Here is a 288358-nt window from a genome sequence, read left to right as displayed (position 1 = left end):
GTCAAAGTTGTTGAAAAACTATTTGTCCTTCAATCTTTTCCCTTGTCTTTTGTAATTTTTAAATACATGTTTTAATATTTTTCAAATGTTGGTTCTCTCTTTCACAGATTGAAAGTATAAAAATAAAAAGTGATTAATTTAACGGCAATTATAAGGTAAATAGTTGTACTCTTTTCGTTACATTTCTATCACATTCACCTACTATTAGATCCACTGCTTCACTTCTTTAACCCTCAGTTTCCTGCCTTTGCTACTTTCCTCATTCCTTTCTCTATTACCTACTTACTCAACTCCTTCCACTCTTTTTCTCAGTCCCTCTGTTCTCATAGTTCCTCAGTCTTGTTCACTCACTCCATCTCTATTACTGTTAGTGTCTGTGAATTACTTTCCCACCTTTTTTTTTGGACCGCTTCCCGGGAAGTGGCCCGGTTCGCAAACCAGCAGCGTTACGGGAGTCCACCATTTTGTGTTTCGGTCGAATCAAGATACAAGATGGAGGGCAAATAATGTTCAGAATGGGTAGAAGGGGGCACGGTAGATGTATCTTGACCCCCTTGGTTTTCTGAGGGTGGCTGAGGAGGACCATAGTTCTTCACTCTTGTTCACTCTCTCTGTTTCTATTAATGTCACTGTTTATGACTGATCAAAAAAAATTTTTAAAAAAAAGAACAGTAACTATAAGGGAAGGAAACAGACAGTTATGTTAAAAGAAAGACAGCTATTGGGAGTAAACTAAGGATACTGTTACCCGCAATCCACTGCTGTTGATGTTACTGACCATGTCATGAATGATGTAATATGTGACATCATCAGCAGTGGATTGTAGGTAACAGTATCTCTTGTTTACTCCCTAGAGCTGTCTTTCTTTTCACATAACTGTCTGTTTGCTTACCTTATACTTACTGTTCTTTTTTTTAAAAAATATTTTTTTTGGTTAGCTTCCGGTACGCGTACCGGGTAGCGCTCCGGGGAGCGAACTAAGAGAAATAGAGGTTGGCAGAGTTCCAAATATTCTACCAATTTTTTTATAATGGGGAGGTAGTTCTGAAAAGAACTTTTTTTTTTTATGTTTTTGTTGTTTTATATTTTTTTTAGTATTTTTTGAACATTTTTTTACTTTTTTTGTATTTTCTGAACGTTTTAAAATTTTTTTGGGTTTTTTTGGGGGGGGGGGGAAACAAAAACGATCCATTGTAAAGGGCTCAACAGGAGCAACAAAAAAAAAAGAATTTATTCTTTGGGGCGTCTCGGACAAATATTAACATGATTTTGAATAGCTCTCATAATCAAAATGATGCTACTTTCCCTGTAGCAGATGAAATCGCCACAGTGCACGCACACTTGCTTCACGTGCCCAAACAACATTTGGATGTTTGGGATCATCTCCCTCGCCTCTGGTCCCGACACCTCTGGAACAACCGATCTTCTTGCCATTGGGAGTGGATTTTGTTGCTCATCACGTAGCTGGGCAGCACTATAATTATTTGGGTGCCACCTACTCATATGCCGATGCATAGTGTGATTGCCGTAACTGTATTTTTTTTCAGTTCCCCTTGACAATCTATCACCGCATATACGGCAAAACACGTAGCGTGCATTCACTTTTTTTTGCCCCTCAGGAATTCTATAGAATTGCCAAATGTAATTCTCCTTTCGATTGTACCTCCTGGGCTCCTCTGGCAAAAACCTTGGCTCTTCCTCCTCTTCCTCCTCTTCCTGTTCTTCCTCTTCTTGCAAAATTACTTCAGCAGGTGGTCCTCTCTTTCTTGGATTTGGTGGAGGTGGTGGGTTAGAACCAGCTGAAGCTACTACTGAAGCCATGTCAAACTGTAAATAAAGGGTCTTTCTCTCACCAAGATGAAAGTCAGAGTGAGGAAAGAAGGAGGGGTTTTCATCATTTGGGAAAAGCAAAAGTTGTAAACCAATGAAAAGTGTTCATTTTAGATCACATGACCTAGTATTACATCATTAGGAAACCAAAAGTGAAATGAACCAATGAAAAGTGTTATTATCGAGTCACATGACCTGCTGTGTTTACGTTACGCGGTCGGCGCCGCGCCGCGGATCGCTTCCGGTTCGCGTACCGGTGCGCTTCCGGGTACGCTAACGTAGCACGTAATATGACGTATTACGCGAGAACGCGAAACGTCATGCTGACGCGACGCGTCACGATGTTGTTTTCTAACGCGAGAGGTGCGCAAACGGAACGTTTACCGGTTCGCGGACCGGGTCGCGCCTCCGGATTGAGCTAACGGGAAGCTAACCGGTTCGCGTACCGGGAGCGAAACAAAAAAATTAATAAAAAAAAAATTGTATTAATAAAATGTAAAAAATATTTTTCTATTTAAAGAAGAATACATTGTAAAGGTTTTGATATTAGCTGTTAAAAAACCAATGAAATTCACTGAAAAAACCATAGGTTATAGACCATATATAGTTAGGAATTAGCATTTACAAAACCTTGAAAATTCACTGAAAAAACCATAGGTTATACACCATATATAGTTAGGAATTAGCATTTAAAAAACCTTATTTTACTCACACAAAACCAATGAAATTCCATATATAGTTAGTTGTACTAACTATATATCACGCACCCGCAATCCACTGCTGATGATGTCACATATTACATCATTCATGACATGGTCAGTGACATCACTGATGACATCACTGATGACATCTCAAATGACATCACTGATGACATCACTGATGACATCTCAAATGACATCACTGATGACATCACTGATAAAATCTCATTTGACATTACTGATCACATCACTGATGACATCATTCATGTGATAATACGATGAACATCTTCAGACTCTAATATAACCTTAGATACACTCAGTGTAAACAGACACTCACAGACTGTCACTCATCCATGGAGTTACTTACACACCTAGTCAGTCATGCAAAGAATCAATCACAGCTCCATTTTCACAACTATACAGTTATACACACCTTACTTATTCAAACATATACTAAAACATATTTACTCACTTATACAATCCTGGATACAAGAGCACAATGATCCATACAGCCACTCACACATTCACTGGCTCTTATGCACAGTTATTTATATATGTCAACTCTCACATGTACTGTATTTTACATATGTACTTACTTTGACATGTAGCACTGAGATTTCTATTCACTCACCAATACAGTCATGCACACAGTCAACCGCCCATACAGCTGTTTCCACATGCACTTTTGAACCCATACATCTATGCACAGAGTCATACACCTCCCAGCCACCCACACACACACTCAGTCTCCCATACAAATGCTTGGGCAACCAATCAATAACCCATATAGTTACTCATATAGCTACTGATCAACACATGCAGCAGTTTACAGAACAACAGACATAATGATGCACAAATTAAGACAGTTTAGTCACTAACCCATGCACTCAGTGAGACACATTTAACCACTCACTCATACAGTCAGTCATGCACCTACTAAATCCTTCATCCAGACACTTATACATCCACTCATTCTTAAATATGTAAGACATATTTTAACTTTACAGAAAAATACAGTCACTGGATGTTGTCATCAGTGATGTCATCAGTGATGTCATTTGAGATGTCATCAGTGATGTCATCAGTGATGTCATTTGAGATGTCATCAGTGATGTCATCAGTGATGTCACTGACCATGTCATGAATGATGTAATATGTGACATCATCAGCAGTGGATTGCGGGTGCGTGATATATAGTTAGTACAACTAACTATATATGGAATTTCATTGGTTTTGTGTGAGTAAAATAAGGTTTTTTAAATGCTAATTCCTAACTATATATGGTGTATAACCTATGGTTTTTTCAGTGAATTTTCAAGGTTTTGTAAATGCTAATTCCTAACTATATATGGTCTATAACCTATGGTTTTTTCAGTGAATATATATATATATATATTATACAAGAATGTATATATTTTTTTCTTCATGCTTCTTATTTCAGTGTTACTCTACCCCTCTTTTTCTCCTGTCATATAGATATGCTTTGCCCATATGCTGTGTTAAATTAGCATGAGCTTATTAGGCGTTTAAACGTCATTTTACCTTTCTGCTGCTTCTGCACACGACACATAACTGTTATTTTAGCTTTGAGCCTAGTAGAGTGTTTTGATTCACACGCGAATAATATGTTGTTACTCTGATATCAGCTTTGCTTAGTGAGCTGTGTCTGTACAGTAAGTGCTGAAGCTTTCAAGGATATCTCGACATAGTGGTTGTTGTGAGGTCTGATCTTCGAACGTTCCTAGACATAACATACATGCAGCTGCGGCCAAATTCTGGCTTTAGGCGCGTTTTATATTGCTTTGCACATAGCATACACACACACTTGGTGGTGCTTCGCATGCAGAGAGCTGGTGGAAGATGATGTGATCCCTTACCACTAGGATCTGAGGTATGGGCCCGCCCTGCTAAAACCCAAAGAGACCTTCTTAGATATAATATGATATACTAGCTAGGGAGGGTGAGAATTAGGTGTTGTTTAACCTTCTTAGCTTTAGCATTTTAACATGCTTTCACCTTTTGTATTCTATGGACTAGTAACTATGCTGATTACTGTGTTTCTTATAATATGTTTGTGTGTGTATACTTGTAAAGCGCACTGCCGCCCCATCTCGGGGCATCCTGGCGCTGTATACCACTGTGGAACCCCTCCTGGCTTTTCCCTGTGAGATTCCCCCTCCAGGGCACCCCCAAGGTGAAGCTAGGCATCCCAGCGCTGTTGGGGCCGTTGTGAAGATTAAGCAACCTATGGCACAGAGTTGCAGAGTGGGACCCATGATTAGAGTAGGCACCGAGGCGAGAATTATCGAGTCGGAGGACATTGAGCCCAAGACCCTGCCGCGTAGGGAATTGAACCCTGGTCCTGGGCCTGACCTCTGCTTCAGGGTCTGCCACTTCTAACCAGTGAGCCACACTTCTCCACATGTTTGCTTGTATTAGCTAAGATACTGCGTTTGAGAAAACTGCATTAGAGAATTAACATTTCAAAAGTGCACGCGTCCTCATTTACTCCTTGTTCTGGACTGAAATGATTGTATAACGAAAGAGTGTTCATGCGTTCCAAGTTACCTGAGGTGTACTAAGTCCATGTTCTGGTTTGTCTAAACATTGGGAGTTTGTAATAACCAATGAGACACTGTAGCTAGTCTGGTAGGGGATTTTGGGTACTAAGGTGAGTTTTGGCACACCCTAATTCACTGAGGTTCCAAGTCTCAATGCACAGTTCTGTATGAGAACGGAATCCCTGCGACATGGCACCCAATCGTTGGTGGTCTTATTGCATGACACTTGAGTAGTGCAACATTCAGTCCTTAACCCCTTCACTATTGTTTCCAGTTAATGGTGGTGTCGGACAAACCTACCTATATTTACATAGGTCTTTTTAAGCTTGAATCTTTCTAAACGGTTTCCTTGAATTACTACCCAGTTGTGCTACAAAGTTTACTTTGTATCTCTTTCTTTCTGTGTCACTGTGTCACTATGGCTGCGGTGAACATTTCGCAACATAGTCGCACTGCGGTGCGTAATCATTTGCAGACTTATAATGTTCCCGTGGATGGCATGGAGTCGCAATTAGCGTGATTAGGTCGTTAGTGCAATACATAACACGTAATCTCTCGGGCGGGGCCCCGGGTGGTGCGGCGCTTCCTGCTGGACAAGGCGGCATGAAGCTCAGTCCCGTGATGGTCAACGCTGTGATGGGCAAGCGCTCCCATGATAAAGATGATTTTCCTTTCTGGCTTGCCGAAAAGTTTGACCAGCTGGAAGCAATATTTCCTAACACGACTCCTGGTGAAAAACACAGGATTCTGACAACTAGCATGCCGAAAGACTTGACCCCAGAAATTGGTGACTGTGAGACATGGGGTAAAACATTTGCGGCAGTCTATGCGAGATGTTACGGCACTCCGTCTATGACTGTCCTGCCAACGGTCCTTAACGGTGTTCAGGATGAGCACGGACCTGAGGCTGCTGTTGAATTGGGTATGCGCCTATGTGGCTCCTTTGATGTGGTTTCCGATCTCATACTTGCTAATGTCAAGGGGGATGCGGTTAACTTTCAGGTGTCCAATGCTTTGCTGGCGATTCCCGATGTCGAGAAACCCCGACAGTTAGCAAGGATTATTGTGGCGGCTTATAAAACCGTGGGCTGCAATAGCCTTTTTCTACTAAAGAGAAATAACAACCCCAGGGGCAGAAGTCAGAAACTGACGAACAGCCCAAGACCAAAAAACAAAATTGGCCGAAAAAACAAAAACAGGGAAAACAACAACAGCAGAGACAGGAGTTTCGTCCTGCGTCTCCATTGCCTGTGCCCCAGAACGTATTTATGACTTGCGCAATCGCGCGACGATAAAATCGGATCACTGACATAATATCGAGGGACATAATATCGACTATCAAAAATATAGTTGACAAAATATCGACAGACAGAATATCGACTTTGTATCTACAAACAGGTAAATACAAAAATATCGAGTAAAAAATATCGTTTACAAAAATATAGTTTATAAAAATATCGACTTTATTAAAAACAATGTTAAATTAAATTAATATTAAAAATTAATTACTAAAATATACTTAAAAATACTTAAATTACCTTATAATAATTAAATAATTAATGAAAGTTATAAAAAAAGAATTTTTACAATCATATTTGTTAAAACATATATATATAGTGACATAATATAATTAAATATTCTCCAATATTATTACCGTAGGATAGCGGAAGTGTAAAAATTACTATTCCTACTCCAGAGAGTGCAACAGTAGGGAAAGCGTTGGATAGCGTAGGGGTAAAAATTACTATTCCCACTCCAGTGGGTGCAACAGTAGGGAAAGCGTTGGATAGCGTAGGGGTAAAAATTACTATTCCCACTCCAGTGGGTGCAACAGTAGGGAAAGCATTGGATGGTGTAGAGGTAAAAATGACTATTCCCACTCCAGTGAGTGCAACAGTAGGGAAAGCGTTGGATAGCGTAGGGGTAAAAATTACTATTCCCACTCCAGAGAGTGCAACAGTAGGGAAAGCATTGGATAGCGTAGGGGTAAAAATTACTATTCCCACTCCAAAGAGTGCAGCAGTAGGGAAAGCGTTGGATAGCGTAGGGGTTAAAATTACTATTCCCACTGCAGTGGGTGCAACAGTAGGGAAAGCGTTGGATAGCGTAGGGGTAAAAATTACTATTCCCACTCCAAAGAGTGCAACAGTAGGGAAAGCATTGGATAGCGTAGGGGGAAAAATTACTATTTCCACTCCAAAGAGTGCTACAGTAGGGAAAGCATTGGATAGCGTAGGGGTTAAAATTACTATTCCCACTCCAAAGAGTGCAACAGTAGGGAAAGCGTTGGATAGCGTAGGGGTAAAAATTACTATTCCAACTCCAGTGGGTGCAACAGTAGGGAAAGCGTTGGATAGCGTAGGGGTAAAAATTACTATTCCCACTCCAAAGAGTGCAACAGTAGGGAAAGAGTTGGATAGCGTAGGGGTAAAAATTACTATTCCCACTCCAAAGAGTGCAACAGTAGGGAAAGCGTTGGATAGCGTAGGGGTAAAAATTACTATTCCCACTCCAGTGAGTGCAACAGTAGGGAAAGCATTGGATAGCGTAGGGGTAAAAATTACTATTCCCACTCCAGTGGGTGCAACAGTAGGCAAAGTGTTGGATAGCGTAGGGGTAAAAATAAATGTTCCCACTCCAGTGAGTGCAACAGTAGGGAAAGCGTTGGATAGCGTAGGGGTAAAAATTACTATTCCCACTCCAGTGGGTGCAACAGTAGGGAAAGCGTTGGATAGAGTAGGGGTAAAAATTACTATTCCCACTCCAAAGAGTGCAACAGTAGGGAAAGCGTTGGATAGCGTAGAGGTAATAATTACTATACCCACTCCAGTGGGTGCAACAGTAGGGAAAGCGTTGGATAGCGTAGGGGTAAAAATTACTATTCCCACTCCAGAGAGTGCAACAGTAGGGAAAATAAATACTTCTTATTTTATTTAAAAACAGTATAAATTAATATCTATAAAAAATTAATTAAAAGTAATTACCAATTTAATATAATATAATAATTACTCAATTAAAATTACAAATTACAATTAATTTTTACTATTAGTTACCTATTCAAATTAATTACAAATTAACAATTATTTAATTAACAATTAAAAATTAATTAACAATTAATTCAATTTAAAAACAATTAAATAACTTAAATTATTTAATTAATTATGAATAAATTACTTCCCACCCTATTCCCCTATAAACTCACAACCCGCTACACAAAATAAATTAGTACATTTAACATAATTAGCAATTAATCAATTAAACGTTAATTATTTACCCATAAAAATGTAATTAACAATTAATTCTAAAAAAATACCAATTAATATTTTTACATATTTAATTAATTATAAATAAATGACTTCCCACCCAATTCCCCTATAAACCCACAACCCGCTACAGAAAATCAATCAGTAAAATTAACATAATTAGCAATTAATCAATTAATTACAATGAATTGCGAATTAAAATTTAATTAATTACCAAATATAAATTAATTAACAATTAATTAAAAATGAATACCAATATATACATTTACATATTTAATTAATTATAATTAAATTACTTCCCACCCTATTACCCTATAAACCCACAACCCTCTACAGAATTAAATTACGCAAAAATTAAAAAAACTAAATTCATTAATTAAAATGAATTATAACATAAATACACACTTTTCACACATATAATAACATAACAAACACTATAAAAAATTGATATTTTTAAAAATTTTATATTTTTAATGACCTCTATTATATACTTCGATATTTTAACTTTCTATATTTTTAACATTCAATATTACATTACTTACCTTCAAAACGATATTTTTGATGTCTATATTCTGTCCATTCGATATTTTGTCCAGCCTATATTTTGTACTCGATATTATGTCCATTCGATATTTTGTAGTCGATATTATGTCTGTTTACCGATAAAATCACCTGATAGTTTTCAGGTTTCTGGTCAACGCTCTCCTCGTTCTTTTCAGGACTCATCGGCCTCATCGACCGGTGGTGGAGGAGGCGGCAGGGGTCGGGGTGGCCAGCAAGGACGCGACCAACCCCGTCCGAAAGACGGTAAAGGCAAGCAGGACGATTCTACACCGAAGAGACCCCACTTTCAAAAGAAGAAGGTCGCTGCTTTAACAGCGAGATATGCCACAGATAGTGAGAACGCAGCATCGGAATCCGACATGGGCTCTGACCTTGCTGGACAGCGCGGTGTAGATCACCGTAGTGCGAGAGGCCCTGTGTCCACTACTGAAGGTGACAGCGACTGCTCGTTATGTTGTTGTGGAGACAGATGACACCTGAGTAGCTCCCCCTGATAGACTTTATGAAATAGTCTTGTTCATTGAAGGTGACATACAGCTGACTGGCCCCCACCTTTTGATCTCGCAGCTCCAAGAGGGGAGGAGGTAATCCTCTTTAGTTTCGCGCACAGGGTCTCGAAGGAGCATGCACTGAATTTTGCAGAAGAGTGGGCTAGAGCCCTTGCGCCGGCTCTGTACCGTACACACTGTGGTTGGGATAAATTTTCCCCACACCACGAAATACCTTTGCGGTCTCAGCCACAGCCTCAACCTCAATATCCCATTAGACGTGAAGCTAAGGCTTCCGTTTTGGAAATCCTTGAACAATTGGAATATCAAGGAGTGATTGAAACATGTGTGTCACCAATGAATAACCCTCTTTTTACTGTGACCAAGCCTGACGGATCATATCGTTTGGTATTGGATTACCGTCATTTAAACTCGCATTGCCGTACCTGTGCGGTACAGAATACTCACGGCTCTGCCTTAGTGGATAGTCTTGTGCGTAAGCGGTTTAAGACCACGCTTGACATTTCCAACGGGTTTTATGCCCACCATTTGGATGGTCTAAGTTCCCAATGGACCAGTTTTATATGCGGCGGCGAACAAAAACAGTTCAGGCGTTTACCGATGTGGATGACATTTATCTCACAGACGATGAACTTTGGGAGCTTCTGTGTCGAGTTGCCCGCATAATTTGTAGCTTTGCGGACTTCGGTTACAAATTCAACTTTGCAAAGTCGCACATTGCAGAGTACACAGTGTTGTTCCTGGGCTATGAGCTCAACAATGAAGGTTGAGGTTTATCTCCTCACTTCTTGGAGAAATGCGCACAACTGCGCGCTCCGACAAGCCCAGCGTATCAAGCCTTTGAATGCTTTGATACAACCTACTTTTACCAAATCTTGCTGGCTGCCAGAACACTCAGCTATTCTGCAATCTTTGCAGGCTGATCTGCTCGCTTCTAAATATTTAATGACTCATGATAACCACACCAACCTGGTGATAAGAATCGTCCCTTGGGCGGTGGGTTTCACATACCTTACTTTTAATGAAGGAGACCCAGTACCTATTGCCTACAAGTCACACTTTGGCTGAAATGCAATTTTCCAATGTGGAGAAAGTTTTAACGGCTGTACAGATGGCGATTCTTAAGGAACATGCTCTGTCACAGGGAAAACGAATGTTGGTTGTTACCCCGTGTCCTGCTTTGGAGGCAGTTACGAAAGCCAGTGTACCTAATTCTAAAGCTTTGCACCCTCGGTGGATACAATGGGCTGCTTCATTGACATCTCCAGATGTCACATTTATTTTTGATGCCTCCTTACGGTTGCAGGTGTTTTTGCAATATGAATTCGTTCATCCTGCACCTTTGGCTATGCGGCCTTTGGAGGATTTCCATTGCATCATATACACTGAAGGTTCGGCGCAGGTTGCGCATGGTTCTAAACACGCATACGTTTCCGCCTGCGCCATTGTGGTAGGTGCCATGGTGAATGTTGAGTTCAAGTCCAGAGTCGTGCACACGCAGACTCTAGGGGACTGCACCACACAATTGGCAGAGCTTCGTGCTCTGATGCTTGCATTGGAGTACGCTGATCCTAGTGTGACGACTCTTATTGTAAGTGATTCTTACTACTGTGTCCAGTCTTACAATGAGAACTTGTTCTTTTGGATTCAAAATGATTTTCGTGACTCCAAGGGTAGCACAATAAAACATAAAATGATCTGGGTCTGAGTGGCTGAGGTTAAAGAGCAGTTGCCACTCGTGTTTGTAATTCATACTCTTGGTCATCAGCACGTAGGAGTCCATGCTGTTGGCAACTCGATTGCTGATGAGGCAGCGAAATCAGCAGTATCGACATATTTAGTTGCAGTAGTTACACGGTCCAAAAGTAAGATTGATGATGATATCTTGGCAACTGTTGCTGCCACTGAGAAGGGAGGTAAATATCCTAAGGGGTTCCCTTCAAAGTACTCATACCACTTAAGTCCCGATAAGGTTCCTTATGTGAAAATACCTGACGTTGGGGAGAGATTGATTCCCAACTCGGATCGCAGAAATACATTGATCAGAGCGGCCCATGAAGGTCGTGCGTCTGCGCAGGCGGGCGTTTCTGCCACTATGTCTCAATTGCAACAGCGTTTTTGGTGGCGGGGACTGTAGAAACAGACGCGCAAATATGTCCTTCAATGTGACATTTGCCAGCAGATTAAGCCTTCAACTGCTGCGCGTCCGCTCCAAACACAGTTGTTCATTTCTAATAAACATCTAGGTTGTGTTTATTTAGATCACTGCGGTCCTTTTTCTTCTGATACTGCTTATAAGTATGTCTTAGTCGCAGTTGATTCATGCACACGCTTTGTATGGGTCTTGGCTCACCGCAGCGCTGATTCACGGACTGTCATAAGAGATTTGCGTGTCTTTGTAGGGATTTTTGCCTGTGGTACCTTCCATTTGGATCAGGGTCCTGCTTTCGCCTCTAAGGCATATAAGGATGCCATGGCTTCGTTGGGGGTCCAAGTCAAGTTTTCGTCTCCATACAGACCTGATGGTAATAGTGTAGTGGAACGAATGAACCGTTACTAAAGCAATCATTGACAGCTCGAGTTATAGGCACTGGCAGGAACTGGCTGGCCCATCTCAATGGCGTGCAGCGTGCTCTTAATAATCTCCCTAGAAGGTGTCTGGGTGGGGGGACCCCATACGAAATGCTCTTTGGTATCAAGATGTATGTACTGGACCTTGACGGTCTAGACTCGGTGGCTGTTGCTGCCTCCTTTGACGTAGATGAACATTGCAATGTTTTACAGACTACAAAAGACAAGAGACAGTCTTGCAAAGGAACATTTGCCCTCCACTTCAGATGATGCGTTGCAGATCCCGGTAGTTGGCTGGCTACCCCAAGTTGGAGAATTGGTTCGGGAGAAGATCGAAAACAAGAAAGAATTTGGTCCCTCTTACCAAGCTCCAGTTCCTGTGCTTGGTGTGAAGGGCACGAGAACAGTCATTTTACCACCACTTCCAGGTCGTAAAGAAAACAGGTATATCTCCTTTGACAATGTCAAGATAGAGAGTGGCCGATTCTTCTTAGTATGACACCGGCAGTCTCCTGTCCTTCGATTGTGAGAAATTTTGTATTGGCCACTGCTTCGAATCCTGAGGTGGCCCTCGAGATGCCTACAATTGCTAGTTCTTTATTGAGTACATTGCCTGGTACTCACCTTGATGAAACTGACTACACTTACCCAACTGACTTATCGATGCCTGATTTACAAACTCGTTTAGCCACTGAATCCAGATTTTCATTTGACACTGTTTCACACACATCAGGAAAGCCCTCACGGATTACAGTCTATTCAAGATTATTTAAAAAACATTTTTTGATTCCCCCTTGGACATATATTTGGCTGGTACTTTTTTCAATTTACCTTTTTATGTCAATTGGTTTTGTGTTTTATTTTTTCAGAATCGTCAATGGACACTATGTCGAAGAGAGAACATGCATTCGACATCTAAATGGAACATTGGCACCCCATTCCTCGTCACATACTGCACACAGATTGAAGAGAGACCTGGCTTTTGTTAACATCACTGCTTGGCCTGTCCTGGATGGGATAGTATGGGATGCTGTTAAATTTCAAATCCATGGCCCCACTGAGGTTATACATGTCCCTAATGTGCTTGGAGTTAACACGGGGGATGTAGTTAAACAAACCATACGTTCTGATGATTGGGATGTTCAGGCCGTACAGGCATTGTTTTCTGATTTGAAATATTATGCTGCCTTTGATGCTGAAGATTTATATTTAGAATCTGCTAATTATGGTGATTTATTTTGTTTCCAAAATTTTGGGGACCACTACCTACATAAAACTAATTCCAGGAGGAGTACTGTAAATTATACACAGTGGGAGCATTGCCCAGCTCCTTTGCGAGGCAGTTCGAGTACCTTTTTGAAAAAGTACACTTATTTTACTGACTTTAATCGGTCCAATCCCGTTATTGTACTCGAAGTCCTTTCTAGACCAGCTAGCTGTTGGAGGCTATGAGTTGTGGAAGGAAACAGTTGACCTTAAATCTGTTTGGGGTTCTAAAAGTTGGCAGGTACAAGGCACTGATGCTTTGCACCGTGCATGTCTCATCCCGAATCATATGCTGTTTTTGAATTCTACCATTTCACAGACAACATGCTTTGGATTGGCTACTTCTAAAAAATTAAATACTCCTTCCTTCCCTGATTTGGAAGAATATTCAGGTTGGGGTAATACTACAACATTTTCAATCAGGGAGTTGCAAATTCTATTGCTAAATTCGTCCTTTAACATATCCAGTTTGAATCGCAAAGGTTGGCTGCTGTGGCACAGAAGTGCTGACTCGTGCCAACATCATTTTCTGGGTTTAGCTGATGGCTGTACACAGGTCAGGGTCGATCCCCGTTTTGAGAGTGACCATTCTGTAACCACTTATTCAGTAGGCAAATTATGTCAGAATTGGCTCAATCATTCTACCTTGGCGTCAGTTAAACTGCATTTATCTAAACTAACTGACTATGTTGATTTGAATGATTTCATAAAAGGCCCGGCTAGAGGTAGATCTAGAAGATGGATATATGCAGTTTATAATGAAATCTGGAAAACATCACAGATTGAGGCGGCTAACCGCCTTAGGGCTATTGATCAAGCTAATTTAGAAAAAGTGCTTGTAGTTGTGGATAATAGCATTAACACGCTTTCTTCCCGCATTTACACATTGGATAATATTGTGTCATCTGTTGTTGATATTGTGCAAGATGATGTGTATGTATTATACCATGGTCAAAATCAATTGCGTTCTATTATGCAGTTTGCGTGGACACTGGAGACGCTTAAGTCTGGGAGAGTGCCTTGAAATTACATGAATACCTCTTCTCTTTTTGCCCCGTTTAATTTGACTGATAAGCAGCGTATGCTTTCAATGAGAGATGCATCTTTTTCCATGTTACACATTGAACGATTAGAGTCTTTACCATTCTCTGTGGCAGAGGCCACTACTGCAATGTGGCTTATCCACGGATTAATAACTTTACCATTTGCTCTTTTCGAATTTAAAAATTGTATGAAGTATTTTGCCATTGATAGATACGAGACTTTTGGTAGCTCCTATCTACATGAAGCCTGGTCGCTTCCTTTTACATACAGATGCCTTAGGGAGGGCAAGGAAGTTTATCTATAAGGTGAAGAGTGCACCGAAACACCAGATCACTCATTAATGTGTAGACATATTCAATTACACGGCTCTTGTAATCAAGAACAGCCTAATTTAGCCTGTGTTTTGAAAGGTACACCCATGCCCGCTATCATCCCCACATTCACATTACTGGCAAACGGCAGTTATTTACTTTTAAATAATGAAGATTGCTGTGGGTTAATAAAAGGCATTGCTTATGTCACTACAGTCAGTGAACGTGTGGTTTGCTGTAAAAATGTGTTGTATCCACCCATGCATGGGAACTTGGATGTTTCCATCTGGCCGAGGATTCCGACCTTAAAAGCAGAGTTCAATAAGATGAGTCGCATAAGAGCTCTATTGTCCCAAAAAGAAGTTTCCCTGACATCTGCTCGTAAAACATTTGTCCTTCACGTAGCTAACACCCGCACAGAGGTGCATGCTTTATTAAATACCTACCTACCATTGCATTTCAGTGAGCTGATTCATACAATCTTTAACGCATCCTCTACATCGGGGCTGGCGCACTTTTTTAAAGTAGTTAGCAGTGGTCTTGTGACTTCTTTTCAAAAGATATTTGGAGTCATTCCTGCTTTCTTCCATTCAATATTTTCTAGCCTATTTGGTGGATTTCCCGTTTTACTGGTGCTGGCTGCAGGCGTTCTGGTGCTATTTTGTTTTATTAAAAATGGATGCACATCCTGTGTTCCAAGACGAGCTGTCGCGGCTGGCACTGTTTCGCAACAGGATGCTTGAATACTATGGAACGCTGCCGCTCGCCACCTTAAGTGCAGCATATGGATTATCATTTCGATTTTCCTGTTTCACATGTGTTCAGCCTGTCTTTCATTGCCTGAGCTGCGATTTCGACTGGGCCCTGGATTTGTGTCTTTGCAATATGGTGTCACCTGAAGTGGGTTTAAATCAACTCATGAACCCCTTAGTTGCTCATGAATTGCTTTGTTCTGACAGAGGGATTATAGCCTTTGCAGCGATGCATGGAATACTGGAATATATTCGCAGCGGCGCAAGATTTCTTGGCACACAGCTTCATCGAGAACCCACTGAGTTGTCCTCTGATGGTGCTAGAGGCTCTGGTAATTGAAGAGCATGTATGTTCTTTCCCGTTATTAAATTGGATGGCTGAATTATTTTCGGATAATAACAGTGACTTCCTTTTGGAAGCTGTTGCTGCTTATTTTGCATATTCAGTGCTAAGCTGAGACCTATCGAGGCCTTTGTTGACGTTGAACTTTTAAATTCTTTTTTTTGTAGTTATGAAAAACTTTTTAAGTCCCAGACCTATTGACTTTCATTAAAGCGGACACTAAATTGTCATTATGGTGAGATTTTGGTTTTTTGGGGTGACAGAATTTTTTTCCCCCACTTACTCAAATTTGAACTGAGTGTCGTTCTTGAACTCTGCATTTAAAAAATTAGCCCCTTAACTTATCTTATCTTATCTTATCCGTGCTCGGATCATGGGAGGGTGTCATATAGATATGCTTTGCCTATATGCTGTGTTAAGTTAGCATGAGCTTATTAGGCGTTTAAACGCCATTTTACCTTTCTGCTGCTTCTGCACACGACACATAACTGTTATTTTAGCTTAGAGCCTAGTGGAGTGTTTTGATTCACACGCGAATAATATGTTGTTACTCTGATATCAGCTTTGCTTAGTGAGCTGTGTCTGTACAGTAAGTGCTGAAGCCTTCAAGGATATCTCGACACAGTGGTTGTTGTCAGGTCTGATCTTCGCACGTTCCTAGACATAACATACATGCAGCTGCAGCCAAATTCTGGCTTTAGGCGCGTTTTATATTGCTTTGCACAGAGCATACACACACACTTGATGGTGCTTCGCATGCAGAGAGCTGGTGGAAGATGATGTGATTCCTTACCACTAGGATCTGAGGTATGGGTTCGCCCTGCTAAAACCCAAGAGACCTTCTTAGATATAATATAATATACTAGCTAGGGAGGGTGAGAATTAGGTGTTGTTTAACCTTCTTCCCTTTAGCATTTTAGCATGCTTTCACCTTTTGTATTCTATGAACTAGTAACTATGCTGATTACTTTGTTTCTTATAATATGTTTGCTTGTATTACCTAAGATACTGCGTTTGAGAACAATGCATTAGAGAATAAACATTTCAAAAGTGCACGCGTCCTCATTTACTCCTTGTTCTGGATTGAAATGATTGTATAACGAAAGAGTGTTCATGTGTTTCACGTTACCTGAGGTGTACTAAGTCCATGTTCTAGTTTTTCTAAACATTGGGAGTTTGTAATAACCAATGAGACACTGTAGCTAGTCTGGTAGGGGATTTTGGGTACTAAGGTGAATTTTGGCACACCCTACTTCACTGAGGTTCCAAGACTCTATGCACAGTTCTGTATGAGAACGGGATCCCTGCCACACTCCTCCTAAATTACATATATCGTCTTCTAGGGCTCATATATATATTTGGAGTCCTGATGATGATCCTGTTATCAATAGGGATAGAAATGCTGTCAATTAATTAGGCCTACCCAATGGAATTCATATCTAAACCTGATCTCTGGGTCATCTATTAGGAACGCTATTTCTCTTCATCACAATTCTATCACTCTTCTTAGCACTGAGCACAGACACTTTTGCACCTCACTGTGTATTGTGATTTATTCTTGGCTAAACAATTGTAAATATATACGGTTACCTAATCATAAACAATAATGACCATTTGATATCAATGACATTGTGCAGTTATTAGGGACCGTTGATCACAGAACTCTAGTGATCACAGGGTTTCCCTTGTTTTTTTAGTGTGGGATATTTTTACTTCTAAAATTCATATTGCTGGTTCCCCGATTGTTTTTTTTTCTTTTGGTGTCATTTTGTTCATTACATTATATTCTATTTTTCTAAACTGAAGTGGAATTTTTATTGTGTTGTGTTTTGACTTTTTAGATGTTTTAGTATTCCTAAATGGTTTACATATTTCTCTAAGTTGAGCATGTCTGCTCTGAGCTATAGCTGCCAGTGGTTGAGCTCAGGTTTAAACTGTTAAAACCTTTACCTGGTCCTAACAAGCTTGTGGCATTAATACTTTGGGTGGACAACCATCCACCCCAATTAATAACTCACTTTCTTACACTGCTTTATATTTATACCTGTGTGTAGGCGCAGAGTCAAGTAAGCAGATATGCAAGTCACTTTGCTACTTTGCACAGAGCACTTTTGGGAGGCATTTTTAAAACATTTTAAAATCATATTTTTAACTATTTGATTTACTTTGCCATTTTGCACTGTACCTTTTAGGCTCCTGTCTCGTGCTCACTCCCCGGTCCACCACAGAATTTCCGTTTGTGTGGAAGGAAGCGGCAAGAGGAGGTGGGGCAGGCAGGCTGATTTACAGAGAATATTTAGTTGCATGGCAGTGCGAACGCACAGCAGACGCGTGCAGGGGGCGTGCCGCTGGCTCGCTGAAGGCATGCCATATGCAAGCCCAAGTGCGCCAATCCGGGACCAGGGGCCAGAACCCCTGGCCCTTCCCCCAAAGATCCGTTGAAAATACTCCTCCTCCCAACTTCACCAACTACAGACACCCTATAAAGATACATGCCTGCACTCCATTAGTCTAGCAAATGGCCCGCAATTTGTACTCATTGTTCTTTTTGCCCTTGCAATGTTTCACAACCACATATTATAACAAAGACCCCTAGAGGTTAAAAAATGTTTCTTCTTAGTTGCAGGTCCCTAACTTCTGTAATTAATATATTCCTGGATGGAGAACAACCTGATGTTCTGTCTCTAATAGAAACATGGATCCACAAGGAATCTGACCCGGATTTGGTGCAAACATTGCCCCCTGGCTACTATATTCTGAGGAAAGACAGGGAACTGGAAAAAGGGGGAGGCATTGCAATCATTCTGAAGGATCATTTGAAGGGGCATAATGAGCCTGACATTATACAAGATTGTGAAAATATGTTCTTCACAATCTCATTTTTGCCTACCCGCTCCCTATCAGAAATCCTTATCTATCGCCGCCCCCTGGCCCCTGTGGGTAATTTCTTAAATCCCTTACAGATACCACTGCTACTCTAGCAAGTACTGTCCCCAACATTACCCTATTAGGTGATTTCAACTTGCACTTAAATCTGATGCCTTGGATCTTACCCAAGACTTATTGGCTAATCAACTAATCCAAAAAGTCACTTTGGACCCAGTCTTCTCAAATAATGAACAGATTTCAGTAGGCAATCCCACCCCGGTGCCATGGTCATCGATCCCAATCCAATGGAACAACCCATCACAGTCCTCTAGCATCCAATCCTTTAGGAGCTGGAACGCCCCTGGACAAAACTCTCTCTAGAGGCATGGACCATAGCCCTGACGAATACTAGACCTCGATGGGACGCCAACCCTAACATAGCTACTGACAATTTTCATCATTGGATAGAATCATCCTTGGATGCCACCATACCGCTTAAATGGAGCCAGAAAAGGCCTAAGGAGTAAACAACACCCTGGTACTCACCTAAACTTTGGGAACTTAAACAAAATTGCAAACGATTAGAAAGGGCTTGGAGGAAAGAATATAATACCTTAAAAAAACAGAGAGTCCATCAAAACTTACCAAACAGATATAAAGAGAGCACAAGCATAGAAGTTTTAGGAGAAAAATTACATCCGCTATCAATGCTCCCAGGGAAATTTTCCAAATACCAAAAAACCTCATGAAGTACCCTTCATTTGAGACACCTTCTGCCTCCTCTCAGTTGCGTTGTAATTAACTTGCAGATTTTTTCAACAAGAACATTTAAGTTTTATACAACATTTTCCCCCAGGTCCTCTGTCTTGATAACAGTCCTGGAAGCAGATATTCCACTGAACAGTACTCCACGACTTAAGGAACTTCCATCTATGAACCTGCCCACCCTATCTCAACTCTTTGCCCAGGTCAAATCTGGTTCCCCTCTTGACTCGGCACCTATCCAGATGCTTCGTAAGGTAGAGGAAACCATACTTCCAGACTTACTAGAAGTGTTAAATTTATCTATATCCACCTGTCAAGTTCCCTCATTGCGGAAACATGCCATGATAAGAGCACTGTTAAAAAAACTAATCTTAACCCTGAGGTGTGGGGGAATTATTGCCAGGTCTTACTTCTCCTCGGGACCAGGAAAATATTAGAGAAATTTGTCAATAGAATTCTCTCTTAGTTCTTAGAAACTCACTCCCTACTGTACACCTCTCAGACAGGATTCCAACCACAGCATGGTACGGAAACCGCTCTTTTGGCAACAGTGGAGGAATCAAGGAAAATCCTTGACCAGGGAGGCACGTGGCCATCATCCTACTTCACCTGAGCTCCCCATTTGACACTGTCAATTATAACATTCTTTTTGACAGACTTAAAATGGTTTGAATCTCAGGTGATGTCATGGCCTGGATCAAGTCCTTTTTACTGGATAGATCGTTTCAGGTATTTGAAGGCAATACTTCCAAACGTGGTCCAATTACATGTTGAGTCACCCAGGGTTCCTCACTAAGCCCCACCCTGTTCAATGTCTACCTAAAACCTCTTGCTGAGTTGGTACTTGCATATGGGATCCATATCATTACCTACACTGAGGATATACAGCTAATGGTAGCTTTAAAACATCCGAAGAACCTGCCAGCTAATTTAGCAAAAATGTTTAGAAACCGTGGCCACATGGATGGACCAGTCGTGCCTCAAGCTCAATGGAGACAAGACTGAGTTAATGATCCTGGGTAATTACTCCATCTCCACATTGGGAACTAAGCCTACCCAACTGCCTTGGCACTCCACCAGCCCCTAAATCCAAGATCAAAAGCTTAGGATAGATCCCTTAAAGTCGATCACCAAGCAGTGAAGCTAGCAGCCTCCTGCTTTGGTATGATCAGACTGATTCGGAAAATTCTTCCACTTCTTCCAGTACCCGCTTCAAGAGTCATGGTCTGGGCGTTGGTTCTTTCCCACCTGGACTATAGGAACTCCCCCAACTTTGGTGCCCCAAAATTCACTACAAGTAAACTACAGGTTGTGCAGAACTGTGCAGCCAGGCTGCTACACAATATTCCCAAAACACACTCTGCCAAGCCTGCTATTAAAACATTGCATTGGCTGCCACTAAATGAATACATAATGTTTAAATCATTATGTATAGCTCATAAGACCCTTTGGGGGATCGGTCCCAAAACCAATCACTCCCTTATTACTTTCTATCACCCCCTAAGATGCCTCCGTTCAGCCAATCTGATTCTAGCATCTGTACCTAAAATTAGGAGAGCTCGCTCCAGGGGCCATACTTTCCTTTACACCGCCTCTAGATTATGGAACACCCTTCCTGCTCATCTTTGTTCAACGGCCCATCATCTTTCTTTTCGGAAGCAATTGAAGACCTGGCTTTTCCCGAATATGTCTTAATTCTCCTAACTCTATATGCTCGCTGTCACTAGCGCTTGGATGCCTGCGGGTAGCTATGCACTTAACAAATGTTAATTAATAATAATAATACATAAACATTGTGCCAGAGTTATCAACATAAAATGCAACTTACTGTACCCAGCTCTAGCATCAATCCAGAGGCACTGGTACTGACATGGGTAATTATGCACAGTCTCTTGCCTCCGTTCACCATATATATTGTCTTCATACCTGACCCACTCTCTGAGACACTGACTCAACATTTAACTGGCTCTTCATTTGTATAACTGCTCTTTCCAGGGCCTTTTTTTTCTGAGACACCCTTCACAGATGTGTAACTAACTCTGCCAAAGACCAACTGGTATTTCTAAGATACTCATGATCCAGCGCGGACCCACACATTTGAACCGAGACGAACATCCAATTACTTCATCTACCTTGGCCCACACACAAACACCCAAAGTCCCTGTTGCTCTGGTGTCAAGTTTGCAATATTCGTATCAATTCATATTCAGCTGCTCAATAGTTAGACATTTCTCAATTTATACAATAAACTTTTCCGTTCAAATTTCCACCTTCTTGGTCGATGGACCAATTAGTTGAAAAATTTAAGGCAACTGCTATTCAAGTCATAGACAGACAAAAATAACCACTGACTCTTTGTTTGCAAATTGTTAAACTTTATCTGACTTAACGCATTAATCTTAACAATCAGAATCGATCTCAAAGAAACATATGTTGCATGGAGGGGATAGATGAAGAGAAATCAGACATTTGCAGTCATAAATACTCACTTCGGAAGGATAGATGAAGAGACAAAAGTACAAAGACATAAACTTCGAGCTATCAAAGATACCAACCCAAAGAATAAGAACGAGGAAAACCAAAACCCAGGCCAGGCCTAGGTAGCGGCAAAGGACCCCCAAACAGAAAGTCAGGGATAAAAGAGTCTAATTTCAGGACAAGGATAAGACTGGAACTGCTAGGCCTCTCTGCAACAAGACAATCAGCAGCGCACCCTCTCTCTCCTCATGCCTAAAGCAGTAGCACATCCGCCACCCCCATGTCTCCCTCCGCCCCTAAATCACCTATTCTTTATACCTTACAATACATGTCCATCCCACTAAAGTTACTAAATTCACCCATTCTAGCTAGGGGATTGGTTAAAAATGAGGAGCGGATGGTCATCCTACCATTAGATCATACCCTTTTGACTACCCCATTGTTAAGTTTCCGTTCCGACATATTCAATATACATCCCTGTTACTTCATGAGGTTTTTGTAACAATTTAAGGACACATTTTTGTACATTCAACATTTTGTGGATTCTCACATGAAGGAAGGCACTGGCGTTGGCTGCACGTCAAGCATCATGTCCTTCACCGTGTCAAGCTCTTTTAGCTTGTTCAGCATTCCAGCCACTTAGTCATGTGGTCTGTGCGCCCTACAAGTTTCATTCATTACAGTTCGGCTAACTTGACCCAAAATGGAGACTCATTCATTTACTAAAAGAATATAAAACGGACATTTATTAATAATGTGATAATTAAATTTCCACTGTTAACCTCCCACCTTAACTCTAGTCCATGTTAGCAGTTAACCTAGCAGAGCATAAACTGGAAAATGGCATTAATTATTATGACAAAATTCATGCTTTTTACTGAATTAACATGCAATTTACCAAACAAAACATCCATAACACTTTCTACACACAATAATATTACATTTTCGGTTATTTATGTATTGATAAGATTGATTTCATGCATATTGAAAAGCGAAATTTCCCACATGTGGTATGTGATTGCACGTTAATATACTACTTAAAACTTAAAATTAGTATGTATTATAGGGGTATTCAATACAAGCAGGTTTCTTTTTGCGAATACCCGCTCCATCACTCATCTTAACCCCTTCCATGCGCAGGACGTCCTGGGACATGGTGCTCTTCTGCGCAGAGCAGCTCCCTGGCACCAGAGGGATTTCCTTTTTCTCCCTGACAGCCCCAGCTGCCAAGGCTGTCTCTGTTGTTTCTGTGCAATGAAGGAATCACTGACAGAGGCAAAATATCAATGTCAACAATATCGAAGTACTATCTACAAAATGGTAAGTACAAAAATATCGGCAAAAAATATCGTTGTCAAAAATATTATTTTTAAAATTATCGTTTTTTAAAAAAAGAATGTAAAATAAAGTGAATAATACATATAATTAACATAGTTGAAAATATTTTAAAATGTTTAAAATTATGATGTTCTGAAAAAAAAAAGTTTAAAATTATAACTAATAATTATAATGTAAATATAAATTAAACATATACATATAGAATATAATATAGATATACTTGATATTTATAAAAATATATTGTAATAACTTATAAATTGTTAAAAACATTTTATAAATTATAAATACATACATACACATACAACAATAATATAAATACAAATATAAAAAATATATAGAACAAATACAAAAAAAATGTTTTAATAAATTATACACTACATTAACTTAAACAGTAAATATTGGCTAGCGTAGGTGTAAAAATTACTGTTCCCACTCCAAAGAGGGCAAAAGTAGGGAAAGTGTTGGATAGCGTAGGGGTAAAAATGACTATTCCCACTCCAGAGAGTGCAACAGTAGGGAAAATGTTGGATAGCATAGGGGTAAAAATTACTATTCCAAATCCAGAGAGTGCAACAGTAGGGCAAGTGTTGGATAGCATAGTGGTAAAAATTACTATTTCAACTCCAGAGAGTGGAACAATAGGGAAAATGTTGGTTAGCGTAGGGGGTAAAAATTACTATTCCACCTCCAGAGAGTGCAACAGTAGGGCAAGTGTTGGATAGCATAGTGGTAAAAATTACTATTCCCACTTCAGAGAGTGCAAAAGTAGGGAAAGTGTTGGACAGCATAGGGGTAAAAATTACCATTCCGACTCCAAAGAGTGCAACAGTAGGGAAAGTGTTGGATAGCATAGGGGTAAAAATTACAATTCCAACTCCAGAGTGTGCAACAGTAGGGAACGTGTTGGATAGCTTAGGGGTAAAAAGTACTATTCCAACTCTAGAGAGTGCAACAGTAGGGAAAGTGTTGTATAGCCTAGGGGTGAAAATTACTATTCCCACTCCAGAGAGTGCAACAGTAGAGAAAGTGTTGGATAGCATAGGGGTAAAAATTACTATTCCCACTCCAGAGAGTGCAACAGTAGGGAATGTGTTGGATAGCGTAGGGGTAAAAATTACTATTCCAACTCCAGTGAGTGCAACAGTAGGGAAAGTGTTGGATAGCGTAGAAGTAAAAATTACTATTCCCACTCCAGTGAGTGCTACAGTAGGGAAAGTGTTGGATAGCGTAGAGGTAAAAATAACATATAAATAATTAAAATAATAATTAAAATAATAAGGATTTAATTATTAAATAACAATAACTTAATTGCCACTACCAATAAATACTTAATAAATAAAAATTACCAATGAATAATTACAAATTAATGATACATAGTACCAATAAATACCAAATAAAAATTACCAGATTAATTTTCAATACCAAAAAACAATCATTATTAAAAATAATTTACCAATTAATATTTAATACAAAATACATTATTGATAAATACCAATCAATGATAAATAATGAAAAATATTTGCCAATTAATAATTAATGAACAATACATTAATTTTCAAAAACACAAATATTGATTTAAGATATATTATCAATTATTAAATAAGCAATAAATTATTTTCCAATACCCAATAATAAAATTAATAATTACTTGAATAGAATTACATTACTTCCCACCCTAGTCCCCTATAAACCCACAGCACACTCCAATACTAAATTAATACACTTAACATAATAACCAATGAATCAATTAATAAAAATGAATTACCAATTAATAAAAATTGATTACCAATTATTAATTATTTAACAATAAATTAATTATCAATACCAATAAATACAAATAAATAATTGCTTAATTATAATGAAATTACTTCCCACCCTATTCCCCTACAAACTCACAACCCGCTACAGAATTAAAAAACAAAATGTATTTAAAAATAATTACTAATTCCTACATTTTTTAAAATTAATTTACTATAATTAAATTACTTCCCACCCTAGTCCCTATAATCCCACAACCCGCTAAGGTACTTAAATGCATAATTTACTTAAAAAAACATTACTAACCTAATAAAATACATAAGACTACTAATATAAATATTGATATTAGTAACATTGATATTTTTGCTATCGATATTACTACCTTCGATAATAACAAAAACGATATTTCTTACCTTCAGGTCGATATTTTGGTCGTCGATATTATTGATTTCGATATTCTGTCCCTACGATATTTACAACTCGATATTACTGTAGGTCGATATTTAAAACTCCGTATTTAGACTGCGCACCGCAATGAAGATCACGCGCACGTTGCGCTGACTTAATTGCACAGAAACCAAAACTTAAATGAGCCAATAGGCCCATTTCTGTTTCACTTTCTACATGCTCAAGGGGCTATCTCAACCCGCTGAGCATGTAGAAAGTAAGGAGAGGTATCATTGGATAGGCAATTTGGATATCCCCCCAATACGTTTTGGGCCCTTGCCTGTCGTGGGTACTTGACCCACCCACGTGAGTGAGGTTCCATTTTTATCGAGAGACCTGGCGGAATGCAGGGTAGATGGAATGTTGTGGATCCACACAGATTCCAGAACTTTCCACCACAGAAGAGTGAGAAAAATGTGTTTCTTTTTACAAAGTTTGAGGTTTGCAAGGGATTCTGGGTAACAGAACCTGGTGAGAGCCAAACAAGTCACCCCATCCTGAATTCCACTGGGTGTCTATTTTACAAAAATGTATAGGTTTGCTAGCTTTCCCTATGTGTCAGCAGAACTAGGGTTAGAAATCTACAGCTAGCCAGGTTGCAAAAAAAGGGCAGTTTTCACTGTGATGATGTGGTGCGTCCACGTTGCATTTTGGTCCGTTTCCTGTGATGTGTACTAAGCCTACCCACACTAGTGATGTACCATTTTTCTCTGAACACTTTGGGGAATGCAGGTGAGTGTGATTTTGGGGATCCATGCAGATTCCAGAACTTTCCACCACAGAAAAGTGAGAAAAATGTGTCACTTTTTACAAAGTTTGAGGTTTGCAAGGAATTCTGGGTAACAGTACCTGGTGAGAGCAAGACAAGTCACCCCATCCTATATTCCCCTGGGTGTCTAGTTTACCAAAAATTATAGGTTTGCTAGGGTTCCCTAGGTGCCAGCAGAGCTAGGGTTCGAAACCTACAGCTAGGCAGTTTGCAAAAAAATGGTCAGTTTTCACGGTGAAAATGTGGTGTGTCCACGTTGCATTTTGGTCAGGTTCCTGTTGTGGGCACTAGGCCTACCCACACTAGTGATGTACCATTTTTCTCTGTAGACTTTGGGGAATGCGGGTGGGTGAAATTTTGGGAATCCACGCAGATTCCAGAACTTTCCACCACAAAAAATTGAGGAAAATTAGTTTTTTTACAAAGTTTGAGGTTTGCAAAGAATTCTGGGTAACAGAACCTGGTGAGAGCCAGACAAGCCATCCTATCCTGGATTCAACTGGGTCTCATATTTTCAAAAATGTTTAGGTGTGCCAGGCTTCACTAGGTGCCGGCAGAGCTAGGGTTCAAAATCTACAGCTGGGCAGTTTGCAAAAAAAGGTTGTTTTCACTGTGAAAATGTGGTTTGTCCACGTTGCATTTTGGGCCATTTCCTGTCGCGGTCACTAGGCCTATCCACACAAGTGAGGTACCATTTTTCTTGGAAGACTTTAGGGAATGCAGGGTGGCTAGAATTTTGTGGATCCACACAGATTCCAGATCGTTCCACCACAGAAATGTGAGGAAATTGTGTTTTTCTTTTTACAAAGTTTGAGGTTTGCAAGGGATGCTGGGTAACAGAAACTGGTGAGAGCCAGAAAAGTCACCTCGTCCTGTATTTCCCTGGGTGTATAGTTTTCAAAACTGTATAGGTTTGCTTGGTTTTCTTAGGTGCCGGCAGAGCTATTTTCAACTGTTAGTTTCTATAAAGAAACCGTGAAGTATCTACACAAATGACCCGTTGCTGAATTCAGAATTGTGTCTACTTTTCTGAAATGTATAGCTTTCCAGGACCCATTATTGCTTTCATACCAATTTCTACCAATAACTAGAAGAAGGTTGACAGCACAAATAATAGCAGAAATAGACAATGTCCCAGTAAAATGGCAACACTATGTAAAAAAGTTTGGTTTTCTGACAAAAGTGTGTCAGTCCCTGAAAGCTGGGGAAATGATGATTTCAGCCCCACAAACCTTTTGTTAATACCATTTACAGAGAAAGAAACCAGCTTTCATTTGCAAACTTTTTTCCCATACCCCCCAAAAGGATGCTGGGTCACAAACCCTGGGTACCTTAACAATCTCCATGATGTAGGAAGAAATGCACGCAAATTTGGCGTGGATACATTATGTGATCAAAAGGTTACCGGGTCCTATTCGCAAACTTCCCCGAATAGTAAAAACAAAAGGCTTAGCACAAGGGGGGAAAAAACCTAGCAGCGAAGGGTTTAAATGATCGATTTCACCCTAGCCAGCAAATATTCTGGAAGAAAGACAAAAAACCTGTGTATCTTTGGTACCCAACCCTCCCACCTCATGATCCTGTGTATTCCTCACAGAGTGATCGAGTAGATGACCTAAGTATTCAAAAGTGGTGCTTGTCAATTGCACATGGGGATCAGAGTGATGCTGACACAGAAGACGTACAGTGATGTCATGCGTCGTTATCTCGCACCTCTTTTGTGTGTGACGGAATACATCAAATACATTTCTGTGGCTTACCCAACATGCATAAAGCCCATATTTTTTATGAATTTACAGTTATCTGACACAAAAAAACAATCACAACTTTGGATAGGTTAGTGATCGGTTGCCTCTCCACCTTATGCTCCTTCAGACAGACAACCACACCTTAAAGAATTCAGTCAGCCGAATACTTATTGAGTAAATACAGTAGATCAAGGAACACAATGTTGTCATTTTTCCTTGAAGAGAATATCGTTATCTTATTTGTATAAATATGAGATATGAAGCAGACTCTTTGATAGAAACATCAATGGGGTACATGCTTGAATCTAAATATTGAACTATAATAATTGATACTAATTATAACAGATAGCAGCTTGTGTAAAGAAACACACCTTTCCTTTGATGTGTTGATTATTAAGCTGCAATGAATGTGTGAATAACTAGAAATCTGCATCTGCTCAGATCTTGCCTGCAGCAGAGGCCTGCAGTCCAGGTCCCCCAACAGGGATACTATAGGGAAGTTTTATCTAATAAGGTTAGGGCATGTATTATGGGTTCATCAGTTTTATGTCAGGAAGGCTGAAAGACTAATGCGCAAAAACTGTTACATAGGAACTTATCCTCCAATAACGGTTTAGACTTCTTTCATTCAGGTTGACCCCGAAATGTGTGCAGCCCCTTCACACTTCTCTCTGTTGTTCACAGGGCTTTGGTGAACTCATTTCCATTGTTGGACTCACTTGCCTGGGAGAGAATATTAAAGTATACAAATAAAAAAAAACCTTGTCCCTAGGACATTGCTACTTTAGTATATTATTTCAATAAAACGACCAAATGTCAGTTTCTACTGACGCACCACCAGACCGAATTTTAATCTTTATGTGTGCTCACCTATAACGTCCAAATTCGTTAAAAACTGGAGAAGTTCCTTGTGAAATTTCAAAAAGACAGTCAGTACATCAACAATGAATTGTGCAAAAAAATGTGTGAAGAACAAAATTACCCCTCACGGGCGCACCACCAACGGGGTTACTGGCTGGTACTCACCAGATAAAGCCCCTTTTATCATCATCGGTAGTCATTTGTTCAAAAATAAATGTGTCGAACAAAAAACAAAACAACTGAACAAGAGCAAGGAGTGACCAACATTCACTCCTGTGTGACAACAAGTGGTTAAAACCAACAGCCACACATTACACACAACTTTATTCTAAATTTTTAAGCACGTCGGGCTGAAGACGGCTGGAATGCCAGAAACCGGTCCTCGGAAGCTTGTTTCCGGTCCAGGGAAGATATGGCTTGGCAGTTCGGGCTGGACTGTTCCCATGAGGCACAGGGTCAGACTGATTTGCATATAGCCATGTCTGAACTGGGGTGGCAGAGTGGGCTAAAGAACGGTGATGGATTAAACCCAGATCTTTCGACTGGGTGTGAGTGTTTGATTGATTCAGATGCTCCGTCCATCACCACCCCCTTTTGTACCGCTTTTGGCTGCCATAAGTGTGGCAGGGTATGCTCAGACGTGAGTCCCTTGCTCACTTTGCCACTGGATTCAAGCAAGCCGGGCTGAAGACGGCTGGAATGCCAGAAACCGTTCCTCGGAAGCTTGTTTCCGGTCCAGGGAAAATATGGCTTGGCAGTTCAGGCTGGACTGTTCCCATGAGGCACAGGGTCAGACTGATTTGCATATAGCCATGTCTGAACTGGTGTGGCAGAGTGGGCTAAAGAACGATGATGGATTAAACCCAGATATTTTGACTGGGTGTGAGTGTTTGATTGATTCAGGTGCTCCGTCCATCACCACCCCCTTTTGTACCGCTTTTGGCTGCCATAAGTGTGGCAGGGTATGCTCAGACGTGAGTCCCTTGCTCACTTTGCCACTGGATTCAAGCAAGCCGGGCTGAAGACGGCTGGAATGCCAGAAACCGGTCCTCGGAAGCTTGTTTCCGGTCCAGGGAAGATATGGCTTGGCAGTTCGGGCTGGACTGTTCCCATGAGGCACAGGGTCAGACTGATTTGCATATAGCCATGTCTGAACTGGGGTGGCAGAGTGGGCTAAAGAACGGTGATGGATTAAACCCAGATCTTTTGACTGGGTGTGAGTGTTTGATTGATTCAGATGCTCCGTCCATCACCACCCCCTTTTGTACCGTGTTTCACACTTTATGGCAGATTCATCAGGGCTGACACCTTGTCACTGCACCAGAGTTGGACACCTTGTTCTCTCTGACCTCTACCAGTGTTCCTTTTTCGTACCGGCTGAAGAGGTAAAACTATTGGCTCCCAAAGGTGTGTCTGTGTTTGAGCCCTGCGATTGTTTCATCAATCGTAATGAGCTACTCGGAGCTCAGCGTCTCCTCCTCGAGAGAATATTAAAGGCCTGATTTTGAGTTTGATGGGCAGTACTCTGTCTGTCTGGTTCGGCAGAGTACATTACCTCTACCATCCTGACAGACTACTGTCATCAAATTTAGAGAATGTTGTTGGACAAGCAGCCACCTCTGTTCATTGGTCAGGACGACATCATGGCCAATGTACAAAACATGTGTGGATGTCTGCCATCTGGTTTGAATACCGCCCACCAAACTTAAAAAAAAAATGCTTTTCAAAGACAAGCTCCTAAAGTGAGAGTATGTTTTAAAAAAACTAAAAAACTCATAATCCCTACACCCTGTGATTTTGGATTTATTTCCTGCAGCCATATTACAGAAAGTGTCTTGGGGCACGTGTGCCAAATTTGTGCACTCCTGGGGCACTTTGGTACTACCAAACGCACTGCAGATGTGTGTGCACCCCTTCTGTTATACAGATAACGCTGGTGCACATTAAGTACCGAAGCTAGCTCAAGAGGGTGTTCCCTCATCTACAAGGTGGCGTGTCTCATGCAAATGAGGGAATCTCCTTACAGCTGTGCCCACAATGTATTATGGGTGTGGGCACAAAGCCAAAGAAGCTATCAGGAGGTGCACTGAAAGTGCACCACAAAAAGGTGACCACTATCAGTGCGCCCCTGCTGGCAGCCCTCTGGTGGGGAAAAGGAAGTCCCATGGACCCCCCAGATATCCCCTTACCAGTCACTCATTACACCCGCCTGCAAAGGGATTCTTAAAGTGCAGGCGGTGTGTGCCTGCACAGTAAAACACAGAGCTACTTTGACGCAGCTGCTCCTTATTTCAGTTGAAGCACTGCCACCAAGACAGCATGGGTTCACGGCTGCCCTGGGGGTAGCGCATTCACTGTAATAGGGCACAACTTCCCTGTTTGCGCATGGCGTACCTATTTAAAGGTGCATCGTGGCACAAAGAGAGAAAGTGCCCTGCCCCAGGTGTCAATATGAGGGTAACACCAAAAGATATTACCCATGATAAGAAACCAAGGAGCGTCTCTGAAAAGTTTTATTAAGAGCAAAACACCTGTCAGGAAGTTCAAAAGTAACTCTTTCCATTTTGTAGCCCACTTGTTCCCGATCAAAAGAGTTGTTAATCATGGGTAAGAAGAAAACCAATTCACTCCCAGGAACAAAAGGTCAACACAAGCACAACTGAGTCAAATTCCACTATATTTGACTTCTGTGATGGGAACTATTAACACTGGAATTGGGCTAGTGGTGGGTAGGATAGCCACTGTTGAAAGACAGTTGTCTGAACATCTGTCAAGCAACATGGAGTGCCTGGGGATACCAGAGAACCCAGGCATTGATAAAGGAAATGCCAGGAAGAGTGAAGGGGGAGTAAGGAAAGAGCTCATAAAATTAATAGAAGGAACTCAAGACCCAAGACAGATATTTCAGTAGCGACCAACACACTGCCCAAGTCGCTTCCACTTAAATGGGAAGGAAAATACTCTCCTGGTCTTCCAGCGAAAGAAGGGGCAGTGAGCCAAAACTCAGGAATGTTGAAGGATGCTACCATAAATTGCCAAAAGAAGCAAATTAGCCAATCAGGGAAAATTGCTTCAATGGATTTGGCATCCCTTGGAGTCTAAGATAAAGAAACACTGTTCTAAATGTTTTACAAGTTAGCGGATCCATTAAAGGCTTTTACACAGTAGTCTTACATACATTAAAATTGATGGACGATGAATTAAAATGATTTTAAAATACTAATTCATGATACTAGTAAGCCCCAAGAGAGTATCCTTATGTAGCTCTTGCACTCAGAGAACCAGGCAATAGCTGTGCGAACTGCACTCTAGGCACCTCAAGTTGTTAACATCCTGAATTTCTCATCCCTAGGAAGACATCAACAGATTGTTGTGAAGCCTTGTACTGCCCTTGATCAGTCCTGAAATCATTGCTATGACAAAACAACTAGTCATCCAATTATCTGTATCTATCTCCAGCTCCCCCTAGAATGTACTTCATATGTTATGGTCTTGGAGTATATTCCCATGATGGCACAATCCATTGCAATTAACAAAAAGCCAGCTTCCTGACTCAAAAAGTATTTAGAGTGGGCATATGATCTACCTGTGGAAATATTCTATATTAGAAAGATCCCTTGGATTAGCAATCACGCAAAGGAATCCCCAGGGACATCAAAATATTTTTTTTGTAGGAATTGTACTGCAACATCTGTCTCGGTTAGCCTATAAACCTGGCTTCCTGAAAGCCCAACCATTGAGGTATTTTTACAGCCCATTCGACATGCCCAATGAATCCCATCTTTTTGCTGCTGTTTCTATTGAGCTTAATTCCCTAACTGTGTATAACATTAATACTCTAGACACCTCACTTTTTAAAATTGCTTAAGATGGTGCCTTAAACCTTTTGCCCCGGGACACTTTTTCGAGTCGCTGTGCGCTGTAAAAATTGTTATAACGTACAAGGAACAACTACAAAGTTCTTGCTTCAGTCGAGCACATGGATTGACTGACTGATACTGCTGTAAATATTTCCATTCACCAGAAGAGAAGACAAAGTGTTTTGCCTGCAGAGCCCACCCCACAAGTCCCGATTGTCTAAAGCCTCGCCACCCTCTATTAGCGCTCCTGTGCACCAGGCATTATGGTGTATTTATGGAATGCTGCAGGAACCTACTCAAAACTATCAAATCCAGATTGGTTGTCTTTTGTGAATGATGTGATATCATTTGCTGTCAAGAGACATTGGACATAGATAATTTCTTCCTAAATGGATGCTACTCATTGTGCAGTCCAGCACTTCAATCAATTTCAGGCAGAGCAAAAAGAGATGTGGCCATGTTGAGTTCAGCTAAACTGCCCAAACTCTCTGTCAATCAAGTCCAATGCACGATTTTAATCAAAGGCTGCTCTTCAGGATTCCTGAAACTTCTGATTTTATGTTGATTACATTTCTTTACAATATTTTTGATGTCAGATCCACCCAGGTAATTGATGGTCATGGCTAAATTCCAGAAGTACAGTTTTTTTCTCAGGGTAGAAGATTGTATCATTTGCTTATGCAATGCAGGTAACACCTCGACTTGAGGTTTGTTGGACACTGAAGGATGGAGATGACACATTTCTGGCATATCCCATGTGGGGACATGTCCAATGTTAATCTCCAATAATTTGTTTTTTTCTTTGAGTATAAGCCCCCAAATATGAGAGAACCCCCTACATATAAGGGAAATACTAAGTGCAGTACCATTGATTTCATGTTATTGCCCTTGGACATTGCACCTTTACTGTCAGATTCAACATAGTTTCTAGCTGCACTAGCAACCGCAATCTGATTACCACATTTTTCAGTCTAAATTTAACAGGTGGTAGTACCAAGGCTGAGAGTCTGGAAATAAAATATACATGGAATAAGAGGGTCACAATTAAGTGTAAGTTAACAATGAGCAATTCATGTGTGAGCTTAAAAGAGACAATCAGAACGCAGTCACAGCAAGCACAAGTCAAGATGAAGATCCTTGTACTGTTGTAGAAGCATTTAAATAATTGTGCTCCTCCATTTCCTTGTTATTTTTACACAAACCACTTAAAAGCAAGCAGCTGCATGGCTGGTTTAATCATGCCTGCATAGCTGCCCATAAAAATCTCAAATCAGCTCTTAGTAAATGTTAGATCTCTAAGGACGAAATCCTTACTACCAGATGAGTTTAAAGGAAAATCCTAGCTAAAAGGAAAGCAGAAATTAGATCAAAAGCCTGGGAGGACTTAGAAGCAGCTGGCAAATTAAAGGACAGTAACGCTTTTTGGAAAGCTGTTTAACTTCTTATTTTCTCTGATTAATAAAGGTTGAGCTCCTATCCCAGTGAATGCATGGGTCACGCACCTTACCAAGTTCTTCAAACCAGCTTGTTGAGAAAGAACTTGTAGAAAAGGGTAAAACAACTTATGAATTGGGTTGCTGCTCTCCTTATGAGTGAGTCAATTGTTATTAAGAACACAGGGGCATATTTACAAGGGCTTTATCTCTGCTTTTTTGCCTAAAAAAGCGGAGATAAAACCAGCGCCCTATTTACAAGAGGGTGCTAACATGCATAATCGCATGTTAGCACCCTTTTTCCCAACGCCTCCCTTTGCATCTCCAATGAGATGAAAAGTGGGCGTTACTGGGCGTACCCTTGATGGATTACCTTGCAAATATCGCTGATGTTAACATCGCAATATTTTGACGTTTTCGCCAACATCTAATGGCTGCTAAAATCCTTAGCCATCCCTAACATAGTGAGTGGATTATGCTGATACGACTCTGTGGGTCATATCAGCAAGGTTATCGCCGTTTTGCAGGGAACATCTCTGGAAAACCAGCGATGTTCCCTGCAAAAGGGCGATAACCTCGCTATCTCTGGAATTTTTATCGCCTTGGAGAAACGCGTTGTTAATAATGCGCTACCAGGGCGATAAATACCAGCGATAGCCTGCGATAATATTATTATCTTTAAGCACGGCCAGCGAAAATAATCGTTGGCCGTTGCTAATATGCCCCGTAATTCTTGCAATTAACATGTGCCTCCCCCTTAAAGAGCCCCATAGTCCATACTGAGCCCATTGAACTTTTTTAAAGGTAATATATAATTCTGGACCCCTTTGTTAACACATATCCAAAGAGATGCCATAGTAGGCCCACGAGTACAATCGTGGAAGGAGATAGTTGTTGTATCAGTCTTTAATAAAGAGAATAGGTATCTCCCAAGTTCTTAACGCCCAATCTCACTATTGGATTGAATCATCAAGATCTTAGGCAGAGTATTGCTCTCAGTTTTGGAGGTATGAGCATGGACGTATTTCTAGGAGTCGCAGCCACGACTCCCTGGATTGCCCCTGGCCTCAGAGGTGGCAAAATAAGTGCCTGGACACAGGGACAGCTCTTCCTAATGGACGCTGGTTGGGGCTTCACTTGCCTGGTTTCTCCCACTTGTTTTCATATACAAATAGTGAATATTATTATTCAATGTTAGTGTAATAAACAAAAATAGAGTACATTAGCTGGAATATGACCCTATCTGGAAACTAAGGTTTGTAAAAAATGCTGCTAAATGTATGTGTTTATAGGCGAGAGACTGTGTGAATGTTTTAGTATGTGTAAGAATGTGTGTGTGAGTCATAGTAAAGGTCAGAAGGCCAGGGCCGGACTGACCGTTGCGGGCACCGGGCAATCCCCCGGTGCACCGCAAGGGTGGGGTCGGTTTTGGGCCCCTGGGGGCCGTTTTTGTTATTAGGGAACTATGTCAAGGCCATGGGAAGGGCTATTGACATGGTCGTTATGGAACTCCACTGTGCTTTCGACAAGTTCCATTTTTCCAAACTGTGGGGTATTACAGGGGAGATGGTCATTGGAAAAGCATTGATAGATCTGTTACGTAGAATGCCTTAGGACACATCGGTCAGGATTAATTTTGGAATGAAAGGAGAACTCTCTTCCAAAATGAAATCCACTCTTGGATCCTAATCTTAATAGCACAAACCACAAATGAGCTACGAATTCTTTTAGAGGCTTGCAACACTTTTATGACTAAAGTAGGTCTTAAGACTAATTTTAACCAAATCATTCATGATGAATGTGGGCCCAAAAACTCCAAATCAAAGAGATACTGCACTGGAGAGAGCGAGGTGTCTAAAGTCGAAAATGTACATCCCTGGGCATATCTTTTGATTTTCTTATAAATTGGGATTCTTTACTTAATCTAAGGGCACACCAACTTCAAATGTCTCCATTGAGTCTGTCTTTCGCTTTGTCTCAAGAGAGCACCATAAACCGTTGAGGGAATAATCCACAATGTACCACAGCAAATGTGTTGCAATGGGGAGCTACAGTGCTGGTGTTTGGGGGTACGCAAATGTAGAATTACAGCAAAAGGTGGAAAGCAGCTTTATATGTATGGCTGATAGCCGTCCCACAATCTTCGTCTACTCTCGTGTGCCAGTCTGAGGTAGAACTTGGTTATTTGGAAGGTACCGTCAAATGAAGTCCCTTTTTTCGATGGATGAGGATTTGGGGTAATCCAGAAGCGAACCTTAGGAGCGGAATTATTGCTGATTGTTTATCTTTTAACAATGTGTCTGTCATTTCGTGGCTGGCTTACCCGAAACAAGCTTTTGTTACCTTATGAGTTCTAGAGCTGTTCTCTAATCCAAAGAGTACTGCAAACACATCAGATCCTTGTTAGAAGTTTATTCTTTAATTTTTGCAATAAGACTCGTATGGAGGAAATTCAAAACTCTCAGATTGACAGCCACTATCAGCTTTTATATTTATAATCAGAGTTTTGCATTCCATTATTTCTAATATTCAGCACATGTTTTTTCTCACGTGAATACCATTCAACTCTATTCATTTTAGTGGTGTTCCCAATGCAGGGATCCTGGGTCAAGTTTATCATTGAGTTGCGTCACCCTTGCGCTACGCACGAGGGAACAAGGGCAATGCAACTACTGAGTCAGATTTATCAGTCCGCAAAAGGTCACCTTCCATGTCCTTGTGTGGCTTGACAAATCTAGAGTAATGCAACACAAGGTAAATTGCTGAGTTGTGTAACCCGGCCCCAGGGAGGGGTTCGATAGGTAGAGCGTGGGTGTTCCTACGCATTCACCCATGGATTTTGGTGCATTCCTAGATTTACCATTGCTGGTAGACCTGAGAATGCGTCAAAATACTACACCTCCCCAGGTGCGGCATGAACGAGAAGAAATAGCTTTTATTTCTTCTCACTTTTCCTCTTTCTATGTGTGGTACATTCTGCAGCCACATAGAAAAAGGAAAATGCATCAGATGATTAAATTTGTGACGGGAGGTGTCCCTCCCTAGACAAAAACAATCCTGTCGGGAGGCAGGCATTCTTGCAACACAGCACAAGGGGGCCTTCGTTGGTGCTAGGTAGTACATTGTGCCACAATGTAAGGAAATGCAAAAACAACAATTGATGGACAGAATGTCATACATTCACCCCAGTACAGACATCTGGGCCTAAATCCATTGTTTTTTTGCTCACCATGCCCTTCCAGTTTGAACCCAGCCATATGCAAATCCGTCTTGACCCTGCACCCAATGGGAAGAGTCCAGCCCAAACTGCCAGGCCAGGTCCTCCCTGGACTGGAAACAAGCATCCTAGACCGGTTGTAAGGAAAGGCAAGAAATGCGCCATATGTTGTTAAATACTGTGCATTTCTGCCTTTTCTCTTTCACATAGTGCAGCACAGCAATATGGCTTGCTGCACTATGCCACATGAAATAATGATAAAGCTGCCCCTTGATTTTTAAATCTTCCTAGTTGCCCTTGTGACAGACAATGTATCGAAGAAAAGCACAGTCATGTTATGCTTTTTTGCACTTTGCCTACCTCTCATCGGAATCACTTTTTATCCACATCCCTATGGGACTTCAATATTAGATAGTACAAATTAATTGTAATCTTCCTACAACTGCTATGCTAATTGCGAACATGCCTTCCGGAGAGGTGTGGCTCACTGTGGAGAGGTGTGGCTCACTGGTTAGAGGCGGCAGACCTGTAAGCAGAGAACGGCCCGGGACCAGGGTTCAATTCCTGACGCGGCAGGGTCTTGGACCAGGGTCAACGGACTTGATAATTCTCGCCTCAGTGCCTACTCTAACCAGGGAACACACTCGGTAACTCTGGGCATTAAGCTTGCCTCATCTCTACAACAGCCCCCCACAGACACCGGGGATGCCTGGTTTCACCCTGGAGATACCCAGAAAGGGACCATCTCACAGGGAAAACCAGGACGGGTTCCCCAGCGGGCTACAGCGCCAGGACACTCGGGTAGAGTAACAGTGCGCTTTACCAGTATCCCACATTTACATTTACATTATATTACATGCTCACCAATAGTGACTGCTACCGGACTCCGGTGGTGGGGCAAGGGGGGAGTAGGCGGGGGAAATTTTAAAGATAAAATGAAAAAAAACACTTACCTGGGTACGGCCTGTGTTCCTGCCAACTCTCCTCCAATCCTCTTCATGATATTGCCTTCTTACTGTCTGGGGTCAGGCAGCAGGAAGCACCCGGGCTCCTAAGTTTCCCTAACCAATCACAACGCTGCAGCGTTGTGATTAGTCTGAGTGCCAATTAACATGCTCCTCCCAGGATTGATGCATGTAGGTTAATGTGCTTCGAATGTATTTTAATAATGCCTGGAATTGTTTTTATGTACACTTTATGAGTGTATGTTTGTAGTTTGTCCGCAGGCGCTTTTATAACTACTTTAGCTGAATAAAGATAAATTGACTGAGTGGCTGACTGAACCAAGGGAGTAGCCGGAAAATTGAAATACCCCCTGCTTGAACCATGCATCTAATCACAACAAGCATATGCAATGCCATAGGTCTCGCTTTTGTTAAAGTTAGAGCTGTTGGCTTTGAAAATAACAATATTTTTTACTTTTTTCTTAAAACATATTTTATTGGGTTTTTAAAGTACCTCACAAGCAATTGCCCGACATAAACCAGTTTTAGACAGGATAATGGCATATTACCAAATATGGGAATATGATTGGGTAGATTGTGCATACATAACAAAAGTGAAAAACAAAACTTTAAGCAGACTGTCCCACCCCACCCACACTTGCAAGCATTTGCAGATACAAATATATGTCGAAAAAAGGAAAACACAATGTCAGATAATATGGCTTCTAGCATCATGTGGAAACTGCTGTTTAAGGGGGTTGCGAAGGAAGAGAAGGCCGGTCTGTGCCCCTCTAGGTAGCCCATCGAGACCAGATTGTCTTGTGCTTTTGAGTGCAACCCAGTGCTTGGAAAACAGCTATTTCTGCACCCATGCAGTTTTTTTTGGGGGGGGGGCTTATGCAGATTATATATAGCGCGAACTCGACCTGAAGGTATTGGAGCGCTTTACATGAGCACCGGTTACGTTACCTAAGGACACATTCAGGCACAGGGAGATTACGTGATTTGCCCAGAATCACAGGATGAGGACGCAACCCAGAGGCTCGAACACTGGTTTCCAGCACCAAAGTCGGCAATCTAGCCAACGGACCACATCCTCTCCCCAGTTGTCAAGTTCCTATCACCATTTTCCTATTGTCAATGGGGAAGTTCCTTTCCATAACTAAGCGATATCACGTTTGGCAATTGTGAGCGCGAGGAAGAATAAGTGTTGTTTGTAACAGTTCTCCCCTATATCATCCGTACTATGGAGGAGGAATAGTCTATGGTCAAAGCTGAATTCAACCTGAAACACTGCCTGACCGAAGTATTTCAATGGATGGACAATAACCACCTGAAATGCAATACGAGCAAAACGGAGATCCTCCCGATCGGCACAAATATCTCCTTCTGTCCAGCACTCTGGTGGCCGGATAATTCTGTTGCCCCTCCCCAGACAGTGTCGTCGGCTAGGAATCTCGGCGTCATCTTTGACTCCGAACTCTCCTTTGACCAGCATGCCAGAACCGTCGCAGGTAAATGCTTCGGAACGATCAGATCTCTGAGAAAGTTTTTCGACTTTCTCCCCATCGATGCCAGAAAGACGGTGACAATCGCACTCATAATCTCACGATTGGATTACTGCAACGGCTTGCTCGCAGGAGTTAAAAAGAGCACCATCTTAAAACTGCAGAGCGTACTTCACACAGCCGCCCGTCTCGTCCTAGGCCTACCTCGCAGATCATCTATCTCTGCAGCGCTTCGTTCACTTCACTGGCTCCCCCTTCACAAAAGGATTCTCTTTAAAATCCTGGTCACAGCCTTTCGTGCCTACAACAAGACAGGCCCTAAATACCTCACCAGGCGCTTTCCCCACTACGTGCCCAGCCGTCACCTTCGTTCAACCGCTGACAATCTCATCCTTCTCCCGAAATACAATCTGAAAACGAAGGGTGAGAAGACCCTCAGTTTCCTTGCAACTAAAGCTTGGAACAAACTACCCAAAACCCTTAAACAACAAACCCAGGAAAAACCCTTCAGAAAGCTTATAAAGACATGGATCTTCAATCTCCCGGACAACTACTCCAAAGCTTCCATCTAATCCTCTTGGACTGGTTCATTTAGGTTTCTAAGCGCCAAGATGCTCCCTCCGGAGCGAACGTTGCGCTCTATAAATACCCTACAAATACAAAATACAAAATACAAATACAAAGTGGGAGGTCCCAGGACAACACATCTCTGAGGCAGGTCAAGACTCTGCCCATCACAGCATAGGCATTAAGGAGATGCAATGACTCCCATCCTCCAGAGATGAAGGCGTGTATAATATACGGAATGAACATATTTAAATTGAGTGAGACGGTATCTGGAAGGCACCGTAGCACCTGTAGGACTAGCTATACCCTCTGCCCAATCGTCATCGGTAATTTCTGGGATATCATCTTGCCATGCCTTCCTAGTCTTATGGAGAGTCATGGTGGAGTGCGTTGTCAGTGTTTGGTAAATTTGCCTAATTTTATGTGTGCCCAAATCAGTCATAAGGTACCGGCCCTCTAACGGGTGGAATTCAGGAAGGTCATCTAATTGTTGAAACGTTGGAGTGAGAGCATGTCGTAATTGGAGATATTTATACAACTGGGTTTTATGAAGACAAAACTCTTCCTGTAGTCACTGGAAGGATTTTAAAGTGGTAACCGCATGACATCCCTTAGTGTGGAGATGCCAATCCTATCCCACTGACAGAACCCTTTCAATGTTGTCACCTGGCGTAGGTAGGTACCATGTCAAAGGGGCGTTTTCTGAGTCAAATGCCCATGCCAACCCATTAGCCGGACTGTATATCTCCACAGCCAAAGTTGTTCTGCCGGCATGGGGTAGAGATTCTGTGAGCTTTATAACAGCCGTAGGAGGGGAATCCCTTCCATTGCTTTGTTTTCCAGGGCAAACGCCAGGTCTGTGGGTGTGTTATACCTCAAATCATTAATGACCAGGAGGTGACCGGCCACATAATACGAGTACACATCGGCAGCAGCTATGCTGCGCAATATTTAAATTGTACACAGGTCAGTAGTACCACTCTATCTGCTCCCCAGCCCCATAAGAGTTTATTAAGTATATCGTTAATTTGCACAAACCTTGAACGTGGTATATGACATGGGAACTTTTGAAGTTGATGCCCACTCCACGAGCCGCTCGCAGCAAAAACCATCCCCAAATATGGGAACATGCTCACAGAGTCTAACTTATCGGACCCCACATGTATGGTTTTAAGCTTCCATTTCCCAGGGCCACATGGCATAATAATAGATTTTTTTAAATTCACACGTAAGTCTAGGGCCTCCATATATTGTACAAAGGTTTTAACAAGTAGACGTAATGCGTTTGGGGTGCGGCCCATAAGGACCGCATTGTCTGCATATAGGAGGACCGGTAGTGGTTGCCCCTTAATTATTGGAACAAATGGTGTCTGTTTTAGACAACTGCTTAGTCCGTTAATATAAATAATAAAAAGCAGGGGTGCTAAAACTCACCCCTGTCTGACCCCTCTTCCTACTTTAATTGCACTGGAGACTTCCCCGCCCTTCCCTATTCGAACTTGTGCTTTAAGGTCGGTGTGGAGATAAGCCAAAAAATTTACAAGGGTTTCATCCAATCCATAATTCAAAAGGATGGGCCATAATTTAGCCCTATTGACTAGGTCGAATGCGGATGAAAGATCCATGAATGCGAGGTAAATCGGGGAGGATCGGGCAAGGTTGTACTTGTCGATCACTAATTTCAGATTCAAGCACTGCTCGACCGTGCCCACCCTACTTCTGAACCTCATCTGACAGGGATCCAATAATCCACAGTCTTCTGTCCACTCCAACACCCTGTTATAAAGAACCCGCCCCAGGATCTTTAGGGTATTATCTAAGAGCGAGATTGGTCTGTAATTAATCGGGTCAGCTTTATCGCCCTTTTTGAATATTGGGACGATAGTGCTAGTAGACCAAGTATTAGGCATTGGCACTAGGGGCAGGCTGTTAAAGACGTTAAGAAGAATTGGTGCCCATAAGTCTGGGCTCCACTTAATAACATCGATTGGGAGTCCATCCGGACCTGGGGCCTTATTTCCTAGGCTCTGTCTAATAGCCATTTCTACCTCCTGGAGCCCAATTCCCAGGCGTCGCAGTTCCCCGGGGGCAAAACTTGTTGTGTCCTCAGATGGGGTAGCATATACTTTAGAGAAATGGTTCTCCCAAACACTTCTGGTTATAGTGCAGCTTATTGTGTTCAATGGTTTGCCCAAATCTCGCATTTTTCTGACGGCTGACCAGAAGAGAGCACTACTCTTCTGGGTTGCACATCCTACCAGTTCCTCCCACTGCTCAGTTACTAGTATGGCTGTCCGCACAGCAATTTTGGTTTTATAGATTTTCCTTGCTATCTGAACCTCTGAGGTGCATCTAGGTTTTGCCGTTAATGCTCTGCGTATCGCCCTATTCGCTGCCGAACAGGCACAATCAAACCACCTAGGAGCCTTCTCTTTTTTGGGTTCGGGAACTGATAGGCAGGTTTTTATTACGGAACATAGTTTTACAAAATCCGTAACTACCCTTAGACAGTTCCCGTCAGGTAATGAGCAAGAAGTTATCAGGTGGGAGTGATCCTTTTTCATGGTTTCTAATATGGCACCGCTATCAACTCCCCTCCATTTCAATCGCAAGCCATCTCCTGAGGGGGTGATGTCTCGTGCTCCACAAAAATTAAAATATACGGAACTGGGACCTAATCGTAAGACGACCATAAGAGGGTTATGATCTCCAAATGAGGTTTCTAAGATGTTACTCGTTATTATAAGGTCTATTAGGCGAGGGGACATGAAGATAAAATCAATGGTCGAGGAGCAATCTCTGCCTCTAAAGGCAAGGACGTAGAGTTGGCTATGGGCGTGTCCCGCTTCCATGGCATCACTAAGAATATGCTCGGTTAGCAGGTTATCTAATTCCATCCCCCTTCTTTCAGCTTGATCTGTTTGGGGTTTGTCCTTAACCCAGTGTTTCTTTGGGATTTTCGCATTGAAGTCCCCCCCAATGAGGATCCCTATCTCCTCCTCTGTGACTATATTTAGTTTTACATTTGTTAAGACATTCGAGAGCTCTCTAAAGTTGTTATTTGGGACAGAATGAAAATCGTTATTATAAAAATTTATTAAATAAATCCGAATCTTTCTCTTATACTCTAACGGGCACATGCATCATTGAGACATTTTGCACTTCTTAATTTGCGAAAAATAACGAATTGCAAATTAAGAAATGCAAAATGCTATGCATCATTTTTTTCGGTATTCATTTGTGATTCGGTAAAAATCGCAATTTTTACCGAATCCCAAATAAATACCGAATTCTTAAGTGCATTTTCGCAATTCCCATTGATTCCTATGGGCCAAAAGGCCCATAGGAGTCAATGGGAAGGCATTTACAAATTCGCAATTTGTTGATGCATTCCAAGGGTGCAGGGGGGGGGGTCCAAAGGCATGCATTTGTAAGTGCATGTCCTAAGGACATGTGTGTCTGTAACATGACAGTTTCAAAAATGTTTTGCTTTTTGACAGATTTTCGCAAATTACCACGAGGGTCAACCTCGTGGTAATTTGCACTTCCAATTTCAAAATTCGCTATTTTTTACAAATTGATGCATTGCATTTAAGGAATCGCACAAATGCGATTCCTTAATTGCATTTGCATTTTTAAGAAATGCAAAAAATAGCGAATTGTTTCATGCATCCCAAAAACGTATTTAGGAAGTGCAAACGGCCGAATTTACCGATTCGCACCGTTTGCACTTCCTAAATAGGTTGATGCATGTGGGGGTAAAACCTGTAAGTTTGGGTTCATAATTGACAATTCCCTAATGGACCCCCCGGCAGAAATTCTAATTCCAGTAAATAATCCACCTACTGCACGACCTGAAACAGGCAAATCTGGTTTGCCAATGGACAGTTTTTGATCAGGTACATTCCTTCTTACGCCTTTATCTTTGACTAACTCAGTATTTAACAATTTGGGGTATGCATACCCTTGTGAGACTATTGGGAGGGGTATTGGATCGTGTCCTGCCATGTCATTGGAAGACTTTTTTTGAGTAAATGCTGAATCTTCCCCCATTTTGTTTAACACCTCGGGGTTTATGCCGCCCTTCCTAATTACTGCATTATGACTATCAGCCAAACCGATTGCCCTAGTTTTTATACTAGTAATGGGGCAGTATTTTATAACGTCAGCACCCCCGTTCTTGTCTAACCTACTTGGGAGTCAGTCTACTTCCTCTAAACCTGAAAGAGGTGCAAAGCGCTTATTAGTGGTAAAGGTTTCTAATTGACTCAAGAGTGGTATAGTACGTGGGTATCGTGATCTGTGTGTTCTCTGGGAGTGCCCTACTAGAGCCCTGGGATAAAAATAGCTTAAGTCTCGGGCGGTTATACCGTCATTAATGCCCTCAGTATACCAGTCTCTGATGAAGTTTGTAGCCCTGCAGTCTTTAAAATTGATAATAACAATGTCCCCATGTAGATCTTTAGGTCTCCGACCCACCCAGCCTAGCCGTCTAACATGTAAAATCTTACCATCAATGTTGTAAGGTAAAGGTCTGTTCTTCCCTAACCAATGTACCACCTTGTTCTTCAAGTTCTCGTAGCCTTCCAATTCACCCTAGGTAAGGGCCGGTCCTCCTGTGAGTATTATGACATAGGGTTCCGCCTCGGGTGGGAGATCTATGTGTTGAAGCGGGGCATGTAAGTATTTATCCAAGAGAGGTCTCCCACCTCGTTGTCCCTGTCCTTGCCCGTCCCCCTCCATATTTTCATGTCCTTTTGAACTCACATCCCTAGTTTTTATGTGCTTAGATGCTAAAGTAGTTTCATGGTCAGCCAAGATGTTGTTTTCCCCTCTCATTGGCGGATCCCTCTTTTTTGTATGCCCAGGATCTTAGTTTGGGCGTTGTCTACCTGCATAATTATTATTTAACAGAGGTAGCGATTTTGCACAGTTTATCAAGTTATTTGGATTCTGGGCTGATGTCATGGTAGGGTGGGGTGTGTTAGACTTTTTTCCTACCAGTTCCATTAGTGTGTTCATGTTGGTAGTCCCGATGTCTTGAATGGCCCCCAGTTGCTCCGCCAACCTTTTCACCCTTTCTGTGAGTGGTAACAGTAAAGATTTAACCAGATGTTCTATCTTCCCCATCAAATCTGTGGTTAATTGATTTTGAAGGGAGTTGCTAGCTAAATGGTCTTTAATTATTTTAGGGCTGGTAGCAATTTTGATGGATTTTGACCGATTACCTTTTTGCTTGTTACCACCCCGTTTTCTTTTTGTGGCAGGGACTAAACATGTTGTTTTAGCAGTGGTGGCCTTGCTGGGAGTTTTGCCCAATGTAACTGCTACTGTATTCTCCTCCGTGGAGGAATCGATTTGACAATCTCTGCTAATATCGATGGAGATAGATTCCCCCCTCCTAGCCTGTGACTCTGTCAGGTCCTGTAGCTGCAAGGGAATGCCGATATCAGCTAATAGACCCGTGGCAGAGGCATGGCTTGGTGGTGTAATTATTAGCTGTATAGCACCAAGTGAGGAACGCTTATTTTGCAGTTCAGAGGACAGGCACCGCTCAGCATGGGCAATTTCACGCTCTACAGCACATGCGGCGCTTGTGATGTATTGGTCTAGAGTTCCACGTGCAGTCCCCCCCACCAGAGATGTCCTGCCTGGTTTTGGCCGGGCGTTCATTTTACAACTCGCAAAACAAAAATAAACAGAATACAATGAACGAACAACAGGATTTCCAAACACCTTAGTGACAGTGTGCTAGGTATATGGTTGAAATGTCAAAGTTCTTACTTGGCTGATCAGATTTAGTCCAGGGTGTGAAGTTGCGGGTAAAAAGAGAGGGGGCCCAGCCCAGCCCAGCCCGGAGCAGCCCTGGACGGCCACAGACGGCCCGCCCCTTCCCGGGCTTAGCCCGGCGCCGCCAATGCGTGTCCCGCGCAGCGGTGCAGGCGCAGTTCTTTTGAGCGCCTCCAGGCGCGGAAGTGTGGCGAGTGGGCAGCTCTGTCCTGCTAGGGCTTCTGTGGCATGTAGTCCCCCCGCACTGCGGCCGCTGAGGTGAAGGTTAGTGGCGGCAGGGGGGACCGACAGACGTTGGCGCGCTCTCAGCGCAAGGCAAGGCAGGAGTAGCAAAAGTATGCCTCCCTGGCACACGGGCAGATTAGGCAGCGAGATTCGGCAAAGTTCCCGTTCTCCGGTGCAGGGGCAGTTCTTTTGAGCGCCTCCGGGCGTGGAAGTGTGGCTGGTGGGCGGCTCTGTCCCGCTAGGGCTTCTGGGGCATATAGTCCCCCTGCACTGCGGCAGCTGAGGTGAAGGTTGGCGGCGGCAGGGGGGACCGACAGACGTTGGCGCGCTCTCGGCGCCAGGCAAGGCAGGAGTAGCAAAAGTATGCCTCCCAGGCACACTGGCAGATTAGGCAGCGAGATTCGGCAAAGTTTGTACATATAAAAAATCCATGAGGAAAGGAGTACAATAATTCATATAAAATAGAATAAAATACAAATTCATGAGCATTAAAAAAGCACTAACTTAGAAGTTTAAAATTAATGCGGTAAAAACATAGTAAAAATACAGTGATTACATTGGAAATAAAACTAAATAGAATCACTACACAACTATGGCCTGGCCCGAATGATCCACACCCAACCTAGGAATTTTGCCACAGCAATTACTATTGGTTCGCTCGTGTCGTACCTCAGAATCCTTAAAGCTACAGACCCCACCCTTGTGCCCAAATTTCTACAAATAGGTTTTAGCCATTTAACATGTGGGGCTTCATAAGCCGGACATTAAAAAAATACATGTCCAATGGATTCCCTACGGTCATTGCACCAGCGACAGAAATTTGTCACCTGTCCCCTCCAGTTTTTGGTAAAAGTTCGAATGGGTAGGGAACCAACCCATAGCTGGTGATAGAGTTTCCTGTCGCTGGACCTGGTAATAATGTCCCAGTATTCTTCTAGTGAAGGGTCACTTTTAAACTCCAGGAACATACCAGTAAGCGAGGTAGCTGACGATTCTTTGAAGCGATTCTGGCCTATCAAGGACCAGTATAGACTTTTGTATAGTTTTTTGGAGGGGAAAGGATTATTAGCATGATCAGACCACATTTTACCCAGGCCCATTGACTACAAGAGCAACCCAATTTGCTTAAGCCATTGTAAATTTCCAGAACCCAAAATAGATCTAACGTCAAGTATTGCCTTAGCGTACAGGGCTAGTTCAGGGGTTGTCCAGATCCTCCTCCATAGGGCCACTGGTTTTAATCGTGCAATGTCATCAATAGAGTGACAGCCTAAATCCATTAATAGTGGACCAGTGGGACTAGAACAGGGAAGACCTGTAAGGGTCCTTAAAAATTTGTTTTGAATTTTGACCAGAGAGGATAGGTCCCCAAAACCCCATAGGTCCGCACCGTACAGGATCGCTGAACCTATCCTGGAGTTCCACCACCTAGGCTGACTGTTTTCCAATATATCAGCTGGAACCTAAGGACCTGCTCGATGGTACTGATACAGGATCTAAACCCGGCCTGAAGGGGTGATAGAATATCCTCCAACTCCATCCAACTCTGTATTCGAGCCAGGATCATCCTGGCCACAGTTTTTTTAATACAGTCGATTAGACTAATTGGGCGATAATTCCCCGGGCTAGAACGATCACCCTTCTTATATATTGGCAGTATCTCGGCTCCTCTCCATGTGTCTGGGATAGCGGCCCTCCTGGCAATGGCAGTGGCCAAGAAAGCAATGTAGGGCACCCAGTTGTTTAGATCGGATTTGAAGAGACCCACCGGGATGCAGTCAATACCTGGCGCCTTTCCACTGGGGATCTTATTCAAGGCTTCCTCGACTTCTCTACAGTCAAATACGAGGTTGTGCGTGTTAGCCGTAGGGCAGGAATCTAAAAGAGAGCTTTCAACTTCCAATTGAGGGCCACGAAACTGGGACTCAAAGTAGTCAACCCAAGTCTCCACCGGGACATAGTTTAGGGGAACCTGAGAGTTGGAAGAATTGCCCCATTTAACAATGTGCCAGAACTTGGTCAGGTTTTTTTGTTTGCTGGCAACAAGAAGGTCCTGCCAGTGTTCATTATCCAATTCTTGTTTAGCTCGATTTTTAGCTATACGGTAGTTAAACCTAGCTGGTCTAATATCGGCCATGTTCTTTGATTTAATTGCACAGGCCAGTTTACCATAGAAATCCCGGAACTGTTTGTGGTCCAATGGTTGCGCTTTGGTTGACTGATTTTGTTATTTGGGTTAATGGGTCTGGAAAAGTGTTTTAAGGCCAGAAAATAGATCTTCATGAAGTTTTGTGATCTCTCTATTAATATCTTCCTGGGTTGGGAGAGAGCGCAAAACTACCAGGGCCCGTGTGACTTCCGTACTGATCTCTGCTAGTGCCCCAGGGTCAACAGCGACCCTTGCCCAGCGCACCCTACGTAAGTTGTTAGTAAGTAGGGCTTCAGCGGTAACTAACTCTGTGTGAGCATCACATCTGGGGACTCTGGATAGCTGGAGGCTGACTACAAGCGGGTTGTGGTCACTTTCCGGGTGGTCCAAGATCTCCATATCCCTTAAAGTTGACCAGAATTCAACTTTTAGGAGGGCGTAGTCTATTTGGCTTTTACGTAGGCCGTTATCAAAGGTGTTCCTGACTGTTTTGTCGGAGACAGTACGTCCATTTGCCGCCCTGTAACCGCGCGTTAAACAGAAGCCCATTCACTGTAGGGCCGATTCGGTCCATTTCTTGATGGGTATAAGATCAAGGATGGGGATGTTCCATTGGGCATCCGCTGCTGTCTGCAGTTTCCCCGTCTACACTCAGAGGCTCGAAAGAGCAATTTAGAACCCCTACTAATATTACATTAATATCGGGGCTAACTGAATCCAAGAACCCATCCAGTTTTAGGAAGGTCTCAGTACCACGCCCTCCGGGTTGGCCTCTATTGTATACGTTGACGATGAGGATATCAGGACATTCCTGAAAGTGCAACAGAATAGCTAAGAGATCTAAACTTTCAATGACTAATTCAGTGGGTCTGCAGTTAATACTTTGCCTCACCCATATGCTAAGGCCACCTGAAGGTCTGCCCTTTGCCCCTCTAACTGCTGCTTTATAAAAGTTAAGTTAACCAGGTAGATACAAAGGATCCACTGCCCACGTCTCCTGGAAGGCTAGAATGTTATAATTCTCCACCCAGTTAGACCACTCGGCAATGGGGATTTTACTCCTTAACCCTGCTATGTTCCATGAAACCACAGTGAGCAAATGGGCGTCCCTGTCAACAAGCTCTTGGGGCAGAGACGTAGCGTGATGTGTATTCAAATCGTCGATGTTACCATAATTGGGACTCCCATACTCGCAAGAGCTGGGTTCCTTGGGCGTGCACTCACCCGTTTCCAAGGGGTCCTCACCAACCGGTGGAGCCATAACAGGTTTTAAGGACAAAGAGCTAGATGGGTTCGTGCCCAGAGCGCTCACTGAGGGGATAAAGCTGGATTTAGGTCACAGTCTAAATTTCGACGCAGGGTGTAGGGACGGGGCAATGTTAGGACACTCTTTCCCTACGCACAACTACCTCTCCTTTATGCTGAATACATTTTAATTAAATGATTAATTGATAATTATGTTCTGTAGCGGGTTGTGGGCTTATAGGGGAATAGGGTGGGAAGTAATTTAATTATACTAAATTATTTATTATTTTTTAGGAATTATAAATTAATGTTAATTAACTGGTAATTAATTTTTATTAATTAGTAAAAATGTTTAATTTAATGATTAATTGAAAATTATGTTCTGTAGTGGGTTTTGGGTTTATAGGGGGATAGGGTGGGAAGTAATTTAAATGTAAATGAGTAATAATTTATTTTCATTAATTGTTTTTGCTAATTATATTATTGTGAATTAATAATAATTGGTAATTATTTTTTATTAATTGGTAATTTATTATTATTAAATGATTAATTGATATTTATGCTAAGTGTATTACTGTATTATTGGCGTTTGATGTGTGTTTATAGGGGAATAGTGTGTAAAGTAATTAAGTAGTTATTACATTTATAGTTGTGTATTAATAATTAATTTATTGGATATTAATTATTCATGGTAATTATGTTTTTAATCATTATTGGTATTTATAAATAGTTAAGATTTATTTAAGAATTCATTTATTAAATATTTTTAAATATTAATTTATTTCTAAGTATGTTATTTTTAACTTCTAGGCTATCCAACACTTTCCCTACTGTTGCACTCTCTGGAGTTGGAATAGTAGTTTTTATCCCTACGCTACCCAACACTTTCCCTACTGTTGCACTCTCTGGAGTGGGAATAGTAATTTTTACCTGTACGCTTTCCAACACTTTCTCTACTGTTGCACTCTCTGGAGTTGGAATAGTAATTTTTACCCCTACGCTATCCAACACTTTCCCTGTTGTTGCACTCTCTGGAGTTGGAATAGTAATTTTTACCCCTATGCTATCCAAAACTTTCTCTACTGTTGCACTCTATGGAGTTGGAATAGTAATTTTTACCCCTAGGCTATCCAACATTTTTCTTACTGTTTTTTTTTGGAGTTGTAATAGTATTTTATTCCCTCTGTTATTTAATATGTTTGTATTGTTTTAGTTAATGTAGTATTTGATTAATTTTAAAAATATTAAGAGTAAATTTTTTTTTATTTATTTTGCATAATCATTTAATTTGTATAGTAATATTTTATGTATATAGATGAATTTGTAATTTAAAATATTTATAATTATTTATAAGTTATTAAAATTGATTATTAAGTAAGTATCTATATTACATCTTATGGGGCCGAATCCGATTCGGGAAAAAAATCATCTGTCCGATTCTTATCCGGAGCCCTCTCCGTACGAATCGTACCCATCTGTACGAATCCCGTAGTACGATCCGTATTGCGTCAATCCATCCGAATCGTCATGATCCGTACGTATTTGAAGGCTTTAACCACAAACTGTACGAATCGTGAACATGCCGTACGAACTGACGAGTACGATCCGGACCGGGGGATAAGGACGCGATTCGTACGGTCCACGTCAGGTAAGGGCGATTCGTAAAGAAGAGCACACATTCACATACACACCGTACGGTGCGTACACCCCATGATCGCAGGGGTACGGTGCGTACACCTGCAATAATGGGGTATATGCACCGTACCCCACGATCGCAGGGTGTACACACTGTACACCCAGCAAACATGGGGTACGGTGCGTACACCCTGCGATTGCGGGGTACGGCGCGTACACCCCATGATCGCAGGGGTATGCACCGTACCCCTGAGATCATTGGGCGTACACACCATACCAGGGGGGGGCGTTCCGTACCTGTTTCGAGACGTACTCTGCTTCTCCGGACGTTTTCAGCTCCCATAAAAAAAGCGTTGTACGGTGCGTACCCAACACAATTTGTGCTTGCTGGGTCAGAAAAACCAGCTGCGAACCATACGGATGAGGCGTACAGAGGATTCTGAGGGAGATTCGTTCGGGGATTTGATTCATACGGACTCTCTACGATTCATACGGAGTCCTGCTCCTGGTACTAATCGTACTTCTTTGTACGTACGGGGGACTTTGCAGGGTACGATTCTTATGGGAAAAATGCTCCGTACGGCTATTCGTTTTTTCCCAATTCGGAATCGACCCCTACATTTGTAACTATGTTTATTACATTTTTAAGTATTATTTTCTTTAGTTTACACATTTTTTTAATTTAAAAAACAATATTTAAAAAAAAAAACGATATTTTTGACATTGATTTTTTTTTCAATATTTTTGTACTTACCATGTTGTAGATAGGATGTCGATATTGTTGACATCAATATTTTTGCTACAATATTTTTGTAGGTCGATATTTTGTCTTTCTATATTTTGTCAGACATTCATGGTCAGCACGGGCCAGGCACCGAGTGTCGCCTGTAAAGGGTGGTGGCACCACCGGCCTGCGTAGTTCAGGTTCAGAGGCACCACGTGTTTGGTCACCCCCGAGTTTGTGACCCGGCTTTCATCCGGACTGATCCCCGTCTTCCTCCTACATCTCTCCGTGCGTCCACTGGTGAATTCGTCCATTCGTGAATCGCGACTAGGTGCTGGACGTGAGACCTACTGGTCTGCAGGGTAGTCCTGGTCCCTCATCCACGTGTCGCCAGCTGGCATAGAACAGAGTTTTTGGCAGCACATTTCACTGGCTGATGTTGAACAGTGTTTGTGGCAGCATGTGTCGCCGTCTGACATTGAACAGGGTTTGTGGCACCACGTGTTGCCGGCTGGCATTGAACAGGGTTAGTGGCACCACGTGTCACAAGATGACCATATGGAACTATGCCTCACTGTTCGAGGGGGTCTGGTACTGTGGCCGCTGGCCCAGATTTGGGGTCACTGCTATTCAGGAGCCAGGACACAGTTCCACATATGAGACCCACTGGGCCACGGAGGACACCGGTAGAATATGTCAAGGAGAAAGGAGTAATGTGGGCCAGCGTCCGGGGGACAGCGATAGTCTGAAAGGCTGGCAGGGTCACGGGCCTCAGGCTTGGAGCTTACACAAGCACTTGGTGGGCCCTCCCTGACACACACCGGTGTCGGATGCTGATCAGTGTGGCCTGGCTGCGTAGGGTCGGGCCTGACAGGTTTGTGGTCCAGCGGTCCGGGCTATGGCAGACGCACAGGATCTCAGGCAACTCTGCTAACAAGGACGGTGTGGCTTCATGCAGGGTGGGAGTCGCAGCCCTGGGAGAGACCTTGGGCTTTCCGGAAGAGGACCATGCCCAGTACTACATGCTTATTATTCACAACCCTATGCTGGCCTAGCGTACGCCAGGCTATTCACTTTGCTCACATTTACGGGGGGGGCGTAACAGGCAACATTTCTGTGAGGACCCCCACTGGCTGGGGTGACATGGTTGTGTCCACTGTCCACTGCACTCCATACACACGAGGTGTATGTCGCAGAGGATATGGGTGTATTCTGCATACGGCGGTCTGTCAGCACTTCGCCGCCACACTTGGTATTGTGTACTTTCCCAATCATGGTTCTACTGCATCCTTCACACATGCCTGGTTGCCACCTCTCCCCACATTTGACTATTGTGTGGCTGAGGTGCCATGCCGTTGATTGGTCATGTTCACTGCTTGCCCAGGTTGCCATTTTAAGTTGTTCTATTGTGTCTGGTGGGTGGGTATGTTGTTGTGCATGTTGGTTGTGGATTTGTGACGTGTGCATTGCCAGGGTTGTGGATTACATGGTTGTGGAGTTGAGGTGTGTGGGTGTTCCTTGGGAACTTGCAAAGGGGCTGTGCATTTCCATTGGTGATGAACTGTCAGAGAGTGAAGGGATCTTGCACACTTGCTGTGTATTTGGAGGGGACATTGGTAAAGGTTCCACGGAGTTCTGATGTTGCCTGCACATTGATGTGTGACATCTGCTTCTTGTTGCACTGATTGTGTGCTGTGTCACCAGCGGGCACAGGTGGGATATGTGTGCATTGGATTGCCCCTAACACATGTGTGCATCCGACTATGGCGTATGGTCCTTGCTTGGTCTCCAGCGGTTCCTGCGCATTGTGTTGTACGTATGGGTCATGGGGTGCCAAGGTGATGGTGATGACCAGGACAGGTGAGGGGGACTTGGATGTGGCTGGTTGTGAGACTCCGCTGACTCTGGTGGGTGTTGGTTGGGGTGTGCCAGGGGCCAACAGGTGCAGCACAGCCAGCAGCTTGGTGTGGGGTGGGATGTTGGTTGTCCACTGTGTTGATGCCGTAGGCCTGTTAGGGTGTGATGACCAGGATGCGTAGGGTGGTTGTCCCTTTCACCCTGTAGTGGACAGTGACATTGTCAGATATTGGGCCCGTGAGGCAGGTCCGTTTCCTGGGGGGCCGCTGTCTTTGTCTGTGCTGCCTCTGTGGTGGTCAAGGGGGGGTGCAGGGTGGGTGTTGTGGCCCTCTTGGCTGTTTGGGATGCATGATGAGTGGCTCACTAGCATCTGTTGCCCTTCCGATGACGCACTGGGCTGTGCTCCCTATAAAGGTGCAGGCTGCCGTCCAACTTTACACTAGGTCAGGGCAGGTGTAAATTTCCTGCTTCTAACACGCCTTATCGCATGTTTTGTGTTCTTATCGCCGATCTGGCTGGTTGTTGTGAATGTTGAGGTGTGGTGTTGTTGCAGCTTTTTGCATGGTAATGCCTACTCTGCATCTCATTAGCGATAGTTGCGGGGTCCTCTGTAGCAATGTTTTTTGCAGCTACTATCGCGAGAAAACTGGTGCTCTGGGCTGTTAGCACTGGCTTGTGAATGGTGGGGTAAATTTATCATGACTTTGGCTGTAATAAAGTGCCTTTAATTCAGTGATAGCTCCTTGTGAATATACCCCTTTGAGTGGCAAAAATTCACACACAGAGCGAGAGAGAGAGAGAGAGGGAGAGAGAGAGGGAGAGCGGCGGTTGCCTCAAGGTGTTAGAGCTGGGTCCACAATGGGTCCTTAATCCAAGGAGAATCCAGGGGGGTCTGGACCTATACACTTGCATAAGAGCTATCCCACACTGTAGCCGCCATGATGTAGGTCCTGGGGGGCACTAGAGAAGGTGGTGGGTGGGGCTGAGGATGAGCTCAACAAAAAGGAAAGAGAGAGGCCAGAGAAACAGGTAGGAGTGGGGGAGTAGTGAAGGGGTGTACAGAGGGCAATAAAGGGGTAAGGGAAGAAGAAAGGACAGAAAATGGAGATGGGCACAAAGGTCACCAAAAGAGCGAGAGAGATGGCAAAGGTCAGAAACTGAGCAAGATAATTGGTACAAAACGAGAAAAGGAAAGAGGGTAGAGAGAAAAGGCACAAGTGGGGGAATTGGCACCAAATACACAAAGAGGTAAGCGAAAAGAATAGACGAAGAGCAAGAGGAATTTTTAAAAAAATTAATGGAAAGAATGAGAGAAAAGGTACACAGAGTGAGAAAAGAAGTACACAAGTCACAGAAAGATTGAGAGAAAAAGGCACACAGAAAGAGAAAAAAGGCACACATAAAATAGCACAAAGAGTTAAAGAAAAGCCAAAAAGAGCAAGAGAAAAGGTACACAAGCGAGAGAAGTTCCTCAAAAGTCACAGAAAGAGAGAGAAAAAAGGCACAGAGCAAGAGAAACGGAACAAAGAGTGAGTAAAGTGGCACAAAAGTCAGAGAACAGAGGGAGAGAGAGTGCAAGAGGGATACAGTTGAGACGGGTGCCCAAAGACACTGGAGTCGGGTCCGCAAGGGCCTTGACCGATCCCTAGGACCAGTGGCAGATAAATCCAGGAGGGCTGTGCCTATGAACCTGCTTAATCTTTAAGTATATGAACTAGTGCTACAGGAGAACTATTCCTCATGGTCCTAAATGACTTAGTGAACTAGAACCCTAGTTTTTAATAAAATACCATGCTGATAACTACCATTTTACAAGCCACATAATTTAGCTACTCTTGCTTCACAGTTTACACATGAATAATGCATATTCCTGTGTTTTTCCAATTAGTTCATTTTGTTTTGTGTCACCTCATCTAGGGCCAGATGTAGGAAGACTAATTCCGGTCGGTAACGGCCGAAATTACCGAATTTCGGCCGTTACCGACCGGAATTAGGCTTTTCTGATGTAGGTGGCTACATTTCAGATTCGGTAATTTACCGAATCGGTAATTTAAGGAATCGGTAAATTACTGATTACTTAAAATACCGGATCGGTAAATTACCGAATCTGAAATGTAGGGAGCACTCAAATGAGTGCAGTGTATGGTTAAGGATTCTGTATTTACCACCAAATAAAAGTTGGTGGTAAATATCGAAAACCTTTGAAAAAACAAATTTGTGCTTTTTCAAAAGTGCCATGTGGCAGACATGTGCCACATGTGCACCCATGCACTATTCAGGGGTGTAACAGTGTGTCAATGTGACACCCTGATACCCTTGAATGTGTTCCCCCATTACTGAATCGGTATTTAGGAATGAATGGGAATTACCGTTTCGGTATTCACCGAATCGGTAATAACCGAATATTACCGATTCGGTAAACTTTACCGAATACTTACCTTCATACCATTTACCGATTCTGAAATACCGAATCGGTAAAATTCTGTATTTTAGAATCGGTAAATGGAACTTACCTACATCTGGCCCCTAATCTTTTATCTGATATTCTTTTTCTTCTCGTTTTAAGGACCTTCTCTTACTCTGACTCCTTCTTTATATTTACCTGAGGTGTAATTTCCCTGTCAGCTATATTTCTTCCTGGTGTGACAAACAGATGGTACTTTTGAGACTGTTTGCTCAGAGCAACACTGTTTAGGCATTTAATTCATCAGACTGATTGCCAGGACGAAAAAAAACATTTTATGTAAAGGAGTCATAGCTACATTAAGTTAATCTTGGCAAATTATTTCTAAAGTATTTGTTAATGTTTTACCTTTATTAATAGACAACAGATGGGACATTGGCAAGTCAAATATGATGTCGCACTATGTGGGACACCAAGGAGTATATAAATGAGTGTGCTTAGTGTGTTAGGGTTTAAGGAAGAATAGAAATCAAGGACATCTGCAGAAGATGCGTCTTCTCCATCAATACAGGTAATGACTCCACCCGCTTATTAGTTATTAGACTTTAGTTAGGTGTAAAAAATAATCCACATTTACATACTTTTATTAGTTATCTTGCAAGCCCCAGTAATTGTGTGGGGTTCTTGGAGCAATATGAAGCAGAAATCTCTAATATAATAGTGACATTGGTTTCACTTATGAAAAGAGAGTAGCTCGGAGTGAGAAACGACAATGTTTATTAACAACAAGCTTGGTGCTCATGGACCTAGTGAACTGATTTGGTTTGGGTATTAAATCTGGAGGTAGGTTCGACATTTACTTTTAGGGTGGTAAAATGACAATAACTTCCGGGGTTGCCTTATGGGAAATGGCACACTATCCATGTCTGGGCCAGAAGCACCCACAATTTTCTACAGCCACTGCAGGCAGGAGCAGTGTGCCAAATTACATATAAATGTGCTCTCCCCACTGCAGGCCCACACTTGCCTCTGTTGCGTCCAGCGCTGCAGTGAAAGAGGGTTGGGACTGCCATTCTGTATTTCAATGCAGAGAGACTAGGAGCACATTGAGGATGAGACAGGGACCCTCCTCAAGTGAGTGCAGCTCGTCACTGGACCCAGCACAAGGGAGACTGGGAAGATCCCTGGGACCCCATAAAGTCCTACCGATGGGCTTCTTCAATGGGATGCATTGACTGGGCACCACTTCATTGGTGGCATAAAGTAATGAGCCACCAGATGGACCATTGCTCTTGTGCCTGCATCTGTAATACAACTCAAGGGTAAAGGTGTTTCCACAATTTATGGGGCCCATGCCTCCATGCCAATACGGAGACACCTGCTTGGGATGCATAACACAGAAGGTGGTGTTGCAGGCCCTTCTGCGAAAACTTGCAGAATGCCAACTGTGCCTCAGGACATCTTCTGTAATATGACCTCTGGATATTTCATTTAGCCACACAATTACCACCTGACTTTTGCTGGGAGTAATGGAAAATGTGTTCTTGCCTACTGTGCAATAGGACTCAAGCTACACCTCACTGCTGGGATTTAAGTACTGGTCTGGGATTGTTGGTGTTCCCATCTGGAAGTAACCCGGTCTGTCTGGCCTGTTCCTAATGCAGCAGGTCCAAGACTGATTTAAGTACACCAGATCTCTATCTAGAATAGAACAGCGGGTGAAAAACAATACTCTGGAATGTGGTTTGACTGATCATCAGTGGCGGATATTAACCAAGCCTTCCATCGCCTTGTTTCTTGATTTGCAAACAGGGTTGTATTTTGCAAAGCCACTAATACACTTATCACTCACATCACAACATCTATATTTACAGAACGTCACAAAAGCACCTGCATTATTAATATTGATGAGATAGGATATGATATGTAATCCCTTGTGAGCGTGGGGATGGAGGTCAGCAAGGAACAATAGACCTCCATTCTTGCCTGAAATTTTTTTTTCAAGAAGCTGTGCCTTTAAAGGGATAGTTGCTGAATTAAAAATCGAAATGTTCTAGGCACAGAAGAGATCAAGGAGAGCATGGAATGGTTCACTGAACCACTGTCTGCTCCCCTCAAAGTCAATCAACCTTTTCCCATGGAAATGGTTTGGCAGCCATCTTTGAATAGTTTTAAGCCCATTCAAATATGGGTCATGGTTACAGTTCTTGCACGGTATGTGGCATACTGCAAGCACCAGCAAGGGCCTGGTAGCAGTGTTTGGGGAGCTGCCATGCCCTCACATAATTATTCAACAAAACACAATGAACAAATTACACATATAGGGCCTCCTTTATGAAAAGTGATGCATTGCTCTGTAAGAACAGCGATGCGTCACTTTTCATGGCACCCTCCTTGTGACATGCTGGATGAGTCATATTTACAGTATTCATGTCGCAAGGAGTCACAGATATGTCAGTTTTTCTGACGAATCCGTAGGCGCAAAAATGACGCATTGCTGGAGTGTGTCACGAAAGAGACGCAACTCCATCAATGGGTCATTTCACATGGGCAAGTCCCATTTCAAATGTGCCTATATCAGTCTTATGCCTGCTGTGAGGCAGGCGTAAGATATTGACGCATGTGCCTCCTAGAAGTGACGCAGTGAAATCTCATAGATTTCACTGCATGACTTATATAAGGCTTACTTGCGTCAGAACGCCCCCCACATACATTATACCTGGCACAGGTATAATGCGGTGCAGAGGTTTACAAAGTGACGCATCTATCTAGATGCGTCACTTTGAAAATATGATACAAAATGGCACATTTTTTACCCTGCTGGTGCGTCACTGTGCAAGAGTGAAGCAAGGGCTCATAAATACGCCCCAAATTATTTTTCCAAAGGGACGCATTGATCCACCTGTTCATGACGACACTAAACAGGACAGTTTCCCGTGGGTGGATCTACACTATTCTTGTGCAGAACGCCTTCACTCACACGAGGGAACCAATAGCACAAGTGGGCTGAACCACTGACCCTTGCTGTAGCCTACGGTGGGCAGAAGAAACGTGATTGAGCGTACAACTGAACAATGGATGAAGAGGGCTGCCTGAAAAAGCCCAGTACATATGTATGTTTAGGTTTATATATTTTATCACACCACACCCAATGACTTGTCCTACACTTTTACCTCTACCTAATCCCTTGACCTTACCATAGAAACTCTCTAACTTGACTTAAGACCGGAAGAGCAGGAGTTCAGAAGATGAAGAACCCTTAAAACCTTCGTGTCAAAAAAGATTTTGATATGTAGTTGCAAACCCCAGTGATCTTCCATGTTGACTGTTGACGTTTCCTCCTTACTGGTCTTACAATAGAAGGGAAGTTTGCATTCACTCTGCAGCACGGTTCATTATAAACACAAACACGCATTGGAAAAGCCTTTGGGTCAGGCATTGGATGAAACCTTTTGGCTTTGAGAATATTTTTTTGGTTTGTCATGCTTTTTATAAAACGTTATTGTTGCAGGAGCTGCTGGCTACTCTGAAAGAAAATTGGCTACTGCTAAAAAAAATGTTATGCTAAAGGTAAAACCCTAATAGTCCCTGCAATGAAAAGAACTACTTTGAGGGTGGGTGTCCTCCATGTGAAAGAGCAGAATGCTTGTCTCTCACAATGACATTAGCCAGGACTATAATTTTAGTAAAATGAAAACGTCTTGGCTTACGCTAGGCCTAAAAAGATGGCCATTGCACCTATGTTCTTGCGTCTCTATAATGGCTTCCCTTAGGATCAGGCAGTATATATAACATAACATGTATCACTTAGAGACCTGAAGCTAATACTTCATATACTTATACCAAAAATTAAGCATTGTGGCCGTCCTCGAATTGTGAGAAGCAGGAACTCTGTCTGATGGTAAGCTTATGCATCACCAGGAGTACACCCTACAACAGAGGCGACTAAAACAACTCAAGGACTACTTGTTGACAATGCATTGAAAGACCTGATTAACATAGAAGCACCTTTCTTTCCAAACTCATGAGGAGACACACACCCCTCCGCCAATGGAGATTTACAGGCGCATTTCTACTTTAATCTGCTTTCATCAAATGTAAATAGTTTTTTGTTCTTATAGCTCTGTGTTATCTTGGAACATGCTGATCCTCAAACTCTGCAAATCGTTCTGACTCCTGCAGAGACTAAAAATTGAAAACAAATAAAGTTTCAGGCAACTGAGGCTTATCGAGTGGTTCTCTTATCTTCCCATTCCGCCCTTCAAGTAGCCTCGCCCAAGTCTAAGGTGGCTTCTGCTTGCTATCCAAATGTAATGAAATCGAAATTGTTAAACATGTATTTTTATTTTTGCAGAATGAAAGCTGTGCTTGCAACTGCGTTTGTCTGTACACTGCTGCTTTCCATGGGCTCAGCATTCATAGGTAATGTAAACATCCATTATTTGAAGTTATTACGTTTATTTGCAATGTACGAACCTGCAGTTTCATTTTTATCTTGCAATTTAATGTTCTTTGTTAAGGTGACCATTGTCTAAGCCCTTGAGCACTGCCTTCTACCCCTGCATGGTGAACCCCTCCACAGTGCTCTCCTGAGAAGCAGCTGGTCCTTGTCTTAAACACTGAAAGACCAAATGTATGTTACCTTTCTAAACATAAGATTATTCTTACGGGTGGGCGTAACTTGCGTAATTCAGAGTGGCATAATCAGTCAGAACTAATTTAGAATTCTGCAAGATTAAATTTAACAACTTGTGAAGTGGCAATCTGCGCTTACTGCTATTTTTTAGCACACAAATGCCTTCTCACGCCAAAAATAGAAGTGCAAATACATATTGTGCATACAAATAGTGCTAAATGCAACAGAACACAAATAGCACGTGTGAGCAGTTGCTCGCGCTCACTAAATGTGGTCTAGAGGTAGGATTTGCCCTCAATTTACTCCCAGCATTTATCACTATTTGCTTAGCACAAAATACACCCTTGTATCGAAAATGGATGCGAGGATGCATTTTGCATTAAGAAATAGCACTAAATGCAGTAGTAAACGAATGCCCTCACAGTAGGATTCCGACCCCCCCTCCCCCAAATTACTCATCATTATGCTAGCAGGAGTAATTGCATAATAATCGATAAATCTGCATCAAAGAGTAATGTGGAATTATCAAAATTACTTCTATTACTCCGGTGTAATTAAATTTATGTTTTGGTCTAATTATTATGCAGGTGGTTCTGAAGAGTGTTGTGAAGACATGGGCGCACCATGTTTAAATATACAATGTGGCCTAGGTATGCGCTGGATCTAGGCAATACCCTGAATATTACAGCAATAGCTTAATAATTCAGTATAAAAATGGTGTAAGACACAAAACATTGTTCATCAAAACAAAACTCAGAGCAGAGTTAGAAAACGAGTTGAAAGGCCCATCCTAACAATCTCCAGGGTAGCACTCACAGTGTACTGTACTGCAACTGTTCAATAAAAATCTTTTTATAAAAACACAATACCCAGGCTTATCTGCTCTCTTAATCGACTGCTGGGTTGTTCATGTGTGTAGTGAAGACAGCCATTCCTTCATGGAAGATTAACCAGCTTTTCCACAATCTTTCTGCAGTGTGCCACAATAAGTGGGGCTGTTTCCTGCAGTCTGTCCTTCATGACCTGACATCTCTGAAGCTGGGGATGTCAGTAATAAGAGAGTCCCACCTCATGCTGATTGAAACTGGCAGACCGTAGATGGCACAGATACTTACTCTTTAACACTTCTGTGACAGCAGCAAAGTCTGACCTCACTATTGGTTTCAAATACATTTGAGCACTATTCAGAATGAATATCTAAAATAACTTTAAAATATCAAAGCAGCCAGTTCAAACCAAGGCATACTCACCAAGCTATACAACAATAAACACAGACAACAAGTCACTCAGAATCACTCATTTAAATATAATAACCTACATATCCTAGATAAACACAACAGGCTTTACAAGAACACCCAGGAACAAGAGGCACCCCAGACGTGGCCATTTAAACATAATAAATTAGGGGCCTATTACGATGGCGCAAGGGAGCCAGGGACCGACCGCTGAAGTTGCGGCAGTTCCGCCATTGGCATTAGGATGCACTTGCCAACACAGGTGCTGTAGTGGTCCTAAGGGGAATTGCTTCTGGGTACCTAGTGGCATGGTCCACCACCTCCACCAGGATAAATCTGTGCCCAGGTGCTGTCTGAGGATCCATTAGACCAACAATGTCAATCCCCACTCTCTCAAAGGGAACCCCAACAACAGGTAGTAGTAGTATCAGGGGGGCCTTTGTGGTGCCACCTGCCTTACCAGTGGCTTGGCAGGTGACACAGGAGCGACAAAACTCCTTGGTGAGGGACAATTCTGTCACAAGTCTTGTTTTGGCCCAGGTGTCCTGCTAGAAAAATATCATGGGCTAGTGTCAATAGGAAGCCCCTGAATTGCAAAGGTATAACCAACCTCCTGGCTGCACCAGGCTTGGGGTCTCTACTCTCTCAATACAGGAGGCCATCATCCCAATAAACATTATGGGTGCCATTAGCATTCCCAGCAGCCTCAGCAGCCGCGTGCTTTCTGAGGGGTTCAAGAGAAGGGCAGTTCAGCTGCTCCTGGCTCAGATCTGTCCTGGAAGGGCCCCCTGTCCCTAAGAACTCAAACTGATCAGGCTCAAGCTCATCTGGGACAGTTCCTTCTTCAGGACTGAGATCATCTCCCTCAAGAGACTGACTGATCTTCCTTCTGAGTCAGGGGGGAAGGCACTGCCTTAACCCTATTGCTCCTTTTCTTGGGAGGCACCTGGTCCATTATTCCGGAACCAAGGGCCTGTTCAGTGTTAGACATTTTGGCCTGTGACCTAGTCACAGCAAACACAGGTGCAGAGATCCCTAATATTTCTGCATGGGTCCTTAACTCCACTTCAGACCGAGCTGAAGTTTCTGAATCATTGCCAAGCAAGCATTCTACAGGAAGGTCTGCACTTACCACAACATTATTGAGGCCAGTTACCCCTCCTCAGGAGAAATTAACAATTGCCAGGGCATGGTTTGTCCCGACATTGCTAGCATTGGTCACTTGGTAAAGTTCACCAAGTATGATTTGTCCAGGGTCCACAAGGTCTTGTGTCACCATTGTGACACTTGGCCCTGTATCCCTGTAGGCCATAGCCTCTCTTCCATTTATCAAAGGCTGCTGTCTGTATCTGCCCAGGTTACTGGGATTCAGACAGGAGGTCATATCCATGCCTCCATCAAAGATCAGGACAGCCTGAGTTGGAACTCTGACTAGGCTTGAGCCCTTCTCAGTACCCAGGGTTAATCCTACTACAACCTTCTGCTGAGTACCACTATCTGGAGCTAATCGAGGGGGAACAGTTGCCTTAGGGGCAATGGTGGCTGGACTTGAGTGTTTTGGCCTATTGCATTCACTAGTGTAGTGGGTGTTCTGCTTACAGATTTTACACCATCGTTTCTTTTGGCCTTTCTTTTTGGAAGATTGGCAATCCCTACCATGTAAATGTAAATGTAATGTAAATGTATTGCGACTTATATAGCGCACGTATCACCCGAAGGCATCAAGGCGCTTGCTTAGGGAACCCGTCCTGGTATTCCCCTGTGAGATACCCCGGCAGGGTATCCACAAGGTGAAAGCCAGGCATCCCGCCGCGAGGGGCCGTAGTGGAGATTAAGCAAGCTATTGCCCAGAGTCGCAGAGTGTGACCCCGTGAGTCGAGTAGGCACCGGAGCAAGAATTGTCGAGTCCGTGGAATTTTTGAGCCCGAGTCCCGCCGAGCCGGGGAACCATTAGAAGATTTTTGGGGACCTTGTGAAGACTTCTGGTCTTTACTCTTCTCCCCGCCCTTATTAGGATCTTGCTTCTTCTGGCCAATACCTTGGTTCTGTACCTTCTGCTTCACTCTGGTTCTGACCCATTTGTCTGCCTTCTTTCCCAATTCTTGGGGAGAGGTCAGATCAGAGTCTACCAGGTGCTGATGCAACAGCTGATTCTGACAGTTATTAAGGATCTGCTCCCTCATAATCAAATTGTATAATCTTGTATAATCACACACTTTACTGCCCAGTAACCAGCCCTCCAGAGCCTTAGTAGCACAATCTACAAAGTCAAACCAGTCCTGAGTCTGAGCCTTTTGGGTATCTCTGAACTTTATTCTATATTGCTCAGTGGTTAGGCCAAACCCTTAAATCAAAGCACTCTTCAGGGCTGTATAATCACCAGCATCCTCTTCCAATGAGGAGTGTATCTCTACTTTTGTCTGCAAAGGAGTGCCACAAGTTAGCTGCCCACTACTCCTGGGGGACCTTCTGAACTTGACATGCCCTTTCCAGTGCAGTTATCCATTTGTGGATGTCTTTCCCACTCTGGTAGGGAGGGACAATCTTGTTTACGGATGGACAATCTTGTTTAGGTTCCTGTGGTCATGAGACCTTTCTCTACCACTAGGGAAGTTGCTGCCACCCTGGGACTCTATTCCCATCTTTTTTCCAGCTTTTCCAAGCTCTAGGGACTCCCTTTCTACGGCTACTTGCTGTCTCCTTATTCTCAGTTGAGCCTCTTGTAGTCTCATCTGATTCTCTCTATTCTCCTGGGAGGTGTCCCTCCTTTGAAAAGAGACAGAAGTCCCTATAGATACACTAGAATGGTTAGACTCCTCAGAGGGAGATCTAGGCCTTCTTGTATACCTCCAACTCTTCCTGGGGGGACAAAGAAGGGCCCCACTGGGCCTCCATCTCTAGTAGGAGCTGCTCTATCCAGGTCAAGTTCATTGTCACCTCCCCTGTCAGCATCAGAATCTGATTCCTGTGGTCATTGGACCACTGGGCTCTTCCTCTTCTCCTGCTCCCACCCACTGCCTACCCTTTCAGGCTCTGAAGCCTTTCTCAGGTCATTTAACAGTAATACCTCTCTGAGGCATTGGGTGGTGGCACCTTTGCCTGTCTTCAGTTTCCTCACAGTACACAGTGCCCTTAACTCAGAGAAAGGAAATGTGTCATACTTGGATGTCTGTAAAGTACTGACATCTGGCAGGGACACACTGGTTCCTGGCACTGAAGACATTACTAGTGAGGTGTGGTGTATGCACCTACCTACTCCAGTTGTTGACTACTTAACTCTCTTGAGTTGTAGAAAGGGTGTGCTAAGCCATTGACACACACCTCTATGTTCAGTAGAACTTACTGTTTTTAAGCTTGTATTATATGTACCTTTAGTGGTTTTCAATTGATCAATCACGTGAGATTATCTGGTAAAAAACAATGGCAAGCTGGAACCCCACACGCTGTACACCAATGTGAGAAGTTGGCCTGGCATATGCTGTCCATTTCTTGTGGGCACCTTGCACCAGTCCAAACTACCCTTATTGATGCTAGGTTAAAGACAACCTTATTAGAAAGCTATCCTAGTGGTAGCTGTGGAGAGCAGCCTTCAGGCTAAGTCTTGAAGGAATGTAAAGCAGCTTGTTTTACCACTCTATAATCATGTGAATGACCAAATGAAAAGAGGACCACACCAGGTCTATATATAAAATATATATATATTTATTCTAAATACATCCCTCTAGTCTCTTTATGAGGCTAGAGGCAAAAGTACATGAGGAAAACTAAATAGCACACAGTAAATTAGCACAATATAATTTGAGCCCTAGGGGCGTACCAAACCATATATCAAGAAAGTGGTATAAGAACCATGACTTGCATAGATACAAGGCCTAGAGCCTTTAGAACCGCTGGAGCCACCAGGGACCACCCAAAGTAGTGACACAGGGGCCCCACTCGGGACACGTGCAGTGTCTAAACACATCCGCAAATCACCTTTAACTACTATGGGAAAAATCACGGTTGGAATTTCAAAGATAAAGGACACTTAGAAGAGGACTTGGAGCAAACCCCTTTAGGACTAGGAGTTTCTAGAGTCAACACCCCGGGAGCACCGGAGTACTTGAGTTAACTCACCCAGGGAAGCCGGGTGCATAGGTGTTCTTTCGTGTCGGGTTTCGTCGTCATTTTCAATGGTGATCTGCAGCAAAGCGCTGCTTGTGTCCAAGTGGAAAGTGTCTTGAGGGATCCAAGCCTGAATCGGAGATGTGAAGAACCTGAAAGCAGAGGGGACAGAGTCTGGGTCACTTGCCAGTGACCAGGGGCACGATAGTCGAATGCCCACCGATGTCGGGAGAAGAAGGTGAAGAAGGTGAAGCTAGACTCTTCGGCCATGAGGTCCCGGAGAAGTCCACAATGACCAGGAGCTGCATTCCAGCTGTCCCACAAAGGATGTTGAGTGCTGCGCTGTCGGTGCCCGAATTGGACCCAACAAGCCTTGGCAACAGCAACCCACGCAGAAAGCAGAGGTAGGCTTCGGTGCAGACCAGCAAGGTTTGAGCGACTAACCACTTGGTAGGGAGTCAGGGGCACGTCTGGAGAAACCAGGGAAGCCCAAGGAAAAGTAGTTACCTTCAACGGGACCCACCAGTCAACAGACCAGGGATTTCGGAGGAGCCTCAAGCGGAAATGCAAGAAGCGGGCTCACGGAACACTCATGGAGTGTAGGCCCACACTCTTCGGTGCAGATGATGTTCGGGGCTTGGGCTACAAGTAACCCAAAGCACAACTTCAGAAAAGGTCAAGACATTAATGCACTTAGGAAATGTGCACGGTGTATAGGGTTCTGGTTCCACGTCACTCATGAGGGCTGCGAGAAGTCTGGAAATCCTCTTCCGGGGCTGCAGGTACTTCAGAGTCTGGCGGGAGCTTTGGAGATGCAGACTAGCAAATGCTTTTTTGGTGCCTCTTTGAACAGGGACTCACTCTTTGACCCCAAGGGTGAATCTTCTGTCCTCTAATCCTTAGTAGAGCATCGAAGTTCCAGGATTCTGTTTCAGAGTGGTTTGGAAAGAGGGGTGGTTACTCCCATTTCCTTTGTCCAGTTTCGCGCCAAAGCAGAGGTTGGGTGCCCCTGCAACTGGTTACATGGGTCTGGTCTCCTGCTGCTGACCGAAACTCTGGCAGTGGAGGCCTGGATAATAGGTTTCCTGTCACAGGGAGGTGTACCCACCTCTCAGACATTCTTTAGTGTATTGGGGCTGCGTGGGTGCACTCTGAGAGTGTTTTTATGTCTGCACTGGGGGCACATTTGGTGTCCCTGTGCATAGCCCAGTTCAAACCGGTTGCAGGGGCACTCAGCCCCTGCTCTGGCATGAAACTGGAAAAAGGAAATGGGTGTAACCACCCCTCTCTCCAAACCCTCCCTTAGGTTGGTCCCCAAGGTATGTCCAACCCCTTTCCTTAGTATAAGTAAGGGAACCCTGGCAACATGACTTTAGATTACACCTGGACGAAACTCTGAAACAGAATCCTGGAACTTTGACGTTCTACTAACGATTAGAGGACAGAAGAATCTCCCTGGGGTCAAGGAGTGACACCCCTGTTTAAACAGGCACCAATGAAGCATTTGCCGTTCTGCATCTTCGAAGCTCCAGCCGGACTCCGAAATACATGCAGCCCAGGAAGAGGATTTCCAGACCTCTCTAAGGCCCACCCGAGTCCCCAGCAAAGCTGAGACCCGCAGCCCTCAAGAGTGACGTGGAACCGGAACCCTGGACACCGTGCACATTTGCTAAGTGCATTAACTTCCCGACCTTTCCTAAAGTTGTGCTTTGAGTTACTTGTAGCCCAAGCCCCAAGCATCATCTGCACTGAAGGTTGTTGGCCTCCACTCCACGAGTGTTCCATGAGCTTGCTTCTTGCAATTCCGCTTCAGGCTCCTTCGCGATCATTGGTCCATTGGCTGGTGGGTCCCCTACTTTTCCTTGGGCTTCCCTGGTTGCTCCAGATGTGCCCAGACTCTCTACCAAGTGGTGAGTTGCTCAGACCTTGCTGGTCTGCACCGAAGCCTATCTCTGCTTTCTACGTGGGTTGCTGTTGCAAAGGCTTCTTGGGTCCAATACGGGCACCGACACCACAGCACTCAACATCCTTTGTGGGACAGCTCGAATTCAGCTCCTGGCCTTCGTTGACGTCTCTGGGACGTTGTGGCTGAAGAATCCAGCTTCACCTTCTTCACCTGAAATCACCTGACATCGGTGGGCATTCGACTATAGTGCCCCTGGTCACTGGCAAGTGACCCAGACTCTGTCCCCTCTGCTTTCAGGTTGTTCACATGTCCGATCCAGGCATGGATCCCTCTTGACACTTTCAACTTGGACGCCAGCAGCACTTTTTAGCAGATCGCCATTGAAAACTACGACGAAACCTGACAGGAAAAGACACCTATGCACCCGGCTTCCCTGGGTGAGGTAACTCCAGTACTCCGGTGCTCCTGTGGGTGTTGCCTATAGGACCTGCTAATTCTAAAGGGGTTTGCTCCAAGTCCTCTTCTAAGTGTCCTTTATCTTTGAAATTCCAACTGCGACTTTCCCCTCAGAAGATAATGGTGAATCAAGGCTGTGTTTAGACACTGCACGTGTCCCCAGTGGGTCCCCTGTGTCACTACCTTGGGTGGTTCCTGGTGGCCCCAGCAGCTCTAAAGGATCTAGGCCTTGTATCTTTGCAAGTCGTGTTTCTTATACCACTTTATTGATATATGATTTGGTATGCCCCTAGGGCTCAACGAAAATTGTGCTAATTTGCAGTGTGCTATTAAGTTTTCCTCATGTACTTTTGCCTGTAGCCTCATAAAGAGACTAGAGGGATGTGTTTAGAATAAATATATATATTTTATATATATATACCTGGTGTGGTTCTCTTTTCATTTAGTCATTCACGAGATTATAGACTGGTAAAACAAGCTGCTTTAAATTCCTTCAAGACTAAGCCTGAAGGCTGCTCTCCACAGCTACCACTAGTATAGCTTTCTAATAAGGTTGTCTTTAACCTACAATCAATAAGGGTCGTTTGGACTGGTGCAGGGTGCCCACTAGAATAGTGGACTGCATGCCAGGCCAACTTCTCACAGGAGGGATGAAAGATGGGAACAGTTAAAAGACTGATGGAAGGAATGGCGTAGGAAAGGATGGATGTGTCAAAAAGAGGATGTCAGTGGAGGAAAAGGGGAAAGGATCAATTACTGAGAGGATGGATGGGTGAATCAAAGTATGGGTGCAAAGGTGAACAAATTAATAGGCAGAAGGTTGAAAGGAATAGTTCATCAGAGGACCAATGGGAGAAAGGGTAATTGTGTGGCAGAGTGAAAGGATGGGTGGGTTGGTAGATGGATGGATGTATCAATGGGATCATCAAAGGATGAATGGAATGGATAGTTGATCTTAGAATGGAATGGTGGGTGAAGGAAGTGAAAATAAAAATGAAAGAATGGATTGGTCAATGGTTAGAAGAAATTGCGAAAGACTGAATAGTCCGATTAAAGGGTTCTTGGATAGAAGGCTGAAAAGATATATATATATATATATGCATACAAAATGAATGTTGAAAACGAAAATACACATTTTAAAAGCTTGCTACAACAGTAGCTTTTGAACAACAAGCTCTGGGAAAACGAAAATGTTTTGCCCAGGGCCGGACTGGCCGTAGCGGGCACCGGGCATTTCCCCGGTGGGCTGCTAGGGTGGGGGCCAATTTTGGGCCCCTGGGGTCTGTTTTTGTTACAGGGCCGTTTTTGAGGCACAGCTGCAAAATCGGACCCTGTAACAAAATCGCCTGAAACCGGTCCTGGCAAACAGCTTGGCCGCTCACAGCACTGGCGTAACGAACCTTGAGGGGGCCTCCCTGCAAGGCACGAGGAGGTGTCCCCTCTGAGCTCTGCAGCCAGGGTGCTGTGCTGAGAGGGCCCCCTGGAGCTTCAGCCCCCCCCCACCACGGGGGCTGCGGGGGCCTGTGTGATGCCCATGCCTCCTAGGGGGGCCGGCCGAGCTCTTTGCCAGGACCAGTTTTGGTTCCCAGTCCAGCTCTGGTATTGCCTTTAAAATGTGAAGCCTAAGCTACTGACTATGACAGAGCTTATTTGTAAAGAATAGTGAAAAATATTAAACAAACAAAAAATTCATATGAGGACTCATCCAGGAATGCTTTATCTTTATAAGAAAACCAGTTTCTAGAAGGCTACTGCTATGTCATGACACATGCACCTACATTGGTGGTAATTTTGAAATGGGTTTCCGAAAGAAAAAAAGCTTTCTGAGCTGCCCACCAGCATGTGTGCATGTATTGTGGCATTATAACACGTGTTCATTTCATAACCCATCATAACGAGCAGGGAGAGGGCATGGCACACACCACACATCCACACTCATTCACAGCCATGCATTCCCCCATGGACACACACACATCCAATCACAACACACACTCATGAAATGCACATACATTAATACATGGGCTGGACTGTTCCCATGAGGCACAGGGTCAGACTGATTTGCATATGGCCATGTTTGAACTGGGGTAGCAGAGTGGGCTAAAGAATAGTGATGGATTAAACCCAGATCTGTTGACTGGGTGTGAGTATTTGATTGGTTCAGATGCTCCGTCCATCACCACTCCCTTTTGCACCGCTTTGTTCGCCATAAGTTGGCAGGGTATGCTCAGACGTGAGTCCCTTGCTCACTTTGCCACTGGATTCAAGCAAGCCTGGCTGAAGACAGCTGAAATGCCAAAAACCGGTCCTAGGAAGCTTGTTTCCGGTCCAGAGAAGGCATTGCTAGGCAGTTCGGGCTGGACTGTTCCCATGAGGAACAGGGTCAGACTGATTTGCATATGGCCATGTCTGAACTGGGGTGGCAGAGTGGGCTAAAGAACGGTGATGGATTAAACCCAGATCTGTTGACTGGGTGTGAGTGTTTGATTGGTTCAGATGCTCCGTCCATCACCACCCCCTTTTGCACCACTTTGTTCGCCATAAGTTGGCAGGATATGCTCAGTCGTGAGTCCCTAGCTCACTTTGCCACTGGATTCAAGCAAGCCTGGCTGAGGACGGCTGAAATGCCAGAAACCAGTCCTAGGAAGCTTGTTTCCGGTCCAGGGAAGGCATGGCTTGGCAGTTCCGGCTGGACTGTTCCCATGAGGCACAGGGTCAGATTGATTTGCATGTGGCCATGTCTTAACTGGGGTGGCAGAGTGGGCTAAAGAACGGTGATGGATTAAACCCAGATCTGTTGACTGGGTCTGAGTGTTTGATTGGTTCAGATGCTCCATCCATCACCACCCCCTTTTGCACCACATACATTAACACATACACACATGCATGCACCAAAAATTACAAAACATAAAACTTACTGGCAGCGTCTCTGGTGCCTGGAGGGAAGCCTCTGAGGTTCCAGGATGGTTGGGACTGCCACCTTTTTTTATAGGCTGACCTTCTCCCCCTATTCCCCTCTGTGATGAAGTGTCAGTGATAAACACTCAGTCCTGGGCACTTGGGGTTTAAAACTGAAGCACCTAGATCGGAGGCTATCAGTGACTCTCCCTCTTATCATAAGAGGGGGTCCTACAAGCGCTTTGGCAGGATGAAGAGGTCACATCCACAGAAGCTGTGATATCTTCAGCCAGGCAGCCATTCACCTGGTAATATAGCACGTCTACCACCGGACTGCCTGACCTAAACATAAATAATGTCTGTCAGGCTGGCTGGCTGTGGTATTCCCCTTCACTGTACAATGGAACACTCCTCCAGCGGGTACTATGGACTGTTGTAAAGTGACATTTGACAGGTGGAGCAGCTGAACAGTTGCTGTGGCTAGAGTGTCTATAATAAAGCCTACTTCTGTGGTACTTTGACGGGTAGTTCTCTAACTGACCTTTGCTCAGCTTGAAAGACATGTTTTATGTCTGCAAAAAAGTTGGGTGTGGGGGGCAGGTTCCCTCCCCTCATGAGGATAGGCTACGATTAGTACCAGCACACATTTTGCCATTTTATTTCCAAGTTTAAATTACTGTTCTAAGAAACAAAACAACCAAAAGCATCAGCAGATGAGTGGGAAATCAATGTATGAAGTTGAGAGAAAGCAGCACGCATAGATAGAAGAACTGTGAGGGGCTGGGTGGAAGAGGGATGGAAAGCATTGGCGGAGCAAGGCGGAGTAGAAATGTAATGAAGGATCTCCTGAAAGCTATAAAACAATGGAAGAGAATGGAGTAGGGGTAGCGAAACAGAGGAAGGAGTGGGTGATAAAAAGGAACAGAGGGGTCATGAGCCATGTAGAAAATAGCATGGAAAGCAACACAAACAGTGGAAATAGGGGGGTAACGCAGAGGGCATGCTTCAAGGTAAGTATGTAAAAGCATGTTTATTCAACTAGCAAAGGTGGTGAAAAGTATGTTCAATATCTCAGACACATTTGATACCTTCTAAACCCTCTAAACCCCTCTGTAGACCGACAGACATCCCTATCAATCTGACGGTCTTCATGAGCCCATGAGGAGCACCTATCATCCCAAACCCTCACTGCAGCCTGCCTGAACTCACCCTCAAACATCCTATATTAACTTCCATTTCAAAACCCCACTGTCTGCTCACTCATCTCTAGAGTTTGTGTGGCAACTTCATGGAGTCTTGGCATGGAATCCTGAGTGGAATGTGAGATGGAAAACATGCCAAGATTCCAGGAAGCAAAAAGAACAGATAATGTAGGGAATGCTGACCAAATTAAACATTCACCCCCAGTCACAAATCTCGTGTGAAATCCATCGTATTTTTGCTTGCTTTGCCAGTCCGGTTTGGACCCAGTTTGGACCCAGCCATATGTAAATCAGTCTTGACATTGCTCCCCATAGAAACAGCCAAGCCTGAACTGCCAGCCCCGGTCTTCCCTTGCCCAGAAATAAGCATCCTTGGATCGATTTCAGGGTATCACCCCTCATCAGCCAGAACTTCTTCAATCCGGTGGCATAGCGAGCCCAGGACCCACGTCTGGGCATAACCTTCCACTTAGGGCAACAAATGCAAAAAGAACAGATAATGGACGGAATGCTGAACAAATCAAACATTCATCCCCAGTCACAGATCTGGGTTAAATTCATTGTTTTTTTGCTTGCCATGCCATTCCAGTTTGGACCAAGCCATATGCAAATCAGTCTTGACCCAGCTCCCCATGGGAACAGTCAGTGCGAACTGCCAGATCAGAGCCTCCCTGGACAAGGAATAAGCATCCTGAGATCATTTCCAGAGTATGACTCCTCATCAGCCAGACTAGCTTCAATCCGGTATCATAGTGAGCATTGGACCCACTTCTGGGCATACCCTTCCCACTAAAGGAGGACAAATTCAAAAAGAACAGATGATGGACGGATTGCTGATCAAATCAAACAGTCAATCCTAGTCAACAATTCTAGGTCAAATCCATCGTTTTTTTGCTTGCCATTCCATTCCAGTTTGGACCCAGCCATGTGCAAATCAGTCGTGACCCTGTTCCCCATGGGAACAGTTCAGCCCATACTGCCAGGCCAGGTCCTTCCTGGACCCAAAAAAAGCATCCTGGGACCAGTTTCAGGGTATCACCCCTCATCAGCCAGATTAGCTTCAATCCGGTATTTCAAAAACGCACTATCACCTTGCAGGCATCCTCGCGCTAACATATGTGTACACATCCTGACTAATGCTATAGGGTTTTACCAGAATGACCAGATTATACACTGGGGAAGAGCCAAGTTTTAAATTTCTTCCTAAATGGGAGGAGATCCTCCAATTGTCTCAACTCCAATCGAAGATTGTTCCATAATCGGGCAGTAGAGGTACTAAAGGCTCTACCTACTGATTTTATTTTTTTTAATCTTGGCACCTTCACCATTCTAGCTGAGGAGGAGCGCAGGCTCCTACCTGGGACATACCAGGCAAATTTCCTCTGCATTAGTTTCAGTCCAGACCCATGCAGGGCCTTCAAAACTATGCAGATGGTCTTAAACTGGACTCCTTGCTGTATAGGGAGCCAATGCAGCTCCAGTAAAGCCAAAGAGGTAGATGAGCATCTTGGCCTCCCTAAAGCTAATTTGGCTGCTATTGTTTGTATCTTCTGTAGCCTCTCTATTAGATATTTTTCGGAGATTCCAGCAGCAAGGTATTGCAATAATCCAGTCTACTTAAGATGGTGCTTTGTACAACCAATGCTCGAGCTTGGGCTGGCAGAATCTGAAGAATTTTCCGAAGGGCTCTAATAGTAGCAAAACAACTCCCACAGTTTTATTGACCTGTGAATCAAGCGTCAACATGTTGTTAATCATGATTCCTAGATTTCGTACCTTCTCAACGGGAGTCAATAGGCTGGCTGTAGCTAAAGGACAGAAATTCAAAGGAAGTACAGGGGAAGCCTTCCCTACTGCACAGTATAAAATCTCTGTTTTATCAGCATTGAATTGTAGCGGGTTCTCTTTCAGCCATTGTGCTGTATCTGGCAGACAAGCATGAAACACTTCAAGGGATGTAGACTGTTCTCCCTCTAAGGAAAGAATAAGTTGAGGGTCATTGGCATAATTTATGATGTTAATATTATGTGCTCTTATGACAGCAATCAAAGGTCTCATGTAGATATGGAATAATATCGGGCTGTTCACAGAGCCCTGGGGAACGCCATGCGCGATATCAATAAAGTCAGACTGATAAGGGGGAGGGTCACTGCCTGTCTCCTGTCCAAAAGGAAGGAGTGAAACCAATTCACGGCCATGCTTGCTATTTCCACCTCTTTGAGTCTATTCAGGAGAGTGACATGGTTTGCTGTGTCAAATGCGGCAGAGAGGTCAAGCAGAATTATTACCGTTGATTGACCTCTGTCTGCACGCATACAAAGTTCATCCATCACAGTCACCAGGGCAGTCTCCGTTCCGTGGGCAGAATGGAAACCAAATTGTACATCCTCTAGAATGTTGTTAGTTTACAAGTGTTTTGAGAGTGATCTTCTAACCGGACGTTCTACAATCTTTGCTGGGTATGGCAGCAAAGAAATCGGCCTATAATTTTTTGGGCTTGCTGGATCCAGCGTAGGCTTTTTTGAAGAGGCGTCACTAGTGTCTGTTTCCAGCAGGTCGGTACTGAACCGCTAACAAGAGATTGATTACAAATTGCGGAGTATTGGGACCAATTCTGCTCCCAACTCTTTCCATATGTTATAAGACAAAGGGTCCAAAGGTGAACCGGAGGAAATACCTAGGGCACTTTTATTAAACTCCTACTCCGATGGTTTCTCGAAGTCAGTTAAGGCATCCGTAAACTCTGTCCCAATCTCTCTTGCCTTTTTTCTGTCTTTTAGATCTCTGCCATTATAACCATTAGACACTAAACGTTCTACCTCCTCTTGTGGAATGCCCCTTCCGAGGCCATCAATGATAGTATTAATTTTATTGTTAAAAAACAATGCCAGACTGTTACAGAGGCCCTGGGTAGGAAGCATCAGGTTCTTAGCACAATCAGGGCAAATCACTCTTCCCACTTCTGAACTGGCAACAAGTGGGTCACTGGAGAGAAGCCTGGATCGTGAAGTCGGACAGGCTTCTACTTGACAGTGGTGACGTGCAGGAATGGGGAGCACTGGAGGGCTCTGGAGCGGTGAGATGGATGGCCCAATAGTGTTCTACTCTATCAAACAATGGGGAGTTCACTGCTGATTTGGTCCTGTAGCTGGAGAAGGGAAAGTACCTGGTCGCGGCAAAGAACAAAAGGTTTTGCTTTGGACACGCCTAGCACAGATTCACTGCTAATGGCCACAGATGTTTTTGGGACTTACTCAAGAGATTATGGGGCAGATTTATGTCGGACTTGCGGCACTTTTGCGCCGCCGTTGCGTCACTTCTGTGACGCAGCGGCGGCGTAAACCCTGCGCCACATTGCGACATACTTACATTGTGACGCATCTATGGAGATGCGTCACGGTGTCTGGCCCTGTGCCACATGAAACCTGAGTCAGGTTTCATGTGGCCGTTTCCATACAGGGTGGGCGTTCCGTCACAGGAACGCCCCTGAAAAGTGACTCCGTGAAATCTACAAGATTTCACTGAGTCACTTTCCCAACGCTGATGCGTCAAAACCCTGCGCCTGCTTGGAGCAGGCGTAAGGCTTGACGCACCACGTTAAAGATAGGGCAAGTTGGAATGGTGCTGGAGTTGCGTGCCGCACGCAACACAACTTCAGCACTGTGCCAACTTTACGCCCTAGATGCGACACGCATCTGTTTATTCCTGGGCCATGGTGCGCCGCATTGTAAATGGGGCGCAACATGGGTGGCACAAGGATAAACTTGCGTGCCGTATCTTTCCTGGCGCATTCCTGCCGATTTGCAGAGATGCGTCAGGCAACATAAATCTGCCTCTTTGTAATTGCCAATTGTGCCCCTAGGTTTGTGTGCTTCCCTGATTAAACAGTCCCCTCAGGTGTCCAATAGTGCTCTTCCTGCCAGGAGCAAAGAGAGGTACCGCAAGCCTTGAGCACAGAGTAGCTGCGATCACTCAACATGTAGCTGCCCATGCGCAGAGCCACTGGAGCGCTCACAGGTTAGTGGATTGGCTAGTGTCTACGGGGCATTTGGGTCAACGTGAATGAAGAAGTTCATGACGAATTACGCAGCAGCCATTTTGGTTCGGAGAACAGTGTATATTAAGTACATTCGGCTGTGATTTTCACCACTTCAAACAGCTTTTAACCATGGTGCCTGTATTTTCGTCTCACATTCAATTTAATGCTTGCAACGATTCTTCAAGCACGCAGAGAGCTCTGTTGTTGATGTTTGTGGTTGGCGGCCATATTGCGAGAACAGTTTTGAAAGTCAGCATTTGGAACACCGTCCTTAAAGTCACTGAAGCGACTTAACAGTCAGCTATTCATACATTATCAATTGAATATACAACTGTGGGGTAAGTACTAAACGTATATATGGTATAACGCTGATAATACGGTCATTTGTCCACAACAACAGTTTTCAAACCGTGATTAATATATTTCTTTCAGCGTTATAAGTGCGAATAAAGCTGACAATAATAATACAGTGTTTCACAAACCACAAAAGTTTGAGTGTAAGCATTAAAGACCAGTGATTCGCACATTTTAACGTTTGAAAGAAACTTGCATTTATTTTTATTTTTTGACAAAGAAATAAGGCAACGCAGCACAAGTCGCCAAGTTGCCTTACTCTGCTCTGGGAAGGTATTCCAGGGGCATTGCATGAGAGTTCCCACAAAACCCACCTGGTTTGTGATGCCTTTCCAGATTTACCAGACTTAGCAGATCTGGGAATGAGCCAAAAAATAGTCCTTCGCGGGAGAGGCGTAACAGGGAAAACATCTTTATTTCTCCTCATTACTTTCTCTTTCTATGTGTGCTGCATTCTGCCGCACACATAGGAAGAGAAATATGCCTCTCAGGATTATTTTTGAGCAGGATGGTGTTCCTTCCTACACAAAACTATCCTCCATGCAACACAAGAACTCTTGCACACTGTGCAAGGGGGCCTGCTTTGGTGCTAGGCTGCCAAAAGGGAGCCAGCAGAGGGGAAAAGTCAGGAATGCACATTATTGCCTTATATATGGCACATTGCTGCCCTGAGTCATTAAGCAATTGGTGCTCCAGCTATAGCCAAGGTTTCATCTGTAGATACCTCCTATTAAAGAAAAACATAGATCATAAACATGTAACAGCCAAACTCCAGTGAAGCAATGCAAAACTCATTAAAACATTAAAGTGACATATGCAACAGCCTAAATGTGGTAGTTACCGCTTCCAAGGCCGTCAAATTCCCACGGTTTTGGCTTCAAGCATCTTAGGTGTGCGTGTGCAAATAAAGGCATATTACTTAAGGGTTATACACCATATATGGCATGCCCAATTGAATAAACTTGATGATGCGAAAACGTTTGGTTCTTTTGTATCATATTTGAGTAGATGCAGCCTCAACATAATGTCTGACACCCAAGAGGTGGGAAAAAGGCATAATCCACTGAGACCGTGGTAGGTTGTACCTGGGGTAAACAAATAAAAAGTGTTCTTCTGTTTCTGTATCCCAGTGCAAACAGGAAATTCAGCTCCAGCACCTTCGCTCCTGTTCCATTTGCCTAAAAACACATTAAAAGTTAGCATGCCAATTCTAAAATGAACGTACATGGTTCTGGCTGAAGGAAAAATGATCCTATCCATAAATGTTTTAAACTTGGGATAGCATTAATGGGAAAGAAACTCATCAACTATATCATCAAGGCATGGTTTACGCCACACTTCTGAGAGTATGTCATCCCAATATACACTCTTAATCTGAGTAACAGCATTTTGTCTCAGATTTGCCAGATCTTTCCAAACATTATCTATTTTTAGCTTACCACAAAGATCTTTTACAGCCTTCAGCCAAGGTGTGTGGCAATTTTTGTCTATTGCAATTCCCTCCTTCAAGGCTGTTCTGCAGGGGCTCAGCTTCAGCATTGCCCATATTCTTAATCAGTAATTTAAGACTCTTAGGTGAGCAATGTGGTCTATTCTCAGAATGTTCAAATCTCACCTGAACTGTAGCAAGGGGTGCTATTCTGGAGGTAAATAAAAATCTTAGAAATATGTAGTCAGTGCATGTTATCTGACTGGCATCCGCATAGCTCCATATTATGGCCCCCTCCCTGCATGACCCCACCACAGACAACTGCTTCATAGACCTCCTGAATCGAAAAGACGGTTCTGCCTGATGTTTGTTTGCACTTTTTTAGGAAGGCTGCTGATCTATGCTGCAGGGTGGTTTTGTTTATATCAAGTTTGGGCTTTCAGGATACATTTTCAGAAAGCTTAATTCCTAGGACGATATCATCCAGTAGACAGGAAGGAAAACAACTGTATATTAAAAAACGCTTTCTTGTCTCAATGGTCAAGAGTGCATTGATGACTGTTAATGTTAATAATGTAGTGTAATTCCTATATTCCCAATAGGTTCTGCGCATTGGAATAACATAACGATAGTTTAGACGTAGGACTTAGGTCGACTAGGTCTCTATTGAATATGTTAGACTTAATTATGAATGCCAGCTAGCTCAGAGGTCACTAGAAACTTTCCGAGTAAACAGGAAGGTGTTAACTTTCCTAAATAGACAAGAAGGGATTCGTTTCTGACAACCGCATAAACATGACAACTTTGCTCCCTCCAGAATAAGGAGTATACCTCCAGAGTCGCGGAAAAAATAGATAGCTATTTTACTCAGTCAATCGTGCATGCTTAGTTTCACCAGAAGCTCAGAGAAACAGAGAGACGGGCATTTTCAATAAAAGAGGTTATTTATTGAACAGTCTTCTTTCTCATGCAAGAGAAGTGAGTTGCCACAATTGCAATACTTGTCATAAAGTAAAGTGCGTACAGTAAAAGGAGTATTATAATATAATACTGTAAAGGCATGGTATGGTTTCCAAGCCATACGGTGTCTAAAATAGATAAAATATATACCTAGATAAAATCATGACTAAACATACTCAACTGGTGCTTCTAAGATACGCCTACCCCGGTGTACCTAACCTAAGCTTAGTATGCGGGAAGGAGTAAGAGAGCTGCAGTATAAGTTAGGATAGTTTTTGCCAAGAATCTGAATCAAGAATTCTCTAAGGGTCTAATCAGCTCCGTACCTTGGTTATAGAATGAAGGAGGTCTTGTATCTCTCTCTCAGGACTCGATCTCCCAGCAACCGGCAAGCGTGACAAGGAAACACTGGAGCTGGATTTCTCGGCAGGAGAAAAGACAGCGTCTCTCTCAGTGCGTCAATGGGAGGGTCGGCTTCCTTCGGCACTTGCCACAGCAGGGTGTCGGGCAAGTAGATAGCTGATCTGCTCCAAACAACCGTGTCTTGCTAGGGCAGCTGCTGGTATATTTATACCTGGAAGGTGCCGAGTTTGACGTAAGGTTGGACATAAGACGTCACTAAGAACTCGCAGTTCTTTCAGGACTCCAGGAGTTCTAGGACAAATCAATACAGAAGCAGGGGGAATTCACGGGCTGCTGGAGGCTTGGTTTGTTTAAGAACACGTTGTGCTTTCTAGGAGTCTATGGGAGTAGCCTTGCCGTATTTGGACTGCATTGGCTATGACTTAATATGGATATGATTCTTATGCCTTTATAAGGATATGATTTGTTATAACCACATGAGGGCATAAATCGGGAATATTTAAATAGGGTCCTAGATACGGTTACAACAATAAGACTTGTTGATCGCATGAATACCTGGGGGTGTCTTGGCGCTATTGACTGCAGTAATTCCTCCTAGTTACTCAGCTCTGGAAAAGCCAAGTTTTTAACTCTCTCCTAAAAATGGTGAGGGAAGCCGCACCTCTAAGCTCCGCTGGTAGCGCGTTCCACAGTTGTGCGGTACCACAGGAGATAATCCAACCGCCCCAACCCGTGGTTCATATTCTGGGTACCTTCATCAGTCTTGTGCCTGTGGACCGCAACTGTCTAGCCGGATGGTACCAAACAAATAGCTTTTTGAGCGATAGATGTACTGAATTATTCAAAGCCTCGAATGCTAAACAGAGGGCCTTAAACTCAATTAATTTGGCCACTGGGAGCCAATGGAGTCAGCAAATTTCCTTGGAGATGGAATGGTATTTGGGGATGTTACCCAGCATTCGAGCAGCTGTATTTTGAATGAATAGAAGTTTTTTCAAGAAAACGTTTGCGCATGCCCAAGTAAAGACTACTACAATTGTCCAGTTTAGTCTGGACCAGAGCGGTAACCACCAGATTTCTAGAGTTGGAAGGGATGTAAGACATGATTTTCTTAAGTTTTTTTCATCATAAAATGGGAGGTGGTGACAATAGCATTAGTCTGATGAGATACATTTTTTGCCTTTAGCACAGGTTTAGGTGCTTCACCCATCTCTGCTGGCCACCAAAAATTGTCCCATCTAGGTTTTAACTCACCAAAAATAATAATCTCGGTCTTTTCAGAATTCAGCCTCAGGCAATGCAGCCTCATCCATCTGTTGACTTCTCTCATACAGTTCTGGACCTGTAGAGAAGGAGCTGTTTGGTTATTATATGCTGCCACAACTATCTGGGTGTTGTCCGCGTAGGACATCAAATTGAACCCACACTTCCGGATCAGTGGGGCAAGTTCTGCACATATATATTAAAAGAGTTTAAGGATGATCCCTCGGGGTATTCCAGAGGGCAGAACATAAGGTTTCGATTGGAAACTGTCCATAGCAACAGTTAATCTCCTTTCTTTCAGGAAGGAGGCCAATAAGGTCAGTGCCGTTCCCCAGGCCCCTATTGATTTCAGCCGTTGTTCAGCAAATTTTGATCGACCGTATCAAAAACGTCTGATAGATTATGGTGGATCAGGGCCACTGACCCTTCTCCATCCATCACCGTTCTGATTTCCTCTGTGGCCCCTATGCCTCGTAACACACCCCCTATCAAAATGAAAAGGCACCGCCCCCTCCACAATACCTGTAGGTACCAAGCCACCATAGACACAGCTGGCCGGGCCACCGGTAGGGAGGGCGAGCCGTAATGGAGAGAAGCGAGAGTATGACTAGGAGTAATGTGATTAGGGGTAAATAATAGAAACATTACCTTCACGTCCCTCTCACTTCTCTCCATTGTGCAATGAGACATACCAAGCCAAGAAAAACCAGGCCAACTGTCCAAACCCAGAATATCGGAACAAAGCACCCCAAAGAAGGGCAAACAAACAGGAAAGGCAAGCCAGATGCAACACAGCTGACAAAAACCCAGAGGCAAGCCAAGCCCCCAAACACGGGTGTTGGACTTGGCCCTTCTGGCAGGTTCACCCCTGAGCTTTTTGCCTTTTAATATTACACAAATATAGTGATTTCTGGTCTTTGCTCACTTTGACACTGTGTCCCAATGTAAAGTGTGTGCGCTCTCTGAGTGCGGGTGTGAGATTGGCCTGCCCTCCCATAGGAATGCATGGGGGATATGTGTGTCCATGGTAGTTCCTGATGTGTGGGGAGTGCAGGGTCAAGTTTGGTATGTGCGGACTCGTGTGATTAAATGCTGTGCGATGATGTGCGTGGATTTATTGTGTCTAGTGTGGAAGTGCCACTTCTAGAAGTTGGCCTGTCTGTGCAGTGAATGTGATTTGACTGTCTGGCTTGTGATTGGCTGGAGCTGGTGTGCCTGGCTCCAGGAGTCAGGATGGGTCTGCCCCGGTGGTGAATGGAGAGATCTGCATGTTGATGGGAGGGAGGAGTGCACCTGGGACCTGAATAGGGCTAGGCCTTCCCTCCAAAATGCTGGCTCCACCCCCCTGTGGTGTGTCTGATGTCCCTGACCCATCCTTTGAATAGGCAGAGGGGCTGAGCAAAAGAAAGTGCTCAAGAACCAGTTGAGTCTGGTTCGCCCCTTGCCTGCACCTTTGACAACAAAGGAAATGTGTGTATAAAAAGAGGCTGTGACCTCATGTAAAATGTTCTTGTTTCCTGACTTGAATCTACCAGGGGCGTGCAGCTGCTGGGGCCCGGGGAAAGGCTTGTCTTCCCTGGGCCCTGCCCAACCCCTGGATGCCTGGAGGACTCTTTGGGACCCCTCCGCCTTGCCTGGGATGATTGGGGTACTTTTCCTTGTCCTGGAACTTTATTTTGACATTCTTCCCAGCTCCCAGGACCTTATACAAGATTGGAGCGCCGTGCTGCCTTTCTTTAAATTTCCCCACTGGTGTCTTCAGGAAGAGTAGGGTTACTTGGCACCATGTGTCTGCTCTCCCCTGTTCGTGGCTGTGAAGAGACTGGGGAGGCTTGTGCCCTGATCACCGCCGCTGGGCCGTGGGCCGCAATTGTGTTTCTTTCCGCTTAATTGGCTATTACCTGACAGGTGCCCACCCTGCCTTATGCCCGTAGTCTTTCATGTTTTAACGTGCGCGGGTGTCTACCCCGCGACTTTGCCCAGTCTTTTGATTTAAACTTGCATGGGTGCCCACCACGTGTCTCACCACCGCTGGCCGAGCCGCGAGAGAGCTTCCCCCCGGGCCACTGCCTAGGGCAACCCGGAAGTAGAAGACGGGGCGGGGCCTGGTTATTTCTTCCTTCTGCTACCCCCGGCCTGGGGAAGCGGTGCAGAGCCTCGCCAGTCTCCTGAACCAGGAGAGACGGCGCAAGATCCGACGCTGGCTGCTGCAATGAGGACGGAGCCCCGCATGCTGGACTGGTGACGCCGCATCGCAAAGGGGAGCAGCCCAGTGAGTAAGGGCTGGGTGGGAACGTTCTTGCCGCATTTTTGGAGCGGGCCCGCCGTTGCATGATGCTCCATCACCCGGGGCACCATTCCCTCAGGACCCGTGTGGCTCCATGGGGGCAGGACTATTTTTATTGCCGGTACTTCGCCCAGCTTAGGGCGGCCCCGGTTGGCCGCCGGCCGCCCCCACGATGCCTAAAGTATTTTAGAGCCCTTGTGTGGCTCTCCTAGGGGCACATTATTGATTCACAGAGCAGGAGGGGCTTGGGACCTATGTGATTTAGAGCCCGTGCTGACTCCACCCTGTGTACTGCAAGAGCCTAGATGGCTCCAACGTTCCGCATGTTTGTGTTCTGAGCCTAGATGGTTCCAGCCCTAACCTACCCCATTATTTTAACGCCAGTGCGCTCCACAGTGTTTGGGGGCAATTTACTTAAAGGGCTCCTGGGAGCCCATGGCGCATTTTGCTGATTCCCACCTGCCAAGCAAGTAGTGGGCAGCTGCATCGTTTAGGTTCTTTCTTCCAGGGGACCGGTGCTTGTGAACCCAGGAGTGAGACGCACTCTTTCACCACTACTTTGGCCTTCCTCAGCTGCGCAGCACTTAGTGCCAGCTGCAGCGTTTAGGCCACTGTTCATTGTTCTCAGCTGCCCAGCAAGTAGTGGGCAGCTGCCACGTTTAGGTTTTGGCGCAGTGGTGCAACCTGGACCTTCGCTGCTTAGGCAGCAGCCCTGACTCTGTGGACATAGGGCATTTGAGCCCCTTCCTAGATGGCCAGTTGGCCAGGGGGTTGTTACATTTATAGGGTGCAGGCCCTAATGTGATTTATGTGCTAGATGTGATATATGTGCTAATGCTTTGGGTGTTAGGAAATGTACTGTGTGTAATATGTTTTGCGCACCCTTTGTTTGATGCCTCTAGATATGATGTATGCATAGGAGGTTGTTCTACCTGTTTAGGTATGTTAGGGAGATTGTACTTCCCTGTGTGATTTACGCCCCTAGTGTAAGGTTTTATTTAGTTGGTGAGGGTATAATGTAGTTAGACTGGTGGGATACTGTATATGATGGATTTTAATGGCATAGACTGTTGCAAGTGCAGTGATTATCAGTGTTTACTGACTGTACGTTCTATGACCTATTTTTACTTGTATGTTTTAGTTCACCTTTACCAAGTTCACTTTGTGATGATCCTGACAGTGGTCCATATGGCCCTGTCAGGTGTACATAATCCCTTGTAAATATTGCCCGTGCCAGTTGGCACAATGTATATGGTGTGATACTATCTGATGTGTTTTGATAATACAAAGGCTATTTTTGATATAATCTTGTGTGGAGTTCCTTTTGTGGGGGGCCTAGGATGTTGTTGCTGGTGGGTGCATGCGCAAATGCTTTACACATTGCCTCCGGGATAAGCCTTACTGCTCATGCCAAGATACCAAGGGGGTGAGCAGCGGTTATCTTTGGCGTGTAACTCCCTTGCCCTGACTAGATTGGTGGTTTCTGCCTGGCTTTGGCGCAAGCCTCAGCCAACTAGAAATCCCATTTCTAACATTGATGATCAGTGCTGGGGATTTGGACTTGTGTTTGCGCCGTACCACAGCGACAACTGGCTCCACTACAAAACTCTGCATTTTAGATAGTCACATGGAAAGGGATTATTGTTTTTAAGTTGGTTCTAAAAATGTAATTTCTTTGGAAATGTGTTTCTTATGCACCGTGAGTTGTGTGTCCTGCCACGGACAGAAACCAGAGAATCTGGAGGAGAGACTGCCCTTGAGCCATTGTCCTGGTTCTTGGGTTGGCCTTCAGTGGGGACTTAATTGGTATTGTGTCACTAGCTCGGGAGGGTAGATCACCCCCAAGTGCAGTATGAGTTTTCTGGATTCAGCAGTATGGGTGGGATCCTGTGGTGGCAGCATAAGTGTGTCCAGTGCATGTGTTTCCCGTCCCGTTCCCAGAGTGTGGTACCTGGTGCAGAGTAAGAGGGGTGGTGCAGGTTGAGACAGTAGATACTGTCTCACCGGTCTTGGGGGGTGTGTGGATGAATGGTGTGTGGCACTGGACGATTGAGTACGAGTTCTCTGAAATAAGGAGCTTGCTGAATACTTTGGTGTGAGTTCGCTGAAATAAGGAGCTTGCTGAATACTTGGTGTGAGTTCTCTGAATTAAGGAGCTTGCATTGGGGAATGACCCTAGAAGAATGGTGCAGATGTCTTCTAACCCAGGGTGGTGGAAGATGTTCAGAGTTCGGTGCTGTTATAATGAGGAGGTTGCAAGGCCTCACATCATGTCCTGCGAGGAAGATGTGAGACTGGGCCGTATTCCGAGCCTCAATCTGTCTCCAGTACAGGATGGTTCTTAGAGGGAACACCAGGAAAGGAACCTAGTCTGTCCTGTTTGACTGTTCTGTGTGGGGGATCTCCAGATGTTAGGAGCATTGAGGAGTAATTCCAAAAGGAGTGGCTGAGGTGTCTTCCAGCCCAGAGTGGTGGAAGAGGTTCAGAGTAGCCCAGCTAGGTCACGGTGTATGGGCCCATATCCTGTCTCTGAGGAGAAGGAGTGGGTGGGACTGCGTATCTCCATGTGCCTGAAACCCTGTCTCAGGACCTGGATGGTTTCTTTAGGGAACACCAGGTGGGGAGCCTAGGCTGTACTTGTAGACCATTTGAGGAGGGTCTCCCAGTGTTTAGAGAACGTGGAACATCTGTAAGCAGGGTTCCAGTAGTTCTGGTGTCTGGCGGTACCGCTCCAGTTGGGAGGGTGCAGAAGTCCAGATGGAGGGGTGAGATGGGGAAAGGCTCTCCAGTGGTAGAACCAGTGGGTCAGGGGCCAGCCAGAGGGCTGGGTCGCCAATGAGTGACCATAGGCGACGCCACTTCTGTCCTGAGAGTCAGGCAAACTTGCCACATGACACATTAGTTATGTTTCACCCTCAGGAAGTCCTGGTGCGCTAGGCTTTTGACCAAAGGCTACGTCCCTTGGTTGGGGAGCCAGTAGCTGGTGGTTCCGGATCTGGACGTAAGGGCAACTGTAAGCAGTGTCCATGACATTAGTTATGTGTCACACTTGTGAAGTCCTGGTGCGCCAGGCATCTAACCAAAGGGTAGCGTCCCTAGTTTGGGGAGCCAGGTTCAGGTGTTTGCCTGAACCTGGACTTCAGGGCGACCCTAACCAGCGTCCTGGCCGGTTTTGCCTTCTAGAGCAACCCCTGTGAACACGGGTGGGGCTCATCTTAAGTGAAGAGACCCTGTGTTTCCCAGCAGGGGTGCTACAGGCCTAGCAGGGATCTTTAGGGTTCTTGGCTGAGTGTTGTTGTACTACTCTGAGAACAGGTAGGGCCTACCTTAAGTGGAAGGACCCTGTTCTCCAGTGGGAGGGTACAGAAGTCTGGAAGGGGGTGCAGAGGGAGGGGGTACCTAGCCTGCTCCCAAGAAATCAGATCCAGATCAGAAGAAGATACTTCAGAAGCCTCTGAAGTTACAAGAAGAAACCTCTACCTGAAGAGAAGGAACTGGGAAAGCTGAAGGAGGAATACTGTCCCTGACCTGGCGGATTGGCCTGCAGTGCTTGCCTTGCTGCTGAAGTAGAGGAGAAAGCCTTAAAGACTTTATTTTCAACTTGTGCAAAGATCTCCAAGGGCTTGAAAGCGAGCTTGCTCCCTGAACGAAGTCCCAGGACCAGTGGACTTCACCCGCCTTGAAGAGAGCTGCTGGAAACACTGTTTTCCGTAGCTTCCGAGGCTGGACTCTGTGTACACCTCGTACGATCGACTCATGTCCTGGAAAGCACCGTACCAAGTCCGTCCGCCTCAATCAACACGACTCTGCGCCCAACGACTCGTACCAAACGAAGTCAATGAGCCGTAGCTGGCACCGTGTCTAGCAGACAACGCAGCTACAACGCTTCGCCTCATCGAATCGCACTGGTCGGAACTACGCGTATATTGCCGCTGAGTTCGAGTCTACGATCACACCTGGAGTTGGGTACGCTTCGCACGTTCGGGTCGCACTACCACCTCACACCACATCCAAAGACTGGACAACACAGCTCCTGCAGTACGGCTTGTACGCCGCAACGTAAGCTGAACGCACCGCACCAAGTATCATCCACCTCAATCAATGCGGCTCTGCGCTCAACGACTCGTACAGACGACATCAACGAGCCGGAGCTCGCACCATGACTGGAGGACAATGCACCGTGCAACGCTTTCTTTTTGCAACGCCGATCCGTGCCGGACGCATCACGAAAAGGAACTGTGTACAACTCGCACAACATCCTAAACGCATCGGACCGAAGCGTCCGCTGCGCTTGTTAGATTCTAGGTTGAAGGATCAGTGGTTGTTTGGAACTACACTGAGAAAGGAAGTGGAAAATGGCTATTGTATGCCAGGGGTTACCACCCCCCACTCTGTGCATTGGCAAGGACCAGTGGTATCTGGGTGGCCTATGGCCTGGTCCTAGCCGCGGACAACTAAGGAGTACCGGTGGGGTAGCCTAGTTGGGCCTGAACTTTTTTTTTATGTGTGTGCTTGTTTTGTGGAACACCGTGGCGTAGAACCGGAGGGTGTCCCTGCAGTGGGGGCCCGCGTCCATGTTTTATCGCCCTAAGCAGGGAAGTCCATCACAGTGGTGATTGGTCTGCCCTGCGTTTTGGCTGGAAGGGGGTTGTGTTGGACTTGGCCCTTCTGCAGGTTCACCCCTGAACTTTTTGCCTTTTAATATTACACAATTATAGTGATTTCTGTCTTTGCGCACTTTGACACTGTGTCCCAGTGTAAAGTGCGTGCGCTCTCTGAGTGCGGGTGTGAGATTGGCCTACCCTCCCGTATGAAATGAATGCATGGGGGGTATGTGTGTCCATGGTAGTTCCTGATGTGTGGGGAGTGCAGGGTCGAGTTTGGTATGTGCGGACTTGTGTGATTAAATGCTGCGCGATGATGTGTGTGGATTTTTTGTGTCTAGTGTGGCAGTGCCACTTCTAGAAGTTGGCCTGTCTGTGTAGTGAATGTGATTTGACTGTCTGGCTTCTGATTGGCTGGAGCTGGCTGGTGTGCCTGGCTCCAGGAGTCAGGATGGGTCTGCCCCGGTGGTGAATGGAGAGATCTGCATGTTGATGGGAGGGAGGAGTGCACCTGGGACCTGAATAGGGCTAGGCCTTCCCTCCACAATGCTGGCTCCACCCCCTGTGGTGTGGCTGATGCCCCTGACCCATCCTGTGAATAGGCAGAGGGGCTGAGCAAATCAAAGTACTCATGAACCAGCCCCTGGATGCCTGGAGGACTCTTTGGGACCCCTCTGCCTTGCCTGGGATGATTGGGGGACTTTTCCTTGTCCTGGAACCTTATTTTGACCTTCTTCCCAGCTCTCAGGACCTTTTACAAGATTGGAGCGCTGTGCTGCCTTTCTTTTCATTTCCCCCACTGGTGTCTGCAGGAAGCGTAGGGTTAATTGGCACCATGTTTCTGCTCTCCCCTGTTCGTGGCCGTGAAGAGACTGGGGGAGGCTTGTGCCCTGATCACTGCTGCCGGCCCGTGGGCCGCGATTGTGTTTTCTTTCCGCTTATTTGGCTATTACCTGGCAGGTGCCCACCCTGCCTTATACCCGTGGTCTTTCATGTTTTAACCTGCGTGGGAGCCTACCTCATGACTTTGCCCAGCCTTTTAATTTAAACTTACACGGGTGCTCACCCCATGTCTCACCACCACGGCCCGAGCCGTGAGAGAACTTCCTAGCTGCCTAGCGCGACCCGGAAGTAGAAGACGGGGGTGGGGCCGGGTGAATCCTTCCTTCCGCTTCCCCCGGCCTGGGGAAGCGGTGCAGCGCCTTGCCGGTCACCCGAACCAGGAGAGACGGAGCAGGATTCGACGCGGGGCTCCTGCAATGAGGACGGAGCCCCGCATGCTGGCCTTGTGACGCTGCCTTGCAAAGGGGAGCATCCCGGTGAGTAAGGGCTGGGCGGGGACATTCTTGCCGCATTTTCAGAGCGGGCCCATCGTTGCCGGACGCTCCATCACCCAGGGCACCATTCCCTCAGGACCCGTGTGATTCCATGGGGGCAGGACTATTTTTAGTGCCGGTACCTCGCCCCGCCTAGGGCGGCCCCGAATGGCAGCGGGCCGCCCCCACGTAGCCTAAAGTATTTCAGAGCCCTCGTGTGGCTCTCCCAGGGGCACATTATTGATTTACAGAGCATGAGGGGCTTGGGACCTATGTGATTTAGAGCCCATGCTGTCTCCATCCTGTGAACTACAAGAGCATAGATGGCTCCAACGTTCCGCATGTTTATCCCATTATTTTAGCACCAGTGCGCTACACAGTGTTTGGGGGCAATTTACTTAAAGAGCCCCTGAGAGCCCATGCCGCATTTTGCTGATTCCCAGCTGCCCAGCAAGTAGTGGGCAGTTGCACCGTTTAGGTTCTTTCTTTCAGGGGACCGGTGCTTGTGAACCCAGGAGTGAGACGCATTCCTTCGCCCCTACTTTGGCCTTCCCCAGCTGCGCAGCACTTAGTACTAGGAGGAAGGTGTCCCAGTGTGATTAGTAGTTATTACACAGTTATCGCAAACAAGCACTCACAGAGCAATCAATGTGTCCACATTGTTTAATTATCAATGGGAAACAGTATATTCAATATACACGACAAATTCGCAAAACATCATAGTAGCTAAGTGCCCAGTGGAGCAGGAAAGGGAGTGAAAGTTGAGTGAGGATGTGAAAATAAAGAAAGTTGGTGACAATACAATCAGTTAATTAGCAATATTTTCTTGGCAAATTTAACTGCAAACCAAAAAGACCAAGGGTTCTAATATTTCATTAAACGAACATACTTCAAGATAGTACAATACATGTAACAATAATGGCATGAAGTTGTCCCAAAACAAAGTAGTTGTCGACGTTTCGACCCTCAATACTGTGCAGGGATAAGTGGTGCCCTTGCTGTGGGGTCTTCTTCAGGACAGTCAGGGGATGGGTGGGGGGCAGGCAACCTATTAAGATATTTAAAATACTGAATTAAATAACGAAATTAATTCTATATAACACAGAAGTACATATTCTGTAGACTAATGGAGACCAGATAACACACGATCCTACTCCATAGCTATTAGTGAATAGTGCCTAAGTTGGTAAGGCACGTCAAATACCGACTGTGGTAAAAGGCTATAAACACAGGTGTAGAAAGATAGCCAGGGAGGGTACCATATCCTCCATACAAACTGCCACATTCTAAAACGTGTGTGTTTGTTTTAGACTCACCACGGAGGTTTTCCATCCTGCGGTGTTACCTAAACAGCACAGACCCCGATCAACGGTGGTCAGGGTGAGTGGCTCTGATCTCTATTGCTCGGCACTCAATGCATATTCTTGTTGCATTGAGCATGAATGCGTCTTTACCGGTTTGTAGTGATTGCGGGCTCTCAAACCTGCGGCCTAATGCTTGCACCTCATTCATTTTTCAGATGCTACAATATTACCAACACGATTCAAAAAGGGGGTGGTGATGGACAGAGTATCTGAATTAAGCAGAACACTCCTACCCAGTCAAAAGATCAGGGCTTGATCCATCACCGTTTTTTAGCTCACTGCACCATCCCAGTTCAGAACCTGGCTACATGCAAATTAGTCTGTCCCTGGCCTAGTGCATCATGGGAACAGGGCAGACCAAACTACCAAGCCAATTCTTTACTGGAAAGGAAACAAGCTTCCGGGGACCGGTTTCTGGCATTACAGCCGTCTTCGGCCCGGCTTGCTTGAATCCTGATGGTGCAGTGAGCAAGGGACTCACATCTGAGCATACCCTTCCACACTTGTGGTGGCCAAAACGATTCAAAAAGGGGGTGGTGATGGACAGAGTATCTGAATTAAGCGGAACACTCCTACCCAGTCAAAAGATCAGGGCTTGATCCATCACCGTTTTTTAGCTCACTGCACCATCCCAGTTCAGAACCTGGCTACATGCAAATTAGTCTGTCCCTGGCCCAGTGCATCATGGGAACAGGGCAGACCAAACTACCAAGCCAATTTTTTACTGGAAAGGAAACAAGCTTCCGGGGACCGGTTTCTGGCATTACAGCCGTCTTCGGCCCGGCTTGCTTGAATCCTGATGGTGCAGTGAGCAAGGGACTCACATCTGAGCATACCCTTCCACACTTGTGGTGGCCAAAACGATTCAAAAAGGGGGTGGTGATGGACAGAGTATCTGAATTAAGCAGAACACTCCTACCTAGTCAAAGGATCAGGGCTTGATCCATCACCGTTTTTTAGCTCACTGCACCATCCCAGTTCAGAACCTGGCTACATGCAAATTAGTCTGTCCCTGGCCCAGTGCATCATGGGAACAGGGCAGACCAAACTACCAAGCCAATTCTTTACTGGAAAGGAAACAAGCTTCCGGGGACCCGTTTCTGGCATTACAGCCGTCTTCGGCCCGGCTTGCTTGAATCCTGATGGTGCAGTGAGCAAGGGACTCACATCTGAGCATACCCTTCCACACTTGTGGTGGCCAAAACGATTCAAAAAGGGGGTGGTGATGGACAGAGAATCTGAATTAAGCAGAACACTCCTACCCAGTCAAAAGATCAGGGCTTGATCCATCACCGATTTTTTAGCTCACTGCACCATCCCAGTTCAGAACCTCGCTACATGCAAATTAGTCTGTCCCTGGCCCAGTGCATCATGGGAACAGGGCAGACCAAACTACCAAGCCAATTCTTTACTGGAAAGGAAACAAGCTTCCGGGGACCGGTTTCTGGCATTACAGCCGTCTTCGGCCCGGCTTGCTTGAATCCTGATGGTGCAGTGAGCAAGGGACTCACATCTGAGCATACCCTTCCACACTTGTGGTGGCCAAAACGATTCAAAAAGGGGGTGGTGATGGACAGAGTATCTGAATTAAGCAGAACACTCCTACCCAGTCAAAAGATCAGGGCTTGATCCATCACCGTTTTTTAGCTCACTGCACCATCCCAGTTCAGAACCTGGCTACATGCAAATTAGTCTGTCCCTGGCCCAGTGCATCATGGGAACAGGGCAGACCAAACTACCAAGCCAAGTCTTTACTGGAAAGGAAACAAGCTTCCGGGGACCGGTTTCTGGCATTACAGCCGTCTTCGGCCCGGCTTGCTTGAATCCTGATGGTGCAGTGAGCAAGGGACTCACATCTGAGCATACCCTTCCACACTTGTGGTGGCCAAAACGATTCAAAAAGGGGGTGGTGATGGACAGAGTATCTGAATTAAGCAGAACACTCCTACCCAGTCAATATTACCAACAGCGTCATTTGGGTGATGACTCTTTAATTTCTGGTAAGCAATTCCCTTATCTTCCTCACGGGTCAAAGTCATGACACCAAGCCCCCTTCTTTATGATTTGTCGGTTTTGGTAATGCAACGTGTTCTTTTACAGACACGTTATGGCGGATTAATTTTCCCGTGACGCCTCATTTCATCACGAAGTGGCTCCGGACCTACAGGTAGCTTCTTACCCTCCCTGGCTATCTTTCTACACCTGTGTTTATAGCCTTTTACCACAGTCGGTATTTGACGTGCCTTACCAACTTAGGCACTATTCACTAATAGCTATGGAGTAGGATCGTGTGTTATCTGGTCTCCATTAGTCTACAGAATATGTACTTCTGTGTTATATAGAATTAATTTCGTTATTTAATTCAGTATTTTAAATATCTTAATAGGTTGCCTGCCCCCCACCCATCCCCTGACTGTCCTGAAGAAGACCCCACAGCAAGGGCACCACTTATCCCTGCACAGTATTGAGGGTCGAAACGTCGACAACTACTTTGTTTTGGGACAACGTCATGCCATTATTGTTACATGTATTGTACTATCTTGAAGTATGTTCGTTTAATGAAATATTAGAACCCTTGGTCTTTTTGGTTTGCAGTTAAATTTGCCAAGAAAATATTGCTAATTAACTGATTGTATTGTCACCAACTTTCTTTATTTTCACATCCTCACTCAACTTTCACTCCCTTTCCTGCTCCACTGGGCACTTAGCAACTATGATGTTTTGCGAATTTGTCGTGTATATTGAATATACTGTTTCCCATTGATAATTAAACAATGTGGACACATTGATTGCTCTGTGAGTGCTTGTTTGCGATAACTGTGTAATAACTACTAATCACACTGGGACACCTTCCTCCTAGTACCATTTAAACCCAGGTCCCAGTGACTCTTTTTGGGTAAACCCCTTTACTTATACTGCGCAGCACTTAGTGCCAGCTGCAGCGTTTAGGCCCCAGTTCATTGTTCTCAGCTGCCCAACAAGTAGTGGGCAGCTGCCACGTTTAGGTTTTGGCACAGTGGGGCAACCTGGACGATCGCTGCTTAGGCAGCAGCCCTGACTCTGTGGACACAGGGCATTTGAGCCCCTTCCTAGATGGCAAGTTGGCCAGAGGGCGTTGTTACATTTATAGGTCGCAGGCCCTAATATGATTTATGTGCTAGATGTGATTTATGTGCTAATGCTTTGGATGTTAGGAAATGTACTGTGTGTAGTATGTGTTGCACACCCTGTGTTTGATGCCTCTAGGTATGATGTATGCATAGGAGGTTGTTCTACCTGTTTAGGTATGTTAGGGAGATTGCACTTCCCTGTGTGATTTACGCCCCTAGTGTAAGGTTTTCTTAGGTGGTGAGGGTCTAATGTAGTTAGACTGGTTGGATACTGTGTATGGTGGATTTCATGGCACAGACTGTTGCAAGTGCAGTGATTATCAGTGTTTACTGACTGTACGTTCTATGACCTATTTTTACTTGTATGCTTTAGTTCACCTTTACCAAGTTCACTTTGTGATAATCCTGACAGTGGTCCATGTGTCCCTGGCAGGTGAACATAATCCCTTGTAAATATTGCCTGTACCAGTTGGCACAATGTATATGGTGTGATTACTATCTGATGTGTTTTGATAATACAAAGGATACTTTTTATACAACCTTGTGTGTAGTTCCTTTTGTGTGGGGCCTGGGAGGTTGTTGCTAGTGGGTGCGTGTGCAAATGCTTTACACATCGCCTCCGGGATAAGCCTTACTGCTCGTGCCATTCTACCAAGGGGGTGAGCAGGGGTTATCTTTGGCGTGTAACTCCCTTGCCCTGACTAAAGTGGTGGTTTCTGTCTGGCTTTGGCGCAAGCCTCATCCGACCAGAAATCCCATTTCTAACAATGGGCAAGAAAGAACATCCAGAAAACAAGGAGCCGGGGACCCTCCAAGCCAGCAAGCGGACACAACAGAAGAGCCAGAAGGCGCAAACCCCACAGAAAAAAGAGAAAAGGGGAACACCAGAGAGCCCGCCAAACAGGAGGGAAAGTCCCCAAGAGGGACACATCCACTGAGGGAAGGACCGCCCCACAAATAAATAGGAGACCAGACCGACCAACAGACCCCAGCAACTGGACTGCCAATCCCAGACAGGATAGCCCGGGGCACCAGAGGTCGAGAAACAGAAAAGGGAACCATGTGCACACAAGCACACTAAGCCCCCAACCAACATAGGGTTTGCCACTAGTCTTTTGCATCACAGAGAAGCTGGGGCTGGGGTAGGGAGGAAGGGGATGTCTCTCACCTCAGTGAGACAAGAATCTTCTCCCATTTTAAAGTGTGCACCGGGTATAAATATTGGACCCTCAGACCCAACTCTTCAGTACACATCTGGACTTGTGAAAGATTCAGCCAAATGACTGCTGTGCTGGTTTGCTGCAATAAGGGCAGCCACTCTGCTGCCTTGCTGTGCTGCAATGCTCCCTGTGTGAAAAGGTCTGGACCTGCATCTTGAACCCAGGACCACCAGAGTGACTCCAAGGGCTCGTTAACTGGCCAGCTGATCAGAGCAACAGGGACAAAACTATCTATTACAACCTTGTTCCCAGCATGCGTACACTGCTAGCTGTGATTATTGCCTGCCAAATGGTGCCTCCTCAGTCCTGGACTCTTGTAAGTGGGTGTGAAGGTGCTCTGCCAGTCGATCTGTGGTTCCAGCAGGACCAATGCAGCCTTGCAAAACCCTTCATTGAAAGACGCATCCCCAAAGCAGAAATTCCCATTGTATTTTGCAGTCTCCTCGGAATCGCTGCTGAGGTATGACGTAGGTCTTTGCACCACAATCCCCTTGATGACAGTATCCTCAACTTTCATGCTGGATTGCACATTGCAGCCTTGCAGCTCCTAATAACTGCTGTTTCACGACGCATCCTTGATGAGGGATGAAGCATCAGTCTGCAATCACAAATTAGGATACTTTGTTCAGTGGGCCTATCTTGATCCCTGTTGCTTGCCCACACTCCATTATGGTTGGCCTGAACTTATAATTTCGTCTTGGTCTGGCGCAACAAGATTGGCCCTGCTGCCACTATTTTCACTTAAATCTTTCAAATTTCATATCTTGTTTTTTAGGTCTTAACTTATTTAGCATAATAGCAGTAACTCATGAGGAAGGGGCCTATTAGAAGTGAGTGAGAAGTAATTAGGCTTGGTATTAACTCTGAGTTACTGATATTATAAGCATTGATAAATCATGGGGTGGAGAAGTACTATGAGATGTGTTGGTCCTTGAGGGCCCACTGAAAAACAGAAAATTACTATGCCAGGGGAACCAGAAACCAATTTAAGCCTTTGTTACCCTGGAAATCGCTTGGACACTCTACAGTGTTTCTGTGGTACTTGTAATCCCAATAAGGTCTTGCCTTGGTGTTGCAGCCTTCGCTGCTGTGGCTCTGTTTTTCCTGTGCTGGAGTCCGTCTCGCACCCCCCTCCCTGCGCCTGGTGGTGTGTTTTGACCAGAACTGGTTCCTGGGTGCGTGGCTCCCCTTTGCTTTGTGGTACATCCTGACCTCCCTGGGTGGTGAGGTTGGGGCCATGGTCCTCCTGGGCCTGCGTGGCCACTGTGCTCCTCGCACTTGGTCTGGTGTTGGCGGTTGTTCTTCGGCTGTGGCTGTGTTTTTCTCCTCCTCGCTGGTGCTTGCCATCTCCTGTAAAAGTGGTCCTGCCGGGGTCTGCCCTTCTCTTTTCTGTAGTGCCTACGCGGCCCTGCTCCTTGGGGTGTTGCTGGTGCTGGTACTGTGGTCTGGCCTTCGGTAGCTGGTTCCACGGTGTGGTGCTGTGTCCGCTTCCTCCTAGTTCCTGGGGGTTGCGTCTGAGGCTGCCTCCTTTGCCTGATGCCGGTGCTTGTCCAGGGGTCTTCTGTGTATCGGGGTTGCTTTGCGGGGGCTGGCTGGCTGGTGCTCTCTCCATCTGCTTGCCTCATCCATGCTGTGTGCTGCTGCCTTGATTGCTCCTGGCTCTGGCGCTCTCTTTGTTCTGTTGCTGGATTCCGGGCTTTCCTTGGGGTTGTCCTCATGTTCCCCTGCTTTTGCTGCACATCTACTCTATTCTTGTGTGTGTCTTTGACTTGCTTTAGTGGGTCTTGGCTGCCCTTCCTGGTTCAGCCTTCCGTGCTGCTTGGGGTTTGGGTGTCTGTCAGGCCTGCGGTATGTTGTACCTCTGGCCTTCCCACCCTGTCGGTGCCTGTTCTACTCTGCTCTCTGGGGTTAGCCTGGTACAGGCCTGGTTGGTTCCTGGATGGGGGCCACCTGGTGCTGTGGGCTTCTCAGGCTGGTGTGGTAGGGCTCCTGCTCTTCCTTTCCTTTGCATTCCCACCGGGGTGTGGCCCGCTCTGGTGGTTTGCCTGTTTGGTCCCTGTAGTTCGTGCCGCTGCTGTTTGGGCCTGGCTGTCTTTCGCTGCTGCCGTGTCCTTGGCCTTGGCTTCTGTTTTCCCCTCTTCTGTGCTGCGGTTCTTCCGGTTGGGATTCCATTCTCCGCTGTTCCACGTCGTGGGTACCTTGTTGGGGTCCGTTGGGGCTTTGTGGCTCCTGCGGTTTTTTTTGGTGCCTGTTGATCGCATTCTTTTACCCGGCATCCTTGCCTGTGCACTCTCTGGGCGGCCTGGTGGGTCTCTCCGCTGGTTTTGGGCCCTGTCGGGGTGTGTCCTTCTGGGTCTGCTCCTGTCGGAGGTTCTCTTCCCGGGCTTGCTTCGCCTGTAGTTGGGTGTCCGTTTTTCTCCCTGATCCTGGTGTCTATGTTGTGGGCTGTTGGGGTTGCCCCGGTGCTCCTTCGTTGTTGGCCCTGTTCCTGCTGCCTTGTTCGGGCCTGTGTGGGGTCCTGGTGTTCGGTGCTTCTGGGTTGGCATGTCTGGGGGGGTTGCCTCTTGTTGCTCATGGACTGTCGGCTTCTTGCTGGTGCGGCATGGCCTCTGGCTGTGCCTCTTTGGTTTGCTGGCTGTGCAGTCCCTTCTCTGATGGATGTGGGGTGTTATATTTGCCGGGGGTTCCTGGTTCTTCCTGTTCCGATGTCCTGGCTCGCTCCTGTCTGTCTTTGCTTCCGCGGGGTCTGCTCTCGGCGTGGGTCTGTTTTGGGAACCCCCTTCTCTTGTTGGGGTGCAGTTCTGTGGTGTTCGTTGTTGCCTCTGTGGGGTCTGCCCTCCTGGCTGCGGGTTGTCCAGGGTCTGGTTGGCCCTCTGGCTTCTCTGCTTCCTCCAGTTTCTGCTTTGCTGTTCCTCTGTTTGCTTTTTCCGGCCTTCTGTGTGGTCTGGTGATGGTGTACTGGAGTTCTCTGTCAGCCTCCCTACCCTTTGCTTCAGCCTTTGTGCTGCGTGAGCTTCTTCCCGGGGCTTGTTGGTCCTGTGGGTCCTCCTGCATCGGCAGTTGCTTGGCTCCGGTCCTGGCTTCCTGTTTCCTTTGCATTTTTTGCCCTGGTTATTGGCTGCTTTCTTGGCTCCTCTCTGGCGTTGGCTGGGGTCGGGCCTGGTGGGTTTCTGGTCTGGGGGCTGTGCGCCCAGGGGCCTTTTCCGCTACTCCTGCCCTTGCGGCGGGCTTGGCTGGGGTGTTTGGTGCCTGTGCAGTCCTCCGCCCTGTTTACTTTGTTTTTTTGTGCCCTCTGTCGTTCTGTGGGTTCGTGCTTGGTTGTTTCATAGTTTGGTGGCTATCGGGTGTTCCTATTACCCTGGGTTTGTGCCCTACCTTGTTTTCCCTCCCTTTGGGGTTGGGGGATTTGGGGTAGTGGCCGGTTGGCCCTGTCCCCACCCTTGCTAGGCCTGTTCGGTCTGGCTTGTTGATTTCCGCTCGTTGCTGGCCTCTCGGTTGTTTGGTCCGCTGTCGACTGGTTCTTTCTGGGGGCTTCTCTGGCCTGTGGTCTTTTGGGTTGGCCTCCTCTGCCCCTGCTGTTCTGGGTTTTGAGGCTTCCTGGTTCGGTTGGCGGCCTCCTTCCCAGGTGGGGCTTTTGATCTCCTGGAGTTTCTGGTCTTTGTCTTCTTCCCTGTTCTTTTCGGTTTGGTTGGGTTCTGGCTCCTGGGCTCTTGCTGCGGCTCCTCCCTCTGAGCTGGGTACTTGTTGGTTATCGTTGGTGGTCCGGGTGGTGCTGATTTTCTTTCCTGGTTCCTGGGCTCCTCTAAGAGTTTGGTTGGCTCTCTCCTCTGGCCTCTCTGGGGGCCGGGTCATTTGGTTTGGCAGGGTGGACCGGTTCTGGCCTGTGCTTCCCTCCTTCCTTGTTGGTCTGGATCCTTGTGGTCTTGGCTTCTTTTCTTTGGCATTCTTTGTGGCAGTCACAGTTTGCTCTGTGTCTGTGCGGCTGCCGGGTCCTGTGTGCCTTCCTGGTGTATCGGGGCTGGGTGGCCTTGTCTGGTGGGTTCCTTGGCCATGTCCTTTGAGTCTTTGTCATGGTTGCCCTGCCTCCGGTTTCTCTGGTTGGCGGCCTCCTTGTTGGGGGCCCTGGCCTTCTGTTTTTGTCTTGGTTGTCTCCGGTCCTTGTTTGGTCCTCCTGTCCTTTTCTGGGTTGCGGGCTGGTTGCTTCCTGCGGTCCCCCCTTCTCGCCTTCTCAGTGCTCCCTTGGGTTGCTGCTTTTGATGTGGTTTCCTAGGTGTGCTTGTGGGTTTAGAAGGCCGGTTTTCTGCTTTGGTATTCTCCACTTTGTAATGTGAAGAACCGGATTAACCCACTTACAGGGTCTCGGCGGCGGGAGAACCGCCCATATCTTCCATACCCTTCATACGTAGTAAAATGAGACACAGGAGCCTTCGTCTGCAGGAGGAACCCAGATTTATTTCAATAGCCCGGGCTATGGAACTGAGTCCCAAGCTAGTCAGAGACAAAACCCAGGAGGCTGCTACTTTACTCTGTAGCTTACAAGCCTTTTACACATTTCTCATACCATTCTTTTGGCTGTCAGTCCATTGTCTAATCAGGTCAGTGTTTGTAGTTGATAGCTTGATCAAGGTGATGCTTGTAGTTGGTGACCTGGTCAAGGCTTGGTACACAAAGCATTGTCCACTCTATGCTTGTAGTTGGTGACCTGGTCAAGGGCTTGGTACACAGAGCATTGTCTACTCTGCTTTTGATCAGGGCTCTTTCTTTCAGGTCATTGTTCAATTGCCTGATCAAAGCCTGGTCTTTCAAGTCATTTATGTACCCTGATTAGAGTCCAGCAGTCATACCATTGTCTAGATAACCTGTTCACTGTGTCAAGGATGTTTTATCAGGCTGGGAGCAGGAGAGGAAAAATGAATCATTCACTCCGGTGAGGGCCATGTGGCTTTCTGATGAACTGAAGAGAACAGGGGGTTGGGCGGGTGACAGTTCCTGGGCAGAAATGCAGGCCTGCAAAAATGGATTTTTGTCGTGCTGATAGAATTTTCCTCGTACATCAGGAAAAACGACCAGGTGGGTTCTGTGAAAAGTGTTTGCCACGAGATGGCAATGCAAAAATCAATGGAGTCCTGTTAAAAATGATTGTTGATCGAAAAATTCTTTTCCTCATACCCTCCTTTTGCCATAGAGTGGCAAATACTTTAGGAAATGTCAAAGTTCATAAGGCCATCTGTTTCTTGCTGGATCATTACCATCATATTGATGTTGTGAATGTTTGATGGCGGAGGCTTGATGGTCTGCACACACATTGTACAGAGTACTGGCAGGCACTGAAAACACAAACAGCAGGAGACCAGGACAGCTACTCCTAATGCAAGGAAGATGAGGACCTTCTAACCCCACTGGATTATGCAGGAGTCGGGGTAGGAGTCGGTGATGTAACATGATGGAAGATCAGTAAGAGCCAACCAAGGATAGTTAGGAGGAGGGAGACAAACAGCATCACCACGGTGACCATGAAACATCTGCTATGTCGGAGACTGGCATCTTGTTTCTGGATACGAATGTTTGGGAAGGCGGCCATTGTGCTAAGCCAGGGACCCCTAGTGGCTGTCTGTGATTGGTGGTTGTTTCACCAGATGCAGTGGCCGAGGGCCCTTATGGTTTACCTCAGTCTTACAAATGGCACTACTCTCAGCCTGGGAGGATCACAGCCCTACAGCCTATTGGCACTTGGCGAAGTCAAGGGCAAGCCTTCCCTCTGGGGCGTAAGTTGTATCTGTCAGAAGCAGGGACAGTGGTCGGGAAACAATTATTCTTGATGCTGAGCAGTGTTAAGGGATGGTTCCACCCTTCCTCTTAGTATGCTGTCACTCTCCGCTTCCGTAGATGTAGAATGCATTCTGGCATCGCTAAATGGGACAAACGTCAGGACTGTTTCTGTAAAGAGTACAAAAGGTCTTAGTTAGACTGTACAGACAATCAGTTTTTATACCCAATGCTGTACAGACATATTAGTAGTATGGGACTGAATATCAATCACACTCTGTACTGTGTTTTCAACCATGCCCTCTGCTATTGTGTCCATTCTCATGCTCCTCTTATCCACTTCCCCTTGCTAGCTCATTAATTGTGAGCCCAATTCTTCTTTTAAAGCAAATGTAAAGGGAACCTTCTTTGGCGTGGTTCAGTTGCATTGCAGTTTTATCCTTTCTTTTGGAGAAAAAGCATATTTCTTTTCTCTGACTAGATTAATTTACTTAAGAAGTTTATAATGTGGGTTTAATCTGTGTTCGGTGTAACTTGCTGTGTAATTAAGTGAATTACAGGCAGAGTGTTTTGGAAGTGAATAGTTTAGCTGAAAAAAAAACAGAAAGCTCAATGAAATTGTTTGTATGGACTAGAGGCAACATTCAATATGCAGTTATTTCCAAATGTACAGCTAGAAATCGTAATACTGTACTAACACACCCCAATAGTTCAACAACTCCCAGTTTAATTTGTGGTGAATCCTTAGATTTCAGGGTGAAAATTCATATGACAAGCCCAAAATCATCAATTCCATGCTCGGATTCTTATGTTATGGAAAAAAAAAGAGGTAGGTCCGCGTAGAGGAAAAGCAGGAGTATGGAATGTTCTTTTACTAGGTTTCCATTTTGTTTTTGTGCATGTGCGACTTGAAGGATTTTAAGTCCACAAAAGGAAAGGTGCAACACAAAGTAATGTGATATTTATTGACAGATACCACATGCACGAGCACCCCTGCATGTTGGGGGCCGGTAAACCGCTTATCTGTGGGCGGAATCGCAAGTTATATGCCAGAACATTGCACTTTTTTTGTTAGAGTATACCCATGTCCACCCAAAATATGGAGGCTATTTGCAACATCCACAAATTGCACTTATGCTTGTCCACTCTCTCCTTTGAGTGTCAGTTCTTAGCGTTCCTCAACTTCATATTCAAAGACAGGAAGAAGTTATGAAAATATGAATGGTTTGAGTCAAAACTAACTGCTGTTTAAAAAAATTCACTTTTCAAAATGTGACTGGGCGATGTGATGGTGAGGTTGCTATAATTTGATTTTTAGAAAACAGGCCCATTTATTTAGGTGTTGGAGGCTTACTATTATTGTTTGTATTGACTTTTAGTTGATATTGATGACATATTAAGCTGATATTTTTTTTAAAAAAAGACACAACCTCCTGCCCTGGTCATTCAGTTCAACACCAATAAGCGACCTCCTTTCTAGAGGTGCAATTCATACTACTTTTGTGGTTGTAGAAATGACATCATAACTTGAAAAATTATCATAGTCAAATTTTTAAGTGTAGTCTGTCCCCTTTTTTTAAAATTTTGTGAATCACCGCCGGGATTTTCCCATTGCAAGTAGATTTTTTTTTTTTTTTTGCACAGCTGAATCAAAGTTAGCTGGTTAAAGCATTGAGCACACTAAGATAAACCACTTCTTTCTACCGCGGCATCTGACTTAATATCACTTTTCTAAATGAAATGAGCCACCCCGCCATCATTTTGTCATTTTCTTCTTGATGGGCTGATTCCTCGCCTTTCATTTTATTCCGTTGCCTTAGATTCTGCACAGCGGCGTTTAACAGCCAGGAATGACTCCTCACACTTCTTCTGTAAATCCTCTACACACACACACAAACACGTTGCACATTTTGTTACCCATTTATTGGAGCTTATTAAACAATTCCCAAGTCATTAATCCCTTTTTCAACCATTACAAAGAAAGGCTTGGGTTTGTTTTGTGTTTATTGCTTGCGGAGAGGTGATTTGCAAGCTTGTTGTCCTCGGACACCATTTCTGAACATATCCTGTAAAGATACATGGCATGTGTCTCGTCTTGTCTTTACGCTCATGTCAAACAGAGCGCTACAGAAACCACCCCGGTCTTTGCCAACAGTGGCCTTTGTGACTGTGTTTGCAAACATTGTTCTTGTTTTATCTCTGGCAAAGGGATAAAAGGCTGAGTCAACATAGCCGAAATTTCACCCGGTGTCGCGGAGGCCGCAGATATACCACAGCTGCTGCATTGACCTGCTGGGCTATTTGGCGCCCCTATCAATCCTCCAAGTGCAGGAAATCAAAAGTAAATGAAGTGCAAACACTCTAGACGGTGACTGATCATCCACTCAAGAGATACACGGGTTTCACTAGATGTTAGTCTAGTTGCCTGGCACAGGGTCTGTAACCCTCTGCCCTCCCTCCCTTTACTGCCTCCGCCCCCTCTTCACCCCCAGCGGTGTCCTTTGCTCACCTCTGCCTCGGACGGTATAACTCGCCTGTACTCTGCTCTGTTTCTTCCTAGCCTGCTGCCCGCTATAGAAGTGCCATACATACATACATACATACATACATGCATACATACATATATACATACATACATACATACATACATACATACATACATACATACATTCATACATACATTCATACATACATACATGCATGCATACATACATACATACATACATACATACATACATACATTCATACATACATACATACATACATACATACATACATACATTCATACATACATACATACATACATACATACATACATTCATACATACATTCATACATACATACATACATACATACATACATACATACATTCATACATACATACATACATACATACATACATACATACATACATACATTCATACATACATACATACATACATACATACATACATACATACATACATACATACATACATACATACATACATACAGAAAGTCAGTGGTTGTTCAAAAAATGTGCATGGCCTCGTTGAGGCGAATGATACTCGCGCTGTTTTTGCTGATCAGAGATCACAGCAAGCAGCTGTTACTTAATTTGAACCACAGGAACAGTTGGGCTAAATCTACATTAGGGCTTTTCTCTCCACTTCCTTTAGGGATCCCCTCATTTTAGTTTTCTGTTGCTCAGCCCAGACCCAGTGGAAAACAGAACCCAGAGTTCGAGGTTCAGCGTGTATGACACAAACCGGCGATTGAGGCTTTATCTCTCAAGCAATTACTTCACTGGGATGTGGCAGAGTTGACCCAGACAGTCGCATCAAAAGTACTCCTGCTCCTCTTTGGATGGATTGCCCTTATTCGGTGAATAAGAAAGGAGGGCCGCCCATAGATAACCTTATCAGCCAGCTTATCTGACTGGAAAATGGAAGACTTGAATGCTGAGGAGAGTTCATCTCCATTCTCCAAGGTGGTGCATTTACATTCCGATGACCAGAAGGGTTGCATGATCCTGGAATCCCCTCCTCCCAGGCCCATGCAAGCTTGGCCTGTGATCCTGTGTACCGACTTAGTCTAAGGCTGCTGGATAGAACAAGTGACTGTGCCCTCACCCTCCATGAGGAAAGAATGTGGTGATGCTGTTCTGGCTAGGCACAGGGATATTTCAAGACTGTTGGCCAAGGCTCAGCCATTCATGTGGTAAGGACAGGCCTATATGGACAGTGGGTTTGGCTGAGTTGTTCGGGTCACTCTTAATAATACTTAGACCGACCGCATGTTGCGACCCAAACTGTTGTTTTCTGAAGGACAGCATGGGCCGCAGGCTATTTGAGCGTGGTATATTAATCCATGCAGAGGCTGTCTCACTGGAAATGTTGTGATAATGAATAAAATTGATTATACTAATGAAATCCTTACACAACTTACTGACACTAACTGTTATGAACCATTGGGCCATAACCCTATTGGCCAATTGGGACTTCTGATCAATAAACACTTGGTTGAGTGGCACTCCCAAGGTCTATTGGATGATGACGAATTAGCTTACCTCAAGGTATTTAGACCCACCTTTCCATATCTATACACTTTACCCAAAGTGCATAAAAACCGAGATTTCCCACCTGGTAGACCGATTATATCGGGTATCGGAGGCCCTACTGAAAAACTGTCTGAATACGTGGACGTTTTCTTGGGGCCTTTGGTACGTAATCTACCGAGTTTCATACAAGACTCAAAACACATCTTAAGCATCCTTGCAGATGTAGAATGGCAAACTGGTATGATTATGGCAACTTTAGATGTGGTCGCTCTTTATACTAACATCAACATAAATTTGGGTGTGGAGGCAGTTACACGAATGTTAAATACCCGACCAGCCACGGAGTGGTTACATAACCAAATGCTAATAAGAATGATGCAAATTATCCTCAATAATAATTTTTTTCTGTTTGAGGGTAAATGGTACAAACAGACTAAGGGGGTGGCTATGGGGTCTAAATTTTCCCCTAGTTTTGCCTGTCTCTTTATGGGTTGCCTGGAAAAAGATTGGATATGGGGCACAAGAGGCGCGGAATGGATTGACAGAATTATCTATTGGGGGAGATTTATTGATGACTGCCTCTTGCTTTGGGCAGGTACACAGGGCGAACTTTTGGAATTTCTTACATACATGAATAGCAACCCTTATGGTATGAAATTCACCCTGGAATTTAGTGATAAACAGATCTCTTTCTTAGATATAGAATTATACACCGATGACAACAAATTGAAGACACGTCTTTTTAGGAAAAGTACTGCCTGTAACTCCATCTTACACTCAGACAGTTCACACCCTATACACCAAATAAGTGCTATACCATATGGTGAATTTGTCAGGGCCAGACGCAATTGTAGTGATGAGCCTGAATTTCAAGAATGTCTTGAGGATATGAAACAACGCTTCGTAGAACGAGGATATTCCCCTGACATCATACAAAAAGCCAAAAAGAGAATTAAAAGAGTCAAGAGGGAAGATACTCTAAGACCCAAACCTACTCCTAATGGGGACAAAAAAGATAATATACGTATGGTCACTGACTTCAATGAATTGAGCCATGTGCTTCGCAGGAGTCTCAAGAGACATTGGAATATCCTTACAGCTGACAAAACATTGATTAATTACGTGGCCAAACAACCTCAAATTACATTTAGGAGAGGAAGGACTTTACGCAATAGACTTAGTCCTACAGTTCCTAGAACTACTAAAATTGACACATGGCTTGACTCACCCAACAGAGGCTTTTTCAAATGTGGTTTCTGTGGAGTGTGTAGGTGGGCTAAACATAAGACAAAGAATTTTAAAGGTTGTGACAACAAAACCTATGAGATTAGAATGAACATTAATTGTTTAACTAAATTCGTCATATACATTATTGAATGCAAATGTGGACTCCAGTATGTGGGTAGCACCATTAGGTGCTTGAAAGAGAGGATTGGGGAACATGTTAGGGCTCTTTTACAGCAAGATGCTAGATATCCGGTGGCAATTCATGCAAGTATTTGCCACGCACAAGGTCCCAAAAAAGAATTTGCCTTTTTTGGAATTGACCATATCCCTATGGACACTAGAGGTGGCAACAGAGAGCTTCGCCTCAGACGTGCTGAAGCTTTCTGGATTATGAGACTTCATACAGTGGGGCGGGGTCTTAATTGCGACCCGGAGATGCAATTTTTTCTGGGGGACTGATGTACTATACTCAGAATTTTAGTATAAATTTTCTGATTATACGATAACACTACTGTAAGGTTTACCCTGCACCCGTTTTTTGTCTCTTACATGCAATATTATCCTTCCTGTATGAACGATAATATACTATATATTTTGTTCGGTAATTTTTGACTGAAGGGTGAGTAGGTGCTCTCATTCTTCACCCTCACTTACTTTGGTTGCAATGAATACGTATAGTATGCGCATTATTATTAGGGCAAGTAGATGTTGTAATACTCGCATTTACCACTTGCCGTTGTGATTTTTTGTTGTCATGTATTTGCCACATACACACTGTGGCTGATTATCGCATGATCATTGTTATTTGACTTTGTTTTCATTTGTACATATCATGTTCCTTTCTCTCACCAATGTAATATTTTGTGAGTTCATTTCCGAATATTTGTTGAAATGCGATCCTCTTCCTATTTGATATGAACAGCGGTTCATCTAACTGCTGATTTCCTTTCCTTTCCTCTCTCCTTTACTTGAGTTAACTATTTCTTCGATTTGTATGCTCGGTTTGGTGTCTGTTGACATACCTTGGTTGATGTAGGACTAAGGAATTGGGACCTGGAGTTTCCGTAGCAGGGACAAAGTCCGTTTTCTATTTTGTGAACCATTACGGAGGTTCACGCTTTAGCCTTTTGCTTGCCGCTTGGATTCTATAAGTTGGACTTCCGGGGCGCGTTGGGGTTACTTCCGGGTCGGGGACGCCTGTTACAACGAGGGTGATTGTACCAAGGTAATTACGCCAGCCCTTCCAACTTTTCAAGCTTTATATGTAAACTAGCTGACTTCAAATTTCCTTCGAGCAACGGGATATTTATGCCTAATTTTATTCCCATATTTCTTGTCTTGTAGAAACTGGAAACCACACGTACCCATGTGGTATTCCGTCACGAATTTGATCGGAATACATATTTTGGACCCATATACAATTGTTCTTTGGATAGCACTAACGTGCATTACCTGGGCGTCCTCTATATAAAGGGCTATTGGACACTTACGGGTAAGAGACTGCCTTCGTGGGTGAAGGTGTGACTGATTTTACTGTTTGGGTCGTTTAAAACTGATCTTAATAGTTGTATATATTGGGCTGTGTGAGTTAGATTTATCGTTTGCATGGACACTTGGTTGTGTTAAATTTATGGACTTCGAATATATTGTGGGACTATTTATTTGACTTTTGATAATTTGAAGTGGAACTGCTCATACTGCATTGTGAGTTCTAGTGAGATTTAGTGTTTGGTGAAATTGTTTACTCTGCCATTAGGTTCTATCTGTGGCTACATCCTTAAATGTGGATTACTAAATTATATCTTTACAGCATCATTTTGTCATCTTCGTGATAATATTGGTTACCCTGCCGGGTTGGAATTATCACCGGACTTGGGGTGAGCTACTTTTACTATATACGGACATCCGCAATGAGGGTTACGTATTTTTCCTGACAATCTTTACCAACCAAAATTTGCGCTTTCCTTTCTCTTTCTCCTTTACCTACCTTTACCTAAACAGCCCTTAAAAGATAAAGATTCAGCCATTGAGGTATCGTTGTAAATACTTTGTATTACGCATCACACTGATGGGAGTTGCATGCGGTTGTCTGAAATCACGCCTTCATTTACAATGGGAGCATTATATAGCCTTTGGATCTCATAATTTGTATATTTTCGGAACGCACTCATACATGTTTTCTAACTATACTATGAATTCTGCTGACAGACTTGGACGTAACCATTACGAATATTAGTATGCTTTTTTTATTTTGTGTTTGAATTGTTTCACGGGTGTCTGTCCACTTTATAAATATATTTTAACTTATACCTTTTTTGAGTAATTGACTTGCAAGATTATCCTTTTTCCATAACGAGCTTCAATGCTTTTAACCGCGAACTTAGTAGTTGATTGCTACTCTTTCTGTTTGTATTAACCTTATACAACCACTTGCTTTTGGGTTCCTTATGACGGGTGTTATTCTTTGGAATGTAGAGAATGGGCACATTCTATTTTGGTTTTTTGTAACATATTATTGTTGTTGCAGACTCACTATAGGTCATTCATTTTTGTATTTTTCCAGCCCTGAAGAGTTATAGTGTCTATGATTGTATTGACCTATAACGAAACACGTGTCGGCTGGCTGTCAATTTCTATTGGTGTGACCATCTAATAAAAGGAGTGACACATCAAAATTTAAAGAATCGACGTTGGATTATTGTTTTCGTAAATTACATATATGAGTACTATACTTGTTGAAACTCAAATCTGTGTGCGCGGGACTTTGTTGCCTGTCTCACTGCTCCCACTGGATAGTTGGAATGGTGAGATTGATTTGGAATTTGTAGCCCTGTTTTGGAAACAATCTATGTGACAAACAAAGATGGAGAGTGCAAATAAGTGATAAATCTCTAAGTTAAGAAGTTCGTGCTCTCCCATTAACATACAGCTTTTGGTAAGCATCCATCCACCTTATCTACACGATACATGAGGAATGGACATTTTCTTATTGGCTATTACTTGCGCAAGCATTCACCCTTTTTTCATGCTGAAATCTCATCGTCGTCCAACAATATTCCAGTGCTTGATGTGATGCATGCCATTCACTTAAGACATTATTCTATGGCACTCTTCTGTCGCTGGTATTACTGCAGTAGTTTCCGTTCGAACTCTGCCCTGTATTGAAGGCTCACTGTTCTTGGCACTGACTCTTTTATAGCCAACCTAGGTTGCCTTGGAATGAAATATGAAAACTGTAACATGTGAGTGTGGAATTGATAGATTTCCATTCCTGCTTTTCTGTATGACCACTGGTGTGCATAGGCCTTATATTTGTTTAGGAATCTATTAGCACCTATTTATGATTTTCCACTTCCTCTATCATTGTTTTGATTTTCATTTCCACTAGCAAATCGGGGTCTGGCTCGGTTCGAGGTTTGTCCTCTATAAGCTAACAGAATCACTGATACACTTGTGGAGTCTTTATTTCAAGTGTTGCCTCAACAAAAAGCCTCACATTTAGTTGAACATGATTTATGCATTTCTGTATTCAAAAAACGTCATGTGTTCACCCACTTGAGATGAATTTGCGGTCTGGTGCACTCCGCTCCCGCTAATAGGGTGTCCACTTAACCCTATTTTACCTGCCTACTGGTATTTTAATGCAAATTGAGTAAAAAAATTAATGAAAATGATCAAATGTTGGCATTCCCCGCCTCTTCGAAATAAAAATTTAAAAACAGAAAATACTGAGTGTGGGCGTTAGAATTCAGGGTCTCGCTACAAGTGTCTGGAGCCATTCAAGTAGGAGGTATGAGCCTGTTATTCATGTAAGGCCCTTAGGTTACTGGTTGCAGGTAGGAAACAGGATGGGGCTCTGAGAAGCCCTCACTGTAGTGGCTGTACCCGAGGAACCTAACTGCTGTAGCTGTAACGTAAGGCCTAATATGTGTCATCTTCTAGCATTTCCAGAACCTCAAAATAGGTACTTATGGCCAGTATTTGTCTCTGGGAAAAGGAGCCATAAAGTGGCCACTGTACCTCCGCGTTACTTTTCTTGGTGTATTTCACCCAAAATGAGGAAAACATTATGGCAAAAGGGCCATATTTAACATACATGGTATGGCCAGGGGTCCCTTCTGGAGGGAGCGGACATGCCGCATCCAGCTGGGAGTCCTGTGTACACATACAACAACATAATTTCTTGAACTTACTACTGACCGGCATGCTTAAGAACAGATATCAGACACCAGCGGGTTTTTCAAAACTCACCTCGCCTGATTGATTCTTTGCAAAAAATCAATATTCATACAGGACCATACAGAACAGACACCAGCGGGTTTTAAAATGTACCTCTCTTGCTTGGCTTTGGCAAAAGTCAATATACATACACCAGCGGGTTTTTTAAATTTACCTCGCTTGCTTGACTTTTGCGAAAGTCAATAACAGAATCATACAGACTTGGTGGATGATCAGTCCACCCTTACCTTACAGGGGTAGTTCTCTTCTGCAGACGTAGGGCTGTGTCCTGCTCCAGAAATTATTTGCTAGGGGACTTCAGCGAGAAGGCGGTCAAGTGGCCCAGACCGGGTGGGGAGGAACAACGGGTGAGTCGTTCGGTCTACCGGAATATAACTGGAATCCTTGGGTAGGGCGCCTCCATCGGAGTCTCTCCGTGCACCTCCTCACGTCCACCGGGCCTGACCTCCGTACTCATGGAGTCCCTATTCAGGCCGCCATTTGAAGAACCGATTAACCCACTTACAGGGTCTCGGCGGTGGGGGAGCCGCCCAAATCTTCCATACCCTTCATACGTAGTAAAAGGAGACACAGGAGCCCTCGTCTGCAGGAGGAACCCAGATTTATTTCAATAGCACGGGCTATGGAACAGAGTCCCAAGCTAGTCAGAGACAAAACCCAGGAGGCTGCTACTTTACTTTGTAGCTTACAAGCCTTTTATACATTTCTCATACCATTCTTTTGGCTGTCAGTCTATTGTCTAATCAGGGCAGTGTTTGTAATTGATAGCTTGATCAAGGCAATGCTTGTAGTTGGTGACCTGGTCAAGGCTTGGTACACAGAGCATTGTCCACTCTATGCTTGTAGTTGGTGACCTGGTCAAGGGCTTGGTAGACAGAGCACTGTCCACTCTGCTTTGATCAGGGCTCTTTCATTCAGGTCATTGTTCAATTGCCTGATCAAAGCCTGGTCTTTCAAGTCATTTGTTTATTTACCCTGATTAGAGTCCAGATAACCTGATCACTGTGTCAAGGATGTTTTATCAGGCTGGGAGCAGGAGAGGAAAAATTAATCATTCACTCGGGGTGAGGGCCATGTGGCTTTCTGATGAACTGAAGAGAACAGGGGGTTGGGCGGGTGACAGTTCCTGGGCAGAAATGCAGGCCTGCAAAAATTGATTTTTGTCGTGCTGATAGAATTTTCCTCGTACATCAGGAAAAACGACCAGGTGGGTTCGGTGAAAAGTGTTTGCCACGAGATGGCAATGCAAAAACCAATGGAGTCCTGTTAAAAATGATTGTTGATCGAAAAATTATTTTCCTCAAATGAATGGGACAAGGACATAAGGGACCTGGGTGTAATGCTCTATTACTTACCGATAATCTTCATTACTCTGGGTCCCGTTGTCCTCGTCCCTTTCATGCTCCCCCCTTCCTGCCCGTGCGGCCGGCCTTCCTGTTTTGGCTTGGTTGTAGAGGCGGGATGCTGGGTAAGTACTGCTTATGTACTCCCAGTGGGAGGGGCAGTATTAGGGTCCCAGCATTCCTCTTGTCTTTTTTTCTGTTGGGAAATGGTTATCTCCACTTTGTAATGAATTGAACGAGGACAGTGGGGCCCGGAGTAATGAAGATTACCGGTAAGTAATAGAGCATTCTGCCTGAGTTTTGCTGTGTAAGGATATCACTAAAATATTGTTTCTTCTTCCTTTTGTTTCCTCTCTTTATTGTGTGCTTTGATTAGAGGGCATGGTTTAGAAGCATGTTTAGGTCCGATATAACTATTGAATACACTGTAAAGAATCTGGGAGTTTTACAATTATATTTGATCTTTTGGCAATGTTCAATTATTTTACTGGTTGTGTGAAATGGCTGGGTCAAAAGAATCTTGGTACCTGGGAAAAGAGTGCTGTCACCATGCACATGGGATAGTGATGAAAATACAACACAATACTTTGCACATACCTCAAGGATTCATAGCTGCATTATTATCTACTGCACTTTATTGCTGGGGTTTTTATGCCTCTATCATTACAATGTTAACAGCAACATTTCAGGTCACATAGCACAATATAATGTCTTGTGAAAAGTTAGAACCAGATTAAATTGAGAGATCTGCCATGGGGACACTTGGGAGCTGTGAATGTCCACACAAAAGCAGCACGACCTTAGTGTAGTCAGACAAAGTCAGTAAAGCAGCGGTGAGTATGCATAAAACCTTACATTTCAGGTGCCTTAGACTACAGGGATACAAGTTAATCTGTTGTAGTTCAAACATGTATACGTTTCACAACACAATACTATGCTGTTGGCGGAGTTGATAGCCCCTACAATGTCATAATATTCAGTAAGAAGTAGGAGAGTGACCCCTAACTGTTTCCAGGAATTTGTTTATTATAGCATTTGAATAAAGCAATCTTACTTTTTTGATCCATTAAGAGTACTGCAAACAAGATGGAGCCTCGACAGAGTGAATGTGAAAGGTAATGAGTTGTGAGAGAGGATTATGAGATGTGAGTGTGTGTGTGAGAGTGCAACACAAATGCTTTCTTAGCTTAAATTAGTCTAACATATGTCCATTGAGCACACAGCCAATGGAAAGACAACACATACCCAGCATCACTTCTACTTTAAATTGAATATGTGCTCTATAACAATCACTGCTACAAGTCAACATGTTCAGTAAACACTGGATAAACACAGTTTTATCTAACGTGGGGGATAGACAGCTGAAAGAACATGTAAACACCAATTTCAAGAAGTTTGGAAAACCCTGGGAAAGCACCACAGAAATCCACAAACAATAAACACTGAAAAATGGATAGCCTGGTTGTGTGCACAGTCTTGAAAGTGGGACAGCAAGCAAATGTTTCTTTGAGAATGGTCATGCTGGTGCAGTATGCATGTCAGCACAGATGTTATTATGCTATCTCACTTCAATTGTAAAATGTTTGTAATGCATCCTCTATTAATATGCTCTGCTGGAATCACCTCTCACCTCACCTTGGATTATGTGCCGTATTTATGATGTGAAAACCTCTTTACCAAAAGGACACTGATCCTTGCAACCTTGTGTACCATGTAAAAGTATTAATAATAGCAATGTGGTCACATAAATATGTTTTAGCGCTGAAGGTTTGACTAGCGACACAACCTCTTGCAGGCTCTTACCAATTAATGTTTTGTCTACTCTCAGGTGAAAATGTGGCTTTGAGTGGGCGGGCCACCCAGTCAAGCGTTCTTTTGAAAGAAATCAATGGCGAAGATTTCCTGTCAGATGCGATCAACGCTGTAGATGGAAATCAGGATCCCAATTTTTTGCATGGATCCTGCTCCCACACAAATTCAGATTATAATCCCTGGTGGAGGGTGGATTTGCTGAGACCATACAGAGTGAATGCCATTGCCATCACCACCAGAGATAGATTTCATGAAAGGCTGAATGGAGCAGAAATTCTCATCGGAAATTCATTGACAAACCATGGAAATAACAATGCAAGGTAAAGTGAAAATGTTGTTCAGTTTTCGTTTACATTTACAGATGACATTGCTTGTAGGACCACAGTTGTGACAACTGTATAAATTGGCAGTGGACGTGTAGGAGGAGAAAGGGGGTGGAGTCACAAGCACTGGAGTTTGAAAAGCAGAGCCGTCAATGTATACATATATTTTTTTTTTATTATGCTGCAAAGAAGTTGGCAACCATGGCATTTGTGACAGTAAATATGTTCTAGATTGTTTCATTGCCTGCAAAGCAACTCTATTAGAATATCTAATAGGGTTAAGGCACATGCTGCACAGGTCATTGTGTGTCCAGCAATTTTGAAAATTATAATAGCCAGACCCCCAGCTTTTTGCGATTTCATGAATCGCGTTTTACCACAAAATTGCCAAGATGCGCAAAGGACGCTTATTCATGTATTTGCGCTGAGTAAAATAGCAAATGAATTGCTTCCCTGATTTATTTATTGTTTTATTACCTCTTGGCTCTGAATACAGAACGCCATGACATTGTTATGCAGCACAACGGCGTGCCTTGTCACTACTTTCCCTCCCTTCCAAGACATGCTCTAAATAATATAAAGTGGCCTTCCTCTGCTCCTCCTCCTCCTCACTCTTAACTGATTTGCCTCAGGGAGTAGAGAAAGCGAGGACCCCAGGCCTGCATCAATATTTTCTTAAGAGTTTTCAGAAGACAAACACAATCTTTTTACATGTAATTTGGTCTGCTATACTTTATGGATTTTTTTCTTTTACTGCACCACTCTTCAGCAATGCCTCGGTCCTCTCGAGGAGTTGTAAAAAAAGAAGTCTAATATAGGAGAACTAAGTACAGGTGAAAAGCTTGTTCTCATCTTCAGGAAACTCTAAGAAAATACCAATACGAAGCTACTAGTTAACTACATGGCAAGTCAGTTGTCATGTGTTCCCAACAGTTGGCCTGGATTCCTATTATAGATGGAGTAACATTATAGATTGTATCACACATTATAGAGGTTATTGTTTGGCACATATTCTGAATGTGCTCTCATATGTGGTAAATGAATGGAGGCTCAGTCAGCTGGAGTACTCGCCTAAGATAACACAATTTGGAAGCTGGGGTTGTTCCCAGATTGTTTTTAGTTTCGTGCTGTGGAATTCAGCAACTGGATGGGCATCTCCTTCTTACATCAAAGGTTACGGCTTTGACCTAAAGTCTTGGAGGATGCAAGTAGAGCATGGGTGAAAAGCAGAATAGTGTTGTCATTAGGACAGAACACACCAAGTTTTTTTGCGGAATCCCCTTTTAGGTCGAGCTTCGATGGACCTGTTACATCTCTTCTGTGGGGTTTCACAAACCCACTGATTGCCATTGGTTACTATATGTGGCATTCAGAAATGCTGGCTTCTTATTGATGCATTTCTGCCAAAGTCCCTCCTTTATGTTTTTAGTTCTCTTTCAGTGATTTGAGAACAAGTTGAGCTGTGCACTACCCTGGTCATCTGTTTCAGTAACAACAAGCAGTCATAATACTTTTATGAAAAAACGTTCTTTATCCAAATATTCCTACAGATATGTGCAAAAAGTCTCAGCCAATGCATTTCGTTCAACAGGATTGAACTTCGTCAGGGCTAAAAAGAGGTGTAACATAGATAATGTAAATATATACACATGACAACATGAGCAGATAACAAAATGGACACAGGACAAAAAAAAGAAAATAGATATTTATAAAACACAATTCATAGGTGGCAATACAATACCAACAAGGAACATGACCCAAAATAATAATGGGCCCCTGATGGGGTCGACACCTAGACAAAAGGAACCCTAATACACAATAAAATAGTGAACACAAAACATATATAAATGTTAAAAAGGCCAGTTCCTTAAGGAGTAGATATTTTAGGGGCGTGGCTACGACTGCAATGGAGGCAGACGTGTTCGGGTACAGTTCTACCCTGAACAGGCTGATAACTCCAGTCACAGTCGCAAGTGAGGGCGCCATCAGAGCAGAGTACACAGAAGATGCCAGCCTAATATAGGGACAGCAATTTGGACTCAGCTGGGCCCCGCTGTGCAACATCCGACTGGACGAACCGCCCACTGCATGGCCCCGATGTGGATGACTTCGGCAACGCAAGCCTGGGTTCTGGCTCCGCCCACAAGGCTGCGAGGAATGGCGCAGCTACTGTGAACGGCTGACAGAGGCTCCTGATCGCGGCTCCTGCTCCGATGCCTGCCGGCAGATGATGTGTTGTGGATGCGTGTGCCGCCCGTGACTGCTTGCTGATAGCCGTGCTGCTGGAAGAGAGCTTCATGCGGCTCCTGTTGAAGCTGCATACTTGGATGTGGAGCTGCTGTGAGTGCCCCTGACCCCCGGTGTGCCATTGTGGGTGCTTGCCTCCCTCCCGCTTGGCTCTACTCTGCTGACGGCGGGCCAGGAGTGACTGGGGCCCCAGCGGTGCCGTCCGTGTGCTTTCGGGCCTTGCTCTTGCCCGGCTTGACGACCGATTGCTGCGGTGGCTGAGGAGACGCGGAGTAGACAGACCCAGCCAGGCCCGGTCGGGCTGCTGCTGCCCGCGTGAAGCTACCGGGGTGAGTGCTCCCCCTCTCGCTGACAGGCTGGGGACAACAGCTGCTTGGGCCGGTTTCGGTATAGCTGATCTCAAGGAGTGGTTGCGGTGGATGCGCCTCCCCGCTGGTGGATCGGGGGCTGCAGCTGATCGCTTCCTGACATCCTGAAGCTGAGAGTGGGAAACATATTGCGGCAGAGGCCCTTGCGATACTACTGGCAGGCGAGGAGATCTGCGAGGACTTCCACTGCGGCGTGGGTGAAAAGGATGTTGTGAGGCAGCATCGCCCAGGCCGCCACGGCTGCCAATACATCAGCAGCGTGGCCCTCTGACAGGGGGACCCATCCTTGAGAGTTTGCACGCTAAGCACTTTCACCCTGCACTTACCCGTGTAGACATCGCCATATTGACACAGTGGGTGGCACTGCTGTTTTCACCTCCTAAGGAGCTGTGCTATATCATCTTGGCGTCCTCCTACTTTGCTGGGCCAGCTCCTGGGAACTCACAAAGCTGATACTCCTCCAGGATCATCTTTTTGCAGGGGCTAGGACGTGACCTTAAGGCCTGGACTATCATCACCTGACACAACAGCCAGTTTTATGCCATCATCCCGATGATCGCTGCCTGGCTGGTACAGGTACATCGCTGCACAGTCAAACCATGCCAGACAGGCCCCTCACGCTCCACCTGGGTGACCCCATTGCTGCATGCGCCACCAACCCTGACCTAGCTTGATTTCCAGCTAAAAGACGCACTGTAGTACTATTGCCTGCAAGACCTGGATGACTGAGTACTCCAGCTGACGACTGAGTTGCGGGGAGTATTTAGGAGGGTGGAGAGCGAGACCCTACCACCTCGGCCGAGAGCCGTTGGATGTCTGCTGGTTGCGGCCTGTTGGCGCTGAAGAGGGAACAACAGTGGCGCCCGGATCCTGGTGATGCAATGCTGGGCTCTCCCTGGACGTGAGACCAAACTAGGCAAACAAACTGCATCCGATGTCGGGCGGTACCCGGGCACGGACCGGAACGGGTAGAGCGCATGCCATACCGCCGCCGTCCACACCCAAGTTGGACAAAATGGCGAAGCTAGGGTCGGCGGATCAGACCGCAAGCAAACTGGATGTGCTACTTGCCGCAATGGAGCGTCTGGAGGAAACCATCGATCAAACCCGCACCTCGCTGGAATCCAAAATAGACAAGGTAGCCATCGACCTCACTCATCTGCATGCGGATCACCAATAACGGACCCTACTACTGCTTTGGAATATACACTTGCTGACATCAAACTGCAAGTGACACAAAAACAGATAAACATGCATAAGACTTGCTAAACCGTGTGCAGTTCCTGGAGGATAGATCCGAGAACGCCGAAGGGAGGGCAAGACGCAATAATGTCCGCATAGTGGGTGTACCGGAAAAATGGGAGGGGAAAGAGTCTGTCCTGCACATGAAAATCTGGCTTAAAGATCTATTGCCGGAGGAGTCCCTCTCACCGCACTTTGTCATAGAGCGTGCCCACAGGGTCCATGCGAGGCCCCCCCACGGGATCGAATCCGCGGCCCCTGCTCCTTCGGATTCTTAATTACTGGATTAAGACACCATTTTGCAGGAGACCAGGAAGCTCCAGGATATCCACATAGACAACCACAAAGTAATGTTCTTTCCGGGCTACACCATCCAGGTACAGCGCCAGAGATTTTCGTTCAAGGCAGTGAAGAAGCGTCTGCGGCAAAATGACCTGAAATTTTATCTGCTGTTCCCTGCTCGACTACGTGTGGTTGCCAGCAACAAAACACACTTCTTTAACATATTGGAGGAGGCGGAAGACTTGCTGGATACATTTACCAATGCGGGGCCTCAAGACACAACTGCAACACTAACTAATCTGAAGGGTACTTTTCGCCGTCGGCGGAGAGAGTGCTGATCTGCGAGAATAAGGACACCACCTTCGCCACCGATGGGCCCGCGCTTGCAGCTGATCCTCAGCAGGCAACAAGACGCCCTACATTCAGGAGCAGAGATCAGCGGATCACTGAGAACAGAGGAGGCATCGAACTCCAGACAACGAGTCTTGTCTAGTGATGATGAACAGATATATGGCCTGCAGAATTCACAGGACTCGAATGGCCAGCCGGATGTCATCTCGCAGACGGCAGACATGATAGCATGAACACTGCAAGTTTCTCTATTTGTGTAGACTACAGATTGAGGTATTGGGTTTTAAGTGTGGGGACATGCCTTGTTGGACGGACAGAGATCTGGGATGCAAACTGATATGATCCTACACTATTTACTTACTGCTGGGATTGTCGTCAAACTTCACGAGGGAGGTGGTGGGACACAAACGTATATATTTTTGCTGTTTTATGGATACCTAGGCACGTGACCCACCTGCTGAGTGATCCTGAGTCAACATATGCAGTTTGCCCTATTTATATTATATTATATTTTGCCTGTGAATGGTGAGCCCCCGAGACACATAGATTGTACACTAACGTAGAGTAGTTCGTAATGCACCCCCCCCCCCCCCGTATTTTTTGACTGTTATCTCCAGTTGGACGTTTGGACGATTACTGGCTGCATTTTCGCCTTTTTAGCATTACACATGCTTATCTTATTTTTGGGATTTGTTAATGAGACATCATCCGTTACGAGTGGACTTATGCAATGTCATGTACTGCGAGTCAGAGTGCTAGGCAGTATAGTGTTAAGTTGCATTCAATACGCATGTATGCTGGGCTGCTATGGACCCACGTTCACCTGATGCATTGTAGGATCTATCTCCTCATTTAAGATTGGTACGTGGAATGTGAGGGGGCATGCATTCACCGTCGCGTAAGTATCAGGTTTATTCGTACCTCAAACGACATCATATACAAATAGCTTTGCTGCAAGAGACCCACGTGGTCAGATCAGAGATACAACGCTTACACCGTCGCTGGCACGGCCAACTGTTTGCCACAGGGTATTCGATTTTTTCACAAGGTGCGCTAATATGGGTGAGGGCGGGTGTTCCACTTACAGTCACACAGTCGGTGGTAGACGCAGAGGGGAGGTATGTAATAGGGGCGCACTGGATGGCTGACAAATAGTACTTGCATCACTATACGCTCCTAATACAGAACAGGCTGCATTCCTCAACAAGGTATCACACACTCTTACGCCATGGCACGAGATCCCCATGATACTAGGGGGCGACTATAATAGCGTCCTTGATGCGTCATTAGACCGATCCTTTCCGCCCCTTCCAGGTACAAGCATGCACCATGCTATGAAGTCTTTGAATAATTGGGCTACACAAAGGCACTTGAGGGATGCTTGGAGGCACCGTCATCCCCACAACAGGGTATATTCTTATTACTCGGGGGCTCATGACCTGCATGTGCAGCTGGACCGTTATATGCTCTCAGAAGCACTGCTCCCCCATGTGTCGGCAGTTTACTATTTAGGCAGAACACACTCTGACCATATTCTGCATGTCTTGGAGGTGTTATGGTAAAACCCCCACCCGCCTATCCCGACCTGGGGGCTACAACCAGATCTTTTACTGGATGCGCCCTTCCAGACCTATTGGCTGCTGAGGCCACCCAGTACTTCGAAAAAAATGCTGGCATGGCCACAACACCTTTAGTGGAGTGGGACGCGTTCAAGGTCGTGATTAGGAGAGGCTGCCTAGGTGCGCAGGCAGGCATGCGCGACAGTTGGAAGCAGACCTCACGCGCCTCAAAACTGACCTACTTCACAGGGAGGGAGAGGCATTGGAAGGTAACACTGGTCCTTTAGAACACCTTAGGGAAGAACATTCTAGATTACTGGACCAACTGTCAAGGCTGATCCGGCAAGACATAACTACCACACCTGTGACAGCAATACAGAATACACAAGGAGCCATGGTGCACACCCAAACAGACATACACCACGCTTTTGAGGAACACTACTCCTCAATATACAGAGCTTATTTGATAGCTACGGATATAGTTATACAGATTTACCCGTCCAAACTAACGTTGCCACAGCTTACGGACTGTCAGGAGGGAGAAGTAGGCGCTCCTCTGTTGCCGGAGGAAATAAGTGATAGTAACTACTCTCTATCGAATGGCAAGACGCCGGGTCCGGATGGGCTGCCGGCTGAATTTTATAAGGCATACTCAGATATACTTGTACCAGAGCTGTTGCGAGTATATGCGGCAGCGCTAGAATACTCAATGCTCACCCCAACAAAAAACGAGGCAACGTTGATTTCTCTTTTGAAACCGGGCAGGAACCCTGACCCCCTGGGCTCTTACAGTCCATTTGCCCTGTTAAATACTGATTATAAAATTCTTGCCTCAGCCCTGGCCAAACGCATTGCCCCGTTTGTGCCAACTCTGGTACATGCTGACCAGAACAGATTTTTACCCACCAGAAACACCTCCCTGAATATTCGAAGGCTATTTCGAATTCAACAATTTGCCACGGAAAACTGGCCCAGATCTGGCTGCCTAGTAATGGACCTCAGAAGGCTTTTGATTCGTTGGAGCGGCCTTACCTTGCAGCGGTCTTACGTAAATAGGAGTTAGGGGACGATTATCTACAGCTGGTACACTTGCTGTACCAGCGCCCCACAGTGCGGGCTTGCACGGGCAAGCTCCTATCAGACGAGATCAGGGTGAGATGAGGAACCAGAGAGGGATGCCCCCTGTCTCCGTTACTCTTTTCCATAGCTATGGAACCATTGGCTGCTCTCCTTCGAGAGGGTGGCGCGGAATGGGGCATCCCTTTGAGCGATGGACTGCATACAGTATCCCTATATGCGGATGACCTGTTATTGTATATCTGCGTTGTTCTGTAGGTTTGAGGCGGTGTCGGGCCTCAGGGTAAACTGGGCTAAGTCACGCGCTTACTCTTTCCGTGAAGATGTAGCTGCAACCGATAAAATCATTAATGGAACTGCACTAAATTGGTATCTGACTACGTTCAGGTACCTAGGAATATATGTTTACAGGTCCCCGACAGATTCACTGGAGGGTAATCTGATTCGCACCATCTCCTCAATAAGGGCACAGATGCAATTCTGGAAGTCCTTACCGCTCAATGTGATGAGCCGTGTTACCTTAGCCAAAATGATAGTTCTGCCCAGGTTATTATATTATTTTGCGAATCTTCCAGTGTATATCCCAGTGAAGCTCTTTAGAGAATTAGAGGAGTTACTCTGTGGCTTGATATGGAATGCGGGCGGCCCAGGATAGCACTGAAGAAATTATATAAAGTGGCTAAGCTGAAAGAATCTGGTGGACATGGCAATGGAGAACACAGCTTGGACTCAAGCCCAGATATGTGTTTTGTTTCACCCGCTAGGGAAAACTCCTCGCCCGGAACAAATACATGTTTAGCTTGCACACAGATGTTTCAGGAGAAGCCTTCATCTCACAAAATACTCAACCCCATATGCCCTGGTACTGCCACTTCTCTGGACACCCAGAGGCAGAGACCAAATAACGGACATGACATTGATGCCCTGGGTTGAAACGGGAGTGGAGACACTTGGAGACTTATATGCAGATGGTGCCTGGCTACCTATTGCAACATTGACATCAGAAAATGGATTACCAGTAGGCCAGTTCCTTCTACACGCAGCCACTATGCGCACGTTCACGCTGGCATGGGGTGATATGGCCAACGAGCCGCCGACACATCAGCTATTGCTGTACCTGCACGTAATGGGGGAGGGATCACATGTGATACACTGGCTGGTGCAAGCCCTACTCATCTATGTCTTGAAGCCACTGCAGAGACTTCACACACATTGGACTGAGGACAGAGGCCGCCCCTGGACTGATAAAGAGTGGGAGTGCGTTTTGGCTAGTTCCACAAAGATACCGTGAAATTCGCGATTCAAACTCATACAAACTTACATATTACACAGGGCATATCTTTCAGCAGACAAAAGCAATAAATAGTTCACCACTAACACATCTGAATGTCCAAGGTGCTGTCTCCTAGGTGCTGATCTATTACATATGCTGTGGTCCTGTCCCTGCTTTTACACTATTGGCGCGCGATCTTGGATACGCTCGCCAAATGTACTAGCTCTGAGGTACCTTCCACGTGGGAGGTCTGCATCCTGGGGCTTTACAGGAGAACCAAGTCCAGCAAGGTAGGCTCCAGATTTCGTGACCTGGGCCTCATATCAGCAAAACGACTTATAACTAAGTGGTGGAAGCACAAGGATCCACAAGAGATATCACATTGGGTGAAATCCCTTGAGGTCTGGGCACGGGCGAAGGGTACTACCCTACACAGGGAAGAAACGGCAGGGTTACGTAAATATCCCATTGTGCAGACCTGGGGCGAAATGCTCAGAACTCTCACACGCTCTAACGCCACGCTGCATACTCCCCCTGCACAACAAGCGGGACCTGACACCTAATGAGCTAGACACAGATGACTTACTGTCTCTATATGTCACCCCAACTGCAATAGTTGGACTGAGCGAGAACCTCGCAATCCTTACTAACGCCACACGGAAGTAGCTCCTACCACGCGTCACCTTAACAATCATAGAACTGCATAAAAGGAAGAAGTAGCATCCCACACACTACACTCGCATGCTAGCCTGGGCGCGTCTGCACCCAGATGACACACTAGACACTTGATGCATATACCCCCAGTTATTTGATGTCTCTTTTGCATTGATTTATTATTTGTTGTTATTGATGTGTTTGAAATATTATATAAAATGATATCTAATGAACAGACTTGACATTTACATGTACGTCGATCCATACACTTAGGAAACAGCATGTGATGCACTTCGAGAGTTGACTCCAAATGTGAACAGCATTTACCAGTATGTATTGATATCCTCACGCATTACTCTTACTGCCATGGAGAGGCGTACTAAACACATTCATACTGGCCCTCCATTGGAGATGATAGAATGTACGGGCGGCCGGAGCCCAAGACGACTTACAATCACATGTGCAACCTTATACCCCAGATGCGGTCGACATTGATATACTGTGAAGGAAATGCTGAGCTGTATATGTATAGTGTTATGGAACGAGTGACATTATTGTATCGATGCTTGTAAACTAATGTACCAGAAAAAATGAAAAATGCAATAAAGATATAAAAAAAAGGGGGTAGATCACACTCCTGTCACACCACAGATGGGCTATAGTGTTGCACCTGAAAGGGAACTAGTCACATAAGGAGTTGATATAGAAACAGAGGTCGCATCTTGTTATGAGTATCCTGGGGAATAGTTTGTGGGCGGCCAGTATACATGACATGAATGTACGTTTATTACAGAAAGACAAGCATGGGCCTACCAAAGTGTACCTCAAGAGACTTAGGGCTAATTAAGATCTCGGGCAGATCGCCACCGCCCGCATGGCGGTGGCAATTCGCTCGAGATCTGTCCCGCATATATTACTATGGCGGAGGCGACAGCGGCAGGCGGAAAGACCGTCCGCCGCTTTTCCGCTCAGTCAACAAGTCGACTGGGCGGAAAAGAGTTCAATATGGTGGCGGTGTCTGTTAGACACCGCCAGCCATATTATCATCGGGGTGGAAACATGCCCTTCCATGGCTGCATTGCCGACATGGAAAGGCATGCGGGAATTTCTTGTGGGGGCCCGTCTGGGGGGTGGTCAGTGCACATGGGGGGTAACTGTGGTACCCCAGCCTGCAGGTCCATGCACAACATGGCAGGGCCCGCAGGGTGCCTGTCATGTTGTGCATGAACGTGCATAACATGCCTTCCTGCATTGTGGTGGGCGGTGCTGAGTGCACCGCCTGCCACAATGTCAGGTATGCAGGATGCGCCCGCCGCTGTGGCGGGCGCATCCTAATGGCCCCCACGGGACCCCTGCCCTTATGGCAGGCGGTCCCATTTCCCGATAGGATGACCATCTTAATGACCCCCTATGTGTTCAAAGTCCAACATGTAATGGTGGTTCTCCTATGGGTTCTCCATGTTTGGGATCCGAATGTTAAAAATGAGTGAGTCAAAAGGCACATGCCTGGAGCATCTAAATGGGTCATCTATGGGCACTCCAGGTCCTATGTTCAAGTGAACCCATGTGGCGGAATATAGGTTAACAGAAAAATGGCAGATCTAATGCAGCGCTATGGTAAGGGTGGTGGAGGGAAAAATGCCATAAGATCATGTGTGCTCCGTGTTTAGGATCCAAATGTAAAAAAGAATTGAGTCAAAAGGCACATGCGTGATGCATCTGTAAGGGTCATCTATGAGCACTCCAGGTCCTAAGTACAGGTGGACCCAAGTGGAGGCTGATCGGTTAACAGAAACATGGCAGATCTAATGCAGCGCTATGGTAAGTGTGGTGGAGGGAAAAATGCCATAAGATCACATGATAGCTGGTGCAGTCTTGGCGTATTAACGCACAAATTAGTACTGTGTATCGCAAAAGGTAATTGGCACACGGCTAGAATGTGATTCAGAATTCAAATTGCTTCTAGTGGTAAGATCAGATTTACTGCAGAAAGAAGCCCAAAGTAGATAAGTATTATCACAGTTGAGGAACACGGTGAGGGTCACCAAGAAATACCGGGGTAAGTGGACCGAACTGGTGGATCAAGGCAGAGCCGTTCAAAGATAAATACAGTGTGTGTCTGCTGAAGACTTCAAGTAGGTTCCGTAGTAACCAGGTCTTCTGGTAGAGAATGACCGTTTGGCAGTGTAGGAGTAGTCACAGGTGGTATGGCGGCTCGAGGACAAAGTGAGACTCCTTGATAAGGGCCCAAAAGAAGGATCTGCCAAAGGAAGTAAAAATGCAGTGAGCCACAATAGGGATATCATAAGTGAGTTTGAGGTCTACCATGGGGGGAGAGAGCTAGGTATAAAGTGGTAAAGAGGACCCTAGGACGAAACGGAGTAGAGTATAGCCAATAACAGAACCAAAAAAGTTATAAGCAGAAAATGCAAAGCTCGCACGGAGTCAAAAGATGAAAAATAAAAAAAATATAAAAAGGATAAAATAAAATAAAAGAGACGGGGGGATTAGGATCCAGCTGATGCCACGACAGTTTAAAAAAACCTCCAGTGATTTAAAAAGGAATAGGGAATCTGTGCACGGGCGCACAGGTGGCGGTCAGAAAGAGAGGGAGTTCAAGTGGTGTGGTGCCGGGTGCCTGGAGTCGGGGTTCACGATTTCACTCTGAGAGCAGTTGATTTGGCCATCACACAGTCAGTGGCGGCTGGTGACATTTGAAAGTGGTGAGGCGTAAAACAATTGTCGTAATTCACTGTGGCGAGCGAGCGCAGCGAGCGAGCTGAATCACCTTCGGGGGGTACTCCCCCGAGAACATTTTGAAAAAAGAGTGGGCAAATGGTGCATTTTCAAGCAAACCAGAAGGTGTGAAGAACAGCCCTAGAATGCTTTCTGCCCAGAATTCAGGATCCTTCCCAACTGGTAGTGCCAAAGGAAAAAATTAAAACCTGCCTCTTCAACAAGGCTTTTCTAGCCCTCTACAAAACTCACAGGATGCCTCCCATCCCAAGCAAGGAAAAAGTCCCTGAAAAATGTTAAAGCGACGCAGAGGAGTTCTGTGAACTGAGTAAAGAACAAGTGACCTGAGCCTGTCATATTTTGCTCATCCTGTGCGTATGTAAGGGTTTTGGTTACACATGAAATACACATGGACCCAATATCCAAAACAGCATTACAAAGTGGCCACCAGCCAAAGTCAGCGCACAACAATTCAATTAAATACATAAATAAATGAGGTGAGAGAGATCCCGCTTAAGCGCAGTGACTGATGTAAGGATAAGAACACCACTCTGATCATTTTCCTCAGTACCCCTCTTCCATCTCCGCTCTCTGGCCTCAGTACCCCTCTTCCATCTCTCCCATGGACAGGGCTCTCTGCCCTCAGTACCCCTCTTCCTTCTCTCCCATGGACAGGGCTCTCTACCCTCAGTACCCGTCTTCCATCCCTCCTGTTCACAGGGCTCTCTTCTTTCAGTACCCCTCTTCCTTCTCTCCTGTGCATAGGGCTCGCTGCCCACAGTACCCCTCTCCCATCTCTCCTGTGCACATTGCTCACTGCCCTCAATACCCCTCTTCCATCTCTCCCGTGCACAGGGCTCTCTGCCCTCAGTAACCCTCTTCCTTCCCTCCTGTGCACAGGGCTCTCTTGCCTCAGTACCCCTCTTCCACCTCTCCTGTGCACTTTGCTCGCTGCCCTCAGTACCCCTCTTCCATCTCTCCCGTGCATATTGCTCGCTATCCTCAATACCCCTCTTCCATCTCTCCTGTGCAGATGGCTCTCTGTCCTCAGTAACCCTCTTCCATCCCTCCTGTGCACAGGGCTCTCTTCACTCAGTACCCAGCTTCCATCTCTCCTGTGCATAGGGCTCTCTGCCCTCAGTACCCCTCTTCCATCTCTCCTTAGCACATTGCTCGCTGCCCTCAGTACCCCTCTTCGATCTCTCCCGTGCACATTGCTTGTTGCCCTCAATACCCCTCTTCTATCCCCCCCCTTCACAGGGCTCTCTGCCCTCAGTAACCCTCTTCCATCCCTCTTGTGCACAGGGCTCTCTTCCCTCAGTACCCCTCTTCCATCCCTCTCCTGTAATTGGTGACCAGACTCCCCCCTGTCAACGGGAGACCAGTTTTCCAGTCTTGGGATTTAATTTAAGAAATAGGTATATTCTGGAAAGGAAAAGATAGTGCTATTGGCTTAATGGAGTCAAACCTAACACCCTATTAAATTAATTACGGATTAAAGGGCACCAGAAGATTCAAAAATGTGACATGAAGCCATATGTACATTCTAACTGGAGGGATGCAAAAACATAGAAGGGTCTTCATCTCAGCTCACTTTCTATTCGGTATGTGTCAAACGTGTACTATGTTATCAACAAGTGCACAGCGCTTTTTAACTTTATTGTGAGTGTATATTCAGAAAGCTACGCTACAAAGTCTTCAGAGAATTGAGCAGATTCAACTCTATATTTATAACAGCTGCACGCTGTGTGTACGAGACGGAATAAAGAAGCGATATGTGTAATAAATGGCATAAAATCCATAATATGGCTGCACGTAAGCAATGCACATAGAGTCCTCACTTACTAGGAAAGAGCAGAGATGATGCACGAAACAGCATAAAAAACAGGTACCGGAACAGCTGAAAACAGAAGTTTGAAAATGCTCCCCTGGAAATCGAAAGAGTTCTTACTTTCCACTCCTCACAGACCACTCACAACTCACCCAGCAGCAGGACCCTTACAGGAGTTATGTAACAGGGCACACAGAAGCCTGCCACTAAACCACGAGGCTACAGGGAAGACAATCGATAAAGGCACGGATAGGCACATTTATCTTAAGCCCAACACGTTTAAAGCGCCCAGCTTCTAGGACTGCATGGGATACAGCGCTTTATGGAGACCTTCACTGATGTCTTAACGGTGCTTCTGTGAAACGAGAACTCTTGTCACTTAAAGCGCCTACGGCTGCACAGATTGTTGATTAACTTTCAAAACATAAGGGAGTGCCTGCCCCCAAATATTTAATATAGTGGCTCAATTAGAGTCCCAAGTTTACAAAATGCAGAGGTGAGCTCACTGACACCAGAAACAGGACCACAATTTTAAAAAAGTACAAAAATCATTTTATTTCTTTTTCATTCAAGTTTTTTTCAATATATTGTTTCATAACAGGGTGAAATCAATCATAATCAGAAAGGGATCACAATAAATAGTCAAATACACACCCCACACACTCCAACATCCCTTCTATCAAACCATACAACAGACACGCAGATTTCATATCATCACACACCTTCTACTGTCAAATATACCCAAGCATTCCTCATTTGTTCAAGGCTCATCATACTTCCAAAATCAGATGTAGCACAAACATTCTGTCCAAATCGTTCTCCCTGAGACAGAATGGGAGATCAGATGGCAAAAATATATCCGGACAGAATACAAAGCTTGTTATTTCCCCTGCCTGCCTGCCCCACATCAATTCCTTTAGGGGGCACCTATTTTGTATTGACCAGATTGTTAATTAAACCATCCCAGCCAGTCTGGGCTCTTAGCACTTAAAATGTTTAATTAAGCACTGCCTCTTCATTCTGCCGTCTCTCTTGCCGCTGTCTGCCTCTTCATTCTGCCGTCTCTCTTGCCGCTGTCTGCCTCTTCATTCTGCCGTCTCTCTTGCCTCTGTCTGCCAGGGCGGCATGCCAAAAAGCTCCTCTCCTGCCGAACTCTAAAGGCACAAATCCACAAAAACTTTAACTTCTCTATCTCCAGTAGCAGACACCCCCACTCCCTCTATCTCCTGTAACAGACACCCCCAGCCCCCTCTATCTCCAGTAACAGACATCTTCAGCCCCCTCTATCTCCAGTAACAGACACGCTGCGCCTATGTTTACCTTGTGCTGCGGACACCCCTAGCTGTTCTTTATCTCCAGTAACAGACACCCCCAGCTGTTCTTTATCTCCAGTAACAGCCACCCCGTGCCTCTCTTTACCTCAAGCATGCAGACAACCCAGCCCCCTCTATCTCCAGTAACAGACACCCCGTGCCTCTCTTTACCTCAAGCATGCAGACAACCCAGCCCCCTCTATCTCCAGTAACAGACACCCCGTGCCTCTCTTTACCTCAAGAAGCAGGCACCCCCAGCCCCCTCTATTTCAAGTAACACACACCCTGTGCCTCTCTGTCTCCAGTATCAGAAACCCCTTGCCTCTGCCTCCAGTAACAAACACATACCGCCCCTCTCTACCACCGGTAACAGTCTCGAGTAACAGACACCCCGTGCTGAGTTTTTGATCTGAGTGCATTATGTTATAGCCTGTAAGGGCAAGGACTGTGAAGGTGTCACGCGTGACATGGGGCCCCCTGGAGTGCCAGTGAGCCTGGGCTCTGGCCTCTGCCTGCCTCTCTGCCTGCCTTGACTGCGCACATGTGTGACCAGCAGGCAGCATTGCTTGGCTCGGTCAAGGGGCACTCTCGGTCTCTCTGCCCCTCCAAATGACAAGTTCAGTGCTGCCAGAAGTGGGACTTGTGTGCCGAAAAGTTTGAAAAACAGGGCTAGATATCTGCGTGCTGGCATCATTGGGCCTTTCTGGAAGTTATCCTGAGTTACACTGAGTGCTAAAGGAAAGCTTGCAGCTGGGCACAAGTAAAGCTGTCCTGCATCATGGGCAATTTCCTGACGCAGCATTAGTATCAGCATTATTCAAGGGAGCCATTGCATAACCTATTTCTTCTGTTCAACAAATGTCATTTGTAGTCCTAAGGGACCGGTTCGCGTGGCATGCTGCTCTGAATGCGCACAGATGGAATACTTTCTCTGCAGTCACGGCTCGCGGGAGGGGGGGTATTGAAGGGGGCTGTTACGTGGGGTGGGGAATCGGGGGAGGTTAAAATAAAATAAAAGCAATCCTACCTGACCAGGTCCACACGCCGCCTCGGGTCCATTCTTGCGCCAACAGTGGAACTGCCGCATCACTGCTGGTGATCCAGCGCCCCTATAGAAAATATGTCATAGCAACACTACCCAACTCCACAATATTCACCATTAATCGTAAAACACTCACAAGGCCCATAAACTAACCTGACATATTTTGAGCAACTGAATCATGTGACCTAATTAATAAAACCTATTCACAAATTATATACACATTTATATACAACTGCAGTATAATGATTTCACCCTGGTTTTTGTAAAGCTTTGCATTTAATTAAGTCACTTAGGCAAATGGATCTGCTGATGGTAATGACCATGAAATAACAAGACCAGCTTGTCTTTTCAAAAAATCTTATTTATTAACTATTTATTCAAGGAAAGTGCATTTTATTAGAGGAATAGCAAATTAGACCGACAGTTCCAAGCAAAATCAAATAGCATGTTAAATGAAGAATAAACAGTTTTTCATCACCTAAGCCCTATTTTCCCTGTCTAAAACTCGCTTCGCCTAAAGGAATAAAGGTAAAAAGTCATTTAACCCTATTGATCCTTACGTGCTACAAAGAGTCCGTCTTTTTCCTGAAAAAACTGGGGTTAACCCTGTGTCCCTCAGAACCTGGGTATATTATGATTAAAAGAAAAATTGGTTCTGTCGGGTAGCGAAACAACTTATTTGTAGATTCTATCCGTATTTGATATTACCACCTCCCTCTGACAGGAATTCACAACAGGTTCTTGCAATAAATGAAAAGAAAAACCTGTATAGAACTATTTGTATCTTTATATTTTCAAGATGCGTTCAAAATAATTCATTGGTGACTGTCAATATCATAGTAAAAAAGTTCAACATGTGACAATAGTGAATAGTGCTTATGTGACACATACAATATGTACAAAAATGATTTCCAATATAGACAGTTTATACACATATATACAAGTTCAACTATCAAAAGAGGCCATCCATTAATACAAATTTACAGAATCCCATTTGTTGCTTTGTCAATTCTATTGGGTTTCTGGAATATTGGGGCCAATTGGAAGAAATGTCGACGTTTCGACCCTTCGCGTGCCAAGATGAGTGAGGTCGCAGCGGGTCTTTCTCCAGACAGATGTAACAAGCACGACAGTCTGTGAATAAGTCAGAGAGGTATTATGTCAGAGGGGGTAGAGATTGGGGCTGAAAAATTACCTAATATTTGGGCGGTAATTCTACTCACCCTGGAATCCAAGTGCGGTTGAGTCACCTGGACTGGATCAGATTGAAGTCCTTAAATCTGTAAGTAAAGGGGAGGTATCAATCTAATGCACTGCTGCTGAGTGTAACAAAATTTCTTCATCTTGTAATCACTCGCGCGTAAATTAAGACTAAGCCATTTACCCATACTAGACCAAGGGTGTTGCCCTAATTTGTATGGAGCAAATGCATCGCTGTAAGTGTTGTAACCTATTGGCACACATCTGTGGAGAATTATCTCCAACAAGTATAAAAATCATTAATTTATCTTTTTATTTTTATTACGGCAGTAGCGGTATTGTTGTCTTGCATGACATGCAGCAATTAATTCATGCCTCATTAATACCTTTAAACATTTGTTAGAATTAGTCTAATTCTAACATATATTTAAAGGTATTAATACTGCCAGTGTCGCATGGAAATAATACCACCGCATTTTAATTCGTGCACGTGTCAGAAATGAGGCATGAATTAATTGCTGCATGTCATGTAAGACAACAATACCGCTACTGCCGTATTAAAAATAAAAAGATAAATGAATGATTTTTATACTTGGAGATAATTCTCCGCTGATGTGTGCCAATAGGTTACAACACTTACAGCGATGCATTTGCTCCATACAAATTAGGGCAACACCCTTGTTCTAGTATGAGTAAATGGCTTAGTCTTAATTTACGCACGAGTGATTACAAGATGAAGCAATTTTGTTACACTCAGCAGCAGTGCATTAGATTGATACCTCCCCTTTACTTACAGATTTAAGGACTTCAATCTGATCGAGTCCAGGTGACTCAATCGGATTTGGATTCCAGGGTGAGTAGAATTACCGCCCAAATATTAGGTAATTTTTCAGCCCCAAACTATACCCCCTCTGACATAATACCTCTATGACTTATTCACAGACTGTCGTGCTTGTTACATCTGTCTTGAGAAAGACCCACTGCGACCTCACTCATCTTGGCATGCGAAGGGTCGAAACGTCGACATTTCTTCCAATTGGCCCCAATACTCCAGAAACCCAATAGAATTGACAAAGCAACAAATGGGATTCTGTAAATTTGTATTAATGGATGGCCTCTTTTGAAAGTTGAACTTGTATATATGTGTATAAACTGTCTATTTTGGAAATAATTTTTGTACATATTGTATGTGTCACATAAGCACTATTCACTATTGTCACATGTTGAACTTTTTTACTATGATATTGACAGTCACCAATGAATTATTTTGAACGCATCTTGAAAATATAAAGATACAAATAGTTCTATACAGGCTTTTCTTTTCATTTATTGCAAGAACCTGTTGTGAATTCCTGTCAGAGGGAGGTGGTAATATCAAATACGGATAGAATCTACAAATTAGTTGTTTCGCTAACCGACAGATCCAATTTTTCTTTTAATCACAAAGAGTCCGTCAGCACGTCTCGCCTAACAGGAATCGGGAGAAGATGAGCAGCAAGAGCCCCCTCCCTCCCATGGGGACAGTTTTTATACCTTTTCTAACTAACTAAAGTATCTTTATCGCACATTTTTTCTGAGAATCCAAACTTCCAATTGGCTGAGCCATGTCAGTCCACTATTAGGTCATGCTCTCCTGACCAAGTCCGGGGCCTCATCATAGCCCTTATTGTTCTTGGTTTCACCATCCTTTTTGCTTCCTCAAAAAGATACTTTTCCCGGGGAGAAACTTTACACTTCCTAATCTTGGCAGGCCATTCAGCATCCTGTCCTTGGCTATGACTCCAAGAACACATCTGACTCGACCATAATTATTTCTGCGCAAAACGTTGTCAGCTCAGCAAAATACTCTTTCGTCTGCGCATGAGTGAAGGCTTCACTCTGGTCAAGTTTCATAAACTGCAGCACTGCCAGCCATTTTCTTTAGGCCCATTCGTAAAACTAATGTATAAACAAACACAAAACATCGATTAATGAAAGAAATAGAGTTCGTTCAGTTACCCACCCACCTTTGCTAATTATTAACCCTTTAATAAATGTTACCTAGCCAAAGCATTTCAGCAACAAACAGAATTTGTGCAACATGAAGACAAAAAGTCAAAACATGAGCACACTCAAATAAGCACATGCCATTAATAAAACAGCCGCATTTAATTTTGACAAAGACAATAGACAAGATTAGTTTATTATTTTTTACAAACAAGCATTTGCAACATAAAGAACATATATAAGCACACATATTAGTCCCTTATGTAATGTTTTGCAATTTAATCTAGGTTGGTTTAGTAATATTCACTCCATTCATGTTAATACAATTATTTTGGTATGGAAGTTTAACTTTGCGAGTCAAAAACAAATTTATTTTAAAATCTCGCTCCATCAACTCCCTCATCTGGTGATTTCAAAATCACCAAACTACACCCAAAAATTTAGCAAAATTTTTATCCCAAAGAAGAACATGTTTTGATTTTCACTGTGTTAGTATTTCTAAGGTCTTGTCTCAGCTGTTTGTCTGCAACTTTCATATTGCGTTCTACAAAACTCTTCCAATTCTATCTCTCTCTCCTGTTCCTTTCTGATCTTGTATATTCTCTCCTTTTCTCTCAGGTATTTCTTTCTCTTGTGTAACATGCAACTAATCTTTAACAACAGTACCACGAAGACTATAACTAATAAAGGTGTCAGTATTTTGCCAAAAATTGAACCACCAATCTCTTGAAACCAGGTTTTGATTGCTGCAAATCTTTTGCTCAAACGTTCTGAAAAATCATCCTCTTCTAAGGGTACAATTTCTGATTGCAACTCAGTGATATTTTTGATATACATCTCAATACTCTGACTCTTATCAGGAATATAGGTGCAGCAGTGTTGGACATGCAAAATGCCACAAACTCCTCCCTCTTTTGCTAGCAGAATATCTAAAGCAAGACGATTCTGCATTACCATGGACCGTATAGCAATGAGCTCAGTATCCACTAATTGAAAGCCACTAGCTGTGTCAGTTGACAACCTGTCAACAATTGTGGACAATTTTCTGATTCTACCTGCATTCAGGGTTATACCCACTAAAGGTATTACTGCTTCAAAAATGTCTCCCAGAATTTCTGAAAAACTTTCTCTTTTAAATCTATTCAGATGATTGCTGATTTCAAATGAACCTTCTGCATTTCTGTCAACATGGAAAATTTTGGGAAAAACAAGTCCAACAAAACACGTCCTATACCAGTGATCAGGGAGGTTATAATAAGCTTTGTCTCCACATACAAAATAAATTCCAGGGAAAATTAGATCCTTGCCACCTTTGAATCCCCAACCCCCCATGATTTGATAAGTGTCCTCACAATGACTAGCACCTACAAAATAATTGTCGAACAATGTATTGTCTCTCCTAATACAATATTTTCCACTAATTGGTTTGTCAATGTGAATCGCAACATTTTCAAAAGATTTACCATTAAGTGTTTCGTCCTCTAACTGCCAAAATTTAGATTTGGTCTGTTTGAGCATCTCATTTCTTTTATAAATTGCTCTTCTCTCCTCAACTAAATTCAGAAAATATTTTTCCTCAGATCTCAATTTACAAGTAAAATTGTTTTTAAAAGCATACTCATAGGTGAGTTCATTTGTCACGATGAAAAATTCCCTCATATGTTTGGCTTGTTTGTGCTTATTTAGACTTTTCTCAATTTTCAGGTTTGCGAAAATCTTGTCATGGTTAGAATAGTAATATTCTAAACGACCAGTCTGATAAAATAAGCTAGCTATCACACTACAGGTTATGCCATAAGTAAGAGGAAGCATGTTATAGGTAACTCCCTCCGAAACAGAAGCAGGCAATTTCAAACAGATATAACAATCTTTTACTTCCATAACCTTTACATACTCAGCCAAAAGCCTTGAAAAGGTATTGCTAGAAAAATCACCAACAGATCTATCTTGGTGAATCTCTGGATTGTGATCAATAACTCTGTTAGTTTTGCCTGTTACACTATGTTTGTCTTGTTTAATTGAAGCTTTACTCGTCATGTTAGCCTTGTACATTTTCTTGTCAATTCCAAAAGGGAAAATGACAGCTAAAACTAACCAAAGTAAGATTATTAGGACCACACAAATCAAAGACATTTTACAGCATCTCCTAAAAATGGAACACCTTGAATTGGTATTAGTAAAAATGTAAGGCATATTTACTCTGTTAATAAGAGCCTTGCAAAGAAAACAAAAATCAAAAATTAAAAATGTCTAATTTTCTAAAATTTCTAATACCCCCTATTTTAATTTTTTTAAAAATTAAAACCCCACCTTCTAACAACTTTTTTTCGACCTTGCGTCTTACATCAATGTGTTTTTTCCAGCTAACACAATTTCTTCGACCTTGTGTCACCTAACACAATTTCTTCAGCCTTATGCCAAAAACAAAATCTCAAAATGTACAGAAATATTTCAATCCTTGTCACTTTTGTCATCTATCTCTTCCTGACTACTGCTGTTCACCTCCACCACAGGTGGGATAATACTATAAGTCCACTCAGGGGATTTGTATTTTTGGTTTGGTTTCACAACTCTCTTTGCCCTACCACTAATGACTTCTATTTTCTTCCCTACTTCACTTTTCTCTCCAGTGTCACCTTTTTGACTTGACACTTCATTCACCTGTTCTTTTGATCTTTTCACCAATTTAAATTTTAGGCCTTCATTTTCACTTGGCCAGTTATCACCTTTTCTCAGTAATTTCTTCTTTGGCTCAGTCACATTACACTCTGTTCTCCAAGCTCTTTTTCTGAAATGTCTTATTTCAATATCTTCATCACTCTCTTCAGTTTCACTGTCAGAAATTTGAATACTGGACTCAGGTACTTCTTTACTCTGCAATTTCACTCTGTTAGGAACTCTATCTTTATAGCTGGTACTTGGTAATTCGTCTTCTTCTTCTTCTGCAATTACCTTCAACTTCCCAGTTTCAGGATTTCCGTTCCTGCTTCCAGAGCTTCTCTTCTGCTTTTCAATACTCTCCTGGTCTTTAATCACAACTTGATCAGACTCTTTTTCTGCTTCTTTTTCTAGCACATCTTCATCATTTTCAGAGTCTAGTATCACAATTTCCAAATCTTTTTCATTCGATGCTTGATTTACATTTGAATTTTCCAGATGTCGACTTTCCTGTCGAGCTTCAGGATCTGGATTTTTCTCAGGTTCTTCTTCGGAATCTGAATCATTTGTGGTGTCACTGTCACTTTCGTCAGAATTTTCAGGTGGAGGTACACGAATGGTATGGCTTGCTTGGATCCACCTCTTCAAACCCTTGCACTTCACTGCATTTGTTGTGACAAGAATGACTTGTCTTGCTTTCTGCCACCTGGGTACCAGACAATTTCTTCTTCGGTGAACTTTTGTCCTCACCCAGTCACCTGGTAACAGATCATGTGCTTGCTCTTTTTCTCTAGTTAGCACTTCAGTTCCCACCTGATGGAACACAGAAGTCACGATGTCAGACAGGTTCCTGCAGTATTCCAAAATGACGCTATCATTAATAGTCATCAATTTTCCTACTGGTATAAATGCCTGTCTCATGACCCTGCCCATGAGAATGTCATGTGGGCTTAAATCTGTCTTTTTATCAGGGGTACTTCTCAAAGACATCAAAACAAGTGGAAGTGCGTCAGTCCACTCCATACCTGTAGCTAAACACATTTTGCCAATCCTATTTTTTATAGTTCCGTTCACTTGCTCAACAACACCTGATGCTTCTGGTCTGTATGCACAATGTAGCTTCTGTTCTATATTTAAAGCTTCACAAAGCAATTTTAACAATCTGTTTTCAAAATGTGTTCCACGGTCACTTTCCAAAGTCACCGGAAATCTGTACATAGGTATGATTTCCCTTAAGAGTAATTTTGCAACAGTAACAGAATCATTGTGCGTGTAGGAAACGCTTCAACCCACCTTGAAAACAAACAGATTATCACGAGGACATAATGTAACTTGTTGTGTGGTGGCATTTCAATGAAATGCATTTGTAACCTTATGAAAGGACCCCCCTCCCGTCCTATGGTTCCCATGCTCACAAATGTTTTCCTGTTGGGGTTCATTTGTTGGCAAATCAAGCACCTTTGACAAAGGGATTCTGCAATAATTCTGAACTTTGGGTTATACCAAGTCTGTCTGAAAAGCCTAATCATGGAATCTCTTCCTATATGTCCCTGACCATGATACATCCTAGCCATGTCAGCAATCATGCTATTTGGTAAAACTGGTCTGTCATCTTTGTATACCCAAATCCCGTCTTCCTCTCGCTGTCTGCAACCTGCTTTTAACCATGTGTCTTTTTCATCATCATTTGCCTCACCTTGTAAATCTTTCACTCCCTGCCATGTTTCAACTACAGATGTTAGCATAAGTGAATTCAAGACATGTTCATCATTCTTTTCCCGATTAATTGAACAATTGTTTTTCGCACAGTACCTCGCTAGCTCATCTGCATAGGCATTTCCTTTTGTAATAAAATCTTCACCTTTTCTATGAGCTGTACATTTCACGACAGCAATCTTTTCTGGCAGCTGAATGCCATAGATCAATCTCTTAATCAGTTTTGCATTCCTGATGGGAGTACCTGCAGAGGTTAAGTAACCTCTTTGAGACCAGAGCTGTCCATAATCATGCACAACTCCGTATCCGTATTGGCTGTCAGTCACTATAGTGATTTTAACTCTTTTGCTCTTTCACAAGCACGAATCAAATTAATCAATTCTGCTACTTGAGCTGAACGAATTCCTTCGAGACATGATGCTTCGATCACAGTAGCAACTGTGCAGACAGAATATGCTGCTCTCAGAAAACCCTCCTCTGTTCTCATGCAAGAACCATTAACAAAGTAAACAAAATCTGACACAGGCAAAGGAACATCTTCAATGTCCTGCCTAGGCTTGGTGCAATATTCCAAAACATCCAAGCACTCATGGTCAATGTCGTTTTCATTCCTGATTTCTGTTACAGTACCATCAGGCAATAATGTGGAAGGATTTAAATTCACACACCTTGCTATCGAGAAGTTATCTGATCCCAGAATAACTTTCTCGTATTTAGTAAGCCTGTTACTAGTTAAATGCTGAGTTTTGCTTCTGGTAAGAAGAATTTCAATTATAATTCCCTCACTTTGCTCAAGGCTCACACTAGTTGCAGCTACCGCTTTTAAGCATCCTGGTAATGCTTTTGCAACAGGATCAAGTACTGCGGAGAAATATGCTATTGTCTTTCTCAGTTTCCCATGTCTCTGAATTAGAACAGACAATGCACATCCTTCTCTTTCACTGCAATACAACTCAAAATCCTTTTCATAATCGGGCATGCCTAAAGCTGGAGCTTCACACAAACTTCTTTTTAGCTTTTCAAAAGCTTGCATCTCAATTTCTGTGAGAACAATTGGATCTTTTATATCTAATTTTGTTAATCTCTGCAGTGGTTTTGCAATTACTAAAAATCCACTAATCCATTGGCGACAATAGCCAACCATTCCTAGAAACATCCTGACCTGTCTCTGTGTTTTTGGAGGTTGCATTCCCTGAATCATTTTTATTCTTTCAATTGTCACTTGTCTGATTCCCTTTGCAATTCTGTGACCAAGGTATTTTACTTCTTGTTTACAAAACTGTAATTTTGCAGGAGACACTTTATGTCCCTCATCTGCCAGGTGATTCAAAAGAGTAATTGTATCTGTAACACAATTATCTCGGGTTTTTGCTGCTACAAGGAGATCATCAATGTACTGAACTAATGTCGATTTTCCAGGTAAATTTAGATTCTCCAAGGACCTTTTTAACAACTGATTAAAGATAGATGGACTCTCTGTATACCCTTGAGGGATACGACACCATGTTAATATGCGGTCTTGGAACCGGAACGCAAAAATTTGCTGGCTGTCTGGATGCAATGGAACAGCAAATAACGCATTGCAAAGGTCAATGACTGTATACCATTCTGCATCATGCGGAATTTGGTAAAGAATCACTGCTGGATTTGGAACAACTGGGCAACATGGAACAACTATTTGGTTAACCTTTCTCAGGTCCTGAACTATTCTGTACGTTCCGTTTGGCTTTTTGATCCCCATAATCGGTGAATTACAAGGACTGATTTCAATTTCTTTTAGAACACCTTGTTTTATGAATTTGTCAAATACAGGAATGACACCCTCAAGTGTTTCTGCTTTCATTTTGTACTGTGGAATGTTTGGAAAATCTATTCCTGTTTCACTGTGATTTTAACTGGGTCTACATTTTTCATCAAGCCCATCTCATTTCCTGACAAATCCCAAATTTCAGCTTTGACTGTCTTTTTCAGTTCTTCAGGTAAATTGTCTTTATCAAGTGCAGGAAATACTTTACTTTCGCTGCTTCAACCATTACCATTGTCAATTTGTAAAGCCCATCTTCTTCTAGTGTCTGAAGCTCAATACCCTCCGGTGAGCAGTATATTTTGCAGTTCATCTTGCAGAGAATGTCTCTCCCTAGCAAGTTTACAGGACTGCTGTTACAAACTACAAATCTGTGTTTGTCTTTAAATTAGCCAATTTCTACCTTAACCGGCTCTGTCAAATCTGTTTTAATCTGTTGATTAGCTACACCAACTACTTGGATGCTTTCACCAGAGAGAGGCAGGTTTTCTATTTCCACTGATCTAACAGTAGAACGGGTAGCACCAGTGTCCACAAGGAAAGTGATTTCTACATCATTCACTTTGCCATTTACAAATGGACCAGACTGGTCAACCTCAAGAGTGGCTCCAAGCACACTCTTCCCCCACTCTCAGGCACCGTCATAAGTAATCCTCAGAATCACTTCCTCCATTTTCTGTCATCAAAAATTGTTGAGAAACATTTGGCACATTCCCTCTTTGCGGTCTAATTACCTGATCATCTCCGCTGAATCCTGTTTCCGAATTATACCTCTGACCATTCACACAGTTTGGAGGAGGAGGTTGTGGAATCTGACTCTGCTGATTCACTAACTGTCGCTGTAGCTGTTGCTGAAAATTTAGCTCATTTAACTGTCGCTGTAGCTGTTGCTGCAGATTTACATCATTCTGCATCTGTGGATTTAATGATGCATTTTTAAAATTTCTGGGCGGATTTTTACATTCACGCTTCCAGTGTCCAATTTCGCCGCAATTAAAATAAGGTAACTTTTGTTTTAGCTCTTCAATATTAACATTACATTTTGGTTTATTAAAATTGCCCTTAAATTTTCCTTGACCCTGATTCTGATTAAATATTGACATTTTTGTTTTCCAAATTTGCAATCTGCTGTTCAGCTACTTTCACCTGTGCCCACATTGCCTTTTCCTTAAGCTTTTTCTGCTTCACGTCTATCTCGTCACGACAATATTTTGCTTTTCTCAGTATATCATCGACTAAGAGTGATTGCCATCCGACAATACCATTTCTGATCATATCACCAATTTCAGGTCTCAGGCCATAAACAAATCTGTATATAAAGTGGCTCATGTCCTTTTCACTTAATTTTTCATAGCCACTGTACTGTTTAAAAACCAACAGTAGTCTTTCATAGAATGAATGCACTGATTCTTTTGGCTCCTGATTTGTTCTGTCAATTTTGACCCAATCAACTTCTTTTGGGGGAATCTTATTTTTCAACCAGTAAATTACTTTATCATAGAGTCCCTTGACTTCTGATGACGGAGCACCTGTTACTTCATCTCGAGCAGGTTCTACCTTTGGCCAACTTACAGAGACTTTATATTCTGTCCAAAGATCTGATGGAACAACAATGTCAAAGAATCCATCCAGATAAATCCACAGAACTTTCGATACCTTTATGAATCTGTCCACCTGTCGATACCATTCCACTGGCTTTTCTCTCAACCGAGGAAAATCATTTGTAAACAACAAGATGTCCTGTCTAGACCAGGGAACATGCACATAACCACTTCCTGCTATTTCTCTCACTGGGTACTGATTAGCCACCATGCCCCTTTCTCTCCATTCTTCCTCTCTTTTCTGTGTCCATTTCACTCTCCATTTGCTTAAATCACCCAATTTTTTGATGTACACAATCAAATCTTTTATATGCAGAATTCTTCCCATCGCATTAAAATTCCCGATGTCTTTTTCAGAAAATTCTAATCTGTAATGTTTTCCCAAATTTTTCTGTTTGCTCAAGTCAATTTCTAATTCTGCAGCTAATTCTTCTAACTGTTCATATTTATTTTTTGTTTTCCATTGTACGCTTTTGCAAATGAATAACAGTTCATCATCTTGATAATGCTTTAAACTGTCAGGACCAAATGTGCTAATGATTAATTCCTCCAAATCTGCTTTAAGTCCTGCGACATCAAGCTTTGAGGTTGAATCTGTTTTCTCACCACTCTTTTCTGGAGATTCAGTATCTGACTCTGCACCCATTGGTGTTCTGCATAATGAACCTGGATTAAAAGTTAAATCAGGCATCATTGTTTTCTCTCGATGTATTTCAGTTAATTCTGAGTAAAATTTTTCAGCCACTTTCTGAAATTCCGCATTTAATGGAATAGTCAAACCTGGATGTCTAATTTCTCCCTGATCGAATACAGGTTGAACAGGACAAATCGTTACTGGAACTGTTACTGCTTTCATTCCTTTAGTTAATTGTCGAATTAATTCTTCCTTTGATCGTAAATATTCTGAAGCACTTGGAGTTTCCTCATCTCTTCCAGCACCCATTAGACCTCTGGAAGGAGTCTCATTTCTTGAAACTGGAGTTTCAGGAAAATTTCTACTTTCACCATATGCACTTGAATTAGTTCTCGTTTCTATTCTTTCAGGAGTTTCTGTATTATCCGGGTAAAATCTGGGTGATTCCTCATTAAGTGGAGGTGCACTTGGAGTGGTTCCTGTAGAAACCATCGGGGTAGACCATGAACAATCTGGTTTTAAAGGAGTCTGTTTCTTATTTGTAAGATATATTTCTTCTAAAACTGGATCTTCCAATTCACTTTCTTCAATATTTTTTTTTTTGGGGGTATTCTTTTGACCTGGTATTTCAGTAATCATTACTCTCACTGGGTATAAACCATCACACATGTCTGCTTGTCTCCATCGACGCATTCTATCCTCATGAGTTTCTCTTTTACAATTTGATTTTGGACTTCTTATTATACCACTGCTCTCCCGTTGAAGTTCAAACATCTCATCCTCCCATTCAACTAAAGCTTCAAATTGTGTTGGTCTAGGCTTCGGTACAAGAGCCATCATTTTTTCTCTCAAATTTTTCAAAATTCTCATATTAAATGAGCCATCATCTGGCCAAGCTAAAACACCATCATTCTTGGTATAATTCATCCAATTCTCAAACCAAAGGCAAGTATGATAACCATATCCACCTTCCATATACCCTGCAGGTGTTTTGTACTTATGAAGTAATTTTCCACCTCGCGTTTCAATTTCCTTATCAGGTGAAAATATATTTTTCAATTTCTGAAGCCATGTAAGCTTCTTTTCCTCTTTTCTGTAATAATAACTCATGTTTTTAATCAAATCAGTTTACTTTAAAATGATCGTAAATGTTTCCTGGTTGTTCCGCAAAACCAACCAATCCGTGCACGAAACTCACCAACAAGCCAATCAGGTTAAGCTATGTCACCACCTTGCTCAACCAATAGAATTGCCGCTTCCTGGAAGAGCCAATCAGCTTACAGCTTAACTCAGTCACGTGAACCAATCAGTGCGCTAGCTGTGACGTATGCTAGCCAATCACAGCGCGGACCTTGTGACGTACACAGCCGCTGCAGCTTCTCGTCTCTTACTCCAGCGCTCACCCCTCCTTTACAAAATCTTTTCACAGCGGCATTTTAAGAAAACTTTTTCAATATATTTCAATTAATAACAACAAATAAACAAACCATGTGTCTGTTTCGCTAAAATAAGGTGATAGTTTATACAGTCATTCAAGTATTCTTTTGCGTGGAATAGACGACGCTACCATCACAGAATATTCAATCGTTGATAAAGTAAACTTTTACTCTACCCTTCTAACAAGTAATAACGAACTCGTTTCCCTCTGAATGTACTTTATGTAACAATTCAAAGTTTGACTCAAACGAATTTACAAAATCATCTACGCACTTTCAAACATAAGAAAACCCTAACCATGCATACATGAATCTTGGTAGGACTTTAACCAACCATAGAAATCCACATTTGCCAGTAAGAATAGACGACGCTTCCTTACCCTTCACACAAGCTCGGATAAAATTCTACTACTCTTTTCGCAGTGAGTTTTAAAACAGGCTCTAAGTCCCTATACTCAAAGCTACAATTTTATAGACAATCCTCACTATACATTCTACCTAGCACACCTAAAATCCCTAAATTCGTGTTGTACAACCGCAACACTAGTGTTATATGACAATACCACTATTTTGAAACAGAACAAATGCACTGTGTAACTTCACTTGTCACACTACTCATATGCCGGCACAACTAGGATTTTTCACACTGCAGGAAAAAACCTTTCAACTACATGTAACAAGTGAACAAACTCAACATATGTTAAACATCGATCCTATGTAACTACCATGTAACATGTCAGTTACCATAGCAACCATCCTCTGCTACCAGAGAATTGATCCAGCGCCCCTATAGAAAATATGTCATAGCAACACTACCCAACTCCACAATATTCACCATTAATCATAAAACACTCACAAGGCCCATGAATTAACGTGGCATATTTTGAGCAACTGAATCATGTGACCTAATTAATAAAACCTATTCACAAATTATATACACATTTATATACAACTGCAGTATAATGATTTCACCATGGTTTTTGCAAAGCTTTGCATTTAATTAAGTCACTTAGGCAAATGGATCTGCTGATGGTAATGACCATGAAATAACAAGACCAGCTTGTCTTTTCAAAAAATCTTATTTATTAACAATTTATTCAAGGAAAGTGCATTTTATTAGAGGAATAGCAAATGAGACCGACAGTTCTAAGCAAAATCAAATAGCATGTTAAATGAAGAATAAACAGTTTTCCATCACCTAAGCCCTATTTTCCTTGTCTAAAACTCACTTCGCCTAAAGGAATAAAGGTAAAAAGTAATTTAACCCTATTGATCCTTACGTGCTCCAAAGAGTCCGTCAGCACGTCACGCCTAACAGGAATCGGGAGAAGATGAGCAGCAAGAGCCCCCTCCCTCCCATGGGGACAGTTTTTATACCTTTTCTAACTAACTAAAGTATCTTTATCGCACATTTTTTCTGAGAATCCAAACTTCCAATTGGCTGAGCCATGTCAGTCCACTATTAGGTCATGCTCTCCTGACCAAGTCCGGGGCCTCATCATAGCCCTTATTGTTCTTGGTTTCACCATCCTTTTTGCTTCCTCAAAAAGATACTTTTCCCTGGGAGAAACTTTACACTTCCTAATCTTGGCAGGCCATTCAGCCTCCTGTCCTTGGCTATGACTCCAAGAACACATCCGACTCGATCATAATTATTTCTGCACAAAACGTTGTCAGCTCAGCAAAATACTCTTTCGTCTGCGCATGAGTGAAGGCTTCACTCTGGTCAAGTTTCATAAACTGCAGCACTGCCAGCCATTTTTTTTAGGCCCATTCGTAAAACTAATGTATAAACAAACACAAAACATCGATTAATGAAAGAAATAGAGTTTGTTCTGTTACCCACCCACCTTTGCTAATTATTAACCCATTAATAAATGTTACCTAGCCAAAGCATTTCAGCAACAAACAGAATTTGTGCAGCATGAAGACAAAAATACAAAACATGAGCACACGCAAATAAGCACATGCCATTAATAAAACAGCTGCATTTAATTTTTAGACAAAGACAATAGACAAGATTAGTTTATTCTTTTTTACAAACAAGCATTTGCAACAAAAAGCACATATATAAGCACTCATATCCCTTATGTAATGTTTTGCCATTTAATCTAGGTTGGTTTAGTAATATTCACTCCGTTCATGTTAATACAATTATTTTGTTATGGAAGTTTAACTTTGCGAGTCAAAAACAAATTTATTTTAAAATCTTGCTCCATCACTGGGAAGTGGCAAACCCCTCTCAGCCAATCCTGACCATGGAGCAGCACCTGCCAGGATTTACTTTAGAGCAGTGCAGTGTTACGCTTCGCCCGCCTTCCCATTAGGAGACCAAGGTTTGAGCCTTTGCTCAACCCTCGCTCTCCTAATGGGCATGCCTCAGCCTGAGCAGGCACCAGTGCACACTTGTGCTGCTGCTGCCTGCCCCTGACAATGCCTGCTGTCAGTCAACATGACCCCAGACTGCCCACCCCTTCAGACTCTGAAGTGGGTGGGCGGTCCGACGTCATGCTGACTGACATGATTGTCAGTTCTCCCTCAGAGCTGCTGAACTTAAATACACTAAGAATTTACTTAAGTTCAGAGACGCCGAGGGAGCTGGAGGCGGGAGGGCAACGCCCCCAATGGACGTACCACCACTGCACACAGTACAGCTGTGATTGCCTCTTTTCCCACCTCCCATCTGGCTTTCATCCACCTCCCATCTAGCTATCACAGGTCAGCCGGAGTTGTTTGCATTTATTTATCAGTCAGTCAGTCAATAAAGCTTTATTTCGACAGTTTTCAGCCATAAAAGCAAAATGCAAAACACAATATAAAATCTGCTAAAATTTGAAAAGTATTGATCCAACAGGTAATATAAAGCTTTACATAAAACCAGATTAAAACTGCAAATGGAGTCAAAATACAAATATAACATATTATAAACTATTAAAATGACAATAAAAAAACAGGCAAGGAAGCGTGTAGCGTACACCAATTGACAAAAATATTTAAGAGCAAAGAGTACTTATCATTCCTAGCAGTTGATGTACAGCAACCTAACTGTATAGACTTTCTATAGCCTTGATCCTAGCTCTGCGAGTGCACCACATTGAAAACGGAAACCTTGATGTGGCAAAGGCAATCAATGGAGTAGAATCCTATTTCAGGATCTTATATACTACTAAATAGTTCCTGAAACCCAAGTTGTTACATAATTGCCGAATCCACCTTACTCTGGCTTTTTTATAAAGGAGGCAGAATAACACAACATGGAGGTCCGATTCCTCCTTTTCTGTGCAGCCTTGACAGCCCAAAGGAGTGGTGGGAATACCTCTCCATTTATTAGTTAGAGCCCTTAATGGGAGAGTTCCATGCCTGAATTGCAGGTAAAGTTTCTTTGCCATGAGGGGCTGGATGTTGTCCAGAATCTGCTCAAATGTATAAACATATTTGACCTCCAAAAAGCTATTGGTTAAGACACCCAGTAGACTATTCTGTGTTAGACACGCCAAATTATATTCTTTTAATGCCAGGGAGAGTGATTTCTTGGAAATAACGAGACATGAATCCTCTGGTGAGTTCCAGAGGTTAGGTCTCCCAATTTTAAAGCAAAGGTATCTGATGTGCTGAAGCCATGGTAGCTTCCTCTCTCCCAAAGTAGATAGGACATTGTTTAATTCCTCCCTGTAAGTAACAAGTTTGGGGGTGCTCCAAAGTGATCGTTAAAAAAAAGGAGAGGGCAGCTCGCGCTTATATCCTTTATAGGGTCAACTCCCAGATCGAGCCTCAAAGGGACAAGTGGTGTACCCTTCGGTAGCCCCAACAGACATCTGAAGAAGTTATTCTCTGTCAAAAACAGTGAGTTATCGAAACAATGGCCCCACATTTATTTATGCTTTGTTTTATGTAACATCAACTCGATCCGTAGATATTGTTACCTCTGCGACTCTGTGTCGATGGCGCCTTCCCTGTTATTATATTCAGCACCAGGCACAGGGTCATCCCACTGTGACCTATGCCATGCAGTGATTGGCACCTGAGGCGGTGGGCAAAAGCTTTGGTTGTCCTTGTTGGCAGCCGCCTCTTACTCCCGCTCTGGTAGAAGCATGCAGTAAACTTGTACATGCTTGCCCTGCGTTGGTTTAAAAGGCGATGCTCATTTGACCAGCCTTGGGTAAACAATCTGTAAACTTGGCAGCTATGGTAGTGTAATTGTGAAAGCAGTCTGGATTATGTTAATGAATAGGTTCATCAGGGCCAGCGCTAGGCATGGGAAGCTGCCCAGGAACCCGCGCCTGCTTGAAGTCGTGGGGCTTAGCACCTTTACAGACTCCAGTCTGTACAGCCTCAGGGGGCCCCCTAAGAGTTTATATTTTTTCTTTGTTTGAACAATCTCCCCTGCAGGCCATCTCAGTGGGCCTAATGGCTGCATCTGCACGTTGATGATAGGAGTTCATTACAGTGCACATGCTGTGAAGGTTGCCCTGTCCCTGTATCAATTAAAAGAAGAATATCCTGCTGGGCGCAGAACAAAAGATAGAACAGGCATCGCAATGGAAACTGCTCACCTAGGACAAGTGGAAAGAGAGCAGAGAGGGGGATTAAAGGGTTAGGACACGCTGATTAAAGTGCAGGGAGGGGGGAGCAGATAGGTGTGCGTATGGCAGTGAGACAAAAGATGCATGCACGGATCACTGACAAAATATAGAATGCCAAAATATCGACCTACCAAAATATAGTGGACAAAATATAGCATGCAAAAATATCGAATTCCTATCTGCAAACAGGTAAGTACAAAAATATTGAATCAAAAATATAGTTGTAAAAAATATAGTTAGTCAAAGTATTGGATTTTATTAAATGTATTAAAAGTAATTTAAAATTAATCAAATAATAAACATAATTAACTAAAACATACTTAAAAATATGTAAATAACCTCAAAATAATAAATAATTAGTGCAAGTAAAAAAAAAATAAACAACAATTTTTGTTTTTAATACATATATATATATATATTCACTGAAAAAACCATAGGTTATACACCATATATAGTTAGGAATTAGCATTTAAAAAACCTTATTTTACTCACACAAAACCATTGAAATTCCATATATAGTTAGTTGTACTAACTATATATCGCGCACCCGCAATCCACTGCTGATCATGTCACATATTACATCATTCATGACATGGTCAGTGACATCACTGATGACATCACTGATGACATCTCAAATGACATCACTGATGACATCACTGATGACATCTCAAATGACATCACTGATGACATCACTGATGACAACATCCAGTGACTGTATTTTTCTGTAAAGTTAAAATATGTCTTACATATTTAAGAATGAGTGGATGTATAAATGTCTGGATGAAGGATTTAGTAGGTGCATGACTGACTGTATGAGTGAGTGATTAAATGTGTCTCACTGAGTGCATGGGTTAGTGACTAAACTGTCTCAATTTGTGCATCATTATGTCTGTTGTTCTATAAACTGCTGCATGTGTTGATCGTTAGCTATATGATTAACTATATGCGTTATTGATTGGTTGCCCAAGTATTTGTATGGGAGACTGAGAGTGTGTATGGGTGGCTGGGAGGTGTATGACTCTGTGCATAGATGTGTGAGCAGTTGATTCACTAGATGTATGGGTTCAAAAGTGCATGTGGAAACAGCTGTATGGGCGGTTGACTGTGTGCATGAGTGTATTGCTGAGTGAATGGATATCTCAGTGCTACATGTCAAAGTAAGTACATATGTAACACACAGTACATGTGAGAGTTGACATATATAAATAACTGTGCATAAGAGCCAGTGAATGTGTGAGTGGCTGTATGGATCATTGTGAACTTGTATCAGGGATTGTATAAGAGAGTAAATATGTGTTAGTATATGTTTGAATAAGTAAGGTGTGTATAACTGTATAGTTGAGAAAATGGAGGTGTGATTGATTCTTTGCATGACTGACTAGGTGTGTGTGTAACTCTATGGATGAGTGACAGTCTGTGAGTGTCTGTTTACACTTACTGTATCTAAGGTTATATTAGAGTCTGAAGAGCTTCATCGTATTATCACATGAATGATGTCATCAGTGATGTGATCAGTAATGTCAAATGAGATGTCATCAGTGATGTCATCAGTGATGTCATTTGAGATGTCATCAGTGATGTCATCAGTGATGTCATTTGAGATGTCATCAGTGATGTCATCAGTGATGTCACTGACCATGTCATGAATGATGTAATATGTGACATGATCAGCAGTGGATTGCGGGTGCGCGATATATAGTTAGTACAACTAACTATATATGGAATTTCAATGGTTTTGTGTGAGTAAAATAAGGTTTTTTAAATGCTAATTCCTAACTATATATGGTGTATAACCTATGGTTTTTTCAGTGAATTTTCAAGGTTTTGTAAATGCTAATTCCTAACTATATATGGTCTATAACCTATGGTTTTTTCAATGAATTTCATTGTTTTTTTAAAAGCTAATATCTATAGCTGTAAAATTTATTCTTCTTTAAATCCAAAAATATATTTTATATGTTTATTAATAATTTTTTTAAAATATTTTTTTTGTTTCGCTCCCGGTCCGCGAACCGGGAAGCTTCCCGTTAGCTCAATTTGATTCCGCGATCCGGTCCGCGAACCGGCAAGAAATCAACATAGTGACGGTATCGCGTTGCCGCGTAATGCGTCTTATGACGTACTGCGTTAGCGCACCCGGAAGTGCCCCGGGGCGCGGACCGAGGCGCGAAACGCAACTCCCCGGAAGCGATCCGCGGCGCGAAAGCGCGACGTATCGCGTTGACGCGAAATGCGTCTTGTGACATATCGCGTTAGCGCACCCGGAAGTGTCCCGGGGCGCGGACCGCGGCGCGAAGGGGAGCGACCCGGAAGCTAACCGGGGAGCGTTCCGCAGCGCGTAACATGAGCGTGAGAGGTCATGTGACTTGTTAATAAAACTTTTCATTGGTTCATTTCACTTTTAGTTTCATAATTATGGAAGGCTAGGTCAGGTGACCTAAAAATAACACTTTTCATTGGTTGAGAAGTATTGTTTTTTCCAAATGATGAAAACCACTCCTTCTTTCCTCACTCTGACTTTCATTATTGTGAGAGGAAGACCTATTTTGCTTGTTGGAAGACCTATTTTGCTTCTGTGAAAATGGCTTCATTGATTGCTTCAGCTGGTGGACCCCCACCACCACCTCCACCTCCTCATGGGAAGAGAGGACCACCTCCCCAGGTGGTTACCAACACTGAGGAGGAAGATGAAGAAATGGATGAGGAGGGAGAACAACCACAATTCCTGGAAGAGTTGCCCCGGGTTTCAAGAAAGAAAGCCAGTTTCATCTGGCAGTTTTTTTCCATCCCTCCTGGCCAAAAAAAGGTCAATGCCAGGTACGCAACATGCCTCATATGCAAGGAACAATTGTCCAGAGGGACGGACAAAAAATACAGTTATGGTAATCACACCATGCATAGGCACATGACGAGGAAACATCCCCTAAATTACAGCCGGGCGGAATTAAGGGATATGATGGACAATCCTAGACCAACTCCTGTGGCGAGACCAACAACATCGGTTTCTTTAACACCAGAGGAGGCACGGGAAACTGTGCCAAATATCCAACCAAATTTTGGGCATATGATACATTTATGTATGCACTGTCGTGCATTATTAGCTTGTGGCAACATGAGCATCAATGCACTCAACCTTGCATATGAACACCATGATTGCCCTAACCGCCCCCAGTAATTTTTTTTTGCTCCTGTTGAGCCCTTTTCAACGCCTGTTTTTTGTTGTTTCCCCCCCCCAAAAAACCAAAAAAAATATAAAATCGTTCAAAAAATACAAAAAAAACAAAAAATATTCAAAAAAAAAAATATATATAAAACAACAAAAATATAAAAAAAAAGTTCTTTTCAGAACTACCTTCCCTTTCAAAAAAAATTGCTACAATGTTTAGCACTCTGGCAAGCTCTATTTCTTTTGGTTCGCTCCCGGGTTAGCTTCCCGGTACGCGGACCGGGAGCTAACCAAAAAAAAAAAAAAAAAAAAAAAAAAGTGTAAGTATAAGGAAAGTAAACAGAGAGTGATGTTAAAAGAAAGACAGCTATAGGGAGTAAAGAAGAGATACTGTTTAATAGATCTATTTACCGAAGAAAAGACAGAAGAGGGTATAATTGTGAAAAACAAAATAGATAACGAAGTGAAAGAAAAACAAGCATTGGCATAGCCAATAGGTCTCGCCTTTGGGACCTTCTAAGTATTTAGTTATGCAGCATAATATCCTTGGTGCAGCAACATCAACTGTTGCATGGCTAAACAGGTATAAGGTCCCAAAGGCGAGACCTATTGTCTATGCCAATGCTTGTTTCTTAAGTAGAATTGCAATACGTCTGACTCTTCCATGTGAAAAGATCTTATCTTGTGCTCTAAAGATTGCTAAAGTCTCGACAGAGAACAGGCTAGGCTGTAAGTAGGGTAAATTGCGCTTGGTGATCTGTTTGAGGGAGCGTCTGCTTTGCCTGGTGTCTTTGGAGATCAATTTTGATTGTTATACTGGACAATGTTAGTTTTATTGGTCCAGTAGACAATTAAACTGCTGCATGACCACACTGTGTGATCCTGGGCACACTTTACAAATCCTACCTACCATCCAGCGGCTGAAGTGCAAATTGTAAAACCTGATAGCTGGGCACAATTACAGTGTCATTGCAGGCACACCCTGTGTGATCTTGGACATTTATCACATCTCAAAGTACTTTTAAATGCTTGAGCTTGGGATAAACCCTAGAAAAATACTCTCATGCATTTGACCTACCCAGGTGTTTGCTGCTACGTGCTTGATAAGAAATAATGCAACACACAATTGCAACTTCTATGCCCCTTCCAAATAAACACTAGAAATCAGAGTTGTAATTAGTCTCTAGAATGAGTAAGATGCCCTCCAGCCTCCACTTGAAAGCAGGGGTGTATAGTTTGAGGGGAGTGAGGGGGGGGGGGCGAGGGAGGCATGCAATACTTTAACGCAGGTAAAAGTGTCCAAAGTCACACCATCTGCCCACTAAAGAGCGGCTCGCAGTGGCCGGCTGGCCCGGCTGATTAGGGGAGCTGTTGGTGCCGAGCCTGGTGGGGCAGGTGCCAGCTGTGCTCTGCCGGGCTGCAGGCAGCTCAGTTATTAGGCAGCTGGTGGCGTGGGGACCACTGCTATTCCGTCTGTAATGTGCCCGAGCCTCCCGGCAGGCAGAGGGATCACAAGAGCGACCGCTCCCACCCTCGGAGGCTAATTAATTGGCAGAACAACAGCGCATTAAGGCGGATATAGGAGGGAGCCCTGTGCTGGCACCTTCTGAGTGTATGAGCTAAAGGCAGGTGGTTGAGTGTTTCAAATGCCTCTCAGACTACAAAACTCAGCGAATGCTATGTCCAAATCTGAAATTAGGAGTGCTCGTGTGCACGTGCCTAGGTATGTCTATCTAAGTGTGTGTGCTTCATAGTAATAGTCTATGTGTCACTGCATCTTAGACTGTGTGCCACTTTAAGCATGTAACAGTGTGAGGGTATGCACTACTGCGCTTGTGAGTCACGCTGTTTGCGAGTGGGTTTGTACCTGACAATTACTGACCTTGCAGTTGTGTGTGACTCACTCTGTGTTTGTGCCACTTTATGCGTGTGCATTTAACCTTGAGTGCCTGTGTATGTGGAGCGTGATGTACTGCGTGTGTGTGCGCGTATGTGTACAGCGAGTTACTGTATGTGGCCTACTGTGAGTGTGCGTGTGTGAGCCACTGTGTTTGTGTGCGTGTCCCACGCTGTGCTGTGTATCTATCTATGTTTGTTAGTGTGTGTGTGCTGCTGTGTAGGTACCACTGTATGTGTAAGCGGGTGCTGGAGTGTATAGACAAACACACGTGAATCCTCAGTTTGTATGCAATGTACGTCACACGTAATTTACGGTCCTGTTCCGCTTTATTTTATTTTGATTGCAGTATAAAAAATGCTTGTTTATATTAGACTGGGGAATACAAACAGGAATCTAGTCTTCAAAGGGAGAGCTGCATGCCAATGTAGAACAAGCACCGGCCAGCTTATAACCCTACTCTGCGATGCTCTTGACTCCCATGCCATTGTTCACCATTTGAATGAAGTCATGACCCCGCCTACCGAGCGGGGTAAGAAATGCTGTTCACAAGTGTGGTTGTAGCTCTCTGGGCACTTAAATATGTTGCAGCTGTCACGTTACTTAAAAACATTGTGAGAGCCTAAGTAAAACTAGAGTGAATTATCGCACGGCATTTTATGTACAGCCCTAATGTAAATAACATAGGGGCATATTATCAACATAGGCAATAAAAGTTTTGCAGCTTTTATCGGCAGAAATGTGTCGCTAAAGCTGCTTTTGCGGCAGAAAACTGCCGCTAAAGACGCTTTTGCACCAGTTTTCTGCCAATAAAAAGAGCAATAATTTTATTGGCTGTATTCATAATATGCCCCTTAGTGTGCTTCAACTACACAGAGAAAGCATTATGAACAAATAGTGATACAGTGATCAGTCAAAGACACTAAGAGTAATAGAGACGGAGTGAGTGAACAAGAGTGAGGAACTATGAGAAGAGAGGGACTGAGAAAAAGAGTGGAAGGAGTTGAGTAAGTAGGTAATAGAGAAAGGAATGAGGGAAGTAGCAAAGGCAGGAAACTGAGGATTAAAGAAGGGAAGCAGTGGAACTAATAGTAGTTCAATGTGATAGAAATGTAACGAAAAGAGTACAAAATATTTACCTTATAATTGTCGTTAAATTACTCACTTTTTGTTTTTATACTTTCAATCTGTGAAAGAGAGAACAAACATTTGAAAAATATAAAAACATGTATTAAAAAATTACAAAAGACAAGGGCAAAGATTGAAGGACAAACAGTTTTTCAACAACTTTGACACTTACAGAAGCTACACAGTCCTAAAGATATACATGTTAAACTAACAGTATCTTGATGCAGATGAAGTGAGGCCTATCTTAAAACATGGTGCATATTTTGCATTGCTGTTGTTTCAGAAAAGTGTTGCAAGACACTAAAATTTTAAATAATTGCTTCAGGATGCCAATAAGATGTCTACTATCCAGAGTTTTGTTTCAGGTGAGGCCTACTCAGGGTTGCAGATGAAATTTCGAGTTGTTGAAGAGAATAGAGGACATAATACATGTGAAGGTCTACCAATGAAGTGAGTCATGTCCACTGCAATCTTCAACAAAGTCCAAACCTCCTATGTTTCCCTGGACAGACCTAAACTTGATCTGCACAATGTGATTCGTAATGATAGGAAACACAGGTGATGTAATTGAAATACATGCAATTTATTTTGCTCATTTCACAATCACATCACTTGTGTTTCCTTTGCTTAGGTATCTCATTGTGCAGATGTAGTCTAGCATATGAAAGAATACGCAGAAGTGCAGCACTGCATGCAACAACTTTGACACTTACAGAAGCCTCACCTTCTCCATGCCTCCTACACAGTTCTACATATACATCATAAATGCAAACAGTACAGAATTAATTATACATGTTAAATGGTTTATTTTTGCTGTTCTCAGAATGTATCAAAATTCACTAAAAACAGTGACTTGAAGGTATTCATCATGTAACAGCGGGGAAAAAAAAACACAATCAAAATGATTGTGTTTAAAAAACCCATACAACATCAGAAATCAAAATTCAGAACTCCTTAAAGTTAACTTACTTTCCATGACGTCCAAGGATGTCCTATGAACAGCTTACACTCTTTTGTGCTGTTATTACTTTCAGCCCGCCACTTTCTGAAAGAAAATCTCCATCGTTTTTAAAAACACGTTACATGCAATAAATGACTTCTTGCTCTCTACCACAATTTTCCACAAGGCCAAATCTAGTCAGAGCCATTTATAACTCTTGGATTTCTTGTAAGCCAATCCCGTCATTTGGCATTTCCGCAACTTTCAGAATTAAAATGTTGAAGATCATTTTCACAATCCTGGAATAGTAATATCTTCCCCTTCTTGCTGTCATGTTCTACTTTTCCTATGACACTGCTACAAGCAGACTTACACTACCTCTATGACTACTACAATTATTTAATTCTCTACATCACTTTTAATCACAAAGCAATGTAAAACAGTAGACAGCATTGCAGACTTACATTCCCTCTACTCCATGTTTTGATTGGCTGCTTCAATTAGCTTATAAAAAGAAACAGTTTTTCTGAACTCATTCAAAGTGCACTTTTTTCTCCATGATGTCCAGTCTTATGGTTAGAAGTTATGTCTCTGAACTACACTTATCCTCAAGGCCAAATAGTGTAGGAGCCATTAGAACTTCTTGAAATTCCACAGAGCACATCCTGAGATTATTTCCCTAAAATTTTGTTTTAAAAACACCAGGTAAGAGTTTTTAAGGTCATACGGCAATTTTTTTTTGAAAATTAAAACAGAATCATTGCAGAATGACCAGCCATTTCTAGACTTTAAATAAGCTGTGTAATGTCCTGATGTTATTGAAGGGCCGTCATGATATATAATTGCTACAGTTACAAAAGTCCTTCCTGATATTGACAACTGCGAAGCTACAAAATTTTTTATTAAAGTTGTCAATTTTGTTCCATCCGGCCTACATCGTTGGAACATTAAAATGACGTACTGGCCATATGTTCGTATAAATAATGTGGACATCATTTCAGATTTACATTGGCTACACTCCATGTTGTGATCAGCTGCTTTTACTAGCTTATTAAAGGAGACTGATTTACTGTCTGGCAAAGTTAAATATATAAATCTTTCTGAGTCTACACTAGTAGTACTTGATACCATACAGTTCTCGCAGTCATGCTGCCATTGATAAGAAAGCCCAAACAGCTGATCTACATCTACACCTTCAGCATGTAATACATCAAGCATATACATTAAAAACTCCTGACAATCTTGCTGAATATTTTGAGAGAATTGTGTTTGGCCTGAACATCTGTCTAACAGATTTCGAATTTCAGACACACTTTCTATGTTTCTTCTATCAGTGGTACATTTCTCTAACACAGAATTTAACAAACTGCAAAATCTTTGATCAGAATTGACCACAATCTCTTCTTTTACATTTTTTAGAGAAAACAAAACATTAATCACTACATTAGCATAGCAGTTGACACCAGAACTGTTTTCAAACTGAAAACCAACAACATCTTCAACAGAATCCTTTTTGTTTCTGCTTGTAATTTTAGGTTCATTGACTTTTTGTCTTTTTGCTACAACCTCCCCAGTATTGTTCTCATTTCTTCGTTTCCGGCCTACCACACGTTTCTCAAACAAAGGATACTGAGGCAAATGTGGCGCATACTCTCTTCTTAACCTATTGTATTCCTTAACACAATCTAGATCCGCACAAATGTTTGTGACATCACACTCAATCAAGTACAATCCCGATAAAGTTCTAACTCGTGACAATGCCACATATGCCATACCCTCCTTGAACACAGAACTGCCAATATTCACCAATGCACTGTCTACACTTAAACCTTGCGATTTATGGATTGTCACCGCATATGCCAAGCAAACAGGAAACTGCTTACGGCGAACATATAAGTCTTTTACAAGCAAAAATCTAGCAGAACAACGAGCAATTAGCTGTACTTCCTCAATGCCATCAAATTTAATTTTTAAAAATTCAATTCCATCTCTATTTCTGTATTTTACAAAATCAACAACATTACCCATTGATCCATTTACCAGACCTCTTTCAACATGTAAATTCCTTCTTAAAATTATACGGCAGTTCAAGCACACATTCAGAGTCTTTTCAAAACCTGCAGTTTTAGATATACTCTTCTCTAATGAATCCAATTTTGTTTTCAGATTCTCAGACAAAATAATTGTTGATCCCATATGCTCTACTCTATCAATAGCTTCCAGTTTCACAATCTCTTGCTTTTCTAAATGCAACATTTTGTTGTTAAATTTGGCACATTCTGCAAGAGTTGGCATCAAACATATTCCAGATTTCTTCTCAGTAATTTTCTGAAAAATATTCTCAGGCACAACATCTTGTTCTGGATATTAATTTGACAGTAATCGTGCATGTAAAGCTTATTTCCCATGCTCGGTCACTTTTCCAATTCTAACATCTTGTAGAATAGTCTTGTAAACTTCATCCTTCGCCTGACGCATATTTTCATGCAGTTCAGCATAATTGAAGTTTAACCATATATTGACGTTGCCAATGCTGCCTAGGCACTTCCTGGTATCTTCATGCGTGAGCATTTTGAACACAGGTTGCCCTTTCACTGGTGTCAGCTGCAGAAGATCTCCGAAAACAATGATGTGTTTGCCACCAAATAACACATCATACTCTGTTTTGAGAACTTCTTGCATCCTCAAATGCACAAAGGCAAGCATGACATTGGAAACCATGCTTACTTCGTCAATGATAAGAAGTTTCATTTTCCTCAAGATTCTTGAAACTTCAAAACAAGCATCTCCAGATAGCTTGTGATATTGTAATTTGTTGTCATGCTCCACTGGCAGCATCAGTAAACGATGTAAAGTAATCCCTTTAATATTATGTGCTGCCAGTCCAGTTGGAGCAGTGACAACACAAGACAGCGATGACTCTGTCCTTTCCTGCAAATAGCATGAAATTGCTTTAATGAGGAAACTTTTTCCAGTTCCCGCTTCTCCACTCACGTACAGTCGGACAGGCTTCAACGACGTACATGAGCACTCTTTCTTATCATGACTTAATCCAGGATCAATTTGCATGGTAACTTCGTCATATATTTTCCTCTGCTCAACGTTGAGTTGTCTTTCCAACTCTTCTAAGTTAACCGCATCCTCTTGAGCATGTGCCATGGCTCTTTCCACTTCATTCATAGCAGTGGCAGCTTTATTTTCGATAACAGGTCCTCCTAGTGGATCCTGACTCAATGAAGCAGAACTCTGACTGTCCTGAGAACTGTCTCTGGCAATCTCGGCTGCAATCGTTGCTTCCTGCTCAATTTCCGCATTCAACATTTCTACATATTTGGGAAAAGCAGGACATTCTATGGTCTCCTTGGCGGCATTGAAAGAGTCTTCGTAACAGAGGAAATCTCCAAGCAGTTCCTCTTCTGCACGCCAAGGCTTGAAAAGTTGCAAAAGTGCTAAATAGAAAAACTCCTTTTTTTCAGGAGATTCGCCACTCAATTTTCGATGGTTTACCAAGTGGCATTTTCTTTGCTTGACCAGACATCCCTCACTTCCTATTACAGCATACACTCCTTTCTCAGTATCTTCTTTGATGTTCCTCTTGAATATGTAATTTTGCAGAACCTCATACAGACAAACATTCTCGAGGTGACTGCTTTGATTTGGATAATATGTATCCAACATGTTTGTCTTCAAAATGTCGGTACTGTTTGGCTCCTTTTCCGCCAAATACTCAATTTCCCGCACAGGTTTGAGAACTCGATTACGCGTTGCAGCAAGACCAAGACTCGCCCAAACGATACTCCTGGACTTGGCATAGAGACTTGCTGAAGACAACCGGTCAGAACATTCGTACGCTCCGATTTCTCGATGCGACAACATCTTCAGACTGAAACTGTACAACTTCTTGCTGAGGCTCTTTTCATGGGAAATGTCCTCCCACATATCCTTCAATTCTGTCTTCTCTTTTTTGGTGATGTAAGACGTCACATACCGAGCCACAGCCATACAGTTATCAGCCACAAACTGTATATCCATGTTAGCATTCCACATGGACAAAATCACCGGGTTGTAGTCGTTGATGTACTTGGACTCTTCGTTCCTCTTCAAATTGTAAGTGTTTTTAGGTGATTTCTTCATGACATTGTGTCGCAGCGAAGACATCAAACTGTTTACTCTTCCTTTAGAAATCACCGGTCGTGGAAAGCCGAAACGACATTTAGTGTAGAACTTGTCTTTGTTTCGGAATTTACGACGGCAGTACTTTCCACATCGATGGCTTTGGAAACGCAGAACTTTTTCTCTTAGGCTTTTCTTCTCCTTTGCGTTTGGAACAGCACAAGTAGAATACTGTTGGATGAAACTCATCACTGAGTCTTCTGGATCCGTTCCAAATTTAGGTGCATCCTTGATCCACAGCAACATATGTATATGAGGAGCACCTCTTGCTTGGTACTCCTTTCTCCAGAAGAAATCCAACACCTCTCCAAGAGGTGGATTCTTCTTATTCATGATGAAAGACATCATAGCTTCAAATCTATGATTGAAGTACCTACATACATTGACTGGATCCAAAGAGCACAGTTCTCCGGGTGTCTTGAATTCGATGTTATCTACGTTAGCATTTGCCTCTCGTAGAAATTCAAGTAAGTCTTCCCAGCCATACTCGGCACAGCTCAGAGTGAGGAACCATGTGGGAGTACCTAAGTTCCTCAGCATACATTTTAAATCACCATGACGACGGTACCAGTACTCATTAGTACCACGCTGACACGCCATGAGATTAATCAGGTGAGAATCCAAAATACTATCTTGGACATTGACTTTATCCATAAAGTCACTTGCCGAGATGTTTTGCATGTGTATACCACTTTTCAAGATGTGGTTCACTGCATATGACAGTCCAGACAGATCGCTTTCAAACAGGAGATGAAACAAATAAGGAATGCATTGTCGAAACCTAGCATCTCCTGCATACAATCGCAAAGTCCGGTATTCATAAGCAGGAATTTGATGAGGTCGCTCATCATATCTTCCTCCCTGACCTGTTGGAAAAAGCTGTGGGAAACACCGAGCTTCCAAACTTTCCTCCCAAACACTAATGGGACTCCCTTTGGCTTGTTTCATTTGAAACAACTCAATAGCATTCCCCATGACTTCCTTGGAATGCAAAGGATGAACACTATAATGTTCATATATTTCTTCACTAGTAGAGGGTTCTACTTTCTCAATTTGACCAGCACACAAATCGCTATCCTCTTCCTCACTTACTTCCTCTTCTGCAACATATACATTCTTATAGTATTTATTATTTTTTTTCAAATACAATGTTGCCTTTTTGACTTTCCTAACATCTACTAAATCTTGCCATATTTTCTTATTCTTTGTCGGAACCCCATTAACTAAGATAACCAGAGGTTCCTCTTCCACTTTTTCTACTCCAATTGTGTTAATGTTTTTCTTCAAATCTAGAGGCAAATAAACAACTCTTCCCTTTAATCCTCTCTGTAAATCTGATGGAGGCAATTTCCCTGTCTTTGGCTCCATTCTTACAATAGCCTGAAAGGGATGGATACTTTGAATCAAAAGAGATTCATAAGTATTTAAATCCTTCAATTCAGAAGGAATCTCAACCAATTCCAGATTATTATGAACTGCTCTAGCAGGCATCTGGTTTTGATTTAATTTGCAACAACAATAAGTACACACACGTTGATCCAATCCCAAATCAAAACAATTTTCTACCATCAAGTATGTTGCAAAATCCTTCCATTCACTATTATTTTCCCTTTCACTTTTTGCATATAAATCCACTAACTTAGTCTGATTCTTATAATAAGTGCGTCGACAACACACACAAGTGAAATTAGGCCTCTCACTTGATTTCACCTCAAACGTCGCAATTTCCCTCTGGAAATTATCTGTACTGGAAACCTGTACACTATCTTCCACATGACCCTCTTCTTCTTGCTCAATTTCAACATTCTCCTCTTTACTTCCAAAGTAACAAAACTCAATTTCTTCACATATATTCTTCACATCTATTTCAGAACCATGCAAAAGAGCAGCGCATAATTGTTTCAGCATAATTGCTGGACTCTTAGCATAATACAACATTCTAACTAATTTCCTCACTTTGTTATGATGCACTGCTAGCATCCTGAAATGATGAAAAACACTCTGGCATACTCTCCTGGAAAGACAAGCCAGTGAATGACCATGCAAACCTGTCACTTCTCTTACTCTGCAAGGATCTAATTCTTGCAACAACATCATTTTCTGCTTCAAACTTTTTTTATTAAATGACCGTACAAAATCACAAAGCAAATTGATGGAATCCTGTCGCACACTGCAAATACTACTACACTTCCAGGTGTACACAGGACCCTTAGCACGTCTTCCTAAAACCTCATTACCTAACACCTCTTCTGCCTCTGTTGTCACAAGTTTTTCTTTTTCAACTGGACAACCATCTTTCACTTCATAAGCACGACCACTGGTGTCAACTGCATGCACCAAATCATTATCCTGGAAATAACTCTCCTCATTAAAAAATGCCTCACAGCTTGAACTATGCATCCATTCTCCAGAAAAAACTTCACAAAAATTACTACGATTAACTATTCTCTTCCATCTACTATTTCTTTTGAAATCAAAAATTGCCTTGTTTAGCTTCCTAATTCTATTGATTATCAAAATAAATAACTTACGTTTAATTTCAAATGCCTGATCAATAACTTTCTCAACTTTTTTTTTTCTCTTATAAAAAACTAGTTTCTGTTGACCTTTCTTAATATTTTTTAACAAATTGCCAATTATCCTGTTCCGGAACATTCGTTTACGAATCTCCCTAAACTGTTGTTTCCTTCTACTATCATGCACAGATTTATCTCTTGCTCTAGCAGTAACATTTTTCATTGTCCTTTCCTTTCCATTTGATTTCCTTCTCGTTTTATGGACTGAAACATTTTCTGTAGTAATATTTTTTTTACTACAAATATTTCTTATGAAATATTTAGAGCTCTTACCCGGTGCTTTCTTCGTGGCTTGAGAAATCTTTTTGTTAGAGGACTGCTGCGTTTTTTTTCTTCACCTGCTGTCTTTGACGTTTTGCAGCCTTTATCTGTCTTTCTATTGTAGGCATGGTGAAATCTTGAAATGATCTGCAGTTGAATCTGTGGAAAAATATAATAAAAAATGTTATTAACCATTATTACCAAACAGTAAATCAGTAACAGTGATCAAAAACTTAACACACTACTTGACATTTTAATTAGAAGATTTTTTAGTCGTTGGCAAATTTACAATACAGAAATACCAGAAAAGAAATGACATTTATATTTATGTTACCTATGCTATTTTATATGTGAATCTGATCTAATTTTATGAGCATATTTTAATATTTTATTGAAGACACTACACATAACCTGTTTTTGAAGGTGTCTTTATTTTTAAATTAAACGGTTTACCTTTTTACTTTTTATTAATTATAAATTTTAAAAATAAATGTTTATATTTCCAAAGGCTCAAGCAGGTCAGCTTCCCATCCTATATCATATAATTCGGACAAATCTGCATCCTCATCACGCTCTTCTTCATCCTCAGGATTTAAATCATCCAAAGGATCAACATCCACTGATGTTTCAATTACAAGTTCAATGATGAGGTCAAAATCAACTGATTGCAGATTGTCGCTCATGTTGAGGTTGTCTTTATCTTTAAAGAAAGATAACAACAATGAGATGTTGCAGAGTAAGAGACAAATCTCAGAGATTATAATAGTAAAATTGTTTAACAAGATTAACATTTTGCAGCTATTATTTAGCCATGTCCAGCGATGCTGAGCAGGTGAAGCCTATGTCTAATTTTTCACTGAACAGGACTCATCTCTTCTTAACCTTGGATAAGCCTCACCGACTCTGTGTCCCCTGCACATACTTAAATGTAAAGGGGCAGATTTATGTTAAATGGCACATCCCCAGGCATGCACCAGTTAACGTGCACCACTGCTCTGCCACCCATGGTGTGCCGCATTTACAATCAGATAGGAGAAAGCTGCGTCAAAACCCTGCGCCTGCTTGAAGCTGGCATAGGTCTTGACGCAGCATTGTGGAGATGGGGCACCCCTGAGCCTTGCTGGAGCTGCATCGCACTTGCGATACAACTCCAGCAATGCGCCACCTTTACGGCACAGATGCGTCACGCATCTGTGCCGTTTTTGCCCCATGCTGCGCCGCATTGTAAATGCAGCACACCATGGGTGGCGGAACAGCGGCGCAGGATGACTGGCACATCCCTGGTGATGCGCCAGTCATCATAAATCTATCCCTAAGCTTCTTATCTTGTTAGAGATGAACTGCCATATGTATCATCAAAATATTTTACATTTTCTAAATAGCGAATTTTAAGGAATAAATAGCGATTCTTTACCATTCCTAATTTGCGATGAGCAAATTGCTAATTGCAAGTTACCCATTCATTTCCATGGGCTAGGAGGCTCATAGGAATGAAGGTTTAATTTGCGATTAGCAATTTGCTCATCACAAATTAGGAATTTTTCCAAGGGTGCAGGGGTGTCTCAAGAACACCCTGCTGCACCCCTGAAAAAGAAATTTGGGGGCATATGGCACACATACATGCCCTAAGGGCATGTGTTGGCGTCATATGGCACCTTTTGTTTTTTTGAAAAAAAGCTTTTTGAAAAGAATTCACAAATTACCACCAATTTACCACAATAGTTTCCAAATCCTTAATGTCATTTTTTACATAGTTTTTGTTTGATACATTGCATTTAAGTAGTCACAAAATTTGCAAATCCTTCAGTGCAATTGCAAAATAAGGAATAGCAAATTTTGCTACTCCTTATTTTGCATCAAACTTGTTTGATACATACCATTTGTCTAATTAACATTCGCAAAGGCAAAAATTCGTAGAATTTTGATCTTTGCGAATGCTAATTAGCTTGATACATATGGCCCCAAGTGAGGCCTGTCTTGCGACATGGTGCATCTTTTGCATCACTGCTGCATCGGTTTCATGTGGTACGTTTTTTTTACACCATGACATATCTGCCTAAATGCATCAATTTGTAATGTTGTCGCCTCATAGCAAATCTTTTGCACCACCGCTGCATCATAAAAGTGACGCACAGTGGCACAAAAGAGGCATACACCTATCATAAATCTGTCCCTAGCATTTTAAATGATTAATCCAGGATGACGATAAAGTGTGTCCTATCCAGAGGTTTGTTTAAGGTGAGGCCTACTCAGGATTGCAGATTAAAGTTACGCTTGATGACGAATACTGAGGAGATAATACATGTAAAGGCCTACCAATGAAGTAAGTAATGTGCACTTTATTGCGCCAGTCATCATAAATGTATACCTAAGCTTCTTATCTTGTTACAGATGAACCACCATATGTACCATCAAACTATTTTGCATTTCCTAAATAGCAAATTTTAAGGAATAAATAGCAATTCTTTACTATTCCTAATTTGCAATGAGCAAATTGCTAATTGCAAATTACCCATTCATTTCCATGGGCTAGGAGGCTCATAGGAATGAAGGTTGCAATTTGTGATTAGCAATTAGCTCATCACAAAATAGGATTTTTTTCAAGCGTGCAGGGGTATCTCAAGAACACCCTGCTGCACCCCTGAAAAAGAAATTTGGGGGCATATGGCACACCTACATGCCCTAAGGGCATGTATGGGCGTCATATGGGACCTTTTGTTTTTTATAAAAAAATGCTTTTTGAAAAGAATTCGCAAATTACCACAAACTAGAAGTTGGTGGTAGTTTCCAAATCCTTAATATCATTTTTTACATATTTTTTGTTTGATACATTGCATTTAAGGAATCGCAAATTTTGAATTAATGACATTTTAAGTCATTTCCACATGTGCAGTGTTTTCAAATTATGATTTGAAAATCGTTTTTGGGGAAAAGTAATGGTTTGCTAATTTATGACAAGGACATAATGGTGTATGCTTCTCTATAAGGCATTTCAGTGTCTCTGATGTCATTTTTCCCATATTACATTATAAGATCTTTCCCCATGGAGCACATTCCTTGTAAATATGCTCCCACCTGTGCATTGCGAATTTAGATTTTGACTGTTTGAGTCACATAGCCATGTTAAAAGTGACCCAAAAAAATTGCAAACGTTTTAAAAAAACACATTCATGTGTCTTAAGGACATTTTAAGTCATTTCCCCATGGACAATGTTTTCTAAGTGGCGCAAAAGAGGCATACACCTATCATAAATCTGTCCCTAGCATTTGAAATGATTAATCCAGGATGATGATAAAGTGTGTCCTATCCAGAGGTTTGTTTAAAGTGAGGCCTACTCAGGATTGCAGATTAAAGTTACGCTTGATGAAGAATACAGAGGAGATAATACATGTAAAGCTCTACCAATGAAGTAAGTGATGTCTACTTCATTGCGCCAGTCAGCATAAATGAATCCATAAGCTTCTTATCTTGTTAGACATCAACCGCCATATGTATCATATAACTATTTTGCATTTCCAAAAAAGCGAATTTTAAGGAATAAATTGCGATTCTTTACCATTCCAAATTTGCGATGAGAAAATTGCTAATTGCAAATTACCCATTCATTTCCATGGGCTAGGAGGCTCATATAAATGAAGGTGCAATTTGCGATTAACAATTTGCTCATCACAAATTAGGAATTTTTTCCAAAGGTGCAGGGGTGTCTCAAGAACACCCTGCTGCACCCCTAAAAAAGAAATTTGGGGGCATATGGCGCACATAAATTTTAACAACATTCCTTTACCTCAAAAACGATTTTCAAATCATAACTTCAAAACACTACACATGGGAAAATTACTTAAAATGTCCTTAAGACACATAAAAGCGTTTTTTGATTGGCTTTCCTGCATGGTAGGGTCACTTTTAACATGGCTATGTAACACAAACATTCAAAATCTAAATTTTCCATGCACATGTGGGAGCATATTTACAAGCAATTTGCGCCACAGAGAAAGGTGTTACACTAAAATGAGAAAAATAACATCAGGGACAGTCAATTGCCTTATAAAGAAGCAGAAACCATTATGTCCTTGTCATGAATTTAAAAACAATTCCTTTTCCCCAAAAACGATTTTCAAATCATAATTTCAAAACACTGCACATGGGAAAATGACTTAAAATGTCATTAAAACACATGAAAGCATTTTTTGATTGCCTTTCCAGCATGGTTGGGTCACTTTTAACATGGCTATGTAACACAAACATTCAAAATCAAAATTTTCCATGCACATGTGGGAGCATATTTACAAGCAATTTGCGCCACAGAGAAAGGTCTTACACTAAAATGAGAAAAATAACATCAGGGACAGTCAATTGCCTTATAAAGAAGCATACACCATTATGTCCTTGTCATGAATTTAAAAACAATTCCTTTTCCCCAAAAACGATTTTCAAATCATAATTTCAAAACACTGCACATGGGAAAATTACTTAAAATGTCCTTAAGACACATAAAAGCGTTTTTTGATTGCCTTTCCAGCATGGTTGGGTCACTTTTAACATGGCTATGTAACACAAACATTCAAAATCAAAATTTTCCATGCACATGTGGGAGCATATTTACAAGCAATTTGCGCCACAGAGAAAGGTCTTACACTAAAATGAGAAAAATAACATCAGGGACAGTCAATTGCCTTATAAAGAAGCATACACCATTATGTCCTTGTCATGAATTTAAAAACAATTCCTTTTCCCCAAAAACGATTTTCAAATCATAATTTCAAAACACTGCACATGGGAAAATTACTTAAAATGTCCTTAAGACACATAAAAGCGTTTTTTGATTGCCTTTCCAGCATGGTTGGGTCACTTTTAACATGGCTATGTAACACAAACATTCAAAATCAAAATTTTCCATGCACATGTGGGAGCATATTTACAAGCAATTTGCGCCACAGAGAAAGGTCTTACACTAAAATGAGAAAAATAACATCAGGGACAGTCAATTGCCTTATAAAGAAGCATACACCATTATGTCCTTGTCATGAATTTAAAAACAATTCCTTTTCCCCAAAAACGATTTTCAAATCATAATTTCAAAACACTGCACATGGGAAAATGACTTAAAATGTCATTAAAACACATGAAAGCATTTTTTGATTGCCTTTCCAGCATGGTTGGGTCACTTTTAACATGGCTATGTAACACAAACATTCAAAATCAAAATTTTCCATGCACATGTGGGAGCATATTTACAAGCAATTTGCGCCACATAATTCATAATTTTCTCCTTAAAGCACACTATTCTCTATCTAAATTAAAGAAATATTTTCTCACCTTAGCAAATACTTTGAGTTTGAAAACAGTCTCAGAAACACACCAATTTGTCTTCAGCAGAGCAAAAGGTATGCACTCCAGAGTCTGCAGCTATCAAAAGCACAGAAATGCTGTAATTCTTCACACATATTTCTCATGTCACCCAATCAAAACTCTTCCCTCACTTTTTTTCAAATGAAAACCCTTCCCCCCTCTGCCCTTTCTGCCTATTTTCCATAGCAACCATCTCTTGGAAGACCTCTGGTGTTTGCAAGTTCACACAACAATGTTGCAATTGAACTCTGAACTCTCAGTGCACCTGCATATCCAGTGCATTCTTTCATTTAATGATTTTTTATTGACCACTCAAAATACATCTTTCAAAGAACACATCTGTGCACCCTAACTTTCTGTTTTCATCAATCAAAATCCACCAATCACTGTTACTGCTTCATGAACACAGAAACTCCACAGTTTTTTTTTCATTTTACACTCTCATTTTTTCAACTGCCATTTCATTGCCACACTTCATCTGACTGCAGGAGAACCTTCTCTCACCATGTTTTCTGTCTGGATTGTTGGACATAGTTATATTCACTGGGCTCAAAGGTACGTTGAAAGCAGGAATTTACCAAACCTCAATTTACAAGATGTGGAAATTAAGTGGTTTGGCCACAGAGGATTAAAATGTCACCAATTGATACCATTGGTGAAAACCTTTATGCATTTGCCAAAACCTGACCTGTTAATTGTGCACTGTGGAGGTAATGACTTGGGCACTCTGACTGGTGTAGGTCTGGAAATGCTTTTAAAGGACACCTTTGAGCAATTAATGGCACTTTTTCCTCAGACTGCCTTGGTATATTCAAATATATGCCAAAGACAGAAATGGAGGTGGTCAAACCAATTTTGTCCACAAATTGAGAAGTCGAGGAAGCATGTAAACAAATCTGTTTCAGCTTACATGAGAGACCATGGAATGGGCTCCCTGTACAACAATAACTTGCGTTACTACATGCAAGATATCTACAGAGGAGATGGAGTTCACTTCTCAGATGAGGGCAACAGAATTTTCACTCTGAATTTAAAAATGTGCATTGGTACCTACTTATAAGTACCTAAATGTACCATAAACCCAAAAGCTCTTCTCAGAGCTACCCTACATCTGATCACTCACAATTATTATTTAACTCTAACATTTTTCACTAATTTTCAACAAAGTACGCTACCGGGGCCGCTACCCGGTACGCGAACCGGGAGCTAACCTCGCAAATTTTTTTTTAAAAATGTTTTTTTTTCGCACATATAAGCCTCCTCAGCCACCCTCAGAAAACCTAGGGGGTCAAGATAACTCTACCGTGCCCCCTTCTACCCATTCTGAACATTATTTGCCCTCCATCTTGTATCTTAATTCGACCGAAACACAAAATGGTGGACTCCTGGAACGCTTAAGGTCCGCGAACCGAGGCGCTCAACGGTTCGCGTACCGGGTCGCTCCCTGGGAAGCGCACCATCAAAAAAGGTGGGAAAGTAGTTCACAGAAAAGCCACTGGAGACAATTTCACCAAATATAGATTAGCTCATACTACATACCAATCCCTACCATTTTCACAAATTTGATTGGAATTCCATTTAGCCATTTAGCCTGTAGACCTCTCTAAATACCCTGAGGTAAATTACTTCACAAAACACATCTGAAGTGTTGGAATTGACAACCAATGAAAATGTTACTTTCATTTTCTACTTTTTTTTACCTCACATTTGATTGGTTATGTACCTGAATATATATAAAGGAAGAGAGAGAAACACAGCCATTTTGACTACTACTTCCTGAACTACATTGCAAGATCATTTTCACTCACAACTTAAACTTGATTTTAGAAGGTGAGATATTATTTTATAAATTTGAAAACATTTTCAGATAGTTATATACTATCCCTCTGTAAGAGTTAGACATTGAGAAAGGCTTCTTTATTATAATTATGGATTGATTTAGGTTTCTGTGGTATAATTATGAATTTACTTAGGCTTCTTCACAGGCACTTTTTAATAGTACTACTTCACGCCTGAAACCATACAGTGCCCATAGATTACTTCTCTGTTATAAACTCACAAGTACCTGTCTGAACTTAAACCCAACAGTGCCCTATCTCTACTGATATATTTATTTTTTATGCAAATTACAGCAAGAAAATGGAAGGTGAGCAGAATGTTTCCTTTGAAATTGTTCTGGAGAACAACACAGAAAAAGATATTGAGGACAATGATGACTCAGATTTCATGGATGAATCACGGGACCATGAATTAGTTCAATGTGTAGAATCTGTGGATCATTTACTTCATTATGATGACGGTCAAATGTGGGAACTTATGTTCACTCAACAAGAGGACATATCGGACAGTCAAATGCTAGACGTTCTATTAAATTTTGAAAAACAATCCGAAAAATAAAATTGTATGTAATATTGAAAAATTGTTTGAGTCTTTAATCATTTTTATATGTAATTAATAAACTAGTTAAATGTTAGAAATGTTATTACATTTTCAACCACAATCACAATAATAAATAATTGCTTAAAAAACTAAAAAAAATAAAAAATAATCAACAAAACCAACAATCAATTAACATACTGCATTTGAAAAGTCTCTCATTAATTTTTCATTGCAGTACGCTGCCCAGAACGCTTCCCGGTTCGCGGACCGGGCGCTACCCACGAAAAAAAACAAAAATTTGTTGTTTTTTTTTTTGCCCCGCGGGGCCCTTTTAAAGCCTCCACATTAAACCTAGGGCGTAAGGGAGGATCTACTATGCCCCCTTATGGTTATTTCCCCCTTTGTTTTGGCCTCCTCTTGTCTCTCAATCCTACCGAGAGACAAGATGGCGGCCGCTCCGGACTGTTTAGAATGTTGACAGACACCGGAGAACCAATCAGCTTCGCTACGCTAAGTTCCGATACGCGTAAGGTCCGCGAACCGGGGCGCTGCCTGGTCCGCGCTTACAGATATATATCTTTTTTTAAACGTTAATTTCTCAAAATCCACTGGAGCACATATATTGAGACCTACAAAAGGCACATCGGGCTACCAGTCCCTACAATTTTGCCAAGTTTCGTGCAAATCCATTCAGCCGTTCGGGCTAAAAGTGAGGCTAACCGCCCTATGGAAAACTCAATGTTAAAAACACGTTTTGGGACCCCCCTTTTTTCTCGGCCCCCCCTGGACGAACCCCCCCCAAATTTTCAGGGGCTGCTTAGAAACAAAATGTTCCATTTTCCAGAAAATTTCATCCAATTCCGTCCACAAACGCCAAAGTTATTAGACATAGAATTTTCAAAAATCCCATAGGGAAAAATCCTAACTATATATACCTACTGGCGACCGCCAGTAGGTAATTAACGTAATATTAATAAAAAAAATACAATATTTTTACCGTAGGATAGCGGGAAGGTAAACTGTACTATTACCACTCCAGTGAGTGCAACAGTAGGGAAAGCGTTGGATAGCGTAGGGGTAAAAATTACTATTCCCACTCTAGTGAGTGCAACAGTAGGGAAAGCGTTGGATAACGGGAGGGTAAAAATTACTATTGCCACTTCAGAGAGTGCAACAGTAGGGAAAGCCTTTGATAGCGTAGGGGTAAAAATTACTATTCCCACTCCAGTGAGTGCAACAGTAGATAAAAGCGTTGGATAGCGGGAGGGTAAAAATTACTATTCCTACTCTAGTGAGTGCAACAGTAGGGAAAGCGTTGGATAGCGGGAGGGTAAAAATTACTATTCCCACTCCAGAGAGTGCAACAGTAGGGAAAGCGTTGTATAGCGTAGGGGTAAAAATTACTATTCACACTCCAGTGAGTGCAACAGTAAGGAAAGCGTTGGATAGCGGGAGGTTAAAAATTACTATTCCCACTCCAGAGAGGGTAACAGTAGGGAAAGCGTTGGATAGCGTAGGAGTAAAAATGACTATTCCCACTCCAGAGAGTGCAACAGTAGGGAAAGCATTGGATAGCGTAGGGGTAAAAATTACTAATCCCATTCCAGTGAGTTTAACAGTAGGGAAAGTAATGATTTAATATATTAATAAAAATAAACTAAATATCAATACCAATAAAAAAGTAATTAAAATTACCAATTTAATAATATGTAATAATTAATCAATTAGAAATACAAATAAATATTAGTTATTACAAATTAATTACCTATTCACAATGAATTAACAACTAATTACTTTTCAATAACAACAACTAATTAATAATACAAATTAATACCAATTAATAAGTAATTAACAGTAAATTAATTATCAATACACAAAAAGTATTTTTAATATGTAATTAATTACAATTAAATTACTTCCCACCCCATTCCCCTATAAACCCACAATCCGCTACGGAAAATAAATTAATACAATTATCATCATTATGAATCAATCAATTAATACAAATTAATTAATAATTACTAAAAATGAATTACCAATTAAAAATTAATTAACAATAAATTAAAAATCAATACCGATAAATAAAACAATGATTTGCTTAATGTTATGTTATGTTATGTTATCTGCTACCCTGGGGTGTCCTGGCGCTGGGTACTGGATTACCTCGGACATCTGTGAGCTGTTATTGAGAGAACAGCCAGGTTTTCAGACCCTTGCGGAAGGAGATTAAATCATGAGCATTTCTTAGTTGGAACGGAAGTTCGTTCCATGCTTTGGAGGCACAGTGAAAGAAACTTCTGCCTCCCCAATTAGTTTTCTTAAACATGGATGTTTAAACTAGTTTGGAACCAGAGGAGCGCAAGGTTCTGCTAGGGACCTACCACGTGAGTCTATGCTTGAGAAACTCCGGGCCAATACCATTCACTGCTTTGAAGACCACACAAAGGGCCTTGAACCGAGATCTCAGTGGGATTGGGAGCCAGTGTAGTTTCCTCAGCTCATTTCTAACCGAAGCAAACCTTGCCGTTTCCGCCAGCAATCTGACTGCCGCATTCTGGACCAGTTGCAGCTTGTACATGTGTTGTTTCTGTACATTAAGATAAAGACTGTTGCAATAGTCCAGACGGGACAAAATCAGGGCCGTAACGACCGTCCTAAGGTTGCTGGTTGGGAGGAAGAGCTTGCTTTTTAAATTATTCTGAGGACCACGAAACAGGATGAAGTCACCTGGTTCACTTGGTCCCCCATGGTGAGTTTATTATCCACTAGGACTCCCAGATGCTTGGCTTTCCTGGAAGGTGTTGGGCAGGCCCCCAGCTCTTCCGGCCACCAGTCGGGTGTCCAAACCCGGGGATTATTGCCAAACTTTATCACCTCTGTTTTAGCTGAATTGAGCTTTAGACAGTTGGCTGACATTGGCGGACAAAACAACCTTAGACAAAACAGTCTCCAAATCGCTGAGAATGATATTCAAGCTGCCAAAATACACCTCTCAGCGCAACTAAGACTGAAATTCGGATTCCCAAACCAGGCAATAAACCGGAAAGGTGCGTAAGTTAAAACCTGGTATAAAATAAACAGCTCCGCGGCCAGATCACTGAACTCATTTCTTTGGAATTAAATTATACGGAAAAACAACTCCCCGGCCAAGGCTTATCTTCAACTAGGGATCAGCGAGTTAGCCCTTCAGAACATCTGGCAATCTGGTCTCCCTTATAACAACGTCAAAACCCTGGTTAACAAGTCAATAAACCTCATCTCTACTCAAAAAGATCGAGCAGACCTAAACAGGAGGGCACACAGCTGGTTTGTGATTCAAAGTTACTCAAAATGCTTACCACAATCGTATCTAGGCACCAGCTTCTCCAGAACGCTGAAGGAGTGCTTTTTGGCAATGAGGATGGAGATTCTACCTGTTCAAACTCATATGCCCCCCTGGAAACGCCCACCTACAACCACCCTCTGCAGATTATGTGGAGAAACCAAAGAAGATGTGTTGCCCCTTCTGTGTATCTGTAAGACTCTCGACCTGGAGAGGAGAGAACTGTTAAAACCACATATAAACAAACTGCATATTCGGTCCTGCAGAAGGCAGTGAAGGCATGTTTCGAAAGGGCCAACGTAAGGCTACTCTGCAGCTTTGTCCGTTTTATGGAAGAAGCACAGACAAAACTAGGCGAAGAAACCCGAGCATATTCAACTACGCCTGAGGTTCCCAGCCAGGTGCTAACCTTAGAACCCAATTAAGACCCATGGGCCCAGGAGAAGACGGCAGTCTAGGATTTGCACACAGACTCTGCCTGAACTAATGAAGTTTAACACAACTTTATTACATGTAATTTTAACTAGTTAAATTCTAGTGTGTAGAATGCAGTGTCTTAGCTTTTAAACACACAGACTTGCACACAGACTCTGCCTGAACTAATGAAGTTTAACACAATTTTAGTACATGTAATTTTAACTAGTTAAATTCTAGTTTTTAGAATACAGTGTCTTAGCTTTTAAGGGAATATGAAAAAGTGCTAATTATGTGTTTTATTGTACACACTGCTAAGATTTTAATTAATCAAGCAATAAAGATTACTTACTTACTTACTTACTGTCACTGAGAGATACATTTTGCATTGTTACAGTGCAAATAAATCTCTTACATAATGCAGTTGAACAAATAAAAACCTTCCTCCCATAGTTTCTTTTAGGCATTTGTGAACAAGATGTGAGCCTTTGTTTCCTTTCATTGCATTGGAATTTAGGTATTAGGCTCGAGGTAGCTCCCACCCAGGATGTTATTTGAAAAAAGGGAGGCTGATAGCCCACTAAATCAGGCCTTTGTTTTGGGTCCAGCTGAATGGTAAAATAAGAAAACCCCCGGCTTGCCTGCATGTTACTTCTCCAAACTGAATGCAGACAACATACTGGTGTTGCTTAATTATGTCCCAGTGTCAGAAAATGACACTGGAAAACGACACCTGGACAAATTCAGTAGATTTCACCGGGTCGCCGCAAGAAATGGGATCTGGTGCGGTTTTCATACTTTCCAGCATTGATTGCAATCCAAGATGTGCAACTTCCACACCTACTTGGGATCAGTCCTCCAGCCTTCATCTTGCAATGAATAGTGCAAGTATTCACTGTCCAATATACGTAATTTAAATAAATATTAGTTGAAATAAGCCAGAGCAAGAATAATCCTGGGGCATGATTTCAACTCTGATCACATATATTAGATATACTTCAGGCCATCTGTATAGGGTTATGAACTGTACCTTACTTTTAACCAGTTCCAGTAATTCGCTTTGTTACATTCATTTTGATATCTTCATGTTAAGCTCTTTTAGTTGTTTTCTCTTGCAGTCATTCTTCTTAGTTAGATTACGTTAGTACTCAATAACTTTCACCTTAGTACTTACTTAACTTTCCTTGTCATCCTCTACTTAGGTGCCAATCTTTTTTCTATCTTAAGTTCCTCCTCCCTCCTTCCATTCATTACTGCACACAGAAGACAAATCTGTTTTTGCTTGTCCTTTTTCCAGATATGGAAAAGGTATAGAGAACTGGCCGTTATGGCAGCATGGAGATCCAGACTCACTCACTAGATATAACAAGAACTGCTTCTGCTGCTCATTTCACACTGTATATCTTTAGCACTTGTAACAGGTCTACTCTTAGACCTGAAGCAATTAAAGGAACTGGTCCAAATTTTGAAAGTTCTATTTCTGGCCAAACATACTTTTGGGAATCAATCACTTAGTTTGTGAGTTTGTCGGTTGACTACCGTACTGCCGCAGTCCGAATAAGATTGCTGAGTCTGCAAACTCCTGCGCGCCTTATTATGATGATCCCACTGGTACCGCAGCACTGTCCTTGGTGGCAGCATACAAGCATACAATTGTATATGCAGTAGTGTACATTTCCACACAAAAACATGCGGAATGTGCACACTTGCATGGCACATGTGGAAATATGCCATGTGCTAGTGTTTCTCCACTGCTGGAGTGTGGACCATATGTGTACATACTACTCAATGGGTAAATATGGCACAATGGACTTACCTGTATATTTCTGCCAACAGGATTGATTTCTTCAGGGTCAAGATGTGAATGCGGTTCCTGGAAGAAGGCATCCACGTCCGACACTGCAGGTTAATGAAGGAAATGGGTGAGGATGCACCCCAAATTCCTAGTTTCTGATGACTTGAAGCAGGCGGTCCGACCACCATGGTTGGCTTGTGTGAAAACAAACTCATAATCAGGACGATGTGTTCCTTTTTTTGTACAGCTCTATTGCTGCGGCTTTCCCCAAACAGCCATCTTGGTGGTCAGAGTATGGCTCTCAGAGTCAGCGGTTCTCCACCAGTCTGTCGAACAACAATCCAATAAACTCCTAATTCAGTTGACTGACATCCAACAGTGACCACGGAGGTCAGACAGACGTACTCGTAATCAGGCCCTAAGTGATACTTACTTACTTATGCCTTATACTCCCACCTGGGGTATAGGCCATCAACCAGGACTCTCCAGCCACCTCTGTCCTAGGCTATGTGATACTGTAGCCTGTTTACTTTTGGTAAAAGTAAGCCAGCCTGGATATTCCCAAATTTCCCTCCTGGGATCAAAATTCTAGACAGCCTAGTATAAAAGAACACGGATAGTTATAAGAAATTTTGGTGGAAAAGAATGTAGACATCAACGAATCACCTCAAGACCCACCAGTGGGCCGTGTCCCACAATTTGGTAAACACTGGCCTGGAGTAATGTGAGAGGCAAAGAGTAACATTAGTTCATATAGAGACAGACGTTCAGAGGACAAATATTGAGTTTTCATGGTAAGCAGTAGGGCAGCTCCAGAATGAGGACCACAACTATTAAAGTAGGATCCAACAATATCTGCAAAGGCTACTACAAGAATGATGGGAACAGCAAGCAAGGTAGGTGGGAAGAAACCATGGTATCAAGAACAAACATTTAGTATGCAATGGTTTCTTTTGATCACCATGGTCTTGCAACAATACTCCAAGAGCACCCACATTTTGTTCAATACAATACAAAGCAAATGGTTTGGAATACATGCATTCCTATATCAGAGGCAGATGTAATGTTTCACCTGCACAAGTAGTCACTCTGCTTCCTCTGTCCATTGTAAAGGCTCTGGAATATCTTTCTTACCATAATCCTGAAGGGGTTAAACCAGAATCACCAACCCTAAAATGCATTGTACACAATATCCTGCCATCCCCAAGATTTAATATTGTACATTTTTAGCTGTCCGTCTCATTGTCTGATTTACAAAGAACAGTCAATGCTTCATTTCTGTTTATTTTAGATGTATTGAGGTAAACTCTCTGACTTCACGGTAAATGGTACAATTCGAATTTGAATAAGAGGTCTTATCCTGGGAGTTTTGCAGGCGAGGTTGGGATCACAAGAGTGCTTGTCAATCAGTTATAGGTTCTAAAGTAATAGAAGCTGGCTCAGTAATGTGATGTGGGACCTAAGTAAGGACGGAAATCTCAACTGAATTGTAGAGATAAAAGTTCCTTATACTTTAAAATAGGGAGATCCCCAAGTTGGTGGGGGAGAGATCAGTACATGAAATATAGGGAACATGTTCAAAGTTTATTAAACTTGGAAAACTTTATTATTGAAATGTAATATTATATATTTATTTTAAATGTAGAACAAATTAAAATCTCTTTACAGCATTAATAAATTCATTTTAAAATAAAAGTACTTTTCTTAAGTTTAACTTAAAAAAAAATATATACATATTCCCTCCTAAAGTAACCAAATATATTGAGACGGACATCTTTGCAGTGATTGGAGAAGGTGACCAACTCAGCCAAGCCACCCAATACAGATACAATAGGGCGACCCTTGACCCTGTCCTCAGGCAGGTCACTCCCCACGCCGTACAGCACCACCTGTGTGTTGCTGCCCGCTGCTGCCGCTGACAGTAGGTTTGAGGCCGTTAGCTCCTGCTCTCGCTCTGCCCTTCTGTCTTGCTTGCCCTCCCGTGTTGTACTGCCTTCCCTTGCACTGTTTTTTAGTTGTATCCAACCTTGTTCCTTCATTTTTATTGTACTTTTGCCCATTAATGTGCCCTTTTTTGCCCTTTGTTTTGCTTTCTGTTCCCCCGCCCGCTCTACCCCTTGTTTTCCCACCTCTGCGTCCCCTGCGGCCCCGCCCTCCTGCTCGCCCATTCGCTGCCCCGCTCCTGCCTCCCAGCTGCTCCTCCCTCCCACCTCCACTCATATGGCGGCCGCTGCGTGGCCGCGTGCAGCACGCACGCCGTTGGTGCGCCAAAGGCGCGCCTACGGCAAGCCTGTCTGCACCCATCTGCACCTGGACCACGCCCAGCGCCAGAACCCCTGGCCTCTGTGAATGCCAAGATGCCTGTCTCCACAACGACTCCAGCACCCTCCATGCACTCAACGCCGGACAATCATGTACCTGCTGCCTGGCCATCCCAAAGCGTACCCAAGGACCCTTCTCCTGCCGGAACTGCAGGTTTAGCAGCATCCAGCCCTCCAACCCACTGACCAGGAAAGAACCCAACTGCCTCAGATGCATTCTTCTCAACACCCGCTCAGCCCGCAAACACGCAGTTGAACTCTGGGACATACTCAACTCAACCCCCCCAGACGTCGCCTTCCTGACGGAGACCTGAAGGCTACAAGATCACCTTCAGGGACCCCACCAATGGAGTAGGTGGAGGAATCGCCATCGTTCACAGGAACACTCTCCGAGTCTCGACCTACACCAACAACACCCTCAGTACCACCAAACACCTGCACTTCCAGATCCACACAAACCCCAACACCACCCTCAGAGGAACCCTTGTCTACATACCCCCCCGGACCCTGACCACAGTTCAGCAACTTCATCACCGACTTCGTCAGCACACACGCCCTTGCCTCCAAGGACTACATCCTACTCGGGGACCTAAACTTCCACCTTGAGGACAACAACAACTCCGACTCCACCACCCTGATCGACAACCTCTGGGGTCATCCTCAACTCCACCCTCTCCATGACTAAGCAGGTCAAGGCCATCTCTACCTCCTGCTTCAACACCCTCCGCATGCTCTGCAAGATCTACAAGTGGATCCCCACCGAAACGAGAAGGACGGTCACCCAGGACCTTGTCAGCAGCAGGTTGGACTATGGAAACGCCCTCTACGCAGGAGCCTTAGCCAAACTCCTGAAACGGCTTCAACGCATCCAGAACGCCTCTGCATGCCTGATCCTCGACATCCGTAGCCACATCACATCCCACCTGAGAGACCTGCACTGGCTCCCCGTCAACAAGAGGATAACCTTCAAGATCCTCACCCACGCACACAAGGCACTCCACAACAGCGGACCAGCGGACCTCAACAGACAACTCAGCTTCTACACCCCCACCCGACAGCTCTGCTCTGCCGACCTTGCCCTTGCCACAGTCCCCTGCATCCGAAGAGTGACCTCCGGTGGCGGACCGTTCTCCCACCTCGCTGCCAAGACCTGGAACACCCTCCCCACCCACCTACGGCAGACCCAAGACCTGCTGACCTTCAGAAGACTCCTCAAGACCTGGCTTTTCGAGCAGTAGCAGCATTTCCCATTCACCAGCGCATTGAGACCCTCATGGGTAAGTAGTGCACTTTATAAATGCTATGATTGATTGATTGATTGATTGAATACACATAGTACTCAAATGCTCCTGTACCTTTCTAGTTTACTAGTGGACCTCTTCTGGAAAGGCTTCAGATACAGGTGTCCCAGTGCAATCCCAGTGGTGGACAGGGATCCAGGGGTACCAGGTTATGAACTACATTATTTTGCAGCCCAATTTCAATCGGTGCCCAGGTGGATCTCAGATAATACAGACCCAGAATTGCAGTATATGTATGAGGAGCAATCCAGAGATCACATTTTCCATGTCTTTCTTTCTTTCCTTTCTCATTCATTTATTGCGATTGAGGATAACACAACATTGAAAACAAGCACTGGAAATGCCAACCTGTCTGGCTTTACAGGAATGATATATGATAATGTGAAGCATTACAAGTTAATAGAATGGAAATAGATATGCATTTGTGGGAAAGCAAAGAACGGTAGAATAATATTGGTGTATATAAGGTCAGGTGACAGTTGCACTCCCAAGACAAACCATAGAATGCATGTGGGTTAATGACTTCCCTCCTCCCATCCATGCTGACATTCTTCCACATCTTATGAAGCCAAATCTTATACTAGCAAAATATTGCTGGCTTAGAATGATGTGTTTAAAGCGGGATAGCGACCCAATAAACCCTTGCGGGCTTGGGCAAGTGATATTTACAACAAATGGGCCAGCAAGGGATTTTGTTTCAAAATTGTCAATTTCGGTCACCATGGGAAATAAATGAATCAGTTACCCACATTAATGTCAATAGGTGACTAGATTTAAATTGTAGTTGCACTAATGTTATTACCACACTAATAACAAGAAGAAATACACAAACCAGGGTTTTTGTCAAAGAGTTATTATTTTCTTTATAGTGAATTAAGAAAGGGTACTAGAAAAATGCATTTGGGACAAATGAAGAGCAGATTATATACTCCTACTATCCATCTCAAACAAAAGTCAAAACTGCTAAACAATGTTGCTATAATGATTTCAAACCAACAGAGTAAATGAAAACCAATATAATGGATAAAAATCAAGCAGAATTTAGACTTTATAGTCGACGTTTCGGTCTTTTATGTTCGATTTCATAAGACCATCATCAGGACTTCTTTGTTGTGCATTTAGGGCGATGACCCTCGGGAAAGCTGTGAAAGACAATCCATCATTATAACCTGGTTATGTACAGCAAAGAATAAATCAACACAAGTTTACTCAAAACACCTATGGCTACAGAATGTCATACGTGTATTTCATTGCTGATAGTCTATTTACAGTTTTTCGTGCTATTTACAGTTTTTAATGTGCAGAATAGAGTTTCAAGATCGGTGTGGCGACCCTACTTTGAGCACAGTTGTGAAAGAATCATGAAAGGCTTACATGCAGAATACACCGCCTAAAGGTCAGTGATGCTGATCAGGATCTGTCAATGAGAACAGTGGAATCCAGGCCTTCAATGTTACGTATAGTCACTAGAAAAGAATTTAGCTACTTTAATTTTTATAAAAGTCTATTGCATTGTGAAAATCACAATTGAGGTAAATGAAACATTTTACCTTGGACGAATGTTATTTAAATTCCAATTGAAAGTTGTGAATTCAAATCCAAATGATGCTTTTAATTTTGACACGATCTATCAAAAGAAAAACATGCATACCATGTTTCACATACGATGAAATCACAACAGATTTATGTGAATAACGTCGTCATACATTTAAGCAGATTTCATGCAATCAACCGCATGATAGTCTGTAGACCAGATGGCACAAATAAGCTGTTTTCGCGCAGTCAATCGCATGGCAGCTTCTATACCAGATGGCACATAAATCTTGTGTATTAACCAAATACTTTCATCTGCTTAAATGTATGACGACGTTATTCACATAAATCTGTTGTGATTTCATCGTATGTGAAACATGGTATGCATGTTTTTCTTTTGATAGATCGTGTCAAAATTAAAAGCATCATTTGGATTTGAATTCACAACTTTCAATTGGAATTTAAATAACATTCGTCCAAGGTAAAATGTTTCATTTACCTCAATTGTGATTTTCACAATGCAATAGACTTTTATAAAAATTAAAGTAGCTAAATTCTTTTCTAGTGACTATACGTAACATTGAAGGCCTGGATTCCACTGTTCTCATTGACAGATCCTGATCAGCATCACTGACCTTTAGGCGGTGTATTCTGCATGTAAGCCTTTCATGATTCTTTCACAACTGTGCTCAAAGTAGGGTCGCCACACCGATCTTGAAACTCTATTCTGCACATTAAAAACTGTAAATAGCACGAAAAACTGTAAATAGACTATCAGCAATGAAATACACGTATGACATTCTGTAGCCATAGGTGTTTTGAGTAAACTTGTGTTGATTTATTCTTTGCTGTACATAACCAGGTTATAATGATGGATTGTCTTTCACAGCTTTCCCGAGGGTCATCGCCCTAAATGCACAACAAAGAAGTCCTGATGATGGTCTTATGAAATCAACATAAAAGACCGAAACGTCGACTATAAAGTCTAAATTCTGCTTGATTTTTATCCATTATATTGATTTTCATTTACTCTGTTGGCTTGAAATCATTATAGCAACATTGTTTAGCAGTTTTGACTTTTGTTTGAGATGGATAGTAGGAGTATATAATCTGCTCTTCATTTGTCCCAAATGCATTTTTCTAGTACCCTTTCTTAATTCACTATAAAGAAAATAATAACTCTTTGACAAAAACCCTGGTTTGTGTATTTCTTCTTGTTATTAGTGTGGTAATAACATTAGTGCAACTACAATTTAAATCTAGTCACCTATTGACATTAATGTGGGTAACTGATTCATTTATTTCCCATGGTGACCGAAATTGACAATTTTGAAACAAAATCCCTTGCTGGCTTAGAATGATGTCCTTATTGGATTTAGAATATATACCAGAGCTACCAATGTGGGCTCTACCGATATTCCGCAGCCTGTCTAAAGGAGTGGAGATGTGGGCATGCACTTAAGATGTGGTGACAACCATAGATGATCTTTTTGAGGTTGGCAACCACATACATTACAGAGTATCACAAACAGAAGTATTCAGTTCTTGAACATTTAATTCATTAGTAGAATTGTTTAAAAAAAAAGAGGTCCAGATAATTGTAGCCCAGTTCTGACCATCACTGTTACTTTGGGCGATTGTAGAAGAGCAGTGAGACAACTGTAAATGACAGCAGGAGAGATAATGAAAATGGCATTGAAATCCCTGAAAGCAGTATGGTCTGGAAAACTGGGTAGAGAAATAGCTGTGCCATTGTGGGTCTACCGGGAGAGTCTCTCATTGGTCTTCCAATCATCAGGGTGGCGTTTGCCCATACAGTGGTACAGTGGGATGTGCTGTAATACATTCTTAGAATGTTATAAGGGACCAAATCAAATCTTCATAATGCTCTACTCCAATATGGAGTGCTTTGTTGAGGGTTCACAATCTGAATCAGTCAACTTCCCTACTGACCTGGGGATAGAGGGGTGTGATCTTTTGATAGTGTACCCATCTAGCATTGAAGGTAGATTTGAAACGCACATCTAAGAGCAGTGCATTGTCTGTTGTTGTTAATTCTTGCAACATTGAATACCTGACAATGATTGCATCCAGTTTAGGTCTAACTTATTCAAAAGCTGCTGTAAACAGGATTTCCACTGCTGAGAATCTGGTGCAGGGGTCAATGTTAACAAGTACTTGTCTTCTAACTGGGAAGGCACAAACGTCTGCCCAAATCCCCGTCCATGGTGATGGACCCTGTTCCACTGTGACAACCTGTCTACTCAGGTTAACTGGTGAGATGGCATGATTGAAATTTCAGTATTGCATCTTCATCTAGGCCATCCATCCATGGAAACTACAGTTGTTCTCATAGTCCTCTATTGGTTTTAGGAAATCCCTTGATGTCATCGGCGAGACACTGTTACTACCCTTGTTTAAAGGGCCTTTGGGATCTCTATTCTGGGTCCTCTTAGGATCAGTCTTTCTGCGGTCAAGCTAATTTTGAACCGGGCCTGCCACAACCTGGAAAGTATGGTGCAACTATGAATGTTATATTGTTGATGCTCCACTCCAAATACTTCACGCCCGGCTCCCGGCTCACAGGACTTTGTTTCCTGCTTTGTACTGCTGCATCTTGCAATGGCTGCAGTTTGCTGTGGGGGATCAAGGGGACCTGCGTGCATTTTCAGCCCTATCTTTGGCCATTTTGCTCCACATCATGCCATCCTTTCTGGCCATCATACCTTTGGCTTTGAGTCCAGACCCCGCTTCACTCTGGACTGGATCGTTGGATGTCTCCAAGACATCAGATCAGTGACAGAATATTGAGTACACAAATATCATGGCACACGAATAGGGTGTCAAAAATATCGTCAACATAAATATATTTTTTCTGTACTTATAAAGGTAAGTACAAAAATATTGAATAGAAAATATAGTGTACACACATTTCATAAAAAATCTGATAAACATATAAATGTTAGTAAATAACTATAATATAATGTATATTACATAACATTAAGTAACATTTAATAATACAAATAAATATATAGGTGTCTAAACATAGACATAAAAGTATGTGTGTGTTTATATATACATATCTATAATAAACAACCAATATTAAATATATAATTATTTGTGGTATGTTTTCATTTACATATATATATATATAACATTGAAAATTAAGTAATTAAAATACACCCAAACATAAAAACACATGTACTAATAATACTATTTCAAAAAATAAACATGTATACACATATATATGTATACAAATAATATGAAATTTAAAAAAAAAACAAATATTACATATATTTAAACAATAATCCAAAAATTATAAACTGTGTAAAAAATTAAATACACTAGTTCTGCCCCAGTCTGTGCAACAATAGGACAAGTGTTGGACTCCTGATGGTTAAAATTCACTATTCTCACTCCAGTCTGTGCAACAGTAGAGAAAGCTTTTGACTCCGTAGCGGTAAAATTTACTATTCCCAATCTAGTCAGTTTGACGCCAGATGGGTAAAGTGTACTATTTCCGCTCCAGTCTGTACAACAGTAGGGAACGTGTTGGATGCCGGAGGGCTAAATTTTACTATTCCAGCTCCAGTCTGTGCAACACTAGGGAAACGCTGGACTCCAGAGGGGTAAAATGTACTATTCCCATTCCAGTCTGTGCAAAAGTAATAAAAGCCTTGAACATATGAAGGATAAAATGTACTATTCCAATTTCATTCTGTGCAACACTAGGAAAAGCGTTGGACTCCAGAGGGGTAAAATGTACTATTCCTAACCCGGTCTGTGCAACAGTAGGAAAGGTGTTGTACACCGGAGCAATATCATTTATTATTCCCATTCCAGTCTGTGTAACAGTAGGGAAAGTGTTGGCCTCTGGAGGGGTAATATTTCCCATTTCTACTTCAGTATGGGCAGCAGGAGGGAAAGCGTTGGACTCTGGAGGGTCAAAATGCACTGTTGCCACTCCAATCTGTGCAACAGTAGGGAAAGCTTTGGATACTGGAGGGGTAAGATTTAGTATTCCAACTCCAGTTTGTGCAATGGTATGTAAGGGAGGGCTCCGGAGGGGATAACTATTCCCACTCTGATGTAGAGTAGAAAAAGTTCAAACACATAACATTATAATAATTATACTAATTGTCCAAAAATATAAAAAAATTAATATAAAACAATCTATGTATATTAATGTAAATACCAATTAAAAAGTTGATTATTACAATTGTAATAATTATTTTACATTTTGTGATTAATTGATCGTTTAAATAAAAGCCTACATTATACTCCCACAAACGTAGCATCCCACAATTAAAATATAATTAAAATTATGACATAACACAATGAACATATTAAGTTTCCTCAAGCAGAAAAAAACGTTTCAGCTCCTCCGTAGCCCTTAATAGTTCCTACTAAAGTACCTCTTCCTCCAGTTCCCCAGTTAACCTCCCCGAAAGTTCTCTCCTAGCCTGCTCCACTGCATCCTGGAGTCCAGCAATCTTAAGTTTCCGCAACTTATAAAGATTAGCTCTGTATGCCACCACCTGTCCCCTAAACTTGGCCTTAAAAGCTTCCGACACAATAAAACCTGGGGCCGTATTCACATTTTCCTTGAAGAACAACCCTATAAAATGCTGGGTTTCATCGATCCATTTTTGATCTGACAACAGTGCTTTATCAAAATACCACCTATTACTCTTTCTCCTGGTGGCGGGCAAGTGTAATATTAAGGATACTAAAGAGTGATCCGAAAATGGATTAGAGAGAATCACGGATTCCCCTCTTGTGAACAGATTACTTATCAAGAAGAAATCCAAAGGGATGCTGTTTTAAATCTTGCTGAGTAACACGTAAACTCAGTGGCACCTGGATGGTCTACCCTTCATGGGTCCAATAAGGCGAGATCCTCTTTAATAATTTTTAAGAAACTGTCTGTTTTAGGTTTTATTTGCTTTTTTCACTTGTTGGAAGTATCAAAACGTAGATCTTGTATTAAGTTAAAATCTCCCCCCCTAAATTATAAGTACCTGCACAGGTCATATACCTGTTCCAGGGCCGCACAGTCATCGCCAATTGGGCCATAGTAATTAAGCAGAACGACAGCTATTCCATTAACTGAGACTTCTACCCACAGCCACCTAGCTCCCTTCGTCCCCAATCACCTTACCCACCTCCCAATCCAACTCTGAAGATAAAAGAATACCCACCACTCGCACTGCCGCCTGGGCCGAGGCAAAGTATGCTTGAGCATATTTTTTGGGGAGAGTAAAGTTGGGGGACTTAGATTTGAGATGCGTCTCCTGCAAGAAAATCACTTGAGGGGAGAAACCGTCTAGCCATTTTAACATTGCTCTTCTTTTTTGTGCATTCAAGAAGCCATTGACTTCACATTAAATTACCTTCAACAATTGTGTCATCCTTTAGACCAAACATGGCATTTTACAAAAATACTATTATATTCTCTCTTCCAAATATCTTCCATTTGTGCCAGCTCACTCACTCAATAAAATCAAGTAGAGCCCCTTGATGCCAGAGACACTGCCAATTCCAAGTTTCCTCCAAGTTTAATTATGTTGCCCAATGGCCCAAAGTTCCTAATCTACCTACTAACTATATGCTCATTTTTTTAATGCTACACCCCTCTTCCCCCTCCCTTCTGCCCACCCCAAACTGTCTGTGGAGTGAGGTTGCCCTTCCCTCACCACCACAGCCTCCCTCCACAACAGGGTGCCTTGACTTGGCACCCACGAGCACGCCCCCCCCCTTTCACCTCTATAAAAAAGAAATATCAATTATATTAACCCCGGGATTAAAGTATAAACCTTGCCTCAGGAATCCCTTACTTTCATAGTAACTAATATCAGCTTACGAAGAATGCAATGCAAAAGTACATCAAAACAAGCAACAAAAAGTACGACATATGCAGTACAAAATGCAATAGTCATTAATACAAGAAAAAAGACGCAGTACAGAAAAAAGATAGTGTGATGTGCAAAGTGCCATACAAAAACATCAGCTATAAGCCTACTGCAGCAAATGTAATGATCATTCGTGAAAAAAACTGCAATTTACTATCATGAAACACATTGTGGAAAAGGAGTAGACCATAGAAAGTGCCAGTACCAAAGAAGGTAAAGTGCAATGTGCAAAGTGCCATACAAAAAACGTCAGCTATAAGCTTACTGCAACAAATGCAATGATTGTTACTGCAATTTACTACCTCAACACACATTGTGAAAAAGGGGTAGACCATATACAATACCAAAAAAGGTAATGTGCAACGTGCAAAGTGCCATATAGAAAACATCAGCTATAAGCTTACTGCAACAAATGCAATGATCATTAGAGAAAAAACTGCAATTTGCTACTTCAACACACATTATGAAAAAGGTATAACCCATATAAAGTTCCCTGTAAAATGCATTACAAACTCCTCAACCCTCCTCCCTTAAAGGAGAGTACAGTACAAAATGGCAATACGTACCTGCAAACAAAGTGACCTTCAAAAATAGTGAAAAATACCTAAAGTGCGGATGTCCAGACAGTTGACCCTCAAGCAGACTATTTTACGACATTTAACCTGCCCTAAGGCAGTGAGGAGGACTGTATGCCTTTGAGTGAACCAATTACAATGACAGAACTAAGTGACATTGTTCAAAAAGTGGCAAATGGGAAGGTGAGTGGCAATGATGGGATCCCTATTGAAGTATATAAACTGTTTTTAAATTAACTCACCCCTTTCTTGGTATCACTTTTCAACCAAGTTTTGGCTGGAATGGTAGTTTCAGACAGAATCAGTGATGATCTCAATTCTAAAGAAGGATAAGGACCCTAAATATCCAAGTTCTTATTGCCCAATAAGTCTACTAAATGTAGACTATAAGATTCTCATGAAAATCTAACCAAATAGAATTGCGCGCTGTGTGCATTACTAGGTAGATGCAGATCAAACAGGGTTTTTGCCAGGAAGATCTATGGCTGCGAATACTTTTTATCTGATTCAAGCCATCGACTACTTTTCTGCTACAAAGAAGGATGCGGCCATTGTAATGATAGGATGCAGAAAAAGTATACGACTTGGTGGATTGGCAGGCTCACTTCTTTATTTTGGGAGAGTTTGGCTTTCCACACCTTCTGATCGAGATGCTGGAGAGAATCTATTGGGGAGCCATCGCAAAAATTATTCATACTGAGGAGGCAGGCGATGTAGTAATAAGATAGAGTACTAGGCAGGGATGCCCCCTCTCCCCCTACTGTTCTCACTCTTTATTGAGCCATTAGAAAAGCCGTTCTAACATTCCTATCCAAGGCCCCTTATTAGAAACGGCCAAAATAAAGCTGTTTGCTGATGATCTGATCTTGTACCTGAATCCAGAGAAATGAAACATTCAGAGAGCATTGGGCGAAATCTAGGCGTTTACAGAATTTGGGGGGGTTACAGGGTCAATCAGTCTAAAATGGAGCTTCTTCTATTTAATGCACCAGGAATAGAGCTGCCGAAGGGCTAGAATTTTTACCTCTTAAACCCATTAGAAATCTGGGACTGTATGTGACAGTGAACTTCCTTCAACTTTTTCACCTGAATTATGCTAGAACACTTGACAACATAAAAAGTCTATTAGAAAGATAGACAGCAAGATAGTCAGCAAGCTCCCAGTCAAACCATGGAAGTCGGGTTGGACCTCTGGAGCTGTTCAGCAGGATAAACTTGGAATCTGGGCCAGATTGTGGTTGAAGATGGCCGGCTAGGCTCTCGCAGTCAAGTCGGTCCCCTTATGGCACTTTTCAAAACACTTTCCCTAACTTTACCAAACTTCAGGAGGTCCTTCCAGCACGTCTGCTGGTGGGTCCGGGGTATCCAAAACACAGATCCAATAGTTTGGAATCTCCTAGATGGTCGTTGGCAGGCCTGGACCTCAATTCCCACAATGCACTTGGTCAACCCCTTAAAACTCCACTGGGCACAGGCCAGGAGGGGGAGTATGGCTAGAGAAGGGTCAGTTAAGCTCTGTTAACATGTAGCTGCAGGGAGTCCTCTCCTTATTCCTTCTTTAAGCAAGGCAGAGTCCTCAGAGCTGTAGTCCCACATAGTGCAGCAGGCACAGTCTTCACCAGTTAGGCCCTTGGGTGCCGATCAGGATTCCAGCAGGACAATCCTCCTTCTTCTTGTAGTTTCAGGCAGCAGCACTAAGAGGCTCTGCACCTCTCACATATTTATCCAGTGTTCTCTGGCGACAAGCAGAAGTGCACCCCTGTCCAGTGACTTGCAGGGCAACACCCCAAAGCATGACAACTTCCTCCAACGTGGGTCATAGTCTTGTCCCAAAAAGCCCTATTCTGTCAAAATCCATCATGGCTGAAATTACAGCAGAGCAGGAAGACCCAACTAAACCAAATTCAGAGTATGGTTTATTTCCATAAACTCTCCCCCACTAACATCTGTGAATGCCATCCTAAAACCTCCCAACTGCCAGGAAGAAGGGGTGGCCCTGGCTGACAGGCTTGCTTGACCTGTACTTCATTTGAAGCTGATGCTTTATGGCCCAACCCCTGCTCTGGTGTACCTGTGTGGTATGCCTGTGCCCCACAGAGTTCTCTCCACCAGATAGCCTCTTCCCGGCCATGCCACTTATCATCTAATCAAGGCAGCTTCCCCTCAGAGCTGACTAATCAGGGAAGAGTGCTAGAGGCTGGATTTTGTCTTACAGAAAAGAAAGTCTTATAATGTCTTTTTCTGTACACGTTATAATAAATTCAACAATGCCAAGTTGCTAAATGTATCAGTACTAATCTGTTCAGTCATTGAAGGATATTTTCACAATCTCCTAGCAATAGTTATGCGTCCCTAACATAATGCCATGTTATCCTTTGAGGCCAACTAGCTTCAATGGGGAGAATTAAATGTGCAATTTCTTCCTCACCAGGGTTTATAAAACCTCTTTTATAAAGCCCCTGCTCATAATTACAGGACCTCTACCGCTGGAACACCTAGGGGAGACCTGGGCTGTTTCTAATATGCAAAAAGGATTTAGATCATTACTTCACAGTGGCCATAGCATCAAAGTTGACTTTGTAGTGAATTTCCTACATGAGGGAAAAATAAAATGGGCAGCATTCACTCACCACGGTTTATAAAACATATTTTATATGGACCCTGCGTATTGTAACATGACCCACCGCCCCTGGAACACCTAGGGGAGACTTTTGAGGGGAGGGAGAAAATATGTAAAAGTTAGGTTGACTATCACTTTTAAAAGTGCCCATACCACCTAAGTTGAGTTTGCTGGGAAGTTACTTTTAAAAGCAGTACTGCAACACAGGCCTGACTTTAAAATGACCCAGGCTCTCAGCAGTGCACACATGGAAGTGCAACAAGGGCTGCTTGCTTCTAAACGTCAATGCCCTATTATGTACTAGGGACTGACAGAGTAGGCCAGGCCAATTATAAGTGTACCTCAATGCATGTGCTTGTGTTTAGCATAGCACTGCCCTGGGAATGGCTAGAAAAGCCCAGGGCACACTCCCAGTCAGCTACCACCACTGTCAATCAGCTCAAAAAATGGAAGTGAACAGGCCAAAAAGGGTGACTTTCAATCTCTAGCCATGCCAAAAAATTAATGCACCATGGAAACATCTTATGGGGAATCAGCATTGGACAGCGCTTGTACTTTAGCAGTATCCAGTGTCATACCTACTTCAGAAAAGATATGACCAAAACATTTTAAGTTTGTCTTATGGAACTCACATTTGTCTGCATTCAAAATCAAACCTGCTTCTGCATGTAAATGACAGACTTGTGTAAGAGCTTTATCCTGTTCTTTTTGTGTAGCTCCGAAAACTAATGTCATCACTCTAATTGAATGCATTAATGACAGGCAGTATGATACGTCGAATGATGCCTTAAAACAGTTCTGCAGAGGATGACACACCAAAACATAGGACCTGATTACGAGTTTGGTAGTCTTAGAGCAGACCGTCATGCCAGCACCCAGCTGCAAGACCTCCAAACCTGTAATGTGGCCGCTCGCCATATTATGATTGGAATACAGGTTGGGCACTTCTGCGGCAGCTGGCCCACGGTGGCTGTAAAATCCATGCTGTGCAGGAACTAGAGATTCGTGCATACAGGCATGCATCCCCTGGCCCTGTGGCAACAGGGGGCTCTGTAGAGGCCCCCTAGTTTCCTCATTGCCACACTTCTCATGGCAAGCTCACTGCCTTGAAAACTGTGGCAGTGAGGATACTTGTAATATGCTTGGCGGTGCCACAGCAGCACCAACAGCATATTGCGGGTCTCAGACCTCTGCAAGACCGTGGATCCCTGTGGTAGCAGCTGTCCTATGGCAGTCCAACCACCTCACTCGTAATACAGAGGGAAAACTCTGAACTAAGCTCTTAGTCTTTTGCATCGAAACAGACCAACATGTGTAGAAAAGGTTGCAATGTACCTTCAATCTTCTGTAAGTTCCAAATGCTGATAATCTTTATTTAAATCAAGGCCAGAGACAATATTTCAACCATTTAGTTGCGTTATCATGTCAGTAATGTGTGGACCTGGGGGCATTCTTATTCAATTGCCTAAATAACGTTTCAAGTTCTTGTTCAACTGCATCTTGTAAAGGAAAAGCAATTTGCCTATGTCTCTGGCAACAGGATGGATATCCTCATTAATAAGCAACTTTACTTTCATAGCCTAAAGCTTTTCCCAAACCATAAAATAATGAAGGGAACAGGCTTACTATTTCAGGGTGAGCAGGTGAGCATTCATGTTGTAGTTCACGGAAATTAGTCCCATATTAGCAGCTGTGCTGAAACTGAGTAAAGAGGCACTCAGTGGTATCCCTTGAAGCACACAAATGGCCCTTTCAACTTTGTTTTCTCATGTTTCATCAACACTTGAAATGAACCTTGACATTTTAAGGGTGTTGATGCAGCCCATATATACACTTTGGTTTTCAACACCGTAAGCTGTGGTAAGGGATGCAATTCATTATATTTTTCTTCAGGCATAATGTGTTTGATGCACTACTGTCGATGATGAAAGGTATCAAACAACCATTTACTTTCAGTGTAATTTTGTTACAATGTTTGAATGACTTTGTAGCTTTGAGATATCGAATTTTCATTGACTGAACCTTTTCTTCACATGTGGCCAGTCCAACATGTGCACACTTTTCGGAAGTTACCATCAACATGGCAGACCCATCTTCACTTTCACTTGATACTGAAATCGAGAAACTGTTTGACGATGAGTTAGATGACTATCGACTTTGTTCAGTGTCGATTTGTCATACCTGTCGTCTCCTGTCGGCCTTGTGAGTGCGTGTCTAATGTTGCTTCTAGAACATTCGGGCGGCCATTTTACCTTCGTGCCATGATGCACTTGTTTTTCCTTTTGCTTTGCACACCATCACAAAATGATTCTTGTTCTCACAGCCCTTACATATCTGTCCAATGGTGGGGCATTTGTCATTGTGTGGAAACAAAAATCCACATCTAAAACATAACTACTTTTTATGTGTAGACATCACCTTGTGTCTTTCAGTCTTTTGCTTTGACTTGCATTCCATACTCATGACTGATTCATTCTGAGCACACCTGGCCTCCATGTCAGCATGTTGTCGATCAGCACTAGCAGCCTTTCTCATCTGAATGAATCGGGCAAGCATCCATCAATGACCCTGAAAAATATGGCTTCTTCATCATTAAATTCATTAAAAGTACAGTGACTGATAAGTGTGTCAAGTCTTTCTACAAATTCATCAATAGTTTTACAAACTTACTGTCATTCGTGACTGAAAATATATATTCCATAGTCTACATCGCCATTTGATTGAAATTGCGATTCAAGGTTTCTTTAATCAGCAAGATTTTTGAGGTATTTGATAATCTTTCTTGTATCAGTCTCTTCAAGTGCATCAATGAAATCTTCAAATATCCATATACACGTAGTCCATCAGTCAACAATTTTTTAATTTTTGGAGTATCATATGATGATAGTGGTTTCAAGAAAGCAGCAGCATTGTTACTGTTAGTGGGAGTGGCTGACGCTGGGGGTGGAGTTCTCTCCGACACTGTCTGGCATTCGCTAGGTCTGGATCATCCGTATCATCTCTGAGGTCATGTGTTGTGCTTGCCTCAGGGTCAGCATGGTCAGTCTGTGGAATGGTAACTTCTCTCTTAGTCTCCATTGGAGCTCTTCACTTTCTCAGAGACCTTTGATGTTGTTTTGAGCCATCAACTGCAAGCTTTGGTGATTTGCCCCTACAGGTATTGGACAGCTCGGTAAGCACACCCTCTGTGCATTTTCTTGGGTCTCTTCGCCTGCCGCTGAGGTTGTAGAACTCTTCCTTTTCAAGGTTCTGGTAAGTACATTGACAGTATGTGATCGCCTGCTTCCAACCACAGCGTTCTCATACACTTGGCTGTCACTTTGTACTTTTGTTGGCACCTGGTTGATCTCAACCTAGCAGCACTTGTAATGGCAGTATTATCTTGTGCTTGGCTGCCGCTTTGTACTTTTTGACACCAAGTTGATATCTGCTTAGCAGTACTGCACCATCTTACCCTCTGCTTGCACCATCTCACCCTCTGCCTGCACCATCTCCCCTCTGCCTGCACCATCTCTCCCTCTGCCTGCACCATCTCCCTCTCTGCCTGCACAATCCCTCCTTCTGCCTGCACCATCCCTCCCTCTGCCTGCACCATCCATCCCTCTGCCTGCACCATCTTCCCTCTGCCTGCACTATCTCCCCCTCTGCCTGCACCATCTTCCCTCTGCCTGCACCATCTCTCCCTCTGCCTGCACCATCTCCCCTCTGCCTGCACCATCTCCCCTATGCCGGCACCATCTCCCCTCCACCTGCACCATATCTCCCCTCTGCCTGCACCATCTCCCCTCCACCTGCACCATCTCACCCTCCCCTTGCCAATCTAGGACAATTGAAATCTGCAGTCCAATTAATTCTAGTCAACATTCAAAGAGTACGTGTTCACTGAGCATGTGTCATTCCCATGCAGCAGCCCAACCACAATTAGATTTTGACCACTTGCTTTCCTTATCATCAACAGCACCCTAAAAGGAACCCCAGCCACTATCCAAGTTACTAACCCCAGAGCGTAATTACAGTATGTAGTGGCAAACAGGTGCCCTCTCCATTTCTTGCCCAATTTCTCCACCAAAATGTATGTCTCCTGTAACAGTGCAATCTGACTTTTATAGTTCAGGAGATGAGTACAACCTTGGGCACTTGGGCAAATATTTAGTCACCTAACATTCCAGGTTATTATTATCCTTTGCATCGTGGTTGCAATGCTGTAGGGGAGGGTCCTGCACATAACTCACCCCTTCTGAGTTCAGAACGTGATCTAGTTTCATTATCTGACTCAATCATGGTTGACCTTAACTTGCACCTAGGTACTGGTCAAGCACAACCACATGCCAACTTTTTTGGTGCTATTTTTATATTTAAATTTTAAATTTCAGTAACTCCGATTTTCTCTTATTAGATTCTTGTCTTTCGAGCGCTATTTTGTTTATTAAAATGAAATCTACGTTTCTAAATTGGTCTGGATTTTTCTTGAGCTCTCTTTAAAATTATTTCTAATTTGGTATTGTATGAATAGTTTACACTTTGCCCCCAGGTTAAACCCGTCTGCCCCGTGCCAAAACTACCAGGGGGTTGAACTCAGGTTTATTTAGTGACTTATGTGGTTCAACCCGACTACAGTTGTGGTCATTGCTTGCGAGGAACACTCACTCCCTCAACTAACACCCCAATGTATTAAAAGCTGCTTTATTTGTGAAGATTTCACTTAAGAGGGTATGAAAAATGCGTCTGTCAGCTCTTTTAAAATGTGCACCGTGTTCCACGATTTGGAGTAAAAACTATTTGCACAATACAGAAAGAAAAGGTGCGAAAAAATAATTTCAGCTTTTTTCTAAAAGTGCAGAGTTTACGTTTTGTAGCCCAACATTTCATCGGGTGGTGTGCACTAACTGTACGAACCCAGGTGTCACCGAGTGCAATGGGCACCTGACTCTCGCTCATGGTAACATCTTTTACTAAAGCAGTTCGACACTGCCTGAAAATTGCATGCACTGAGGAGTGACTCCCAAGACTGTGCTTAAATAAACCATTGGTCTCTGACGGTACAACAATATACATTATTTATAAGGCGTATTTATATTCTCACCACAGTCGCACTCGCACCACCGCGCACGCACTCACCCTGGCGGGCTCGTGACCGCGCCGTGACGACAGAGGCTAAAAGCAGCAGGTGCAGTTGCGCACTGCACACAGCGCGCGGGGGCTGTCTTAGGGCTGTCACGTCATTGGTAGTAGGGCTAAGATTGACGGCCCTGGGACCCAAAGTTAACTGCTGGGCAAGTGAAACTGAAAGCTGGAAAGCCCTGAACAACAATGCCGCTGCTTATTGCCTGGTGGTATATGCATGCATAACTGGGTTTGGCGGCTTCGGTTTCGAATCGTCACACTCATGACTCACTCACAGAACAATTAAACCCTTCGTTGTTGTGTGACTGTGACTCATATGACGGTGTGATGTGCAGAATGCAGATGGCGGATGGATGGTGCACATCCGATCAGCTACGAGTGGTGACGTGGTGCGCTTCTTACTAGTCAGTCAGTGTGAGTGTAGTAGATTGGTGTCACCCCCAGATGGGGTGACACCCGGTGCGGTCCGCACCCCCCACACCCCCCTAGTGACGCCGCTGTGGATGCAGAGGATATATTGATAGTTGTATAGGATGAGAGATAGGATAGTGCATTGGAAAGAGTAGTAGAAAGAGTTTAAGATGAGTTAGAAGGTTGGGCTAGTTATAGCACTATGCGTATGTTCCCATATGCATCCATAGATTTTGTTTATTAAACAGCATTTGTTGTTATACATGTAGTGGATGAGGGCACTGACCATTGGGTCTTTCTTCTCTGTTTATCCTTATCACGTCAAGTACGTCTGAGCTTTTTGGGCGTGCACCTTCACTCATGTTTTACCGGACAAGAATACCGTAGTCTTGTATTTTAAAGGTATTTTCTGGAGCCTGATTTCCGCATGTTTATACGCAGGTATGTAGTATTTTACACCTGTTGAGACTTCTGGTACTCTGTAAGACTGGGCTCAGTTCATTTGGATTGCAGATTAGTTTCTGTACTGACTACATGTAAGTGTGGCTATGGAGCAAGCTACATTTGTATATGCATGTTTGTACCCATACTTATTTTCTGCATCACATTGTACGTACAGCTAGGAGACCCGGATGTTTTTGGCTTCTATTGGGTTGGTCTTAACAACCTTGTCAGAAAATATTTCGCCAGCTTAAGTAAGCACCATTTATGATGCACAGTGGGTAATGAGTCTAAAGGTCACTGGTGATTACATTGGTAGGGCGGCATGCGGTCATTCACTGTTGTGATTATCACAAACCAGTGGCAGCTCCTCCGCTAAAGTGAAGGAGCACTGCCCCACTGCCAGAAGCAGCAAAGAAAGGAAAAAATAAAATGATAATAACTGAATGTTATAATCATTTTATTTTTTTTCTCCTGCTGTGGCAGTGCATGAGGGGGAGGGGCAGAGCTGCAGCGGAGGAGTAGTAAAACCCTCCTGTGCTTAATGACTATTTGGTCGGCCCTCTTGGGACGCTCAAAACAGTCATGCGCACATCCCTGTTCTTTATGCAGGATGCATTGCAGCCTGCATGGAGAACATGCCCACCCCACCAGCCCCTGGCTGAGTGCCGTGTCACAGAGCTCAGACCAATCACAACGCTGCATTGCAGCGTTGTGATTGACTTAGGGGTGGGAGCCTGGCTGCCTGCTTCCTGTTCCGACCTTGAGTCGGACACAAGTGAGCAGGAAAGAAGACGCGGGACCCGGCGGCGGCAAGGTAAGTTTTATTTTATTTTATTAATTTATTTTCAAAAAGCAGCCCATGCCACAACCCCTCCTCTCCTGCGCCTGCTCCCCATCTGCGAGCCGTGCCAGCGGCCCCTGTCACAAAGGGGATAATACATTTCACCTAATACTATACTATGCCTCAGTATGAAACGCACAAGTCAATTTAATGGTCTTTATCACTGGAGTTGCTCATTGGTGTCTCTAACTTCTGCATGTTTGTGCAAGATGTTGGCTATGTAGCCTTTTTCATTACTATATTTTTATGGTCTTGCACGCTTTCATCCTCCTAAAGACAGAGCTACTGTTTTTTTTCTGTGTGTAAATAAAAATTATAATTTATAAATTCCAGAATGATAATACACATCCTGTTTTACAGTTACCCCTGATAAAGGGTGACAGCATCCAAAATGCACTGGACTTCGTTCATCAAGCAGCTGACACTACAACAGCTACATAGAATATAGCTGATATCAAAAGTAGATTATCACCACTGTTTTCGAAACATAATGAATTAATACATTGATATGTTGATTGCAGAATTGTTATATGTTTAAGTTATTTGTTATACATATTTGCATTGAAATTGTCGAAGTTATTAAAATTTAGCCTAAGACTTTTATGGTTAGTGCACTCTGTCTCTAGATAGCCATGCCTTTAACTCCATTATTTCATTGTTAAACCTCTTGCCAGGCCTAAACCTTCCATTGTAGTACATGCACCTCACCCGTAAGGTAGGCCTTGGAGAGCCCAAGGGCAGGGTGCAGTGTATTTAAAAAGCAGGACATGTACTTCAAAGTTCTAAATGTCCTGCTGGGAAACTCTTAAATTTATTTTTCACTACTGTAAGGCCTGTCTCCCCTATAGGATGTAATTGGAATCACCTTATTACATTTTATAAGCATAATTTCCAATTGGGAGGCGATAAGATCCCAAGTCTGGTGTCTCTCTCACAATTTAAAATCGCAACTCATGGTGAAGTTGTATTTTAAATTTCAATTCAGAAAATGCCACTTTGAGAAAGTTGGCCTTTACTTACTTTAGCCATTTAGTGCTTGCTGCCGGTCTCTGTTCAGTCTGGGCAGGGTGGTAGCATGGCATTGTGAATTACCTGTAGACAGCCACACACAAAGGGAGCTTAGCTGTGACTAATGGATCTTTCTGGGAGGATAGGAGGGAGGAGCTGGGCACAGCCTCACACTTACACTTGAATAAGGTGTTTCCTGTCCACACATAAAGGGCTGCATAGCTCCCTGTATGTAGTGAGTCTGGAGCCAGGGCAGAAAGGGTGTACATCTGTGCACTTCAAATACACCTCTTTGAAGTCTCCCCCCCTTCAAAGGCATAACTGGGTATAAGTACTGGAGCTCTGACTCCACCAACTCCACACACTTCTGTATCTGTGACCACTCTGTCAGGAAGTAGAAGAACTGTTGTGCTATTAAAGAACTGCCACTCAGCTAGACTGCTGTTTGCTGGGCTCCTGACTTACTGTGTTACCCTACTGCTTTCTGTTGACTGGCTTAGAAGTACTGGGCCTGGATCACTTGAACCCAGAGTGACTCCAAGCGCTCATTGGCTTGCCTCCTGATTGAAGTCTCAGGGACCCAAAAGACTTCCAACCCACCTGCACCAACACTTGGACTCCACCACCTGTTATTCTGCCCTACCAAGTGGAGTCACCACAGTCCTGCACCCTTGGAAGTTGGCCTAGTTGGTTTGCTCCAGAAGAGTTGATGTATCCTCTTCTGTGAAAGCAGAACCAACACAGCAGTGCTGTTGGGAATACAGGATCAGCGCATCGCAATCGGAACAGGTGCATCTCCACCAGAACTGGTGCTTCGGAACCAATGCAGCGCTGCCACTGGTGTGGAGAATCCTGCTGCATCACCTTCGTAACCACCTCATTTCAGAACTGGTGGATCGCCTTCAAACAGTCGCATCACCGCTGTTGCATGGAGAATTCCAGCATATCACATCAACTGCACGGGGATCACCGATGCATTATTCGGCTGGACAAACCCCACATCTTCGTTGGCGCAAACCAAGGATCAAGGTACTTTTGTTCAGTTGGCCTAAGTGGGTCCCTCCATAGGTCCTGCACTTCATCGCAGTCGGCCTGAACTCTTGACTTTGCTTCGGTCCGGCGTGACCAGATATCACATCAACCGCTTAATGCTTCTAAGGACTATTTGTACAGGTAATCTTCAAATAGTCATATCTTGACTTTTACTTATTAGATTTTTGTCATTTCAGTCTTGTTTCATTTATAAAATTGAGTTCTATATTTCTAACCTGGTATGTAGTACTTTTGTGGTGATTTCTCTGATTTGCTGTTTAAGGAGTTGCACAAATACTTTCCACATTGTCTCACATTAAGCCTGACTGATGTGTGCCAAGCGTCCAGAGGGTAATTTAGGCTTACCCTAACTAGGATTGTGGTTCCTGCTTGGCAGGGTGCTTACTTCTGCCAAACAAAAAACAGATTTCTAACCAAAATCATAGGGAAAGTTGTTTCCAACTACCCCCTCTGAAAACAATTAATTTTTTGACTTCTCAACAACGATAGAAGGCTTAGTCCATTCCCATCAGCCCGGAGGCAAAACCCTGCTCGGAGGTCTCTCTAACCCCTACAATATATCCTACCTGCAGTGACACTGCTTATCAAAGGCTTGATGAAGGGATTTTACATTTCAAGACCTAAACTAACTCCCTCCCTCAGCCTGGAACATATTTAAGACCATCTATATCACTTATAAAGCCCTCAACACCACCATCCTGGTTTATCTTTTAGCCATGCTCTAGAAGGGTGCAACACCATACCAGTAGCCTGGACATTGGTAATTGGAAAAAAGAAGCAAAGAAAACAAACCTTCTCAGTTCATGGCCCCAAAATCTGGAGCAGAATTCTTATCCACACAAGATAAGAACCACGTCTCCTACGTTTCGAAGACCTGTTGCAAGAGACTGGGGTTTTGCAAGGAAAAGTAAAGTTAGCCAGCAAAAAGGAAAACGTCGGGGGGTGTGGCCAAGACGGCGAACATGGCGGACGTAGCCTAAACGAGCTCCGTCCCGCCATCCGCATATCCTGCCTGCATCCTACGTCGCCCCGACCGCACTGCGCCCAAAAACCTGGTGGCAGACGGCGGATCCGACGGCGACGCCTCGGCAGTGACTCTGGTATCCCGGCGGTCTGCGGCTGGGGAGATACAGCCGCCGGGAGTCCTGACGGCGAAGGGGCCTTCCTCCATGCCACGGCCGGGACCTCGATTTTGGGCTGATCCGCCCGGAAGTGTGTGGCAGCCGGGGCGCGCCGGCCGAAGGTGCCGCTCCAGCGGAAGTACAGTGGCGGAGAGGCGGCCGGGACTGATCTAGCCCCGCTGCCGCCTGGACACTTGCTGCGGTGGCGGCAACGCCGGCTGGGGGAAGACGAAGTCGGCGCCCGTTCTCCAGCGGAGGTGGGGTAAGGAGAGGAGACTGGGTGTGAGGCCTAGTGGGGGAGGGGACGCCCTGGGACTGTGCCTGGCCCCATTCGGCGGCGGGATCGGGCCGCGGGGCTCTGAGACACTGGAACGCTAGGGGGGTGGCGTGCCTTCCGGCCGACCCCCTACTTGTCCCCCCCCCCTCCCCCCTCCATATTCGGACTGCGACCCTGCTGGACTCTTCCTGGGGGCCGGATTACTGATACACTCCTGCTCGGTGACCACCTCGGGCCGTGGTGAGGGGGAAGTGACCTGGACGGACCCCCGCAGTCTACTGGCACGATCCTGGGCATACAAGCGGCCCCCCAAATTGCTTTGACACTACAACCGAGAGGTGTGGCACAGGTGTTGGGTTGATTGCTGCGGGCCCGCAGCGGAGTGAACGGCCCCGATACCGCGTGGCACCATCCCCTGCCACTGCACGTATAGCGCCTTGCGGGAGCTCCACGGGGGTGCGCTTCATATCCAAAGGTCCACGGCGGTCCGGGAGACGTTCATTATCAGAGACCGTGCACGAAGTGAGGAGCGCATTGGACTGCTGGTCCCTCGTGGTCGAGACCATCACTCTGTCCGAGCCATGACGAGAGGGGGCAACAGCGGCAATGCTTGAAAGCAGGGCCCAATGGACAAGTTTGCAGGACCCAGTGGGAATGCCGGGGCATCTGGGGGTCCCCAAAGCACGGGACCCGACAACGCTGCGCTGATGGCGGCGATCACGCAGTCGAGGGACATGTTGGATGCGAAGATCGGGGCGGTCGGAGCCGACGTGACCTTGCTCCGGCAGGACCTACGCAATGCGGTGGCCCGTTCACCGAAATGGAATCCAGGATCACGGAGGTCGAGGATGATGTGGTCGTCCTCAAGAAGAAAGTTGCCGCCATGGAGGGGATTCAGAAGGGACTTGCGCTGCGGGTGGAAGATGCGGAAGGGAGGGCCAGAAGGAACAACCTGCGCTTCGTTGGCTTCCCGGAGGACTGTGAGAAAGGAAATATGGAGGCCTTCCTGACCCAATGGCTTGAGGGATGGCTCCCCCCAGACACCCTGTCGCGCTGCTTTGTGGTAGAGCGGGCGCACCGAGCAATCCTTCCTAAACCACCTCTTGGAGCTCGCCCCCGCTCAGTGATTGCCAAATTGCTCAACTACCATGACAGGGACGTTATCCTGCGACAGGCCCGCGCCCAGGACCCTCTCATGTTTGAGAACCACAAAATCCTTGTGTTCCCGGACTACACAAAGCTGGTCCAGCAGCAGAGGCAGTCGTTCACTGCGGCAAAAGCACGTTTACGTGAGCTCAAAATTCCCTATGCTCTACTCTTCCCGGCCCGCCTCCGTGTGGTCTTCCAGTCCCGCACCCAGTTCTTCAACTCTCCGGAGGAAGTATTTGAATGGACGGACGAGACTGTGCGTGCCAAGGTGAACACCCCCCCCAGGCGGAACTCGGACTCGTCGACCACCGGGAGACCTCCGAAACCACCCAGAAGGTCACGCAGCAGAAGCAACTGGAGGTCGCGCTCCCAGAAACGCCCGCCTCCCCGCGACGAGACGGCCGAGGCTCTGGAGGAGACAGACTCTTCCCCATCGAAATCCTGACGCCCTTCTCTTCACACTGACTCCGGCGATGGATCTACAGGACTGTTGAGGTGCTTGGCTGTATAGTATAGGCCAGGCGCTGCTCTTGGACATGCCACTCATTGATGGACTGCACAATTTCATACTCGTGGGTGGACAGTGGGTCGGGTGACGCCTACCCAAGGGCGGGCCTACTCCCGGAGTTCGTTCCCACGTGTTAAGTGGGAGGTTGTTAGATACCTTGTGGGTAGTTGGGTGGGATCCATTGGTGTAGTGGGTCTTGGATCTCCCGTTGGAGGTCTGTGATTGCCTGCACCGCGACAGGTACTTCAATGTTTCTGAGGTATGGGGTGGGGGGTTGGAGAGGGGGTCGTTGGTACAGTTTGGGGCAGGGGAAGGGGTGCAGGGGGGGGAACCGGGGTTTGGGGAGTTCGGGAAACATGGGGGGGAAGTTGGATCTAGCTCTAGCACGGTGTTTGCGGGAACTTGGGGGCGATTGCATGAGTGCCTGTGGTCTTGGTGGCCCGATACTCTCGAGATTTGGGTGATTGATGGCGGCTGATGAACAGGGTGCGAGCCCTCCGCATGCTACGATGCGCGTACTAAGTTGGAACGTGAGAGGAATGCTTGACAAAATCAAACGTAGTGCGGTTCTACGATTGGGGAAGACTGAAAAAGCGGATGTATTGTTACTTCAAGAGACGCACCTCATGGGTACAAAGGTTCTTAGTCTGCGGAGGTATGGTTATGACCAAGTTTTTCATGCTGGGTTCACGAGAGGGTCCAGGGGAGTTGCGATCCTGATTCACCGCAGGGTCCCTTACACACACGATACACAGTGGCTGGATGTGCATGGACGATACGTGTTTGTTAAGGGGAAGCTGGGCGATGAGCCTGTGGTCTTTGGCAGTGTGTATGCTCCACCCCCACTACAAGACGCTCTGATTGAACGACTGTTTGATATCTGGACTGGCATCCCGCTTGTGTTGACGATTGTAGGTGGAGACTGGAACGACGTGATGGACGGGAGGCTGGATCGCTGTAGACCCTGGGGAGGCCAGTTGACAGATGCCACTACACGCCTGAGTAGGATGGTGCAGGGGATGGGGTGGATTGACACCTGGCGACACTACCATGCGCGTATCCGCGAATATACCTTTGTGTCAGCAGTCCACAAATCCTTCTCCCGTCTGGACTACCTGTTTATCCCACAGCCCTGGATAGGGAGGGTTGTTTCTACCTCCATACTTCCTAGGGGCCTGTCGGACCACTCCCCGACTGCGCTGACGTTGAGTCTGGGTGCGTGGCGGCAGCCGTTTCTTTGGCGACTCTCCGCGTGGCACCTGCAGCGCGATGACTACCGATCACACATGAGGAAGGCGATAGCACATTACTGGATAGAGAATGAGGACCCGAGCATTGATGCCGTGACCTTGTGGGAGGCCCTGAAACCTGTGCTCCGGGGTGTGGACATTGCGTGGTGCGCCGCGAATCGCAGGGCCTGTACTTTGGCCCTGGCGGACGCGGCGGACCAGGTGCGTGCCCAGGAGGCGACCTGCCTGACAGGGGAGAGCGACGACGCGGTAACTGTGTTGCTGCACCTCCAGCGCTCTTATACCTCCTTATTGCTTGATGAAGCCAGACAGAACTGGCTAGCTACACAGAGTCGAATCTATCAATGGGGGGACAAATCTAGTACGATGCTTTATAGGCTATGTCGGGACACCTACCAGGCCCAGCCCTTGCCGGGACTCCGTGATGCCGCCGGAACTCCTATATCAGCTCCCGAGGTCTTGGCCCAAACGTTTGCCCAATACTACGAGGCGCAATATGCCCCCCAGGACTCCCTCCCAGCGGAGGAGATCGATAGGTTCCTTGCGGACCTCCCGCCCCGGGCGCTCTCAGATGAAGCTAGAGAGCAGCTGGACCTTCCGTTGTCTGCTGAGGAGCTGGGAACTGCTCTAGGCGGACTAAATACGGGCAAGGCCCCGGGGCCCAATGGGTTCCCCTGTGAGTTCATGAAGCAGTTCCATCTTCAGTTGGGGCTGCGCTATAAAAAGGCCCTGGAAGTGGCTAGGGACCGCGGCAGGATGCCGGCGGACTGGCGACACGCCGAGATTGTGGTTTTCTGGAAGCCGGGGAGGCCCCAGGATAGTCCCGAATCTTATCGTCCGATATCGCTGTTGAACTTCGAGGCGAAAATACTGGCAAAGGCTTTGGTGAATCGCCTTCTCCCACATATTGCGGACTTGGTCCATGCGGACCAGGCGGGCTTCATGCCCCACAGAGCGACACGACATAATATACGCCGCGCGCATGTAGTGGTAGAGGCGGTGCGGGCGGCGGGCATTCCTGCGGCCCTCCTGCTGGCGGACATCGACCGCGCCTTTGACTCCCTGAGCTGGCCATATCTTCGAGCGCTCCTCCTCCGGCTTAATCTGGGCCCGCGCTTTTTGTCGTATATCCACTTGCTGTATACGGACCTGACGGCGGCGGTCAGGGTCGCGGGGGCGGTCTCCGGTTCATTCCCCATTGGTCGGGGCACCCGACAGGGATGCCCCCTCTCACCCTACCTGTTCGCCTTGGTTATGGAGCCGCTTGCGGCTTGGGTCCGGATGGACGCTCAACTGCACGGAGTGGAATGGGTGGGAGGTCCATCCGATAGGATTGCACTTTATGCGGACGATGTGCTCTTTTTCCTCACAGACCTCAATAAATCGGGACCGAGGGTCCTGGATATAATGCGCATTTTTGGCGAGGTGTCCGGTCTCAGGATCAATGTACGGAAGTCGAAATTGTGGGTCCTGGGTGACCGGGGGACCTTGGGTCCTTGGGCCTCGGCCTTAGAAGAAGCAGTGGGAGGCCTTAGATATTTAGGAGTCTTCTTGACGGATGTACCGGGTGTGTCATGGTCCCGAAACATAGTGCCGGTCTGGGACAGGGTCCGTTCAGATATGCAGACGTGGTCCAGGATGCCCCTCAATGTTTATGGCCACTCGGCCATCTTCAAGATGGTGGCACTACCCCGCATGTTGTACCAGTTGCAGAACCACCCGTACCCAGTTTCATCGCATTGGTTTCGGCAGGTGAACTCTGCCTTGGGTCGATTCCTGTGGACTGGGGGAGCAGTCAGAGTGGCGCTCCGTACCTGCTTCCTGTCGACCTACTGTGGAGGGCTGGCCACATCGGACGTCCAGTCCTACTACCAGGCGTCGCACCTGCTTGTCCTCAACGAATGGTGGTATGGGGATCGGGGAGACCCGGCCTATGCCCTGGAAAGGTATCTGATGGATCCGGACACGCTCCATACTATCCTCTACTCGGCTGCCACCCGGAAACGACTCCCGATGGTCACCGAGGTGGTCTTCAAGGTGTGGCGCGACGCTTTCCGCCGCATGGGATGGTGGAATAGGCTAACAGGTGAGACCCCCCTGTGGCACAATGGGAGACTGCCCGGCTTGGCTTCCCTACGGGGCTTTGACGGTTGGGACGCTATTGGCATCTCGACACTGGGCCACGTATTGAAAGGCACAGTCCTCAAGTCGTTCCAGGCATTGCGAGTAGAATATGACATGCCCCAGTCTCAATTCTTCTGATACCTACAGCTCAGGCACGCGCTGACCCCCGCAATAGCGACTTTAACGTCTTTGCCGGAATTCAGCCCCTTGGAAGCTAAAGTATTTATGGGGGAATTGGAGACAAAGAAAATTTCAACTATATACCAGACGCTGGTTACCATTGTTCCCCCTCCCTTGATAAACTGCGGGCGGTTTGGGAGGGTGAGCTGGGGGAGTTAGAGGAGGAGGACTGGAGGGAGGCTCTGGAGGCCCCTAGGGGAGCAGCAATAGCAGTGCGCCTGCGATTCATCCAATTTAAGTACCTACACAGAGCATACTATACAAGGGAACGGCTGTGGAGGGCTGGGCTGATAGCCTCCCCGGAGTGCCTGAGGTGTGGGATTGAGATAGGCTCCTTCTTACATACGGTATGGGGATGTGTGCGGCTGCAGAGGTTTTGGACGGGTGTGTGGGACTGTTTGGAGGAAGTCTTGGCATGGGACCTCCCTCGCACGCCGAAGTTGGGCCTCCTCCATGTTATGGAGCAAGTAGGGGGCAATAGGGATAAACGGCATCTGCTCCTGTTGGGTCTCACGGTGGCCAAGAGGGACATAGCTCAGGCTTGGAAGCCACCCAGAGCTCCGCTGGTGGGAGTGTGGAAGCGAGGCATGGATTTCAACATGGGCCTGGAACGTCCTATCTTTGAGGCTAGGGGCTGCCCTAGAAAACATTACCGAATCTGGAAGAAATGGGCAGATTACCGGGGCCTACTGCTGGACCCCCCAGCGACGAGAGACGTGGGTCTAGACCTTGTTGGCTCTGCCCCTGTGTGAACTGTGCCACATGTTGCTGATGTGATCCCTCAGGTTATGTTCTGGACAATGTAAACACCGTGCAGGGTGGGGGGGTGGGCGTTGGGTTGGAATACGGGGAGGGGGGCCTGGGTGAACGTTGATTGAATATTTTGACTTCTTTGCTCTTTTATTTTCACTACCTTCCTGATACTACGGAAGCGGTGTCTTGTTTATATTCTTTCAACTGCTGAAATCCAATAAAATTTGTTCTGAAAAAAAAAGGAAAACGTCCAGGTAAGTAAAATCATTCAAAACAATAGTAGCGTGTTTCTACAATTAAGTATGTGGAGTACTCAACGGGGCATATTCTCAAGGAGTTATCGCCAAATTAACTGTACTTTATCGCACCCAAAGTGGTGATATATATATCATCATATTGACAAGCTGGTGTAAACAGCTGATATCACCAGTTAACCTACAATAGCAGCCTAAAAAAACGTCGCCACAGATGACCCCTGCAACTATGAGATGCAGAGTAGGCATTCCCGTGGCAAAAGCCGCAACAACACCGCTCCGCAACATTCTCAACAACCAGCCAGATTGGTGATAAGAATCTAAAACAGGTGATAAGACGCATTAGCAGCAGGAAATTAACACCTGCTCTGACCTGGTGTAAAGTCGGACGACAGCCTGCACCAGAAAAGGGAGCCCAGCCCAGAGCCAAACCTGAAGGGCAACAGATGCCATTGAGCCAACAATGCAGCTAGGAGCCCCAACAGGGCCACAACACCCACCGCCACCACCCCCAGGACCCCCCCAACAGACACCTCCCCATACGCAAAGACATGCCACATCAAATACACAAAACGTGTACCAAATATTCCGCCTGATGTCACTCAATCACATTTGGTGACATGCATGTGTTGTCACAAAAATGAGCATCACACATTCAGCTTTGAATTAATAAACAAAAACGTATTCAAATAAACACAAACAGAAATGAAGACACATGGCTGCTCTCCTTGTGACAATTTGTAGGTCACAGCCTGCAGGAGAAAAATCCAGATGAGAAGGTGTGACTTGCACTCATCAAAGGACATAGAGAGAAAGCAAAGGAGAGAGAGAGATACAGAGAGAGAGAAAGAGAGGGAGAGAGAGAAAGACAGACAGAGAGGGGAGAGAGAGAAAGACAGACAGAGAGGGTGAGAGAGAGAAAGACGGACAGAGAGGGGGAGAGAGAGGAAGATGGGCAGAGAGGGAGAGAGAGAGAAAGACGGACTGAGAGGTGGAGAGAGAGAAAGACGGAAAGAGAGGGGGAGAGAGACATAGATAACAGAAGAGATGGACAGGGAGAGAGAGTGGCAACACTGTGCACCCAGACCTAACTGCTCACCTACTGACACCAGTGTGTCTCCAACAACGTGCTGTTATGTAGTGCAGTTCACCAGGTCCCACATCTGAAACAGAACTGTCATCTGAAACAGAGTCCAGATACATGAATGGCAAAGTACATACAATTGCACACAACATCATAGCCTGCCCGCCCCTGTGCATCCAGGCAGCTGCACCCCTGCCCCTCCCGCCACCCAGTGGTGCATACCCACCCCTGCGTGCCCAGGCTTCACTGCTCACCTTCCGCCACTGGCATGTCGCAATGAGGGCCCACCATGTGCTGGTGCAAGCCCCAAGCCCACGGCCCACGAACATGGCACCCTCCACATCATGCAGCCCCGCTCCGCAGGGCTGCATGATTCTGATTCTGGGCCTTCATTTCACAATGGTAAAGGACATACCAGTGCACTCTGCATCATCGTTAGCTGCACACCCGCTCAGCCCTTGAGGTGCCACCCACTAGCTCTGTGATCCGGGAGGCAACACCACGTGGTGGTAGGCCTGCGTTGCCCGTTGGCTCTGACCTACACTGCAGTCCAGCAGGGCACACAAATCCTGAGCAGTCCGGACCGCCGGGATGGGGCATCATCGCAGGTTGCACACCCGCTCAGCACTTAAGGTGCCCCTACCTCAGTGCACCAAAAGTCACCGTCCTGTGGTGGTGTGCCTGTGCCTGCTGCAGTATATCCGGTGCCACCAAGTCTGTGCCCCAAAAGGCATGGACCATGTATGATTGGGTATCGTGGTGCAGACGCCATCATGTCACCTCCGGTTGGGGGAATGTGATGTTACAGGGCCCTAGGCCCTCATGCCTACATGAACTCCACCATAGAGGGAGGAAATGGCATCGAGCACATGCGCCCGGCCCTTTTTATTGGCAGGGTCACATGTACTGTGACGCGTGTGCTGGATGGGTGTGAGGTGGGTGTACACCAGCCGTGAGGGAGTGGCAGTGGCATGCTGACAACTAGACCTGTGACCAGCAGATCACTACAAGGAAGACCTGGGACATGTAGCGTTGCCGCCCCCCCCTTTGAGCGTAAGTGTAGTGGGCTGCCCTGGCGTATGCCAGTCCAGCATAAGGGTGTGAAAAATGACCCCGGGGCTCTGGGCATGGTTCCGCACTGGGCTGGACAAGGAAGTAACTAATGTGCATCCCCGTTGTGTCTGCACCACACGGACCGCATTCGGCAATGTGTCACCCTGTAACTCAAGTTCTAGGACATGAGCCACATGGACGTAAGAGGAATTCACTGAGCCTACATTCATCTATACTTCCACACTTGAAAGACCATGGACATGACACATATGTGTGATTAGAAATGTTTAATGCACATTCAGTGGATTGTTACATCTGCAGCAGTACAGGGCCATGCAAACCCCACATAACGATGTTGGCCGGCCAGAGTCCTCCAGGGAATGAAAAGTCCAAAGGAAAAGGAAGAGTTCATTCCGCAGTCTGATTGCTGTGTCATTGGCGATCAAACGGCACATGGCAGACCATGTCGAGGTCCAAGGTGAGTGCCCCAGAGTGCATCGGGGGACAGTACAAGGTGATGACGCAGAGGGAAGTACCAAGCATAAACCTGCCATATGGCGGAGAAGAATGCTACTGCGTCCTTCGTACCATGAAGGCAGGTTCATCTGCATCTTCGTCCACTGCTGTTGCATGTGCCGCACATGTGGGTGGTGGTGTTCTGGCTGCTGCCCTGTGTGGCAGTGACACCTCAGGGTCTGGAGGTGGAATGTCTGCCTCACTGTGTGGCACTGACACTTCAGGGGGCAGAGATGTGGATCTAGTGGTAGCAGCGCCAGGACTTGTGGCAGCAATGCCATGAGGATGGTCTTGAGCTCATTGAGGAACCCAGCTACCACTCACTGGAGTGCAGCCGTGGCAGCCTCTCTTTCCGCATTCGCCCTCTCCATGGTCTCCATTAACCTCTGCATGTTACCCAATTCCTGTGTGACATCACTAGAGCCACTCTGACTGGACAGTAGTTCTATCCTCTGAGTCAGGGCTCCAGCGATGTCAGCCATGGTCCATTGGAGACCATGGGGTGGACTGTGGGTGCCTGTTAGGGCCTGTTAGGGACTGTGAGTTGTCACTGATGGGACTTAGACACCCATGTATGGCATCTAGTTTGTCTGCCATGTAGTCGAAGCCCACCTGCACCTGTCCAGCCAGATTCTCCTGGCACCCCAACACACGGCATTGGAAGGCCATGTGTTCTTCCTCGGAGGCAGCCGTGGTGGTGGGTGCTGCCTGCTGTGTGGTCTGTGCAGGGAGTGGGTTCTCCTCGTAGCAGCAGGGCTGCCCTGCTCCTGGAAGTGGGCTGCAGAGGCTGTCCACAAGCTGTTGGAGGGCATCAGAGTTGAAGCTGTGGTGGTCCTCTTCGTCATCAGAGAAGAGAGGTTCGGGCTGCTCTGCTGGAGGTGTTGATTCTCCCTCTGCAATGTGAAGGGGAGATGCAGTTTAACAATGTGTCCACATGTATGTTGTTGCATTGTACATGTTTTCATACAGACTGCATGACTGTGTACATTATGGCTGTTTGGTAGGTGCTGCCTATTTGATGGGGGACAGTGGACATTTCGACAATATGACATGTGTGTGTATGTACTTGTACATTCTCAACTCACATTTCCCTGCAATGCCAAATGTGATTGGCCAGTGTCTGTACCCAGTCGGCACCAGTTGTGTCCTGTGTTCTGCTGTCACTGTGTTGTAGTGTTGATGTGCTCTGCATGTTATGTGTGTGTGCTGCATTTCGGGTAAGTTGCCCCTGCAGCTCTGATGTTGCAGCCCCTTCTCTCTTTCATGTGATGTGCCTTTGACTTCTGTGCCTATGCAGTGCTGAGATGTTGCATACTTGGGTACATTGGTCTCTTGGTGGGAGTTGGGGGCTGTGCCATTGTTTGTCTGCAGATGTGCTCAGCTCAATTGTACATGTGTGCCATTGTGCCCATCTCCCCCGGTCTCTCAGTCACTGGTCGTTACTCATTCTGGTGCTGTTGTGTCCGGTCATGTTGAGCAGTTTCCGGTCCCCCACCTTCTGCCACCGTCTCCCCACTGATGACTGTGGACACCATTTCCTTCATATCGTCCAACTCCTCCTGTGGCGCTGGACTCCCACCTCCAGTCTGCATTGCTGCCTTCCGGTTGTTGGCCAGTTTCAGCTTGATTTTGCACTTGACATCATTCCAGCACCTCTTCACCTCTTCCAATGTCCTCTTCAGCACTCCCACTGCATTCACCTTGTCCCCGATGGACTGCCATAGTTCATTTTTGATTGCCGATGACACAGTGGAGGTGATGAACCGTTGTTGATGGTGTTCTACAACCTCTGTTATCAGGATCCTGTTTTCCTGCGGATTGAACCGCTTCTTCCTACTCTTCTCCTTGGCCTTTTCTGACCCGAGGTCCCAGGCAGGTGCTCCGGGGGGCTTGTGGGGTTCTGGTTCTCCTCCGTACTTGCTCCTGCAACATCTATTGTGCTTCGCTGTTGTTTAGCATTTGTTTGTCTGTTTTTTTCTACTTTTATGGTGATTTTTCCCGCCTGACGCGTGTGAATTGCAAGCCTGTCACTGGTTTTCGCTGATTTTTGTATCCTGATTGGCCTCATTGCAGCGTTTTGTTTGCAGTCGTGTTTTGCATTTTTGCAGCGTCGTGTTGGTTTTAACTCGGTCACTTGATGCATTATCGTGAGCCTATCGCATGGTACCGCCGTTTTGTGAATACTTAGTTAACACGGCATAATTTTCCCATGATAGACTGTGATGTTAAAAGTTGCGTTAAGCTAATTTTGCGATAGTTATCACACGTTCTTGAGAATATCCCCCCCAATAATTAACAAGTGAAACAATATCTTCAGTCATAGGGCATAAGGATCAACAATATATAACTATGTGATGACCAAATGATTACTCATATTTTTATTATCAAATGTTAAGATTGTCAATGGAATTCTATGAGAAGAGCACACAGAATAAAATTCAGTGAGATTATTTCTTAAATCACAGATTTTGCTGGACACCGAAATAACAGGATCCCTTTAAATCAACAGAACTAAATGTAATGTAATGTAATGTAAAGTGCATTTATATAGCGCAGCTACCACTCCAGGGAGTATCTTGGCGCTTAACACCAACCCAGATGAAAAGGGTCAGGGGGAAGAAAGCATACTCAGTAACAATACACTCTACACCAGGGCTCTACACGCGGCATCAGTCAGTGAGAATATCCAAGTTTTAAGCACTTTCCTGAACTTGCTCTCATTAGAAATTGATCGGAGCTGCGGCGGAAGTTTATTCCAGGCCTTAGCGCCCAAAACAAAGAGAGATCTGCCACCCTTGGTTGCCCGCTTCAATCTGGGTATTACCAACAGGTTCTGATTTGCAGACCTCAAACAACGCATCGGCTGATAGCGCTTGAAGCCACTGGCCAAATATCTAGGCCCTGACTGTTGGAAAGCTCTAAATGTAATAAGAAGAATCTTGAACAGGATCCGTTTACAGATCGGTAACCAGTGAAGTGCTTTAAGCGCGGCCGAGGCAGACGATTTTCGGGGCCAGCGTAACACCAGACGGGCAGTTGCGTGTTGGACCATCTGCAGCCTGTGGAGCACGGACTTATTTGCTCCTGCATACGGGCCATTGCAGTAGTCCAATCTAGATGTAATCAGAGCAACTGCCACTGTTTTTCTTGCTGACAAAGGAAGCAGATCAAAAAACTTCCGTAAAGATCTAATAAGATGAAAACACGTACCAGCCACGGCCACCGCTTGTTGTTGAAACGACAACTGATCATCAAATTTAATGCCCAAGTTCCGGCCAGAGGAGATGGTGTTTGGGGGGACTTCAGCATCATCAGGCCACCAGTCTTTCGGAGAGAACAGATTTTGAGGGCCAAACGGCAAAATTTCCGTTTTACCGGAATTGCATTTGAGGTGATTGTTAGTCATCCACTCAAATGTGGCTGTAAGGCAGTTTTTCAAGTTTTCTTCAGCCCCAGGCAATTCCCTGTCCAGGACCAGGATAAGCTGAGTATCATCAGCATAAGATATTGTGCTAATCTGATAGCTCGCGATTAGCTCAATCAGGGGCACCATGTACAGATTGAAAAGTACAGGGCTCAAACTCGAGCCCTGAGGGACCCCTGAGCTGATGATTTTAGCTTCAGATTGATGCTGGCCCAGTACCGTGATTTGGCGTCTATCGCTCAGAAAATTTCTAAACCATGCCAATACCACCCCTCCAATACCTGCGTTAACTAGACGGTCCACTAAGATGGTATGTGAGACCGTATCGAAGGCCGCCGATAGATCGAGTAAAATCAAGACGGCCTTCTTTCCCTGGTCCATAGCCAATCGTAGGGTCTCAACCGTAAATAGCAAAGCTGATTCGGTAGAGTGTTTCGAGCGAAACCCTGATTGGTTGGGGTGCACGATGTCATTCTCCTCCAGAAAATTTGTGAGCTGGTTGTTAACAAATTTTTCTGTCAGTTTGAACACCAAAGGGAGCAGGCAAATAGGGCGCAGGTTGGAGAGGGTGGTCGGGTCAGGGACAGCCTTCTTCTGAAGAGGCTTGACTGCAGCCAGCTTCCAGTCACTGGAAATTTCTGCCGTGGCCAAAGACGAATTGATGATGTTGTTAATGATGGGATTGGCCACCTCCACTAGAGCCTGCACCACTGATGGTGGACATGGGTCAAAAGGGGACCCAGATTTTCTTACTAAGATGGCTTTTTTTGTGTCATCCAAGGAAATAGGGGCAAATGTAGTTAGACTTGGAAGGCCAGTAGTTATATTAGCTGCCTCCATATTTCCAAGAGTAGGAGACACAGATGGAAAAACCTTCACAATGTCCAAGATCTTATTTTCAAAGTGGTTGGCAATGGTATTACAAAGAGATAGGGACGGGGGGATTTCCTGTAGACGAGCTGAGGGGTTAAAGCATGTCAAACTTCTTCGATCCATATGCAAAGGTGCTAAGCCTCTTTTCACTCACAGAACAGTGCATTCTCGGACATGCAGTTTTGCATTTACTAGCATAAGAATAAGTTTGCAAAATGTAGCTGTCACAGACGGAGCTTATTGACATGTTGTACCAAAATTGTGCATGACAGTACACCCCAGTACACATGAATCGGGAGCTTCTATATTACATCAAATTCAGTGCTATCTGATGCAAAAAAAAACCTCTATGAACCCTAGTGCCCCTTAATGCACAAAACACGCTGCGCCCACATGGAACAAAATAAGTGGTCATGTGAGGTCCATCACTCAGTGCTCCTCTGAGGCATCCCATGGTTTCCCTGATTTATCTCACTGTACCTGCTGCACATCTTTAGCTGCATCGGCATGTAGGGCCACTAAAGCCTATCGGTCTAGGTGCATTGACCCCGGTAAATATGATTACTTTTGTGTATGGTTCTTACTGTTGATTTCCCTGATAATAAAAGAAACATTGGCTGCAGTAAGCTCAAATCCATGCAGTCTATCATCCCTTGCAAATCACGCACACAGTGTAGCAAAACATTGACATGTATCTGTTTACAAGTTCAAAACTGCCCCAGTATGCAAGCATGGGTCACTTTTTCAGATATCTAGTATACTAACGGGGGACTCTTGTATTTTGGTGCTTGGACCTATTTTCCATTCTAATCTTTCCCTAATGTCAGTTGAACTTTACGAAATGATTGCAGGTGTGTTGGTCTATGGACGTGTGTCTGCTCTCTGTGTATGTCATGAGTCTCTCCTCATGAACTATTCAAAATCAAACCTATTCTCTTTGTCTGTGTTTGTCCTCAAACCGAATTTCAAAGATCCAATCTATAGGCAAGGGACTGCGACCTGCTCGGCCACCTGCCATTGGATGGGAGGCTAGTTGAACTCTGCGTCCCTCAAACGGGACTGACCCAAATGCAGTGATGTTTTGTTTTACCTTGTTGGTGGGGGTTTCATGGGCTTGGGATGGCTTTGGCAAAGTTTGGGATGCTGAAGTGGGTGGGGGGTTGGACCTGGGGGGGTTTACTGGGCAGGATGCTAGTGTACTCATTTTATGCATTTGTTGCAATGATTTGAGGTGTATCGTTTCATGTCTGACAAACTGCATAACACTGGTATGTATCCAATGCTGAGTGTACGGTATGAGTGGTGTGATTAAGTTTATTACTTGGAATATGTGTAGACTCAACTCTCCGAAAAAAATTAGGTCTGTCTTTGCACACCTGGCTAGGCTGGAGGTGCAAGTAGCTTTACTCCAGGAGACAAACCTCACCAAAGACTCCGCATAAAGAATAGGTACGGGGTGGGCAGCTCTGAAGGTTGAGCCCTCGTACTCCACCTTTTCGAGGGGTGTGATGATACTCATTAAAAGAGAGGTTCCTTTCACCATGCTCAAGATGGATACTGATGAGCACGGGCGAGTAGCGATTGTGCATGGACAGTTGGGTGGCAGGACTGTATTGTTTGTTAATGTGTACAGACCCAATACTGATGACCCGTTTTTTTTTCCGGATGTGTTGCACCGGATCTCCGGGTTTTCTCTGGCTGAGATAATTTGGGGGGGGATTTCAATGTGTGTTTGGATAGAACCTTAGATAGAGCTGGTGGCGGCACAGGGAGACTTAAACAGGCAGCGGAGTCCATATTAGGGATCATAGAGGCAGGACATTTGTTTGATGTCTGGGGTCTTTGACATCCGGAGGGCCGCGAAAGTACGTTCGTCTCCTCGGTTCATGGGACTTGGTCCCAAATAGACTTTTGGTTAGTCTCTGAGGTTGTTTGCACCTGGGCGGTGAAAGTTGGACATATGCCTCGCACACTTTCGGCTCTCTCTCCGATGGTCCTGGCCTTACAGATACCCATGTGAGAAAGACCACCTTTCGCATGGAGACTTCAGCCTACTGAACTCACCGACTCAGTTCTTAAACATACTATTGGCAAAGCAATCCGAATTCTTTTTCCGGACAATGAGTGGTCAGTTGATAGTGAAGGAATGCAGTGGGAAGCATTTAAGGTGACCATTCGGGGGGTTTGCATAGGAGCGCAGTCTAGAGTGCTACAGGACCTCCGGCGTCAAATAGATAAGTTGGCGTCCGAGATCTCTGTACTTGAACAGGACTATGCGGAACATCCTTCCTCGCACACGCTGGCCAAGATACGCTAACTGGTCACAGCCCATAATGAAACGGTTGATCAGGAATTGCATCACCGATCTCGGCGCGCAATTGCTTGCTATTATGGGGGGGGGGGGGCCGTCCTAGTTGCTCCTTGGCGCAGAAATTGCCAGCACCGCGCAGCCAGGAGTGTATCAAGGAGCTTGCGGATGAGAAGAGGGAAACTCATTACTTGACTCCTGAAATCAGTGAGATTGTATTAAGATTCTATACAACGCTGTATACAGCCGCAGATGCCCCATAGATGGCAGAGATAGATTCCTCAGAAAACATCTAAATAGTCCGGGGTCTGATCTACCAGTTGCTTATAAAGGAGAAAGATCACTGGACACCAATGTTATCACGAGTCACCACAAAAGAGTATATAAAGGTAAAGAGTAAAGAGACCCTTGAGACCGGTTGGATTCCCTTCACTCACCACTGTGATCATGATCATCATTTGAGTATCAATCCTACCTTCCACTAACCCTCTTGATGATAGAGGGAAATAAGGTGGATAGTATCCTCAAATATGGTCATGTAAAAAGAGTGAGAGATCACAATGGAATCCTCCAGATAAACACCATAAAGATTTTAGGTGGGAATGATAAGTTCAGTACAAATGTGTCAGTGAAAATAAAAAAGGATATACAAGAAAAAATATACTTTATTAGGGTATCTCTTGTAGTCCTTGCTTAAAAACAGTACAAAAAAAGCAGTTTCAATAATAGCTGCTAATAGAGTCGGTCGACATGTTTCAGCCTATTTGGACAAATGGTCCAAGGCTTTCTTCAGGACCTAACTGTTTGTAATCTTGCTACTGCAAATAAACAAACTGTTGCGAAAAGGGGAAAAATAGAAAAACACACATGTATAACAGTTGGAATTAATACAACCTTTATAGTTACAAATCCTCCGTATAGATGAGATGCAGAGGATACCCGTCTGATACGAGAACTGGACCTCACCTCGCCTGGTAACATCTCAGGTCGATAAGGCCCCGCTCTGTCCATTGTTGCCTCAAGCTCCGACCGAGCTGGAGATGGAGATAGATTCCTACCTTGATGACGTTGCATTAGGATGGCTCTCAAAAGCGCACAGGGAATATTTAATACAGCCTTTTGATGTGGAGGTCATCAAAATAGCTATTATGTCTTTGCCCACCTGCAAAGCGGCTGGTATAGATTGGCTACCTAGCAAATTCTATAAAACTTATGTGGATGCTCTAGCTCCTAGGCTACTGGCTGTGTTTGCAGAGGCTTATGAAAAAGGGGAGCTTCCGCCTACTCTGAGAGAGGCTCTGTTAGTAACTGTGCTGAAACCAGATAAACCTCCTGATTGTGGTGAATCCTATAGGCCTCTGTCACTCATTAACATTGCCACCAGTGTCCTAGCAAAGACGATCGCCACTAGGCTGCAACCACTAATTCCACTGTTAGTCTTACCTGACCAGTCTGGTTTTGTATCTGCGTGCTCTACTACACACAACCTGCGCACAGTGTTCTCCATGCTACACTATTTCACCCTGGATTTCCATGCGGTGTCTGTGCTGCTGGATGCAGCAAAAGCCTTGCATTCCCTTCACTGGGATTTCATGTTCACAGTCCTAACTAGGATGCGACTACCTCCATTCTTTCTTAAATGGATTAGAGTGCTATACACTGCACCGGTCGAGCTTGTACAAGTAAATGGCTGGGCTTTCCACATCGGTAGGGGCACGTGGCAGGGACGTCCCTATAGCCAATGCTTTTTTCATTAGCGCTGAAACATCTGGCCTGTAAGCTCAGACAGTTACATGCGGCTGCGGCATTACGATTTCGGCAGCGACCACTGCTGGTCTCCTTATATGCCGTTGATATGCTTCTATATGTCCGAGACCCTGATACCTTTTTACTAGAACTGCTACGGGGATATGTGAAATGTGAGCGCCACTAAGGCCTAGGCATCAATTGGTCAAAGTCAGTGGTGTTTCCGCTGACGGCTGGCACTAAGGAGATAGAATTGGATTTCCCGCTGACATGGACTAGTGAACCAGTGCGGTATCTCGGAGTTTGGTTACATAGGGATCCTGATAGGGTGATATACGAGAACTATGGTCTGGCTATCACACGCATCACTGAACAGGCGGAACTGTGGGCACGCTTGCCTCTCTACCTTTTGGATCGGCTTGCAGTTGTGAAGATAACTTTTTTTACCCAAGATGGGGTGGGTTTGAAGCTCCTGACCTCCGACTATATTATCTATGCGCACAGGCGCAGTTCGCACTCTACTGGCATTACCTGCGGAGTTTTCAACCCCATCTTGCCATTAAGTCCCATGCAGTTTTTCCATTGCCCCTGCAGGCAGCGACCCTTCCTGGGGGTACGGGAGGTCCCAGGACTTAAATAAACCCCGTGTTTTGCACCGCCTGGCCTTAGAAGATGCTTGCAAAAAGGGTGCGGCTTCCATATTTATACCCCCTGCGTCTGCCACTGGCTTCACACCCGGACATTTCCGCCTTAAGGGGCAAGTCTGCCTTAAGGGATCTAGAATCTGTAGGCGTATCCCAGATGGGGGATTTGTACAGACAGGGTCGTTTCAGGTCCCTACAAGATGTACAGGCCCTACCGATTGTGGGTTCATGTTGGGTTTCACCTATATCAGAGTCAGGCAAGCTGTCAAAACTATTTACCTGGATTGCCCGGAGGAACGTGCGACACTGCAGACGTTGCAAGCTATTTTGGGGGGGGGGGGGACGAAAGGGTCTTATCACCAAGCTATAAAATGCTTCTATGCATGAGCAAGAGCCTAAGGAGCAACCTTCGTATCTTTATGGCAGACTGCACTAGGCCCTGTACTTACACTCGATGTTTGGAAAAATTGCTGTGAGCTGACTGATCGCCTAACGGCGATTTGCAATCTCCGAATCATCCACTTTAAATATCTGCACCAATTATATTTTACCCCTTTGCAACTCCATAAGTATGGTCTGCGCGAGTCTGCTAATTGCGCGCGATGTGGGCAAGCTGATGCCGATTTCTTCCATGTGGCTTGGATGTGCGATGCAATATTTGCTTTTTGGTTCAAGGTGACAAATATACTAACTGAGGTCATGCTGGAACCAGTGCATTGCACACCAGAACTATGCCTGCTTGGTTATGTGAAAAATGTAAAAACCCTGTACTAGGCGAATAACTGCAATTTCCACGCTGTTTGCTAAAAGAGCTGTAGCTATTTGCTGGGGGGCAAAAAACACTCCAATTGTGAAAAAATTGATCCGGGACTTACTTTACTGCAGGGATACATCGGAGCTTTATGCTGAGGAATTACCAGAAGCCTCACGGCCTAAGGATTTTTGGCACCTCTTACTGCATATTTAGTCACTCACCCAGACTTGACATGAACTGTTTGTTTTGCACACTTACTGCTTTGTAGAAGGTAATTTTACATGCTGCGGCAACGCGTCTCGACTAATTGATGTTCCTCCACTCATATCTGTTTCTTTGGTATAGTATACTTCTAATGTATGATGCACTATCGCCTGTCCTGCTGGGGGGTGGCTTAGGGGGTTGTTCCAATATTCTTATTGAAACAATAAACAAATAAAAAATAAAAACAGAATTTTAACGTGAATAATAGAGCAATGAACGGCATAAATTGATGCAGATCGCTTAAAACATTAATGAGTTATTCCATCTCTGTCTGTTCATTGCTTCCCCAGGTGCGCCTACATTTCCGGAATCGGAGCTGGCGCCACCCAGACCTTCTACTGCCATGGAATGGTCGGTCGCTATGTGAACATCATTATACGAGGCAGAAAGGAGTTCCTCACGCTCTGTGAAGTGCAGGTCTTTGCTGACCCGGAACCACACGTTCATGACAAATAAAGGCATTTCATCAAATGCCTCTTAGCTATACTCAATACAAATCACACAGGAAATTGCATATTCTAGAGCTGTTGCATTGAATACGCATCAGTTTTTCTTCAATTGCTGAAACATGAACTGCTAATTAAAATTACCATACTAGGTTCATGTCTATTTTCTTCATTTTTGTTCATTTGATTAAAAAATAATTTGGAAACATTGAATGTGTCCTTCAGTTCAATTAAATAAATATATACTTGTAAAGTTTTTTTGTATTGTATTAGATATATTCTGTATTGTAACCATAATCTGAAAGAGGCATTTGTTAGAAAGCTGAGACACCAAAACAGTACGTTTTCAATGGTTGTGCGGTGTGGTATTATTGTGAAATTAACACAATTACAACCTATTCTTGCTGTCCTGTATACAACTTGTCACAAAATGCCCCTTTATGTAGGCACACCCCCTTTTTTGTAGCTATGTTTTATTGCTTATGTTTATTCACTCTGCACTCTGGGATACTGGTATTCAATGCTGGTGGTCTGACCCCTAAAATGTGTCAAATTGTCTAGACCCTTATTGGCATAGGTAACTCTTCTGAAAGACCACAGTATGTGTTCACCAAAATCCAAACACGGTATGGAAAGTGTCACCTGTGAAATATAGCACTAACTTATCGTCCACTAGTGGCGTAACGAAACTGGAGGGGGCCCCACTGCAAAGAAAATAGAGGGGGGGCCCCCAAAGCATCACTGCCAAGGTGCCAGGTTGCTTATGTGTGACATTTCAATGGCTGAAGTGTGCTTAGGTGTGACTTTGCAGTGCCTTATGTGTGAAACGTTGAGTGACATTTTATCGCAAGTCAAAGTAGCCGTGCCTGTGTAATAATGTTAATTTCAGAATGTCCTGAGAAACCCTGAAAGAGTAGAGTAAAGGCGTATATAGGTAGTAATGTGCTTGTTTCCTGCAAAAGGGACAAGCCAGGTATTCCTTGGACCGGAATCAAGTATCCTGGGACTGATTTCATGGTAACACCTCTCATCAGCCAGGCTTGCTTGAATCCAGTGGTAAAGTGAGCAAAGGACCCACGTCTGGGCATACCCGTCCCATTCGGGGTAACAAATACAAAAAGAACAATTGATGGACAGAATACAGAAACAATGTCATACGTGGGTCCCATGCTCTCCATGCCACTGGAGTCAAGCGATCCTGGGCTAAAGAACGGTGATGGATTAAACCCAGATCTTTTGACTGGGTGTGAGTGTTTGATTGGTTCAGATGCTCCGTCCATCACCACCCCCTTTTGTACCGCTTTGGCCGCCATAAGTGTGGCAGGGTATGCTCAGACGTGAGTCCCTTGCTCACTTTGCCACTGGATTCAAGAAAGCCGGGCTGAAGAAGGCTGTAATGCCAGAAACCGGTCCTCGGAAGCTTGTTTCTGGTACAGGGAAGGCATGGCTTGGCAGTTCGGGCTAGACTGTTCCCATGAGGCACAGGGTCAGACTGATTTGCATATAGCCATGTCTGAACTGGGGTGGCAGAATGGGCTAAAGAACGGTGATGGATTAAACCCAGATCTTTTGACTGGGTGTGAGTGTTTGATTGGTTCAGATGCTCCGTCCATCACCACCCCCTTTTGTACCGCTTTGGCCGCCATAAGTGTAGCAGGGTATGCTCAAACGTGAGTCCCTTGCTCACTTTGCCACTGGATTCAAGCAAGCCGGGCTGAAGAAGGCTGTAATGCCAGAAACCGGTCCTCGGAAGCTTGTTTCCGGTCCAGGGAAGGCATGGCTTGGCAGTTCGGGCTGCACTGTTCCCATGAGGCACCGGGTCAGACTGATTTGCATATAGCCATGTCTGAACTGGGGTGGCAGAATGGGCTAAAGAACGGTGATGGATTAAACCCAGATCTTTTGACTGGGTGTGAGTGTTTGATTGGTTCAGATGCTCCGTCCATCACCACCCCCTTTTGTACCAAATATATAAAGGTAGCACTATAGCTGCCTTTCCACTTTCTGCCTCCTTTCCCACCACATACTGGAAGTCATCCACCACCATCCATATCTGGGCTCCCCATCCTCTCTTTCCACCAGCGAGTCTGTATCTTCATGCCCAGTGTGTCAGCCGTTCAGACCTGGTGCTTTGGTTGCAGTTGGTGCTTTTGTCGCATGAACAAAGTAAATAAACTATTGAATCTTGCCTCTACAAAGTTGATTGGAGAGACCGAGCCAAAGGGACAGAAAAAAAGCAGAAGCACTCCATGGGGGACTACAGATCCTAGCTTGTGAGTGAATTATATGCCTGATCCTTTTTCTATAATTTCTTGTCACCTCAATGAACACATTAAACAAAATGGTAACCAAAATCTTGCAATAATTGGGGGTACATTGGTCCAATCACAGGTTTGTGCCCCAGTGCCACAGCATCTGCTGCACTGATTATCGATGGGCCCTCTCCTTCCTGCAGAATCCAATGATACTGGCCTATGGCCTGGTTGTGCGCGATACAAGTGATATTTGGCAATACCAAGAGAACTCTCATCCCGTGATTTCGAAAACCTTAACACCTCCTGCCCAGATATCGCATAATTCCTGTCCATTTCATGAGCGCATGCAATAAATAAATTGAAGAATCATCAAAACAACTAGGAGTTTCCCTCAAAACTAGATAGCCCAGAAGTGTTTGTTGTATATTTGGGCTATGGGTTACTACATCAATGTATTTTGTGGTTTCCCTCTCTGCCACAGCCACAGAACTTTACAAAATCTATTTTACACACGTCACGGTTACAGAGCAGTCCCGGATGTTATCGACTTGATGAGAATGAGTAGCAGAGACAGCCCCGCTGACATCTGAGCCAGTTTATTGTGCATTTTATAAAAAATATCCACAAAAGGCACTCATGGCCCTGCATCCCCACAGTCCTCCCTACCCCACAAACACCCATTGGAGTTTACAGATATAACATGCAGAATCTTTGTGTTTTCCCAAAGGCACTGACTCTATTGGTTGTTCTGCAAGGGCTGGGTGACCTGCGTTCATCTGACAGCCTTTCCAGATTTTTAAGGCTCATAGTCTCTTTTAGGGGCAGATACAGAACCTTTAACTTTTCACCTAACACAATTCATTGGCCATCCTATGAATATTTGCCAGTTACCTTTTCGCGAACCTTTCACATATGAAAATAAAAAATGTTCAATTAACAAAAAGCTGTGCAAAATTGTAGGGGGTGGCTGTTTTGAATTGGGGTGGGAAGCTGTGAAGTGGTTCCTTTGCAAATGTCTCAATTCCTGAGAAAACTATCATTATTACCAATTGTATTTGTATGTTGGTTTTCAAATTAAAAGAGGACATTTTGTCCACCAATTAAGTTGCTTAATGGAAAATTCATCTACATGCAATGCACCTTCATTTTTAGTTCCAACTACTGCTTTCAAAGAAATGTTTCCGTTTTGTGGGTAAAATGACACCACCAAACGTTAATGAAACAAGAACCTCCTAGGTGGGCATGTAGGCCAGTAATCTAAATCTACGAAGACTTTGCTCATGTAATAAAAAATGCGCTACCCTTGCTCTGATGTGCCTGATTAAAATATCAGGGAATTCTGATATCCAATACTGTCAGCATACAAGAGAATTTCGTTTCAGGCTTTGGCTTACCTGAAATTTTACAGTGTTCTGCTGCTGATTTTCAGCAGAGCCCACTGTGCCCATGCTCTGGGAGCTGCGACGGCTGAGCTACCGAGTTCCTGCTGCTGCAATCTGGGTGTTCAGTCCAGGCGGCCAATGTGTGCCCTATGCTTAGAGTTCACCCGACCCTGGAGAAAGGGCTGAGCAGAGCTCCGGGCTCAGCGCTTACCTTCTTACTTAAGAGCTGGCTCTCAACATGCTGCTGATGCTGAGATGGCCGTCTCTGCATCTGGTACACGTGGTCACCTGGGTTTGGCAGTGACCCTGCTGTAAAGTTTCTGGGCTCTCAAGGCACCACCCATTACATCTTTTAACGTCAGAGAGCACGATTCAATCGCAGCAGCACAGGGGTCCGGGAACCGAACAAGATGAATCAAAAGGCATGCTAGAAATAAAATTGTAACATTCCGGGCCCAGAGACGAATTCCATGGCAAACATAGTAACCTGTCTCTGAGGCCGGCTTGTACACCCCTAGAAACATTAAAACGTGTAAACAGACGAGCTCTGACTGCGCACTTGTCGAATTGACTCCAAAGCTCCTTTACAAATGGACAGGAGCCCAAATGCGTGATTATCTTTTTTTATTGCAGTGATTCGGGACGTGACTTTAAATGCCTTAGGAATGATGCTTGGCAGGGCTGGGCCACGCTCCCTACCCAGTCTGGTGCTCTTGGGCCTTCCCGTGCACCGTGCTGGAGGGGGCCCCCTCGCGCTCGGGTGCCGCCCGCACTGCGGGGGCTGCGGGGATTATTGTTACGCCCCTGGCGATCTTACGCTCCTCGTACAATCCCTTCGTGCGCGGCCACTCTCCGGGTGCATGCTAAATTGCAACATTGTCGATTGCCGGCCATGTGGCACTGACACGGCGACAGAGGCCCACGCATCAGTTGGTTTCCTGTCCAGCCAGAAATGAACCACGCCGAGAGCCCAGGGATAACTATTCACACCCCTGCGCCGGCCTGGCGTACTCTGATCCAGCCTACTTGGCTTACGTATGAAGGAGGAAACAACGTGGCTACTTGTCCCAGTTCTTAACCACTGCCGGAGGTGACATGGCTGCATCCGCCTGGCATATCACAGGACTCAATCATAGAAGGTCAATGACTTGCGTTGCATTGAGTTGATGGCACCGGATGTACTGCGGCCGGCACAGGCCTACTGCCACGAGACGGTGACTTTCGGTGCACTGAGGGAGGGGCACCGTAGGTCCTGAGCGGGTGTGCAGCCTGTGATGATGCGCCATCCTGGTGGTCCAGACTGGTAGGGATTTGTGTGAGCCCTGCTGGACCCCAGTGTAGGCCTGAGCCAGGGGGCAGCGCGGGCCTACCGCCAGGTGGTGTTGCTTCGCAGTTCACAGAGTTGGTAGCACCGAAAGAGCTAGGCGGGTGTGCAGCCTGCAATGATGCCCTGTGCACTGATGTGATCTCAGCCATTGTTTAATCAAGACCCAGAATCAGGTGTGTGACCTTGTGGCACTTGGTGCTGGCTGAATGATGTGGAGGCTGCCAAGGTTGCAGGACCTGGGCTTGGAGCTTGCACCGGCACATGGTGGGCCCTCTTGGAGTCACGCCGTTGGTGGAAGGTGTGCAGTGATTCCTGGTTGTGCAGGGGTGGCCAATCACCGCTCTCTCTCTTTCTCTCTCTTTTACTCTCTCCTTCTCTTTCTGTCTCTTTCTCGCTCTCTTTCTCGCTCTCCTTCTCGCTCTCCTCTCTTTCTTGTTCTCTCTTTCTCTCTCTTTCTCTCTCTTTCTCTCTGTCTCTCTCTCTCTCTCTCTCTCTCTCTCTCTCTCTCTCTCCCTCTCTTCCTTTCACTCTCTCTCTCTCTCCCTCTCCCTTTCATGCTCTCTCTCTCTCTCTGTCCTTGGATAAGTGCATGACACACCTTCTTATCTTTAAATTTTGTCTTGCAGGCTGTGACTTACTGTTAGACCTGTCTGACCTTTTGCGTAGTCCCTCCAATTTATTATTTATTTTGTCCCCTTTTTGCCCCTCATGCCTTTATTTATTTTTGTGTCCACTAGATTTTTCAAGGTGTTGGTCTAGGGGATAGGTGCTCTTTCGCCCTCATAATTTTTCACCTCAGGCCTAGAGGCCTTTCCTGACAGGAATTTCCTGAGAGTCACAAAATGGTGGCTACCAACTGTCATAACTGACATACCTGGAACCTGTCCCATAGGATAGAATAGGGCATTCCAGAACCTTCTGGTCCCTTCTGGACCTCTGAGGGTCAGCCTATATAAGGCGGAATGCTGGACAGCCATTTTGTCTTGCTAGTGAGGAACAGCTAGAGTGAAGGCTGAGGTCTGGAAGGGGTAGGGTCCTGAAGGGTGGACTGCTCTACAAGGGTTGCCCTCTGTCTGGGTTCACCAACCCCCCATTCCTGTTGTCCTAGCCGAGTTAGTTTCGTCCTGCTGACCCTGGACAGTTAGGTGAAGGGGTTAATGCCAGTGGACTGTGGAACGGCGAAGGTCTCTGCTGTGAGAACGGAACTGGGTGCCCCCCTATCACCAGCCCCTGTCCAGTACAGAGAGATAGTAGGTCCCTGATAAGGATAGAGAACTGGGAGCTTATACGTGAGGAGATCCATCTCTATTACCCATCTCCTTGGGGGTTAAAGTAGGTTACTGCCCTTGTGACCCTGAGGTCCCTTACCGGTCGTGCAGCCGGCGAATCACCTTTTCCACTCGTGAGTCAGAGGAAGGAGAGGGGTGTCGGATTCCTAGTGGCAGCGCCGATTCAGCCGTGATCAGGACCCCTGGGGCACCGGCCGCGTTGGTGAGGCGGCGCCACTGACCTGAGGAAAAGGGGACTGGCTGTGCGGAAGTCGGGCGCCTTTGCGGATTCAGTTCTCCCTGTCAGGAGGGGCCTAGGAGCGAGCAGGCCCGCGGGAGAGCCACTACCAGCGGCAGGCGGCCGGGGCAGACTCCGGTCTTGGTCCGCTAGTCTCCCGCACATGCGCGGTAGTACCGCTGCGGGGGATACGTCGCGGATCGGCTGACGGGAGATCCCCAAGGAAACGGGCGGGAAGTGAGCACTGGCGTTTCTCCGCTTGTGAAACCCCTTTCTCTGCCTAAGCTCCAACGAGAAGGAGCGGACTTGAGCAGGGGAGGAGGGGAGAAGGACCGCATCGAGTGCCGGGGAAGATTGGTTCCTTCCACCCCTGCCAGACAGAGACACAGGCCCACGGGGGGCCCAACACAAATGAAGTAAGGAGGTTTTGAGGGGAACGTTGGAGGCCATAGAGTCTCCTTCAAAGGAACAAAGACTTCCAGTTGGCCAAACAAGGATTGGGCTGGTACTGGGGAATGCCATCAAGCTTCTTGTAAGAAACTACTGAGACATAATTTTCAATGCAGGATGTTCCCCCTCTGTGATTAGACTACTTTATACCAATCCCTCCCCCTTACTTTTGTTAGATCTGGTGAGGAGCTTTTATAGGGCAACTAAAGTGAGTAAGGCTCACCAATTCTTCTGGATGTTAGTGGTGGAGAGGGAGTAAATGTGCAAACCTTTTCTAGGGAAGTGCAGACACTGCTTCTTGTGAACTTCTGTAATGTGATGCATGTTAGAAAGCCAAGTAGTGTGATTGTTTTGGCAATTCTGAGGAATTTACTAAACTCATGACTAAATGTAATGTGCTGTTAAGTTGAAAAACTGCTTAATGACATGATTTGGCAACTTTGAAAATCATAATAGTTTCATGGATAAATGTAATAGACTGAACTGTGATTTCTGTGGACAAGAGAGCAAAGAATATTTTTATAAACAAGCTCGTATTTTTCCAAACATTGGTGTAGCGTCATTTTTGAGTGATATTGCATTGGATTACTGCTGGGTGGTTTGAAACCTTTACACATGTGCCTCTTTTGATTTTTGCCTAACCCTAGGCCAGGCTACCCTAGGTGACCTGACATCATTAGGTTCCAACACTTACCAATTGTCCAGAGAAGACACACCATGACTCTTCCACATAGTTGTATTTGGTGTAACGTGAAAACATTGTTTTGTTTTGAAATTAAAAGATGAATGACTGATTCGCCTTTTTCTGACCACACATGATTGTTGATTGTTGTGAGTGTGTGAAATCAGGTGAATTGTTTTGTTCCTTATTTCGTACAGTTGATGTTATATCTCTTTGTCTGGGGAGGGGGGGGGGCTGGGGGTGGTTGTGGTGTGTGTTGTGGCGCTCTTGGGGCCCCCAGCTGCATGATCAGTGGCTCCATGGCATCTGTCGTTCTTGAGGTGTGGCTCTGTGCTGGGCTCCCCTTCTTGGTGCAGGTTGTCGTCCGACTTTACACCAGGTAGGAGCAGGTGTTAAATCCTGTTTGCTAACGCGCCTTATCGCATGTTTTGTCAACTTATCGCTGATCTGGCTGGTCATTGAGAATGTTACCAAGTGGTGTTGTCGCGGCTTTTTGCAGGGGAACGCCTATTCTGCATCTCATTGGCGTTAGTTGCCAGTGTCATCTGTGGCGTTGTTTTTTGCAGCTGCTATCGCAGGAAAAGTGGTGATATCAGCTGTTTGCTACAGCTTGTGAATAGTGCGATGAATTTATCGCCACTTTGGCAGCTATAAAGTGCCACTAACGTGGCGATAGGTCCTTTAGAATATGCCCCTCAGAGTACCAAAAATTGATTTACACTCGTAAATCAACTATTTTGTGCAAAAAAATTTAACTTGGATGTAACAGTGTCTTTGTGAATCAAATACGTTACACTGTGTACCTCCGTTTACTTAACTGTTTGTTGTTTAACACTTTCGGTCATTTCACCTTTCGTGCCCTACTCATAGAAGTATATCAAATATGAAAATAAAATGCATGGAAATAACTGCATACCGTGTGACTCCTCAGCAGGCCGTGCATTCACTAATATTGTTTTAATATTTTGTATAGTGCACTGCAGGCACACCCTCTGTAGATGGAAAGGTCACAGCAAACTAGAAGTGTTGCTGCCATCTTGTGGACTATAATACTCCACAATAATTTATTTAACTAGTAAGGATGATGCATCAGTGAATGTGAATGGGTTTCAAATGCTATTTGCAGTTCACAGAACTACGCGGAATTATGCAGAATTTTCCAGTGACTCAGCGGAATTCCGCGCAGGGAAACTCCACAACCTACGCCCAGCCTTACATTTCTAACACATTTCACACTTACCAAGGTTTGGTGCTGGCTGTGATGTGTCAAGGGTCCCACATCCTACAACAGCCGCCCTCTCCAGGGTACTCTCCACCCTGGCCTCAGCTGCAGATGGTTCTGATGCAGTGGATGGCTCTCTTCCAATCCCTTGTGCCTCTTGCAGACATGCTGCCACCCTCCCCTTGACCCTGGAGCGCAGGTCATACCAGCGCTTCTTAATGTCATCCAGGGACCTGTGTGCCACACCCAGAACATTGATGAGCTGCTGCATTCCACGCCAGATCTTTCTTTTGTCTGCTTCACAAACACTGTGTGAGACCCTCCCATATAGCTCCCCATTCATAGCTGCAGCATTCTTCCACGATTATGTCGAGCTCCTACTCCAAGAACTTGAGCTTCCTCAGCTGCTCCTTGCCACCCTTGTTACTGGCCTTGCTGCTCATGGTTTCAGTGATAGCCACACAGCAGTGCTGAAGTGTGCTGCTGCACCTGACCATGTGCTAGTGATTCTGCTCAGGACTATCCTTGGACACCACTTCCTGTTTTGGGGTCCTTCAGCTCAACTAGTGTTTTCCATGCTTTTTTTGCAATCACAATTTGCATGGGCAATATGGGCTTGTTTTTTCCGCACTCGCTATTTGCGTATGCAAAAACAGGCTTTTCTGAGGGGTACGCTATTTATGAGCGTTTACCGACGCGCAAATAGCCGCTACCCAAAATTGCGATGCAAGTCATTAGCGAATCGCAATCATGGGTTCTCTTTTGTTCGTAGATATAATTTTGTGTCTTGCAAATTGTCACATTTTGAGGCAATTTGCGAGTCGCTATTTTTACTGGTTGTACAACTGGCCCTTTAACCCTATGAGTATTTTACACAAAGTAACTGTATAAACGTGACTGGAAATGCAATAACCTGATATATGCTTACATGAGTTCTGTCAGATGGCGTTCATATCTCACCTGTAAAACTATTTATAGACTACTAAATGCTTAGCCGAATGAGTTAAACAAGCAGCACGTTTGTGCATGACGAAACATGGGTTCTACTGATGACAAAGTTGTGATTTTAAACTGGGTTACAGATTCATGCTCTATTTGCTGCTTTTTCTCAAACGTGTATCACAAATAAACAGTGATTATTCACAAAGACTCTACAAATGCAGTTGAACAAGGGAGGTTGGATAGTTCTGAGGTGTCCTTAGAAATGTGGGTGAAACACAGGGTGGCTGAGAGCTTATGACCAGCACCTATTTATTACTCAGAGCAGCAAAGACTCAGTGCCTGATTACAAGTTTGGCGTGACTTGGAGCGACTAGTGGTCTGCGTAGGAGAACCTGGCGTCTCTTAAAGCCATGTTGTTTCTGTCTCACCGATCCGTGGGAGGTGGTGCCTGACGAGACCAGAACAGCGCATGCGCGTAGTAGGAGGAACGCATACACCGGAGCACGACTGCCGGCTCGAGCGGAGGAACGGGCGGCCATGTTAGGTGTGTTCGTAGTTAGAGAGGGACAGTGGGAAATCACGGAAGAGAGGCAGGGGGGCCATTCCCAAATTAAAAGTATAATGGGACTGTGGAAGATGGGAGTTATATCTTCGTTAGTCATGAGCTGGAAAAGTAGCATAAGGGTGGAGATGGATGGTACGCTTAAACTAGAGAGAGCAGAGAGCACCTAGACTGGAATAGAGTGTAATGATTCATTGCCCTTCTCTGTTGTTTATTTTCCTTTCTAGGTTGCATCACTAGGAGCAGGACCAATCGGCCTGCATTACCAAGATATAAGGTTGTTTTTCCTTTTTCTTCACTGTGTAGTACTTAGCACTTAGGTCCTGACGAATTGATTACAATGGAAGAAACATGTTGACCTGAACAGAGGGTAGTAGATTTTTACTGTGAACCTCACATCAGTACATATCTCCCCTCCCACCTTTTAATCAAGGGAGTCAACCACCCTAATAAAGTCCCCACTGGATTGACTCACCTTTTTTAATCTACGCTCACTTCACGACTACACATTTCACCCGCGTTTATCTTCCCCTCTTACACGCATGCAAAATATGGCAGGAACAAAAGATCTCCGATAAAGAGCCCCTTCGCGGGTGCCCGTCAGACATTGCAGCGCCAGTCTGACGAGGAGCAGAACCCATATGATGAAGCATGACACCTAGCTTGCTGGGTGTGTGAGGGTTTTAGTTCCGAAAAGGGAAATTCCCCGCCCTTTTTTCCTTTTTCCTCTCTTTGTACGCTAGATTCATTTTCCTACTCACATTGGGGAACTTTGTACCCTTCTTGTGCCATTGTTCGTTCGGACATGTATACTGAACCCCGTTATATATAGTCCGTCTATGGTTCCTGCCTTTGTTGATAAATTGCTGCTGAACTGCTGACACGATCAGCCACCTTTGACTGCAGGGGATGCAGAATAGAACTAATAGCTGCAACGGATTTGTCATTCGGTTAAATCCGGGTCCCCCTTTGACCCGGCATCACCGAAACTTCTCGGCCAAAGCATTGGTATTCTTGAACCTTTTATCAGAGATGTCCTTGACATCTCGTTTAAAACTTGCACTGTTCCAAAAAAATGGAAGCTAGCTATAGTACTTCCGCTTCAGAAAAAACCTAACCTCAGTTGGGACAAGCTGGACAACCTAAGACCCATATCCCTTTTTCCCTACATGGCAAAGGTGGCGGAAAAGGTGGTCAATTCTCAAATCATGACCTTTGTAGATGAAGCTAATCTTCTCCACCCCTCGCAGTTTGGATTTCGACCCCGCCACTCTACAGAGTCTGCACTGCTCTTGGCCACCGAGATTGTTAGGCAAGGAATTGATGAGGGTCAAACCATGGCACTCATCCTGCTTGACCTAAGTGCCGCCTTTGACACTGTAGCACATTCTATCTTGCTACAGTGTCTCAATAAGGGAGGAATCAAAGGGAAGGCACTTAGATGGCTACAATCTTTTATGTTGGAAAGAGGCTTCCAGGTTAGACAGGGTGAATGCTACTCCAAACAATTCCATCTCGATCAAGGAGTTCCCCAGGGCTCTGCTCTTAGCCCCACCTTGTTTAACCTGTATGCCTCTCCTATAGCAGCGATTGTAGAGAAATACGATATCCAACTCGTATCCTATGCTGACGACACACAGCTGGCTATCTCCCTATCACGGGTGCCCGACACCGCAGCCGCCAACTTCAGTGCCTGCATGCAGGAGCTTGCCTCCTGGATGTCTAACAACTGCCTGAAGTTGAACGGCTCCAAGACTGAGGTGCTTGTGGTAGGGAGTGGCCCGTCTGTGTGGTCTTCAGCATGGTGGCCTAACTGCTTGGGCCCTACACCTAGGCCTGCACAACAGGCCAAAAATCTAGGGGTTGTATTTGACTCTGAGCTATCATTCACGCCCCAAATTAACCGGGTTGTGGGTATGTGTTTTGGAGTACTTAAAACCCTACGTAAGGTCCTTGATATGCTCCCTGTTGGAGACAGACAGACCCTCGTACACGCCTTGGTCACCTCAAGACTAGATTATGCAAATCTGCTGTATCTGGGTAGTACAGTTAGCAACATCAATCATCTCCAGGTGCTGCAGAATGCAGCGGCCAGGCTGGTGTTAAGGCTTCCGAGACGCACTTCCTCCAAAGCAGCCTTAAAATCTCTCCACTGGCTACCAATCTCTCAAAGGATCAAATTTAAAGCCCTATGTGTGTGCCACCGGATTTTAGGAGGCAGGGCACCTATCCCTCTCAACGGTCTTATTACCCCCTATAGACCTGAACGAACGCTTAGATCTTCGGATACTGGCCTTGTCAAGGTTCCTAAAATACGCAGAGCCCGGATGGGTGGAAGATCGTTCCGTTTTCTTGCAGCCAAGCACTGGAACTCATTACCGATTGAACTTCGTCTCGTACCCTCCGAGACCATGTTCCGCAGAGCCCTCAAAACATACCTGTTCCGCCTAGCACTACCCTAGTTCCACCCCCTCACTCTTCTCATTTTTAGCAACTCAGCGCAGGGACACGCCGGTGAGCGTAACTAGCGCTTTATAAAATTCCAAAATAAATAAATAAATAGGAGGCTCTGCCCACCAGTGAAACCGCCGGCCCAATCACCAGTTACTTTACAGCCAGCGTGACCATTGTGGCCCAGCCACCACATCTGAGATGGCGGAAAGGGAGAGAAATAAGGCTAAAATACACCTCTACACACCTTCTACTGTCATGGAGCCCATCAGACATGTCCTGCTGCTGATCTACCTGATTGACCACGTTTAAAACCAGCTCCGTTGTGGATGAAATCGGCAGTAAGTCATACAGCAACATGCTGCTATTGACTACTATGCAAAACTATGCCACGCCATAGACCAGGCAAGGGAGTTGGGGTCCCTAAGAACGTATACAGGGACCCTGAATGTTATTGTTTCAATAATCAAAAATACATCTGTAGGATGTCCTCTTAGGTAAGCGTCAGTGATACACTTTGTTCCACCGATGAATTGTGCAGAGTTTTACCACTCATCATTTGGAGCATGGAGTTCAGCAAAAAACACTGTATCCGCAGCATGGCATAGTTTACCAGCCTTCCCTGAAACCCTCCTCGTGAATTTGCATGGCCGCAGCAAATTCTAGTGCCATGTGCCTAGCGTGTCTGTGAACGTCTGCTTGTATTACGTTTAGAGTAAATTACTCAGGAGTGAAATGTGCCAGAATCAGCCATGGGTGTAAGCTCCTGAGACAAGATGGGCGGTCTAAGGCCCCAACATAACATTCTAAAATGGAAGTGCTTGGTAAAAGCAGCAAAGGGCAAGAGACAGAGGAGAATCAGCCTGCGCCTGCTGCACTCAACCAAGAACCGTGGAAAGGACTAGGAGCACGCAGCAGCACTAAAACCACGCAAAGGCAAGGAGAAGAAAGATGGTTTTGGCTGCCTCGGAGACCGTGGATGCGGAGCCGTACCAGCAGGATGTAAGACCCACTGGCCGTGGATAGCACGGCCCGGAGGAATGCCAGAGTTGTCAGACACTGGCCTGATCATGGGGTATCAAACGTTTTAGGAGAAGGGCAGCGGGCACAAGAGAGCCACAGTTTTGGCAGCTGGAGCCAAAAGAAACCCCGCAACAGCCAGGACTCGAGCTCCTCTCCTGTGCCCGGAGCCGAACCCCACCCAACACCACCTCCCTCGCCACTGGAGATAACTTGAGGTGAGTGGGGGGTCCCCTTAAGGACATACACACCATCACTTTTGCTGCAGTTGTAAAAAAATGCTAATGGGATTCAAGCAATAATTATAACCTATTGCCAGGTGTTGTAAGTGAAAGACGTAATTGAATTTGCCCAAACGGATGTCCTTGTCTGCTTTACAAGCAGCGAGAGGTGGCCGAGCAATACCCTGCTCTCCTGTGGTACTCCGTGGAATTAGGCATTGTTTTTCAGCAACTCCATGGAATTCAATGGAGTAAAACCACTGTACAGTGATAGTGATGTGTGCATAATTTTGTGTTCCACAACAGCCCTTCCTCAACAATATCATACCTATTAATCTTTGTCACACATCTTTTGCCCCTTCTCACTTGTCTCCCATGTTACTACTGATCTTCTCTAGTTATGCAGCTTGACATTTCCCAAGTTTTATGAAAGTGACATTGAAGTGACTGTGTATGATTCCCTCCTGAAGCGGAAGCCGGGAGGTTGCTGTGTCCCTCTGCTCTGATTATCATTATTTTTAATATTGATCCCATTGCTTGAATTACTAAGCCTTAACAATTGTTTTGTACCCCTCGCATGTGTCACTCAACTTTTAAATTGTATTTTATTATTAGCTTGAATCACTAAGCTTTTAAACCTGTTTCTCGCTCGACATTGTAGCTGGAAATTGCACTTGCACTTTGTTCTCCCCTCTTCCCCCGCTTGAAGTACTAAGCGTGGTATTTGCACCTCCCCACCCCCGCAGTCCCACACTCACCGGGCCAGACTCAGCCGACTCAAGTGCTGAGGGCATTCTTTCAGTCCCGGGCGAGCTCACAATCGCAGCGGCCATCTTAGGTGGGGGAAGCACCAGCACGCATTCTAGTGGCGAGCATAAAAGGGGCACCCAGAGCAAGGTATCGACCTAACTTTGTGTATGATTCCCTCCTGAGGCGGAAGCCGGGAGGTTGCTTTGTCACTCTGCTCTGATTATCATTATTTTTAATATTGATCCCATCGCTTGAATTACTAAGCCTTAACAATTGTTTTGTACCCCTCGCATGTGTCACTCGACTTTTAAATTGTATTTTATTATTAGCTTGAATCACTAAGCTTTTAAACCTGTTCCTCGCTCGACATTGTAGCTGGAAATTGCACTTGCACTTTGTTCTCCCCTCTTCCCCCGCTTGAAGTACTAAGCGTGGTATTTGCACCTCCCCACCCCGCAGTCCCACACTCACCGGATCAGTCTCAGCCGACTCAGGCGCTGAGGGCATTCCTTCAGTCCCGAGCGAGCTCAAAATCACAGCGGCCATCTTAGGTGGGGGAAGCGTCAGCACGCATTCTAGTGGCCAGCATAAAAAGGGACGGGCATGCCTCCGCGCAGCGGACGTGACCAGCGGACGCGCCGGACCCGCACCGGAGTCGTGCCAGAGTCCTGCCTGTCTGCACCCGTCCGCGACCATGACGCGGCCATGGTGGCTAGCAACTCAGGTGGTCTCGGCACCATCCCCATCATTGCCTACGGGAGGGAGTCATTAATGAATCTTAAACCCATAAATTGTAACTTCTCGCATATCCCACTACCCAACCCCAGCACCTATCCCCTTCCTTACATTCCCTGCAGCCTTGGAAAGGCTCTATGTAATTCCACGAAGCAATGCCCCCTCTTACAGGTACCCGCTCGACACCCCCCTGCCAGTAACAACATTAGTATCAAAGCGGGCTTAATAAACTGTCGTTCATTAGTTAAACACTCTCTAGACATAGCTCAAACCTTGGAGGACAACATGTGGGATCTCCTCTTTCTAACTGAAACTTGGTTGGGGGATGAAACCAACCCCGCCCTATGCCTTGCCGTTCCTCCTGAATATAATATCTTGTGTGCCAATAGACAGAGTCATAATCCGGGCGGAGGTGTAGCGATAATCTATAGATCACAATGGACTATTTCCTCCTTCCCCTATGCTCAAATAGACTCCATCGAAGCATTACCATTCTGCATTAAACTCGCCGCCAACATAACATGTTCAGGCCTACTGGTCTATTGTCCCCCCAAATCCAAGCCTTCCCATCTCCCAGTTCTCTTTGACAATGTTCTTCATGCTAGCTCCCACTATGCGAACTTCACTCTGCTTGGAGATTTTAACCTCCATGTGGAAAATGCTTCTGACCACACCAATTTTAATTTCCTTTCCACCTTATCTGACGGTGGTTTAAATCAATTGGTCTCTAATCCGACCCACAAGGCAGGACATACACTTGACCTGATCTGCTCTAACTTGGCAGACATCTCCATTAGTGAACCCCTCCCAGTGATCTGGTCGGATCATTTCTTCATCCCTTTCTCCATCCTTTTACATCATCAAGACAGACCCAGACTCCGGGCCAAAACAGTTGGCCGTAACTGGAGTAAGATTACTCCAGAAAGTTTAGCAGCTCATTTTACTTCAGCCGCCCCCTTAGAAGACACAGACTTGGATTCTAGGCTAACCGATTTTAACAACTGGATCTCTTCCGCCATGGATATTCTCGCTCCCATTAGGCCCATCAAAACCTTTTGAGCTGCCCCCACCGCACCCTGGTACTCTGATGAATTGCATAAATGCAAATCAGCATGTAAACTCCTGGAGAGATGTTGTAGACAATCATACTCTCCTGACAGTAAACTTAAATATAAATTAGCCCTTCAAGAATATAGGAAGAGGATAATCGATCACAAGAGAATCTACCTGGAGGAGAAAATTAACCGGGCACAAGGCTCCTCTAGGGAAATTTTCAACACCGTCAGATCTTTTACCGATCCTATGGCCCTCAAACGACAATCCCCAGTGTCAAAATCTCTTTGCAATCGCCTCTCGGATTATTTTGAGGAAAAAATCGCCTCTATATATGATAACTCCTTCCCATGTAACAACAGCCCAGGCTCTATCGATAAATCTATAGTCCACTCAGATTCCGACCCTGTCTTCACAAGTTTTGAAGAGATTACCTTGGAACGCTCTCTGGCAGAATTACAAAAATGTAGATCAGGATCACCCACTGACCCCTGTCCGGCCAAACAATATAAAACCTTGGCCCCTCTTCTCAACCCCATTCTGAATGGTATATGGAACGACTCCCTCTGGACCGGCATCTTCCCAGACTCCTGGAAGCATGCCCGATTGGATTCCATTCTCAAAAAACCTAATGCTGACCCTAACGAACCAGCCAACTATAGGCCTATCTCGCTATTACCCGCCCCTCCTAAGGTACTTGAAAATTTAGTTCACCAGCAACTAGCTGGCTTCCTCGAAACCCACGGTGCTTTTCATGACTCACAACACGGGTTCAGACCCGGTTACAGTACCGAGTCGGCGCTAATAGAAATGGCCGACTCCGTGAGATGGAAGCTGGATGAAGGGTCTAGAGCGGTGTTGGTGCTGCTCGACTTGTCAGCAGCATTCGACACCGTTTCCCACCCTGTCCTTCTTGACCGTCTCTGGTCTAAAGGCATTCAAGGTAAGGCATTGGAATGGCTTGCCTCCTTCTTAATCGGACGCAGGCGGTGTTCACCCCCCTTCACCTCGGATAGCCTCCCGCTTAAGTGGGGTGTCCCGCAGGGTTCCTCACTAAACCCCCTCCTATTCAATGTCTACTTCTCCCCCCTGGCCGAGATCATTGCTCAATCAGGTGTAAAGGCTACCTCATATGCTGACGACATCCAGCTTTTGTTTTCCTATGACAACCCCACTCAGTCCACTTTTGATCCATTAAAAAATTGCCTCCGTAATATTTCCCAATGGATGGACAACAACTTCCTTCAGCTTAATGCCAAAAAAACCGATGTTCTCTTCTTCCACCAGCCCTCCCCATTAGACTCCAATCTCTGGTGGCCCCTCGACCTGAGCTTGCCCCCCTCTCCCAAGGAATCAGTAAAAAACCTTGGGGTTAGATGGGATCCCAGCCTCTCATTGCATAAACAAGTCCAGACGGTGTCCGCTGCCTGTTTTTCAAAAATCAGGATGGTCAAAAAATTCATCAATTTCCTACCTAGTAACACCAGGAAAACAATCGTCCAGGCACTGATCACGTCCCACCTAGATTACGCTAATGGCCTCTACATAGGACTTGCATCTGGCCTCTGCATCGATTTCAAACGGTCCAGAAAGCTGCAGTCCGGCTGGTCTGTGGCATCTCCCTACGTGAGCACATCTCGCCACATCGGCAAAGACTCCACTGGTTACCAATTCAAAAAAGGGCAGAATTCAAAGCCCTAACTCTGGTCCACCGGGCACTTAAGGGAAAGAGCTCTGCATACCTTTCCTCCTGCCTCCGCCCCTACAGCAATGCCAGACTCCTCCGATCCAGCTCAGAAAATCTTCTTATCACCCCAAGATTTAAAAAAGTACGCTCAGGGGGTACAACGTTCCTAGTATGCACTGCCTCCCAATGGAACAAGCTCCCTATCTCCATTCGGATGATCCAGGAAGAGCTACCATTCCGTAAAGCCCTGAAAACATTCCTATTTTGCTAGTCCCCTCTGAGTCAGATTCAGTTTACAATCACACAGGAGCACCGGGACACCCCGTTGGGGTAGCTGCGCGCTATACAAAATACACTAAATAAAATAAATACAACTACTAGGAGGCCTTGTGACTGGAACTCTTACCAATATGCTATATTTCTTTTGCCCTTTCTCACTTGTCTTCCATGTCACTACTCATCTTCACTAGTCATGCAGCTTGCCATTTCTCAAGTGTTGGGAAGGTAGCAATGAAAATATGCCACTATTACCATTACGCCCTGTCACTACAACTCCAGCCAAGATGCTATAGTGAATGTGATACACTCAAATTGCACATATCCCAGGCCCTGTTTTGTTGTCAAAGAAACATCGGTATGGATGTGGCATTAAAGTGAATCACACCTTCTCTGCTACAATTCTGGACTGGACTATCACACATTACCCACATCAAAAGGCAATATCAGTTAATGGAATTACATAGAATCACTGTGAGAACCATTCTAAGAGCACAATGGAAGCACTCTCTGCAGGATAGCTGTGCCTCTATCAGGTGGAAACCTGAAAGGCTGGATCCCTGGGGCACAATACTTTTTGCACATGTCTCACAAACTACATGTGCACTGGACTGGGGAATTGAAGTGTATCAGGGACAACCAATGGCATAACCAAGTGTCATGTATGGCTAAGTGCAGCTTATGAAAACGAAAACAGCACCAACAGCATGTGGCACACATCTAGGTGAAGTAGCTGTAGAATACACTGCAGAATTAACAAATGTCCATGCAGACCTTCACAAAGGTTTGACAAGTTGACACCTTCGAAGTGTGGGTACATAAATATCTAACTTCAACACATGAAACACATATCCAACCTACCTAATAAGGAGAGAAGTGCAACCTAAATGACGCTGACAGTGGCCAAGCTGAAATACTTACCCTATAACATGTCACCAAATGCAATGTCTACTCCATATGGATATCAACCCACATAGACAGCTATCCAACATTCCCCCTTGTCATGTCTAGCTCCAACACTGGCTTCAAGGTCATATCATACTAACCACTTCAATTGGACTAATATCTTCCAAACTGTGGCCAGTCCATGTATTGCCCATGTGCCACAGCACAATGCTGTGCAAACAAACTTGCCCTTACTGGCACTGCCAGGGAACCTCCTCACAAAGGAGCATCCAGTGGGCATAGCAGGCCCCTCGAAATGGCACCACTTGGGAAGGGGAGGAAGAGGTTTAGGGAGTGGTAGGTGTGTCCTTGGAAGAGGGTTTGGGTTTGGGGGCTTTGGGGCTGGGTTTAGGTTTAGGGGGTTTTCTCTCTGTTTTTTTCTTTTTTGCGCAGAGAAGAAGGGGGTGGGGAGGCTATTTTTCAGGGGTGGAGTTTAAAGTGGAAGGGATGGGTTTGGTGTGTGAGGGCGTTTTGGGACTTTGGGAGGGGTGGCGTCAGCTTTCACAGGGGTAAGGGCAAAGGCAAACATGACAGATTAACAGAGAAAATGGGTAGTGTGTTCAGGATGGAGTTCGGGTTGGGAGGAAGAGGGAGTGGAAGTGTGAGATGGGTCTGCTGTCTGCACTGTGTATTGTGTAGATGTCTGTTGTGTGGGTGACTGTGAACATTTGCTTTTTTTGGTGTGAGAGTTGTGGATGTGCTGGGTGCTGTAGAGAGGTCTGTGGCCATTGGTGCTGTGTCCGAGGAAATGATTGTTGTGGAGGGATCTGTGGCTGTTGGTGTGGTGTCTGGGGATAGGGGTGTTGTGGATGGATCTGTGGCTGTTGGTGTGGTGTCTGGGGATATGGGTGATGTGGAAGTGTCTGCGGCTTTTGGTGCATTGTCTGCGTGAATTCTGGGTGTTGCGGAGGGGTCTGTGGATGAGTGTGGGTCCTACGGTTATGGGTGTGTCTGTGGAGCGCTCTATATGTGTTGTTTTGCAGCATGGGGGTATACTGGGGTTGTGGGGGTAGTGATTGAATGTATGTTTGAATTGTTTTGAAGTATTGCAAACGCTTGTGTCTGTTAAAGTGTGTGCATGCTTAGGTGTGTGCATGCTTGGGATACGAAAAGAAATAGGGAATTTGGATGGAGATAGGGAAGGGGCAGGAGGTGGGGTGGAAGGTTGGGAGGTTGAGGGGTGCTGTGAAGGAGGAGACCAGATCCTGTAAAGATCTTTGTAGGGCAGACATGGCAATGTGAATGCCTTTGAGGTAGTGTTAGACCTAGGGGTTTCCTAGCCAACACGTGGATAGCATGGCACAGAGGGAAAGACTAATTCCAAAGGCTTAATGTGTTAAGCTTGCGTAATAACCTTTCAGGAACCCAGCGCCCATCCACTCCAAAAACGACACTACACCTTGATAGAAAAATACGGCTTGTATTTTATAAAATGGATTCTTTGCTCTTCTTATTCTTTTCTGTATTTATCACATTAGTGCATCATTTTTCAAATTACTGCAATTTCAGCACTTAATACATTTCATAACACGTTTTAGTATCAGTTTACATGACCCTCCTTTTTCCTAGAGAATTCAATACACTACAGTTACACACAGTAAGATTAATGAGTTAGATGATTCCCTAGAGGGAACCAGAGTGTACTTCACCCTCACGCCTGCAGGATCAAAACGCTCCAACATTCACTGTAACACAATACTTCACAATGGTTGGCACGGCTGTATCACTAGGAAAGAATAGGTAGGTTAACATCACATTTCACTTTGCCTCCAGTGACATTTCCCCTGCTGTCATAAATACAGCTTGACAGGATCTTAACACACTGTTTCCTCTGATCGTGTGACTGTTTCTACACTTTCCCCTGTGCTAGGGATTCAGCCTTTCTCTCCTTATTTCTTTGATCTAAACCACCCCCACGAGTTCCACTCTCTCCTCTCAATCTCCTCTCCCTACTCGCTTGGCAGTCCTTGTGTTCATCAGAATTAGTTCACTTAAAGCTTGCTCGTATTGTGGCAGAATAGTTCAGGGAAATTACTCTGGCCGGATTCTATTTCTTGCGGGAATCACCTGACCTCCTTTTAGGCACCGCTCCTCCTAGAACTGACTCCACCCTTCGCCCAATGGATGCCCCAGCTTACTTTTATCTCCGCTGGTGTCCTTTTGCCTGTGCGAGTCAGTCTCAGGGGGCGGCCTCACCACGGGGGTCGGAAGGCCGGCATTCGGCGCTCTTCTACATCAGCCGGGTATAGAGCGGTACGTCCTCCTGCGGCGATGGCGGGTTGCGTCACAGCCCCTCACGATCTCCTCACCAGTGCTGGCGCTGTTCCTCCCTCTGCGCAGGTTCGCCTTCTCCGCTGACGCTGAAGACGGCTCCGGAAGCTCTTCCTCCGCCCCGCCATTGCTGGCGTTAGTCTGTCTTCTATTCTGACGGCTCCGCTGAACAGCTGAGACCCAGGTTCACCAATGCCGCCTCAGAGTGCTCCACGCAGATTAGACGACTTTCCTCCCAGCAGTTGCCACGGTCTTCGCTGCTCTCTCCTCACGGTGAGTGTGCTTCGCAGACACTGCGGTTGCGATATTAGCTCACTTTGCTTCTTCACTGGAGGGTCGGGACCACGGGGTAGACAAAGGAAATAATAGCAAGAGTGTCCCCGGGGTGTATGAACCCCCGCTAATGTCTAGTTACACCGATAGAATCTCCGGTGCCTTTGAGGTGAAAGGTGCATAGGTAGTTTCCAGACTCAGTGGGGTTTGGTCGGTTCCAAGGGGGTCACATCCGAATAGGACACAGCCGGCCACAGGTCGATTGCGCCCCTACTGGTGCAAAGCTCTCCTCTGGTATTCGCCTCTCTCCACACCGGTCAATGCTATCTCTCTGGTCACGGGCTTACACAAAATGGCCACCCCTATTCTTGCCTTTTATAGGCTGTCATCAGGCTCTCAGAACCAGCCAGGAGTTTCTAGAACCTTCTACATACAACCCAATGGGTCAGCATTGCAAAGCTGACCGTTATGTCAGTTGGTGGACTCCATTTTAGGTTTCTTGGTTCTCACAAAATTTTTCATGAGGATGACTAGGCCTCAAGGGAAAGGCGAAACGTCCTGCTCAAGGAACACCTAACCCCCCGGTCAATGCGGACAACCAAAAATCCGGGTGGACATATAAAAAAAAAAATAATAACACTCAGAGGCCAAAAGGGACAAAATAAATCATAATTGTGAGGGGACCCTCAAAAGCAGACAGGTCTAACATGCGTCCCCCCCAGCTGAAAGTGGGGAGAACTAAGCAATCCCTTGGGAGTTCTCATCACTAAGGCGGAAATACCTAGAGAGACCGTCTGCATTGGCGTGGTCCTCTCCAGGCCGATGTTCCACCCGGAAGTCCATTCCCTGTAGAGAGATGGACCACCTCAACAACTTGGGATTCTCCCCCTTCATTTGCATCAGCCAACGAAGGGGCCGGTGGTCGGTCTGAACCAGGAAGTGCGAGCCAAATAAGTATGGACGCAACTTCTTCAGAGCCCAAACCACCACAAAGGCTTCCCTCTCTATAGTACTCCACCTCTGTTCCCTGGGGAGTAGTCTCCTGGAGAGGAAGACCACGGGTTGATCCAAGCCCTCATCATTTAGTTGCGATAACACTGCCCCAATGCCATGTTCGGATGCATCTGTTTGGACAATAAACTCTCTTGAAAAATCAGGAGCCCTAAGTATTGGAGCAGTACACAATGCTTGTTTTAAAGTCACGAAGGCTCGCTGACAAGCCTCCGTCCAGACTACCCTTTGAGGTTGTTTCTTGGAGGTAAGTTCAGTGAGGGGTGCCACAATGGTGCCATACCCCTTCACGAAGCGACGGTAGTATCCAGTGAGGCCCAGGAAGGCTCGGACCTCAGTTTGGGTCTTGGGGGGCTCCCAGGCCATGATAGCCTCAATCTTCGCCTGGAGAGGCTGCACCGTCCCTCTGCCAACCAAGTGGCCTAGGTACACCACCGACCCCTGCCCGATCTGACACTTGCTGGCCTTGATTGTCAAGTCAGCCTGTTGCAGGGCCTGGAGAACAGCTTGCAAGTGTTGCAAATGATCCTCCCAGCTACTACTGAAGACAGCAATGTCATCCAGATAAGCAGCAGAAAAAGCTTCCATACCAGAGAGGACCTTGTTCACCAGCCGCTGAAAAGTGGCAGGGGCGTTCTTGAGCCCAAAGGGCATCACGCAGAACTGGTAGTGACCCTGAGGCGTGGAGAAGGCTGACTTTTCCTTTGCTCCATCAGTAAGGGAATCTGCCAGTACCCAGAAGTAAGGTCAAAGGTACTTAAGTATTGGGCAGCTCCCAGCCGGTCAATAAGTTCATCCGCCCTGGGGATCGGATGAGCATCAGTCTTCGCTACTGAATTTAGTCCTCGGTAATCCACACAGAATCTCAATTCAGGCGTGGCGCCCGGTGGGGCAGCTTTTGGTACCAAAACCACCGGACTGGACCAAGGGCTATTGGAAGGTTCAATTACTCCTAGTTCCAGCATCTTGGCTACTTCACCATGGATGCTGGCCTTCACCTTGTCTGACAGCCGGTAGATCTTAGACTTCACCGGTGGGCTGTCTCCTGTGTCCATATCATGGGTACACAGGTGGGTCCTTCCCGGGACAAGGGAGAACAGTGAGGAAAATTGCTCCAGGATCTGGCGGCAATCTCTCTGCTGTTCAGGAGTCAGGGATGGTGAGAGAATCACTCCCTCCACCGACCCATCCTTTTCTTGAGACGAGAAAAGATCAGGGAGAGGTTCGCTTTCCTCCTCCTCTGCTCCATCGGTCACCATCATCAAGACGACCTCGGGCCTCTCATGGTGTGGCTTGAGGCGATTGCCATGAAGCACCCGGTGGGGCTGTCTCGGGGTCTTAAGGTCCACCAAGTATGTGGCCTTACCCTTTTTCTCCAATACCTCAAAGGGGCCTGTCCAACGATCTTGAAGGGCATTTAGCTCTCCAGGTTCCATCACCCACACTTTTTGTCCAGGCTCCAGTTCCACTGGGTGAGCATTGTGGTCATACCACTCCTTCATTACTGCTTGGCTGGCTTCCAAGTTGTCAGAAGCTTGCTTCCACAACTTGGCCATTTGGCTCCGGAAGGCCAGCATGTAGCTCACCACGTCCTGGGGAAGCTTCCTGGGAGTCTTTTCCCATCCGTCCTTCACCAGGCTGAGAGGACCCCGTACAGGGTGCCCATACAGAAGTTCGAAGGGGCTGAAGCCCACTCCCTTCTGTACTAAGCAACAAGAAGAGATGCCAGTGCTGAAAACATTTATTCCATACTAGCATTGATCAACCACAAACAGAAGATTAATTCCAGAGAGGGTATTGTATTGTATTGTATTTATTATTTGTAACGCGCAACTGTCACCCTACGGGTATCCTGGCGCCAACAGGAAGTAGTCAGATGGAAACAAACAATACACTGGCTGTCATGTCCTACAAAAACAAACCGCCTGGACTGTTAGATAGGCTCAGGAAAAAATCAAACTTTGACGAACAGCCATGTTTTCAGGCTCTTTCTGAACCCCAGCAAGGTGTCCATTTGCCTGATATTCTGGGGGAGCTCATTCCACAGCCTAGATGCAGAAGTGCAGAAAGCTCTGCCTCCCATCCTTGATCTCCTAATCCTGGTAGTTGCTGCCAGACCCAAGCTGGAGGAGCGCAGGGACCTTGTAGGCTTATACCAGGTGAGCCTTTCCTGTAAGGGAATAGGTCCCATGTTGTGCAGGGCTCTATACACAATACATAGGGACTTAAAAGCGATTCTGCTCCCGATTGGCAGCCAATGTAAATCTCTAAGCGCCAACGTAGTGGAAGAGCTACGAGGTCTTTTGAGAGCCAGCTTAGCCGCTATAGACTGGACCCTCTGGAGCCCCTGTAAGATGTATAAGGGGGCTCCTAGATATAGAGAGTTACAATAGTCCAGTCTGGCCAGGATCACACTCCTGACCACTAGCGGTCTAGACTCATCAGGCAAAAGGGGCAGAATCTGTCTGAGTGCTTTCAACAATCCAAAACAGACACTGATGGTTTTATTGGTCTGGGAGGTCATTTGGAGATCTGCATCAAACAGTACCCCTAAGTTACGCACAGTCTTCACTGGGATGCAAGGATCAGCTCCCGGCGCAAGCCTGATCTCGCAAGAAGGTTGGTGACTCAGTTTAGCTGACGAACAATAAACCACCTCCGTCTTCCCTTCGTTAAATTGGAGGGAGTTTATTTTCAGCCACCTGGAGACCCTACTCATGCAGTCCTGAAAGGTATTGCTGTTTAATTGCAATTTTATTTTATAAAAAGTCTACAATTTTGATATAAATTTTACTGTACATCAGAGAAGAACCAAGGAGGAAAATCAAAAAATGGACGGATACATTATATTACATTCGGCTGAAATCATCAAACACTCAAAAATTCAGTCATATCACATTCACAACGCATTCAAACTTGACTCAAGCACTCTAAGTAAAAGAACCAGGTCTGCTTGAATTTGATAACAAATGGAAAACAATTTTTTTGAAAATAGTACAAAACCAAAGAATTTTTTCTTTCAAACATTCATTTTAACTTGAAACACGTGGTTAATGTACTCAAAAATTGTAAGGGGTTAACAAATCAACTCCTATACGAGAGAGCAGACCGTAGAGATGTTAGGCCTACGCGTTTCGAATCTCCTTTAATTCAGCGGAGATTCTCATCAGGGCCTCAGGCGGCTAAAAGAGAGAAAAACAGAAAACATACACATAGAATGATTTGTGAACATAGATACTAACAATTGTGGTAGAACAATTACAAACATTGCATATACCCGATATTTTACATAAAGGAGGCACACTTGGAGTCTCAAAACTTAGTGAACCACACGGGCAAAGAAAGGGGAGAACAATGACTTTTATCAGAAACAGTGCGAGTAGGTAACCACTCCAAAGTAAGGTGGATTTGTCACGGCAATGCCAGCGTAAACCTGGAGGACTTACCACGGATAATCCTAGGACCTGCGTGGGACCAAGGGGCCAGGGGAGCTTCTCTGAAAAAAGACCGCCTGTAATTTTAAACAAAACAATCTAATGGAACCGTGACGCTAAATGGATTGAAACATGTAGCTAGCAAATCATAATAAAGTTGACTTACCGCGCTGTAAGAATCAAAAAACACAGGCGGTGAAAAGGGGGGAATTGCCAGGGCGAACAATCTGAAATCAAATTGAAACAACTCAGCAGTGGCCCAAAACAAGTAGAGTTTATAGATGTCACAGGTGAGTCACAACCTCTAAAGGAAAGAGGTGAAGGCAAATACCTTTAAATAAAGATGGAAACGCCTGAACAGAAGATGTCAGCTTGAAGGGAAACCAAGAACCTTCAGAATTTAGGAGGACGGAGTGTGGATTATTAAACCACCAGCTTGTGAACCTGGATGGTTAGAAAAACGATAAAAGGACCAATTAGTGCCAGGGACTTGAGGTGCGAGTTCTAGTTCATGGACGGGACCTAGACGTATCTCACCTATAATGGAAATATCCGTCGCAACACTTGGCTGGAGGAGGTGCGCTACATCACCAACACAGGCGGCTATTTAGCGTGTGCTGAAAAAATAATAAGAAACAAAGGGTAATTCACGGTACAGGGCCAGGCAGAAAGAGGCTGCGCCAATATTAAGGCAGTCAGGGGGTCTGGTGCCAACACTTACCAAGAAGTCGCGGTTCAAGATGCAAATAAATGCGAGGGGTCCCGGCGGCGTCGAAGCGAGTACTAATCACTCGCGCAGGCGTATTGGCCCGCAGGATGATGCGCTGCCGTTTTATACCATGCGCGGACAAAGCGACCCAACAAGAGGGCGGGTCTTTGAATTAGAGACGGTACATGCGCGGTAGAGAGACACTCTCCGCGGGAAGGGGGGCGTTACCTTTTGTACCATGCGCGGGCAATCCGTCCCACCAAGGGGGCGGATCTTAGTATTAGAGACGGCGCATGCGCGGTAGAGAGACACTCTCCGCGAAAAGGGGGCATCTCGGAATAATTAAGACCCAAATAATAAAAAGGGAAAAATGAACCGTAGTGAAGTGGTAGTTCCACACGTCACGCAAAAAAGTGATGGTTATGCATGTAAGGGTTGGTGCATGCGTGGTAAAGAATTCCTCTCCGCGAGGAAAAGGGCAAATTAGGTTTTTGTGCACCTAAATGCTCGCAGAAAAACTGCTTAAACTACACAGTAGATCAGAGAAGTTTCCCCATAGGTAAAAAGTTAGCTCAGAAGCGGGCTGGAGAGACTGTTGCTGGGAAGGTAAGGACCGAGGGGTGTCTGACGTGTTTTATCTGAACAGGGATCATAATTTAAAAATTTCAGATAGCTCATTAAGACCTGACACGGCTGTGTCAAATTTCACGATTAACATTGCTTCCCTTTTGGATAGCTGGAGGCTCAAGTCACCTCCTTGCGGATCTTTTTCTATCCTGGAAATCACTGTCCATTGGAACTCATTGAGTCCATGTTGCATTCTAATCCAGTGGTTGACCAACGGAGCATTGTCAACCTGTCTCTTCAGTCTCGACTTATGTTGTGAGATGCGTTGGCGCACTTCTTGTTCAGTTTTGCCGATGTAGAGGCAATCACAAGGGCATTTTATGCCATACACGACGAATTTTGACTTACAATTGCTGAATACCTCGTGCTTCCAGGATATTCCCTTATGTTGAAAAACGGAGCCCTGTATGGTGGTAGCACAGCATAGGCATGTGCCACATTTGTGGTGGCCTAATATGGGTGCCAATCCCATCATTTGACGGAGGGATGGTTGGGTTTTAGTTGGCATGGCAGCCCTCACCAGATGGTTCGCAACGCTGTTCTCTTTCTTAAACGCAAACAGCGGTGGGTCTCTCAAGCTTCCATCCAGATTCTTGACCAAGTGCCAGTTTTGACCGATAATGCGCTTCAATTGGTTGGCATTAGGGCAAAAGGTAGTCACACATACCTGGCGTTTCTGATCTGGTTTCTTCTTGCGTTCCAATAATGTTTCACGGGGAGTCCACCTGGCTCTTTTCATACAGTCCTTAACCAATCTTTTTGGGTAACCTCTGTCGCAAAGTTTGGAAACAAGTTTTTCCGCGTGAAGGGAAAAGTCATTGACATCTGTACAATTTCTGCGTACACGCAGAAACTGCCCATAAGGCAAGTTTTCTCTTAAAGATCTTGGGTGGTTACTCTGAAAAAGTAACGCCTTATTGTGGTCTGTTGGTTTTACAAACAGAGTAGTAGCCAACTTGCCATTTTTGGGAAACACTTCAACATCCAAAAAAGCAATTGTGGTTGCAGAATAGGAAAGACTGAATTGGATGTCTAATGTTCTAGTGATCTGGCCTCCTTTGCTTTGAAGAAGAATTATTTCTGCTTCAACAAGGAGTTCTACTTTCAAGTAAAGGGAGTAGCGATGGGGTGTCCCTTTGCCCCAGAATTAGCAGTGCTCTTCATGTCGATGTATGAGGATAGGTATATACATCAGAATAATCCCTTTGCTGAATACATTAGCAAGTAGTATCGTTTTATCGACGATGTTTTCATGGTGTGGACCGGAGGAAGTAACAACTTAACCCTATTTCACCAATGGCTCAACACTAGAACATTAGACATCCAATTCAGTCTTTCCTATTCTGCAACCACAATTGCTTTTTTGGATGTTGAAGTGTTTCCAAAAAATGGCAAGTTGGCTACTACTCTGTTTGTAAAACCAACAGACCGCAATAAGGCGTTACTTTTTCAGAGTAACCACCCAAGATCTTTAAGAGAAAACTTGCCTTATGGGCAGTTTCTGCGTGTACGCAGAAATTGTACAGATGTCAATGACTTTTCCCTTCACGCGGAAAAACTTGTTTCCAAACTTTGCGACAGAGGTTACCCAAAAAGATTGGTTAAGGACTGTATGAAAAGAGCCAGGTGGACTCCCCGTGAAACATTATTGGAACGCAAGAAGAAACCAGATCAGAAACGCCAGGTATGTGTGACTACCTTTTGCCCTAATGCCAACCAATTGAAGCGCATTATCGGTCAAAACTGGCACTTGGTCAAGAATCTGGATGGAAGCTTGAGAGACCCACCGCTGTTTGCGTTTAAGAAAGAGAACAGCGTTGCGAACCATCTGGTGAGGGCTGCCATACCAACTAAAACCCAACCATCCCTCCGTCAAATGATGGGATTGGCACCCATATTAGGCCACCACAAATGTGGCACATGCCTATGCTGTGCTATCCCCATACAGGGCTCAGTTTTTCAACATAAGGGAATATCCTGGAAGCACGAGGTATTCAGCAATTGTAAGTCAAAATTCGTCGTGTATGGCATAAAATGCCCTTGTGATTGCCTCTACATCGGCAAAACTGAACAAGAAGTGCGCCAACGCATCTCACAACATAAGTCGAGACTGAAGAGACAGGTTGACAATGCTCCGTTGGTCAACCACTGGATTAGAATGCAACATGGACTCAATGAGTTCCAATGGACGGTGATTTCCAGGATAGAAAAAGATCCGCAAGGAGGTGACTTGAGCCTCCAGCTATCCAAAAGGGAAGCAATGTTAATCGTGAAATTTGACACGGCCGTGTCAGGTCTCAATGAGCTATCTGAAATTTTTAAATTATGATCCCTGTTCAGATAAAACACGTCAGACACCCCTCGGTCCTTACCTTCCCAGCAACAGTCTCTCCAGCCCGCTTCTGAGCTAACTTTTTACCCATGGGGAAACTTCTCTGATCTACTGTGTAGTTTAAGCAGTTTTTCTGCGAGCATTTAGGTGCACAAAAACCTAATTTGCCCTTTTCCTCGCGGAGAGGAATTCTTTACCATGCATGCACCAACCCTTACATGCATAACCATCACTTTTTTGCATGACGTGTGGAACTACCACTTCACTTCGGTTCATTTTTCCCTTTTTATTACTTGGGTCTTAATTATTCCGAGATGCCCCCTTTTCGCGGAGAGTGTCTCTCTACCGCGCATGCGCCGTCTCTAATACTAAGATCCGCCCCCTTGGTGGGACGGATTGCCCGCGCATGGTACAAAAGGTAACGCCCCCCTTCCCGCGGAGAGTGTCTCTCTACCGCGCATGTACCGTCTCTAATTCAAAGACCCGCCCTCTTGTTGGGTCGCTTTGTCCGCGCATGGTATAAAACGGCAGCGCATCATCCTGCGGGCCAATACGCCTGCGCGAGTGATTAGTACTCGCTTCGACGCCGCCGGGACCCCTCGCATTTATTTGCATCTTGAACCGCGACTTCTTGGTAAGTGTTGGCACCAGACCCCCTGACTGCCTTAATATTGGCGCAGCCTCTTTCTGCCTGGCCCTGTACCGTGAATTACCCTTTGTTTCTTATTATTTTTTCAGCACACGCTAAATAGCCGCCTGTGTTGGTGATGTAGCGCACCTCCTCCAGCCAAGTGTTGCGACGGATATTTCCATTATAGGTGAGATACGTCTAGGTCCCGTCCATGAACTAGAACTCGCACCTCAAGTCCCTGGCACTAATTGGTCCTTTTATCGTTTTTCTAACCATCCAGGTTCACAAGCTGGTGGTTTAATAATCCACACTCCGTCCTCCTAAATTCTGAAGGTTCTTGGTTTCCCTTCAAGCTGACATCTTCTGTTCAGGCGTTTCCATCTTTATTTAAAGGTATTTGCCTTCACCTCTTTCCTTTAGAGGTTGTGACTCACCTGTGACATCTATAAACTCTACTTGTTTTGGGCCACTGCTGAGTTGTTTCAATTTGATTTCAGATTGTTCGCCCTGGCAATTCCCCCCTTTTCACCGCCTGTGTTTTTTGATTCTTACAGCGCGGTAAGTCAACTTTATTATGATTTGCTAGCTACATGTTTCAATCCATTTAGCGTCACGGTTCCATTAGATTGTTTTGTTTAAAATTACAGGCGGTCTTTTTTCAGAGAAGCTCCCCTGGCCCCTTGGTCCCACGCAGGTCCTAGGATAGCATTATCCGTGGTAAGTCCTCCAGGTTTACGCTGGCATTGCCGTGACAAATCCACCTTACTTTGGAGTGGTGACCTACTCGCACTGTTTCTGATAAAAGTCATTGTTCTCCCCTTTCTTTGCCCGTGTGGTTCACTAAGTTTTGAGACTCCAAGTGTGCCTCCTTTATGTAAAATATCAGGTATATGCAATGTTTGTAATTGTTCTACCACAATTGTTAGTATCTATGTTCACAAATCATTCTATGTGTATGTTTTCTGTTTTTCTCTCTTTTAGCCGCCTGAGGCCCTGATGAGAATCTCCGCTGAATTAAAGGAGATTCGAAACGCGTAGGCCTAACATCTCTACGGTCTGCTCTCTCGTATAGGAGTTGATTTGTTAACCCCTTACAATTTTTGAGTACATTAACCACGTGTTTCAAGTTAAAATGAATGTTTGAAAGAAAAAATTCTTTGGTTTTGTACTATTTTCAAAAAAATTGTTTTCCATTTGTTATCAAATTCAAGCAGACCTGGTTCTTTTACTTAGAGCGCTTGAGTCAAGTTTGAATGCGTTGTGAATGTGATATGACTGAATTTTTGAGTGTTTGATGATTTCAGCCGAATGTAATATAATGTGTCCGTCCATTTTTTGATTTTCCTCCTTGGTTCTTCTCTGATGTACAGTAAAATTTATATCAAAATTGTAGACTTTTTATAAAATAAAATTGCAATTAAACAGCAATACCCTCTCTGGAATTAATCTTCTGTTTGTGGTTGATCAATGCTAGTATGGAATAAATGTTTTCAGCACTGGCATCTCTTCTTGTTGCTTAGTATATCGTCTCAGCCTTGCTGAATAGAGCCAGCCCTATTTTTGTTTTCACACTCCCTTCTGTGGCACTTCCCTGTAGGAAAACAAGAGACAGGGTAGGAGGACGTCCCATTTCCTCCGCAGGCTCTCAGGCAGACTTCTTATCATGCCTTTCAAGGTCTTATTAAACCTTTCCACAAGACCATTGGTCTGTGGGTGATAAGGAGTGGTAAACCGGTAGGTAACACCACACTCCTTCCACATAGCCCGCATGTAAGCTGATAGGAAGTTGGTCCCCCTGTCGGACACAACCTCCTTGGGGAAACCCACTCGGGTGAAGATCCCCATCAGGGCCCTTGCCACTGCAGGTGCAGTGATGGTCCTCAGAGGAATTGCCTCTGGGTACCGTGTGGCATGATCCACTAGAACCAGGATGAACCTGTGACCAGCTGAAGTTGGTGGATCCAATGGCCCTACAATGTCGATGCCCACCCTTTCAAAGGGGGTGCTAATGACAGGAAGTGGTTCCAGGGGAGCTTTCAGCTTCACCCCTGTTTTCCCACTGGCTTGGCAAGACACACACGTCCGACAGTAGGTATCAGACGCCACTCTCATCCGAGGCCAGTAAAAGTGGGGGACAAGCCGGGCAAAGGTCTTGTCCTGACCCAAGTGTCCTGCCAAGGGTATCTCGTGAGCCAGTTCTAGAAGAAAGGCTCTAAAACATTGAGGGACCACCAAGGCCCTGGATGAACCATGTCCGGGTGCCTTGGGCTCACTGTAGAGGAGTCCATCCTCCCAGTAAATCTGGTAGTTCCCTACAACGTTTCCTGCTGCCTGGGCTTTGGCCTGTTGCCGCAGCCCCTCAAGAGTAGGACACTCCTTCTGAGCTTTGCAGAATTCCTCCCTGGAAGGACCTCCCTCCACATGCCACTCAGCAAGGTTGGGTAGGTTCTCCAAGGAAGTAACATTCTCCTCCGTGGACTCCAGGTCCACCTCCGCAGATGGCCTATCTATCTCACGAGGTAGAGATGTTGAGGCAGGCTCCTCCTGCCTACTGTCCTTCTCTTCTCTGGCAGCTGGCTGGGCCATTGTTCCAGGCTCCAGCGGAAGCGAACTCCCCCTCCGGGTAGTCGCGGACCTTGTGCTGACACAGGCCCAGTCAGGTGTACCCAGCATCTCCGAATGAGTCCGGTATTCCACCTCCCTCCAAGCATTGTGCTCCATGTCATTTCCTAACAGGCAATCAACAGGCACGGCAGGGCTTACGGCAACTCAAAGTGAACCTGCAACCCCTTCCCACTCAAAGGGAACCTCGGCCACGGGATAGTGGCCCAATCTGCTGTCAGCCATCACAGCGGGATGGAGTACATTTGGGATGACCTGTTCTGGAGACACCAGATGACTTCTCACCATAGTCATACTGGGTCCTGTGTCTCTAAGAGCCTCCCCTCTATGGCCATTGATGGTGACCCACTGCTCATACTTGATAGTATTTGAGGGCAATTGGGTCTTTGGAACCATCTCCTTATCTCCCAGGGACACTAAAGTGACACCCGCCCGCTCCCCTCCCTTATCCAAAGGCATCTCCTCCCCGAGCACTACACTAGTTATTCCCGGGGCTTTTCCTCCAGTGGGAGGGGGTGGTCTTTTTGGGCATCTCACGTCTCCTTTATAGTGCCCCACACCACCACACTCGAAGCAATGGACAACCCTTGGCTGCTGGCTTTGGCCAGGATTAGGGTTTCGGGGTGGGTTAGCCTTAGGGATGAATCCTCTGCCCCTTCCTTGAGAAGTATTTTGTGGACCTTTTGAGAACTCCCTCCTGTTATCTCCCCCCTCTTTCCTCTGGGGGGCGCCCTGTCCAGACTTCTGGGAATCCCCTCCAGTCCCCTTCGAGGACACCCGGGTACTAGCCTAGATGTCCGCCTCCTCAGCAAGCTTCCTGGGGCTGGTCAGCTTGCTGTCCACCAGGTGTTGTCGCAGCTCGGGAAAGCATTTCTCGAGTAGGTGTTCCTTGAGTATGAGGTCATATAAACCTTCATAGTCCCCTACCTCGCTGCCTTTCACCCAACCCTCCAATGCCTTTCTTGCATAGTCCAGGAAATCCACCCAGTTCTGGGTGCTTAACTTGTGGCTCCCCCTGAACTTTTGGCGATACTTCTCCGGGGTTAGCCCAAACTTTTTGATTAACGCCATCTTCATGGTGGGGTAGTGGGTCTGCTTCTCTTGTTCTAGTGCCAATAATGTATCCCGACCAGTGGGAGGCATATACTTATATAATCCACCCCCCAGTGTTTCTCCTGAATCCCATGGGCTCTTAAGGAGACCTCATAGGCAGCCAGCCACTTGGCTATGTCATCCCCTTGGCTGTAGCTGGCAACTATGTCTTTAGGTAGGTAGGGTCTGGATTCCCTGGTTAATTCTTTGATTTCGCTGCCACCATTTGGAGTGATGTTAGGGGCCTGGAATTCGAGTTCTCGTAGCTTGAATTCGTGTTCCAACCTCTTCCTTTCCATCTCCAGCTTGGACTCATGTTCCAACCTCCTCCCCTCCCTCCTTTCTTCCAACTCCATTTTTGCTATTTCCCACCTTAACAGTCTTTCCTCTCTCCTGTCAGCTAACTCGGTTTCTGACAACCCTCTCGATGACACACTGCTGCCCTCCCTTGAGGTTGCCTTGGGGCTGATTGACATCTCACCCACCCCCGGGGGACATTCCGCAGTCCTATCAATGACAGTACCTCTGTCCGATTCCTCCTCCTCTACCGTTCCCTCCGTGTGCGCTTCCACCCAGGCTCGCAGACTAGTACGGAGCTCCTCTCTTTTGGCCCCTCTCCTGACAGAAATCCTTGAGCTGTGCCACAGTATAGGTCTCCAGCTCTGACATTTCGAATTCCATCTTGTCAGTGAAAAGTGTGGACAACCACCCCGAAGTAAGTTACAAGGATAGGAAACTCTGAGGGTCACCTCCACCCACCACCAGGAGTAAATTTGGAAAAAAACAAAAGTAGTAATTAGGAAGTCCGCCAGGAGAAAACTCCAGGTGTAGGCCTGTGGTAAGCACTGTGTTACTAATAAGGTATACGCAAGCACAAGAAGTATCCCACCGCTGCCACCAATATGTTAGACCTAGGGGTTTCCTAGCCAACACGTGGATAGCATGGCACAGGGGGAAAGACTAATTCCAAAGGCTTAATGTGTTAAAGTGTGTGCATGCTTAGGTGTGTGCATGCTTGGGATACGAAAAGAAATAGGGAATTTGGATGGAGATAGGGAAGGGGCAGGAGGTGGGGTGGAAGGTTGGGATGTTGAGGGGTGCTGTGAAGGAGGAGACCAGAGCCTGTAAAGATCTTTGTAGGGCAGACATGGCAATGTGAATGCCTTTGAGGTAGTGTTAGACCTAGGGGTTTCCTAGCCAACACGTGGATAGAATGGCACAGAGGGAAAGACTAATTCAAAAGGCTTAATGTGTTAAGCTTGCGTAATAACCTTTCAGGAACCCAGCGCCCATCCACTCCAAAAACGACACTACACCTTGATAGAAAAATACGGCTTGTATTTTATAAAATGGATTCTTTGCTCTTCTTATTCTTTTCTGTATTAATCACATTAGTGCATCATTTTTCAAATTACTGCAATTTCAGCACTTAATACATTTCATAACACGTTTCAGTATCAGTTTACATGACCCTCCTTTTTCCTAGAGAATTCAATACACTACAGTTACACACAGTAAGATTAATGAGTTAGATGATTCCCTAGAGGGAACCAGAGTGTACTTCACCCTCACGCCTGCAGGATCAAAACGCTCCAACATTCACTGTAACACAATACTTCACAATGGTTGGCACGGCTGTATCACTAGGAAAGAATAGGTAGGTTAACATCACATTTCACTTTGCCTCCAGTGACATTTCCCCTGCTGTCATAAATACAGCTTGACAGGATCTTAACACACTGTTTCCTCTGATCGTGTGACTGTTTCTACACTTTCCCCTGTGCTAGGGATTCAGCCTTTCTCTCCTTATTTCTTTGATCTAAACCACCCCCACGAGTTCCACTCTCTCCTCTCAATCTCCTCTCCCTACTCGCTTGGCAGTCCTTGTGTTCATCAGGATTAGTTCACTTAAAGCTTGCTCGTATTGTGGCAGAATAGTTCAGGGAAATTACTCTGGCCGGATTCTATTTCTTGCGGGAATCACCTGACCTCCTTTTAGGCACCGCTCCTCCTAGAACTGACTCCACCATTCGCCCAAATGGATGCCCCAGCTTACTTTTATCTCCGCTGGTGTCCTTTTGCCTGTGCGAGTCAGTCTCAGGGGGCGGCCTCACCACGGGGGTCGGAAGGCCGGCATTCGGCGCTCTTCTACAGCAGCCGGGTATAGAGCGGTACGTCCTCCTGCGGCGATGGCGGGTCGCGCCACAGCCCCTCACGATCTCCTCACCAGTGCTGGCGCTGTTCCTCCCTCTGCGCAGGTTTGCCTTCTCCGCTGACGCTGAAGACGGCTCCGGAAGCTCTTCCTCCGCCCCGCCTTTGCTGGTGTTAGTCTGTCTTCTATTCTGACGGCTCCGCTGAACAGCTGAGACCCAGGTTCACCAATGCCGCCTCAGAGTGCTCCACGCAGATTAGACGACTTTCCTCCCAGCAGTTGCCACGGTCTTCGCTGCTCTCTCCTCACGGTGAGTGTGCTTCGCAGACACTGCGGTTGCGATATTAGCTCACTTTGCTTCTTCACTGGAGGGTCGGGACCACGGGGTAGACAAAGGAAATAATAGCAAGAGTGTCCCCGGGGTGTATGAACCCCCGCTAATGTCTAGTTACACCGATAGAATCTCCGGTGCCTTTGTGGTGAAAGACTAGGTTCCAGGTGCATAGGTAGTTTCCAGACTCAGTGGGGTTTGGTCGGTTCCAAGGGGGTCACATCCGAATAGGACACAGCCGGCCACAGGTCGATTGCGCCCCTACTGGTGCAAAGCTCTCCTCTGGTATTCGCCTCTCTCCACACCGGTCAATGCTATCTCTCTGGTCACGGGCTTACACAAAATGGCCACCCCTATTCTGGCCTTTTATAGGCTGTCATCAGGCTCTCAGAACCAGCCAGGAGTTTCTAGAACCTTCTACATACAACCCAATGGGTCAGCATTGCTAAGCTGACCGTTATGTCAGTTGGTGGACTCCATTTTAGGTTTCTTGGTTCTCACAAAATTTTTCATGAGGATGACTAGGCCTCAAGGGAAAGGCGAAACGTCCTGCTCAAGGAACACCTAACCCCCCGGTCAATGCGGACAACCAAAAATCCGGGTGGACATATAAAAAAAAATAATAACACTCAGAGGCCAAAGGGGACAAAATAAATCATAATTGTGAGGGGACCCTCAAAAGCAGACAGGTCTAACAGGTAGGAAACCACCTGGGTCAGCGTGTTGACCTGTTCCTGAATGACATTGATCATCACTGTAGTCTGACCCACAGAGAAGGTCCTCAGGAGGTCAATATCCTCCTCACTCAGGGTAGTGGGGCTAACAGGAGAAGGGGCTGCAGTGTCTGGAGCACAGTAGAATGATCCCCTCTTAGAGGAGCCGGAACGGACAACTTGCGGGGGACAGCAGAGAGGGTGGAGATAGAACTGGGGGGGTGGACAAGGATGAAGGTGGAACTAATTCTGTTGGGTCCACCACACCACTCGGGAGTGTCCACCAGAGGATATCTCAGATGACGAGCTCCTTCTGGGCAATTCTCACACCCTCCCGGTCACTGGGTCCGTCCGTGTCTGACCTATCACATCTGGAACCACTCTGACCATCTGTGTCCCCACTGCCATTGGCCCCTTTTCTTCCTCTTGCCCTGGATGTATCTGAAATGACATGTAACATGGGTTTATTGCAAGTGCGTTTCCGCACTGTAAAGATTGAAGAAGTCCACCACCTTCATGGTTCACTCCATAGGCTTCAAATTTAGCACAAGCACATGCATGGCATGCAAACAGTTGGGTCCACTCATGTCATAACTGAAGACAGGCCCAAATGCATTGATGGAATTCTTTACACACATCCGTATGTCCATACTAGGATAGTTGATCACCTTGTATACTTTGGCACTTGTTCCATACCATTGTTAAGAGAAGTAACTAAACAGGATGGATCCAAGTGTGAGATTTACGCAATGTTCATACAAGGCCCAGAATAAAACAGATCTAACTATTACTCATGACACATCAGAATGTCATGAAGGTCAAGTTGTACACTAAAGTACTATCAATTACAGTTGTGGCAGACATCATGTCACTTGCAAATCCAAATGACACTTTTCTCTCCAAATTACATCACATGTTAACTACTTCAAAAGTCAAATGAAAACTGGACACATGTAGTTTATCTATGTTTCACATTTAGCAGATAAAATTCTCAGAAATTGCACATGTGCAATAGGTCTGTAGAGTGGAAGTAACACAATTAAAACAGTGTCAACAGACCTTTGTGAGTATGGTGAAAGTCATGAGTGACAGATGCATTGAGACTGTTGCCAATGGATCTAAGTATCCGGTCAGATGATCACCTCCGTCACCATGCCTCATATTATCCATATAACAACTTTCAGGGCCACTAGTGGTACTGATAACTCTTGCTGTGAAAATTCATGATCAGCAGGTCTACAGGGACATTACTCTGTGCATCAGTTCTCCTGCCACAGTCAGGCCATGCTCTCTGCAGGCTGAGGCTACTTATCTCACATGACTCTCACATTTCCACCAATTCAGTACAGAAAAGTGACATTTCTGCCCATTTCACATGTGAGCATATGGCTGTATGGCACTCTGAAGGGGTCTGCGAGGTATAGCGAACTCCCAGTCAACGGTTTTACAAAGTGTGATGGGACTGAGTGATCTGTGGGATGGTACCTTTGGTTTACATGATACTCAAATGCTCTTAAAAGTGTGCAGAAATGGCTCATGGTGTGAAGCCTATACATAAAAATGCACATATACCATAATGTCATTTTAGAATTAATTGTTGCTACTATGAAGTTGAGCCCTACATAGAGATTAGCATGTAAAACAAGTAGAAATCACCCTTATCACAAATTCCAATGGTGGCCAAAGTCAAGGGCCCCATATCTATCACATATGTGCCCTATGTAAGGGCTCCACCATGTCTGCATAATGCTTAAGATCTGGAAATTAGAGGCACATTGCAGCCTATCGGAAAAGGAATGTCAAACATTCATTCCAGTAGAGAGATCTGAGCCTAAATCCAGTATTCTTTTGCTCACTATGCTACTCCAGTCAGCCAAATGGAAATCACCTTGGAAGCCCCGTGCTGGCGGGGCAGCAGCCCCACTGTCCACTCAGTGGCTGGACCCTGGATCTTGAAGCTGTTGGATGGAGTGAGCATTGGGCTGCCTGAGCGCACTTAGAGACTGGGGCGGTCTGCTCCTAGATGGTGAGGTGGGCCCTGATAGGACAAGTGATTGTGGGGGCCACTGCAGACTGCGACAACTGGGCCCGGGTTACCAGGATGGGCTTTTTTGGAGGACATTGCGGCCTAGACATTGGCTGCGGGTGAGAATTGCTTGCCTACACCCTGCGGTGGCACCTGGACATGCCATGTGAGGTGAGGAGAGGAGCTGGGGCTAGTGGGATCCACGCACGGGGGTCTTGTGTGAATTTAATTGAGGCATTTGAAGCCCCTTTAATGGTCGTCGCACTGCCCTGGGGTCCAGGGCAGTGACAGAGGAGAGCTGCTCGGACACTAGAGTTGGCAGTCTGCCCTGCTCTATGGCCATGGGGGGACTCCGGCGGTTCTCGGAGCCAATGAAAATGGAGAGGTTGGTGCATAAAGACTCCCCCCTAAATAAAAAAGCTCTGCTGCTTTGCGGACCTCAGGTTTTTTGGTAGAAAGGGGTGGCGCTGGCCCGCAGGGAGAGAGTGGCTATCTGGTGGGATTCCCTGGAGTGGTGCCACCCTCCTAGTTAGAGCTTGGTTGGCACTGCAGGAGTCCACATTGGCTGCCTAGCTGGCTTGGGGCCGTGGTAGAGCTGCGCTGCAGATTCGGAATTGGAGGCCCCGTTTAGAGTGACTGGCTTTGCTTTCCGGTGAGGTCCAGATGTGATCCACCAACAAAGGTGAAAGGGAAATATAGGGACCCGAAACCAGCATAATCAAACAAAATTGACCAATATGCAGTACCTGGCCGGAGACCCCAGGGGCAGATGCAGGATATGCACCCCACGTCGGACCCAGGGGTGCAGGGGTCAGCTAATGCTGAGATCCTAGCGGCTCAACAGGGCATCCTAAACCACTCTAAAGGCCAAAAGGGATACTACAGCCATTGATGTTAACCACCTCCGTATGGATTTTCGGAAGGTGGCAGATTGTGTGGCTGGAGCAGAAGATGAACTCACAACATTAAAAGCTGAGGTAGGGTTGTTGCGGACCATCGTGGCCGAGCTCAAAAGTAATGCGGCACATACAGCAGAGTGCACTGAAGATGCAAATGGACTTTCTCGTCGAAATAATATCCACCATGTAGGATTTCTAGAAAAAATTAGAGAGCCAGTCTGTGGAGTTACTCATAGAGGACTGTATATTTATTAATGTCCTTAAGCCCAAGCTTCTCTCAAGGTTTTTTCAATAGAAAGAACACACCGAGCCCTGGCACCTATGCCTAAACCAGGCCCCCCTCCCCAGGCTATTATAGTACCCCTGTTCAATTATATGGACCGGGATGCAATTCTCCAGCATGCCCTAGCTCACAACCTACCGAAAACACCAATACGCGGAGTGTCCAAGACTTACCAAAAAACTTTGTGACAGTTAGGAAACTTCTTCAGGACCAAAATATCAAATATGGCTATAAGTATCCAGCCAAACTACGTGTTCAATATGATGGGAAGGTCCAGTTTTTTTAAGTGCCAAAGGGAGGTTATCGAGTGGTGTGAAACGATGGGCTTGACACTTTCAGGGGAAGGCATTGGAGAGGAGGAAGCCACGCTGTCGGACCTCCTGCTCCTTCAATAGATGGTGACCTCAGCCAAGAGATGGCTCTCGGAGCCCTGCAGACCAGGAAGGCAGAATACCGGTCAGCCATGATGGCACTCCCCGGCGTGAGCCCGCGATCAGTGAGTCCTAAAACTCTTTTACTCATATTCAAACTGTACCTGACACCTTCAGTGATAGCACTGATGCAGGAAGGTAAGGACTGGTTTGGCAATGGATGTAGCCTTGTTAATGCATTTCAGTTGCTAACAAAACCAATCGTCCTGAGCCTGCAATTAACTATTTAATAACATTTATGATTGTTGCTCTGCTATTAAAAAGATAATGTTGGAGTTTCTGTTTGTATTCCCTGTGTGGGGGTGTCTGTGGTCCGCACCACTGCTGAGTCACAGAGCACCTCTCTGAATCTGCTGATTTGTGTGTGTGTAGGTGACTTAGACAGCATCAACACCTCAGTTAATTGAGGTTTGGGTGGGTGGGTTTGTGGAGCGGGATTCGAGACCCTTTAGACCGCAGGTTGTGTCTGGGGGTTCTGTTAGTTCTACCTATGGGAAGGGGTGGGGATTGGATTGGAGAAAACATATTAGTCTTCGTCTTTTAAGGTATTGCCGGGAAGCTTCCCCAGCTCTTATGTCGGCTGCATTTGATCCTCAACTTAGATGGAGTCTTAGCCTGAGAGGGTATATTACCTTGTTATGTCATGGTGGACACAGGAACCAACTACAAATTCCTTAATTGCATTGTACAGCGCCTCAATAAGCCAAAAAAATGGAATAGAATCTATTCCTACCATAGAAGATATGGGTTGAAGTTGGCCTTTCTCCCGGAGACACGTGAGCGGGGCTACTGCATTGGGGTCTTGAAGAAGTGTTGGAGGGGCCAAATATATTCAACATCCTATTCGTGTTATGCCCCTGGGGTCCTGATATAGTTTGCCCCTGGAGTTCCATTTTGGAAGACGTTTGTCCATGTTGATACAGAGGGATGCTATGTGGTGTTGGTACGGTCCCTTGATGGCCATGATTTTTGTTTGATTAATGTGCATGCGCCCAATGTGGATGATGGTGGATTTTTTGGAGGAGCGCTATCTACAGTCAGAAACAGTTACGGCTGGAGACTTTAATTGTGTAATTGATGGAGACATGGACAGGTTTCCTCCCTGCCAGGCCACAAAACCTTGTATGACAGAAGCCCTTGTGCAGCTACAAGCAGGTATGGGTTTTGTGGATATTTGGAGAGTGTATAATCCACAATCACCAGTGTAGTCCTGTTATACGCTGGCGACCCACACATATAGTAGGCTAGACTGTTCCTTTATACAGCCTCACCCTACCCACATATCTGGGATGGTACATATTGGATCATTCTTCCCTGCTTTTAACGTATTTATTGCAACGCATTTCGCCACCATAACCACAGTTATGGTGACTTAGAGTGGAAGCCCTTACGGATCCAATCTTTCTTAATACACTGTAGGAGGCCTTTGAGAGTTATTTTGAATCCAACTGGGAGAGAGCAGGCAGTAGGGCCCTCGAATTGGATGCACTGAAGATGGTTTCTGCGATGGTTAGTATACGTCAACTGCTGGAACAAGAACTCACTAAGGGGGAGGAGAAGCTGTGGGCTCTAAAACAAATATTGTCAAACGACCCCGTAGCATTGGTTCAATGAGATAGGTAGAGGCTCCAGGTCTGTGACATTTGGGCCTGGCTGGAGATACATACCCCGCTGGCCGACCGTATGGGACTTTATATGGAAGGGGATAGGGTGAGTAGGTTGTTGGCTAGACTCAAGCGGTCAGACACAGCTTCTCGGCCAGTATTGGCACTGAGAGATCCCACGGGGCAGGTTGTCTTTGCTTAACAATCAATAAACAAAGTATTTAAAACCCTCCTCCAAGGAGTATATGCCAAGCCACATGATATTGACATTCCAGCCCTTGCCCAGTATCTCTGAGATTTGCACTTACTGCGCCTTATCCCAGAGGATGCAAAGTCATTAGGGGTGCCTATAACAATTAAGGGTGGGCGCAAAATCCGTTCTGCTTGTGGATTTTGCAGATTTTCGGCAATTTTGCGATCCGCGAATCTCGCGAAATTGCTAAAAAATCCGCAAATCCGCTCGCGGGCGGATTTTTCTTTTTTTGCAGTAGAGGTATGGCACAACTGATGGCATCTTCGTGGATAAAAATGCAGGCATGATTCATTCTAGCACGATGCTCCTGTCACAAAAATTAAACCTCATCAGGAAGCACTTACAGATATAAATAAAGCAGGTGCCCGAGTTGAAGCTCAAATTCAGTAACACATTATAATCAGCCCAAACAACTAGTGAGCACGGTCGAGGCTAGGCAGGTGTGCTTCCTCCCCATATCTACCGCCTACAATTAGATGTAATCCTTGATGGAGATCTTTGCATCCACGAGTTTCTCGAGCGCAATCCCCGTGTACTTCCTGTGACAGGAGGCTGCTTTCTCCTCATCTGGTGCTCTGATCGGTCTTTGACCCTTTATAAACAAGAGGCATGTGAACTCGCATAGAAGCCCTGCCCCACACACACTAGGGTATGCAACTTCTTCCTACCCCTTTCCTCACTATCATGGACAGCACACTCGAGGGACTAATGCTGTTTCTCACATTTAATAAATCCGGATCAGTCTGGTTTTATCCCCTGCCGCAATACTCTGTGAATTTAAGACGCCTGGCTCATGTGTTGCATGTCCCCTATTTGGAGGATGACTCGTACGCACTTGCCCTCTTCATAGAATAGGCATTTGTTTCTGTTGGCTGGGATTATATTTGGCAGGTACTTGCCGAAATGGGATTAGGAGACGATTTCATTATATGGGTTTAATTATTGAAGACTCATCCAGTAGCGAGGGTGCAGTGAGGAATGTAGCAGGGATGCCAGTTGACACCCCTGCTCTTTACCAAGGCCATGGAGCCGTTGGCATGCCGTCTCAGGTCTGTGCTGCGAGGAATGGGTATTCGGGTTGGTTAAACCACCCAAGTGGTATCACTGTATGCGGATGATGCAATGCTTTACATGCATGAGCCTGACATCTCTAGCCAGATTTTGCTGAATGTCATGCAGGAATTTGGTGAATATCCTGGCCTACATATTAATAGCGCCAAGTCACCCCTATTCCTGATCGGGCTGTTCTCAAAGCTGCCCTTAGATCAGCTGCCGAGAATTGACATACCATGGAAACTAGGGGGTCCATTAGGATGTCGGGCGGATTGCCTCCGCCAGGGTGGCGGTAGCCACCGCCACCCTGGCGGAGGCAATCCGCCCGACAACCACTCTCGTTTTCCCCTCTGCCAGATTAGGATGGCGGAGGGGACAGCGGCAGACGGAAAGACCGTCCGCCGCTTTACCGCCGCGGTCGCCTTGCGACCGTGGCGGTAATAGATTAATATGGTGGCGGTGTCCAATGGACACCGCCAGCCATATTACGATGGCACAATGGCACAATGTAGGGGCCTTTCCGCGGTGGCAATGCCGCCACGGAAAGGCAAGCGGAGATTGCTGCAGGGGCCCCCTGCAGGGCCCCCAGGTTGCCGCCACTGTCGGGGGGCACATGGGGGTACCTATGGTACCCCCCCAGATTTACATATGCAAAGCGGCAGGCACCGCGGGGTGTCTGCCGCTTTGCATATGTAAATACGTCAACTTATGTTTTGCATTGTGGCGGGCGGTGCAGAGAGCTCCGCCCGCCACAATGTAAAACATATAGGATGTGCCCATCACTGTGGCTGGCACATCCTAATACCCCCAACGGGACCCCCGCCCTTATGGCTGGCGGTCCCGATCTCCGTTAGGGTGGCGGGCGGACAAAGTCCGCCCGCCATCCTAATGGACCCCTAGATGCGTTTGAGAACCTATGTATGTGACTTAAGCGGAGAAGTAGACTTATGAGTTGAACCCTAGTAGGCACATAACAGATTTATACTAGGGGCTCAGGGCAGACCGTCACGTGAAGTCAGGTTGAAAGAAACATGGCAACGGGAGTGAGATGTGCCCTTGTCAGATAGGGATTGGGACAAAATTCAGAAGGCAGTCCGGGCAGTGTCAATAAACCATCAATTTAAACTGGTGCAATTTAAGTACGTACACTTAGCCTATCTGTCTACACAGCGACTTCGTACTATTTATCCTAGCAGGTTCTCTGCATGCCCTAGATGCGGTTAGGGGAAGGCCAATTTTATTCACATGGTCTAGCGATTATAACAGTTTGTTGTGCTACTTCAGATTACGGCCATTACAAAATCATGGGGTAACCCAATAATCGCCACCGCACCTGGGTGCAATGCAGTAATGCAAGGTATGTTGTTTCGTTTAATTTGGTATTCATTATTAGTGTTTGACTGATTAAGCTATACACATATGATAAATTACAATTCATTTCTCCTTTAAAGCAGTCACAGACCACCTTGAGTAGTTAATGACTCAGTCAGGGTTTTCTGTGGAAAACCAAATCGAAAATTGGATTGAATACGATTCAACACAGTGGTGCAAGGTATGTGATTACACTGATTAAGCACTCACCCAATTGTAGTGAGCTGAAATCCACTCATGAGCGCCCACCTTGTGAAGTCCTCACCGGTATTTATACCCGTGGATTAAATAGTGACATGGTCAGTGTTAGAATTGGGGGTCTCTGGTTGGCACAGGTAGGTACTTGTGACAAGCAGGGATCCTCTCCTCTAGTCAGGGCAAGGGAATTACTCTCTCCAAATAACCCCTGCTCACCCTCTAGGTGGCGTGGCGCGAGCAGTCGAGGCTTATTTCAGAAGCGATGTAAGTTAAGCAGTTGTGACCACATACAGTAACCCAGTGACAACACTACAAATGGACACCACACAGGTTTTATATAAAAAATAAGAATACTTTATATAGGGTTATCACAAGACCAATAAACGACAAAAAGAATCCACTGTACTATTAAGTTTCAAGAGTTCAGGTTTAAAAAGGCTTAAATCAAAGTTCTGTGCAAGTCGGTAGCCTTGTCCGGCTACGGCGTTGCTGAAAAGAACACAGAGTCTAACAAATCCATCAGACCGCGGCGGTCCGGGCCCACTCAAATGTCAACAGACTCAGTCACAGTACCTTTTTCTAGAGGCGGCCTGCACGGATGTGCGAGCAGGTTCCGGTGTTAATCCCAGTGTAGAAAAAGAAAGCGTTGCAGGTCGCGGTGTCCTTCCAGTCGCGGTGCGGGCTATGGCTCGTTGACGGCGTCGGTGAGCTCAGAGCTTGCGTTGTTGAGGCAGACGTTGCTCGTTGCGGTGCTTCCAGCTTTACGGTGTGGCGACAGAGCCAGAGTTCGGGAGCCGGTGTCGATCAGTCCGGACAGTGGTGCGAGTCGGGCAGTGCGTCGCGAAGCGTGCAAGGTGGTGCCCAGCTCCGGTGTGGTCACAGGACTGGAAGTTAGCAGCAGTGACCGCGTCAGTCAGACCAGTTCGAGTCGATGTAGCGAGGCGTTGCACGTTGCGTTGTCGTTCCAGTCACAGTGCAGGCTACGGCTGGTTGACGGCATCGAGACGGAGTGGGTGAGCGCAGAGCTTGCGTTGTTCGAGGCAGACGTTGCTCAGTGCGGTGCCTACAGGACACCGGCCCAGTAGTGAGAGTCGATCACAGCTCCCTGCCTCTGTAGCCGCTGAAAAAGCAGCAATTCACAAAGGATGGTGAAGTCCACTGGTCCTGGGACTTCGGTCAGGGGGCAAGCTCTCTTCCAAGCCCTTGGAGATCTTTGCACAAGTTTGAAAATAAAGGTAAAATCCACAAAGTCCTTTCTCCTCTCTTTGGCTGTCAGGCAACCACTGCAGGCCAATCCCCCAAGCAGCACTTCAGCTTGGGAATAGTCTCTCCTCAGTTTCTTCATGTTCCTTCTCCTCAGCAGAGGTTTCGTCTTGTCAGTTCCAGGAGTGATCTAAATTCATGGGACCAGTGTCCCAATACTTATACCCCTAAATCTTTGTTCTCTGAGAGGAGAGGGGCCTGTGCCCAGTTCAAGCAAGTTCTGAAGTACTCTGTTTACCAGACTTCTCCTTTCCTTTCACAGCGCAGGGCAGGCACTTCAGATGCCCCACAGGAGGTGGAGCCAGCATTGTGGAAGGCAAGTACAGTCCTGGAGCACTTTCTTGACAGTCTTCCTTCTCTTATTTCAGTGTGCAGGGCAGAGACATCAGACGCACCACAGGAGGTGGAGCCAGCATTGTGGAAGGCAAATGAAGTCCTGGAGCACTTCGTTGACAGTCTTCCTTCTCTCCTTTCACTGTGCAGGACAGAGACATCAGACGCACCACAGGAGGTGGAGCCATCATTGTAGAGGGAAGTCCCAGCCATTTTCAGGTCCCAGGTGCAACTCCTCCCTCCCATCTAGATGCTGATCTCTCACCACCGGGTGGCCCCAGCCTGTCTCCTGCAATGCCCCAGCCCTGTTACAAACACAAACTCAGACAGGGAATACACAACCTAGCAGAGGCAGGCTGAAATGGTTAGGCAAGCAAATACCTCCTTTCTAAAAGTGGTATTTGCAAACACAGAATATTAAAATAAACTTTACTAAAAGATGTATTTTATTATTCTGAGTCCTGGCATACTAAACTCGAATTTCTACCATGTTCTCTAAGGATTATAAAATGTAACAATTCTAACAGCCCATTCTGGCCTATGAAGAACAGGTAACCTTGCAATAGTGAAAAACGGCAATGGCTGTACTTCACTATTAGGACATGCCACACACATCAGGGCTTGTCCTACCTTATACTTACAATGCACCCTGCCCTTGGGCCTACCATAGGGGTGACTGATATGAAGAAAAGGGAAGGTTTAGGGACTGGCAAGTGGGTGTACTTGCCCAGTCAGCATGACAGTACCAGACCGCATGCAGGTTCTGCAAAGGCAGACCTTAGACACATTTTACAAGGCTGCTTCTGTGGGTGGCACAACCAGTGCTGCAAGCCCACTAGCAGCATTTGGATTACTGTACTAGGGTCTGACAAGTAAATCAAATATCCAATCTGGGAACCACAAATCAATACATCAATTTATAGTAGGGAGCACTTGCACTGTGGCACTGGACAGCAGTGGCACAGTGGCCAAAACATCTAACACCAGAAAAACACATGAGGCAACAGCGAAAATGGAAGGGAGACCCACGCCAAGGGTGTCAGGTCTAACAGTCAGACTTCTGAGTAAATCTGTCAAGACCTAGAAGTGAAAGGGAGGATAGAGCGCGAATTATAATTGAAAATTAATGAAGGTTAGAGCTGCCAAGGCAACCCTGGTAGTAAGGGAAGTGAATCCAGAATTATACCTTGTTAGAAAGTAGCAGGGCCCTGCACGCCTCAAAGAATGCCTTCTGCCAAGTTCAATTGCAAGGAAGAACTGGCAGAAGGCTTCCGTTTATAAGCAAGAGGCCGGTATGAGCTGGGGAAACGTGCACTTTGCCTGCTCCTCCCTCGCGCATCATCCGAGGAGCCCAGAGCTCGAGGCTCAAGTACAGAGGCCCAAGGTAGATGCCAGAGAGTTTAATGACTGCTGATTAATTAAAGCGATACTGGCAGTTTTAAAATATCCAATTATGTACAAAGATGACTACAATTAGGGACAGTACTGGCAGGCGGCTGTGTTATGATCTCTTACGAACAATTGCATGTGCCTATGAAGATGCCTCATCGGTGATGTTTACATAACACTTAAGTCAGGTGTTTACATAACACTTAAGTAAGCTCACTCCCTATAGGGAAGAGGGTCCAAACAGATTTAGCGATGGGGTGCATGTACAATGCACTATGCAGCGTGCATTGGTGTCAGATTATCTCGCGTAGTCGCATATCTACAGTGTGACTCAGGAATTGCATAACGGAATAGTATGCAAAAGAATATGCAGTATAGAACCCAATCCGTGTTCACAAGGTTGTACAACATTACATGGGAATACACATTTGTGCATGTATAGAAGGTTCAAATTGCGACAACAATAATGTGTATATACAGAATGACATTGATGAGTGTACATATATTTGTAAGTGGTGTATATACATAGAGTGATAAGAAATCTGATACATTCTGCCTATTTACAAACTAAAAGGTAGGTGCAAGGTAGCAATCTAGCCTGCCTATTTACATCCTACTGGCTGTACATGCAGTGTCTTTCTATGTAGGTCTAAGGACCAAGATCCTAGTAGGAGGTGTTTAGCCAATGCTCGGAGTGGCCACCTGTCTGGCTATCTCTTCCTATTCGTTCAAGCCCCTAAGAACAGTGTCAAATGTGTGAATCCATTTACACTCACAATAGTTTAGGGTATTGGAGAAATTCCCACCCCTTGGTTTTCTGTGAACTTTTTCGATGACCCACCATTTTAGGCTCTCGGCCAAGTGCCCAAAGGTGGTGAAATGTTCTGCCAGTGGGGCACCTTGTACCCCACACCGTATTCTACTACAGTGTTGTAAGACACGGGTTTTGACTTTCTGAGTAGTTTGCCCAATATACAGAAAGTTACAGGGGCATGAGACGGCAAATATAACCCCAGAGGTGTTACAATTGGTGTGATCCCTCATTGTGTACGTGTAGTCATTTTGTTTGAAAGTCTTGATCTCCTTGGTCATTGGGCATGCATTGCAGCCCCCACACTTAAAATGACCATTGATGGGGTAATGTTCCATAATGGTAGCTGGACATTGATGAGTTTGGGTGGAAGTAAAGATTTCACCAAAAAGTCTCTGAGACTTTTCCCTTTTATAAAGGCATGCATGGGGGAGTCTGGTATACCCAGGTTGTCAGCAACCAGGTGCCAGTGTTTTTTCACAGTTTTTCGAATGTCACTGCTCTTGGTGCAATAGGTCGTGATAGAAGTTAGTCGGTCCTGTGTGTGGGAAATTTTGCTTTTAGGTTCCAGAAGATACTCCTTGTGGCTGAACCACTCCCTCTTATGTGCCTTCTTTTTGGAGCGTGACCAGGTAGCCACGTTCAGTCAACCAACCTAAAAGGTCAGCATCTTTTTGGAGCCTGACCAGGTAGCCAAGTTCAGTCAACCAACCTAAAAGGTCAGCAGACTCCGTGAAGTAATCTTCCTTTTTGGTACAGTTACGCCTAACCCTCAGGAATTGCCCAAAGGGCAAATTGTCCCTGAGGCTGTACGGGTGATGACTCGAGTATCCTAAAAGAGTGTTATGTTCACTTGTCTCCCTGTATAGTGTGGTGTGTAGCCTACCCTCTTCTGCCCTGATGGTGATGTCTAAAAAGTATATTTCTTCTGTGTTGTGTTCTAACTGTATGTCAGTAGATCTAGTATTAAGCCAAATGTGGAAAGATGTAAGGAGGGTCTCTGCCCTTGGCCAAATCATGACCAAATCCTCTATATACCTTCGCCACATTTTGATGTTTTCTCTAAGTGGGTTGGTTCTGTTGAATATAAATGAGTGTTCATAGGCATCCATGAAGATTATAGCTAGATTGGGAGCAACACTTGCTCCCATAGCTACTCCCTTCGTTTGGAAGTAGTAGTCGTTTTGGAAGACACAAACGTTTTTTGTCATTGCTATTTCCAGTATTCTAAGAATGAATTCAGTGGGAACCTGGGTAGGTCTGGGCCTCTTGTCTACGACTGCTCTGATGACATCTAGAGCTGCCCCCTGGGGGATGCTCGTATATAACGAGGTTATGTCCATGGTGACAAGAATTTCTTCCCCTCGTCCACTAGTTTAATGGTTTCCATAGTGTCCATGAGATATGCAGTATTGTTGGTGGCAATCGGTTTCAAGAAGAAGTCAATGTACTTACATAAGGGCTCCAACATCGAGCCACAGCCTAAACTATTTGGTCTTCCTGGTGGTTCTGGAATGCGTTTGTAAATTTTTGGTAATGTATATATTGTAGGCATGCGACGCTGTGAGTTATTCAGATAGTCGTGTTCATGTTTGCTGAGGTACGAAACCCTCCTTGGTTATGTGTGTGATGAGTGTTGCAATGTTGTTAGTGGGGTCGGAGTTAAGTTTGGTATAGTTATCCTGTACCCCAAGTTGGTTTAGGATCTCTTGTTTATAGTCCGTGGTGTTTTGAATGACTATTGCCCTACCTTTGTCCACCGGCCTAATGATAATCTCAGGATTGTTTTTGAGTGATTCTAGGGCTGAACGTTCCATCTTAGAGATGTTAAATTTGACATATTCTTTCTGGTTCAGAGAGTGCATGGTATCCCTCATGACTACCTGCTCAAAGGCCAGGATTTTGTGTGATATCATTTGGGATGGTGGATTAAAGGTAGATGGAGGTCTTAGGCCTGTGTTTGTGAAAGTGGGGTTGAAAGGGATTTTGTTGAAGTAGTACTTAAGCCTCACTTTCCGAAAGAATTGGTGTAATTCTAATTTCAAGTTGAAATTGTCAGGTAAGTTGGTAGGGACAAATGATAGCCCCTTTTGGAGTACTTTCCCTTCCTCAGAGCTAAGGGTATGCCCTGATAGATTGACCACCGGGTTTTCTTTATCAATAGGATGATTATTCACCACCTGTAATGTTGGCGGCGAGTCTGAATATAGCTGTGTGTTTCTGGAGGGAACTGTACCGGCTTCTTGGTCCTGCCCCTGCCTCTGTTCCAGGTTGGCTCTCTCAGTCCCCTGAGTCGACCCCAGGGACGTCCTCTCCCCCTGTGTTCTGACCATTGTTCCTCTGCTAAAAAATTGGGTTGGCGGTCGTTGTATGTCTATCCTTGTGCGAATGTGCCTGCACTGGTACCAGGACTTTCGTTATCACAGTCAGAGTTATTGCTTATTGAGGAGTCCAAGGAGGTGGCGTATCTATGGTACCCTCCCCGCCCTCTGCTGGAGAATCTGCCTTGTGGGTCCTGTTTGTGATAGCCTTCCTGTGTGTAAGGGTATGTTGCTTTCTTGTCATAAAGTGGAATGTCACGAGCTAATTTGTCAAGTTTGGTTGTTTGTGTGGAAGTATTGAAATCCTTAAGGGTTCTTTCAAGATGTTTTAATGCCTCTTTGGCATTAGTGAGCGTCTTGTCATCTAAGATTTTCTTCTTTAAATCAGTAATCTCTTCCATCAGACGTTTAACTTCTTCGAGGGCAGTTTCTATGCCTAGCACAATCCAGTGCCTTGAGCAATTGTTAGAGACAAAACTGAATTTCTCCCTGAATTTATGGCTGTCAGTAAAAATTGCTGGCTCGTTCCTAACTTGGAGAACGACTGGAATGACATTACTTTGAAGATATTTGGTCAAAACTAGGCCTGGGCGGTAAATTCTGTTCCGCTCGCGGAATTTGAGTACTTCGCGATCCGTGGAGAACGCGAAATTGGCCAAAATTCTGCATTTCGCGACTTTGGGAAATGTTTTGCTTGTTCGCTTTCTCAAATGCGTGTTCGTAAGTTATTTTCCCCCCGAGCACGCAAACAGCGATTGCGAACAGTAAAAAAGCATTGCGAACAAGCAATTCCGCATGTTCGCGGAATTTCTGCAAGTTCAAATTCCGCTCACCCCTAGTCAAAACATGCCAGTTTAGCTTGGTGCGGATAAGCTTTTTTTCTAGCCGTTCAAGTTTACTTATTTTATCATTTAATGTTAGATCAATGCCATGGGTAGAAGCATCAAGAAAGCTTGTAATCGTTTGTCAATATAATCCTTGCTGTAGGCTAAAGTTTCTCTCTCAGACATTTCCTAAAGTGATAAGGACGTGAAGTGTAAGGACAACCTAGGTACACTAGTGTGGTCCTACAAATTACAATGCAAACAGAAACAAATTATGAGGAAAAGAAGAAGAATTATTTATAAATATGTACATATATACAAAAAATCCCTCGCAGGCATGCCTGCACAAGATAACAATTACAAAATAATGGGGTAAACAAATATTTGCCACCGGACCCGGGTACAATGCGGTAATGAAACAGGTGGTCAGTGACTGCTTTAAAGCAGAAATTAATTGTAATTTATCATATGTGTGTAGCTTAATGAGTCAAACACTAGTAATGATTACCAAATTAAACGGAACAACCTACCTTGCTATCTAAGATAGCACAGTTCCAAACATACAGCCAATGTCAACCAAAGAACGACAAGAATTGTTTAAGTTCAGTATATTTAATTTCATATACTCAAAACAGATCAAAATTAATTTGATACAAAGTTTTCTCAAGGAGAAGGGAGAAGAATGGGTGTGCTAGTGAAAGGGTAGTAAAAGTGAATAGTCACAGATATTTAGAAATTGTAAATTTGTTATACTTTGGCAATGGACTGGTGAAGAGACCAGTAGAGGAAGGCCTGTCCTAAACAGATTAATTATAAAAGAATTGTATATATTGTTTGTAAAATGCATAAATGCAACATCAAGTGAAGGGGATGGGATGTGATACATTCCCTACATGGGTGGGGTGCATCGACGTTTCGACTCAGCTTCTGCTTAGAGGGTGACTTGTACCTCCGCTGCGAGTCTTCCTCAGGACGAAGGGGGACGGGGGAAACCTAGAAGTGAGAGATCAACTATGCGTTGAATGGCGCCTGATACCTAAGAAATGCTTGGTGGTATGATACTGACCTAACACTAGTGCCACAAGGGCATCCCAGGTAATACACCGGAGCTCGAGTAGTTAATGACTCAGTCAGGGTTTTCTGTGGATAACCAAATCTGAAATTAGATTGCATACGATTCTACATAGTGGCGTAAGGTATGTGATTACACTGATTAAGCACTCACCCAATTGTAGTGAGCTGAAATCCACTCATGAGGGCCCACCTTGTTGCCATGTCAGAGGAGGTGGAAGCAGGTGAATGAGAGTCTCCCTTCCCAGGTGGGAGGGACAATGGTCCTACCGAAGGTGAAGGTCTGTACACTATGACCCCTATTATAGGGGTTCTAAGTTTATGCAGGATGTCTGGAGGTACATCCCCCTCACTGTGAGACAAAAATAGGAAGATACAGCCGGCCTAAATTAAAGTTTTATGTAACATGCAGAGCATATGAGTGGAAGGTAATGGTGGGTAGGTCTGGGAGGGGGGAGTTTTTATGGGGAGTTATAGATTCGATGCAGGAGAATTATTATGCTAATGTGGATCTAGACTCGGGGCAGATGTACTACATTTGATCGTACTGAGACCAAATATTGAGCATGCAAGACAGTTTATATAACTTATGTGGCTGTATTCTGACTACTTGGTGCGCCATCCACCCTCTGATGATATGATTTGTACATGATCATGACTTCTTTCTTGTTGAATTGTAAATTAACTAAATTTTTTAAAAAAGAGGCAAAGCTGGTAGTCTCACTTTGTCCCCCACTTTTAGAGAGTACCAAACTGCACCTCTTGTAGCACTATTTAATTTTATATTGACTGCCAAAAAGTTCACTGTTTACTTCCTCATATGATTACTACAGCTACGGTTTAGAAGTAAGTTCCTATTGAATGCGTACTTTCTCTGACTCCTGGCTACCCCAATAGATGATTTTTCTAAGATCTGTGGATTATGGTCAGAAAAAACCCACAGGAGCCTCTTAATCAGCCTTGCCTAAGAGGCCCGCTGAGATCAAGAAATAATCCAGTCCGACAAACTTCTTCTGTGGGTGTGGAAAATATTAACCCTGGGCTAAGCACTACGCTACTCTCGTGGAGTTTGCGAAGTTTTCGCAACTTCGCACTACGCGAGCTGCATGTAGCACAGTGCGTACATGCGTAGTGCAGCGTAGCGTAGTGCAGCGGTAATTTTTTGCTTGTTCGCGGTCCTGAACGTCATGTTCGCGACCGCAAACAAGCAAAATGACATCCCGGCGAGATTCTCAACGCGAGGAGGTCAGGTTTCTCATTGTGAGTGGTTGCGCATGCTCGCGACCGCTCTCAATGAGAAACTACCTGTTCGCGTTGAGAAAGCTGCCGCTCGAGTAATAATCTACTCGAGCAGCAGAAAACTACAGCTCGCACTGTGCAAGATGCCGTTTTCAATGCTTGCACAGTGCCGGATGCTTGTCCGCTCTGTGCAATCATTGAAAATGCATCTTGCACAGTGCGAACATGTTACTACGCAGCTCGCGTAGTGCTACGTGAAGTTCGCATAGTGCGAAGTGCACTTCGCGTAGCTTCGCGTAGCGCTACTTCGCGAACTACGCCCACCCTTAGAAAATATGTGTAGCCCGAGTCTGAAGATTTTAATCAATCCCATAAATCCACCAGCACGTTGTTACTCATAAGGTGGCCCACCTCTCTGGATACCGATGGCTGCCTTCCGGCATCCTTCTCTGCCTACCTCATATTGGTGATCACCTCCATAAGGAGATTGAGATCGCCGCCCAGGACCAAGGGAGTAGGCCAGAATCCTAGTCCCACCACCAGACCCTCCATAAAAGCTGCTTCATCTATGTTAAAGCCATAGACAGAGCAAATGGAAAAGCTGACCCCCCCACCTGGCATTCCACTATCGCCCATCTACCAAGCTTGTCCTTGAGAGAGCATTTCACCAGGCAGCAATGTCTCCTGGATGAGATGGCCACCCTCCTAGTAGAGGTGCTTTGGGGAGTACATGCAAGGAGAGAGTATCCCCCTAATCTGTAGCCAGTCTCTCTTTTCCCTGGATATATCAGTTTCTTGCTCACAAATAAGGTTCACCCTAGTGTCCTAAGCACCTCTGCAACATTTTGCCTCTTAGTTCTATCATTTAGACCACATACATTAGTAGAACATATGCACATTTTATTAGCCTGCATCCTTAGCTCCTTGTAACAAAATGAAAAGCCTGCACTCCCCAGTCCTGACTGAGCTTGAGCAGCAGTCTGAGTCTCCACCATCTCTCTATCGTCACATAGCAAAAGTCCGGCCTTACAAAAAAAAGAACAACTGTCAACAGTGCATTTGAAATCCATCCATGCTTTCTCAAAGATTGCCTGTCTCAAGACAAAGTTTCCGATGTAAACCAAAATAACTCTTTTCTGAGTTTTTTTTTAATGCTTCTAATTAAAGAGATTGTATATGCTCTTGATCCCCAATTGCACCCTCGTGCTCGGAGAAAATTCTTTTGAATAGACTGAATATAAACAGCCTGACATCGCTCCCCTCTACCCCTTTGCCCTACCCTGAAACCCAGAGGGTATTTCGGCATTGAAGAGTCCCAAAATCTTCCAACTTCCATTGAATTTCGATCAGCTGAGCTTCCATGTGCGTCGGTTTTTCTCCAGTTAGCTGCTAGATCTGTCTCTGAAACGGTGGCCCTGTCTTCCAAGTTAGACATCCTTTCTGCAATTACATGGCATATTTTGGCAACCCGTCATATTGTCCCTGGCAGTTTCCTGGTCACGGCTCGAACCCTCCGACTGTCAGCTCTGGTCTCGTCTCTGTGTGCTATTATGCATTATTAGATGGCCTCCAAAGTTGGTACCTCCATTGAGCACCCTGAATTGTGTGGCCTAGAGGATCCATGGCACTTTTTCCTAAATAATGTGAAGTTATCATTGAGTAGAACCACTTAAAATCATCTTCAATGTCTGCTCTCTGTCTACCCTTCCCAGGGGCATACGGGATGTTGAAAGGGCACTGCCGTCAGGAATATCACTCAATTCAGTAAGTGTGCTTGCTGCCTTTGGAGTCACTACCCAATGAGTCCAGACCCTACTCATCCAGTCTGTCCCATCTAACAGTGAAAAAAAAGAATTCACCTGGGTCAGGATCTGACCCCTCTTTACTGAATGCTACCTGCTCCTTCTTGTGATCAAGCCCAGTTCTAGAGGGTGGGCCAGTTTGGGACTGACCCTCCTGAAATAGCTCTGTGGCCCACCCAAGGCCAATTCACAAGTAGAAAACAATCCTTTTTTTACTTAATGAAATAACATAATATGGGACTGCAGCCTTGGTATCAAAGCCTAATGTCTAGAGCTACCATAAGTACCTGGGGACAAGGGTGAGGTCACATTATTGTGCAAATGTTAATAGAAGGAGTATAGGAGACACCCACACACATTAATTAAGAGATGAAAACAGTTGGCAGAAACAGTGTGAAGGATTTTGCCATTTCGAGAAATGTGAATACAAGCAGGACATGTAGTTTAGTAGTGGTCTGTTTTTTTTCTATTGTGATGGCATTCTTAATTTATGGTCTTGGCCACTAGAATTATGTGGCCAGGGAAAACCAAATTAAGTTGCAGAATTGTCTAAGTTACGTGGCAAGAAAAGAGATATTACTCTGTGTAATAGGCACATTTTGTGAAAGTATTACTGCATTATTTTTACATTTTCATACTTAAAGACTGTTGTCTCAAAGATTACAACTTGATAGTATTGATGTAACACCATAATACAGCAATAGGCAACTGAAAGATGATTGGTCAACCTTTGCGAAGGGCCTTCCACCGCACAACATGTGTCACTGAGTTTTTTGGAACTATTGATCCTTTTGACATAGAAACAATTGTTTGTTAAAATCTGCAAATTATGCAGCATATAATGGACTATGTGACCAATCAGTAATCATGTGGAATACCCTGCAGCTGCAGAATTGCAGAATTCCAGTAGCCCTGCTTATTAACTAAAAAAACACTGACAATGGCAACGTATGGCTCTTCTTAAGTGAACAAAAATTTGTCAAGTGTCACTAGCACAACACTGATACAGAATGGGAAGGAAACATTTCTACTATGCAAAGAAAATCACTAGTAACAATTCCATGGCAGCACCGGTAACATGTGCTGCCTCTGTCGTGCCTAGTCTCAATCTCTATGAGGTGCTCACAGAAGGTGGAGCTCACTAATATGATTAGATGACATACCCCATTTTGGCTATTTGAGAAAACAATGGCTCCTGTGGAATGGTAAGGAATATTCCTAATAGAATTACGCACAATGGCTATGCAAAGGGTTGGGGGGATGTCAGAAAGTAAGCTAACTGCACACATGCAAGGTTTGGTCAATTAGTGAAATTATTTATATAGAAATCAAGTAAATAACACAATACATACATGAGTGTTTAGGTAGCAAAATATGTTTGTATAAAGGCTAAACATTAGACAATAGTGTCTAGTGTCCCAGTGAAAGTACAATTTAACCTAAGCTAAAAAGTGACATTAAAATTGACATATGAGTAAGGTTTAAATTTTAGAACATTTCGGCGACCATGGAAATTATAATCATGTGAGCCACAACACTTTAAACAATTTAAACAGTTCGCCTTTTTAAACTGTTGACAGCGTTTCAACCCAGTTAGGATATTGGGTCTCTTTAGGACCTGGCAGTGTAGGGACACCTGAAGGGGGGCCTATCCTGCCTGGTGATGAGACGCAGTGGCACCGTGAAAATAGTGTAAATAAAGAAACTCACAGGGGACCCAGCCGGGTGCCCTTGTGAGGGTAGTGGAAAGCAGGCAAGCGAAATGGTAAAGCCGGCCCAGGAGCTCAATGCTGAGTTAATCACTGTGTCCTCAGGAATGCTAGGCACGTTAAGCGCATGATGGCGCGTGATGGCGCTTCATGTACAGGGGAGCGTGGGGTCATCCGAGGATGGTGACGATAACAAACCCGCCAGAGACGCTGTATATTCAATTGAGGCAGTATGTGTACCATCAGAGAGAAGGACACTCCTCTGATTCAAGGTCACCGGGGGAGCAACCGCGGTTCTATCAGCACGCTACCAGCGCATACCGCCTCAATTGAATATACAGCTTCTCCGGCAGGTTTGTTATCGTCACCACCCTCGGATGACCCTGCGCTCCACAAAGAAAGCAGCTTTATTTCTTCATGAGAGTAATGTAGGTTTTTAAAAATTATTTTCTGTTTTGCTAAAATAATGTAGGCCTTAGAATTGTTAGAGGATGTTCTTCCCGTGCTCCTGTCCTTCACATGTTACAATTGCTTCCTTAGAATACAGATATTTAGCTTGTTTCTACAATTCTTTTAGAGGTCTTTACTGTCTAGGCAAGGGTTGTAGATTACATGAATGTAACTATTGTTAGATTTAGTATACATTTGTAACTAGGTTCTCTTCCTCTTCCTCTCTTGTAGGTTATACAATATTTAGACAAAGAGTGTTTAGAAAATAGTAGTAAAGTCACTGTCAGCAGATTGTCCTACCAATAGAAAGGCTTGCCGATGAGAGAGAGTGCAACATTTTATTGGAAGAAAGGAAGTAGCTTACTATAAAGATTCCTATGGGAAAGTGTTCCCCGGCTTGTTCACAAGATTGGTGACCTGTCCTGCATTCGTGGTATGCTGCATGCTGTGCTGATTCCTGATTCTCTGGCTTGCAGAAACTGCTGTGCCTAAGAGATTTTCCTAGTAGCTTTGCACATCATCGGCTGAATAATGACATTCTAATTGTATTTGTGCTTATGTTTTTTTTGCTTATGTTATGAATGTCTAAAGTTTAGTGTATTTCTTCATTGTAGGTCCTCATGGGGAAATAGCATTCTGTCTTGAATTATATGGTCCCTTTTAACTCTACCAAAGTATCCTCCTGAAGGTCAGCAGGTCTTTGGTCTGTCGTTGGCTCAGTGGGAGGGTGTTCCATGTCTTGGCGGCGAAGTGGGAGAAGGATCTCCCACCGGTGGTTGTTCTTCGGATGCGCGGGACGGTGGCGAGTAAGAGGTCAGCGGAGCGGAGCTGGCGGTTGGGGATGTAGAAGGAGAGCCGTCTGTTGAGGTAGGCTGGGTCAGTCTTGTGGAGTGCCTTGTGTGCGTGGGAAAGGAGCTTAAAGGATATCCTCTTGTTGACGGGGAGCCAGTGCAGGTTTCTCAGGTGGGGGTGATGTGGCCGTGGCATGGTACGTGGAGGATCAGTAGTGCTGAGGCGTTTTGGATGCGTTGTAGTCGTTTGATGAGCTTGGTCGGGGCTCCCGCGTAGAGGGCGTTTCCGTAGTCGAGTCTGCTGCTGACAAGGGCCTGGGTGACTCTCTTTCTTGTATCTGTCGGGATCCATCTGTAGATCTTGCGTAGCATGCGGAGGGTGTTGAAGCAGGAGGAAGAGACGGCGTTGACTTGCTTAGTCATTGAGAGTGTTAATTTGAGGATGATTCCCCGGTTGCGTGCGTGGTCGGTGGGTGTCGGGGCTGCCCCCAGTGCCGTCGGCCACCAGGAGTCGTCCCAGGCTGAAGGGTTGGAGCTGCGGATGAGGACCTTCGTCTTGTCTGAGTTCAGCTTCAGATGGCTGGTCTTCATCCAGTCGGCGACGACCTTCATTCCTTAGTGAAGGTTGGCTTTGGCGGTGATGGGGTCCTTGATGAGGGAGAGGATCAGCTGAGTGTCGTCGGTGTAGGAGATTATGTTGAGGTTGTGCTGTCGGGCTATGTGTGCGAGCGGAGCCATGTAAATGTTGAACAGCATTGGGCTGTACACCGCAGATGATCTCGGAGGCTTTGGAACGGAATGGGGGAGGCGGACACTCTGCGTTCTGCCAGAGAGGAAGAAGGTGGTCCAATCCAGATCCTTGTCTCTGATCCCTGCGGCGTGGAGGCGTGCGCTTAGTGTGCGGTGGCAGACAGTGACGAAGGCGGCAGAGAGGTCTAGGAGGATGAGTGCTGTGGTCTTGCCGTTGTCCAGCAGGGTCCTGATGTCATTGGTGGTGTGGTTGCTGCGGAACCCAGACTGGATAGGGTCCAGGATTCTGTTTTCCTCGAGGTATCGGGTTAGCTGTCTGTTGACGGTTTTCTCGATGACCTTGGCCGGGAAGAGGAGCAGAGAATGGGCCGGAAGTTCTTGGGTCTGCCTTAGGTTTTTTGAGTAGGGCGAATATCTCGGCGTGTTTCCAGATCTCCGGGAAGGTCGCGGTCACAAGGGAGAGATTGATGACATTGCGCAGGTGGGGTGCAATGAAGCTGCTTGCTCTGCTGAAGATGTGGTGCCGGAATGGGTCTGACGGAGAGCCGGAGTGGATTGTGCGCATGGTCTTGATGGTGTCATCGATGCTCACGCTGGCCCAGGCTAGCAGGGGGTCTTGGTTGATGGTGTACAGAAGGTCTGTTGTGTTGCTGTCTGTTGGGGCTGTCTGAGTGTTGAAGCTGCCGTGGATGTTTGCTATCTTGCGGTGGAAGAAGGTGGCGAGGGAGTCGCACAGGGCTTGTAATGGCGGGATGTCGTTGGTGTTGGAGCTGGGGTTGGAGAGTTCCTTCATGATGTTGAAGAGCTCCTTGCTTTTGTGTGCGTTGTTGTTGAGGTGGTCTTTTGAAGGAGGTCCTCTTGGCCGTCCTGATGAGGTGGTTGCGGATGGCGTTCTTATGTGCTGTGTAGCTGTCCGGAGTTTGTTCACTGTGCCATTTCTTCTCTAGTTTCCGGTAGGCTTGCTTGGAGGCTAGGAGTTCTGGGGTGAACCAGATGGCCCTCTTGCTGATGTCTCTGTGAGGGGTTTTCTTCAGCGTGGCGAGCGTGTTGAGGCAGTCCTCGATCCAGCTTCTGAGGCTGTGGGCAGCGTCGTCGGTGTTGGAGGTTTCGGTGGGTGGGCTGAGAGCGAGGTTGCGTGTAGTTGGTCTTTGGTGATTTTGCTCCAGCAGCGGCGGGGGATCTGTTGGGTGTGGTGGTGTGTGGTGGGTTTCTGGAAGGCGAAGTGGATGCAGCGGTGGTCAGTCCAGGGAGTTCGGTGGTGTGGCTGATGGAGATGTAGGGGCTTGAGGAGAAGACGGGGTCAAGCGCGTGGCCGACAGAGTGAGTGGGTGTTGTGACGAGTTGCTTCAGTCCGAGGTTGGCGAGGTTATCGATCAGGGTTGTGGAGTTGTTGTCGTTGTTGTTCTCAAGGTGAAAGTTCAGGTCTCCGAGGAGGATGTAGACGGTGGAGGTCAGGGCGTGCGTGCTGATCAAGTTGGCGATGGAGTCGCTGAACTGGGGGCGGGGTCCGGGGGGGCGGTAGACAAGGGTGACTCTGAGGGTGGAATTAGGGTCTGTGTGGATTTGGAAATGCATGTGTTTGGTGGTGCTGGGCACGTCATCGGTGCTAGTCGAGACCCTGATGCTTTTCTTGTGGACAATGTCAATTCCTCCTCCAACTCCGTTGGTGCGGTCTCTGCAGATGATCTTGTAGCTGTCTGGGATGGCTATGGTGATGTCGGGTGCAGAGGAGTTATTAAACCAGGTCTCTGTCAGGAAGAAGACGTCCGGGGATGTTGTGTCAAGCCGGTCCCAGAGCTTGACGGTATGTGTGCGTGCGGAGCGGGTGTTCAGTAGTATGCATCGGAGGTGGTTAGGGTCTTTCTTGGTGGGTGGTTCGTCGGCTGGGGTAGCTGCAGTTCCGGCAGGTGAAGGGGCCGTGTGTGCGTTTCGGGGCGGCATTGAAGCAGGTGTGGCTCTTTCCAGAGTTGAGAGTGTGCAGAGTGCTGTCGTCGTAGTGGTGGCTGTCGTCGTGGCGGGTGTGGGGGCCAGGGGTTCTGGCACTGGGCGCGGTCCAGGTGCGGATGGGCACAGACGGGCACGCCTTAGCGGAGAAGCCGCGCAGCGGAGAAGCCGCGCAGCGGCAGGCATGTAAGGGGAGGTCGGAGGTTGGAGGTCGGAGCAGCTGGGAGGTCGGAGGTGGGGGCAGCGAATGGGCAGGGGGTGGGCCACAGGGGATACAGCGGCGAGGGCGGAGAGGGACAACAAAGGTAAAAGAAGGAAAAGGGGCGCAAAAACGAGGGTAAAACAAGTGGCACAGAAGGCAAAAGGGCACAAAAAATGAGTGGAACAGAAGTCAAAAGGGGCACAGAAACGAGGGAAAAACTAATTTGAATGGGAACATTTCTCCAAAAGAAACAGATTGGGTGAAAATAGACAGAACTACTCAAGAATTGAAATAATCCATGCATGCATATAATGAGAGACTTCTTCAAGTATTTAACAGTACAGTGGTATAGTAAATATCACAGAGAAAGATATGGGACACTTTGTGTATAGGTTAGAGTATGGATTGAGACCTGAGATATGTGCTATGATTCAGCAGCATTTGATTTGTTGGCAAAGTAAATCAGTTGACAAAATACTTCGTTATGCGAAGTATTGTGGAGATGACATAGAAATGAGACACAAGAAACTGAAGGAAAAATTAATGTTGGCTCTCATGAAAGCAGCAAAGGAAGGGGGATACTTGAGTGTTGATTTGCAAGATGATTTTCAGGATAATGGTCAGACTACTGCTGGAATGAAAGGTGTAGTTTCAAATGGCAATACCGTGATACAAATGATCTCGATGGGTCAAGGTAGTGGTAGAGGTCATTTTAAAGATAAAGAGGAATTCTAAAAGAAGTATCCTTGTCATATTTGCGGAAAATTTGGACGCTGGTGACGCAAGTGTAAAAGTCTGATAAAAAATACAGGACAGGGAGGAAATGATGACCTAATGCAAATGCAGAATCAGGGTTATCAGGTGCAAGTGAATCAGGCATAGCTGAATAGAGAGCAGATGAATCCGATGCAAAATCAGAACTCACAAATGCAGGTATCAAATAAGAGGACAGGGTTTACAAATACCACAAGCTCCTATAACAAATCAGGATGTGAATGGCCAAATGCGAAGGTCCATTACGAATGAGGGTTTTCATACCAATGGTCAAGTGAATTCAAATGTGCAAGTGGCTTCACAGTACTTAATGCAGACAGAAGAGAATGATTCAGGTACATCACAATGACGGTGCATGAGGGGGAGGAAGAGTGCGTTCTTGGTGCATTTCAAGAGGTAGATCAGATAGGTTCCTATGTGGATGGCGAGGTTGATGGTAATGCCATGACATTCCTCGTTGATACTGGTGCTACCCGTTCCACTGTGAGACTGTGGAAATTCCAAACCTACCCCTCTCGGATGAAAGTATCCAAGTTGTAGGAGTGTCAAATAAGTTAATTAAACACCAGTGACATGACGAATGAAAGTTCAAATCGGAAATTTCCAAGAACTACACAAATTTGTTGTGTGTGATACTAGTCCGGTTAACTTTTTTAGGAAGAGACTTGTTGTGCAAGATGAATTGCTCCATTTACTGTACGCCAGATGGAATAGCATTTCATACAAAAGATGAGGATGTGATCTTCTAAAGGCCAAGGCAGGGAACAGAAGTGAAAGAGTTGTATCCATTGCCTACAGTTAATTATTTGGCATTTGAATTGAGAGAAACGGTGTTGTCTGATGTGTGGGGTGTATCAGATTGATGAAAGGAGTTGCACTGATTCAAATAACAGTAAAGCAAATGCAAAATTTCCAAAAACACGACAATACAAAATTAGTCCTGAGACGATTGCAGGAGTGACACCTGTGATTGATATGCTGATTGAGCAATGCATACTTAAATAAATCCTTGACAGTCCATGCAAATCACCTACAATGGGAGTTCGCAAACCGAATGGGAAATATAGGATCATACAGGACATGAGAAAGGTGAACCAAATTGTTATACCTTCTAGTCCAATTGTACCAAATCCAGCTGTGAACCTATACCAAATCCCATGTGAAGCAGAGTGGTTTTCAGTAAATCGATCTGTGTCAAGCATTTTTTTCAATACCCTTACATCCAGATATCCAATTTTAATTTGCGTTCCGGTTGGGAACCGTGTTTTGGCATGGTGACGAGTTTCTAAAGGGTATACTGAGAGCCCCTTGATTTTCAATCAGATACTGAAGAAATGTCTATAGTCATTGGTAATGCCTAAAGACTCAGTTCTGGTTCAATATATCAATGACCTTTTCGTGGCATCGAAAACGAGAGAAGACTGTGTAACAGATACAATTGCTCTACTGAACCATTTGGCAGTAGGTGGGCATAAAGTGTCACCGGTGAAATTGCAATTTTGTAAGAAAGAAGTTCTTTATCTAGGCCATGTAATTGAAAAGGGGATTCGGAAAGTCTCTCAGGATTGGATCAATGGTGTTATGTGAATGAATCCGCCAAAAACACAGAAAGAAGTTTGAATGTTTTTGGGAATGGTTGGATATTGCAGGCACTGGATTATGAATTTTTTGCTGATTGCCAAGCCATTACAGATATTGACACACAAAGATGTAACAGATCCCATACATCTTGATGAAAACATTTCTGGAGTTGCGAGACAGTTTATGTCGAGAACCAGCCTTCGGAATGCCAGATTTTGACAAAGAGTTTGAATTGTTATATAATGAACGTGTTGGTTGTGCATTCTCAATTCTAACTCAAATTCACAGAACAGCATGAAGGCCTGTGGCATACTTTTCTGCCACATTGGATCCAGTGGCTACAGCATTACCAGGATGTCTTAAAGTAGTTGCTGCTACTTGTCTGAGTCTGGAGCAGAGTAAGTTGATTATAATAGGACATGCTTTGAAAGTGTATGTGCCACATTCAGTTGAGATTTTGTTAACATGAACTCAATCACAGCACCTTACAAGTAGTCGGTTCTGGCACTCTTGACAATGTGGTGAGTGGGGATTGCGGGCATTTCACCCCCCCTACCCTGGATATGGGGAGGAGCACACGGCTGTATTGTTGATCCGGTGCACCTTACACCACTGAGGCTATCCTAAGGAGCACTGGGGATACGGGGCCTGACATCCCGTATAGGGTGCACCGGGAGTGTGCAACAAAAACCAGAAGAGGCTGAATGCTCACGGCCCATGATCCTTGCACCTGTAAGAGTACTTGAGGTGCACCGAAGACCTGTTTTCCACTGGGTGTGTAGTCGGTGCGGAGTGGGGCCCTAGAGACCACCTCAAGAGACCATCCTAGGACAGTCACGGATGAGCGGCCACCGAGGCGCGATGGGTCGCACCAGAAACAAACAGGTGGACACCACCGCAGATGGTACAGTGCAGCTCACATTTGGCAGTGATCCCTCTAGCGCTTCTGAAAATGATGTGATACCTTCTACTGGTACAGACCCCCACGATGCAAAGCTGGACTTGATCCTGAAGGAGATCCGCGACTTGCGTACGGCGTTGGAGACACGCATAAACACGATGTCTACTAGTCTCAACTTACTACAGGCAGACCACAAAAAGCTAGCCGATAAGTTGAATAAACTAGCACTGGATTACCTTATACCCCAGCAGACTATGCACTCCACTCAACTTGACCAATTCCAGCGACAACTAAAGGGTTTGCAGGACAGGGTGGATGATGCGGAAGGAAGGTCCCGCCGCAATAACGTTCGCATACTTGGTATACCTGAACGCAGTGAGGTATCCAACCCTGCACAGTTTGTAGAGGACTGACTGAGAAACCATGTGGTGACGGAGGGCCTAACATCTCTGTACAGTGTGGAGAGAGCGCACCGGGTGCCTTCCAGACATCCTCGGCCGGGCGCACCACCTCCCCCGCTGATAGTGCGCAGTCTACACTACAAGGACCGCGACACTATCCTGCGGGCTGCCAGGCAGAACGCTCCAGTGCGCTTCAAGAACAAGATGATTTCACTTTACCCGGATTTTACCCCTGCAGTCCAGAAAGCTAGGGCCACATACTTGGGGTGAAGAAAACCCTGCGCGACCGCAACTTGAAATACGCACTGCTCTTCCCGGCTAGACTGAAGGTTGTATATGGTCAGAAGTCGTACTTTTTTGAGAACCCTGAGGAAGTGGCAGACTGGATTGAAATAACTTTTACACCAGAGAACTCTCAGATTTCACTGGCATCAGGACAACTATGTCGAGACTCCCTCATATGAACAACTGGACTACCCCGATCCGGTCATGGCAATACTATGGTTACTATGGACTCTGGCCCTACCTCAGAGCAGATCACGACCGGCCAGAAGGATGCACTCCTTACAGCAGCGGCCCTGGCGGTGCATGATGTCCAAACTGCGGTGTCTTCGGAACACTCGTCTGATGCCAAAACGGTACGCTCTGAATCTGACGCTAGCATGACACTGTTTCCTTCGATTACTGCCCAGGTTGCCAGAGACTTCTGAAGTTCTGCTACGGGATGCCCGGGAGTGGTAATGTATATGTAGTATATGCACTGTATATATTGCTGCTGAGGCCTGCTTAGTGGGTCCGGAACACATATGCTTTACAGGGAAGTGTGTCAATTTAACCAAGACATGCTTGAATGCACATTATGTTGTTTTCACGAACTGACGCAGTTCTGGCCTCCACCCCCCTGGCAAATGCGATGACGCATCTCGTTTGCAGTCCATGTTGGGCTTTTTTTCATTGTTTGGTCCTCTGTTGTTTTATGGTGGAACCTAGTATTGGGGAGTTACTGTGTAGTGACATGCTCGGCTTTCCAGCAGTTGTTATATACAGGGTCTCGATCTCCACAGGACACCGTGCAATTTCACCTTCGACACCACGATGGCTTTACATAACACATACACATACTTCACATGGAACATAAGGGGGTTAGGTTCAGTTCATAAAGATCCCGGGTTCTAGCACAACTTAATAGAAGGAAGGTTGCTATAGCCTATTTACAAGAAACTCATCTTAGTTGTGGTGAGGCAGCCAAATTGCAGAGAAAATGGAGTGGACAGCTGTTCGCTACAAAATATTCAGCTTTCTGCAGGGGAGCAGCGGTGTGGCTGCGGAATACTGTCCCTTTCAAGCTCTTAGAGCAGAAAGTAGACGTAAACAATAGAAATGTGCTGCTTCATGGCCTATTAGATGGGACGCATGTGGTCATGGGCTGTATCTATGCACCGAACATCGATCAGGATAAATATCTGACTACAATGGGTGCAGCATTGACGGAATGGTCTGCATATCCCTGGGTGTTGGGGTCGACTTCAATGCTGTGTTGGATATTGTCTTAGACAGGTCTCATCCCCCACTGCATGCCACTAAAAGCAAAAAACAAGAAGAGGTGCTTAGGGGCTGGGCGGAAGGCTGGGAACTACAGGATGCATGGCGAGTGAAACACAGTGGGCACAGGGAATACATGTTTTATTCACCATCACATGGACTACACACTCGGATAGATCGATTCCTATGCTCGGGCACCCTATTAGAGTCCATATTGGGAAAACCCTGTCAGATCATAACCCTGTGTAATTAACTATGCCTTGGGGTAAGGTTCCAACTCCGATACCGACTTGGAAACTAAAACCTGAGATGCTGGAGGATCAGGTCTTCCACACTACCCTCTCAGAAGCGATAGTCAATTACTTCTCCAAAAATACAGGGTCTAATATCTCCCAACAAATAGAATGGGATGTCTTCAAAACTGTCATTAGGGGTGTGGCAATTAGCACTAAGTCAGGAGTGTGACACGCTCTTAGAGTGCGGCTTACAGATACAGAGGGCAGGTTAGTCGCGCTGGAGGGGGAGGCTGCGGTCACAAATGATGATTTGACACAATTGCGAGAGGCTAACATTCAATACGCGGAGCTGCTTGAGGAGCTGCGTGTGGTGGATTACAGGTTATACACACAAAACAACACACACAAGCCGACAGATCAGGGCCACTGTTGGCGCGGCTGGTCCGGAGCGCCCCCTTGCCCACACCTATATTAGAAATCCGGAATAACGCAGATGTGGTGGTAAACACGCAGATAGACATCAATACGGTGTTTAAAAACTATTATGAACTCCTGTACAGTCCACTGCCCGGCCTAATTGACACTGACTTTGAACTGTTCTTTGATGGTATGTGCGTCCCCCAACTTACACAACAACACGACGACCTATTACGACCACTAACAGGTGCGGAAATACGAAAGGCAATTAAGGAATTACCACGAAATAAGACTCTGGGGAATGATGGTCTTCCGGACGAATTTTACGTAGTGTATGCTGACTTGCTGACTCCTCACTTGCAATGTCTTTACCACGAATCATTGGAAGGAGGCGGGCTCCCCGCTACTACATTGCAGGCGTTAGTGGTTTCGCTTTAGAAGCCCAGGAGGGATGCTTTGCTTATTGTGAGCTATAGACCATTATCACTCCTCAACACGGACTATAAAACCACAGGTTATTGGCCACTCACCTTTATCGGTTTATACCTGCGCTGATACATTTTGATCAGTGTGGATTTGTACCTGGTAGGAGCACAGCACTCAACATCAGACGGCTACACCAAGTTATGTTAGGCACACATGGTACGGGAACTACAGAAGGCTGCATATCTCTTGATCTGAGGTAGGCGCTTGACTCCCTACGATGGGATTGTATGTTCGATGCCCTCGCACGCTTTGGCATACCTGAGGAATGCATAGCATTGGTGCGCTTACTGTATACGAATCCAACGGCGCTGGCACGAACAGGACGGCACATCTCAGGACAATATGTAGTGGCCCGGGGGACAAGACAGGGCTGCCCCTTGTCACCGTTGTTGTTTATCCTGGCGTAGGAGCCACTCCTACACAGACTTCGTGCTTTTGCAGGCTGTCGGGGTATAACGCGTGGTCGTACATTCCACACTGCCTCGGCATATGCGGATGTTCTTATTGTTTATATCAAGGATATGGGTGCTGATCCTCATCCTATGCCCTCCATTTTTGAGTCGCTCCAGAGTCTCTCTGGCCTGGCTATCAATGCTGCCAAGTCGTATGCATATTTCTTTGACAACGCAGAGAAGAACAGGATTTTTCGGTTTGGTCCCTGGACCTTCCACATAGCACCT

General features: G+C 44.8%; 1 protein-coding gene across 1 annotated transcript; it reads left to right on the top strand.

The window, feature by feature from the left end:
• Window positions 1-56794: 56794 nt before the first annotated feature.
• Window positions 56795-218867, top strand: LOC144763941 (fucolectin-like). The gene is made up of 4 exons (XM_078649986.1): window positions 56795-56873; window positions 60657-60724; window positions 113488-113791; window positions 218504-218867. The coding sequence occupies exons 1-4, from the start codon at window positions 56851-56853 to the stop codon at window positions 218667-218669; spliced, it is 561 nt and encodes a 186-aa protein (XP_078506112.1). The 5' UTR covers window positions 56795-56850; the 3' UTR covers window positions 218670-218867.
• Window positions 218868-288358: the final 69491 nt, after the last annotated feature.

This window comes from Lissotriton helveticus, chromosome 6, assembly GCF_964261635.1.
Source record: "Lissotriton helveticus chromosome 6, aLisHel1.1, whole genome shotgun sequence".
Taxonomy (NCBI): Eukaryota; Metazoa; Chordata; class Amphibia; order Caudata; family Salamandridae; genus Lissotriton; species Lissotriton helveticus.
Note: the sequence above shows the minus strand (reverse complement) of the source record. Positions and strands in the feature narration are given on the sequence as shown.

Excerpts from the sequence above, each read along its gene's own strand:
- LOC144763941 (XM_078649986.1), top strand. The coding sequence starts at position 56,851 with ATGCGTCTTCTCCATCAATACAG. Across the intron at positions 60,725-113,487 it reads CATGGGCTCAGCATTCATAG|GTGAAAATGTGGCTTTGAGT; the intron begins GTAATGTAAACA and ends GTCTACTCTCAG. Across the intron at positions 113,792-218,503 it reads CATGGAAATAACAATGCAAG|GTGCGCCTACATTTCCGGAA; the intron begins GTAAAGTGAAAA and ends TTGCTTCCCCAG.